The sequence below is a fragment of the Astatotilapia calliptera genome, chromosome 23 (assembly GCF_900246225.1).
Source record: "Astatotilapia calliptera chromosome 23, fAstCal1.2, whole genome shotgun sequence".
In the NCBI taxonomy this organism is placed as follows: Eukaryota; Metazoa; Chordata; class Actinopteri; order Cichliformes; family Cichlidae; genus Astatotilapia; species Astatotilapia calliptera.
This window is the reverse complement of record NC_039323.1, coordinates 27,696,569-27,984,926: the sequence shown is the minus strand read 5'-3', so window position 1 is coordinate 27,984,926 and position 288,358 is coordinate 27,696,569. Positions and strand designations below refer to the sequence as shown.

Below are 288,358 nucleotides of genomic sequence, written 5' to 3'. Positions count from 1 at the left end.
CTCTTGTGTTCTGGGGGCCTCTGGATGTCTGGAGTTTTGATCTCCTCCATACCTGCTTCACACCCTGGAGGACGGGGCTGTGGCCCCCCCACACTCCCTAGCAGATCGTTACATGGAGAAACCTTTGGAATACAAGCGCGCTGATCCACACAGGTATGCACACGGGTGTTCACTGCTCGTAGACCCAAATTACACCTTTCTTGGCTGCTACTTCGAAGCACATCTGTCCTGCGTGCTGCACAACAACATTGAATATTTAGTATTTACTGCTGTTTACACTTAGCTAGATTAACGCGATGGTGTTGTGTTTAGTATGTTGCTTTGTTTTGTTTTTTTTTGTCTTTTTTGCTTGTTTTCTATTCTTCTCTCAACAGGTGATCCAGGAGATCTTTATTTTTTTTCTCCCCCCCCTTTCTCACTGTCCCTCTCCCCTTCTGTTTTTCCTTTCCTTCCTCTTTCTTTCTCCCTTTCCTATCCCTCACTCATGTCTGTCCCGTCTGTAACATCTGAAAATAAAATATAATAAATAATAAAAACAAAGATCGACCAAATGGACCAATACAGCAATGCCACGATGATCCATTTGGCAAAGTAAATCCATTGGGTATCCTTGTTGGTCTTCAGACAACAATTCTGATGGCTAAAGAACCAAATGGGACAGGCAAAAAAAAAAAAAAAAAGAAAATCCTGTGTCAGTGTTGGCTGTCCATTCTGCCCATGCGCCCGGCTGGTGTTGTGGCTATCCCTCTATAAGAACTGAGGGTGGTTTTTTTTTTATTACTCATCCATCTGGAGTTAGGGGAGTGGTGACGTTGACTGAAAAGTCCTTTAATTAGTGCCATCAGGTCTCATCCTCTACTTGAGGTTATCAAACTTCAGTGCATGTGCATTTTTTCATGGATTATCTGACTAATATGCTGGCTTGCTGTGTGCTTACATACCATCCCAGAAGTCTGCCCTTCAGTTTGGGTGAGCAAAATTCTAGTAGTTTACTGATCTTTAAGTTTCTCTGTACTGCATTCTTACATTTTATGAAAGGAGCTTGCTAACCAGGCTTGCTAACACTGGGTGATATCTTAGCACCAAACTAAAACTAATCAGATAAAAGCAAAACCATTCTGGAAACTCAGTGAAACTAAAGTGAAGACAAAAATTCAAAATTAATTAGAATAAAAAGCACTTATAAATTACAAAACACTAACAACTGTAATAGAGACATACCAGCTGATCACACCTGATCAGACACACTTGATCCTCAGCTATTTCTGAATTTTCTGCTTTGATTTAAAAAACAAACAAACAGATGCATTCTGCATTTCTACACGGCTTATACTTTGCCTCTTGCCAGTATACCCAGCCACAAACATTTTCTTTTTTTTTTTTTTTTCACAAACATTTTCACTGGGAGTGACAAGGATGGACAAGAGTTGAAATGAGTACATCAGAGGGACAGCTCAGGTTGAACAGCTTGAAGACAAAGTAAGAGTGGTAAGTGCAGACGAGGGCTGGTGGAGAAGATATAGTGGATATGTTGGACAAAGGAAGTTGGAGCTGCCAGGCATTAGGACAAGAGGAAGACCTCAGGGGAAGTTCATGGATTAAAACGAAGGAGGAAATGCAGAAGGTTGGTGTAACAGAAGAGGATGCTAGAGATATGCTGAGATGGGTCCACTTTAGTGACCTTCAAAGGGATCAACTGAATGAAGAAGATAAAGAAAGTTGTATTGTACAAGACTGTAATACTCAACATACTGTTGAGTTGCCCTGACTCCCCAGTTGTGGAAGCGCAAGAGTTGACAATACTATCCAGCCTCCACATAAGGAAGTCACGACTTGTCCTGTTTGCCACTCTTCAAAAGCAAAAATTATTCCTAACATTCACTTTTTGTTTGCTCTGTGTTTGCCAAAATGTCAAAGGCAGAAAAAAGGTCCTGTGAGGCAGTCTCGGTTATATCTGAGAAACTCAAAAGAAGAAATATCTAGGTAGACGTATATACTGTACCACTAGCTCTGAGTATATAGCGGGTCAGCTTTCTGTACTTGTAGACTGCACTTTTAAGATTGGGGCTGATGAAAGATTTTAGTTATATGATGTCATTACATGAAACAATGCAATCTAAGTGCCAGTTACAGCTGTGGGATAAGTAGGATAAAGGTACTAACGTGATGGAGTGGAACTGTGTATACGTTCCCAGTGACAACATACATATGGTGTACATAGTATAGGTTATAGATCAGTCAACGCTGCCTGAAGTACTTCCTCACAGTGAAACAAGCAAACCCACTGATTCCTGTTGGAACCAGTTTCTTAATGTGGTGACGAGCTATTTGCTCTCTCATGACCACCTCTGAATTTTTCTGTCTGGCTGTTGATCCCGTCGTCTCAGAGCCTGCTTTGAGTTGGGCCTGCAACTCGAATGTTTTTCTCCATCTTTGGAGGACAGTTTGAGAGTTTGGCAATGAGGCTATGAGCAGAGCAAGGAAAGGAATCTACAAAAGCCTGGAGAAGACATTCTTGACTTTATCCCTTCATTAAAACTAAGAGATGGTGTGAAAGGCAGAAGATCTGGTACAGATTTGTCAAGAAATCATTTAAATTTCCCACTTTGAGGAGTGTGTTTGTAGTTGAATTTAATAGCAAATACGTAAGTTGTTCAATTAACTGTCAAAGTAAAACTTAGTCATTAGACTTGACCTTCTCAGAACAATGCAAGAAAAAAATAATTTTTCAGTTGAAAACTGAATTTGAAGTAAAGTTGTTTTTCTGAAGTAAAACAGTAAGAAAAAGGAGCCCTCACAAATACCAGAACTACGTTTTCAAAATAATGTAAATGGCTAAAGAAGTAAAGTATTGTAATTAGCACTGTATGCCGCTCAAATCATTTACTGTAGCATGCCATGTGGCACGGCCTGTGAAAAAAACAATAAAAAATACTGGTTGAGCCACTTTTTGGGTTGGAGAAGCATTCGAATACAGTTAATTCATTTTGTCACAGCATGTTTTCTTTTAGTGAAGTCAGACCAATTACCCAGCAACCCAAAGCATGCCAGTTCCACGTGATAGCACAGGAAAAAGATCGTTAGCTGCTAACCGCCTTTACCAACATTTGCTGTGGTCATTAAGTCTGTATGGCGAGGAAAGAAACAAGAGGGATTTGTATGGGGAGGATAAAAAAGCCTCCAGTTAGTGCTTTAAGCACCCTTTCTTGCGTTGTCTGTTAGTGTAGTGTTAATACATCAGCATGTTGAATGTGAATGGACAACAGTGGGACCTGAAGCTAGGTTCTCAGACCTATTCATTATTTTTTTTTTACCAGACTTTAGTTCAGGACACATTTATGTACTGGTGTGCTGTTAGACACTGATTGAGATGTAAAATGATTCCAGATGTGTTGTTATTATGCACTGGTGCACTCATTCTCCCGAGACCTACATAGGTGCTGATTTCCTAGATATGCTTGAATGACAGTCGCACAAAGAATTGTTTTGCTTTCAATCAAGCCAGTATAAAACCATGAATAATTAGCCAGCTCTGTGGTGGTGACCTTAATACAACATGCTCTTCTGGCTGCATTCAGCCTTGTCCTTAAATGACCCAGTAAGCTCAGCCTCCTAATTATCGTTATTGCGAGTGAAGAAACCCACCATGTTGGTAAACTGGTTAGCCTCAGACTAGTGGTTTCCTGCTTTGGTGTATTGGTGTTGGTTAAAAGGACGATCAACTCATCACCAAGCAGACAATAAAACAGCTGGGAGGAATTACTTTAGTGGGGCATGCGGACAATCTGATAATCTAGCTCATCTAATCTATCGCCTAACTACTGCAGTTTAACATTCCTCAATAGAGTGAACTTTTTCCCAGCCTTTTGCTTTCTCTGTAGAGACCTAAACAACAAGGTGGAATGCAGTGCATTTATTAATACCAAAAGTATATTAGTATATAAAAATAGCCACCTATTTCAGGATCAGATGCTAAGGCTGGATGCTGCCATACCTTTGTAGTGCTTCTAACACATGAAGTAATAAATAATAATAATGATCTTTTGCCCTATAGTAATTCTAAATCGTATGGAAGGCGCTGTTGCAAAGACACAAGTGTTGTACCATAAAAAACAAACATTGCGATGCAGTGCTTGTGATATATGAATGGCACGATTTTGCTAAGTGGCAAAACAAATCCTATTTTTCCATGCTTTTCCAGTTTTAATACTGGACCCTCCTGCTCAGTAAAAATTTTCAGCTAAAAATGTTAAGCTGAGATAACCCAGATGACATCATCATAGTTAATTTCTCAGACATGGAAAAAAACTCCTCCAGAGCCACACAAGACATTAAATGACTGTTTTCACAAGCTGAAAAAAAATCTATCAATAGAGCTACTGTGAACAGCTTTTCTGCTCAGGAGTATAATGTTACCTTTAACAGTATTGGAGTAATTACATTTATGAAAAATGGTGACTATAATCTATAACTGTTTACTTTTTCTGAATTTCTGCAGTCTGTTAGTCAACTCCTACATGAGGCCTGGCTGAGGTCTGAGGTCTGTATTGCACTTACAAACACCTGAAGATAACTGTGATTGGACTACATTTAAAATATCAGAAAACATGTCAGTATTAGCTTTGTGCATCCTTACGGCGCTCTAAAATAATTTCATCCATGTGTGCTAGTGTGTTTACTGCACATGATGATATTACAACAATGATGACTTAAATAGTCTATATATGTAATGGGTATATCTAATGTAATGAGTGCTTACAGTTAGGTTCATAGAAGTATTCAAACAACTGTTCACACTATCACTTTAAAATAAAAAAAGTCAAGAGTGGACTGAAGTGCAGAGTTTCAGTTTTAATTCAAGGAGTTTAACTAAAGTATTAAGAATTACAGTAATTTTCATACATAGTCTCAGAGCCTCAAAAGTTATTGGACAGTTGTCTGAAAAGCCGTTATGCAAAAACTGTAGGTGTGTTGATTGCACTGGATAGCCCACCATCACCAAAAGGCCTGAAACATGGAAGAAGATAATAAAAACGCACGATGACAGAATTATTTCCATTTTTAAGAAAAACAATGCCACAACATCTTAACCTAGTCAAGAACACTCCCAAGGTGGTGGGTATATCACTGTCATGCAATCATGACAGATGCAAGTATGCAATCATGAGATGTCTTCATGAACGTAAACAGAGTTTACAACAAGGTAAAAAGCACTGATTTATATTCAAAAACAAGAAGGAGAGATTCAAGTTTTCCTGAAAACATCTAAAACAGCCGGCATGGTTCTGGAAAAAAAATCTTTGGACTTATGAAACCAGAATGATGGGGAAAATATGGAGAAGAAAAGAAACAGACCAGGATCCAAAGGATACCACATGATCTGTCAAACATGCTGGAGACAGTGTTATGCATGGTCATGTATAGCTGCCAGGGGAACTGAGCCACTCGTGTTTATTGATGATGTGACCACTGTTAGAAGTAGCAGGTTCACCCAGATGATGACAAACTAATCAGACGTTGCTTCATGGCGCAAATGAATGATGACACAAAGGATACTGGAAAAGAGCTTCTCAAAGCAAATAACAGAGGTTATTCTTCAGTGGCCACCCAATAGAACAGGTTCTCCATTACTAAATGCCAAACAATAGTTACATTTAACAGTGTTACGTCCCTCTGAATCAGAATCAGAATCAGAATACTTTATTGATCCCTGGGGGAAAGAGAACCCCTGAAGCCCCTAATCATCTCAATGTTTTCAGCTGGTGCTAATTGGCCATACCTAGTCAGGTGTGGATAAAAGTATACCTGAGGCAAGCTTCCCAGGAGCTCACTTGTCTTTACCTTGGTGGCATCAGCCATTTCACCCAGCCTGCTATGCCATTTTAAGATAAAACCTCGTCTGACTAACACTCTGGTATCCGTCTCCTTTTTTTTAATGTTGCGGCTTTTGAGCCGGGTTGTAACAAACAGTAACTAGTTTGTCCAGTTATTAGTATCTGAAAATGTGTGCAACAATTCAGAAATATAAAAGAATCTTGAACAGATGATATGAACACTTTTGCCAAACTCTTTGAATTAAAGTTGAAAGTCTGCACTTCAGTTACATGTTGACAGTTTGATTTAAAGTCTGCTGTGGTGCTGTAAAAAGGCTGAATTACAAGAACTGTATCAATATCCAAATATGGACCTAGCTGTGTGTTTAACTCTGTTTTTTATATTTGGAAATAAATGAGGCACTATATTAAATATGTACTCTGATATTAAACTGCTAGAGTTTCCATGGCTTATAGACCCACATACAGTGTTCTCCACTTTTATCCACTTTATCATCTCGCTCACTTTATCAACTTTCAATATAATTGCTGCATATCAAGATTACTACACATGTATGAAAAAAAAAAAACAGGACTTTAGGAGAGGCTTCCTATCAAATGTTTTATTTATTTGCCATAAGCTTTGGTTTTCACTTCATTCCTCTGTTGGCCTTGGAACAAGGGCCAAGAAGACTGGAAACCCCTGGAGTTTAATGGTGGGAAGTACATTAAAGAGTTTTAGGTGATCCAGAAGAAAAAGAAAAAAAATGGATCTTTTTGCTTTCTTGCTGCTGAGTCATTGTCTGTTAATCTAACTTTGTGTCTGGTCAAAGGCAGATCCCATTCTTTTTGTGCCAAACTTTTGAGTTTGCCCTTTAAGCTCAAAGTGTCACAGAACTGTTGAACTGCCATAAATATTAGGGCTGTGGCATGGTTATTGGTGCCAGACATGCTGGTCTGATTATTTCAGAAACTGCTGATATACTGGGATTTTACCCCACAATCATCTCTTGGGTTTACAGAGAATGGTCCAAAAAACGAGAAAATATCCTGTGAATTGCAGTTCTCTGTGATGTTGATGCCAAAGGTCAGAGGACAAAGACCAGACTGCTTTGAGCTGATCTGAAGGCAACCATAATTCAAATAATCATTTGTTACAACCAATATATCCAGAATAGCATCACTGATAAGGTCATAATTTGGTGTCAAAAACATGAAAGCATGGATCCATACTGTCTTATTTCACCAGTTCAGACTAGCGTTGTGATAGTGTGGGGATAGTTTATTGGCCTATAGTCCCCTTAATACCAGCTGAGCACCATTTAAACACCACAGCCTACTTGAGTATTGTTTCTGACCATGTCCATCCCTTTATCATGATAGTGTACCATCATCTGATGGATTGTTCCAGCTGGATAACACACCATGTCACAAAGCTCAGATTATCTCTGGTTTCTTGAACATGACAATGAGTTCTCTGTAGAAACTCAGTTCACTGTAACAAAATACAGTAAGTTCCAACACAAAGATGTTACTCTTTCATTTGTGAACCTGTAGTTCTTCTGCAGTCGAGCTATAAATTGATCCAGGCTATGAAAAAGAACACAAATGAGTGATAAAATTAAGCAAACAGCAGTTCATTTGGTAGGAGTAGTATTGCAGCATGGATTCAGGAATCTGGTTGTAACAAGAGGGGACCAAATAAATATTGGCTTTGAACACTGTACAAGTGTTAAATCTCTGTATTCACACATTCAAATGACATTAATATAGCTAAAAATAATATTAACAGCATGCACATTTAAGTATATTTGTACTTCTATAGCACATGTAGTATATTCTGGACAAGGGTATATTTCCAAAATTAAGCAGAACAACTTTAGTCACTGTAGTCATATTCTGAAAAAAGAGAGCTGAAATGCACTCCTTTGTGCACCCCCTGGTCTTTCTCTTTTTTAAATATTTTGCTTTGTTATGTTAGATCCAGTGGATAAGTGTCTTAAATCTGAATTCTATCTTAAGGCCACCAGGTGGCGATAGCTGTGGTTCCATGAAGATTTTCCGTTCTCTAGAAGTCTATGGGAAGATGGCTTCAAGGAGGCAATGTCCATTTTTTTATACCGTCCATGATGTGTGTGTATAGTTGGTCAGTTACCTTAGTATCTGCAAAATTATTTAACCACCTAGCATGATACTCTCGACATAAAATGGCATTTAAGCCAAGAAAAAATGATCTATTCTGTGTGCAAATTGTATTAAAAATGCAGCTTTTTTTTTTTTTACAGTGTGTCTGATGTCTCATAGATATTGTTATCACAAACTAATAATAATGTAAACACAAAACCATTTTTCTTCCCTTAAAATTTCAAATGATCACATCAGTGGTTAGTGCTAATTAGCTAACGGTAGCTAACTATTATCATGGTGTGCCACTTGTTAATTTTAGGGTTTAAATGTTATACAACTTTAGTCAAACCAAAAATTGTTTCCAATATCAGAATAACAGACCAACCACTGAGCTGTGTAAACCAGGGGTAGGCAATTGATTTGCCCAAGGGTCACAGTTAGTGCCTAATTGTAACACTGACTCTTCCCAGTTAAAGTTTATTAAGAGATAAAATCAGCATTAAGGACTAGCTAAATCTGGTACAAAGCCTCTTTCCATTCTTTATGTGTATAATCTATTTTGCGCACAGTCCCTGAAATTCACAAAATTGAAAAATGAGTAGAATTGAGTTCAGGTTATTGATGCGGCCCTCCATTTTGTTACTGTTAGAACAGGAACAAATCTAGAAGTTTCCGTCTGAATTTGTAGATAGCTACAGATTTACAGTTTATATAGTTAATTGATATATTCTCAGAAATAGATTGCATGTCATTGCCAGCTTGACCCCATTCAGTCACAAACCTATAGCACACTGATTGCCATTTTATTGTTGTCTTGGTGCACCAAAGTCACTTTGAAGCAACTGACCGTGATTAGTTATGGAACTGGTGGATTTCAAAGGCAACAGGATGGCATGTTCATCCTACACAGTTATAATAATTTTGGTCATACTGTGGTCTCCAATCACTTTTTTCCGTAGCGTGACTGTAATATTAGTATCTCTGTTTTGAATTTAGGCTAAACCTTATAAAAATAACTGACAGGCAGAGGAAGAGGAGGCCAAATTTACTCTCCAGGTGGATGTTCCAAAGTAGAAATGTGACTTCATTTATAAACTATGAATAAATAATCCAAATGCCAATTCTTGATATCACAAGCAAGGCTGTGCACAACCAACACGAGCCACTGCAGATATTTTCTTTACATTTTAGGGGTAAAACAAGCATTCATTGTTGTATCCTGCAGTATTTCTAACGCTGAGAAAATGTGGACGTGCACTCATTTTCTAATGTGAATAAGTTCATGTTATTCCAAAGTCAGGAATGGAAGCTGTCTGACATTCATTTGACTGGAAATTGAGCTATTGCCTAAAAAACTAGACAGTGAGTCAAAATCGTGTCTCAGTTCCGTGAAACAAGGCCGTCAAAGCCGTCCAGAGGAATTAAAGGATGAATTTTTATATGACTGTAACTGACAGATTCCTTTTCTTGCACCTATTCATGCAGGTCAGGTAGCAGTAGGTCAGTGAGAATTTACAGCCACCCCCCTCCCTGGGTAATTTGCAGCTTAAATTACACACTTTGAACTATGAAAAGTGCCAAACCACAGGTATTTCAGCCCCATGTTGTGAAATGGTCAAAGGACTCGGTCTTGTAATGTGTTTTCAGGAATGTTTGTCAAACGAGGGAGTGTGATGTTGAACAGAAAAACCATGTGACCACTGCAAAAAGTTGAATTCCTTCCTGCTTGTGCGTTCGATGAAGCCACAAAGCCCTGTTTTATTTCTGTGCTTGGCTTAATATTTGGATTAATATCTTTAAAACAGGCTTGCTTCGACACTTCGCCAACCAGACCAGGATGCTGCATTTGCCAACATCAGAAACTGAATATTGATCCCAGATTCTGTCTATTACTGGTTTAAAAGCACACTCTCAGACACGATACAGGAACAAACACACACCAGCTTTACTCCTATCCAGTGTTTCTCAGAAACTATTAACACAAACAGGCTCCAGCCATAACACCAAAACCCACTGTACTCTTTACAAGGTACAACATAAAACACTGATGCGCACATTTCTTGACAGGCAAGAAAAATGATTTTATGGATGTGTGTTTGTGTGCACATCCAAAAACAGCAAATCTGAGCCAGCCAGAAGTAAAGGCTGTATAAAAGGCCAGCAGCTGAAGCAGACAGTGCAAACAATTCCCAGAATTCCTCTGAGGAGCAGAATAAACTGACCCTGGCCTTCTTCTGCCACACAGGCTGAGACACTGACGCCTCGGCGTTGTTGGGTCTAGCCTGTTATTACCGAGCATGGAGATGTGCCTGAATTTACTCACAGTCTTGCATTAACTTGTCAGTCTTTCACTTTTAGGTGGTGCAGACAGAGCATGTGCAGGGTTTTTTTTCTCCTCTACATGCTGTGAGTTTCTACTCCTTATAGTAGAGTCAATTCACAGATACTTCACCCTGAGACATAATTAAAGGCTGAAGTAAATCTGCACAGCTGGCGGTACATGCACACTGTTAACCCCGGAGCATCAATTTTTGCTGTTTTACTCACAAGGTGCTTTTTGGTTTTTGTGCCACGACACACCAGCTTAAAGTGAAAAGGATTCGACATTCCTACCTCAACAAATAGGGTACTGTTGTGAAAGAGTGTGCTTTAAGTAGTCATTTGTAACCAGAACTAGTACATACAATTTCTCTCAATACTAAAATTTCAAAACTAGGGGCACCGGTGTAGTTCCCTGGATTTAATAGGCCATTGACTTTTGAATCTGCCCCAGGCCATTCACTACACCTCTACCCCCTCCTCTCTCATGCTAAAATGGTTTATTTTATTATCTTTACCCATACAGTTGGAACAGAATTGGCTGAACTGAATGAAATCATTGAAAACAATGAAAGCCAAGGTCAAATGGTTAGCCAGCCTAAGTACTCGTGTGTCCCCCAAGGCATAGTATATTGTTGTCAAGTTTGAAGACAATCCTGCCCTGGTTCTCGGCTTATAGGCTCCAGTCCCTCTGAGACCCTAATAAGGACAAGCAGAAGAGCATGAAAGCTGCACTACTGTACTGGGTATTGAGAAGTGTTTGAGCAAGTTGTTACTCATAGGGTTGCTCTGATTGTTGGGGTTCACTATATTATTGTAGGGTATTTACTTTACAATAATACAGAGAAAGGTACCTTAAATCACCTTGAGGTGAACTGAACTTGTATTGCTATTGGTAGCAACTACATCTGGAATTGTGATAGCCTAGTTTTAGTGCAACCTATGAACTTTTCCTAAACTAACTTAAACTCTTTCAGTGCCCAAACCTAAAAAAAGAACAAAACAAAAACAATCCAAACTAAAATGGTAAATGGCCTGTATTTATATAGCGCTTTACTAGTCCCTAAGGACCCCAAAGCACTTTACATATCCAGTCATTCACACACTGGTGATGGCAAGCTACATTGTAGCCACAGCTGCCCTGGGGCGCACTGACAGAGGTGAGGCTGCCGGACACTGGCGCCACCGGGACCTCTGACCACCACCAGTAGGCAACGGGTGAAGTGTCTTGCCCAAGGACACAACGACCGAGACTGTCCAAGCCGGGGCTCGAACCGGCAACCTTCCGATTACAAGGCGAACGCCCAACTCTTGAGCCACAATCACCCTAGAAACTAGAACTGAGACATACCATAACTCCTCTGTGTTGCGTGCAGTGATTATGTTTTCTTTTAGGCCCACCTGGAACTGACAGACACAGACAATAGGCTCTGTGGTGAATAAAATATGATGATCTGCTCATCAAGAAAATATCATCCTCAAGTGATGTGACTTAAATGATCTTCAAAGTGTTACCACCATTGAAATCCTGTCACTGTGATGTTGGATGCTTGCAACAATGTCTGTGGTCTCATTTAGCTTCTGCCTACTGAAAAAAACCTTCCCTGTGGAAGATGTAATTGCTTCAGAATTCACAATTAGGGTATTTAATCGCGTATTTCATCTTTTTAATGGAATGTGTAAATGCATATAATTCAATTAGTTTCTATTTTTTAAAGTTACAAGGCTTATGGTCAAATTTCAGCCAATAAATCATTGAGTTAGCCATGAAGACCTTGGTGCATGGAAGCCTAATTTTAATGACTTGCAAACATGACCCGAGTCTACGTTTAATCAGAATCTATTCAAAACCTTTCAAGCAATAATGTTAACAGATAAATGACACGCACGAAAGCAAACGTTCTATATTAACTGTTGCTTGCCTATTGTGCAAGCAGTTGGAACAAGATTTTGCTACTAACCCTAAAGCAACTATGACTAAACACTATTATTTGTGTTGTAACTGATTTTCCAGTTTTTACATTTTGTCACTAACAGGGTGCTATATTTCAACAAGACGTCACTAGTTGAGGGGCTGTGTTCATCTGCTGTGTAGTACTGATGCTGTCATTTAACTATCACAATGGACAACTAATGTCCTTTACATACATAAAGACATGTATCAACAAAGGATACGGTGACATTCAAGTTCCACTTATCCAGTGAAATGACTTCCAGACAAAGCTTCAGCTGACGTCGACCATCACTTGAACACTTTATTAACTTCACTAGGGCCCACACCTCAGCACATCAGTGTTTTAATAATAATTTCGACTGACCTTAGAGATGCGACTGGAGAAAGTGTGAGAGAGTTTAAACAGAGACAGAATAATAATAAGAACATGGCCAGGCCAGAAAAGGAAAATGAATGGCAAAGAAGGCTACTGTTGGTGCTAGCAGAGGGTCTGTGCCTTCTCAGCAGCTCGGCTCTGTCTGGACCCTGTTTGTCCAGCTTTGGCAGACTCTCTTTTCATGTGCCAGGAGAACAAGTTTTTATTGGCTCACGTGCAGAGAGCATGCACACACAAAGTACTGACTGAGAAGTTATTGAAGCCATGATAGAGGCTCGCTGAAGTCTACAGATATTTAATCCAAAGAGCAGCAAGTTCGTCTACCTGCCTTAGCACCTTGAGCCACTGCTTCCTTAGTATATACGCACACATATATATTATCTCAAGATAAAGCACAACTTGTTAGTCGGAACATGGAAAGCTATCCAACACTTATTTTGGGACCCCTTCCTGACCCCCACTGTAGGAACCACAGTTATAAACACAAAAGGGTATTGCACAACATATACTTGCTGAAATGTTCAAAAACCTGTATCTGCATATCAGGTTAAAATGGATTCTAAAGCTGCTCCATGCATGGTGAGCTGATTAAAGTTCAGCAAAATTCAGCAGGCAGAGAGACTAACTGGGTGCAGGTGTGTGTGTGGAAGCAGTCTGGCTACTGGCATTTATAGCATTTCTGACATGAACTTTTCAAAAAGAGCTTGCTGGCCAACTGTGGACATGTTAATATCGCTCATGAGACGACCAAAAAGTTATGTTTACAGATATGCTTTAGCTGATGTGTCATTTGCCAGATATGTTCAGTTAGTGAGAAACTGCTGAATGTAGCATCACAACCAGCAGGGATTAGATCAGATTCCAGGAGCACAAATACTGGTTGCCATCATAAATCTTATTTAGATAGCTCCCTAGTCTATACATTGCATAGTATCTACAAACACTGCACCATTACATCTGCATGATTCTGCATTTTGCTCTACATTCTCAAGGGTTTGCACTATGTTATAAAGAACCTTTGACGGAGCTGTGATATTGCCTTACCTTAAAATGTATTTAAGAGTAAGAAGACAAGTTCTGTTTCAAAGTTGTCATTCTTAGCATTTAACACCATACTTGTCTTTATACGTTTTTTAAGGGTCAAATGAATAAGGACACAGTTATATTTAGGGATGGGTATCGTTTAGGTTTTATCCGATACCGGTGCCAAATCGGTACTTTTGAAACGGTGCCGGTGCTCAAACGGTGCTCGAACCGGTGCTCGAACCGGTGCTTAAAGAATGGAGAACACAAAATTGGTCCAAAAACCTCTCATGTTCAGCTGTTTTTTGTAAAAATATAACAATGTTAGCCTTTTCTGCAGCTATGGGGCATATATGGTATCACTCTTGGCTGGAAGCAGTGCTTAAACAATGGAAAAAACACAAACTTTGTCCTAAACCTCTCATGTTTAAGTGTTTTCCACTTTTTCTTTGGTCTTTTTAGCCTTTTTGGCCAGGGTGAAGGGAGTATCTGCCATCAAACAAGAAGACAGCTGCATGTAGCTATGATGATGTTTGCTAGTTCACTTTACATGCATTAATGTAATAATGTGGTTAGCCTACTCAACGTAAATTACACACAAACAACATTAAGCTACTCACGCAGAGAAGAACGGCTGCTGCTGCATCATCATCCGTCATCATTTCTGCTACACTGGCACGGCTAGGGGCCAGGACTCTCCTCTTCGTGTTTTTGGGGGATGTTGCATAACAGGCAACCCACCCGCAGTAGATGCGCTCGGTGTGAGGTCTCACAGCAAGCTATCAAATACGGCGCATTTCTCAGCTTTTAAAAAAAACGCTATGCGTCGCCAGGTGTTTCATCGGATTTGAGGAGTTACCTCCTTTGACAGTATCACAGTATCAGCTTAAAGCACTTGTTGCAGGCTGCTGAGTTTGCATATTTTGCTGTGAAGTACAGCCAGACTTTTGACCGCTTCGCCTTGGACATTTTTAATCTGTAGCTCTGCTCTAAAAGAACGTACGTATCTGGCCCGCCTACTATCCTCAGAAACGTAAAATGATTGGCTAGAAGTGTATCACAGCTCAGGAAAAAAAAGCACCGAAATAAAGCACCGAAATGTGCGCTGCTTTTCGGTCTGGTTACTACCGTGTCAGAACCGGTGCCATCATGGCACCGGACACCGGTACCCATCCCTAGTTATATTAGAGACCTAGAGATCAGTCCAAAACTACAATGCCAATTCATAACAACAGTTGCCTCAAGGCACTTTGGTAAAGACCCTAAACTAATACAGAGAAAAACCAACAGTCAAATGATTCCCTATGAGCAAGCACTTGACAACTGTGGGAAAGAAGGCAAACGAACTCAACAACTTCTTCAACAGGTTTGACCAGCCCACAACCCCCCCACCCTCACCCTCACCTTTACTACAGAGTCCTCTCCCCACTCTTCTACCTCCCTCGCTTCCCCCCCTTCCTGACACTATGACACCCCCCTCCTCCAATCCCTCTCTCAGCAGCAAGACATCTCCCCCCCCCCTCCCCCCCTTCCCAAACATCTCCCAGTGTCACAGTGGATCAGGTCAGGAGACAACTGAGGAAGCTTCGCCCCAGAAAGGCAGCAGGCCCAGACAAGGTGTGTCCTAGGGTGCTAAAGGCATGTGCTGCTGAACTTGGGGAGCCGCTACAACGAGTCTTCAATCTCAGTCTGCGACTGGGGAGAGTGCCCGCCCTATGGAAGACATCCTGCATCGTCCCGGTCCCCAAAAGGAACCGGCCCAATGAGCTGAATGACTTCCGACACTGACGTCACATCTTATGAAGACTCTAGAGTGGCTCTTCCTCAACCTCCTCCGACCACATTATGACGACATTATGAACAATGCTGGGCATCCTCTGCACACGGCCATTAACAACCAGAAGAGTCTGTTCAGTGACAGGTTGCTTCTCCCCAAGACAAGAACTAACAGACTTAAAAACTCCTTTGTCCCACACGCCATCAAACTATTTAACTCCTCTCTGGAGGGGAGAGGGAGGGGAAACAGGTGGACAAAGGAGGGGGGAACAACTAAGCTGTAGTGCCTCTTCACCTCACTGTGCAATACCTTTGTGCAATACTTTTGTTAATAGTCAACGGTGCAATAGACTCCATACTTGAAATGTGCAATTCACTTGTATTTTTATTTTTATTCCTATTTATTCTATTTATCCCCTTCGTATATTTTATTTATATATGTCTCTGTATTTATATATGTGTGTGTGTGTGTGTGTGTGTGTGTGTGTGTGTGTGTGTGTATATATATATATAATATTCTGTAACTGTAACTTCTGTCCGTGCTGTGCTTTTGGAAACCGAATTTCTCAGAGGAACCCACCCGAGGGATTAATAAAGTTTTATCTTATCTTATCTTATCTTATCTTAAGAAAAGCTCCCTTTGTACAGGAAGAAATCTCTGGCAGAAACAGGCTCAGAGTGGAGCAGCCATCTGCTGCAACTGGTTCCATGACTGCAAACACCTTTTACTTTAAAAACATCACACTTTTGAAGTGTTTCTACCAGTGGGCTAGCAGTTAGTAATGTAGTGTAGTTTGCACGGAAGACGATGACTTATCTTCAAACATTAACTACTTGCTTGAGTGGTAGGAATACTTGAGAAAGTGATAGGTAAACCAGGAATGCAGGTTGATTGAAAGTCAAAGTTGGGCCTCAGCACTACAGCTAACAGATTTAAAAAGGAGCAACTTTTATTTTGAAGGTGAATGGTCTCCTTTTCCGCTTTGGACTTGTTACGACTGTTGTCGTAATTTTGTGTAATATGTCAATCTGAGTGTGCAGGTGCCTCTCCGTGATTGTTCAATCCAGGGGACGGATCATAAGGATTGGCTAATGGCCAGGAGACACATAAGTATCTGGTGCTGCATGGTGTGACTTCCAGTTGTTTCGGACTCTTTAGTTTTCTCTTATATATTATGAAAACTAATATCCTACTTCTGTTAAAAATACTTCCTTTAATGCCATGTGACAAACTAATACAGTTCTTGTCTTCTCAGCCTCGTTCTGGAGATCAGTACAGTGTTCCTGCTGCGGGTGGAGATATGTTATGGGTAGATGATTGATGGACAAAAGTATTTAGGGCCTTTAGCACTAGGAAGGCCCAGAGCCCAGCCATTTGGCTTTTCTACCTTTAAAACCCGGAGAGCAGCCAAATGGCTGGTAGGCTTTTAGCTAAGCTTTAGCTTCAGGCAAGTGGAAGCTAAATTGGCTAGTCATTCATATGTAAATTGGGTTGTTACCTGGGAATTCTGGAGGGAGGGGAGTGGGGGTGTGTGGATGAGGGGGTGGGGGAGCTGCTAAAAGCGGTGAGCTTCCTTTTGTTTCATCTTGATGCATTCTCAATCATCCAGGGAAACAAATCTCCAAAAGTCACCAACTTGGAGTGTTTCAGTTTGCCATCTTAGGGAGAAATCAACACACATGGGTGTATGTCCTTTGTTGCTGAGATTTATTGATAAAAACAGTACAAAAAATCAACCATTTGTACACATTTTTACAAATAATTATAAAAAGTGAGTGAGTACATTTCAACATTTTCAGCAATCACTCACAATCCTGGCACTGCCATGGTATCTGTAGTCTGCATTTACCACATGTGTATCTGTTGCAGTGAACACATCGCACAGTGGCATGATTGTTCTTGCAATTGTGTTTGACCTGACACATGGCTCTTTTTCCAGGGCTCGGTGTGGAGGGTTGTGTCAAAGGCAACTGTTCTTTTCTTGCCTTCTTCGCAGCTACATGAGAGTGAGCTAACTCCCTTGCAAGCTCCACCAGGAAGTCCACCCGTCTTTCCTTCGTCCCGGAGCATGCTTGATACAGCACATGTGCATTCAGTGCTGCCATGTCAATCATGTTATAAAACACGGCAACTGGCCAGCGCCGTGTTCCTCTGCGGACAGTGTACTCCCGAACCATCTGGTCCATCACATCCACGCCACACTTTGTTTTGTTGTAAAGGGTGACAGTGTTTGGCTTCCTTTTGGTAGTGTTATCAGTCTGAACCACGCCGTGCATGCTGCTAAGAATATAGACTGTCTTCTTCCGTTTGGCCGCATACGCCGTCAGCGTGGCAGCAGAGGTTGAAGGAATGGAGAGTTTAAATGTTAGTTGTAAACAGCTATATCATATAATAACTGCAGCTGTAGCTGTGATCAGACATCCCCCTGCAGGCCCTGAAGCTGAGCTCTGAGGTCCTCACAAACCTGCTGGAGCCAGCTTCCATCCTGGGGAGCACGTTTTTGTGTTTCAGCGCGGGGCGAGGCACAAAACCCAGATGGTCCAGATGGACCAGATGGTTCGGGAGTACACTGTCCGCAGAGGAACACGGCGCTGGCCAGTTGCCGTGTTTTATAACATGATTGACATGGCAGCACTGAATGCACATGTGCTGTATCAAGCATGCTCCGGGACGAAGGAAAGACGGGTGGACTTCCTGGTGGAGCTTGCAAGGGAGTTAGCTCACTCTCATGTAGCTGCGAAGAAGGCAAGAAAAGAACAGTTGCCTTTGACACAACCCTCCACACCGAGCCCTGGAAAAAGAGCCATGTGTCAGGTCAAACACAATTGCAAGAACAATCATGCCACTGTGCGATGTGTTCACTGCAACAGATACACATGTGGTAAATGCAGACTACAGATACCATGGCAGTGCCAGGATTGTGAGTGATTGCTGAAAATGTTGAAATGTACTCACTCACTTTTTATAATTATTTGTAAAAATGTGTACAAATGGTTGATTTTTTGTACTGTTTTTATCAATAAATCTCAGCAACAAAGGACATACACCCATGTGTGTTGATTTCTCCCTAAGATGGCAAACTGAAACACTCCAAGTTGGTGACTTTTGGAGATTTGTTTCCCTGGATGATTAAGAATGCATCAAGATGAAACAAAAGGAAGCTCACCGCTTTTAGCAGCTCCCCCCCCCCCTCATCCACACACCCCCACTCCCCTCCCTCCAGAATTCCCAGGTAACAACCCAATTTACATATGAATGACTAGCCAATTTAGCTTCCACTTGCCTGAAGCTAAAGCTTAGCTAAAAGCCTACCAGCCATTTGGCTGGTGGCGGGTTTTAAAGGTAGAAAGGTAGAAGCCTGGGACTGCCAGTGTTAAAAAGTTCTCCTCAGTGTCCACAGAGCTGCCTGTGCATTTGCAAGCATTGTCCAAATATTTAGTCTAATGAATTGTTATTTTTCATTTTGGATTCTGAACACCTACAAGGCGACACCCTTCCTTCCTGTCTTTTCCTTTCCACGCAACGAGCAAAATAACTTCAGCTCTTCTGCATATCAGCTCCCACAGATTGCTCAGATTTACATGTAGTTATAGGTTTCTACTTTTACCAAAGTTCTTTTATACACAAAGATGACGTGGTTGAGATTCTTTGCACTAATGATTAAACGAAAGCTTTGTGGTAATCTTAGACATTTCCAAACCCACGTTAAATGGGCACATCCTCTTGTGAAGTGCTCTCTCTCACAGTTTGGGATTTCAGTGCAACTGGCGCAAGACTGAAGCCGCAGGATTCACACTTTGCTTCCCCAGAGATTTGGATACAAATATGTCTTCCTGCCTTGCCAGACTTGGCAAGACCACTCGTACATGTGTCACAGGCCTCACCTCCTCTGGTCTCAGGCATCGTTCTCACCAATATATTTTTACAGTGGTTTTTTTTTTTTTTTGGCAGGGGAGAGGGGTCCATCCTGCCTTGGTGTCCAAACTAAACAGAGAAGCATTCGGGATTGCAAAGAGGAATCTAAATAATTTTGTCACACCAAAGATAGTCTAGACACTCGACACTAGTTAGCTCTCTATTGCCTTGATCACACATCATCCAGTTTTGACAGCATCTTCTAATAAAGGATCATTACCCTCATCTATACATGTGCGTAAACTCAGAAACAGTAATGGCAAAAAAGGGCCAGTATGTGGCGAAAGCAAATAACATGTAGATAGTGTCATGCTTTTAAAAATATACCCAGGATTAGTATTCACTTCTGAGTTCTTACTCACTGTAAACAACAAACATTAATTGGACTCCATTTAGCTTTTAGCTAGTCCTGGTAAAAAAAAATGTACAACTTCTTTCAAAAGTAATGTTTTACATATTAGGATATAATAAAAAATATCTAATCCTTATCAGATCTTAAAATTATCGGTTGAAAAACAACACGTGGCATAATACAGTATATAATACATAATGCAGTATTAGTATTTATTCTGTAGAAATTGCAAAGCAGGGTGTGAAAAACTAAGTACATGACCTTATAAAATCACCTCGATCATCAGTAACTTGAAGCAGTTAATATCTGTATGACTTAATCATTCTCTCACATTATTGTGTAGGAATGCTGAGGTCTGGACTTGGACTGGACCAATACAACACCTTGATTGTTTTCTTTTTTGCTATTTTGTAGATTTGCTGCTGTGCTTGTGATCATAGTGGCGACCGTGGTTCAGGGGATTGGGAAGCTCATCTTGTAACCGGAAGGTTGAGGTTATATTCATCTTTTAAACTGTCCTGATAGGTGTATCTGATATCACTGTGTTGTTGTTGTTCCTGCATCATAAAAACATTGGTCTAGGATTAATATTGCAATTGACCAATCACATTCTGGTGATGCCATAGCTTTGAAATGTGGTAGAAAAAAAAATTGCCTTTGTTTATATAAAACTCACTTGTAACTTCCATATCAAATGTTTTCTTCTTCTTCTTTTTTTTTTAAAATTTACACAGTATAACAGATATATTATCAAGTTAGGTTAGCTGTTATCCAGATTTAGGTCACTCATGTTGGTTGCTTTGGCTAATGCTAACTAAATACACAGATAACATGACTGGCTGATGTTGATCCTGGACTAAAATCGTTATGATGATGTAGGAATATCCCCAACACTGGGATATCAGTTTATCAGATCCTGACATGTAAAACCTCAGAATTTAAAGACAGTGTCCTTTCTTTTTACTATGTCTGTAATGTTGCTACCCGAAATAAAAGCTAGACGGCTAAACCTAGTTTTCAAAAGTTGTCATTGTGGTATCTAATTGTGTTTTGACACAGGTTTTTGGTTTTGTTGTCCTTATGGGAAGTTTGTATTGGAGTGTTAAGGAGGTGGTTTGCTGTAATAATTGACCAGTGGCCTTAAATCGTGAGCTACTGTTAACCAGTGTTGCTCACTGTTGATGATGGAAGCCAACCCAGTATCACAGCAAAGCACGTAATAGACCTGCTGGCTTATTATGTGGATGAGCCACGCTTTACCTCTCCTTAGGAGTGAAATGGACACACCTGGTTAAGTTGCATTACTTTGCTGTAATATCGGGTTGTAGAAGTAGAAGAGAGTCACTGATATTTGTGCTGAGAGAGTCAGGAAGGGTCTTCTTTATTAATTACAGTACATTCACACATTTGCAAAATTCACCCAACACACATTTAAATAAAAGTCTATCTTAAGAATTTTAAACAAAGTACTTCTTACCAATGCTTTCTTTGCCCATCTAATAGTCCCAAAACATAATTATTAAAAAACAAGGAGAAATTTAACATAGATATTTACAGAAGTGCAGGTATGAGAGTCAAAAAAATAAGAGACTTCTATTCCTGCAAGGCACTGGCTTGTAGATAGCACTGCCCTCTACTGGAAGCTAATAGCAAATTCATCCATTTAAAACTATTATTGACAGTCTGCTCCTAATGCAAAAAGATGACTGAAATAAATGGAAAATAATTGTGCTAGTTTTGTAACACCTTTTGGTCATTATGATGCACTTCAAAGCATTAAACTGAAAAACAAAAAAACAAAAACCATACTGTGAGGTTGTAGCACCAGTGCTGCATATTTTGTAAATAGAGGTCATTTCATAAGTGCCTAAATACAGAGGGAAGTTTATCCAGCCGCAAGGCAAAACACATGAGCAATTTGTATGCAATGCATGACCCACAGCGCCCGAGGCCAGGATCCTGACTGTCTGCTTGGTCTCCGTCCGTAAACAAGATCTGATTTCTAAAATTGACGTATTTGAGGTAACATTCCCATGCCTTAATTCTTAAAAGCAGTTCAGGGTTCCAGGTTTGGCAAACACATGCAAGCAACACAGAGGAACATGAGCAGGAACGTTTAAAAAAAAAAAAAAAAAAGTTAAAATGTCCACAGTAAAAACTAAACCCATTTTAGAGAAAACTCTTGCTCACAACATACTGGAGGAGGATGAATTTATTGATATTAGAGTATTAAATTTAATAGCAGGATATGGAGCCTTTCTTCCCACCCTATACTTGTATTACTTTGGTCTTGGCTGGGTCGCTGCTATTGACCTCTGGATGAAAATTTCACCAGTTGTGCTTGTGTAAGTTTGAGTGTGTATGGATAGCCGTTAGAACGAAAAGAAAAAGAAAAAAAAAAAAGGGGGGGGGGGAAATCCCTCATCACGTTCTGAGGATTACAGTCAGACTGAAAGCAAGCCTCCCAGACAGCTGGGAAAGACAAGGATCAAGACCCAAGGTGGAAAAATAACAAGTCTAGTTGGTCAGATAGATGTTACTTCGGCTGTTAAGACCGCAGCAGTTCATGAAGCGGATCGTGGCAAAGGAGTGAAAGCCAACTGTCAGATCAAACTTTATTTGTAACTCAAGAAGGTGCCATGAAACATTCCTACTGTCAGCACATTTTCCCATGTTAGCGCAGGGTGTTTTTCTTCCATCCTAATGCAAGATTAACGATGGCAGCCTGCATCCAAATTGAAGTTTAGCCTCCTAAGAGTTATTAGAGAGGAAATTACAGTGAATCCCCAGTGCTTGTGACCAATTTCCAACTGTGACAGTGGAAGAGAGATGAGGTGTGATAAAACATCAGCCCACACCTACAAAAAGGGCTACAGAAACCTCTCATTCAAAATATTTGCTACATTAACATGTGCCGATCAGTCCATCTAGGTTTACAGCTCAGTTCTCCCTTCGAGGTTAAACGGTCCGTAAAAATTGCACGGGCATATTCAATTCAGTTATTAAAACAACAAATTAAACATCACTTATAATTTGGTTTGTCATGAGGGTTCGGGCTTCAGGCCCCAGTGCTGGCAAGCATTCACTCTCCTAAAGGTGTTTGAGGGAACATGGAAACCACAAGTCAGCTTTAATGCTCCTGCTCTGCAGCCGACCAGCCTTTAACCTCCCTGAGACTGTTACATTTGACAAATCTCTCAACATTAACTCTCAGGCCAGCGGTTTTCTCGTAAGAACAATTCATTTCATGTTTTTCCTTTTTTTGTAATTTTACATACACATTTAGGGGGAAACAACTTCATTTCACCCTGCACTGATTAACACTCAGAAATAGTCCAGCTTGTAATCCAGCCATGGGGCATCCACAGTTCAATTAAATTCAATGTAGTTTTATTTATATAGCACCAAATCAACAACAACAACTGTCTCAAGGCACTTCTTATGGTAAAAACACTACAATTTAAAAAAAACAAAACAAAAAACCCAACAGTGATATGAACCCCTATAAGCAACTTCTTTGGTGACCGTGGGAAGGGAAAAACTCCCTTTTAACAGGAAGAAGCCTCTAGCAGAACCAGGGTTTAGGGAGGGGCCGTCTGCTGCGACGGGAGGAAGGAAGACAGGACAAAGACATGCTCTGGAAGAGATCCGGAGTTTAATAATAACTAAATGCAGAGACACACACACACACACGAGCAAATGTAGCCCTTAATGCTAGTCCCAAACCTGGATAATGGATGGCGTGGGTTTCATTGCGAAGGTCCATATGGGTTGGTCAGCAGCTTAGTTAACAACAACTGCTTCCAGTGCTGAAGCCTGTACTATTAAGCGAGAGAGGCCGCTGAATTATTAGAGGAAAAACACAAGTCTACCTTTGAGAAAGTTCCACTTTATTTTTTATAGGAAAAAAGCAAATTTATGATTAAAATGACAAACTGATAAAACAATACATTTTTGAACTTTGAAATAAAAGTGTTTGTAATTAGGTTATAATGATAATTTGATAAGGCTAAAAATGTGCACCTCCTCACTTCTTGCTGGCGATCCTCTTGGATCGTCTCAGACCTTCGTTTTGTGCCTCCTCTCCAGCATTATCTGCAGTGGTGGCAGCAGCTCTCCTGCCACGAGAGGGCACCTCAGGTTCTCCAGTTTTCACTTTACTTTGACTTTTCTGTTGGGAAACTGTGGTCTGAGCAGTTCCAGCAGGCTTTCTTCGTCCTCTCACAGGTTGTACTGACTCTCGGGAATTTAAGTCCTGCCCTTCAGCTTCCTCATTTTCCCCTCTGCTTGCTTTAACCTTCTTTTTCTGTTGCTCTCCTGGAGCTCCAGACCGGGTTGGCTCTTCGGCTGAGGTTTTCAGAGTGTCCCTGTTTCTACTCCTTGTTGATTTACTTGTGTTTTTTGCGTCTTGCAACATTTCAGTAGATTTAACAGCTTTCTTTTGTCTCTTTCTTGGCAGCTTCATTTGGCTTTTAATGGCATCTAAATCTTCTTTGATTTCTGGTGCTTCCGTGATGTTCACCTGCATTTCCAGAGACGTGCAGGCCTCCTTTGAAACCACATAAATGGAAAAATAGTAAGCCTTTTGTTAATGTGTGGATACAGGCACCAAACCTCAAGTTTAAAAAGATAAATGAAGTGGTGTAAGATGAGACTAAATCGGGTCCTCACCTCTCGCTGTGCAAGTTCAGCTTTCAAATCAGACAACTGCCTCATCAAACCTTGTATCCTCAGCTGAAACGGATACAAATAGTCAATAAATGTAGACTTTCAGGCTGGAGCCTCTCTTTTATGGCAGTCAAAAAACGGCCAAATTAACCCCCAACAGCTCAGTTCTATTTCTGTTTTTCTGACAGACTGCCATCTTCTTTACTGCTCTTGAATTTAACTACCACCAAGAAGTTGACTTCATGAAGGACTGAGTGACAGCCCCCTGCTGACTAGTCAAAAATTGGAGGGGAGCAAACCAAAACAAAAAACCAGTCAATAGAAAACACTATTTTCCATTACAAGTTATACATATATTGATGGCTTCCTATACGCACTGACCACTTTAATAGGGATACATTTTTCAAACACTTAAAAATACAAAATCTCTAATCAGTCAGTCACATGGAAACAACTCAGTGGATTTAGGCATGCAGACACGGTCAAGACCACCTGTTGAAGTTCAGCCTGAGAATCAGAATAAAGGGAATTTAAGTGACTTTGATTGTGGTATGGTTGTTACAGAAACCACTGATCTACTGGGATTTTTCCCAACAAAAATCATCTTTAGTATTTACAAAAAAAATGGTCTGAAAAAGAGAATATCTAGTGAGCAACAGTTCTGGGTGGAAATACCTTGCTGAGGTCAAAGATGAATGGCCAGACTACTTCAAGCTGATAGTAGGGTAACACTAACTCAAATATCTGCTTGTTACAGAAACAACCACGGTATACGGAAAAGCATGTGTGAACACACAAGATGTTGAACCTTGAAGCAGATGAGCTACAGCAGCAGAAGAGCACACTCCTGTCAGCAAAGAACAGGAAAGTGAAGCTACAATTCGCAACAGCTTACCCATATTTGACAACACTGGGTGCCACTTCCTAACAGCTAAGAAGAGGAAACTACAATTAATATTAACATCTCAAACTGGTTTCTTGAACATGGCAATGAATTCTCTGTACTCAAATGGCCTCCAAAGTCACAAGATCTCTGTTAAATGGCGCTTGTTTTTCATGTGTTCATGAGGAGATTCACATCACAGTCATGCAGCCAACAAATCTACAGGAACTGTGTGACACCATCATGTCAATATGGATCAAAATCTTGAAGGAATGTTTCCAGCACCTTCATGAATCTGCACCATAAAGAATTCAGTCTGTTCTGAAGCTGAAAGAGGTCCAACCCAGTACCAGCAAGGTGCACTTAATGATGCAGCCAGTGAGTGCATATTTTTGCAGTTTTCGGCCTCCATATTCTCTTACCTGTTTATTGGCAATTTGCCTTTCCATCTGTCCTCTCTCTTCAGCCTCCTCCTTCCTCCTGTGATGTCAAACATATGAACAGTAATGGGATTTTTTTCCCTCCCTTTCTTTCAGAAGCCAAGATGCTGACAGCATTCATCAGCGACGCAAACCATTACTGCAAAACATGAATAGACAGAGCCATAACCCTGGCCCTACATTACTGTATCCAAGGAAGACATTACTTGTTTGCCACCATCTTCTCTATTTGATACAACTCGACCCTCTTCTTATCCATGGCGTCCTGGATGTCTCTCATTTTCATCATGGATAGGAGAGATTTGGCATCCGCGTCAGTCAAGTCAGCCTGTGGGCATGCCATTCTGAGGACCACCTTTGCCCACTCAGTGACCTCTATACAAGATGGAAACTGACAAACAGAGGAGATTTATCATCAGAATACATTTAAAAAAAAAAAAAACAAAACAAAAAAAAAAAAAAAACCCACATTTCCAGTGAAACTTCAACTGCAAACAATCTGTACATGTCTCTATTGCAAGGTTTAGTGTTTGTTTTGGTAAAGCAAAAAAACCCCCGAAAGTCTGCAGGTTCAGTAGGTTAGCGTTTGATGTTGTGGATTAAATATGCCTCTTAACCTTTGTTAAGAGCTTCCATGATTTTGAGGAATTTCCAGTGAATGTTATCTAACAGGCTGTAAATGCCAGAAGGAATCATTCAAAGGATCCATCTTTTTAAACTTCAAGTCCATACCATCGCTGCCCTTCAAGTAAAGACTTTTTTTGGTGGTGGTGGGGGATAATGCTATTTTAGGGGGGAATATAAGAAGCCGGTGAAGATGCCTGTAACACACCGAAGCTTGAACATACACAGAGTTATTACGACAATAAAAAGAGACAGATGCGCCCCAGAAGCAACTGTAGAAGTAAAGAAACATCAAAGAGTTGCTTTTAAAGGATACATTTGGAGGCTCACAGCATAGGAGGTCATGTTGCATGTGTGAAAGTCACCACGTCTATTGCATTTCAGAATAACTCACCCTCTTGAGCTCAGCCTCTGCTTTCATCTTGGAAGCACATGCCAACTCTAAGGCCACCATTTCCGTTTTTAACAGCTTCTGCACTTCTTCTAGTTTAACCTGAGGACCGCCAGAACATCCAACTGTATCAGTGCACTATAGCCGTTCATGGTGAAATGCCCATATATGAGGCCTACCTGCATTTTTTTGACAAGCTGCTCTTCTTTCATCTTTTTTAAAAATTCCAAGTCAGCAGCAGTGAGCTGGTAACCCTTCATCCCTTTCAGCATGGAGTGAGGGTCATGAGATTCTGGAAGTTCTTCTGAGCAAATAGTAATTAAGACAAAACTTTGTGACAAAAACCCAAGTGTGAAACTTTCTTTACAAAAACTAAAATCTAGATGATTTCAGTTTCTGTTCAATAAATTAGACACCTGTTAAAATCCAAATGGGAACGTTTAATATTTGTATCATTTTCAAAGGCTCTAAAACAAAACTGTTGCTCACCTGTATCTGTCTGACCTTTTTGGTTACCTTCGTCTTTATCTCTGACACCATCCTATTTATGAAAGCACAAACGTTGATGGGTCAAGTCAATGAAGTAGTCAGATTTAAAAAAACAAAAAACAACCCAAAACGTTTATGTACCTCCATGTTCTGCTCTGGTTCCTCAAGGTTGGTGAAATCCAGTTGTCTTGTTACGTTTGTTAAGGGCGGCGTCCTGGGAAGCTGCCGACCTGACGGGATGTAGTTCCCTGAACTGCAGCTCCGTCGCAGAATTTCAAAATACGTGTCAGACATGTCTGAGGATTCCCTTCAACATAACCACAAAAAGCACTGAATGTCTTGAATGATAGCAGCAAGGGCTCAGCTGACAGCTGCGACCAATTGGTGCTGCCGACACATGCTCCCTTCCTCTCTTCCGGCCTTTAGGGCAGGTAGCTCCACCCACGTGTGGCCTTTATCAGTTAGGAGCTAAACACTCTCAATCAAAACATTTAACGAGATTAAACATGCAGACATTTCTAACAACATGACAGTATTTAATTATTAACCAAATGTGTTTGTGAAATTGTTCTGAGTATTTCTAGAAACCTTTTGGCCAAGCGACCATCTGTCTGGGCCTCCTTTACTGTGGCGCTAGTTGGAATCTCCCACTTTGTTTTGACTGTTTAGACCAGGTGTGTCCAACTCACAGCCTCAAGGGCTGGTGTCCTGCAGGTTTTAGATGTCTCCTTGATCCAACACAGCTGATTTAAATGGCTAAATTGCCTCTTAAACATGTCTTAAAGTTCTCCAGAGGCCTGATGATGAACAAATCATTTAATTCAGTTGTGCTGGCCCAGGGTGATATCTAAAACCTGCAGGACACCCTTGAGGGCTGGAGTTGGACACACCTGGTTTAGACCCATAATCAGTGCTTTAAACATAGTAAATTAAAATCAAGTGTGTACAATAATCTCTCAGGTTTTGAATAAATGTGTCTGACTAGCTAGTTAGGTATAGCTATGATACTGGCTTAAATAACTGCCACATATAAAAACATACGACTACGACCCAACTCTATATGCCGGCCTCAATGGTGCTGCTTTGTAGAAGTGTGAACACCTGTGAAGGTGTTTTGTCTTTTTCTTTATCTGACAGGCCGTCTCCAGACCACTGATTTCATCCACTCCAAAAGTCTACTGATAAAAGTGACGATGGAAACGTTGCGCTGTGACAGGTCCGGCTCTGCAGAGTGGTTCTGTTCTTCTACCCTGCTGTGCTTCACTCATCCCTGCATCGTTTTCAGCTGTGGTTCAGAGATGGCTGATTTCTCCTTGTTCACCAGTGGGTGGTGACAGATTCCTTCAGATTTGAAGTGTGGGGAAGGAACGCTTTGATTTCATGTCTGCCCAGAAAAGCCATTAACATAACAGTTCTTACACTTCATTTTATTATTTCTTTTACATTGTTTATACACATGAAGAACTGAAGAAAGGCACCATTTGATTAGACAATCTTTAAAAAAGGTTTTAAAATACACATAGACAGCAGTGAACACTACATAGGTATATTCACAAAAAAGCTAATTTTATAGTCCTGGTCCTTAATAATGCTTGAATTTTCTCATTTGTGTTACTTTATATTTAAATTTTAGAATTTTTTTTTATGCTAAAAATAAAAACAGATGAAAGATGAAAATATTAAGATTTTCACTGAGACTGAGCCGGACTGACAAGATTTTTGGTTTTGGCTTTAAAATGTAAGAATAATTCTCATCTTTCAGGAAGCATTGGGATTTTTTTCTCCAGCCCAAAATCACTGGGGAGTAACAGTAATGTGATTTTCCTTTGTGCTACTATTATACACTGAATTTCCCATAACGGCTATCTTTTTGCCTCTAGCTCTCACTTAAAGTGCACTGGTAAATGGGCCTACTGCCAGGTCCACGTTCAATAAAGAGGTAAAAGGGAATTACTCCTCTCCACTATCACATACATGCTTATCAACTTTCTATTTACAATATTTTAGGTTCTTTACTTTTTCATTGCAAAGTGGCTTGAGATGACTTCTGTAAACTGCATCTCTTCTGAGTTGATTATCCAAGGCACAATGAATCAAGGAGACTGCCCAGACACTTTTGTGAATATAAAAAAAGCTTCAGTTTTCTTTCTTAAGCTGACCTTACTTACGTTGCATAACTAGGAAATGTTCAGCCCTGCTTTAACAGACAGACAGGCAGGTGTACAGACAGACAGATGGGCCGTGACACAAAATAGGCACAACCAAAACCCAGTCTATCTTTAAACTGAGCTGCCAGACCCACATGTCGAGAGGAGCTCCAAGAACTCAAAAGGAGAGGGCTGAGTCGTAAATACCTCTGTTTTTAAATGGCCCGCTCCCATAATGCCGAGCGAGAGAGGAAGGAGGATGGGGGTCAGAGAGTGTGTGTGTGTGTGTGTGTGTAGCTGTATGTGATAAACTAACTTGGCATAACCAAGTGGAAAACATTTGCTTGGTTTTACATGGCAGCTAACAAATCATGCCTCAATAAAAATCAAATTAAAAACTACTTTCCTCGTTTTCCTCATAGCGATAATTCCTCTCCGGTGTAAGTAACTGTGTCTGCTGTGTATCTGTTCTTCATCTGGCAGGAGGTGTTAAGCAGGGGGTTCAGTGCAGCTTTGCTGGTGTTAAATTGTTTTAACTGCAGTTTTTTTTATGATGAATGTAAGAATCCTGCTTGTTTATTTCTGTCTGAAACAAGGACCCACTGCTTTACAAATGTCCCCCTGGCAGACCTGTGACATGTAGCCCACCTTTAACCCTTTGACAGTCTCCAGCTTCACAGCAACCCTGAATTGGATAAGTGGAAGAAATTGGATAGATAGTTTCCAGAAATTAGTAACCAAAAACAAAGATGAGGCACACTGACATACAAATGCATGTTGTATGTAAGAATGAGCCAGTTCTTCACATTTTTCAGCACAAGCAGATTAGTTATATACAAAGTCCCCGAGATGACATTCAGACCCCCCTCTTTCTAAAAGTATACACAGCACACATTTGTAAAGTAGCTCTTTTGTTGTGTAAAAGCTCTTTAGTGCAATAGCAAATGCCCCAAAAAGGCCATTAACAGCTGCTTTGACATGTACTGTATTGAACTGCTGAGCAGACAGCTCGTAAAGGCAGTGATAAAACAGCACCCATGGTGGCCATGGATGTGGATTGGATAGAGGCAGGTGCTCCAACTTACCAAGAGACTGATGGAAAATGGGTTAGAGTCATCACTGTGAGAAAGATGGGACAATGGAGAGTTAGTCTTACCCAGGAGATGGTTAGTTTGTACTGTTGCATGATACAAGCTGATTTAATGACAAGCAAAGTGGAAAAAAAAAACACACACACACACACTTGGAAAGTTGGAGAAATTCCTGCTGTATATCTTACAAAGTTATTTACCTCAGAGCCCAAACATGGCAGACGGAGGCAAACGTCTGGTTGATGGTAAGAATATTTTGTGATGATTCATTGTTTCTGTCATTCGTTCGAAATGGGGATCAGATTGATTAGTTGCTGCACACTTAGTTTAGTCAGAAATGTTATTTAGTAAAAGGTCAGGAAAGGAAATAATAGACAAGAATTGATTATCGAGATGTTATTTAAATATTTCCTTGCATCTTTTTTTGTAAACATTACACATTCTGGCTTAACAGCATGTGAATACAACAAAGTTATATTCACATGCTGATAAACACACACATGCACAATTAGATTATTTTGTAACTTGGTGTCTTGAGAAAAAAAGGAAAATAGTATTCAAGAAAGAATTAGAGTGAATCAGCAGACGCACGGTCAGTTTCTGTTTGGAAACAGATTTGATTTCTTTTTTTAACAAAATGAGCAGCAGTTTTCTGGGAAAAATACCTTGTTGATGCCAGAGCTCGGAGGAGAATGGCCAGAGTGCTTAAAGCTAGTAGGAAGGTAAAAGTAACTCAAATAACAACACGATACAACTGACGTATACTGAACTTCTGAATGCACAACACATCAAGTCTTCAAACAAAAAGATGACAGCAGCAGAAGATCACTCACTCCCTACAGCTTTGAACAGGAAAGTACAATTAACACAGTTTCACCAAAACTGAACAATAGAAAATTGGGAAAACATTCAGATGGCAGGATCAGAATTTAGTGTCAATAACATGAAAGCATGGATCCATCCTGCTTTGTCCCAACAATGTGGGTTGCCAGCACCTTGTTGAATCTACACCATGCAGAATTAAGATGGCTCTGACGGTAAACCCAGTACAAGCATTGTGCAACTAACGAAGTGGATAATGAGTGTATATTCATGTTAGCAAGTTTATGACTTGTGTGGTGGTTGGGCTGATTAAAGTATATTATTCTTTAGACAAAACAATCTTCATCATCAGATGAAAACAACCTGTGTTACATAATCAAAAGCTGAGCATTGTGGTGCTTTCGGTTTGTTGCCATTTCCAAGGCAAAGAACTGAAATTCAGTTTATACTAAACAAAAATACCCCCCCCCCCCCCCCCCACCCCCGTGTCTTCCCTGTAACTTATCATGCTTATCTTGTCTAATCAACATAAACAAACTTGATGACTGAATATGGTAGTGAATGAGAGTAAAGCAACATGACACCTCTGAGCATGTGCACATCCAGATCAGAAACACACATAGACACACAACCATTTGCGAGTGATGAGAGATGGCTAGTTGGAAACTTCGAGGCCTGCACTTTCTGTCGTGCCACCTTCAGAGCTGTCAGTGAGGTTAATTCTGTGATATTTGTGATTAGTGACCGGTGTAAGGTTACAGCTTCCCAAGACCAGTCCAGGACTTACGCTGCAAACGTCTGGACTTGACAAAAGTTTTGAAACGTATGACATTTCATCACATATGTGTAGTGTTTCATTACATAGTTCACATAGTTTTCAAAGGCTTGATAGAGCAGCCACACAAAATTTAATAGTGTTAATGTTTAGCATTGATGAGTGGATTCTCTTGTGCTAAATCACAGACTGTGTAGAAATAGATGGACTTTTTTTTTTTTAAACTGTTCCCCACTGGCAAAGCATGGATGAGATTGAGAAACTGAGTGCACTGCACACTCGTACATTAGAGACTTGTTATTCACTTGATAATCATTTGTTGTCATCTATTTTACTCTAAATTGGTTGCAAATGTGCAAATGAATGCCATGTTCTACTAAATAACACTTGAAATTAATAATCAAGACGATGAAGCTGAGATTGATGATTATAAACAGTGTTGGGCAAGTTACTTCGAAAAAGTAATTAATTATAGTTACTAGTTACTTTTTCAAAAAAGTAACTGAGTTAGCAACTGAGTTACAAGATTCTAAAAGTAATTAATTACTTGAAAAGTAACTATTGAGTTACTTAAAAAAAAGTTTGGGGTCCAGGGTATAATTGGCCATTTTTAACTACTTTTGATTTCCCCTCCACATTTTACCTTTAAAAACTATTTACTTTGTTTTGTTTGGTATCATCCTTTTCAGCACAGCCTCACATGTCTGAATTTACAGTTATGTTTTCTTTTTTATTTACTAAATCTAAAATCAGAAAAAACAAAATAACATCCGAGTAGTAAAAGTGATATTTTTTACTGTAACAACCACAAAAATGTTTAATGAATCATATTTCATAACTTTAAATGCAAATATAAATTGTCAATTTTAAAATCATATGTTGCAAGTTATTTGCAGCCATTTACCTTTTATTACCCTTTTTTTAAAATAACCATTTCAAACTATTTACATAACAATCAGCTGTTCTCCATTCAATAAGATGACACACAAATTATTTGTACCACTCCAAATATTTCTGTCCACTATAAAGGAGAACATCACAGCCTGATACCTGCAGGTCTGACAGCAGCAGGAGTATCACTCCTGTTTTCTACCTGGAGACAGCAGTCGCCTCATTGTTCTGACACACAACACAAAACTATCCATAACATTACACACTAACTACACAAGACAACACATGAACTACACACTCCAAACACGCTAAACGTCTCTCACATCTCAAAACTCGCTCTCTCTCTTTTTCTGCTGTCTTTCTCTCTCTCTCTCTCTCTCTTGCCATCACTCCTAAAACTTCCCCCTCTTCCTAAACAACCAAATGTCATATTGCCATATCATTTTTTGATTGGTCGACATGGTGCATTTTCCAACCAACACGAAAGGATTGTTTTTTTTTTTGGTTTTTTTTGCTCATAAACAGAGAGTACTTGCTAGCGCTGTCCTTAGACAGTAAACGTGACGAAACTATTGAGGAAAAAAAACGCTGCGTATATATTGTTAATCATGAGTCTGGTTTTACGGCCTATCAACACAATTTAAAAACTGGTATATATCACCTTGTTGCTTTGTCATCTTGAAGTGGTCATGTGATTGGCTTACCACGACTACTTTATTCTTCCTCAGTCAAACAGCAGCACTCATGCAATTGTTTTGCCCCCTTAGCTCCAGGTGTTGTGCAAAAAAGTGATTGTCTGCCAGAAAGTGATTGCGGTCCGTGGGAGTGCGTGCAGCTGCTTAAAGCTGTAGCGCCCAGATTACTTACAGCTACTTCCGTGCAACTGATATAAGATGCGGTAAGCTGAACACAGCTTCAACCGTCTGTACTCAATACTGAAAAAAGTAGCGCCGGTAGTAATGCCGTTACTTGCAACGCTGTTATTCCCATCACTGATTATAAATGATTATAAATGAGATTATAAATTATAGACTTCTGTCCAATCAGTGTTCTTTTTGCGACCTCCTGCTGGCTGTAGGTGCAGAAATGTATTGAAACTCCTGCAAACATACATGGAAAGTATATAAGGCAAAAACAGAGGCCATGACTGACAGTGCTCCACTGTATGCTTTTCTACAGGGGCGATTCTAGAATCAGAGCTTTAGGGGTGCTGAGCACCCAGAGAGCTGCCCAGCCAGGCAAGATAAACCTGTCTCTGTCAGTCCCTGCATCCTTAAATGTTGTCCCGAGTTCTCTCTGACTGTCACTTTGGTGCATTTAAACCCCTGTTCCACCCTGTCCTCATTGTCTGTTGTTTTCATCTCTGTTATCAGTCATCATAATTTTACCATCTCTGTGCAAGTCTGCAGATTTCTTTATTAAATCATAAGATTCTTAAATTCATCAAGTCTCTCTGTGCCTGGGTCCTTGTCACAAAACATGACATCACTGTTTTGTACATTTTAACACAATTTAATTCCCACATTTGTGAAAGAAAAACAAAACACTTTTTTGAAAAGTCTGTAACAAAATCATCAAATCTGATAAAGGTTATTTAAATGCTGCAAAAGAAGAATGGATTGGAAAAAAAATATTTCCTGACCTTAATTACTGGGGGAGAATAATGAATGATGCTCATAGTGAGTAAAAAGTAAACTGAGTGTATTTTTTCGACAGAGATTCACTTTTAATGTATATGTATAATATAATACAGATAAATAAAAAACACTCCCAAAACAGAATAAATTATTACAAATAAATTATTACAAAATATTAATAAAAAACTATAGAAATGGAGGCAACTTTGCCTGTGGTAGAATGTATACAATGTATGAAAAAATCTTTACTGCAGATACTAATTTTACTAATTTAATAATACTAATTTTGTGTTGTAAGATTTATGAGTTTCATGCTTTCATAGTGGTACTTAGGAGAGCTTGACATTTGTGGTATACACTATAAAAAGTTTGAGAAACACTGATAAGTGTATGTGTGCTTTTGGAAAACATTTAAAGCTGCTGTACAGAATCTTTGAAACAAGCTTAAAACATTTTTAGAATATAAACAGAGCATCTGCTTCTCTTTACAGCTCCTCACTCCACCAGGGCTGATTGGCACTTTCTGATAGTGCGCAAATGTGATGTATGTAATGCAGCAGACATACAGACAACTGGACGGTCCAAATGTTGGCCTACCTATCACTGGCTAAGGTTTTAGTAGAGTTGTGGCTGAACCACATAAAAATATATCATTAATTTTAATCTCCTCAATCAATGATAATGTTATGTTGGAATGTTGTTAAAGAGGGTCAAAAATGTTTCAACCCAGTTTGTTTTGCAGATTCTGTATAGCAGCTTTAATATAGGGAGGACACAACTTCCAGATTGTGTGAGTAAAATCAGTTTTTTTCTCTTTTTCAGTTTAACAGTTTCTGTTTTGCCTGTCACTGTTCCCTGTCTGTTTTCTTACCTGGTTCTTCCTGACCTTGCCCTTTCTCCTCACGTTCCCTCTTTCCTCTCTCCCTCTTTGGACTGACAATCATACACAAATAGATTGTATTCAATTAGATGAAAAATTAAATTAATTTAAAAAAATACTATTAAGATCACTAACAAAAAGTCCTCTCTCAGTGTACTTTCAACCAAAAGGCAAATAACCAAACCACATGAACATCTAATAAAAGATATAAACATTGAAACACTGATCCAACATTATTCTTGATTGACGGATCATTTGATTTTACACTTTTACCTGAATGTGTTTACCTGAATACCCCTCCTTGAATCGCTACCTTATCGTGGTGGAGGGGTTTGTGTGTCCCAGGGATCCCAGGGGCTATGTTGTCTGGGGGCTTTTGCCCCCTGGTAGGGTCTCCCATGGCAAACTGGCCCTGGGTGAGGGACCAGACAAAGAGCGATTCATAAGACCCTTATGAAAAGGACACCGAGGGAACAGTTTACCCTGCCCGGGATAGGGTTACCAGGGCCCCGCCCTGGAGCCAGGCCCGGGGAGGGTGCCCGAGTGCGAGCGTCTGGTGGCCGGGCCTTAGTCCATGGGGCCCGGCCGGGCACAGCCCGAAGAGGAGACATGGGCCCATCCTCCCGCAGGCCCACTACCCGCAGGAGGTGCCATAGGGGTCGGGAGCACTGTGTGCCGGGTGGCGGCCAGGAGCGGAGGCCCTGGCGGACTGACCCCCGGCTGCCAAGACATGGAATGTCACCTCTCTGGTGGGGAAGGAGCCTGAGTTAGTGCGTGAGGTTGAGAGGTACCGGCTAGATATAGTCGGGCTCACCTCTACGCATGGCTTGGGCTCTGGAACCAGTCTCCTGGAGAGGGGCTGGACTCTGTCTCAGTCTGGAGTTGCCCCTGGTGAGAGGCGGCGGGCTGGGGTGGGTATTCTAATATCCCCTCGGCTTGCTGCCGGTACGTTGGGGTTTTTCCCGGTGGACGAGAGGGTTTGTTCCCTGCGCCTTAGGGTCGGGGAACGGGTCCTGACTGTCATCTGCGCTTATGCGCCGAGTGGCAGTTCAGAGTACCCAGCCTTCTTAGAGTCCCTGGGGGGGGGGGGGGGGGGGGAGAGGGGGTGTGTGCTGGAGGGTGCTCCACCTGGAGACTCTGTTGTCCTGCTGGGAGACTTCAATGCTCACGTGGGTAACGACAGCGAGACCTGGAGGGGCGTGATTGGGAGGAACGGCCTCCCTGATCTGAACCCGAGCGGTGCTTTGCTATTGGACTTCTGTGCTAATCACAGTTTGGCCATAACGAACACCCTGTTCGAACATAAGAGTGTCCATAAGTGCACGTGGCACCAGGGCGCTCTAGGCCGTAGGTCGATGATCGATTTTGTAATCGTATCAGCAGACCTGCGACCATATGTTCTGGACACTCGGGTAAAGAGAGGGGCTGAGCTGTCAACTGATCACCACCTGGTGGTGAGTTGGATCAGGTGGCGGGGGAGGACGCTGGACAGACCTGGTGCACCTAAACGCGTAGTGAGGGTGTGCTGGGAACGTCTAGCAGAGGCCCCAGTCCGCGAGATCTTCAACGCACACCTCCAGCAGAGCTTCAACAGCATTCCGAGGGAGACTGGGGACATTGAGTCTGAATGGACCATGTTCAGCGTCTCCATTGCCGAAGCTGCTGCATTGAGCTGCAGCCGCAAGGTGGTTGGTGCCTGCCGTGGTGGTAATCCCCGAACCAAATGGTGGATACCAGAGGTGAAGGGAGCCACCAGGCTGAAGAAGGAGTCCTATCGGGCTTGGTTAGCCTGTGGGACTCCGGAGGCAGCCGACAGGTATCGACAGGCCAAGCGGAATGCGGCTCGGGCAGTGGCTGAAGCAAAAACTCGGGTGTGGGAGGAGTTCGGAGAGGCCATGGAAAAAGACTTTCGGACTGCCTCGAAGAGATTCTGGCAAACCATCAGACGTCTCAGGAGGGGAAAGCGGTGCTCTACCTGCACTGTGTATAGTGCTGGCGGAGCGCTGCTGACGTCGACTGGGAAAATTGTCAGGCGGTGGAAGGAATACTTCGAGGACCTCCTTAATCCCACTGACACGTCTTCCGAGGAGGAAGCAGAGTCTGGGGATGAGGGGAATGACCCGCCAATTTCCGGGGGCGAGGTCACTGAGGCAGTTAAACAACTCCTTGGTGGCAGAGCCCCTGGTGTTGATGAGGTCCGCCCCGAGTTCCTGAAGGCTCTGGACGTTGTAGGGCTGTCCTGGTTGACACGCCTCTGCAATGTTGCGTGGAGATCAGGGGCAGTACCTGTGGACTGGCAGACCGGGGTGGTGGTCCCCATCTTTAAGAAGGGGGACCGGAGGGTGTGTTCCAACTACAGGGGGATCACACTCCTCAGCCTCCCTGGGAAAGTCTATGCCAGGGTGCTGGAAAGGAGAGTTCGTCCGTTAGTCGAACCTCGGATACAGGAGGAACAATGCGGTTTTCGTCCTGGTCACGGAACACTGGACCAGCTCTTTATCCTCTCCAGGATACTTGAGGGTGCATGGGAGTTTGCCCAACCAGTCTACATGTGTTTTGTGGACTTGGAGAAGGCATTCAACCGTGTCCCTCGGGGTGTCCTGTGGGAGGTGTTGCGGGAATATGGGGTGTCTGGCCCATTGCTACGGGCCATTCGATCCCTATACAACCGTCGCAAGAGCTTGGTTCGCATTGCCGGCAATAAGTCGGACTCGTTCCCGGTGGGTGATGGGCTCCGCCAGGGCTGCCCTTTGTCTCCGGTTCTGTTCATAATTTTTATGGACAGAATTTCTAGGCACAGCCAAGTGGCGGAGGGCTTTCGCTTTGGTGGCCTCAAAATCTCATCTCTGATTTTTGCAGATGATGTGGTTCTGTTGGCTTCATCGGGTGAGGGCCTCCAGCTTGCACTGGAACGGTTCGCAGCCGAGTGTGAAGCAGCGGGAATGAGGATCAGCACCTTCAAATCTGAGGCCATGGTTCTCAGGTGGAAAAGGGTGGAGTGCCCACTCCGGGTCGGGGATGAGTTCCTGCCCCAAGTGGAGGAGTTCAAGTATCTCGGGGTCTTGTTCGCGAGTGATGGGAGAAGGGAGCCGGAGATCGACAGACGGATTGGGGCTGCAGCTGCAGTAATGAGGACGCTGCACCGGTCCGTCGTGGTGAAGAGGGAGCTGAGTGTAAAAGCGAAGCTCTCAATTTACCGGTCGATCTACGTCCCTACCCTCACCTATGGCCACGAGCTGTGGGTAGTGACCGAAAGAACGAGATCGCGGATACAAGCGGCAGAAATGAGCTTCCTCCGAAGGGTGGCTGGCCTCTCCCTTAGAGATAGGGTGAGAAGTTCGGCCATCCGGGAGGGGCTCAGAGTAGAGCAGCTGCTGCTCCACATCGAAAGGAGCCAGCTGAGGTGGTTCGGGCATCTGACAAGGATGCCCCCTGGGCGCCTCCTGGGTGAGGTGTTCCAGGCATGTCCCACCGGGAGGAGGCCCCGGGGCAGACCCAGGACACGCTGGAGAGATTATATCTCTCGGCTGGCCTGGGAACGCCTTGGTATTCCCCCGGATAAGCTGGAGGAGGTGGCTGGGGAGAGAGAGGTCTGGGCCTCTTTGCTTAGGCTGCTGCCCCCGCGACCCGGCCTCGGATAAAGCGGATGAAGATGGATGGATGGATGGATGGATACCTGAATGTGGCTCCTTTTTCTGAAAACACTTCCTCATATCCATTATGAACCTGGCTGTCTTTCTGTACACACACACACACACACACACACACACACACACACACACACACACACACACACACACACACACACACACACACACACACACACACACACACACCAGGAGTTATAAGGTTAATGGGCATTCAGTCAGTTAGCTAGTTAGTTAGCTAGTATCCATTTCAAACAGGACAGTGGTAACAACAGCAGGCTACGGAGAATTTAAAGTTTTAGTTTTTAAATAGTCTGCATACATTTAAATGGGAGCAACAGGACGGTGAAATGTCGCTGAATTTACTACAGAGCAGGACGGATTGTAGGGTAGCAAACATCGTTGGAAAACACGTTTTCAACACTGCAGGTTACCTGGGGCCCGTTCTTCGTACGTCGCTTACTACATCCAAGATCAAATGACACATCCAAGATCAAATCATCGCGCTAACCGTGAGCTCGCTAATCCGGTTCCCCGAACACACCTGCTGTTGACGATTACTACAGCTGGACGCAGGAATGTGACATCACTGGGTGTCGTAAAAGGGGCTACGCATCGATAGTAGAAACATTGATCGGCAACCCGCTGATTGGTCGGCGAAAATGTCGAAGGGGCGTGCTCGGTATTTTCCGGCAGCAGAGCAAGAACTCTTGAGTGAGGGATTTCAGGAGTTTCAGAGTTTAATTAAAACGCAAGAGAACACTGCAAAGGCTGCAAAAGCAAGGAGAGAGGGCTGGCAGAAAGTTGCTGACAAATTAAACTCGTAGGTAATTTAATAATAATAATAATAATGGATTGGATTTATATAGCGCTTTTCAAGGCACCCAAAGCGCTTTACGATACCACTATTCATTCACTCCCACATTCACACACTGGTGGAGGCAGCTACGGTTGTAGCCAGGCTGCCATATCGCGCCATCGGCCCCTCTGGCCAACACCAGTAGGCGGTAGGGTAGATCTATCATATGACACTATATTGTCCAATATCATATGGCATTATATTATATTATATTATAATATGTTATATTATATCCCCTTTCACATTAGAGCCACAACAGGACCCACAAGAACATGGGAACAAGTAAAAGTGGAATACAGGAGTATTCTACAGAATGGTAATATTTATCTCTTAGATTGCTTTGCGTCTCTTGGCAAGGTAATACTGGCCTGTAATACTCTGTTAGTTTGTTCATAACAGCAACCAAGAAAAGGGCAGAGGAAAAAAAGACAGGTGGTGGTCCTGCACCCCCTCGTCAACAAGTTGGTTAATAAGTAAATAATACCCTCACGGGAATATCGATATCTCTCTATGAGCACACTGTCGCGCTGAGCTAAAGGATCCTGTCTGTCCCGCAATATACGCTGAATTCTGAGGACTCTCCTTATCAATCTTGCACCTTCCGCAATGGGTTGGTCGCGTATACGGACAGGACATGGCTGCGACAGGCTTCCCAAATCCACCTTCACTTTTATAGCCGTGGTCTCTCATCTTGATTACACGAAGTAATTTACAATTACTACTCTGAAATATGAATTACATCTGTAATAATCACATACATGTAATAGAATGTTAATAGTACATTTCCCTTTTTTAGGAAATGACCTGTATGTATCTGTGTGAAATCAATAAAAGGATCAAGTGCTGCATTATCTTTAGTTACATTGATAATATTTATTTATGGTGAAACAGTGGAAAAATATCGCTGTTGCTTTCGTATAAATGAAGCGGACATACCTGCGTGGCCGCGATCTAATCCTGTTTACATAAAGTAAACCTGCTCCCGAGCAGGTTTACGCTTACGGCTCTGTTGCTATGACAGCAAGTCCCGGATGAGCTTCGGGGAACCGAACGATCCAGGATCACGCGAAATCGTCAACAATCTAATCCGGCTAACCTACTTAGCGAGGTACGAAGAACGGGCCCCTGGTGTAATGTTTTTCAGCTAAAAAGAAACCTGGTCTGACTCCTACCAACTATATAAAGAGTAACTGAAGGTTAAATGCAGCTAATATGTCCTGTTTTAAGCCAGGCACTTCCACCTCAGCTCCGCTGCATCTTAGCCACCATCGCTAGAACCAGAGCAGGGGAGAGTTGGAACAAACCATTTTGGGAGGGGGGGTTATCTATACTTTTGTTGTTAAAATGTTACGTTTCAAACAAGTACAGTACTGTATGCTTTTTATATTTTTAGTAGTGTGTCACACAAACAGCAAATATTGCCAAAAAAGTAAGAAATCTGCTGAAGCACCCCCTAAAATCGCCCCTGCTTTTCTATCCAGATTGGCAGTGTCTTTGGGATCATTGTCACAATGAAAAATAAAGTTGTGCCAATCAGTTGCTTTCCAGATGGTATTGCATGATGGATCAATATCTGGTGGTACTTTGCTGTGTTCATAATTCCATCAATTTTGACAAAATCTCCAAAACCACTGGCTGAGCCTGAAGCATGGCAGAGCTTTCACTGTGTTTTACAGATGGCTGTAGACCACAGGTGTCGAACTCACGGCCTCGAGGGCCGGTAAACATGTCTTGCAGTTCTCCAGAGGCCTGGTAATGAACTAATCATTTGATTCAGGTGTATTGACCCAGGGTGATATCTAAAACCTGCAGGACACCAGCCCTCGAGGCCTGGAGTTCGACACCCCTGCTGTAGACACTCAGTGTTGTACTTCTCTCCTGACCTGCTCTGTACATACCTAAATTCATTTCAATTCTTAATTAAATTGTATTTGTATAGCACCAAATCACAAGAACGAGGTTTTAGGGACGGGCAGCCATCTGCTGCAACCGATTAGGGATGGGGGGGGGGGGGGGGGGTGAAGACAGGACAATGACATGCTGTGGATGATGATTTCAAGCAATGGTCAGATCCATCACTCAAGACTTGCCACATTTCTGATTTTCATACTTCAGCCTTTTCTCCCTGTTTCCCTTCCTTAAAAATGGCTTCTTGACAGCCACCCCTCTACTGAGACCCTTTATGATGAGGCTTCAGTTAACAGTAGATGAATCAGCTAAAGGTCCAGATGCATCCTGTGTCAGGTCTTTCCTTGATATGTTCCTTTGTCCTAAGGTCATGACTTTCAGATACTCTTCATCTGCTGTAGTTTTTAGGCTTACTATTTCTTCTTTTGTGTTTTTTTTAGCTCTGTCAAATTACAGATCTTTTTTTAACAACAGGCAGTATGGTTGCACTGTTGCCTCATACGAAGAAGGTCCTGAGCAGTGTTGGTCAAGTTACTTGAAAAAAGTAATCAGTAACTAATTACTGATTACTTCCCCAAAAAAGTAATCCCATTACTTTACTGATTACTTATTTTCAAAAGTAATTAATTACTTAGTTACTTAGTTACTTTTTAAAAACACGATTTAAAAACCTGAATAGGTGATAAATCGATAGATCTTTCAGCCCAATTCTACTTTTTCTGCATAATCAGAGCGTTCTCACTCCCGAAGCGTAACATGTCGACGTTTTGTCACGTCCCGCGGCTTTCCCGAGGAACGCGAAAGGAGACCTTCGGCGTTCTTATGGTACGCGGCGGGTTATGGCTGGAATCCAGTGCAATGACGCTCCCGCGGTAACAGACGTTCCAGCCCTGTATTCCAGCCCTAAACCTAACCTTATCCCTAGCCCTGACCAGAACCTTATTCCTGACCTTATCCAGGACTTTAATGATGTTAAATAGCGTGTTTCTAAGTGATTTGAAGAAAAAGAGCGAACATGTGTAGATTCAGTCCAGACGGTTCTCATATTCCTCTTTTTTCCGAGGTCGTCATTTAGGAACGTGGTGGGTAGCCGAAAACGTAATATGGTGACGATTTGTCACCTAGCGTAAAATGTTACGCTTTGGGAGTGAGAACGGTTGGCATAATCCATCATACAAAATGTAATCAAATGGAAAAGTCTCTTTTTTTTAAACTTGTTTTATTAGTTTTAATCTTTTAACTTCAGGCATCAAGCAAACATTTAATTATATACAACATTCACTGACTGGAAGAAATTTGTTTAATATTTAAACCTATTTTCTGCACATTCCAGCACATAAAATATATATTTTTTGTGTTTACACTCACTCTTTCAAATAGATTCAAGTAAAACACAGCAAAAAATAAATAAAATCAAAGACTAGCGGTCCTGTTGCTCTATTTTCACCTGTAAAGCAGGAGTAGGGTAGGCGGAGATTTACCCTGGTGCAGGTGTGCTGCAGCGGTCAGTGGAAGAATCCGCGAGTTTCTCTGTGAATTTCCCATTACGTCATAGCGCACTCGGTGCTTGTTTAGAGGGTTTTTTCGCTGTAAAAAGAAGTTTTGTTCCCACGCACAACAGACACTAATGTTTTTGTCACTTTTTATGGAATCAAACTCAAAATAAGGTCAGTACTTCCACGCTTTAAATGCTGCATGCTCATACTCTCTCCCACACTCGATATATTATCCATTGTTGATCTGCACACAGCTGTTGTCACTAACAGCGCACTCGCTTACGTCACTGTCATGAGACATTCTCGCAAAAAAAAATCACGGTTTTAGTAACGCAGTAACGCAGCGTTCCTACGGGAAAGTAACGGTAATCTAATTACCGTTTTTGCAATAGTAATCCCTTACTTTACTCGTCACTTGAAAAAAGTAATCGGATTACAGTAACGCATTACAAGTAACGCGTTACTGCCCATCTCTGGTCCTGAGTTTAATTCCTGTGGAGTTTTCTAAATTGCCCATAAGTGTGAAATGTTGTCTGTGTGTTAGCCCCATGGCAGGCTGGCGACCTGTCCAGGGTCATCAACGTGTCAGAGTATAATCATTCCAGCACGTGCTGTTTTTATCATATCCTGTTAGTGTTTAGATTTCAGACACACAGTTTGCAGTAAAAACATGTTGTAGCTTTGTGATGCTTTATACGATTTGAAACTGTTTTTAAAGTGTGGATTAAAACGAGTGGAGTCAGCCAACATTTGAGCTTACCACATCGTATCTTACATGTTTTTTTTAAACATCAAGGCAAAATGTTTGTGTAGGTGTGTGCCCCATTTTTTAAAGCTCCAGTCAGAACAGCTGAGTCACTGACCATATCCCACTGCAGGCTTAAAAGAAGGTGGCTTTTAAGAGGACACCCACATTATTTTTCTTCTTTCTGAATCAGACTGATAAACAAGTAATCAAAGAACTGAACAAAAAATTCTCATACAGACAGCCATGGACACACACACACCTCTGGGTAAATAAAGGTGAAAGAAAAGAGAGTTGGCTGTAGATTTATGGCAGAGTGTCAAGGAGAGGAGCCACTGACAGCTGGAGGACTCCCAGTCCTGATGCAATTCAGGTCACGCAGGCACACATTAAAGAAAGACACATCCACAGGTCAGTCCTTGGTCTGCTTTTTTTCTCCTTCAGTGAAAGGCAGACTTTGAATAGAAAACTAATTCATTTCGAAGCAGTTTATTTTAGCCCTGCATGCCATTTGAAGCTGAACAATGCCCATAATTCTATTACTGCTGTGACGTCCGCTGAGGGGAAAGAAGCTGCCTGTGACTCAACCGTCTGCAACCCTCCTGCCTCAGACTGCATCAGAAAGTAACCCTTATTTTTTAAAGCACTCAAAGCACCAGGTATCTATTTTTGGTGCATCCTTACCAAGGGTTGCCAACTTTTTAACTATCAAAGAAGGGATACTCTTGTGCTAGAAGCACAGTGCACAGCCAGCTGGGCATAGTGTAAATATGCACTGCATGTTCATATTCTTATAATAAAAACGCAGTAAAATGTTGGTATTCAGTTTAATCATTACCTCATCTAAAACAATAAAGAAAAATACAGTACATAATAATTTGGGCATTTCCTTTCAAAAATAAGCAAATAATAATAATGATGATAATAATAATAATAATGTAAAAACTAGCCAAGCCCCTATCGACTAGCATACTAATAGAAGCTAGCCAGTGTTAGCTCCTCACCTGCAGACTGTCTCAAGCAGGTGAGGAGGAAGCTTATGTTTTCTTTTATTTTCTACAACAGCATGCCGTTATCATTAAAAAAACAAACTGGCATGTACTGTAAATGTGCAGTTAGACTTCTTAACCAGGGGTATTAAACATAAGGCCCAGGAGCCAGAATTGGCCTAGCAATGTCACCAATCTGGTCCACTGGGCGGCTTTGGAAAATGTGAAAGATGGTATAAATTCTCAACTTTTAACTTTATTTTCGTACAGTTTTCCCACTGATAAAGACCTCCTGGATAGTCATCCATACTACATTTAGGTAGCAGATAAACAAGTAAATGATGACATCTACTAGGGAAATGTCTTTATAAGTCCACAGAAAAAAGGACATTTTGTATGAATTAACAAAAGCTTTGTGTTTTATAATTACGGGACAGTCTGGGCAATGAGCCACTGCACTTTTTTCTGTACTTTTACACATTTATTTCTTACAATTTAAGCCCAAAAAGTTGTGCAGTAATTTTTCATTGCTTTTCACTTATTTCAGTATAAAATCTAATTTGCACTGTAAATGTTAAACTTCATGCATATGGCCCACAGTATAAAAAAGTTATGACATCCCTCTTCTTTACACTGACAGGATAGATTCACTGACTGGTGGATTTGACATTGCTGACTTTGAAAGTCATTTTGTTCACATCTTCAAGCAGTTTTGGGGCAATGTTTAGTTTATTTGAGCCACTAACACCTTAAAAAAACACCTACATTTCCTTTCACCCCTCACACCCCCGCTCACTATTTCTCTTCTGATAGTCATAGACTCCCAAAGGCTCGTGAGCCATATGGCACCATCAGGGATCCGTGTGCACTTGCGTCCCAGTGTGTTAGTGTGCTGGAGAGGGAGAGCAGCCGTGGCTCAAGGTGTCAGCAGGCAGGGTGGTTTAAATTTAACAGCAACAGGGCTGATCTCTGCATGGCAGGTCCTGTCTCTCCCCTTCTGCTCTCTCTCCTCACACACAGACACACACAGTCTGTCTTCATAGTCACCAGCCACAGACATCATCACACACAGCAGCAGCAGCAGCTCCCTGTCAGGAGACGCACCTCTTCGTCCTCTTTGTCCTCTTCCTCTCTCTCACTCATCAGACCACCTGGATTGTACTAGAGGCCAGCTGAGGACGCGGCAGCAGCAGTGACGGCAGTGGAGGAGAGAGAAGGGACGCTCAGCGTTGCAAAGGGAAGGAGAGCGGAGCAAACATTCACACTGAGGATAACACTTCATCCGAGCTGGCAGGCTGAAGGCACAGCCAGTGGCACTGCAGAGGCACATCAGCACCGTGGGCTAAAGATTTGCTGCGAGAGGTAAGGCTGGAGCTTGGCTATGAGACAGTGTGTGTGTTTGTGTCATAAGATGTGTGTATATCATCTGTTTCCTTTGGAGGCAAATACACAAATGCAAAACGTTGTGAGCCTGTGTGATTGTGCATGGATGTCATGGAAAATTATCACTGAGTCATGTTTGTAATAAATTACAAGTATTTCATTTTCAGCCTAGTCAGCCTGGCATTTTCAAAATTGTATTTTATTTATTAAAAAAAATCTTGATTTAAAAAAAAAAAATCCTGAATTTATTATTGAAGTATAGTCTGTATTTCTGCAAAGCCTTTTGCGCAGATGCGCTGAACTTCAGTGGATTTTCAGAACAACCACTGAGCAGAACATAATCTGCATTATGGCAGCTTTTCTGCAAGGTTGCTGCTAATTGAATAGATACAAAGATTAGAGGCCAGAGGAGACCCGAGGCTCTGAGGAGGGGAGGGCACAGTGAACTCCTGCTGATCTTAATTCAATCTAATCAGGTTGAATTTGCTCTAATTAGGTTTATTTCTTTGGCTGGGACAGACAAGGCTCTCACACATTTGGGTTTCTTTTTGCGGTTGGCTCTGCGTGACACTTTTGTTTTGCTTTCTTGGAGGGAATCACCATTACAGCTGAATCTGCTGATGAGGGCAGAACATGATATGGCCCCGGCAGTGGCAGCATGCCTCGTGATCAATTTGCCCACCACATCAAAGCTGGCGGTGATAATTCATCCACTCCTGTGCGGTGACACTAGCTCGAGCGGACGCTGGTGTTACACGGCGGGGTTGTATTAGTTGCAGCCGGGGAATTTCCAAAGGGCAGCGTGTCCATGAGAACCCACAGCAGTGTCATACAGTATCTGAGACCAACCAGAAGGGGTGGGTGACGGGAAGAAGGGAGGGAGGGAGGGAGTCAAGTTACCAATCTTGGACTCAAGTCTCAGATTGAAAGACGTGGGCGAGACTGGTAGCAATGAAGCATTTCCACTGGTTTAATTATGAAACTCTCACTTTATTATTTTCTCCTTTGGCTTATAACATGCCAAATCTTTCACCATATTATGGGATTGGGGAGGTGCTGTGCTGGCATCCATAGTTTGATGACGTGCTGGTATGTGGTGGTCAGCACAGTGAGAGCGAGAGATGTTACTAATAAAAGGATTAGCATAGCCTTTAAAGATCATCACATAACATTTTGGTTTGTGGTTACTCACAGGATGTGAACGATGATGGCTTGAGGCTGGTATTTATAGGTGGAATTTGGGGCTCTTTTTTGGGCTCCTGGAACAGTTGGCCATTTCCACCTCTTTTCTTTTTTTCTGATGTTTAAAGGTCTGCAATAAAAGCATCGACAGGTGTTCGAAGCACTCCTTCCCGAATGGAAGAAACCTTCTTCCTGTGAGTAAATATTTGGGCAGAAGGATGCCTTGCCGTTCAGGTTTAAACGGCTTGCAGTTTAGCTTGTGACCGGAAGTGACCGGTTAATCGGGTTAACCATGTATGATAGCGGGGCCGAGAGCCACGGCCTTCTGGTGCTTGTAATCTGCTTTAAGACAACAAAAGGGGGCTGGCCAGCAGGATGATCAGCAGGTTTAGTGTGAATGGTGTTTATAGTATGTGTGTGAATGATTTATAGACAGTTCACCATAGGCCCTGATGGGAGTGTCGAAGCAATGACAGGCCCCTCACATGTCAGATTTTAGATTGACAGAAACTTTTCAAACTCCAATTTTTTTTTATACCTGTTTTGTATAAACTCCTTCAAATGACTTTAAAAATGACATCCTGCCCTGCTAGAAAGTGCTTTGCTTTCAGTCTGATTGACAGTTTGAGGGTAGTGGGGCAGAGATCGCTAAGCAAGACACGCATTAAGGCAAACCTCCTGGCACCCTGAGCTTCACCAGCTGTAGACTGGATTAGAAGGTCTAGCTCAAAAGGTCTTATTGAAGGTGTTTGATTCATCAGCAGGAAGCGACTGGTGGTTAAATTCAGGGTTTAAAAACATGGATCAAAGATGCTTGAAGTTTACTCCTTTTTCATCCCCTTGGAAACTGCAACGGTTAGGCGAGTACAAACTTATAACCTACTCCAACCTAATAACCCCTCCAACCTCCAAATGTGGGCTTTTATACTTTCTAAATAGAGAAACTTTATCTGTCAGTGTCTAACAATGCTCAGGCAAGTCTGTGACCTAAAACAGTATTTGATTTCCCTGGATGAGAAAACCAAAATAAGGCTCCTAACTGACTAGCCGCTTGCATTGTGTCAGTTATCTGAACCTAACTTTAACCATGACAGGAGTCTGTAATCGTTACACATAGTCTACCTGAACACTACAATCCTTATTTCTTGCTTTTTCAAGGCAGTTTAAATTAGTCTACTAAAAACGTGGCAGTAATCGTCAAACGGCCATTTGTGAAGGAAAATTAGGTGATTGCCGTTTAATTTGGAGCAGGGGCGGATCTACAAGGGTGGCATGGGGTGGCAAGTGTCACCCTAAAATTATCCCTTGCCACCCCAAGTGCCACCCCAGGTTTTCCATATGACAGTGTTGTTTATTAAAATAAGATAGCATTAACAGTTTGAGCATAGTTACAGTCAACGGTGAATATAAATGCTAAAACTGATTGCATAGTGTTTCCCCCCACCACCATTAACAAATGGTTCAGCCCATAGCAGGACTGGATTTTTTTCTTGTTTTCAGTAGCAAGCGATGTTTATGATTGTGCCAGAGCACATTTTGAACAACATCATGGGAATTTCACTTTTTACACAGATGTTACACTCTGGAAATGGAAGGAAGGTGAATGTTATTAACCCTCTGTGGTCCACGGACACGCTGCACCTCCAAATCACATGACTGATGTAAGCTGACATAGCAACAAGCTGCAGCCACGCAGCGAGACAGAGCGAGTGAGAGAGAGCGAGAGAGTTTTTAGATGTGGGAGATTTGTGACGTTTAGTGTGGAGTGTATACTTAGTGTGTTGTGTTGTCTTGTGTAGTTGTTCTGTTGTGTAGTCGTTTTGTTTTGTGTGTCAGTGAGGACACTAATGAATGTCACAGAGGCACATTTGCAACGTAAACACTGTCAACCAGCGGAGTGATACACCTCCTGTTGTCAGGCCTGCAGGTTTATCCCTGTGCTGTTCTGTCTTTTGGTGGACAAACTTCTTTTTTACTGGCACACATCATTTGTGGGGCATCTTATTGCAACACCTGATTGTTCTCTCATATTAGTTTTAGTAATATTTTTAAATGGTTGTAGAAAATGAAAAAAACAAAAAACGGCAGGTGTATTGGCTGCATTTTTAGATAAATAGTTGTATATGTTTACAAAACGTACAATTTCTATTTGCATTTCAAGTTATAAAAATTTACTCAACATGTCTGTGGTTTTTTTTACAGTAAAAAAAAATACTACTCGTATTTTTAAGTTCTTTGTGTGATTTCAGATCAGTAATACTAATGCAGTATGTCAGTGAAAAAAACAACTAAATTCAGTTGAGCTGAAAAGAATGATACCAAACAAGGCAAGGGGAAAAAACCAAAATGAAACAATTTGAGGGTGAAATACAAGCGTAAACTCAAAAGGAATCAAAAATGGGCAGTTGTATTTCAGACCTCAGTGGGTTAATCCAACAAATTAGGTTTAAATTTTGGTTCATGACAGTGCAGATTTCTGACATTTTGTGTAATTTAAGCATATAACAATGTGATTGTTTTCTAACAAAAAACAGTCTGAAGCTTAATTAGACTTGTGTTTGTAAATGAACCGCCTCATTTTGTGTAGTTTTCTGGATTTTATAGTTATTGGGCTACATATTTATTTATTATAAAGGCTATACAGTACATAAGATCAAAACTCACATGTTTTATGTAACTAAAGTGTGTCATTATGTGGGCTACAGACAATAATTAAGTTATAGACTATATTTATATGAAAAACGTGTATACTTACTGCATTTGAATTATTTTAACCATATGTAACCACCTGCATATGTGTTTTAAAAAAAGGCTTTGATTTTGCCACCCCATTTGATTTCTTTGCCACCGTCATGCCACCCTAAGAAAATTTCTCTAGATCCGCCCCTGATTTGGAGGACTTGTTGAATGAATGTATCAGTACTGAGCGATTAGCGGGGGATTCGGCTTCTCAGTTTGATGGTTGAAAGTGGCTCCTTAAAAAGCTTCAGGGCTGATACGCAAAAACTGCGGGTGTTGCAGATTGTTTAATTGAGCTGGGCGTAGTGGGGTCGACAAGTACAAGAAGTGCATGGGTAGTGGGCCACATGGTGCTTGGCTGCAGGAACAGTGACTCGTTTCATTGGTGGGGATCCTGTTTCTCTCACAGAATACCAACAGCTCACAGCTCTGGGAAAAGAGCACTATATATACGCGACACTGGGAGAAACCCCAGTGTTGTCCAACATTAGTCTCTCTCTCTCCATTTCTCACAGCTTGCCTTCTGCTGTCAAGCAAAGTCAAAATAAGCCAGCCGAGATCCATTTTTCAGGCAGGGGTGGGTGTGGGGGGGCACTGAAAGATCAGCTGGAGTGTGCTTTCGCAGAAGACATTCCCATGAGAGCAAGGCAAGACAAACAAACAGAGTGTCGTGGACAAGTGGCTATAAAAAAAGTGAGAAAGGTGCACTGGTGACCGTAGATGGTGTGTTTAGTGCAAAACACATGAAACACACTCGGGATGGGAGCTAAATTATCTTTACGCTGCTTCAGCAAAGCTTTTCTTCCTGCAGGTGCTTCACTACAGGAACAGCTCAACTCCAAGCGCATAAATAATTCACCAGGGTATCTCCAAGCCTGTTCTGCTCTGAGCGGTTACAGCATGATTTGCTGCGGCAGACACGGTCGTCGTGGTCGTCGCTCATCTCCGTGCAAGAGTAAAGCAAGTAACACTCGAGGTGCATTAGTACACCGTGGAGCATTAGTGACGGATGACTGCCTGTGCTGCATTAAAAACTATCAGCAGGAGGTGGGGGGGGGGGGGGGGGGGTTGGCTGGAGGCTTCAATTATATGTGTGAAAAAGGCAACATGGTGAAATCCCAGACCCAAAAAACTCTTTGAACTCACTTTGAAGTTCTGCATAATCTGCAAAGTTCAATAACTTGCCAGACAGCTCAGATCACTTTCTTTTTGTCAGCTATGAGTCATATGTATATACTTGTAACCATTCATTCTCATTTGAATCTTGTATTGTGTCTGCATATGTTGCAACAAATGAAGAACGCTTGAAAAGGAACATCAGAAGCAGAATAAACAAAAAAAAGATTTGCGTTGGCTCTCGAGAGACGTCCTAAACTACAACGGAGTCGCTACTTTGAATCGAACTGGTGCTCTGAACAAAACACACGTCGGAAGCTGAAGCTGTAATAACAGACAAATATGATCTTGCTCAGCCTGTGAAGATTAGCTATGTTAGAGGAACATAGCTTAATATTGTTAAGTAATATAAATAGACAACTAAAATCTATAAAACTCTCAAACAAGGGACAAACTCTACTAATGTGTAAATTATCAAAGAAAGCACAATATTTATTTGTCTACAGGTCGTAACCCATTAAATATGTAACAGGAAGACTTTTATCACTTTTACCTTGGTCATATTATTAACTGCTACTTCATACAGCACCTAATGAACTATAGGACTCTGATACACATGAAAACTCGACTATGTGTGCTTATTACAAAGAAACCAGAAAACATTTGTCACCTTTATCGGATTTGTAACCCTGGCTGTCTTTTCATTTCCTCGTGCTGTGAATGTTCGTCATTCGCATTGTTGGGATTTGTCGGCGCGTCATCACCTTTACTTTGTTTAGTCCCTCTACTCTAAGTTAAATATACAATAAGGGGCCACTGCAGAGCTGTTTCCATGATGCAGCAGAATGTGTCAGGATGCTAGCTGAGGCTGTGGAGTCTGAGATGTAGGTTTTGGCATCTTTCAGTTTTTCAGACGATTGCTTTATCTGACTTTGGGGTGAATTTGCTGGGACGTCCACTTCTGGGAAGGCTGACATGTGTCTTAAATGTTCTCCACTTCTAAATAAGCTTTCTCACTGTAGAATGATGGACTGCATACTGTTTGGAAATGACCTTATAACCCTTCCCATGTTGAAGCAACAATTGCTGTTCATTGCTCTTGTCTTTCTTGGCATTGTGCATTCAGCACACACCTGAATTCTGACAGCAATAGTTTTTCTTACTGGAAGAAAAAGTAAACACAATGATTGTCACACTATGGGATAAATCTATGGTTGACTAAAACATAGCGTGTCCATGGGTGTAGCTTAGCCTGCTTTGTGGAGAAACATTATATAAATGTAATCTCTATAGAGCTCTTTACAATCCAACCTCAGCATGAACCAGCTCACATCTTGCTGCTATATCTGCATTGTGTTCCCCTAGGGGCCTTGGCTTTGCTTGTGAAATTCTTGGCATATGCAACACGATGGGATAAAGTGACAGAGGTGGCAGCCTGATGCTAAAAATTCTCTGCGGGGGAAAAAAATAAAACACCCAAAGGGGTCCGTGAGTGTGTCTGTGCTCCTCTTTGGGCCTAAGCCTCCATTGTTGCTCCTGTCTGTGTTTGGTGTTGCCATAGAAATGGTCCTAGTTGAGATGCGGGCTTAGCATGGATCTGTAACTGTGAGTGGCTTTTGCATTCGTTAAATGACGGGGTCAGTTAACAGACTATTTTCTGATGATCCCCCCTCCCTAACATTTTCCCTGCTACCTCTTATTTAAGAGAAGTGAGGCATGTGGAGAGCAAACAGGGGCAGAAGTGGAAAGGACACAAGTGTCACAGTGAGAAATGTCACTGTTGCACCCTGGGACATATTTGCTTACTTTCGCCTGGATGAAGTGGGAAGTTGTCCTAACTGGGGGTCTTTTGCTCACAGAGAGACTGTATTTGGCACGAGTGCTGCAGTGTCCGTCTGGGACGAGGCCAAAGGCTGGACAGCAGACAGTGTTGGTGCGGATGAAGCGGAGAACGCTACACCCCTCTGCCAAGATGACTCATAAGCAGAGCGGGCGGGGGGGTGGGGTGGGTGGGCAAAGCCACAATAGTGCTTCAGAGTTTGGTGTCCAAGTTGGACAGGATGAACTGCGGTTTTCCACAGCTCATCATGAAAGCGTTGCGGTTTTATTATAACCTCTCGTCCTCTCTAGCGCTGCGATCCCTGTGCCTGAATCAGGGATGTGTTTTTTGCACGACATGTTACGTTGTTTTTGTCAACTGCTGTGCAAAAAAGTACATGAATGCAGAGGCAGCTAACTTGAAGGATTTATAATTTTCCTCAGCTGATAAACCGCACTGATGACTCAAAGAATAATAAACAAAAAACAAAAGAGATCTGCAGCTCTGTTCTTTACAAATGAAATGCTCAGATCTTGTTCAAAAGAAGCCATGAGTCAGCTCCTGGAGAAATATTGCTTTGCTGCTTGGATGCAGCATAGCCACTAAATATTGAGTTGATACAACCTCGGGACAAACCTCATCTTGTTATGTATGATGATATATTTTTACCTATGATGATTAACCTATACGTACTTGTCAGTCACCTCTAATAGATTAAAATGAATGACCAGCACAGGTGAAACTGAACTCACCCCACTTTCACTTTAGGAAACAAAACCAAAAATCCTGATCACACATAATGAAATTCCAATGAGACGTTTCAGACAATCACATCTATAATACCTGTTTGTCGATCAGACACATCCACCCGGTTTATTACAGTTTTCAGTGGCATGTTGTGCTGTAATTACAGCTTAGACATTTGACTTGTAAATTGCCCTTGTTGTGATTCACTGGACAGCTTACTGAGGATGTTGCTGGGCAACTGGGTTAAGTTAAAAACTGAATAAAGATGCTTAGGGAACCATAACTATCTCCCTTCCCTACATAGTGGGTAATTATTTTTCTCAAAATTAGCTTTTGTAATAATTTTATACAATTTTTTACAATTTTCAACTGCATTTCTGTCTTAAAATGATCAAAATGTATTTTTAATATAGAATTATCATTTTAATTGTTATCGTCAATCCATTCCTGCTCTAGTGAGCAAATAATTATGTGTGACGAGGTCATCTTTTCATCTAGAGGTTAATCAATACCAGGATCACAGCAGAAATGTCAGCTTACCAGATAACCAAGGTGTTAAAGCAGCCTAGCCAAAGATAAAGCTATTTAACAAGAAAATAAATAAGTAGGATCACGAGATTTGAAAGTAATAAGGGGACTAATACAAAGGTAAATAAATAAAAATGATAATTAATTCATGCATTTGTAAAACTATTTGACGTGTAGATCTGGTGTCAGTATTTTATGGGATTTTGATTTATTTTTATGTAGTCACTTATTAATTTTATTTATTATTATTATTTGACAGCTTCAGTCCTCTATAGAGTGCAGTACATAGCAGCAGCTCAGAGATTTCTCCAGTTTTTTTTAATGTTTTGCTGCTATTATTCACTAAAGATGATGAATTTTACTTTGAGGAATATCCATAATTTGTAGATGCAGTTTTTTTGCAGATTGATGACCCTCTGCCTTTCTACAGTGCTACAGCAACATTCACTAATTAGCTGCAAAATGTTCCTCCAGCTGTTTCTCTGTAGTACCACTTACTTTTACTTTTTTGAGATGTGTTGCTGGCATTAAATTCAAAATGAGTTGATATTTTTCAGGAAATAGTGAAATGTCTGTGTCAACGTTCAATATGTTTTCTTTATTCTGTTGTGAACATAATACAGGTGAGTGAAATTTGCTAATCACTGCATTCTGTTCCTTTTCCCATTTGTACCAATTCATGTACTCTTATGTATGGCACACAGTACACGTGTGCACACCTGGATACATGTTACTTGTATTGCTGCAGCCAGTACTTTGGCTCTCAATATGCTGTAGCAGGTTCACTGCGTGTGCTTTTAGACTTTAAATGAAGCTAACAGACTGCTAACCTTTCTGTAATCATCGACTGACAATCTCACATCAATTAAAAAACACCCAAATGTGAACTAATTTAAAATGCACAAAGGAGCAGCGTTGTGCACCTTTAAAGCTTTCAGTCCTCACACATTTTTAGAAATCATACAAAACTTTCCACTTCTTCAAACCCAGCCTGGTTAGTGACTCAGGTTTTCTTTGTGTTCACTGTGCTGTTACAGTAGCAGCTTCAAATGTCCCATTTAAGTTTATTCAAACAGCTTATTTTGGAATATAGGACAAATCTGCAGCAACCACAGGTCTAGTGATTTAGGCCAATCAGAGAAAAGCACCTTCAAAGCTTTCTAAATGAAACCCTGGCTGGAGCTGACTAGAGTAGAGTTCTTATCTGACTTCTTGCCTTCTCCTCACCTCTACCGTGCAGGGGATTGGGTGACCTACTAATTTTAGCTCAGGCTGATTTGTTGGCTGCTGGACAGTTTGGATTACAGGCAAAAAGGAGCTGACACATCAGTCATAATTCAGAGGATAAAGAGGAATATCACCACATATGTGCTTCATTTATTATTTACTACTACTATAATTTTCCAATTTAAAAAATCTCACTTATTTAGACAAAACGACTCCCACAAGAGTAAATCATCACAATGACTTGAAGCAGAATAAAACGTGTCCAATAATAGTTTTACCTTCTATTTCATCTGTAATGTATGACCTCACAGCTACGCTAGCATTACTCAGAGGACTTATAAAGCACAGCAATGCTCCTCTCACACTGACAATGCTAATATGCTGCTGTTTACAATGTTCGCTGTCTTAATTTTAACTTTAACATTCCCTGACGAGCACCACACACTTGGAACAGCTGAGGCTGGTGGGAATGTCAACAATTCTGCTGGTGTTTTTACTCAGTTCTGCATTAGGACTAACATCATGGCTAATGAACATGAATACAATTGATTTAATGCCATTTGATGATCTATGTGTTGTCACGCCCACCTTCCGTTACTGTTGTAACATGTATTCAGAATTCTGTGTCTTAATACCAAAGCTCACATTCAGATTTTGGACTTTTCAGTTGATGTTGACTGAAGACTTTGAGCCAATCTGTGAGTCATTAATGAGTGACAGGGAAAAGCCCCCTGCTTTAACAGAGGTAATCTGTTAATCAGTGGCATTAGGTGTGAGGGCAAAGTGACACCATGTGGGCCAGCTGATCGATGCTGCGAACCTGTAATCCTCTACTTTCAATCTGCTGTCACTGCACAGACGGATGGACTGACTGGGATCACATGCATGAATGAACACTTGCATGCTGATGCCTTGTGAGGTTTGTTATGTAGCGAACGCTAAAACGTCCAAGAAAGACACACCCTCAGATGTAATTATTTATGTCATGAGTGATGCGGCAGATTTCCATGACGAGACAAATTAACAGCCTGCTTACCAGCTAATCTGCCCTCAGACCACAGTCTGGGATAGACTGTGAACTCACAATACATTAAAATGTTGGGGTAAACCCACAGACACTAAGACAATCCTTTAACAGCCCAACTTGTTCATTGATTGGTTAATCTGTGAGAGGGTCAGCTTGCTTAGTGCCAGGTCCATGAAGGGATCTGACAATGAAAGCTGCCACCAATGCAATGATCCTTTTACAACAGAGTAAATTAGACAGCAGCAGTGGTAAACAGGAAGAGCAAAACACATTCATGCTACATAAAAACAGACACTGAATGCTAAAATGAATAAGAAAATATTGCTAAACTCCCTAACACTCCCTAACAACTATGTACAGTGAAGCCAGTGGTAGTCTATGTAGCCAAATGAATATCTGATAATGTCCAGAAGTTCCACAAGGCCACTCCCCAAAACACAAAAAAGTGCTGCCCTCTGCTGGCTGTTTGAAGCAGAGGTTCCTATGAAAACTACTTTAAAACAAGACTCCACTTTAACCTCAAATTAAGAAAGACTCCAGCTGTTAAAACAATTTAGAAACATTTATAATGCTATAAAACTGCTGTTAAAAAGAGTGAAACACCAAAACAAGAAAAACATTTTGTATCTTTTAAATGTTTAGCAGTGCAGCTCTGTAGCTCATTGCCTTTGAGTAAATAAAAAAAATGTAAATCATATAACACCTTCATAATACTTGTGGCAAACACCAGACCAAATTGGCACCTACATGATGATATGAAATTAAAAATTAGGGAAACTTTTGAAGTCACACAGAAGTAAGTGAAGTATGTAAATAAATAAGTATTCAAATAAGTAAGTAACATTTATTTATTAAGCACATTTCTCAGACAAGTGGTCACAAAGCACTGTACACAAAATAAAATCCATCCATCCATCCATCCATCCATCTTCCTCCGCTTTATCCGGGACCGGGTCGCGGGGGCAGCAGCCTAAGCAAAGAGGCCCAGACCTCCCTCTCCCCAGCCACCTCCTCCAGCTTATCCGGGGGAACACCAAGGCGTTCCCAGGCCAGCCGAGAGATATAATTTCTCCAGCGTGTCCTGGGTCTGCCCCGGGGCCTCCTCCCGGTGGGACATGCCTGGAACACCTCACCCAGGAAATCAATAAGAAAATTAAATGCCACAGAAACAATACAAAAACAATAAATGAAATCAATGAAAGTATCAACAGAAATCCTGGGAAAATGAAAAGGTTTGTAACAGAATCATTTAGTTAACACACACTTTCTGATGTGAACAAAAACACAGTAAGCCCATCTCAAATCTCAAACCTAGCCTAAACCCTACCTACACCGATCTGCTGACTATCTTGTAGAAAAGCATGTCCATGTCTTAAAGTGCCTGACATGGGAAGCTTAAGAAAACGCATAAACAGCTGCAATATTTTTTGGTTGTATCTTTCTGTATCAGTCGATTTAAAGAAACTTTATTTGATAATTTGTTGGAAAAGATTGCTGCCCTTCACACTGGATTCATGTACAATTGTTGACTTTTGCAGGTGTTTATATGTGTTTATCTTTGGGATTAAACAGAGGAGGAATGAGGTGTTGGGATGTGGGAGTTTGTGGGTGATCCATCATCTTCCACGGTGGCCCTCGTGGTGACAGGCTGTTTCAGCTATTCACACCTCCTTACCACCATATCTGTCTGGAGCTGCTCCATCATGCTGGGCACACATGAGGGAGAGCAGGAACAGAGGATCAAGTTTAAACAGAACTGGATGTTTTTTCTTTTTTTTAAATTCTGCCTAATGTTGGGAAATTTGTGAAGATGTGCCTTGTTTTGAGTGCTATAGGTGAAACTGGTATAAATATAAGTGAAAAGAGAGCGCACAACCAGGCTCCAGTTGAATCTTTGAAGTCACTTATAAAACATTCTTTTGAAGACAATGTTTTCAATCCACAGGATCTTCCCCAGGCATGTTTCAAAGTGTGAAAAACAGGCTCTTCTTTTACAGGCAATAATCAGTTCAGATTACTGTCCCTAGCAGGTGACAGTGGATCAAAACATCGCTTTCAAAAGCAGGTTTCTAAAGAGAATTTAATTATTAAATTGTAGCCTAACAGTGTGCAGTCTGTTTCCCTTTTGTGGCAAAATATAAATGAAACTCCAAGTGAATACCAAATGAGGGGTGTGCAATAGAAATTCTATATCACTATGAACTAAATTAGCAGCTCTGTCAGCTTTAGTGCAACGAGGATGTGAACAGGATACAAATTTGTTTGGATACTGCAGAGCATCTTCTAAGCACTTTTTGAGGTCTAGTCTAGGTCTTTCCTATCACAGGTTTCGTTAAAACTATTGTACTTACAATAACACATACGACTTAGGAAGGCTCTTTTCATTTAGCACTATGACTTCCACAGGAACTACCTCATGCTGCACCTGGCTGCACCCCATTGAGTAAAACCAGCAGCTACTCGAACCCCCTCCCTGGCCTTGTTTCAGGGTCAGGCCCAGGAAAAGCTGTCCCTGAGTTGGGCAGCTTGCCTTGGGAGATCCTACTAGGAGCATATGTCCCTGACAACAAAGGTCCTGGGATCACAAAGGCACACAAACCCCACAATGATTCACAGAGGCTAGTCTGCATTGAAAGGAGGCAGTCGAGGTTGTTTGTGAGGTGTCCTAGTACTGTCCTACCATTAAGAGACCCCAGGACAGACCCAGGACATGCTGGACATATATATTTATTATTTATATATATCTTGGCTGGCTTGGGGATGACCCAGTGTGACCACCCAGGTGAGCTGAAGGAGGTGGCCAGTGAAAGGGGGATGTGCTTTTCTTTCCTTACAATCCTACCAATGCCCATAGCTTTTAGCGGTCAAAGTGGGCGTCCATTTAGTTGGACAAAAATACCTTCAGTGCTGGAAATGTGCCAAACCTTTCCTTCTGAAATACAAAAGAGGTGCTAAAGCTTCAGTACTAGCCATCAAAATGCAGCCAACATTGACTTACTTGACATCAAACCTGCACAAACATTTACTCTTTGAGTTAATTTTCCAGTTTAAAATAACTTTTAGCATAGCAAGTAAAATGCTATTAAATGTAGATGTTGCATAAATTTGATTAGAAATCAAGGTTACCAAAAGTAGCCTTCCCAACATTGAATATTGATTAGTGCAGCTGTACAGCCAAGCAACAATCAACACTGACGAAGTCATGCAAACGTCTGAAACACGCCGGTGAGCCTTCCACTGAACCGGACGACCCCTCACATTTGGTTTGTTCATTGTGCCATCCAGTGGAGTGACACCCCCGGCAGCTCCTGGACAACTCAAGCTCCATCACTCCTCTTTCTCATAATCACCTACTCCAGAAGCGACAAGGTTACAGTCTGATGACACTGAGCAAGACTCATCTGCCAAAAAAATGAAAGCTGATACAGGATATTAAATATATCGGGCATGTTTAGACCTCGTATTGAGGCTGCCATGGGAGCCAGCTTGGCTAAACATAGAGCCTGTTTGAGTGGGTTTAAAGAGCAACAGTCACAGCGTGAGGCTCACTTGGTGTGCGTCATCTTCTGTTGCGCTCATGTTTGAATCAAAACAGTGTGACCGGCGCCATTAAAAAGTCATTTTAGTCTTAGTTCTGGTTAAGAGGTCGAAGAAGTTCTGCTCCGCTGTCTGGCTTTGTTTTCATGAGCTTGACCTTGTTAAATGCGTAGACCTCAACATGAGGAAGAACAAGAGCAAATCTCTGACATACAGTGAAGACCTAGACAATTAATGATATTACTCACGCCTTCATGCAGACAAACACACACACACTGTAAAACGCAACATTTGAAGCCAGCCGTGAGGTCATGAGAAAGATATCCTTTTGGCACCACAGTTGCTCAAATACAGACTAATACCAGGCAGAATACAGTATGTGTGTGTCTGTGTGTGTGCATTTACACATTTAGAGCAGCAACTGAGACAAACTGCATGTATGCTCGACCGCATTTCATGTTTCCAACTCGGGCCTTCTCCCCTATTCCTTTTAATGTAAACTAATGCTCTTCGTCTGTTTTCCCAGAGGATTCATCTCCTTCCCTGTCTTGTTTTTTTTTATACGTGTTACCTGAATGAGCTCATCATTTGGAGAACAGTGTTTTGGCCATAGACTGCTTATATGGGTGTGAATAGTGAAGCCAGTGGAGAAGCACTGAACCTGCTTTATTACTATTGACCAGCAGAGGGTGACTCCTTTGGATGCAAAAAAAGTCAGATTGCATGGAATATTTTGAGGACAGAAGCCTAATTCTCACTTCGTTTATTACCAAAGTTGACACAAGTGGCTTGCAGATAATGAGTGCAAAGGAGGTCAGGCTGTTTCAAAGTGAAACAGCAGTAACTGAAATAACCACAGTAACCAAGGACTGCAGAGTAGCATTTCTGAATGCACAACATGTCAAACCTTGAAGTAGATGGGCTCCAGCAGCAGAAGACCACATTGGGTCCACGTCAGTCAGTAAGAACAGGAAATGTTCAGAATTTGCATAAACACATAAAAGCATGGATCCACACTGCCTTGTATTAGCAGTTCAGGCTGGTGGTGTAATGGTCTAGGGGATATTTCCTTGGCGCACTTTGGGCCCGTCAGTGCGCCAAAGTGCGCCACTCAGGTAGGCAGCAACACAGCCTACCTGAGTGTTGTTGCTGACCATGTCCATCCCTTTATGACCACAGTGCACCCATTTTGATGGCTGCTTGCAGCAGGATAACACATCATGTCACAAAGTTCAGATAATCTCAAACTGGTTTCTTGAACATGACAAAGAGTTGTACTGTACTCAAGTGGCCTCCACAGCCACCAGGTTTCAATCCAATAGAGCACCTTTGGGATGTGGTGGAACGGGAGATTCACATCATGAATGTGCAGCAAACAAATCTGAAGCAGCTCTGTGATGCTTTCATGTGAACATGGATCAAAATGTTCCTGGCACTTTCTTGAGTCATCCATGTGTGTGAGTACCTTATTTCGTCAACACCAAATGTCTGTAAAACACTAAAATCTCTCCATCAACAATATTCTTCATCGTACAGATCCCTGAAAAAAAAAGAAAGAAACACTGATCCTGCAGATTTAAATGTTTTCTTTTGTGTGCCCCCTTTTTTACATTTACAATCAGAAAACCCAGGTTTGATTTTGAATATGCTGAATCACATTTGGAATATTCACCTGAATGTACCCAGAATGGCAGCATGGCGCCCCCTGTTGATGAACAGATACGTCCCTGCTGCCCACTGTGCAGCAGTGTGGCTGCACATTTTTACTAATCCAACAAGAACTGATGCCCAAAAAACAAAAACAAATAAGAGATATTCCCCATGACTGTGCATGCAGAGCTATTTTTCTCCAGTCGATACCAGTAAAAAGCATCATCAGTGCTCCACTTCTGAAATGCTAGATGATTACTGAATCTGATGCCTGCCTCTGCGGCATAATCCATGTATTGGAAACATGCTAAGATGACACTGTTACAGTTTCGGGCCAGTCCAAACATTTCATTGGATTGCATCATCCCGCTGAGAGGAGGCCTAGATATAAGACAAAAATGTGCAACGGTGCTCTTTTTCATTAGACGCACATTTCAGCAGCCATAAGGCCTGCAGCAGAAAGTCGCCATCATCCACCCTGCTGATTTACAAAAACCAGCATGCCTACATCTGAGCTGAAACATCTCTATTCGTCTCCAAGCGTAACTCCTCCGTCGCTCTGGAGGAGTTACAGCGTGTGCCTGAAGCTGTGGACGACTTCAGTGCAGAGGAATTCCCAAAACTGCTTCTCCTGCTGCTTTACACTAATACTCGCAGGAAACATCTTCAACGGTTTTACGGCACCTCTTCCAGCCTCGAGGCCCGAATCCTGGTCGCTACCTGTTGCTGCGGCAACCGCACTGTTTGTAAACATTTCACTGTTTCTCTTGGACCAACGAAGGAAACCCCTCCAGCTGAGCGTGTTACTCTCTGACAGCCTTTCTCTGGGTGCTGACCTATTTAGCAGTGTTTAATAACACTTTAAGTGAAGCAGTATGAGTAGAAACACTAGACATATATTTTTATTTTATAATGGAAACACTTTTCTTGAGAAGACCCACACCTTTTTTTCCACAGTTTAAAAGTGTCCCTGTCCTCTCTAGTGTGCATATTTGCCCCTTAATGGGTATTACTGTGGCCATTAACGCACAGTATGTGTGCCTGTATATGAGTAAAACACCTAGATGCTGTTTTGGTGTAAACTCGCTGACTTTTGTTACATTATTGGCCTCTAAACTCTTACACTCTTAAAAAGTTAAATACAAAACAGCAGACCTCTGCTAACAGCTGTGAAGCTCACTGTCTTGAGATCACAGGCAAGCTTGCATATTTCCTAAGAGGTGCTTTTTATTTATTTCATTGAGTCTTTCTGTATTTTTTGTCAAGTATTTTTTTTTATCTTTGATTTAAAAATGCTATAAGTAGTTTCTGTGGTGGCCCTGAGAGGTCACTCAAAGAAAGAGCAGCAAATAGGAAAACGTTGTACAACAAAACACAACTCAAGTTAAATAAAACAATGAAAATAGACATAAAAACAACAAACCCCCACAACAACACACTTTTATGGCATTTTCCCCCTATTTGCTGGTGTTTTCTTAAGTTGCAGTCTGTTTGACCTTTCAGGGCCATTGTAGCTTTTTCTCCTTTCTTGCCAAAAAGTGACTTCCAGTATTTAAAATGTTGTAAATGGCTTGATTGTGTATAATATATCTCTCATTATGAGCCAGAAAGGACATCCCTGTCACTAGGGAGAAGCTGAAATCAACTTGATGTAAAGTTTATATATCTGGGTAAAAAGTGTCACTGACATTAAAATGTCTTTTTCAAGAGAGATCTGACTGAGAGAGCAGCAGAAATGGCAACAAATGAAACATCACAGTTCTATCAAGATATTGTAGGGGACAATAACACAAGGTCAAGAAGATCATTTCAAAGCAGGTTATTTCTTTATGCACTGTGCAATCCATTGTAAATCCTGTTTACAGCAGTCTATTTACCAATATAAGCAAGTATATTGGGCATAAAATAAACACATATAAACATCAAAATCCCTTTTTTGGTGCAACTAAGTTTGAGCTTAAAGGAAAAGCGCTGTTTTGGGATCTCACGACATTGTGACCTTCTTTGGCTCCAAATGCCTTTGCAGTTTAATCATCGCTGACCCTCAAATTATATGTGTTCCTTTTTGCTATTAGAGCACATGGCCTTGCATACACAAAAACGCATAATTATGATTGTGAATAATGATGCACATGATCGAAAACGAAGATGCCGTGACATCATTCAGCAGAAATGCATGCAGAGTAAAAGATGAATAAATCAGTTTATAATAACTAATGCAATAAACAAGAAAGAACAGCATAGCTGGGACCAAACACTAAAACTGGACTTTGATTACACCAAACTTTGGTGGTGTTAAAAATAAGTGACATGTTACAGTTATGTGTGATAATGTACAGCGTTAAGTAAATTCTTCAATTATTTCATTATGAATTTGCCCTCCATGAAGAACAACTTTCTATTTCACACCATCACTTTTAATGGTTCAAAGAGTAAATTTTTTCCATCTTCTGGGAGTAGAATGAATAGAATTTCCTGTATACAGTAAACTGCTGGAACTGCTGTAAAATTGCAGGAACATTTGTACAATGTCCTGGTCTTTGTAAATACAATTTAATGTGGTAAATGTTAATGCTGTTGAGTGAAAAGACAGCAGCTGCAAAATTTTATTTTCAGTTAAGGAAAAAACTTAAACTTGAGCTCATCTAAGCAAAACAATGATATATCAAGTCCCAACACTGCCTGTGTTGGTTACTGCACTGGGTGTAATAATGTTGCCAAAAACATTCCAACGCTAGCGAAGTTTGAGGGGCTTATATTTTAAAATGAAATTCTCAGTTTCCTCTTCTTAGCTGATAGGATGGTGTGGTCTTTTGCTAATGTACCCCATCTGTTTCAGAGATTCTCTTCTGCATGCCTTGGTAGTAATGGGTTGATTTTTTGAGGTTTTTTTTCCCCCCTTTCCTATTATTTGAAACAGCCCAGTCATTCTCCTCTAACCTCTGGCATCAGCAAGGCATTTTCTCCCAGAGAACTGCTGCTCACTGAATGGTTTCTCTTTCTCTATAAACCCTAGAGATGGTTGTGTGGGAAAATCCCAGTAGTTCAACAGTTTCTGAAATAGTCCAACAACCATGCCAAAATCCACGGTTGTTGGAGTCCACTGTAAAATAGCAGCCTCGTGCTGGGAACGACTGTTTTTGTACAGCTTATAGTTATAGAAACCTCACATTTAACATCTGTTGTTTCTTTTTAATAAAAGCTTTTGAGGTAAGCTAACCTGTTGCTGCCTCAAAGCTGAAATGATTTTTCCCAGTGCTGGTTTAGAGGTGTATACTTTAGTCTCTAAGCTGGCTAACACAGACAATTCTGTTTGCGCTGAATGAAAAACATCTGTGTCAAAACTTTTTAGGAACCAAGATAAGCAAAAAAGCTGTTTTTGTTTTTTTTTAATAACACTGGGTATGTTCCATCCAAATCCAGTGCGATTTATTAAAGGTTACCTCTTAAAGTGATTCTAAGTGGTGATTTAGTCCACACTCTGTTCAGTAAGCAGCATGCTACCAGAAGATCTGCCCCTCCGTCTTTCCCACCCCTCTCTTCCCTTTCTCTGCTCTCTTTTGATCTGCATTTCTCTTCCCCTCAATCATCCCGACAGCAGCGTGATGTCAGGCTGCAGGAATTTTCTCTGTAATTTCTCGGTGTATGTGTCTTTGCAGTGGTGGGTGTGTGCACGCATGCATATGTTCTGTGCGTGTCTGCGAGATTTCTGCTCGCATGCCACCAGCTTGCTGTTTGCATTTCAATGTATGTGTGTGTGTTTGGCTGAAAAAGAGTGAGGTACCTTCTCTTTGTAGCACACCTGTTTGCTCACCTTTCACCCCAGCGACTTTAATGGCCCTTTTCCTCTGCTTCACATCCAACACATATAAAAAGTGAAGTCATCACTACAGTAAAAAAAAAAAAAGTCCTCTTTTATCTTTCAGGGATACCAAATGCTTATAGGAGAGAGTCCTGATGCCCTGATGAGTTGTTTTCTTAAAAGATTAAAAAACATCTGGGGAAAGGCTTTGTCTTCTCGTGCCTTAATGTGCCACAGAACGGGCCTGGTCGAAGATTGTGAGTCCCAGCAGTCCTAGAAAAGACCCAATATCATAAAGCTCCATAATAATAAGCCTAATCGCTTTGTGAGGAACTCACATGTGTGATAAAATAACTTAATGGCCATTATAACTGGCCTTATAAGGCTTTATGAGTTAGTGACTGCCTGGCTGGCTGGCTTGGTGAGTTCATTGCGTAAAAACTCTTTGAATGAATGAGCCTTTTGACCTGGTAGGAAGTCAAAGAAACCTTGGTGGTCTCTGCTAGACAAGACTAAACTGCCAACTGTTTCCAGTAACAGCTCTGCTTTTGGCTTCGGCCATCGTCCTCTTTGCCTAATGAGAGCACAAGGTAATGGAAGGGCCTCGGGAAAGGCAGGGGAGGGAACTCATGACTAAATAATTTAGCTCTTTTCATTAATAGCGCCACACCAGAATGGATGCCAGTGTTCGTCTGTCAGTTTGTAAGTACATCATTGGCTCCAGACAGATCAGCCCCAACATTAAAACCACTGACAGGTGAAGTAAACCTGGAGTCTTACTTTGAAACACACCACATGTCCAAACAAGCTCATAGATAGATAGATAGATTGACACTTCATTAATCCCCTCAGGGAAATTCAGGCATCCTGTAGACATAAAGTAAGCACAGGCAAAGCACAAAATGTCCACAATACATAAAAGCAGTAAAAGAAACAAATAAAAGGTGCATATCATCCCCATAAAACTAATGATCAGTGTTATAAAATATAATAGCAGCGGGGGTAAAGGGGTTCAATATAAGGAGATATCAACTCCATGCCTCATGGCAATGCAACTCCACAGTGGCAGCAGGCAAATACCAAATGCAGTCCCCTCACATCTCCATCAGATCAATCATTCATGCGATGGGTGAGAGTGAACCCAATCCACGCAGCCCTGAGGACCCGATGGATCCACTGCCAACGACTTGGTGGTAATATTAGACCATTAATTTTAATGTCGTGGCATTTTTCAACAGCTGTTGGATGGCTTACGATAAACTCTCTCTGTGTTTATACACCACTCTGTATTTAATCATTAGTTATTATTAATCTCTGGATCGCTTCCACAGTCTGTCTTTTTTCCTGTCTCTACTTTACCCGGCCTCCCCTCTCTGAGTCTGGTTCTGCTGGAGGGTTTTTCCTGTTAAAAGGGAGTTTTTCCTTTCCACTGTCGCCATGTGTTTTGTCACAGTGGGGCATTTGATTTTTGGGGTTTTCTTTCTAATACTGTGGAGTCTTTACCTTGCAAAAACTTGTTGAAGTGACTGTTGTTACAATTTGTTGCCATATAAATAAAACAGAACTGAATTGAATTAGACTGAAAACAGACTCTTGGGGTGCCCAGATGATGACTACCCAACAAAACTGCTTGTTGTTGTCTACAAAAACTGAAACAATGTCAACATTGTTTCCAAATAGAGTAGATTACAAATTGAGAGCAGATTACTGCAAAAGAGAAATCAAATGCATTTGTTTTTGATTGTGAACAGACATCTCACACAATGTTTTCACCACTTAAACTAACAGTGTTGGGAAGGTTACTTTTAAAATGTATTCCATTACAGAATACAGAATACATGCCCTAAAATGTATTCTGTAACGTATTCCATTACGTTACTCAATGACAGTAACGTATTCTGAATACTTTGGATTACTTAACATATTATCATGCATTTTACAACTACGTGAATGTACTATTGCTGTGTGATTTATTACTATTACTGAAGGTCCGCTGTAAACTGTCAGGGTTCCTGGGTCAGTGACCCAGTGTTTTCAGTTACGTTGTCGTTCCCACCTGTGTTCAGTTCAGCCAGCCATTCAGTCTTTCAGTCAGTCCTTTCATTCCTGCTCTGTTCATGACCCGTGGTAGGTACCTATTTAAGATAGGACAGAGCCGTAGGCACACAGTCAGTTAAAATCGGTTTAATTTGAATACAAAATAAAAGTAAACGTGTAACAGCGGCACCTAAAAACAATTGAAAGCTTTACTTTATTAAGTACGGTAAAAACGATAAAATTGTATGATTGCCTGGGAGACAGGATAAGCGCTGCGGGGATCCTGTTAAAAACAAATCAACATATCACACACGTTAAAAGGGACGGCAACTCACACTGAACCCCACTGGGCAAAACACTATAAAAAAAGGCAAATCTTCAGTGCCGTCTTCACTCAGGCCCACCGCGGTGCATGCAAAAAGCGGCATGACAAAAAAGGATTTGTCTTCCACACAGTGTCTTTACTGTCTACAACAATATATATATATATATATATATATATATAAACAACACCCAGCACGCCCCTGCGGGCGGTTTATCCTTCAAGCTCGGGTCCTCTACCAGAGGCCTGGGAGCTTGAGGGTCCTGCGCAGTATCTTAGCTGTTCCCAGGACTGCGCTCTTCTGGACAGAGATCTCCGATGTTATTCCCGGGATCTGCTGGAGCCACTCGCCTAGCTTGGGAGTCACCGCACCTAGTGCTCCGATTACCACGGGGACCACCGTTACCTTCACCCTCCACATCCTCTCGAGCTCTTCTCTGAGCCCTTGGTATTTCTCCAGCTTCTCGTGTTCCTTCTTCCTGATATTGCTGTCATTCGGAACCGCTACATCGATCACTACGGCCGTCTTCTATATCTATCTATCTATCTATCTATCTATCTATCTATCTATCTATCTATCTATCTATCTATCTATCTATCTATATATATATACACACACACACACACACACACACACACACACACACACACATATATATATATATATATATATATATACATACATACATACATACAGGGGTCGGCAACCCTATAGCTGGCACGCAAAGAGTTAACTGATGGCACGACCATAGCTGGACTGGCCATCGGGCATACCGGGCATTTGCTCGGTGGGCCGATGATTTTTTATTTATTTTTTTTGTAACGGTATAAACAATCAAAGGTGGTGGATTGGCCAGTTGTTTGGTGGTGGCTATCGCGGAGCTTCCACAGATTCAGTAACATTAGCAAGTGGTGGAGGCCAGCGGGTGGATGAGAGAAAGGGGAGGCAAGAGGAGAGACTCGAGGCAGCCGCCGGTCCGAGTGTCAGGTGAACTGAACTTCAGGTAAGAAGTTGTGACCTGCAGTCTATCTGGGTCAGATATAAACCAAGTTTACAGTCAGTTACAATAACTTGTACTGCGTACTAGCTAGCATGAACTTTATTTTATTCATAAGTTAGTAGAGTTGCCAACCGTCCCATAAAAAGACGGAATCGTCCCACATTCAGAGAAAATATTATGCGTTTCGTATTGAGCTGAAAAGGAACACAGTTTGCCCCGTACTTGAGCTAGAATGGAAAAAGACACAAAGCTGGAGTTATTCTGTCGTTACGCTGTCAGCTGCATCTTCTCCTCTCATTCTCTCCCCCTCCCTCTCCTGTTGCTACTTCAATCATGAAACTGATCAATGATCAGCTGATCGGCTTTTCTCTCTTGTTTGTTTATCATCCACTTTGCGCCAGAAAGAGGAAACCGCCGGATGTCGCGCTAAACAACAGCTTTAGCTTGATCAGCTGTTGTTAGAATTTATTTAATATTAATTTCTAGTATCAGCCGATGTTTGCTGGAGCCACAGCTGTAAAGCTGCTGGTCATGATGTCGGTTTGGATATCTGGTGAGAGGGAAACATGAAGATGAAACCAGGAGATGTCTTTACTTAATCATCAGAGCTGAACAGGTGATGGAGAAACAGGTTTACCTTTTAGGTGAGTTGAAGGGAAGTTATGAACTGTTTCTGAGATACAAATAACACCAGGATTCTTTTCTAAGTGGCTGACAGCTGGTAACTGTGCAGGGGCGACTGTAGCAAAGTTTTGCCAGGGGTCAGGTAGGGCATTAACAGTGAAAGGGGGACACAAAGAAATACTTTCTTATTCTGTAAATGGTCTGTATTTGTATAGCGCTTTACTTGGTCCTAAGGACCCCAAAGCGCTTTACACTATACACAATCATCCACACATTCACACACACATTCACACACTGGTGATGGCAAGCTATAGTGTAGCCACAGCTGCCCTGGGGCGCACTGACAGAGGCGAGGCTGCCGGACACTGGCGCCACCGGGCCCTCTGACCACCACCAGTATTCTCATTTAAAATGTCTGGCTGTTATTAAATAATTATCTGAATCTTACAACCAAAGTTTTTATCTGAAGTAAAATGTATAGAAATCATACATATACCAAGAAGACTGTACATCACTGTCACAACAGTGTTTGTTTTCATTCAAAGGCTTTATGGCTTTAATACCTGGTGGGCCGGTCTTTAGTAAAAATGCCCGGGCTGATTTTTTTGTCCCAGTCCAGCCCTGAGTACGACACGCAGTGAATTAATCTGAGAAGGTGCGTTAAAAAAAATAAATGGCCGCACCAGCGGTGCACATCGCAAATTAGCTGGCATAGACACATTAGTTGTGCTGCTTCTTAATAACGGTATCTTAGCTAACAACCCCAACTACCAGATTTAACTTGTAATTGGCTAAAAACAACTTCACCTACTGGTGAGGGGGACGTTGTTAGCTTTCCACATTCCGACACTTCAAAAGCTTCAGGAGCTTTCCGCTCAGCACAGCATGAGCACCATGGAAATATACGGATACATCCGTAGACTCGAGACAGAATTCACAATGCGTTTTTGGGACTTTCAGGTGTATGGACCAATGTTTTTTTTTCTGATCAAATCAGAAAGCTTTAATGAGCAGCTAGATTTGTTTTGCATTAACTGGCTGAGTTAATGCCAGTTAATGCAACATCGAAGCAGCTGGAATCCTGTGCATGTTCATGGAGCTTGCATTTTCACCTGTTGGACATCACTACCTGACAAGTTTAACTGTCTTCAGAGCATTGCAGAGGCCTTATTGACAGTATTTGGCTCTACATGTCTGTGTGAGCAAATTTTCTCTCACATGAAGAGTGTCCTCAGGTAGCCGTCTGAATGCTGGACACTCGGAGACCTGTGTCTCTGAGTGGGAGACCAGAGATCACTTTAACATGTGTATCCCTGTATTAACAAACATGCCATATTGGCCCAGTTTATTTTTCTTATCATTGTTGTGAGGAGACCATAAATAGCATATGTATTTTCCGTTGTACACTTCATTTGCTGTTATGGAGTTCTTTTTATGGATAAAAAGTGTCTTTTTTTGTCTCAAAATAGCTGATAGCTATTCGCTGATAGCTGCCAACATCTGCGAACAAATATAATTCTATAAAGTTCTTCTATATAGTGTGTAACTGTTAATATAGAGCGTTATTAAATTTATTCCTAATGCAATCATATGGCACAATGACTTCTGAGGAAATTTTAGATGGCACTCGTCATCAGAAAGGTTGCCTACCCCTGTATATAAAGGGTAAAACACTAAACCAGGAGCGGTTCCCAGACTCAGGTCTCACCTGTCACAAAAACATCATCACCCTGCACCGTGAGTCCTGCGTTTGGGTCATCTCTTCCTCGCCTCCACACACAACCACTGACATAAACAGGCACTCTGGCCTAATTCCACAGTCCAAAAACATACATGGAGTTAGGCTAATTGGTATTAATGGTTATAGGCCTAAATGTAAATTTGTCCACTAATTATTTATTTAATTGATGCCCAGATACCCACAAAATTAATAAAATTTCCATCAGCTATGCTCTTGTGTAAATAAATGCTAATATGAGAAGTGACATGAATGCAGAAGTATTTTAAAATGTCATTCTGTCAGATAGTTAGCAGGGGGAAATGACTCTGGCTGCTTAAAGGTTGATGAGAAAGTGACCCCCACTGCTCACTGGACTAATGACTAGGGATGGGTATAGTTTAGGTTTTATCCAATACTGGTACCAAACCGGTACTTTTGAAACGGTGCCGGTGCTTAAACGGTGCTCGAACCGGTGCTCGAACCGGTGCTTAAAGAATGGAGAACACACACTTTGTCCAAAAACCTCTTATGTTTTTATTTTTAGCGATCTCTTTTTTTCTGCTAACCAAGTTAGCCTTTTCTGTTGATACAACATACCTCCTTTGGTTGGAACCGGTGCTTAAACAATGGAAAACACAAACTTTGAAGACAAGAAGACAGCCGCATGTAACAACAATGGTGTTTGCTAGTTCACCTTACATGCATTAATTTAATAACATGGTTAGCCTACTCACACACGAACAACATTAAGCTACTTACCCAGAGAAGAACGGTGTTCCAGATCTACTGGCGTTTAGATCAACTGGCGTTGGTCGAACAGATGTGTGGCAGACTTGCGTTTCAGGAGCTGCTACCGACAAACCAGCAAAAAAACGCCAAATGTGTCACCTGTGACACTTGTGAGGTTGTCTCAAACACACTCCATCAGTCTTGATGCTGTTGAACAACAAAATGTTTAAACATGTGGCGAGTTTACCTGGTGATATCCTCATGCGCGACGCGATCGCGAAAACAGCAAACAAGTAATACCACGCCGTTGTTGTTCACAGGACAGCAAGAGTAAACGATCGGGAGACTCTTGTCGTCGTCATCGTTCCCCTCGCACGGTTTATTTCTCAGAATTCAGCGTTTTTGCTTCACAACTAAAGCGAGCAGTTTGCTTTGTGCACTAACATGGAGTCGAGTCAACCAGCGCCACCTCTGGCCAAGTGCCACAGCCTACAGCCAGATCAACTGGTGACACACATCTGCAGCACGTTTGAATTCGTGTCATGCACATTTGTACCTTTCAATTGTGTCTGTTTGTGCATCATGCAAATAAACCTTTGGAAAGAATGAAAAGATATCATATATTCCTTATTGGCCTACATTTGTACAAAATTCCAAATTATATACACAAAGTCATAGAAATCACCACTCCAATTGGTCATCATGATTTTAATATTCTCTTTTCCCATAACAATGAAATACACCTTGGACAAATATGACACATCAATATTTCATTAGTGTTGTCACATCACATCCTGTAAGCATCGTCTGTCTGTGTCTTTTCCCTGAAAATGAATATTTCCAGCCAATATTGGCAATCCATCAACATGGCTGGAGAGTTGGTAGTTGGTATATACAGTCTGTATAAGTGTGGTTAATCTAATGAAGATTTGTAAGGAGACGGCAGTTACTGTGAATTCACAGCAGTTACACAGTGATTAGTAATAAACCGTCAGTGAGTGTGAGTGGATATGACTGTTCCCACCACTAACACATGACCCTACGCTGTGTTCACTGCATCATTCCATGTTTGGCACTGATCACCACCTGCACTCATGTATATATCATGTATATATCTATCTATCTACTTAGCACTTTTAATTCTTATTCTCATTTTTATTTTCATGTCTATTTAAGATTAATTTATAACAGTATTTATAACAGTATGTTTGCACTGAAGCACCGCAGCAATTTCCTAATGTTGTAAACCCGCTCAACATTTGGCAATAAAACCCATTCTGATTCTGATTCTGATTCTGATATAAGAAAGTCAGTGACTCAGGTGTGTCGCTTGGTTTGTCATCTGTTTGTGAGACTGTAGGAGACGTAGAAATCTTTTGTTCTAAATCTTAGTTAGGAAGGTTCCTGTTTGAAAACAAGCACTTTTTGTGAGAAATGCAAGAAGTACATCTGCAGAAAGCACACAGTTACATTCTGTCCATCATGTGGACAAAATCGAAAATGTTGAGCATTGAAAAACTGAGAACGTTGGGCAAGTTCAAAATACGTGTTTGTAAGAACGAAAAACCAAATTGTTCCTAAAATAGTTATGGAAAGTCTAACTGTTGTATGTCTGTGTTCTACATGTTTATCTGATGGGAAATAAAGTTGCTATTGTTTTATTGCAGTTTTTGGATAATTCTGAGTGGATTTACACAGTACGGATCTAAATGACTCGCAACAAAATCAATGTCAATTGTTTGTTCTTCAACTTAATACAAGGGTTATTTTCCAAAACTTGCTTATGATCTTCAATTTGTAGCAGATCCACTATCACACAGCAGCTGGAGCCGTTTCAAATGGAGCTCAGTCCACTACTACCATAGCCAGTGTTGGGAAGGTTACTTTTAAAATGTATTCCATTACAGAATACAGAATACATGCCCCAAAATGTATTCTGTAACGTATTCCGTTACGTTACTCAATGACAGTAACGTATTCTGAATACTTTGGATTACTTAATATATTATCATGCTTTTTACAACAACGTGAATGTACTATTGCTGTGTGATTTATTACTATTACTGAAGGTTCGCGACTCCGAACTGTAGTAAAGGGACCTCTGACTAATACGGCGGGGTCCCTGTCGGCTCGTAGCCGAAAAATAGCTTTACTTTGTTGTAGGGATGGGTATTGATAAGATTTTAACGATTCCGATTCCATTTTCGATTCTGTTTAACGATTCGATTCCTTATCGATTCTTTTTTTTTTTAAAAAGGAGAACACTAAAGTCGATTAGCTTAGAACTGTGTTTTATATCTTCTCTTTGAACAAGATAGAAATTTAGGAGTAACATGGCCTTACAAACCCAACAGTGAGATCTTAAGAGATTCACAGCCTACGGCTCTTCAATGGGGTGTCACAGGGTCCCCAGGAAAAAAAATGTATATGTAAAATAATAAAATAAATATTCTCCTGTAGCAATAACAAAGTTTAACATAAATTATTCTGTAGCAATTACACAAGAATATCCAGTAATGTCCCTGCCTACAATTAAACACATTCACTTACCAAAGTGAAATCGGGGGCATCTGCTGTGGCAAATGGGTGCAAGCCTTTGACCACAAACTTAGACACTGCTCGGTGACATTCGTCTATCCTGGCCTGAAAGGAGACGCTACCGGTAGACTGCAGTGAGAACTGCCAGCATCTGAGCCAGCCAGACTCTGTCTCTCTCATCATGGTTATCTAAATGCAACGCACAGTAATAGCAGGTTTTGTAATAAGGTAAATCGCGCTAACATAATATGCAATGCTAATTGATTAGTTACCTGCAGTATTAACGGGAGAGGACGTGGAAACGCTACCGCTGCTGCTGGGTTGAGCTTCGCTAGTCCGGAGCGGATCAGAAACACGACATTCGTTGAACGCAATCGCGTGTTTTTTGAGCAAATGCTTTTGCATGTTCGTAGTGTTTCCTCCCTTTGATGAAATCTCTACTTTGCAAGTATTGCACGTTGCCCTGTTGTCATCCTTTCTCATAAAGTGTAACCAAACTTTTGAGCGTTTGTGCCGCTCAGGCGCCGTGTTTCCTACTGGGTAAAAGACGCTACTCAACGTGATGACGTCATTCGGGGCGACTGGAATCGATAAGGGAATCGTTTATAAAAGTGGCAAACGATTCCAAGGAATTGAAACAGTGGGAACCGGTTCTCAACAAGAACCGGTTTTCGATAGCCATCCCTACTTTGTTGTGTGGGTCAACTTTTCTTGCGAGAGACAGAGAGAGGCGTTGAAAGGCTGCTCCAATGGAACTTATTGTTTCGGAGGAAAACACCAACACAGCGTACAGTCGAGTCTTAATAGCTTACGTACAACTGGGCTCGTCAGGCACTCTTCTTGGCTGCAGTGGTTATTATTATATTTACATGCTTCCAGCTCCCGTTTTTCCTCGATGACAACTCGTACCTTTCCACTCTCCTTCTTCTCCCTCCTCGCGCTCACAGACCCATAACATGTATGGCAGTCCATTCTCCCTGCAGCACGGACTACACTGCCCATGATGCTACATTCTTTAGGGCTATGCTTGTAGCATTCTGCCTGTTAGCTTAGCACAACAACAACAACGAAAAGGCGCTCTCTCACCCAGGAAACACACAGTCGCAGAAAGAGAGAGCGTCGCCCTGTAACCATGGCAACCATAACGCTGCCGCCTGGAACAACAGAACGTAGCTGTCAAACAAAACCCAAACCGTCCTGACCCGCGACAAAATGAAACAGGAAAGTACCGCAGTGTAATCCATTTATTTCAACAAAGTAACTGTATTCTGAATACCACCTTTTTAAACGGTAACTGTAACGGAATACAGTTACTCATATTTTGTATTTTGAATACATAACGGCGGTACATGTATTCCGTTACTCCCCAACACTGACCATAGCCTACTACTAGATTAACTTGTGACACATCTGCACCTGCTGCTATGATCACATTGAGTAGAGGCTGAGTGGCTGCACTAACCAGGGCTGGACTGGGACAAAAAATCGGCCCGGGCATTTTGACTAGAGACCGGCCCACCAAAAATGTGACGTCATTCAGGGGTAAAACCGCAAAGGATTCTGGGAACTTGTGGCAAGAGGTACTAGCGCATGCAGGCTTTCAATTGAACTCAGTTACACAGCGATAAAAAGAAACACAAAAAATGGCAAGAAGCTGTTGTATTATTAACTGCAATAGCCGGTGTTGTGCCAAAAAGTGATTGTCTGCCAAAAACTGATTTCCGGTATTTGCCAAAAATTGATTGCTCGTATTTCAAGTTCAAGTTCAAGGTTCTTTATTTGTCACATGCATAGTTATACAAGTATAACACGCAGTGAAATGTAGCCTGACACGCTCCTTGACATGTGAAAAAATGGGGGGGTAGAGGAAGAACATATATATATATATATATATATATATATATATATACATTGGGTGAATGTGCAGTAGTAGCAGCAAGCAGGTGAATTCTGTACATTAATATGAATAGACATCTGACTATTTTACAGGATAGACAATGTAAACTTATTCAAAATTAAAGGAATTTGGAATGCCCATTGTGCCTTGGTTTAGAGTGTCTGGAAGAGAGTCCTGTCTCAGTCAATTATAGATGATGTGAGAGGGCGGGTGTGTGTGTTTAGGGTCCGGATGGCTTGGGGATAGAAGCTCCTCTTGAGTCTCTCTGTCCTTGCCCGGATGATGCAGAACCTTCTACCAGATTGCAGAAGTTGGAACAGTTTGTTGCCAGGATGGGACGGGTCCTTCAGTATCTGAGCTAATCCGGCATCTCCTGGTGTAGGTGTCCTGAAGCGGGGGGAGAGCAATCCTGCAGCAGCGTTCTGCTGTACGGATCACTCTCTGGAGAGCTTTTTGGTCCTTCACACAGCTGTTCCCAAACCACGATGTCATGTTCTGTGTGAGGATGCTCTCCACAGCGCCTGTATAGAAAATCCTGAGGATCTTTGGAGAGACCCTGAACTTCCTCAGTTGTCGTAGGTGATACAGGCGCTGCCTAGCCTTTTTGGTCTGGACCTGAATGTGGGCAGCCCATGTCAGGTCTGAGGAGATGTGGACACCAAGATACTTGAAGGACTGCACCCTCTCCACTGGAGCTCCATTGATGATAATGGGCTTGTAGTCTCTGTGCTGACCCCTTCCGAAATCCACCACCAGCTCCTTGGTCTTGCCGACGTTCAGCTGGAGGTGATTGTCCTGGCACCATGATGCCAGATTCTTCACTTCATCCATGTAGGCCGCCTCATCGTTGTTGGAGATGGCACCCAACACCACTGTGTCGTCAGCAAACTTCACAATGGTGTTGGAGCCATGGGTGGCCACACAGTCTGAAGTGTAGAGGGAGTAGAGCAGTGGTGCTCCTGTGTTGATGGTGATGCTGTTAGAGACGCATCTACCCACCCTCACCACCCTCACCACCTGAGTTCTGCCAGTGAGGAAGTCCAACACCCATGCACACAGACGGCTGTTAAGTCCCAGATCCCTGAGCTTTGTGAACAGTCTGCAGGGCACTATTGTGTTAAACGCTGAACTGTAATCAACAAACAGCATTCGCACATAGTTACCCTGTTTCTTGTCCACGTGGCTGAGAGTGGTGTGTAGGACGTGGGCGATGGCATCCTCTGTGGATCTGTCGGATCTGTAGGCGAACTGCAGCAGATCTGTAGTGTCTGGGATGGAGGAGGAGATGATGTTCTTCAGCAGCCTCTCAAACACCTTCATTACTACCGAGGTCAGTGCAACTGGCCGGTAATCGTTCAGGGATGAGGGTTTGCTGTTCTTGGGCACAGGGATGATGGTGGATCTTTTGAAGCATGTGGGGACCACAGACTTCGCCAGGGACTCGTTGAAGATGTAAGTGAACACACCTGCTAGCTGGTCAGCACAGCAGCGCAGCAGACGGCCAGTGATGCCGTCTGGCCCCGCCACTTTCCTTGTGTTCACTCTCCTCAATGCCGCTTGGACATCATGCTCCGCGATGTTGGTCACCGGTCTCTCGCTGATGACGTCACTGTCCTCGGTAGTCAGGCGGTAGATAGCATTAGCTGCCTGGCTAACCTCGAAACGGGTGTAGAACTGATTCAGCTCGTTGGTGAATGCAGAGTCGGCGTTGATCGGCGCAGTGTCCCTGGCTTTGTAGTCCGTAAAGGTGCATAGTCCGTGCCAAATACTCCGTGTGTTGCCCTGGTGGAAGCGGGACTCCACACGTTCCCGGTACTGGCGTTTGGCATCTCTCACCGCGCGCCGCACGCCGTATGAGGCCGCTTTGTAGGCGCTCATATCGCCAGTGGCGAGACCCGCGTTGTAGGAGGCGGTCCTGGCATTTACTGCAGTGCAGATTGTTCTGTCCATCCACAGTTTCTGGTTTGGGAATGTGGTGACTCTCGCAGTGGGGATAATCTCCTCCGCTAGCATATTGACGAAGCATACTGCTACTTCCGTAAACTCGTTGATGTCGACTGCGCATGCTCTGAACATGTCCCAGTCGACGTTGTTGAGTGCGTCCTGTAGCGTAGCTTCTGATTGGGCAGTCCACCGTTTTACCTCCCTCGTGGTCACGTCTTCCCTCCGTATGTTTTGTTTATACTGGGGAATGAGAAAGATGGCGTTGTGGTCAGACTTCCCAAAAAATTTAAATTGCTATAAGTAACTTGTTGGGCTATAATATGTGAAATATATGTCAAATGCATCCCTCATGGATGACATAAAGCCATCTCTCCATCTCCATCTCTCTCTCCTGCTCTTTTATTTCTCTCTCTTGCTCCATCTCTCTCTGCTGCTCTTCTGTCTCCTCTGTCACAGACTTCTCCACTTTAGATGATAAATCAGCCTGGTGCAACATGTAAGGATTGGCACAATTTGTTAAGATTTTGAGGAGTTTGAGAAACTAACCTTAAGCATAAAATAAAATTTACTATCAGTAACTTCATAGCACCCGCCCAGCAGTATATAAACTCCGTCATGCTAGCTAGTACGCAGTACCAGTTATTCTAAGCGACTGTAAAAAGTCAGCACAACTTAAACAAACTACAACTAAACTTGGTTTATATCTGACACAGATAGACAGCAGGTCATAACTTCTTACCTGAAGTTCAGTTCCTCTGCCACTATGACCGGCGGCCGCCTCGGGTCTCTCCTCCTCTTGCCTCCCCTTTCCCTTATCCACCTGCTGGCCTCCACCACTTGCTGATGTTGCTAAATCTGTGGAAGCTATGCCATAGCTACCGCCAAACAATTCAGTTATTTTTACACATTTGGCAGCGTCTGCCTGAAGGGCTTGTTTCTTTTTGGCCCTAATTTTTTCTGCACCTCCTTTCCTTTTTTTGTTCTCCATTTTCTTTAGTTCGCCTATAAGATTGCTAAACAAGGGGGAGGGTGCATCCGACCTCCTCGGTTGTAATTGGTCCAGCCCAGAGTCGATCATGACCAATTGGCCAATCCAACACCTTTCATTATTTATACCCTTCCAAAAAAAAAAAAAAATTGATCGGCCCATAAAAACAAAAAATCGCCAGCGGCCCACCGGGCAAATGCCCGGTATGCCCGATGGCCAGTCCAGCTATGGCACTAACCCCTGGTACATCCAAATCTACCCACAAACATGTTGAAAGATGCAATGCCAGCAATGTGGATTGTCAACACTGAAAACAATCAGTAAGCAAAGACAACAGGGATCAATTTTTTCTGTTTATTTAGCACCCACAACATTTGTAGTCGCCTTCTGCACAGGGGAAGTCCACACACACCGTGTGGTACCACTTTCCACAGAAGGTGCATTCAGTCTGCAAGATTGAATGAGATTGTCAGGGTCATTGTCTGACTGTTTATTACTAATCACCTGCTGTACATTCACAATAACTGCCATCTCCTTACAAATGTTTATTAGATTGACCACACTTATGCAGACTGTATATCACAACCAACTCTAACATGTTTGTTTGCAGAGGGAAGACACAGGCAGACTATGCTAACGACATGTGATGTTACAACACTGGTGAAATATTAGTGTGTCATATATTTGTTCACGACATTTTTCTTATGGGCAAAAGTATTGATATCAGGATGGTGATTTCTTATGACTATGTGTATGTCATTTGGCATTTTGTACAAATGTAGGCTGATAATAAATACATGATATCATTTCATTCATTTCAATGGTTTATTTGGTCGCGCATGAGGATATCACCAGGTAAACTCGCCACATTTTTAAACATTTTGTTGTTCAACAGCATCAAGACTGACGGAGTGTGTTTGAGACAACCTCACAAGTGTCACAGGTGACACATTTGGCGTTTTTTTGCTGGTTTGTCGGTAGGAGCTACTGAAACGCAAGACTGCCACACATCTGTTCGACCAACGCCAGTTGATCTAAACGCCAGTAGATCTGGAACACTGCCATCATCATCATTTCTGCTACACTAGCAGGGCTAGGGGCCAGGACTTTCCTCTTTGGGTTCTTGGGGGATGTTGCTAACTCCGGGTCCGATAACAGGCACCACACCCGCAGTAGATATGCTCGGTGTGAGGTCTCGCAGCAAGCTATCAAATACGGTGCATTTCTTGGCTTTTAAAAAAACGCTATGGGTTGCCAGGTATTTCCTCAGATTCGAGGTGTTACCTCCTTTGCACAGTATCACCTTAAAGCACTTGTTGCAGGCTGCTGAGTTTGCATCTTTTGCTGTGAAATACAGCCAGACTTTTGACCACTTCGCCTTGGGCATTTTTAATCTGTAGCTCTGCTCTAAAAGAACGTACGTACCTGAGCCCGCATACTATCCTTGGAAAGGTAAAATGATTGGCTAGAATCCAAAGTGTGTGACATCCCAGGAAAAAAAAAAGCTCCAAAATAAAGCACCGAAATGTGCGCTGCCTTTTGGTCTGGTTACTACCATTTATGTCAGAACGACATCGGTACCCATCCCTACTAATGACCTCAGTAAAGACTTCCTTAGTGGTATATAGTTGGATGCACCCACTTCACCTCTACATTAACTCTGTGCCATGTTCATTTAGTGAAGTCTGCTCCCAAAGATGACAAAGCAGCTCGTGATTTAGGGCGGGGCTGTGTGGTGATTGAGCCTGCAGCTCCCCTGAGCTTCACGGTTAGTCGTCGATCGTCACATTTAACTTCAAAATACCAAGACGGCACCTTCACCAACCAACAGGTGGTGTCATAAACCCTGCCTCCTCCATGTTAGCGGATGGGACTGGGGTCTGACTAAAATAAATTAATTCTCCTTAGATAATTTTTTTCCAAAGATTCTTTCTTTTGTTTTCAATAGTTCTCATCACGCTGATTGATGTTCAAGGGGTCTCCTTTCCCATAAGTTTGATTCCAATTCCTACCGCGGTGATGTTAAATTGGGGTGAAACGTCATCATAACAGCTTTGACTGACAGCTGCAGTCACGGAGAAACTTGCGTATCTCTGTTCGGGAACAGCAGATAGAGCGTAGGCTCTGAGAGGACGCCCAGCGTTTACGCTATGGAAACTCGACCGAGTGTTTTAACCTGACAGCCTGAGGTGTTCTTCAGTAAACTGGACTACCCGACAGAAGGACCCGAGGCCCCGCTGCACTTTTTCGGTAAGTTAAACGTGTTTGTAAGCTAATCCGTAACTACCGTCCTTAGCTAGCTCCTGAGACCTAGCTAGCTAAAATGAGCACTCGGCTGTCAGGGTTCGTTTAGCTGTGCAGGGGAATGAATTTACTAAAGAAATCAAGAGAAACGCTCCGGGCTGCTCAGTCACTAATTACTGTTACTGTACTTTTATTACAAGTATTATACTGTAAAAGCAACAGGCTGCACCCTGCTTCAGCTCCTGTGCAGAGCTGATTATTAAATATGTGCAAACAACAGCATGTTTTCAGTCTCTTGCCACATCTGTAAAGGCAGTAACAATTTTTTTGAAAGCTTGTACTTCAGTAACTCCTCATTAATCAGGAACTATGGATTAAAGTACTGTAGTGTACTGTAATACTGAAAAAAATGTAAGAGAAGAACTTCAGATCCTGAGTGTGTGAGGACAGAAGAATCAGCTTTATTTCAATATTGAGGGATAAAATGTATATCTGAGTTTGATGGTTCTGTTGTCTTTGTGATTACAGGAGCTGCCCTCAGATTCAGACCTCAGCTCCATTGAGTGACAGCAGACAGATCATCCAACATGTTCACATGTTAACTGTAAAATGAACTGATGAAAACAGTACAAAGGTTAAAGTACCACACGTGCTGTAGTGAAAGCTGCAGCTGTTTTATTGATAAAGTTAAAGACAAAAAAACAAAAGGATTAATCACTCATGTAACTGTGTCACTATATATCAGCATTAACAGGACCTCAGTTTGTATCTCAGACCTGCACAGCTTCTGTTTTAAACACTTGATGTACTCAGCTGCATGAAGAGCATATGAGACTTTCTCTAACACAATTAAATAAAACCTGATGAGGGTCAAAGGTCGTCACTTGTATGGTGAACTACAAACTTGTTATCTGGAATTTTTTCACAGTTTTTTTACACATAACGTGTTATTTACCATAAAGTGATGCAGAGTTATTCATACCAGAGTAACCAGAGAGGATCACATATTTTTAAATATATAACTTTCTACAGGACTGAATATAATATCTTTATGTAAAAGTCCGGAGCCTCTGGGGAGTATCCAAGTATTTATAACATTACACAAACCAAAGGTCTCATCACAGTGTTCATGAAATGCTGGGTTTATCCATCTCCTGGGGCGGGCCTACAGAGGAGCTCTGAACATTTCCCTGTGAGGGAGCTGCTGGTGAAGATCATGAGTCCTGCTTGATCAATGTCATGAGCTTCAGTCTTCCTGGTGTTTGCCTCTTACAGCGGCTCAACAGAACTTATGGCACAGGACAGCTGTGATGAAAGAAAGGGAAGAAGTTTCTCCAAACCTCTGGACCCAGGAAACCCAGCTTGGTCCTGATGGTCTCCCTCACTAGTTTCTCTCCAGGGTAAATGTATCTGTTGATATAATATGGACTCTATTATTAAATGAAAAGAACAAATTAGACTACACTACTGAAACGTTCTGCTGATGTTTTTAAAGTCTCCATGTTACCAGGGGCTCTGAAGATTTAAACAGGTTTCGATCCATTACACTCAGTCTTATGTTAAAATCTCAAAGGACAGCATTATATTTTTGATATTAACAGTAACTCTGGGCCTCTGTAGAGTGTGCAGCTGATCTCATCGCTGTCTAAAAATGGATAAAAAAAACACAAGTGTTGAAGACTATTAAGAGTAACAGGTGTGTGGCATCGCTAACTAGCTAGCAACAAGCCTCCAACACAGTGCGTATGCTAGCGGCTAATCTAACTAACGAATTAACAACAGAGTGATTTTAGAACTATAAGATGATAAACTGTGTGTCTTTTTTATAACAGTGACATGGTTGTATTTACCTTAATTAAACGAGTCGTCAGTCGCGGTAAACCGGCAAAAAAACTCGAGCAGCCGGGCTACGTAAAAAGTGTAGGGGGGCGTGTTTGCGGTCACGTCCAGCGGGTGTGTGGGCGGGAGCGTTACACAGTCGCTCCACCTCAAGTCACTACTGCGCAGACTTTGGCTCCAAATTTGCAAGATGGCAGCCTCCACAAGCGGGGTATTTTGGCTTCATTTTTGCACAATGGTAGGAGGCGGTGTCGCGTCGTCCATATTTTCTACAGTCAATGGTTCACACCCATCTTTTATATAGAGTCTATGTCTACAAGCTGGAAAACTAAGATTGTTGTTGTTTTAGCTTACTCACTGTTTAGCTCAAAACACCACTTAGCCGAATTATATCAGGAAGCTGTGCCAGCATGGGCTCTGTGTGTGGGTACACACCCACATGTAAGTGTATACACACCTAAAAATGAGAAGCTGTTGAGATGTTTAAACCAAACACACACAAACACACACACACACCTATTAATTTTCCCTCTGTGTCCAATTGTGTTTGTGCTTGAGTGATTCTCTTTTAGTGTGTTTGCCAAAAAGCATGCTGAGCGGCCAACTCTGTTGCATAAGATCTGAGCACCTGTTAATCATAACATCAACTCCTGGCACTGATCTTTGCTTGCAAAATGAAAAATGAGCAGAGTTTATTCAAAGCGCGCTGACAAGCACGCCTTACTCTGGTTGGATGGGATTAGTGAGAGGACAAAGCGCGGTTAAGTCATCCCTGGGCAGTTTCACACATGTCGCACGCCCATTCATTCATGCTGCTTGTGTCAATAAGCACTTCGGCAGATGGAAATGGTGATCTGTTGTGATTATATGAGAATCACAGGTAGAAACACGATAGCTTCAGCAGGTTGACAGTTGGATAATACGATGACTTCATCTGAAATATTGACAGGTCTGAACTGGTTTTCTGCTTCGAACACAGTCAACGTTTTCCCCAGTTAGACTTTGGCCATACACAGAGGATAACAGAAACTCCCATCCATCCATTCATCCTCTTCCACTTATCCAATCAAGGGTCACAGGGGTGCTGGAGATTATCCCAGCTACCATAGGGTAAGAAGCAGGGAACACCCTGGACGGGTCACCAGTCCATCACAGGGGTAACAAAGGCAGACTCCACAGAGAATGGGTGGATTCAAACCCAGGTTAACCCTCCTACGCCTCCCATATAGAAACTCAATCACTAAAATGGTCCTGACAGTGTTATCCGAGGTTTCTGTCCACACATGGTGGCCAGTTACCGGAACTTGGTCTTCACACCTTCTCTGCTGACAACAACAGTGTCATGGAGAAAATATGGCCTCACACCAGCTTTTAAGAGCTATTGTTTTTCCGACTCCTCGGGTGATGGAAGGCCTGAAAGAAATTTCCAAACAGCATCTTTTTTTTTGTTGTTAGTTTTATCTTGCTTTGTTTGTAAGCTTTGCTTTCTCTTGGCACTGCTGCCTTCCAATGTCTATTTACATCCTGTGTTTATTTAGATTTGGATGGTGCTGCTGATGCTGCAGAGCAGATGATGGGATTTTAACAGTTAACGGCGATTAACTCCAGTGTTATCGCATCGATCAGCCGAAGTCTGCTCCATCAAATCGTTTTGTTTGTTTTTTTTACCCCCTTACATTTAGAAAGAAAAAAGAAAGGTGTTTTGTGCTTTGTAACTACAGTCAAACAAATTAGTTTCCCATCTGTTTAAAAATACATCAGCACAGCTGGCCGGCTTGCTTTCGCACACCCATTTGAATGTTTCCAAAGATTTCTTTGCTTTCATCTTGGCTTCCTGTAACCAATAATACAGATCAGAAAAATCAGGGACATCACTCACCCGAGATACAATGCTGATCTCAAAACTAATTTATTTGACTCCCACCAGGACTGCAGGGGACTGATTTGGAGAAACATCAGATCCGATCTGATCCTGTGCTATTTTCCTGTTCCCTCAGTGAACATTTTCATTTTTTTTATGAACTATGTGATGTATTTCTGATCCATCTTGGAAATTTTGCAGATACGTGATACTTGCACATGTAAGAATCCCAGCAGGGCTTTACATGTCTGTGACCCTTGGATTTGTTGCGCAATCCCCGATCAAATCTGCGCTCTCCAGCCCCAAATATGTATCTTGCATTTGTGAACTTGAACAGGCTGCAGTTGTGCTGTAGTGACTAATAGCTGTGTTTCATTAGGACACTTACTGTTCTGATGACACAGACTGAACCGCATGTTTGCTTTACATATTGCAAGCACATTACTTAATTCTTCACAGACACACTTGCTCACACATTTCGAAGAGCTCTGTCTATCGCCTGTAGCCCAGATCTCTGAGTAAGCCGATGTGGAGTCTGTCTTAGACTGCAGGGAATTACCTCAGCTCTGAATCATGTGGCGCCTTGCCTAGAGTGTGCACAATGCAATCAGCCAGCCATCTTTCTTACTCATAAACTGTCAGAGGGCCTCACACAGAGGCTGGACACGAACTGCAGGAGTCGAGTCAAACACACTGTTTCTTTCCTTGTTCCAATTGGGCTGTATTAGGATTAAAAATATGACTTGAACTTTGTGTTAAATAGTAAGCAGATACAGTTCAAACAGAGTGCACATGGGGACAGATCACAAGCCTAGGTGTAGCTGGGGTATCACCAAATATGCTGTGCAGGTGTAGCTGAGCCACACTCAAACATATGGCTGTTGGGCCAGACATCCTGTTGTGATGATGGAGGAGTACAACGCTGGAATGACATAGGCTAAAATAATAACTTTTGTAACTTTCATGGTATGTGTTGTTGTTGTTGTTGTTTTTTTAAAAGCTAATGTGATCTGTAATTTTTAATACGAATGCACAGCCCTAAAGTTGGTCTTCTGTTTTCTGAGTAGATGTTCACTGTATGTAAAATGCTTCCAGTAGAATTGTATTTAACACAAATGGAAGAGGAAACTGGAGTTTTATTATAGGTGAAGTGAATGAAGTGGCTTTCCTGGTCAGGCAACTTGAGATAAAATTTAACGTAAATGATTGACTGTTGTACTGTAATTAAAAGTTCTGATCCACCCCTCATTTCTTCATACTTTGCTTCTGAGCTGTCAGACTTTCTTGTAACTTCTAAAGTGGTCTTGAGCAACAGTTCTCCAGGCTACTCATTTTTAGTCCAGTCCTTGTACCTGACTGTATTAAAAGGCTTTTTTATCTTTATTTTGAAGCCACTTAAAAATGTGGGAATCCTCTTAAAAACCCTATTTTCTTAAGCCTGCAGTGGGATATGGTCAGTGACTCAGCTGTTCTGACTGGAGCTTTAAAAAATGGGGCACACACCTACACAAACATTTTGCCTTGATGTTTAAAAAAAACATTTAAGATACGATTGTGGTAAACTCAGATGTTGGCTGACTCCACTCATTTTAATCTGCAGTTTAAAGACAGTTTTAAATCGTATAAAGAAGCAAAAACCTACAACATGTTTTTACTGCAAACTGTGTGTCTGAAATCTAAACACTAAGAGGATATGATAGAACAGCGGGCGCTGGAATGATTTACTACACCTTGACTTTTGGCATTCAGTGGTGGCCATGACAGTCTCCTTCAGATATGTTGTCATTCTTTACTCGTGCCTTAAGTACAGCACAATGTAGATGAAACATGGACTTTTAGTATTTCATTACATATAGTACTGTACAAAAGGTTTGACCTAACCTTCATTGCTTCCAATTTTAACATTTTTCTTTGGACATTGGCTGCTTTTTCACTCATTTTCAGTCCAGTCTTTGTACCTGACCATTTTCAGATAATCTTTTTGTGTGTTAAGCCATGCAAATCTGACCTACGAATCAGTCAAACATAAAAAGAATCATGTATGTTTGCACATACATGAGACATATATATACATATATATACACATATATATATATGTATATATATAGAATAGAATAGAATTCAACTTTATTGTCATTGCACATGCACAGGTACAGGGCAACGAAATGCAGTTTGCATCCATCCAGAAGTGCTTTAGTGATATAGATATATTACAATATATATTAGCAATAATATAGATGTGTGAGTATATTACAGAAATGGGTCTATTATGGTATGTTATAATGTACACGGTATGAAGTATGTTGTGAATATTCTATAACTATAAGTATGTACAGGCTGTAGTGAGTACAAGCTATGTACAGGATATGAACAGGATATAAATATGAAAAACTATACAGAATATGAAATGAAATAAATAACTTTACAGAATCTGGGATATACAGCTATACAGAAATGGGAACTATGCAAGTTGTAAACAGTTGTAGGATTAAAGATTATCGAACGTACAGAATGATTATTTACACAGAGCTATACAGTAGTGCAGTTAAGATAAGTGAGGGTGTAGATAGTTTCTACAGAGGCTATATAAAGTGCTAGTGGTTGTGAGTGGTGGTTCAGTCCATGTTATTATTGTGTTTGAGGGTACAGTTGTCCATTGTGGGTGTGTGTATGTTCAGTCCATGAGTCTAACGTGGGTCAGATGTCAGGAGGCCGAGTTCAGGAGTCTGACAGCTGTGGGGAAGAAGCTGTTCCGGTACCTGGTGGTCTTAGTCCGGAGGCTCCTGTGGCGCCTCCCAGAGGGCAGGAGGGTGAAGAGTCCATGTGATGGGTATATATATATATATATAAAAACAAAACACCCAGCACGCCCCTGCGGGCGGTTTATCCTTCAAGCTCGGGTTCTCTACCAGAGGCCTGGGAGCTTGAGGGTCCTGCGCAGTATCTTAGCTGTTCCCAGGACTGCGCTCTTCTGGACAGAGATCTCCGATGTTGTTCCCGGAATCTGCTGGAGCCACTCGCCTAGCTTGGGAGTCACCGCACCTAGTGCTCCGATTACCACGGGGACCACCGTTACCTTCACCCTCCACATCCTCTCGAGCTCTTCTCTGAGCCCTTGGTATTTCTCCAGCTTCTCGTGTTCCTTCTTCCTGATATTGCTGTCATTCGGAACCGCTACATCGATCACTACGGCCATCTTCTTCTGTTTGTCTACCACCACTATGTCCGGTTGGTTAGCCACCACCATTTTGTCCGTCTGTATCTGGAAGTCCCACAGGATCTTAGCTCGGTCATTCTCCACCACCCTTGGGGGCATCTCCCATTTTGACCTCGGGACTTCCAGGTTATACTCGGCACAGATGTTCCTGTACACTATGCCGGCCACTTGGTTATGGCGTTCCATGTATGCCTTGCCTGCTAGCATCTTGCACCCTGCTGTTATGTGCTGGATTGTCTCTGGGGCATCTTTACACAGCCTGCACCTGGGGTCTTGCCTGGTGTGATAGACCCCAGCCTCTATGGATCTTGTGCTCAGAGCTTGTTCTTGTGCTGCCATGATTAGTGCCTCTGTGCTGTCTTTCAGTCCAGCTTTGTCCAGCCACTGGTAGGATTTCTGGATATCAGCCACATCCTCTATCTGCCGGTGGTACATACCGTGCAGGGGCCTGTCCTTCCATGATGGTTCCTCGTCTCCCTCCTCTTTCTTGGGTTTCTGCTGCCTGAGGTATTCACTGAGCACTCGGTCAGTTGGGGCCATCTTCCTAATGTATTCTTGGATGTTCGTTGTCTCATCCTGGACTGTGGTGCTGACACTCACCAGTCCCCGGCCCCCTTCCTTCCGCTTAGCGTACAGCCTCAGGGTGCTGGATTTGGGGTGAAACCCTCCATGCATGGTAAGGAGCTTTCTTGTCTTTATGTCAGTGGTTTCTATCTCCTCCTTTGGCCAGCCTATTACCCCAGCAGGGTACCTGATCACGGGCAGGGCGTACGTGTTGATGGCCCGGATCTTGTTCTTACCATTCAGCTGACTCCTCAGGACTTGCCTGACCCTCTGCAGGTACTTGGTGGTTGCAGCTTTTCTAGCGGCCTCTTCATGGATCCCATTCGCCTGTGGGATCCCCAAGTACTTGTAACTGTCCTCTATGTCTGCAATGTTGCCTTCTGGTAGTTCAATCCCCTCAGTTCTGACTACCTTCCCTCTCTTTGTTACCATCCGACTACACTTCTCCAGTCCGAACGACATTCCAATGTCATTGCTGTATAGCCTGGTAGTGTGGATCAGTGAATCGATGTCTCGTTCACTCTTGGCATACAGCTTGATGTCATCCATGTACAGGAGGTGGCTGACAACTGCTCCGTTCCGTAGTCGGTATCCGTAGCCAGTCTTGTTAATGATCTCACTGAGGGGGTTCAGGCCTATGCAGAACAGCAGTGGGGACAGAGCATCTCCTTGGTAGATCCCGCACTTGATGGTGACTTGTGCTATGGGCTTGGAGTTGGCCTCTAGTGTTGTACGCCACATCCCCATTGAGTTCCTGATGAAGGCTCTTAGGGTCCCATTGATCTTGTACAATTCTAGGCATTCCAGTATCCAGCTGTGGGGCATTGAGTCATAGGCCTTCTTGTAATCAATCCAGGCAGTGCACAGGTTGGTCAGTCTGGTCTTGCAGTCTCGGCTGATTGTTCTGTCTACCAGTAGCTGGTGTTTTGCGCCTCTGGTATTCTTGCCAATTCCTTTCTGTGTCCCGCTCATGTATTGACCCATGTGCCTGTTCATCTTAGCCGATATGATGCCTGACAGGAGCTTCCATGTAGTACTGAGGCAGGTTATTGGTCGGTAGTTGGAGGGGACCGGTCCCTTCTTGGGGTCCTTGGGGATCAGGACCGTCCGGCCTTCAGTTAGCCATTCCGGGTGTCTCTCGTTAACTAGCAGCTGGTTCATTTGTGCTGCCAGACGCTCGTGGAGTGCAGTCAGCTTCTTCAGCCAGTAGGCGTGAACCATGTCGGGCCCTGGTGCTGTCCAACTCTTCATACTGGAGACCCTTTCTTGGATATCTGCCACTGTGATGGTTACTGGACCCTGTTCAGGGAGGTCGCTGTGGTCAGCCCTCAGATCCTCTAGCCACTGAGCATTGCCGTTATGGGTTGCATCCTTCTCCCATATGCTCTTCCAGTATTGCTCCGTCTCCAGCCTTGGTGGTGCTGTTCTCTTATTGTTCCCTTGCCACTGAGAGTACACCTTTGCTGGTTCTGTGGAGAACAGCTGGTTTATTCTCCTGCCTTCTATCTCTCTGGTGTACCTCCTCAAGCGGCTGGCCAAGGCTGTGAGTCTTTGCTTGGCAGTTTCCAAGGCCTCAGGTATGGACAGCTTGCTGTATTTCTTAGGCACCTTATTTGTCGCACCTTTCTGCAACTCCGTTAGTTGGCTAACCTCCCTCCGTGCTACTTTGATCTTGCCCTCTAGCCTCCTTCTCCATGGAGGGTACTGCCCCTTGTCACTGTTCAACTTGTAGCCAAGCATCTCACTGATCACTGTTGCCGTATTGTAGATCAGCTTGTTAGTGTCGGTAATCGTGGTTGTAGGTATTGCCCGTAGTGCTGCATTAACATCATCTAGCAGACCTTCTGAGGGAACTTCACGTAATCTTGGTAACCGGCTACGCGGGATCCAGGTTTCAAGCTTGGCCATGATCCTATTTTTCAGGTCAGTTCCTCTCGCACTCAACGATCCTTCTCCTATCGCACTTGGGGCTATGTACCCAATCTCGGGTGGGGGTGATGATATCTCCCCCCTGACCTGGCGTCCTGACTCCTCCTTGCCGTAGCATTTGTGTTGTACCTCGTCAATCTCTAGCTGTGAGAGCAGTCCCTTCTTTCGAATGTTGGAACACTGAGCTACTAGTTGTTTCGCCGTCATTGTGGATGTTGGGTATCGAAGAATCCATAGGTCCCTCATCCTATTCATGTAGCCCCTTCCGCCAGGGTTACTTGCATAGTAGCATTCCAACAACGCCCTGTTTTCGTCTCTTGCCCACCGATGCCTTCTTGTTCCAGTAGCCCACTTTTCGTCAGGGTGCCCTATATATATATATATATATATATATATATATATATATATATATATATATATATATATATATATATATATATATATGTATTTGTATATGTATAACTTGTTCTATATATATATGACTTGTTCTGTTATTAACTGTTTATTAGTAGCATCTTACCTCCCTTTTCCTTGTCCTTGCTGTCATTTCGAGCTGCTTTAGTTGGTTCCCTTTCAAAGAAAATCAACATACTCTAATCCCAGTATTTCTGTCACTGTCCCTTTCATATCTATTTACCAGGAGTACAGTATTGCATTATGTTATGTTGCTCAGTTACAAATGACAAAATAAATGTAACCAAGTATACTGTTGTGAAATATGTCTGTTAGCCAGAACTGCCACTTTGAGCTCAGTTAGTTGGACTCATTTTGATGTGAGTGGAGCCAGATGAATTATGATCTAATGCCTTTGGGCAGCTTATTCTCTCTGACATCAAACACAAATGAGTCTCAGCATGTTTCAGTTCTGGTTTGTCTTTTGAATATATTTACTTTAGCCGAGCATAATGCTGAAAAAGTAATAAATTACTTTGCAAAAGAGCTTTCAAAGGGGTTTCTTTGCCCACAAGCTTGTAGCTTGCATTCATCTATTTATCATACTGTAGTTTGATTTGTCAACTAGTCAATGAGCCCCTGAATAGCCCATTCCTAAACCAGATGCCACAAAGGCACACTGTATATGCCAAACAGACCTTGGTAGGTAGCCACGATGCTTTTTATTCATAGCACACAACATCATCTACCCTAATGTTAACCCTTTTTCTAACCACACTCTGGGCCCACCTATCATCATATATAAAACTAACAGAGTAGGTACACATTAAAACTACAGAACTCAGGGGTCTGACTGATTTTGGCTGCTTTTTCTATGTTAAAAATAAATAAATAAAGCCCTTTCTGGGAAAATTCACCGGCTGCTAATGACTGTCAGCAGTTCTGGGTAATTCGCTGCGACAGGACTAAAGGTCCAGAGTCCAAAAACGGTTCTGGTGCTGTCAGAAAATTGGTGGACTAATCGGGCTTTGTGGTCGGTGGTACGACGTGGTGATGATGAATCAATTCCGCTGAGTGACTAGTAATAACACAGCAGGGAATGACGACATGCCGCCGCGCTGTACGCATTGCAAATATGGAACTGGATGCAGGTCTAGTTTATGACCTACTTCTGGACGATGACAGGTTACATCTGCTGTTTTTGATGGTGTGTGATGAGATCCCCATGTGGAGTCCAGCATGTTGATAAAAACATGCTTCAGGATAAAGACAAGACACTGATGAGAAAGGTCCCCTCTTAAATACTTTTCCTGTCATTGAAAGAGTATATCTGGTGGACTATTTTCATTGTTCCTCAGCCCTCTTTAAATATGCTTGCAGAACCAGTCCTGCAAGTGCACCTGTCAAGCATTTGAAGAGGGCTCTTAAATGGCACCTTTACCCACTAAGGCCTAAATCAGAGATGTTAAACTCACTGTACAGCCCACTTTGATCTTAAGTGGGCCGGACCAGTGAGACTCCCCTTTCTATTCGTATAAAGAAGTTTAACTACACCCTTAATCCCTGAGATGTGTTTGTATTAGAGAAAGAAGTGCAAGTCCTAATGTACATCTCAGATTTCCTGCAACAAAGCTACTGTAGTAAATGAAAGAAAGCTGTCGCCATGACACGCAAAAAATTATACGTAATAAATGTGTAAAATTACAGAAGAAGTTCTGGTAGCTTGTTGCCATGACATGCCATTAAACTTTTTGTGGTAATTCACAGAAGATGTTGTAGTGTTCTGTTGCAGAGTGTAGCAACTCTGATTAAACACCTAGCTAACCTTTGTCAATGAATACAGTCCGAGTAGTGTTGACCTTTTACTCTCAGAATCTTCATTTGACAAGCGGTGAAAACTGTAGTTGAAAAGAGATACAGAATAGTGTAAATGCCTTTGAGGTCTTTGAGGCATCACAGATGTTCTCTTTTAAAATAATAATAATAATAATAATAATAATAATAATAATAATAATAATAATAATAATAATAATAATAATAATAATGATGATGTGGATTGTTGTAGTAAAAAAAACAGAAAGGTTTTTGTTGTTTAATTGCTTATCTATTACTGTCTGTTGTAATATGAATGAATGGCCATGGGGGAAAAGCTGTAAAACTAATGAAAATACAGTTAAAGGTCAAAACTATGTAATTCTTCACTTGTTTCAAAACTGCCCATCTGAGTTTTTTGGAGTTGGAGTCTTTGCCGATTTTGTCCCCTGAGCCTTATGTTTGACACTCTTGGCCTAAAATATTTGCCCATAAAATCAATGTAAATGATGACATTGTGACATTGTCCTTTAATTGAAGGTTATGAATGAAATCAGTTTTCAGACACTTTATATGTTCAGTTTCTTTTCCGTTCCTCTTGACTTTATGCAAAAACGAATGACAGAAAAGACAAATATATAAATGTACATTTATTTGCATACAGACAGTAACAAGCGTGTTCCTCACTGAACAGGTAGACGAACATGCGCTCCCGCAGCAACAGTCTGGAGGACGTAACCAAGGCCAAGCTGACGCAGCAGGCAGACACTCGCAAGAGATCTACAGAGCGAGATGAGCCCTCTGGAAGGGCAGAGCGTCGCGGTCGACACCGCGAGCCACCAGACGACACCGGCACCATTCAGAGGAACAACAAGACTCCCAAGAAGAGCACTAGCGCAGGAGGAAGTGGGTGCAGCAGCAGTGCCAGCGGCGCTGCCAAGGGTGGTCGAAGGGAGAAGGGCAGGGACCTTTCCCGTGATGACCTTGTCTTTCTTCTGAGTTTGCTTGAAGGAGAGCTACAGGTAACCCAAACAGTAGAGATGACTAGGGGAATGTGGATTTAGCCCAGACAACATATAACCATTAAAGCAGCAGGTAGGCCTGCAGACATAGCACCAGCCCCTGGCTTAGTGCGCTCTCAAGTTGGTCTGTGTTAACAGACAGCTGACAGCTGAGGCTACTTCCTGTTTCCTACACTAGAGCCGAGAATCGCCTGGCAGTAGGAATGGAAACTGATAAGAATTTCTATTGATTCCATTATCACTATCAGTTATTCATTTCATTCCTTATCGATTCCCTTATCGATTCTCATTGGCTCCATTTTGAGAGTCACCACCATTGCTAAGCAACAATAAAGAAATGACACTCATGACAGTGAATTGCATGCTGTGGGTCAAATGTTTTCCAGTCTGTTGAGGTATTTCTCCTCTTTGTTGTGATCAGTGTTGGAGTCATTACTCAAAAAAGTATTTTTTACAAATATAACACTGAACACTTTTCTTGAAAGTAATACAGTACCTAACTTAATTACTCCTGGTAAAAAGTAATAAATCTGAGGCTACAACCCCACACACCAACACAAATCCCTAATGCAGACACACACGCGTCTCTAAGATCTTTCTCTTAGTAGAATACAAAGCTGGCTGCACAAAGCAAAGATGAAAACCAGCACAAAAAAGCAATCTCCACAGTGATTCGGCTTTAGAAATGTGAACAAGTAGAAAGGGCAGCTGCAGCCTGACTGCTCACCTGCTTGTTACCTGTTGAAGTTAAGAGTCTGGCTGTTTGGGCTCGACAGTCACTCAGCTTTCACTCTGGGTCCCTCACTGGCCTTCTATAGCTTGCATAGCTTCTGAAACTTACTCAGTGTTTTTCACCGCAGAGAAAAACCTTTTGTGGGTTTCTGGCATGTGAATCTATACAGGAAACAGTAATCCTGTAAATGGTGGTGTTTAGCCTTGGTCCGTTTCATTTCTTGTTAGATTTAATCAGTTTGGCTCATGTTAATGAGTGAAAAATGCTCAATATTTCTGTGATTTATCTGCCAATTTAGAGGAGGTGGGCAGGGATAGGGAGGTCTGGGCTTTTCTCTTTAGACTACTGTCCCTGTGATGTAGACACAAATAAATGACAGAAGGTGGATCTATGCACAAAAATAAAAAAATCCTAATATATTTGTCAATTTACTTCAACAGTGCTCCACAATGTTTCCATACAATCCATGGTAACTGCAGAACGTAGACTCTTGCTATCTTGCTGCTGCACATTAGCAGGAAAACAGTTCATTCCACTGCATATTAATCCTGCAATACAAAGTTCAAACCAGCCACATTCCTTTTCTTCCCTCACTGCAGGCCAGAGATGAGGTGATCACAGTGCTGAAGGCAGAGAAGATTGACTTGGCCCTGCTGGAGGCCAAATATGGTTTTGTCACACCACAGAAGGTCCTGCAAGCTCTGCAGAGAGACGCCATCCAGGGCAAGTGTGACATCTTCCAGGAAGACATCTATGAAAAACCCATGGCAGAGGTAACAAACAGTCACTCAAAATCTCTAATCTACTAATCCACTGTCCAAGCAATGCAGTACAGTCCAGACATGACAGATGTTTTTTATTTGCTCCCATCACAGCTGGATAAGCTAGTGGAGAAGCAGAGGGAGACGCACCGGCGGATGCTAGAGCAGCTGCTGATGGTGGAACAATCACACAAGCAGACCTTGTACAAGCTGGAAGATGAGAAGAGGAACCACGGGGAGTTCATAAAGAAGAGTGACGAGTTCACCAACCTGCTGGAGCAGGAGCGAGAGAGGTCAGTGCACGAACTACCAGGAGAAGTTGGGCAGTCAGTCAGAAAACTGGCAGTCCCACCAAAAATGGCAATCACAATTTGCTTCAGTATGCAAGTGTCTGACTGTGTTTATGCTGGTTTCCTTGGAGAAATCTGGTGACCTATAATCTGATAGCGAATACAGGAAATCTCACTCTGGGTTAAGGGAAAGGGCGTCACTGTCACTCTATAATTTATAATGTCTGATTTAAAAGATTCTGGATGCCCTTCAACTGCATTACAGCAGATTTTTATTGCGCTATTCTCTTGTTGTGTTTAAAATGGAGTCCATGAGGAAACTTAAAGTCTTCAGCACAACTGATCTCATCTCAAGTGGCATCACTTTAGAACGCTTATCAGATTTTAGAAACCCAGAAGGCTTCCTGGAGCTTCATTTACATGGACAAAAGTAGTCAAGCTCTGGAGTTCTTCTTGAAGTAGATGTTTATATGTGAAGTGATGTAAATCAAACTGTTGCAGGACAGCCATTCTAACCTGCACTTCATGTTTCATTGACCTCCAACAGGCAGCGACTCCAAACATGTGCATTGTATCAAGCTGAAGCTAGAATTACAGCTGATGCTGATTTCTTTCTTAAACAATAGCTGCCATCTCCAATTGCTTCACTGTCGCGATGATATGAGTGTCTTTCTGAGTCAGTGTTGACTTTGGAGTGAGAGGTCCTCTTAACCTCCTAGGACCTGTACTCCACATATGTGGACATCATATTTTGGGTTGTCTAGACCAAAATACAAAATTCTTCTCTACAGGGGCCTGATATCCACTTACGAGGACATTATACTGCCACTATTGAAATTTAAAACAAACGTCCTCATATGTGGATCTCATTTTTCTCAGAAACAAAAATCAGGTAAAAGAAAAAAAAAAAAATCAGGTAATTCTTTGTTTTTACATTCGTCAGGTTCCAATCAGCCCAAATAGCAAAGAGAAATTAAAAATGAATGCCATGAAAGAGTTCGGGTCTTAGGAGGTTAAACCATTTTAGCCAGCAGAGGGCAAGTACACGAGGAGTGATCAAATGGTAAATGGCCTGCATTTGTATAGCGCTTTTCTAGTCCATAGGACCCCAAAGCGCTTTACACTACATTCAGTCATTCACACATTCACACACACGCGACAGCAAGCTACATTGTAGCCACAGCTGCCCTGGGGCGCACTGACAGAGGCGAGGCTGCCGGGCACAGGCGCTCTGACCACCACCAGTAGGCAAACATGGGGTTAGTATCTTGCCCAAGGATATTTAGCATGCAGCCAGGAGGCAGCCTGGGATCGAACCACCGACCTTCTGATTAGTGGCTGATTAGTGACCTGCTCTGCCACCTGAGCTACAGCCACCTGAGCTACAGCCACACCTTGAATCTTTTCCCTTGAACTGATAATATGAGATATCGACGGACAGCCAGCCTCCTTCCAACTCAAGCCACTCAGTGTCACCAAATAAATGTAATAATAATAATTAATGTATTCATTAATAGTGTTAGCAATAAATCAGTGTTCTTTAGGAACAGGAGGAAGATCCCCTATAAAAAACAAAACATCCAATACTTTTGTTCCCATGACCTAGCCCAGGTCTTTTACTTTTACTATCACTTTTTATTGAACAACTTTGCAAAAACCTGGAACAAACCAAGAGTTGTTTCTGGAGTTAATCCAGTGACCAGGAATGGAAGGCAGGACAGATAATTTACATGTGTGCTTAAAAAGACAAATAAGCTTTACATTTACAGTTCTGCTTTATGGTAGCACTGTGGATATTTATGAAATGGGGGGGAAACCACATCCCTGGAAAACTGTCATAAGGGCTAAGTCTGCATTTCGTTGCCAGTGAAGCTTTGAGGCAGCAGCTCAGCACGAGGGACACTGACTGTTGGTGCTGCCATTTCATGATGTGCTATGATGTAATTCTTTAAACTCTCCAAGATCAGCAGCAGTATATTACAACTGCTCAAATCTGAAGGTTTATACACACCTTTCTTAATACAGTGTCCTGTGCACTACAGCTTAGCACAAACCACAATCAGTTTTCCTCAGTGCATTGTTGATGCATCAGTCCACCAATTTAATTTGCTTTCAGAGTAACATATTCTAACATTACCTAGTTGGACCCAGTGTAGTGCAGGGATTTATAAAATCTAACAATGAATGCTATAACCACCACAAAGTTTACATTTTTGGTGTAGCTCTTCTAATGGCTTCAATAAAGCTGAAAAATCCCTATGCTGTAGATCATATCGCCACAATGCCAAGCTCAAGGCCTAAAAGGTGTAGCCTGTGTAGCCTAAGGTTACTTTGAGTGCAAAAATAATTCCTGACCGAGGTTGAGTGCGAATATGGGAAATTTTATTACACTAAAAGACTGCAGTAAGATGCTGGAAGCTTGTCATCTCGGACTGAGAGAAGCTGCTCGGCCACTGAAATTCATGCCACAAAACACCTGGTGCACATTTTTGATGCTTATGTTAATACCAGAGGAGGTTTAAAGTGCTGCAGCTGTTGAGTCAGCAGAGCATTGCTGTGGTTCCTTAAAACTTCTACTTTGCAATAATACCACTTGCAACTGATTGTAAAATATCTAGGAAGGAATAATGTTTAGAAATAAACTCAGAAATAAACTGTGGCATCCTATTACCAAACTCTGGAAGCTCTTTACAACCATGCATTCTTTCATTAATGTTTGTAAAGGCAGACTGCATGGCTAAGTGCGGATTTTATAACCCAGTGGCAATGGACTTGAAAACATCTGAATTTAAAATTAAAATGTGTGGCCCAATACTTTTGTCCATATGGTATTTGGTACTTTAAGCTAATTGTTATTTGTTATTGTATCTTTATTTCAGACATATACAGGAAAAAAACAATATATACACAAGTACACATACTTGCATTTACAAATACGAATATATATGTAAATACACACACGTATGTGCTCAGACAAAACAAAAATAAAATAAAATAAATGAAATAAAACAGAGTCTAAATGACATGAAATGACAATTATTAAGTCTGAAATGGTAATTGCTATCATCATCATGCTGTCTTGGTCATGACAATGTTAGCATTTAGCCCAACATCCCTGAATGTATATTTTTGAATATTGCAGAAGTCCTAACACTTCCAGTGGAGAAAAATATTGTAATATGAGATGAAGCTACGATGAATTATTTAGCAGTCATGTTCAGCACTGCAAGCCAAGACAGAGGCAGCTGGAGGTCTGAGGTGGAAACATGTCTGATTTCTTCTGTAAATGTCACATAGAGAGCAGTTACTGGGCCGCACTCTTTTTACTGCTTCCTCAGCAATATCACATATCATACACAAGCACAGTGTGTGCACTAACCTGGAAACTCACCTGCAACACACACACACAGGCAAAAAACACACACACACACTATCTCGGCAATTAATCTCACAAGGGAAACACAGCTGGACAGCGGCCCGTGACCTATTTGGGACAATCACATCATTGCACTTCAGCCATAGCAGAATGTTTGAGCTGGATCGAGAGGGCAGTGTGACGATGGTCTGGGCTTTGTCAAAGAGCATGTCAGGAAGGACAGGCTGCCATGAAAAACAGACCCCTGTCCAGGGTCGAGCTAATTACCTTGTGAGAAAAGGCAAAAGATTTATATGACTGAGAGAACAAAAAAAAAAGAAAAGAAAAGAAGAAAACTTACCCAAAAGCTCTGAAAAGTATCAGTCATAGTGCATGTTCAACAACATGCCAGAATACCATGGAAATAGTGGACAAGGGTCTATTTTTTTGATAATGAGCTTGCCAGTAGACTTTAGCATGAGCTCAAGTCTGTGTGTAAAGGCATTGAACATTTGCCACTGTCTTCTGGCCTCTGGATTGTGTATTAGCTGAGTATGTGTGTATCCAACATTATTAGGCAAACGTGTGTGTTCAGAGGTGTCCTCTTACCTCCCCTCCCCTCCCTGTTTGTCCAGACAATCCTCACATGAGACATTATAGTTCTCAGTGTCGCCACTTGGATAATTATAAGTTATACTATATGGTAATGATGTAAGTGTGCTCTCTTGAGTGACTGTGGGTAGCTTTTCTGGTTCATAAATAAAAGGGCATATAGTTATCACAGCCAGCAGGAAAACCCAGTTGTACACTATGCTATGTATTTATTAACAGCTTCATTTGTACTTATTGAGTCTTGGCCAGCATTTCTATTGGTTATGATGATGCACTTGTCTCAAACAAACAAGACCTGCTGAGCTGCTAACATCCCTGTTTGAAAGGGAAGATAAAGGTTTCAGATGGGATTATGAGTGGCAAATAATGGAAAATGACTATGAAGATTCTGTATGGAAAGGGGTCATATTTCTTACCTTCTGGTTTTCATTTGGGTTAGTCCAAGTTCTACTGAACATGTCACATTTGAGCAGGTTTAGCAGCTAGACAGAGTGAACAATGGCACATGGAACAAGAAGTCTGGAATGTCACTTTCTTTATCTGCTATCTAATATCCCGACTACACCAGAAGCCCCGTAAAACTGGCTCTCATTCACAGAGGCCAAGTAAGCAGACTAGCTGGTGGGTTTTCAGAGTTAGTGCACAACGAATTCCTGGAATTCACTCTGCTAGTGTTGATCACTTTCCAACTATTAGATTTTTGGTTAAATGCTACAAAATCAGATTTAAAATAGTCAGCATTTTTGTACAATTTGATGTGATGAATCAATTTGTGAGCTCAGGCTTATGTGCTACACATCTAACATGGAGTTAACCAACGATCAAAGAATACAGCCAAAGTTGTCATTTGTGGAAGCTGTTACCTGCTGAGGGTTCAGTTACATGACCCCAAATCATATGTCAGTAACTTCTCCACCTTTTCGTATGTGTGCCTCTGTAAAGTCAAATGTCATTGCCTCAGTCAAACAAGCCTAGATAATGGTCTACAACCATATGGCAACCAGCAGTTGCAAGTGAAAAATTAGTATTCCTCTACCAGTTGGCAAACTGTCACTATCACTATCAAATTGATTGCTAAAGGCCCAGTCATGCAGGCCTTAAGACCAGTCAGTGACCCCTTGGCAACCACTGGTTTCTAGAATGTTCATTCCAATAGCAATCATGCAAACTGTGGGCAATCAACAGAATCTGCAATAGACCAAATCAGATTTCCCCAATTGCCCACAGTTTGAATGAACCATACGACTTGTCTGCAAACACTCGTTAATTACTCTCTGAGTGGTAGTGAAAAGGTGGAAAAGAGTGCAATGAGGACCTGAAGCAACATTGCAGCGTTAACCTTCAAAGTAAAATTTGTGCCTTTTAAAACATGTTACTTGTAGCACTGAGGCACAACTTTTACTTTGAAAGCAACCGTTTACCGTTTTCGGTTTGCATCCTGCCTTTTCAAGTTTGAGTTTGCAGAGAAGTCTGTCTTCTATGCAATGTGAGAGCATACATACAAATTTTCCCTCGTGACCAGTGGTTGTATCACAAAGAATATAGTTGACAACGTATGAGTACGGCACACGAGTAAACCTCTACTGGCTGTGTAAAGAAGCAACAACAACAACAAAAAAGCTATGAGGAAAAGTGAAAGTAAGAAGGAAATCAAAGTGAAACTTAAGAAGGTTGTGAAATATCTCCTGATTTATATTTTTTCCCTATTTTTACCCTATGTCAATCTTAGCACAGACTTTCACAATCGTATGCGTCATATCTGCTATGCTTGCATGGATCATATCATTCATTAGGAACCAATGGTGACGTAATCATTGTTGAAGGACTCGATCGGTTTCTGGCAGCAGCTTCATAATAAATCTTTCATGTAAGTCTAGTGAATAAGGATCTCAGTGCTGATCACAAGGCAGACTTAACGAGATCTAGTGAGCATATTTTTCTGTTATATAACCATTCAGTCACCCTTTAAAGAGGCAGACATGTCATCACAACTGCCTCATGCAAGAAGAAAGGGAGAATCCCCCACGGAGCTTAAGCAAACACCATTTTAGTCCTTCTCCCATGCAAAACACAAAGTTTGCTCAGTGGTTTCTGCTAAACTCTGCGCTCCTTCCAAAATATTATTATAGAGGGCTTGAAATAATAAAAGAAACCCCAAAACTTTGACTTCTGAAAGGAAAAAGCCACTTATCGCTTGTTTAAGGAGAGCTGAAACAGCCGTCTATGTTTTAAGAGCGCCTGCTATGGCTTCAGCATGTACAGTATGAAAGACACCACATCACACCGGGCTTTAATTCCACTCTCGTTAATCCACTGTTATATGATGCATTTTAGCTGCATGTAATCATTTCCTTTAACTGGGTCCTGGAAAACTGCAAGTTGTGATTGCATCCTGGGGTAATGTGGAGCAGCGTTTGAAAGTGGACAAACCTTATTCCCCCCCATCTTTCACTAAATTCACTCAAAGTTCAGCCTGTATGTTTAGAAACTCCTCATCGCCCACGGCCATTTTTTAATTCTTTCACTCTTCATAGCAGGAGGCCTGCGATTGACCTCCTCCCTGCAACCTCTAAAGAGGATGTAAATCCGGGCAGGGGGTCGGGATGAACCCGGTTCCCCACCGATTAATTGTCAATTGAGCAGCCATACATGAATGATGACCTCATCGCGCGCTGAGCACTGCAGGAGCAGCAGGGGTGTGAGAGCAAGAGCGGCATCTTAACCTTTAACAGATGTTACTTTAAACATGACTTCAGCTCGCTGATACACACAAACACACACACACATCTATGCCTCAACAGGCCATTTGCTCACCTTTGTTCTTTTGCAGAAAACTACAGAGCAGGGAGGGAATTTTATTACCACGAGTATCTTCTAACTGATGTTAGTGTGACAGGTTCCAGCTTATGCTGTCATGCAAGAGTCAAACATCCAAATCAACCTGCTGTCTCTATCATTTAAAGTTTGCACAACTGTCGGTGACAGCAAATAAAGCAATGAGACGAACTCAGAGAAACTCTGTGACGTAATGTCAGTGAAACACATAACAAGTATGGTTGTTTGAGATTATTTTATAGTCAAAAAAAGAATTAAAATAGCTTTTAGGTAGCAACTGTATAGTTTGTATTTTGTCTCGTTTTTTTGGATCATGTGAGTTTAATTGAAGAGGAAATAAAAGAAGCCAGAGAATCACAGATGACACAGTGAAAAAACAAAAATTAATAATGGATTGGATTTATATAGCGCTTTTCAAGGCACCCAAAGCACTTTACAATGCCACTATTCATTCACTCTCACATTCACACACTGGTGGAGGCAAGCTACAGTTGTAGCCACAGCTGCCCTGGGGCAGACTGACAGAATCATATCAGGCCATCGGCCCCTCTGGCCAACACCAGTAGGTGGTAGGGTAAAGTGTCTTGCCCAAGGACACAACGACCAGGACAGAGAGCCCGGGGATCGACAGATGTGCTTCCTAACCCCCTGAGCCACGGTCACCCCATTAAGAAACACAATAAAGTATATCTCTGACTAAAAACTCACAAAAGCAGACATTGTGACAAATTCTAGATACTTTTACTAGTTTATGCATTGAATTACACAGACTAGGATCACAGTCTATTACAGCAAGTAATTTTCCCAAAGAGCCTCATGAGAAACTAGGGCTGTTGTGGAGGGCTCAACCAAAAAGTTGAACTCAAACTGCTCAATGTGAATTTTATCTCTTCACTGGCTCCCTATTAAATCCAGAATTTAATTTAAAATCCTTCTCTTCACATACAAGGTCTTGAATAATCAGTCCCCATTTATTTTAAACACCTCATACTACTGCATCATCTAGAGCACTTCGCTCTCAGACTCCGGGCTTACATGTGGTTCCTGGGATATTTAAAAGTAGAATGGGAGGCAGAGCCCTCAGCTTTCTGGCCCCTCTTCTCCCAGTTTGGATTCGGGAGACAGACACTATCTCTACTTTTAAGGTTAGGCTTTGATAAAGCTTGTAGTTAGTACTGGATCAAGTGATCACGTTGCTGGGGGGTTTCCCATGATGCACTGAGCATTTCTTTAATCACTGTGTTTATACACCACTCTGCCTTTAATTATTAGTTATTATTCATCTCTGGCTGTCTTCCACAGTGTCTTTTGTCCTGTCTTCCTCCTCTCATTCCCAACCAGTGGCAGCCTTCCTGAGCCTGGTTCTGCTGGAGATCTTCCTGTTAAAAGGGAGTTTTTCTTCCCACTGTCGCCAAGTGCTTGATCACTGGGGGTCGTTTGGTTTCTTGCTATTACTGTAGGGTCTTTATAAAACTGAATTGAAGTTACAATTGGGTCCTACCTGTGGCCCTTTAGAAAAATTAATTGCCCACCCCTGTCATATCAGAAAGGCTCACTTTAAGGGGCATTTTCAGAGGATTAATGATATCTTACATCAAATAGAAAGCATTGTTTTAAAATTCATTTTTTGCTTTTATTCTTGTTCTTTCTTAATACCTTTATAATTTTATGCCTTTAAATCTTTTAAGAAAAGCAAACTTTTTGGTCAAACTTAAAATCGCCTCTTCGAGGCCATTTCAAGTGGCCATAAATACAGCTCATGTTGGCTGAAAGTAGAGCACACAAATGCCAAATATTTATTTGTGGTATTTTAGAGACAGAAATCGTGCTAACTGAATAGATGTTTGCAGCTGCTGTCATTCTATTACAGCACAAGTTGATGATTAACACTAATAAAACGGGTGCACTTTCCAATAAAAGTCCTTCAGTTGTAACTGCATTTTACAAGTTCTCGAAAAATGCCTCAAGACCTTTATAGGAACGAACAAGGTGGTGTGACAGGAAATAGCCTGCAGATAATTTGAAACAACACCTTGTTGATGTCATTCACTGGCACAGTGGGTTATTATCAGCGTTATAGTATATATATAAAGTACAGTAGCTCCAAACATAACACCACATAACCTTCATCCACCTCTTAACAGTTTGCAGGGCTTACGATACATGTTCATGCCATTTGGTTGACTTAACAGTAGCGGTGGTGACATCACTCCCGTGGATCAAATTGAGAACATTCTTCAGCGATTTCTTCATCATTGCTGAGATGTTATTATCCAGTCCTGCCCTGTTTTTTGAAACCGAACAGACGAGTTTTGGATTTTTTACGATCTGGGATCTTTGGTTATTAATGATGGTCCTGCCTCTGCAAGTTCACCTTAGAGGCAGGCTGTGAACTCTGCAGTTTTATGCAAATAAAAGAGCGTTTTTGCACGAATGACGGGGTGTTTTAGGAAGTTGTCGAGCAGCTGCCGCGCCGTATGAACGCATATTCCCGTGGGTGCGAAGGATCCGTCTTCACCTATGCATCGTTAAGATATTATCAGTGCTCCTGAAACTGTTGGCCTCATTCATCAACTGTACCTGACACGTGATGCCTAAACTTTTTGCAAAGGCTGTTATTTCTGTTATTTCCTCCCAAAAATGCTTCAGCCTTGCGCATTTCATACATTCCTGTACCAAGCAAAGTTCAAGCTTTTGGTATGAAGGTTGAGAAATTGAGAAATGTGATCTGAAAGGTTTAGAAACTGTCTGGTTAGTTCTAAACTGTGCAATATTTAACTTTAATCAAATGTTAGCTTGGGAAAATACACATCTCAGTAATGAACAGCTGAAGCCAAACAGTTCCCTCTATGAGAAGGAAAGCTCTTCTTCATGCTGACTAGTGCATGTACAACACATTCAGTGCCACCTTCTACATGAAGCCGGTTATATTACAGATTTTTGTAAAACACTTGCTTGATTTGCACATTCAGCATCACAAAGACTTTATGAAATTTGTTTTGGTTTAGTTAGACATCAGGAATTAAATCCAGACAGAGGAGAAGACAGACAAGCCAACAATGTGATAGCAGTTCATATCTTTGTGGCTCAGTCACTAAAATGTACGGTGATGTCGTCTTTTCTCAAAAACTTGTAGTCTGTTCAGTTTAAAAGCCATTAAAAGATGTTTTCAGCGGCAGACAGTAAAAGACAAGTAGGCTTATACATTTTCTTAAGTAATGTATTTAAATGTATATTCAGAGATGTTACATGTGTTAGCTCTGCTTCATGGATGGAAGTTTGTTTATGGATAAAAAAAACATTATCGTAGAGACCGAAAGGTTGCTGCCTGTTGCCAGGTAAAATTGGTGGGTACTACCCCAAAACCTCCTTGTGATTGCAATAGTTGCTAGAAGATTGCCACAGGCATAATGTGCCTTCCAACATGTGTGAAACACTGCACCTTTTACTTATGTAGCCAAAGGCACAGTTTTACTACCATTTGGCAAGCAGTTGGCAAGTGCTTGCAGACAAGTCGGCATCTTCCTGGAAAGTGCTGCAACTGCAGCACTCTGCAGCTGACCACAGCAATTGCAAGCAGGTTTTCTGTGCAGAACCTCTTACTTCTGTGTGAACGATTTCACACAGCAACTGCCAGCAGCCACCTAACAACACCTATTTTTTGCCCAGGGGGGCCACCAACTGGTCTCTAGGCCCGTGTGACCGAGGTCTTAGGCCTGTTTGATACACTTCGCAATCTAACACACAAGTCATAAAAAATCACGAACACACTCAAGGACATACTGTTGAAGACAGTCAGCACAGTAGGAAAATAAAACATTCGATTAGACACGATGGATGATTGAGAAATAGAAATATGATGAGATTAGATGAGTCCCTTCTGCGTTTGCAGTCTTGCTCTTTGTTTGTGTGTCTTTATGCTCGTCACTGTATTGTTCCCACATTGTAGGAAAAACTGAGTGGCTACTGACCTAATTCGTGCTGGTCAGCCAACACTCCCTTCCCTGCTTTAGCCAGATAACAACCAAATGGCTTCACAGTCTTCTTGACCTCAGCCTCATTTATCTGAATGTACTGTAACAAGGTTGATGGGATTAAGACAAGCCCATTCATTCATTAACCTTTAAAGCTTTTGGATTTCATCAACTTTATCTATCAAAGGCTGTCAGAAGTATCAGAAGTACTTTCTAAGGAGTGTTTCCTTATGGATAATTATGTTTTGTTTTAAAGGAGTGATGACTTAATCTAATTAAGTCCAGTGACTGACCCGGCATTTCACTAACGGATTTGTGTTTGTTTTTTCTAATTTATTTTCTGTGAAAAAATGTGAATATATGAAATCTGCATGATTAGATTTCTGGTTTTTGAGAAAAAATATTTAAAACTCATGTTCAGAAATGAGAATTAATACATTATAGGTCATGAGTATATCACAACTGGAAGGTGTGCCTTGGAGCATAATACTTTCTTGTGTCACAGCTCCATGAGCAAATTTTGAGCAACAAATCACCCTTTGTTTTTGTTTTATTAGGGAGTCATCAAAGACAAAAATATGGAGGTAATCTTTAAAAAAAAACAGAGACAAGACACTAACAGATGCATGGTTTAATCCACATGCTTGCCATCTCTGTACTGCAGATGTGCAGGTACGAGTGCTTCACAAGGTGCTGGGAGACAGAAGCCAAAGACACAGCTCACATGAAGCGTACTTTCATGTGCCATGAAATGCGTGTGTCAAAATATTGCTCCGTTACATCTGTGCGCTGGGTAGTAATTAGGGCCAAGTGATTCGTCACTGCATGGCGTAATGTGATTACATCTCTCTGACAGAATGTAGCTATTAGACCTCACCAACCACAAGGACTCGGGGCCTTGCAGCTTGTACTTTTCCAGCCTTTTTTAGACTTGTTATAAAAGAGGAATCCAGCTTAAAATAGCGCTTACGCGTTGTGTTCTATTTCTGTAGCAGTGCAGGTAATGGATTTGAGTGTTTCAATGTGGCAATTCTCCTAAAACATTACATTTCTGCTATAAAAACTCAGCGCTAATGTTTTGCAGTAAAAGAGACACATTTTCTTAATTTGTCTTTTTAATTCTGTAGCAGATGTGGGATGTTTTTAGCGCGGCAAAAGGTATTGTCCCCATATTATTCCACACTAACAATGAGGAGAAAAGTGCCTTTGTAACCAGTGTTTATACGAGATTGTGTAATTTTAGGGTTCATTTTCCTTTAAACCTAACAGTGAACACCTCAGGGCTTTTGCATGAGCCTTGACTACATTAACAGACTCAACTGGATTGCAATCAAAGAGTGCAATTAAAAACAAAGCCGTGCATGATATAGCTCTTTGCGATGATTGGTGAGCTTGACTAACTATAATAAAGAGTTTTCCAGTAAAATGAACAGAGCCAAAATGTTATTTGAGCATTTCAACGGCATATTTGTAACTTAGAACATCTGTCAGGGTTATAAAAGAGCAGGAACAACTCAATGGTGAACTGAATAGAGCTTGACAAATGATTACGCTGACTGGGAATCCGCAGGAGTGATGTATGAGCTAATCTTCTGTTTGTGAAAGGAAATAGCACCGAGGGTGGAGAGAAGGAGGTCAAGGAGGAAAAAAAAATGCGGCTAATGTAGACTTAGCATGACATTTCTACGCTTGCTGTGAACCGTGCGTGGCCCCTGCCAGCACTGGAGACAGCGAGTGATGGCCAGACTGAAAATGCAGCAGGCAACAGAGAAAATCCGACATGCAGGCTAAACACTGTGGAGGACACTTTTACCCGCCAGCGAGGGCTAATCTCTCTGATTTACTTTGTTTCTCACATTTGTTACAGCAGACACTGTGTTGAGTTATGGCTTGGCAAAACACCGCAAAGGGAAGCCATTTTTCCCCTCCTGTCCTGTCAGGCTGGAAGGAAGTGACAGCGAGAAAGTTGCGCTTTTTACGTCCTTGTTGCTGGCAGCTGCTGTGTCTGAACAATGAGTGAACGCCTGTGCTCCCAGTCGAGTCAGTGTTGAGATAGTGAGTGAAATATGGAGGGAGGAAAGAGCCTGCCTGTATCTGCCAACTCCAATGTCTCACAGTGGTGAATGGGCTATCTGGACAGGGCCACAATGAACTGAGCAAACAGGCAGAGAGTGGTGACATTTTCTTTTTAACAAAGAAAGAGTCACTCCTGTGCTGTTGTTATTAAGCAGATGGGATATTTCTTACTCTATCTAAATAGTAACTGTTTATATGCTAAAACATTTTAAAAACAACCTTTGTCTTTTTAAGCTTCCAATCACATCATAGCTACACGAAAACACATAAAAATGACCTTTTCTCTGTGTACAAGCACATGATACTGTGTTAAAAATATTTATTACTCAATGTTAGAGTGGAACTTTTAAGCTGGCATGTGAAGTTGAATAATTCACTGAACTCTATGCAATCTTGTTTAAAGTAGGTACCCCCATGCTGGTGGCACAGGAATTATCAGCCATGAGCTCCTAATCAACTCCACTTTGTTCAGTGTGATCAACTGCATAAAAACTGGAGCAGGTGTGTTTAAAGACAGCACCATAACCTTCCCAGGTGTGTGTTACCCAAAAAAACTAAGAGAAAATGCAAAAAATCCAAGCGCTACTTCTCAGACTTTACAGGCCTCGGCTAGCATGTAAAATGTTAAATTTCACGACAGAACAAATAGTAAAAGATGAGATGAGACCAAAGTGGAGCCATTTCCCCATGATGCACTGCAGCATGTTTGTCAGCATGGTGGTGGAGGGGTGAGGATTTGTGCTTGTTTTGCAGACACAGGTCCTTAGCACCCTGCTGTCATTGAGTCTGCCATGAAGTCTTCTGTATACCAAAGTATTCTAGAGTCAAACATGAGACAGTCTGTCTGACAGCTTGGTTAAAACTGGATCAATGGGACAATGATCCCAAACACAGAAGCAGATCTACAACAGCCTGAAAAAGAAAAGAGTCAAAGTGTTGCAATCATTCAGTCAAAGTGCAGACCTTACTGACTGCAATGCTGGGGTGGAACATTAAGAGAGCTGTGAGTAAATGAATACAAACCTCAATTTCCTCCACAGTGATGTGAGACTGATAAAATCATACAGACAACGATGACTTGTTGCTAAAGATGCATCTACAAGCTACTGAATCATGGGGTGGACTTAGTTTTTCATGACTGCATTTACACTTAAAATATCCTGTTATTATCAAACCTCATGCTTCAGAATGTTCCCCCCTCCTCATGACTCTGTATTATGTCATATTGTTATCTTTAATAAGGCTCTCAGGCCTTCTAGTTGTACAGCCAATCAAAAAAAAAAAAAACTAGCTTAAGTAAAGGTTGCCCTTAATGGAAGAGGAGCTAAATAGCTTGAGTTTACTATAAGAACACCAAAGATGGTGATGTAGTTGGAAGTGTGAACTGTAGAATGACTGTAAAATAATGTACATAAAAAACTAAACACGTTGATAAATTTGATTTAGACAGAGCACATGTTCAAATAGATTTCTATACTGACAAGTCTATGATGGAAATACATGTCAGCACGTTTCACATCCTGTTTCAGGCTGAGGGACAAAGTTTCAGTTAAGCCAGGCCCTACAGGAAGCAGAAATCCACCAGAGGGACCATATTTGACACAAATACAGTTTGCTTTGGTAAAAGGTTTTTTTCTTTTTTCCCCTTCATTACAGTATGGAAACTTTTGCCACATCTCACCACATGCGCCTCGTCTTGATGAAAGACACTTTTCCATGTAAACAACGCAGTGAGTCGAAGCACCCTGCGTGTCAGTGACTTCCACCAATAATGTTGCTCTTAACATCATCCCAAATGCAGCTAATCACACTCCAGTCTAGAAAACACTGCCACGAAAAAGAAAGACATAAAACACCAAAAACGAATTCCTTTTTAATTGTGAATAATTATATTTTTAATTCATGTAAAAATCCTTCTACTTTCTCTTTTCTCTCACCCATTAAACTAATGCCGGTGCTTGAAACAATGTGTGCTGTTTGGATTTGTGTAAAATTTGAAACACTTACAGGGTGCTAGGAGGTGTTTGATTCGGAGGCAGTAATAGTGCTAATTAGGGATGTTTACACCGACTGAGGTTCAATTTACTTTTCCCTGACGAGGTTTGTCTCCTTATTTTGTGGCTCAGGGAGATGGATTTGCACAATATTTACCATTTGTCATCTTAAAGGAATTTAAAGATGTCAGGTACCCGACACCATAAATCCCCCGTGCAGCCTGAAGAAAGAAAGCCAGAAGTTGGCTCGTGGTTGTGTGAAGGTAAGAAAAATCTCAAAGACCTGCCTTGAGAGGGAGTGAGGTAGTCGGGGAGTCAAAGCTGTGATACTGAAACCAAAATTTAACGCTTAGGGGACTGACTCTTTGGAGAGGGAACAATAGAGAGCTGTCAGAGGGACCACCCTATCCCAGTTCATCCCAGCTTTTGACAAGAAAACCCAGAAAGCAGGAAATAAGAGCTACGCTTTAGGGTTTTAAATTCCCTCCACCCAGATCTGCTGCAAGGTGCTGGGGATGATTGATGAGAACGTTTTCCTGTAAGGTTATGAGGCTGGAGAATAGCTGGCACCGCTGTTCTTGGGGTTTGAGATACAAGGGTAAACACTGTCTTTTCAGACCCACATTTCCCCGCTTGATAATTCACACATATCTCAGGGGAAATTAGTAAAAACTTCATAAACATCTGCTAGAATAAAAGAATGTGGAAGAAACGTTCATCGGTTTAATCTTTTACAAGCTCGACAAGACTCTGCAGAAACAGTGCAGACGTGTAATTTAACTTTCAATAAGATGCATGACTACACAAAAAAACAGATTGCTTCTTTTTTTTCATTTTTTTTAATGGCAGGAGGTGAGATCATCGCCAAGCTAATTAACCAGCACAAACAGCGGTACAACAAGGACAATGGCATTGTCATAACAGCAAAACAAACACAATCCACCTTCCTCTGCCCAAAAAACTCTGAACCGCACTCTTCCTCGAAGTCCTTTCCAGAGCGGCCCTTTCTGATGCAAACCTCAAACCTCAATTACACTGTATTTTTCCAAGATGCAATTATGCAGCCCATTTAGTTTTACTCAAAAATCTCCCATCCCGATGTCGTGTTGACCTGGGGAGGAACTGCAGCCTGAGCGAACTATAAATGGCTGGCATTTATAGCGTGTAACAGTGATGGATGGAGATGTCCGGTGGATGATGTTTTGAATGGGTAGCAGCGGGATTTAAGACGGCTTGTGCACTTTGCCATAAAAGATTAGAGTGATGAAACTAGACTGTTGTCAGAGTCCACAGGCTGATATCTCAGGACAAATGTTTTTTGGGCCTGAAACTGAGATAATCCCCCTGGCAGTGGCAGAGGTGCGGGAGAGTAGGCGGGTTTGGAGTATGACTAAAAGGGTGGAAAAATGGTTTAAAGGGTCTATCCAGTTTCAGAAGCCTCTTATGGCTTAGCGAAGGGGAATAAAGAGGAAGTATCCATATCAGCAAGGAGACAAGTAGGGTTGGACAGCAGTCCTGCAAAGAGGTGCGAGAAAATGTATTTTTTTGCTTTATCCACTTCAATAAATCCCCAATTCCTTATCTCACTCCCCTCTGAAAGACACTCATATTTAGTTTTATCAGTCTGCGTGTATTACAATGTCTCAGTGCCAAAGTAAAGAACGTCAGTGAGCCTTCTTCCCTCGTATCACCTATAATCTGGTTAAATGGATCTAACAATTTAAGAAGGCTTGTTGAGCATGGCGAGGAGGAGGTACGCGATCTGCGGTTTGGACACAGAGCAAACACAAGACAGAATAAATGCTATGCCTGGATCTCTCTAATTTAATGTAAGTATAGCGTGAGCTCATTCCTCAGGCGCACTCTTTTGCTTTTTTTTTTTTTTCAAACAAAGAAAATTATGAGCTCGCATTTCGAGCAGCCGTATATTACAGCCAGTATTGTGCTCAACCCGATATAACATAAAAATCGGATCGAGCAGCTATTCTTTTTCTTTGATCCGTTAGCCCCTTGGCTTAGATTCAGAGGGACAGTGCTGCATCCAAACTTTAATATTACATTTCAGATGGAGGCCTTTCTGTTCTAGCTTGAAGGGATAAAATTAAATTGATTTTAGTATCAAATTAAAACCTCATTTAGTCTGTTTGTTTTTGAGGCCAGACACAAATATATACTCAAATACAGATGTTAGTCCTCTTTTTTTTGTTGTTAAATTATGGTTCCCCAGCTTGAGCGCTTGGGGAGACCGAAGTGTGATGGAAGGGTCCAAAAAATGCTTCCTTGGGTTCTCTAGGGAACTTCTGGAGCGGCTGCTGGGTGGTTGTAGAGAATAGTAAAAGACTGGTGTTGCATAAAGAATTCCCAAAGTGTGCGTGTACATATAGAGTGTGTATAATTCTGCAAAGTAGAGCGTTCAAGTACATGATTTGCTATTCAAGAGCATGACAACAGGAAGACCTTGACCACTATGGCATGTAAAGTTTTTAACTACATCCTCGCAAAACTGTAAAATAATTGAACTAGCATTTAGCCGTGGTGCGGTCGGAAACCAGTGACTCCAGTGGCTCGAGGTGCACAAAAATGATTTTTATGTTTGTACAGCACACAGCTTAGCACGAGCCAAGTGTGACTGATCCATGCTGTGATAATGCCGCAAGGCCAGTACAAATGAGACATCCACTCTGCAGCTGGCATGTGTGGCAAAATGAAGGAAAAGTTAAGACAGCATGTCTGAATTCCCTGACTTTGTATCCCTGATACAAAGTATCGAGACACTGGGAAGAAAAGCCTTCCTTGGAACCAACAAGGCCTGAACAAACTTTTTTGTGATTTCTTTAAGTCATCTTCAAGTATAGTTCTTCAGGCTTATTGAAGGACATTCAAAGCTCTTCTTTGGATGTTTCTGCCTTTTGTTCTGTTCTCTGTCAACATGATCCCACACTGCTTCAATAATGTTGAGGTCTGGGCTCTGGGGAGGCCAATCCATGACTGATAGTGTTCCACTGTGTGTTTTTCTATACAGGTATGATTTTACTGGACTGGCAGTGTGTTTGGGTTCAATGATATGCTGAAAAATAAAGCTGCTGTCAATCAGATGCTTTCCAAATGGTATTGCATGGTGGATTAAAGTCTTATGGTACTTTCGGTGTTCATAATTGAAATATCTCAATTTTTCAGCTAATAGCTCTTTGGGAATCACCTCGTTATATATATCTATCTATCTATCTATCTATCTATCTATCTATCTATCTATCTATCTATCTATCTATCTATCTATCTATCTATCTATCTATCTATCTATCTATCTATCTATCTATCTATCTATCTATCTATCTATCTATCTATCTATCTATCTATCTATCTATCTATCTATCTAGCTATATATATATATATATATATAATTTTTTTTTTTTTTTTTTCCTTCTTTTTTTTATTTTTGGACAGGCTGCTAATAACAAAGTGCCAAAAGATTTAAAATCGTCTTTTTCCTAAGTTGCAATGAATGATGTTGGTTTTGAGTTGAGTCCTCTTAGTCCTTTTTCAACTGCTTGAATGATCCATAAGTCAGTGTTAAGTGGCTCACATTACTCTGACAATGGTCAGGTACAAGGACTAGATTGGATGGTTTTTCACTATTTTTTTTATTATTAGAATTATTTATTTTGCTGCCTTATCTACTGCTCCTTCAAACAGAACAATGATTCCTGTGAGCGCAGCAAACGCTTTGTCCTGTCAAAAGTGCCTTTAGTGTATTTTAATGTTTTATATAAGCATGTAGGAGTATGTAGAAAGATAGCTCTATACCTCTACAAATTATGCAGTAAAAAAAGTTTTCTTAATGTTGTAAATGAGAAAAAAAAACCAGAAGCATGTGTAAAGATCCATGCAACATTGTTAGACGATGTTTTTTCTTTTTTTTTTTTTACATTTTTTAAATATCTTGTAAAACCTCTCAAGACTCGGCACCCTGCCAGAGCTAATTGCACCAAAAGAAAAGAAAATCACCATCAATCTTCATCATCACTGGATGTTAGTGGACAAAGCTAAACCTCACAGTCCTCAGTGCTAAAATGCTTCTCTGGAATCCCTCCAGATGTGAGCCATCTGTTGTGTTCAGTCACTGAGGTGAGACTGGTCGTGTCTATCCAGACGGTGACATCACCCCGAATAGAGACAGCTAAAATCCAGCACTGTTCATTAATAACACCGCTGATCCAAGCCTTTCAGGCAAGCTCTCAGCATGAATTGAGGTGTCCCACTGGTGCACTTCATCAACAGTATAAGTGCTTTCTGCCACAGGGAGCCTAATGTGGCCAGGAGACCTGAACACCAAGGCCACGCTGTACAACAGTTCCATAACACGTCGCTCTGAAGGTTTTGAATTTTATGGAGTGACATAAAGTCATGGTTAAAAGTACTTAAAAAACTGGACCCGTTTTAAAACAGGTTGCAGGATAAAAGGTGACACAAGGAACATTAAGAAAAGATATCAGTTAACTGGCTTCAATGCACACACAGTCAGAGAGGTTTTTTTCTGCACCCGCCATGCAGTACCAACTTGCTGATTTCTAACTGCAGATTTTTTGCGATATTTTGAAATAAGACTAAAAAAAAGGGAAATATTAAAGAATGATAAAAACAACATCTCACCCAATATAAAGGCTTTTGATCAGGATCCACCTTCACATTTTTATTACACTGGGTATACTTTAGTGTCCTTTTTCAGTAAGTATTTCAACCCAAACTGTGATCATTTCCTTAAAAACTGTTGTTCTTAAGACTAACCAAGCATCAAATAAAAATTGAGCAATAGACAAAAGACGAAAGAACCATGAGAAGGTCCTTCTTGGACTCCATTACTGCTAGGACCAGGGACAGTATAAAACATGGAAATATCTTCTGGGCCGAAAAATGAAGCCAAGGTGGAAGTGCCTTAAACCTCCAGTCTATTTGAAGGCCACCAGATGGTGATAGCTATGGTGACTCTCGGACTTATAGACCTGCCCTGATCTTTGAAAACACTTTCCTGTTGGGTTTATGGTCTTTTTTCAAAAAATCTTGTATGTATAATGTTTCAAAAAGGATTATTTGTGCTGTGAAACCACCATGGGGTTAGCTAGTGAGCCCCTCCTAGTTACATCCTTTTTTCTTCCACTGAAGATGACGACAGTGGAAGCTTCAAAATGGGAATTCAGAAACCAGTGGGTGACATCATGGTAGCTACGGCCACCTTTTATACCGCCAATGGATCAACGCCAAAGGACGTCAGCTCTGCTAGTTGCTATGACAAAAGAGTACTATGTGATGCCCTGAGAATGAGACTATGATGATTTTTTTCCCCACATTTCTATTCATTAGAGCATAAAACAGTTTTTTTGTTGTTTTTTTAGATCCACTGGTCATAACAATGTAAACAACGCAGTGCAAGTGTCTGACTCAGACAGACTTCATCAAACGTGTACAATGGAAAGCTTTGACGACAAAAAAATGTGTGTCATTATAAAAAAAGAAGGCATCACACACTGGTTTGTAGAGCCCCCATTTTAGAGTATTACAGTTCACCATTTTGCCCCCTCAATAGCTGATCCTTCAGAGGGTGAAGCCACCCTGCATGAATCATTTAACAGCTAAATGAAAAAAAAATCCCTTGTGATATAACTTTTTTTGCTCTCAAATAACACCGTGCCAACAGAAACAGATGTGGGGATGACATACGGCAATCTGTGAGAACGTCGAGCGATGACGTGGCACCCTCGGTCTGCTTGTCTTCACATTAATTCAGAGTCCGAGACATTTTGAGGCGGGCTGCCAAGCAATTGGGATAATGAAAGCCGAACAGGAAGTGAGCAGACAATAGACAGAACTCATGTCCAGGATCCCAAAAAACGCCGCCCATCCAGGCTGTCATAGCCCTCTGATCGCTCTGGGAGGGGAGTGATGTCACCTTAGCATAGATGATAACACAGACACACACTCACAGCCCATCTAAGCAGCGTCTCGCTAAAGTAAATTCCAGCGTCACACCCCACATCCCAAATGACTATCATTTACATTCCTCCCAAAAACAAAGAGGTGAGCAGCGAGTGGGAGGATCCGGGCTAAGCGAGCTATTTGGCTGGCCGGGATGGAAACGCTGAGAGGACAGAGCAGAAGGGTGAGAACAAGAGAAGAAAAGGAGAGCGAGGGCAGGAGGAGAAAGGGGAGAACGGGAGGAACAATGCTGACAATAAATCATGTAAAGGAAGTTGTCATAATAGGTGGTGGTTGCTCAAGTGTCAAAATTCAGGAAGGGACACATTTACAATCAGTAGCACTTGTGCAGCTAATGCTGAGCTCACTATTAGCGAACTCTTACTCAGCACACGGCGGTTTAAAGGAACAAAATAGAAGTTTTTGACAGGCCTGCATGTGACTTGGTTCTCTCAGTATTTACTTAACTTGAGCTTGTTTTATTTCTGACTAAGCAGGCAGACCATTCTCTTTCTCTTGACACTTTCTTTAAAGATGTAACACTTTTTGTGGTCAACTTCATGAAAAGGCTGATGTGAAATGAAAAAGTGAGGTCTGAGGTCAGTGATATTTGGTTGGAAACTATAATGTTATATTTGGAATATCCATGTATCAGTATCTCATTTCCTAAATGCTGCTAATATAATACAAAGGCAACAGTATTTTTAACACAGTTTATGAAGGTTTGATCTTATTTGACCTTGATGAAGAGGTCAAGGTTCAAACTAATGTGATATATAGAATCCCCATATATCATTTCCTATATGCCTATATGTTGCCAGTACTAACAATTGCAGTAATAGGCAGCCCTATGTAGCATTATTATCGCGTTGACCATCGGTCTATTGACCTTAAAAGAGAGGTCAGAGGTCAACTGTGACATGATACTTAAACCTTTATATCAGTACGTTCACACTTAGATTCTAGGTTTTAACGCTTTTTTGTCAGTTTTAGACGGATAAATAATTAGGTTGACCTTGAAGATCTCGGTGGATGTAAGCCAAATTTTAATGGATTAAGCTGAGTTTTATCAGAATTAATTCAAAACTTTTTGAGCTATTGTGTTTGCAGGTATGTGACTTAATCACAATTTGGACCTATTAGAAATACAACAGGAATTTATTTGAAGTAAGGTACTTCATAGGCTAAGTTTCATGAAGACTGAACTAGGAGGAGTTCAGGATCAGACATACAGACAAATGCTACAATCCAATGTTTTGGTTTGTTATAATTCTACAGACTCATTGATGTATTAGTAATGCTACACGTAGTCATCCATATTTTACTGTCTGACTCATAAACTGTATATAAAAGATGAGCATAGCCAGCATGATGTTACCCACTCGTGTGTGGGCATTTTGGCTAACTCCATGTTACTTTCTCAAGTCTCACATGACCAGTGAAGGATGGATCTGTCTGGGATATTGAAGACGTTGTCCCAGTGATAGCATAACCCACTTTATAATTTATTTGACTCTAAATAGGGCGACATTTTTAAAATTAACATTGTCCTGTGTTAAATAAGGCTTAATATTGGCCAGTCATCCATCCATTCGCTTATCAGGGTCACGGGTGGGGGGGGGGGGTGCTGGAGACTATCCCAGCTGTCATAGGGTGAGAGGCGGGGTACACCCTTAACTTAAATATATCTACAATCTTATGGTGAACAGGGAGAGATACCAGCCAGAAACAGTAGGGCAGGAATAATGTGTATCAGGCTTTGGCTACAGGGACAATACTTGTGAGTCAAGTTGGTTTTGGGCTTCTCGCAGGATTTGGAACATCACCAGACTTATTATTTAATCACAGGGCTTGTGAATAAGTCATGAGTGGTTTTGGAAGACACTGACTAAAACCTTTTGTGCTGGACATTTCGTTCTGCCAAATCAGCAACAGCATTTTTTTTCTACTCCTCATTTTGGTTTGACAAGTTGAATCTTCTTCCTACGTAGAATGTGAACCAATGAAACTATGCCTTTATTTGTTGTAATCTGATAACATTTCTCCCCCTTGGGCCCAACAGATGATCCGTCATTTATTTCTAATCACACTAATCCCCTCACATGTGAGCCATTATTTCTGAAAAATGAAGTGTGTCATCTGAGGTCTTGCTCCTGCTTGGGAAGTGAACAGAGCCAAGGCCTTATGAGAGGGTTCAGATAAATGACAAATGAGGACATCTGGAGAATTTTGTCAGGGGTGTGTCATTGACAAAGATACTGTAGAGACACAGAAAGAGAGGAGGACGGATGGGCCGACCGAGATGGCCAAAGGATGATAGAGGTATCAGATGGAGGTAAGAATAGGAAATATGACAAAGAGATCTAAGAAAAAAGAGATCTAATATGAGACTCATCTACAAAACAGCATATGAGAACATACTTGACTGATATAACATTATCAATAACTTAGATCTGAGCAGGCTGTTGGTCCACATAAATCTAATGTAGCTTAACTGTAGCTAGGATTACACTGTAAATGTTATAAGTTATAATCAGCAGGGTAAAGATATAAATGCAGCTACACACTAGATTCCTTTCTGATTATACTACCAAGTGCTTAAATACAGTGCTGGATAACATGAGGAACTGCCATTGGCATGACTTCTTAGATAAACTTGTAAATGTTAGGGTTTTGATGTAATCTAACCAAACGCTTGTATATCCAAGGTGGAAGTTTTCCAGAGGCATTAGGGTTTTTTTTTTTTAATGAGGTAACAAACCATTTTTCTCTGAACTGGGCATGGAAAGTAGGCGGCGATCTGTGCAGCTGGAAAATTTCGCCAACTTAGGAGGTGCAAAAAAACTACATTTCCTATAATGGCCACATGAGGCAGGCCAGCTTCAAACACCCTGTGTTAAAATTCCCAACTCAGGAGAAGAGAAAAAATGTTTACCTCCTGACAGAAAACCACAAAATCTCCCCATTTTTTGCCTTTTCCGTTGGTGAAATGCCCTTTTTTAATTGTATTTTGCAATTTAAACCTACCACTTTATTTATGAGTATGGCTGCCTTTAATGGCAAGAGGGAGGTGTCGCCGCTTTGATTGACGGGTGTCTCAAATGGAGCTGTAGATGCCAGACCTGAGGGGTTTTCTATGAAGGAAGTTCAGTATAGTCAGGCTTTCTTTGTGTTAGCTGGCTTGATGAAACTCCAAAACTTGGACATAATGGCTATCACGTCGTTGCTTATCAGCTTTTTCTGCTATCTATAAAGAATATGCAAAATATAATGGCTCCAGATTAGAGCTTGAAACTTGAAAGTGAATACATTTAAAGATTAAAGGTTCCTGAGGCATAAAGAAGACATGGAAATCGGTTTAGTTTGGCACCAGATCAAAGTGAAATTAAATTTACTGATCAACTCTGTATCAATGGTCTGATCAATTTTCTGATGTGTGTTCTGTTACCTGTAGTTCCAGCAGTGTAAAAGAGACTTCCTGACAGATTAGAATAAAGTAGAAAAACATTTATACAATTTCTGGTTTTGAATTTATGCAGACACTAGTGACAGTGTGATGCATAGTGTACACTGTTGTAACTACAGCAGCCCTTCATTTGTGACTGTGGCAGCAGAGAATCTACATTAACATTAAAACAGGATGCAAATGAAAGAATCAGTGAAAATGTGGGACTTCCAGTGGATTTTAAAATTAAACGTCAAACATAAACTGTTCTCAAACACATGCGACCCACTTACACCCCTCAGATCTCTTAACTTTGTGGTGAATAACCAGAGGTGTGGACTCGAGTCACATGACTTGGACTCGAGTCAGACTCGAGTCATTAATTTTATGACTTTAGACTTGACTTGAAAAAATGTTCTAAGACTTGTGACTTGACTTGGACTTTTACACCAATGACTTGGGACTTGAATTGGACTTGAACCGGTTTACTTGAAAAGACTTGATATTTTACCCCAAATATAAAATTTAACATGCATATTATATAGAGATTGAAAATGTGACGTCATTCACGGGTAGAACCGCAAAGGATTCTGGGAACTCGTGGCAAGCGGTACTAGCGCACGCAGGCTTTCAATTAAAATCAGTCACACAGCGATAAAAAGAAACACAAAAATGTCAAGAAGCTGTTGTATTATTAACTGCAATAGCCGGTCGCATGACAGCCACGGGAAGCCGACGCGTAAAGAGATCGGTTGTTATCGGATTACGTCGTTGAAGAGAAATTGTTCGAGCCATGTTTCCGAAGTAACAAAGACGCGACGGATGGCCTGGATTGCAGCCATTCAAAGATCAAATATAACGTCCCAGAACCCTCCAGCTCACAGGTTAGTCTGCTCCAAGCATTTACACAAAGGTCAGTGTTTTTTAGTAGTTAATACATCATTTTTCTTAACATAATTGGTGATATAGGTTACAAGCAAGTCTGGCGCTGAACAGAAATTGTCGCGCTATGCTCCTTTATTTATTGTGCATAAATAGTGAATTGTCCTGACACAATATTGCGTTTCGCTTCTGTTATTATGGTACATTGACAAAAACATATACTTTTATTCACAGGATAAAACAGGTTTTTTGTATCACTAATTGCCCAGTACGATTACAGCATACAGTATTATTGTCACTGCTACATTTCTGTGATGCTACCAGAAATTATTTCCACTACTAATTAATTACCGTTGAGCTCAAAGGTCCTATTAATAAACGGTTAACGAATGTGTATTTATGACGACGATTTGTGAGACTGGTAAACTTATGATACGTACGATGGTCTTTCGTTCTACACGGTGCATTTCAAGGTCCTGTACCCATCCGTCGGTAAACTGTACCTGGGCTTGTTGCAGTGACCTGAAGTTACTAAACTTCATGAGTGTATGCACTCACTCCAAGAACCGTATGGTTATAAATATGCATATAAATATGCTAGGATGAGATAGCTGACTTCATCTAACTAGCAAATGTTGTCCAGGCTATGTTGGTGATACAGTTTTTTTTAATGTGTATGATATTTTTGTCATGCGATTTTAAAGCTGGTCCTACAACCGCATCCAAGAATAACATGCAGCTTATCTCAGAACTGTCGGTGAAAATTATTCTTGGAGCTAGGTTTAATTGAGCTGCATTTTAAAGAGGTGCAATTTCACAATTTGTGTATATTTTCTAAGTTCACTATTTTGTCATGTGTTGAGAAAAACACAGATTTTAAAATTACATGGTCTAATATTTACATTTAGCATAACTGCAACATTATTTTTTCGTTTGTTTTTTTTTAAAGACTCGAAAGGACTTGAAATTCAAAGTTTCAGACTTGTGACTTGACTCGGACTTTTACACCAGTGACTTGAGACTCGACTCTGACTTGCCTGACATTACTTGAGACTTGACTTGAGACTTGAGGATAAAGACTTCAGACTTACTTGAGACTTGCAAAACAATGACTTGGTCCCACCTCTGTGAATAACTGTAGCTACAGCTTGTCTGTACTGTGCTTTACTTTTTCCTCAGTGAATTAGATCATATTATTTGAATGTCACCTAGGCTTAATTATCAAAAGCATGCGTCCAAGCAAAGCACCAACCCTGCTTTGCTAACCAAGCCTGCTAGCCTTAACTGCAAACCTAGAACTCCATATTCTTGTCCAAATATATGAACTTCTAGCTCTAAAAACAACAAGAACAATAAATATTCTCTTTAAAGCCAGCAGATGACATCTTATCACGTCATTTAATGCTATAAACGGCGCTCTCTTCAGTATGATTGATTGGATAAAGTTGAAGGTCCAATGCTAGAAAAACATGTATCGTTTAAAACAAATTCAAAAGGAAAAGACAAAAAAAGTCACACAAAACCACATAAATCCACTGCTGTTGAAAACAACAACTTTATATTATAAAGGGCACTTTATATAGCCTCTCTAGAAATTTTCCACATATCTCACTTATCTTAACTGCACTACTGTATAATTCTGTGTAAATAATCATTCTGTACAATACGATAATTTTTAAATCTACAACTGTTTATAACCTGCATAGTTCACATTTCTGCATATCTGTATATCTCATATTCTGTATAGTTTTTCATATTTATATCCTGTTCATAGCCTGTACATAGCTTGTACTCACTACAGCCTGTACATACTTATAGTTATAGCATATTCATAACATACTTCATACTGTGTACATTATAACACACCATAATAGACCCATTTCTGTAATATACTATCTATATTATTGCTAATATATATTGTAATATATCTATATCATGGCTAAAGCACTTCTGTATGGATGCAAACTGCATTTCGTTGCCTTGTACCTGTGCATGTGCAATGACAATAAAGTTGAATTCTATTCTATTCTATTCTAACAAGTAAAAGGACTCAGTGCTGTGGCCACAGAAACAACTCCGCTAGGCCAGCTTGACATCGCACAAAGAAGGGACACATCGATTCAGCCACGATGAGGCCTACTTCCCAAATGGCAAATGTGTGTTCTCATTAATGTTACGTAAAACAGTTGTTTTTTTTTGGTCAACTTTGCTGTTCATCTCATCTCTGACAGCCTTTGGATGCGTCACTTTATTTAGGCCAGTGTTGAAATAACAATGTGATGACACCCGTTATCATGGGACCATATTTCGCAGTGGACTGGGCTTGTTTTCCATTAATGCAGTTGTGAAAGGGTGACCAGATTAGGAAACCCATTTCCTGTGTTTAAAAATCCTGGACAGTGCACGTCAGAGAAAGAGTGAATGAGTATCTGAGTAGGAGTTTGGCCACACCGCACTAATGGCAGATTTGAGAATTTCCTCTGCTGTAGGTCCCCTATTCAGCAGAAGTCTATTTTCCCTGAACTGTTATGAAAAGAGTAGGTGGTTAAAATGAAAATTATGCTTGTATTAACTCAGAGAAATGAGCTAGCGTTTACTCCAAGCACCTTGAATTCAGCTGGAATGACCTCCAAGTAAACTGCTGCTTTCATTTCTTTTAAACTGGTCCCCTGGATGGTGGTCACACTGTAATTTTTCCTCAGGTTAAACCAGCATTTAGATGCAGCATATATGCTCCCTCTTAAACACAACCTCCGCACTGAAGGCTCAAGTGCGGCTATCTTTAACTGCGTAAACACAACCTTTGTTTTGGTGAAGGCTCGGGGGCTGCTTATCACAGAGGTAAGGCTGGGGATGTTAATGCTGCCCCTGGGAAGGCAAACATTAAGAGATTACCCAGGTAGTGGTTTCACTGTTAGTCAAATGGCAGCTTCCTTCTGCTTATTAATTATCTTGAATAAACAGTCTCCCAACAAGTTCGAAAATTTATGAGACAGGCCTGCAAACACACCTTTTATAGCTCAAAAGAATAAGATTACCTGGTAGGTCTATGGGTGGGAAAAAGACAGGCTTTAGTGCCAGAGACCAGAAAGCAGCTCTTGTATGCTTCCACGGACTGTTTGATATGAATGCTAATCCACCAGGAAACCATCAAAGAGCGTCTGGAGGCACCCCACTCACCTGACAGCTGGGCAGATTGTGCATATGTGTGCCACTTCCTTTCTTCCTGTGAACTGGCCACCACCTTACGAAATCTGTGGTCAGTTGTTTCTCTAATGTATTTCTAGAGTTGTCAGTGAATCTGAATGGACTCATCATCATAAATGTGTGTAAGTTTAATAACAGGAACCTCACTCAGAGGCTCAAATGTCTGTTAATAGTGATTCCTCAACCAAGAATATATATAACACCCCCCCCCCCCCCCCCACCTCAACCAAAGGGGACCTCTTTGCTAACCTGCAAAGAAATGAACAGTCTGTGATTTTTATTGTAGTTTAATTTTAATGGACAGAGACAAAATATCAAGCAAGTAGAAGTACACAGTACATAAAAGTTATAAATTTGAGCCAAATGTCATTGAGTGAAGTATGTTTTTGATCCTTTTACAACCTAGTCACAATTCTGGCTGCCACGGATTGGATGTGTGCACACAGATTACAATCAATCAAAGATCAAAGAGCTGCCAAAGGATGTCAGGGACAAAACTTTAGACCTGCACAAAACTGGAGTGGGCTACAAACTTTTGTGACAACTTTTGGTGTGATTCTTTGGAAATGGAAGAAATATAAAATCACAATGAGTCTAGAGATCCATGCATGGGGTGAGGTTGATTATGAAAAAGGTGGTGGATCAGCCCAAAACTACATGGGAGGAGCTTGTAAATCATCTGAAGGCAGCTGGGACAAAGTCTTAGAGTCTTGGAGCACTTGCAAAGTCCTGCTGCTCAAGAAGGCCCGTTTTAAGTTTGCCATTGATATCTAAATGATTTCGAGAAAGCTTGGGAGAAAGTGCTGCACTCAGATGAAACCAAAACTTTTTGAAGGAAGAGAAATATTGAGTATAACCCAAACGGCATCCCCACATTCAAGCATAGAGATGGAAAGATTATGCTTTGTGGCTGCTTTGAAAAAAATGGCGCCGGTGAGGTCGGCTGCCGTGCTGGATGCTCTGCCCTAACTTCTCCACTAACTTCTTTTTGCAGTTTTTCGTCACTTTTTGCTATATCTGCGATAATCTTGCATGGGCATCATGCAAAACACACAAATCCGCTACAGTAGAGACACTTTGGTTTCTATTGGTCTGCAATACACGAACATTTCACCATGTTTAACTCCGGACCCAACCTGGCCAAAGGAGATCCTGAGAGAGAACAAAGGACGCGACCCTAAGCGACGGCCTCGAGGTAAAAGAGCCGGCATCAGGAACAGGCTACGGGCTCGCGCACACCACGCACCCATGCCCAGTATCCTGCTAGCCAATGTTCAATCCATCGAGAACAAGCTTGATGACCTCAGAGCCAGAATCAAGTTCCAGAGAGACATTCGGGACTGCAACCTCCTCTGCTTCACCGAGACTTGGCTGAACCCAGCGATACCAGACCATGCCGTGCAGCCGACGGGGTTCTTTTCGGTTTACCACATGGACAGAACAATGGAGTCGGGGAAGAAAAGAGGTGGTGGAGTGTGTTTGATGGTGAACAACAGATGGTGCGACAGCACAAACATCTCCCCACTCACACGCTCTTGCTCGCCCAATCTGGAGCTTTTGATCGTTAAGTGTCACCCTTTCTACCTCCCTCGGGAATTCACTGCGGTCATTGCCTGCACTGTTTACATTCCGCCTCACGCGGACTCGGACACTGCCTTATGTGAGCTACATGAGGCTCTCACACATCAACAAACATTTCACCAAGATGCCGCACTCATTGTTATGGGAGATTTTAACAGAGTGAATCTCAAACGGACATTTCACAACCTTCACCAGCACATCAACTGCCCCACCCGGGGCACGAGGACATTAGACCACTGCTACACCCCGTTCAAGAACTGTTACAAGGCTCAGCCCCTGCCGGCATTTGGAAAATCGGACCATTCCGCCATCTTCCTCATGCCTGCTTACAAACAAAGGCTAAAGCAGCAACCACCAATCAGGAGGGAGGTCGCTCGCTGGACGGACCAATCGGTGGCCGCGCTGCAGGACGCACTGGATGACGCAGACTGGGACATGTTTCGGTGCAGCTCTGATGACATCAACATGTTTACGGAAGCGGTTGTGGGATTTATCGGGAAACTAGCGGACAACACAGCAGAAAGAACTATCATCCGAACGTTTCCCAACCAGAAGCCGTGGGTGGATAAAAACATCCGCGACGCTCTGAGATCACGCACCGCTGCCTACAATGAAGGGCTTGTCTCCGGTAATATGGACCTATACAAGGCTGCGTCCTACAACGTGCGCAGCGTGGTTCGAAAGGCAAAGCGGAGCTACGGGGAAAAACTAGAGTCACAGCTACGACAGTGCGACTCTAGGAGCCTGTGGAAAGGACTGCGGACTATAACGGACTATAAACGACCAGCTTCTTCAATGATGAATGCAGATGCTTCACTGGCTGATGAGCTGAACACGTTTTATGCTCGCTTTGACGCCGCAGCAATTAAAACAACAAACGGCTGCGCGCGCTCGGAGTGCACCAGTGAAGAAAATGCATTCGTCATCACAGAGCATGCCGTGAGGAACACCTTCAGGAGGGTGAACACCAGGAAGGCAGCAGGACCAGATGCAATCCCTGGCCGGGTCCTTAGAGCCTGCGCTGATCAACTAGCACCGGTGTTCACGGAGATCTTCAACCTCTCCCTGGCCCAAGCTGTGGTTCCCACGTGCTTCAAACAGTCCATTATTGTCCCTGTTCCAAAGAAACAACAGCCCGCTTGCCACAATGACTACCGTCCAGTAGCACTGACTTCAATTGTGATGAAGTGTTTTGAAAGACTGATGAGAGATCACATCACTTCTTCACTTCCTGCCACCATCGACTCACTTCAGTTTGCTTACCGGACTAATCGTTCCACAGACGATGCCATATCTCACCTGCTCCACACATCCCTGAGTCACCTGAACACTGGCAGAGGGAATTATGTTAGGATGCTGTTCGTGGACTACAGTTCAGCATTCAGCACAATAATTCACTCTAAGCTTTTCACCAAGTTGACGGATCTAGGACTCAGCTCATCACTGTGTCAGTGGATCCTCAACTTCCTCACAGACAGACCCCAATCAGTGAGGGTGGGAAAACAAGTCTCCCCCTCCATCTCACTCAGCACTGGAGTGCCTCAGGGCTGTGTTTTAAGCCCCCTGCTGTACTCACTGTACACTTATGACTGTGTAGCCACATCCGACACCACCTCCATTGTCAAGTTTGCTGACGACACTGTTGTTGTGGGCCTGATCTCCGACAACATCGAGACGGCCTACCTGGAGGAGATTAGGAACCTGGAGACCTGGTGCCAGGAGAATAACCTCCTCCTAAACATCAGCAAGACTAAGGAGCTGATCGTGGACTTCACTACAAAGCAGGCGAGGAATTACAAACCCCTCATCATCAGTGGCACGCCAGTGGAGAGAGTGGACAGTTTCCGATGCCTGGGTGTCCACATCACTCAGGACCTGTCATGGTCCTGTCACATCAACACCCTGGTTAAGAAAGCCCGTCAGCGTCTCTTCTTCCTCAGAAGACTTAGAGACTTCCATCTGCCACTGAAGGTGCTCAAGAACTTCTACTCCTGCACCATCGAGAGCGTCCTGACGGCAAACATCTGCACCTGGTTTGGGAACAGCACCAAGCAGGACAGACGAGATCTGCAAAGGGTGGTGCGCTCGGCAGAACGCATCATTCAGTCAGAGCTCCCTGACCTGCTGTCCATCTACACCAAGCGGTGCAAGTCCAAAGCTAGGAAGATTATGATGGACCTCTCCCATCCCAACAATGGACTCTTCTCACTGTTGAGGTCTGGGAAGCGCTTCCGCTCCCTTAAGGCAGAAACAGAGAGAATGAGGAGGAGCTTCTTCCCCCAGGCTATTCGGGGCCTGAACCAGGTGTAGGACTGGACTCTCCCAAACACATCACTATAAGACTGGACTCTCACACACGTCACCACACATTTCCTATAATCCTATAATTCCTATAATTTATAATCCTTATCTTTATAATCTCTTCTGCTATTTGCACATTCTTTACTGTAAATTCCTAAGTTAATTTGTAAATTTTTGTAGTAAATTGTAAATATTGTAAAACTTTTCTTCTGTCATTTAATGGTCGGGCATTGTACAGCTACAAGCATTTCACCCCCATGTCATACTGTGTATGGTTGTGTGTGTGTGACAAATAAAATTTGAATTTGAATTTGAATTTGCTTTTCTGAAAAGGGAACAGGATGACTGCATTCAGGGCCCAATAGACGGGACTATGTACTGTAAAATCTCGAACCAAGAACCTTCTTCTCTCACCCAGAACATTGAAAGTGGTAGTGAATGGGTCTTCCAGTTTGGCAATAATCCAAAAACTATTGAGGCAACAAAGAGTTGCTTAAGAAGAAGCACATTATGGTCATGGCGTGACCTTGCCGGTCTCCAGACCTCAATCTTGTGGAGAGATGAAGCTTGATTGGCCAAGCAATGGCCAAGAAACTTAAAGGTAATGTTTTGTTTGGAGATTAAACATGTATTTGAGTCACTGACATGCTAATCAGTTTTTAACTTTTATGTAATATGTTTTTTCTGGATTTTTGGTTGATATTATGTCTGTCTCCATTTAAATGAAACTAACATTAAAATTACAGAGCTTTCATTTCTTTTTTTCTTTTTTTCCAAATTCACCCAGGGATCAAATAATTATTTCCCCCACTGTATTATCAGTAAGCTGTAATCTTCCACCTTACACTGGCACACCTAACATCAATCTGAGTAACAGCCCCTGTGTTCACAGGCTGCGCTCCTTTATGTAAAACCAGCTGGTATCGAGTTCTTGCCATTCTGTACATGTAATGGCTGGTAGTAAATGTGTGACCCCGGGGCTTTGAAATCCACCACATCTGAGCAAACAGATCGCCAACATCCCCCTTAAATGTTTGCGATTTAACCCATAGTCCAATGATTTTGAGGGGTAATGATTATCAGCTGTACCAATTGAGGGTATCAGACACACGCCTTCCCTGCTGACTGAGATCACACATACACACACAAACACTTGTACACATCTCGTTTGATTTCTCACTACAAGTGTAATCCTTTTTTAGGCAATAGCTGTTGTTAGCTTGTAAATTACAGCCTCTCTGTCTGGCAGAGCTTCACTCTGAAGCAGCCATGATTGATTCCTACCCATAATCTTATATCCCTCCATCGTGGGATGACGTGTGTTACCTGCTATGCACTGGCAATTAAATTGTTTCGTAACTAAAGGACAGTGCACAAAAACCACAAAGCCTTTTTTTGGGTCGTAAAAATGCCTTAGGTGCTACAAAATCTCCCCAAGGGAAAGAAGAGGTAAAATGTCAAGGTTATCGCCAACCATCAGTTTCCAGTCAACAAGCTGATGGATTAGACATAAACTGAGGACCAAATAGTCTTCACTGTATGGCAGCAGCATGCACAGTAATTAAAAAGCATACTAAAGGCAAAAAAAAAAAAAGAAAAAATGCAGGCTATAGAGGGGGAACCCAACCACAGGAGGATCAGGCTCACTTTTAACATGCAGTTACAGATATCTGGATTCTACAGTATGTCATCACAACAATAAGTGAAAGGCCTTCAGCCAGAGGAACAGCCATAAAACCCAAGTTTGACCATAAAAGGCCAGCAAACATCCACATGGGATTTTTTAGGCTGGCAATCCAAATCATGTTCCATTTTAACAGAGCTCATGCTGAGGCCTGCGCTAAGATTAGAAACAAGAGACAGATGGAGGAGGTGGGCAAAAATAGGGAAAAACTGGTGAAGCAGAGGAGGAAAAAGAGGAGAGTGACAAATACGACGAAGGTTAAGGAGCCACGGGTTAGATGCAAAAATGAGACAACCCTGTGCAAGATAGACCTTAAAAGGAGGAGGTGGAAGAGGAGGGAAGCTGACATATGGATTTGATTACAAGGCGATGATGTCATGTATGTATGTCAGGTAATCAGCCCCTGGGCTGTGTGTATTGTACACGCACGTGTGTGTCAGACAGCCCTCAAGTGTGCTGGGCAAGACCGGGCCTTGTCCGTGATGGCAGCAGAAACCACACTCAGTGGAGAGAGTGACTGTGTGTCTTTGTCTGACTTTGTCTGCTTCTGCTTCATGCAGCCAGTGGATCAGATCCTTAAACATATTGCTAGGGGGCAAAAAATGTGCACATGTGTTATTTGAAAAAAACACACACTCTGCTTTATCTCTGGTTTCCATCTGGTTTGGACATTAATGGTTTTATCAGATTCATACCTTGTATATATATATATATATGCACAAATATGCACTCAGAAGCACTTCCCTGCTCCCCTGTTATCTGTGCAACGATTTACCAGCACTGGGAAACCTTACATTTAAAAGTAAATTGTCACAATATACCTACAGAGCAATTACCGCAAGCCTGTTAATTTCCCTTGTAGTGACAGCTTTAGATGAACTAAAAGTTAGCAGCTGCTGTTCAGGACGGGCCTCGACAGTCCAAGTTCGCCCAATAAAGTCACTGGATCCCCTCAACTGAATTCTGCTTACATACTTAAACTATAAGTTACACTTATTCATGCAATTTGGAAAAACCTAAACACCCACACCACCAATATCACCTATATTGGCCCTGTATTTAATTGTTATTGGATCAATACCAAAATTTGCAGTATTGTGCACGGTATAGTGCAGTACAGCACTACTCTTTGAATCTAAAAAGAGGTCTGTGCAGTTGATTTTAAGCATGATACTGTGCACACAGTGAGCTGTACGAGTGCGTGGTGAGTTCATGGATCCACTTCTGCACCTAGAGAAAACGCTTCCCCTGTGTGTCTCCAGCTTTCAATGTAATTCAGTTAAATTTGATCTATATAGGGCCAAATCAGCCTCAAGGTGCATCATGTTGTAAGCTATTATGTGTATTATTATGTTTTAATGTGAGTGTCAATGGTTTTATCTTGTGTTTTCCCCTTTTGTTTCTGTACAGCACTTTGGGCAAACCTTCTGTTTTTAAATGTGCTGTATAAATAAATTGGATTTGGATTTAAATACAGTAATACAGAGAAAAGCTTTGCATTTGAAATCTAAGACAGATATTTTTGCATTTTTTTAGAACTGTGGCTACATTTCTCTGACTGTACCATCTTATATATGGTTGTAATTATGCACAGAGGGTGTGTGAGTGCAGGTGCATGGGTTTTTTTTTTTAATGGAATAGCAAAATGACTTGAGTCGATTCCCTCCCTGTCAAAGTTGCCCATCCAGTTCATGTGGTCTGCTGCTGACCGTGGTTCAGGAGCTCTGTCACTTGCACAATTCTGTAGAGCTGTTCTTAGTCTTCAAATGCTTTGTGTAAATGTCATGTGTCTGACACACACTTATTATCACCCTGACATGATTTGTACTTCACTGTGATGTTATTCTCATTCTTTTCCCCCACAAATTTGAAGTAATTTTGCAGCATGTGCTTCGGAGTTGATAAAAGACTGATTTTGGTTATGCAGATCCATGTCCAAAGATAAACCACAATTCAGGAAGTCTACTAAGTTTCACCGTAAAATCATTTCAAGCTGCACCTAAATTTACAGAAGAAAAGAAAATGATCTTATGAAACAGGAACAAAAAAGGAACACACAATATCGTTAAATACTCTTTAAATAAAACATTGTTTTGCATAAATATATTTTTAAAAATCATCTGGTCCTTAGCAACATCTAAAATGATTTAAATCTAACCTGAAGTGTGAAACAGCATGTGGTAGATTTCACCATTTCATTGTATATTTAAACAAAATGAAGCTGAAATACAGAAGCAGTGTGAAAAGGTAAATACATCCCATCCTTCAGTAGCTTGTAGAGCCTACAAGCTCTTTGTCACTTTATCAGTCTGTTACATCATTGTAGGGGAATTTAGGCCCTCTCTTCTTTATAACATCACTTCATTTTCCACCACAGCATTTCAGTTAGGTTGAGTTCTGAACTTTGACTGGTCAGCTATTCGGTTGTAGATCCAGGACAGATGTCCTAGAATACTAGTCTAGAATACTTTGACATGCAGAAGAGTTCATGGTTGACTCAATGACTGCAAGGTGTCCAGGTCCCGTGGCTGCAAAACAAGCCCAAATCACCACACCTCCACTACCGTGCTTCAGACTATATAACACACTATATGAGACGCAGCTCTTGGGGTTTTTTGCAGTTACTCTGAGCATTGCACAGTCTGACTTTGGAGTGAATTTGCTGAGACATCCACTCCTGGAAAGGCTGACAGTTATCTTAAATGTTTTCTGCTACTTAATAATCTTTCTCATTATAGGATGATTTCAAATCGTTTGGAAATGGCCTCATAACCCTGCCCACATTTATGGGCAGCAATAACTGCTTTTCTAAGCTCACTGCTGATGTCTGTCCTTGGCATTGTGTTAACACACGCCTGAATGCTCCAGAGCAGCAAACTGCCCAAACTTGTTTTGTAGTTTATCTGAGGTCATATTAACTCATTTCAAGACCTGGTGATTAATGTTAGAACTCAAACTCGGTGTGCTTCCCTTTAACCACGTAAATAACAGAATCAGCCGATTTCATGTGACTTATGTGTCATGCATCTTTCCATCATTCCTTAACCAATACTTTTACACCTCAGCCAACTTCAAACTCTGAAAATAAGGCTTTACTTTTCCTCCACAGTACAATTCAACTGTTCTTGTTGTGATGACAAAGATGTATAATCCCCAGTCAGAATCACACCGGAAACCATGATAGTGTCAGTCTGAACAAAGCACTAGAAAGCAGGCCATCAGTCTTTCAGACCCACTAATGCTTCATGTACGAGATAAGCACATCATGTCTCATTCGTACACATCTGGAATTCTCACTAATACCAGGTCCAAAAGAACATGTTGAAATGGCGGAAGACCGTGCCTTGAGACTGGATGAGTTCAAAAAGCACACGTTGCTCATCCAAACCAAATCCCAAACCTTCATTCTTCTGTGTATAGTCAGCGCCATAGTCATTCCACTGAGGTTGCATAACACCTCTTCATCCCCACACTATTTGTCATTTGGCAGAGGCTTGTCACAGCAAACATGTTTGTGTGGCCCGCTCTTGTGTTTGATCCTTGACATCTGTTTCAAGTGTACAGTACTCAGGGCTCTGAATATGTCCTGATTTAGAAACAGGGTCTTATTTTGGATGACCGAATTGTTTGTTCCAAGAACAAACACTTTATTGCAGGGAAATGGGGAAAAACACATCGCTATAACAGATCGTGCTGATGGTAATCCGTCACACTAAGTATTGCACTGTGCAGATTTTCAAAAGGTTGAAAAAAACAGCTCGTCTATGAAATGAGTGAAGACTTCAGTCTCAGAAAAGTAGGCAACGATGTCTTTCTGCTTGTGCTTTAGCTTCCCATCTCTTTGGTCTTTAGCTGTTGAGTAACATGTGACAATTCCCATACAGAAAGCTCTACCCAGTCCCTCTCTTTTTAGTTGGTGATATATAACCTGTTCAAGACACCAAACAAAATCACATTTTGTGTGTTTGCACAGGAACTTCCTGACCTGAAAGACATGCTATCTTTGGCTTCTACCAACACTCTTTGCACAGACTTGCTTTTCACACAGCCTCATTCATTGTCCTCCAACAACAGTCTCCTCCAATTGGTTAAAAAACACTGTGATTAATTGGATTTTTTTTTTTAAACATAACTTGTTGGGCCACATGTTTTGAGTTTACTTCCTTTTAGGAATTCGTGAGTCGTGTCTGGCACCCGCTGCGACTCACGAACGTTGCTCCGTGCACTATTAATGAACAGACATAGACTTAGATTGTGTATGCTGGCATCCGCTGTATCGGCTAAATTGAATTTTGCTTGGAATACGCCACTGGACAAAGTTTGGGTTTTACATTTCCGGCCTTAAAGTTGTCCAGACTCTGATGAAAACGCTTCCTAGATGCTTGTGGCCTTGAACGCTAACTCAATTTCAATGTAAAAGCATCATTTCCAGTATTATTGTATGGTCAATGCACAATTACATCTTGTGATGCCAGAAATAAATGATAATACCGACTTTTCCTCATACTGCATAGCGTTCAGCTGACAGGAAGGGTCATAAAGTCAGATGGGCATGTAGATTGAACACTTGCGAGCCTTTAATCTGTATCCTGGTCATCAAGTAAGTTTAACATGGTCATATCTTTAACATATTAATCCTGCCCTACTGTCGCTTTAAATTTACCTAGAAAATCCAGTTCCTTCAGCTCAGTTGGCAGAGCTCGTAACATTTAGCAACAGTGACCTCAGCCATTGTGAAGCCATGACATATTGTATTTAGTGGGCAGGAGACAGGAAGACTCTTGCCCTCGTTATTCCCTTACACTGCTGGAATCACTTATAACTGCGACTGCCTGAAGCACGTACTCGTAGAACATGCTTTGTGTTTTTACAAACTGTTATGTAACTCATTTGCTGTCTGCCATGCATTGTCACCTTACACCGAGCATGAAACCTTGCCGTTCTCGCACCATGTTTGTCAGGAGCTAGTTATGTCACTCGCTGAAATGCTCCTGAAGTGTCACCACTCCTATTGTCTGGAATATACTGGGCACATTTATTCCCACGAAAAACTGGGAAACCTCACTTAAAGATTAAATTTGCGCCCCTCATGTGACAATAGGTGACACACTGTGGCTTCTGTCTTCAGTTAAAGGCTGAGAATTTTCAGAGTAAGGTGAGAACACCCCCGATGAAGAAAAAAATTAAGACTTTGGCGTTTTGAGCCAAACAATGCGCCACAGATAAAGACTGATGTGCGCTGACTTAAGCTGTGATTACATCACAGTGTGGAAAGCCATTGTTTTGTTTGTGGAGCCATTAGCTTAAAGCCACTTTTCACCACACAGGTAAGATGTTTAACCACCCAACCGTTGCTTCAGACTTTCTCATAACCTGGCTCAGTCCAAAGGCAGAGCTCCAATGTGTAATCTTTATACTTTGGATTTTGAAAAGATAAATAAGCAAATAAGTTGTGAAAAATATGCTGGGAAGCAGATGTTGTTTGCTCCTGGGCCATGATGGCTGCTTTAGATTCTATGTTTCAGCCTCCAGATTCATATTTAATAAAAACACATGACCATAGTCACACAAGTTTATTTTACCAGAGAAAGTTGTTCTGATGTGTATGAGAGACATTTCTCCCCATACTCAGATCACTTGAAATACACCAGCCCACTAAGTGGGGGAAATTGTAATACTAACCCCCCCCCCCCCCCCCTCTCCCCCATCATCAAAAGCAGGCCTAAAAACAGACAGATATCTAATTACATATCTAATCATCTTACATAAGCCTTCTTTCTATTTCTGCAGGAGACTAAACAGCAAATGATTGGATTATTAATTATTAATTGGCTATGACTCAAGTATATCTGCATCTCAATCTCAATATACTCTTGGTGCACAGAACAAAACTTCTACTAGCTCGCTCTAAATTTGTAAAATGTAAGCTTCTTACTTGTAAAGTAATCATTCTTATTTTGTTGTGCCATCAAACCACTATATCCACTGCAGACAAACCTACAGTGAGGGAAACTTTGTTTTTTAACCATTAAATAGTCCCACTTTTTGTCTGTATTTAATACAGTTTGCACACACAACACACACTGTTTTTATTAATGAGCTGCTTTTTTATTTTTACATATAAACTGAGCGAAATATGTTAATTTTAGAAAAGAAAAGTACATCAATACACTACTAACTTACTTATACTAGGCTATATGCAGTCATGATAAAATCTTGTATGCTAGCTAGCAGCAACCGTATTAGCATAGCTATTTTAGATGAATAACCTGAAGATTCAAATGAAACTAGGAATGTGGCCAGAACAAATGTTCATGATACCCTACACTATGTTGGCTACCCTACCCTAGGTAACATAGGCAGCATATAAATCGAGCGCTCTAGTCTATCCTTATGCGCTGAAGGAGGAGGGTGCCAACAAGCACAGGACAACTATATGTGGAAGATGGTGACCAGTGCAGCTGCTGCAATTGAGGTTTTGCAGACATGTGACCACAAACCACACGATGTTAGCTTGTGTACCATTTTTGAAGTGTGAGAATCATGGTGACAATATAGGATCGAGTGAATAAGACCCCAGTCATGCAGGCCTACAGACCAGTCAGTGACCGCCTGGCACGTGTATTCCCCAACCAGTTGGTAAAAATCCTCCCAGTGATTGTTTTGGGTGCTGGGATATTGCTGCGGTTGTAGTTTGAGTGGAACTGACTGACTTCCCCAGCCACTCTCCAAGCTGTAGTGAAACTGTCCTAAGTCGGATGCAAGGCGAATCCAGTTTGTGTCACACTTTTTCAAGTTTATTACCGCTGAGCTTATAGTTATTATTCATAGAGAAATAACTACAGGAAATCTTAGCAATCCTCTAACAACAAAACCAATTACAGGAGGTTTTTGGTACTGCTTCTTTACCCAATGACAGCCAGCAATGCCCCAGAACTTCTGTAATCAGTTGGTGAATACACATTTTCCCCTAGCAACCGGTGATTGTATCATGTCCAACTATGCATCAGTTGCCCACATGATGTCACATGAGATACTTCAATAGCTCCACCCTTACTCATTGATAAGAAAAGCAGTAAGAGTTGGGTATGGAAGTACTTTGTGTTGTGGGTGGATGAATAAGGGGTGATAATTGATTTACAAAAAAGGCAATATGCAAATGATTCTTTTGTGGTTTTCAGACAAAGGAAAGAGATATTTCCAGCTTAGCGAAGCACCTAAAAAATGGCATCCAGATGTGTTCAATTCAGCATACAACAATATCCAAAATATTATCATTCTTATGCTGAAATACACAGGTTTATTTAAGATAGCTGGAACTGCTGTTGCGAAATCAACTTTGTTCCGTCAGCTCAGATGTTTGCAATGAATAACATTATATAAATGCTTATACTGACACAATGTACCAAACAAAAAACAAGACTTGTTTTGGCATCGTATTAGGTAAATCAAGCAAATCTACTCATATTGGTACAAAAAAAAAAAAATCTGGTTTCATAACATCCATAATTAATTAGTTTTAAACCTGCAGTCACCCCCCCCCCCCCCCCCCCTTCAAAATTAGGTTCAAACGATCCTTTTCCTTTTCAACAGAATTCACAGAATCAGACTGAGCATGTGCGGAGAAATCATCGTTACTCCAGCCATTTCCTAACTGTACTAAATGAGGTAGTAAAAATTAGCTCTCTACTACTTTTACATCTGACATTTATGGAAAAAAGTAAATAGTGCTTAAAAGTTTAAAAAAAAGAGGACCTGGCTGACATAATGGGCCATGTTTGGTGAAAGAACAGGTCAGTACTTGGTAACTAAATCTGCCATTATGTGGACAAAAACACTGCCTAGGGAGAAGAAACTACATTTTATGTTTTTTCATCACTCTAATATGCTTGAAACTAAATAGGTTTTAACTCGAATTTCCATAATACAGCATACTAACTGTGCTCACCGCTCCATGACACTAAACAGGTTCTGCTACTAGGTGGCTATAAGGGAAACACTCCCTGAGCTTAATCAGCATCACTAACAAACCTTTTGAGAGACTAAATGCCAGGGGATCTCTTAGGAGTGGGCTGTGTATACATTTCACAAAGATACAGTATGCGTTACAAGTCTTGTCATGTTCTCCAGCACTGGTCTCAGTTACAAATCCGCATCCAAGAATCTCTTATTAACTTTGCAAGCTGATAATTTTTTCCCCTCTTCTCCCTTGGCTGAAAAAATTAGTTAAGCTGACAAGGCCCATAAGGACATACTGTAACTCGAACTCTTCATCTGTCCTCGCTTACTGTTCGGCCTCTAGAGCACTGACAGACCGTGCAGATATTTCACACATTACATACGACAAGGCATACCTTTTCCCTTCTTATTTTTTTTGTGCCACAACCTTTAGTTAAACAGTTACTCCAGCAGGCTTGCTCAAGTGCAGTTACACATGCGAGCAAGCACACCCCCTTCTTGTGAGCCTCTGCAATGCAAAGCTCCATATAAGGACATGTTGATGATGTAATGGTCCATAGGCAGGGAGCACATCCCTTATTGTTTGGTCTGACTGCAGGAATGCCCACATTACTGCTACTAAGAGTCTGAGAATCAGAGAGAGAGCGGGAGAGCCGAGAGCCCGGGTGTTGTACGGCAAGTTGATCATGAGCTTGTGGCAGTAAAGCTGGGAGAGAGAGCCGCTGGCACAGGTAGGCACACAAAACATTGCCTTTGAGGAGAAGAACTTTCAAAACTTTAAAAGAGCTGCTCCCTTGATGAGCCTGAACGCACACAGATTTTCAGACTTGCATCTTGTCATTCTGGTTGTTCTTTAAATTATATTTTGTATAGTTACTGTAAGTTACATCTGAAATGTGTCTTCTTTAAAACAGCTGCATAGGAAAATTAAGACATTAGATTCTACTTAATTAGACACCATTGTGGGGGTTTTAATTCCCAAGTATCTTTTTGCATATTTGCTGAGAAATTCTTATAAAAGTTGAATGAATTTAATAGAAATGATCGGAAAGGAGCACTTAATATGACAACTAAAATATGTAGACTGTAAAATTAGGGAAATCTAAGGTAAGGTCCTAAATGTTCCTCGTTGCGTGCTATGTAAGTCAAATAATAAGCAGAAATTAGTACACAATGTACGCCTAATTGAATTACACACAAATATTTGGGTCCCATGTGTAACGACAAGAAAAATGACTGTGTGCGACTGAGTGCGTGTGCAATAGCAGATGGCATAGTTCTGTGATGATAGTAATAAGTATATTATATTAATTCAAGTCACACCAATTAAGAGTAATGCCATTAACTGCATTGTATAAAACAGCAGCTGTGTTTAAAGTAAGTAAAACAGTTTTGGTGCTTAAGACCCGAATGTTTCAGGAGAGTCACATCCAGGTCTCTGTTTGGTTCACAGCATGTTATTAATCATAATACCACTAGCAGGAAGTTAATAAATACCCGAACAACATATATCACGCGTTTTGATTGCACTCTGGGGGCATATCACTTGGCCTGTGCGGATTTTAAATACAGTCCGTGGACCTCATCAATCAGTGTCCTCCCTTTGAACTGTTGTCACACCAGCATCTGTTAAAGAAGGAGGAGATGTTCATGTATGTGCACAGGATATATTAGTCTATACATACATGACCTAATCGCTTGCGGTGAGGAAATGGCACAGCAACCCGCAGAGGAGGCGCAGCGGCACTTTACACACAGCGGGTGAGCCACAGTTTCCAGCATAAAAACAGAGGGAAGCCCTCGGCAAAGCTGTAATGTGTGCTAGTGTGTCTCCCATATCGACTTGGCTGAGAGTTCCCGACTGGATGTTTCCTTTTCTTTGAGTGCATTCATGTTATCGTACATTTGAGAGAAAAGGAAAATATAATATAACATTAAGATATCCACTCAAGGACCCTAACACACTAAATCACTCAGCACGACTTGTTTTTCCATGACATTTAACGACTGACAGTGGTGACTATGCATCTGTCTTCCTGGGGAAACCGCTCTGAATGAGATTAGTACCTGATGCAAAGTTTGCACATGCTGCTCCATGAGTGGTAATAATGATAGCTGTTAAACTGTTCTTTTTTCAAGAATCATAGATCTCTGCGTAAAGGAGCTACACTCTTGCAATGCTGAAAATGTAACGTGATGGGGTTCAAAATGTGGCCCTGAAAATGCAACACACATAGTAAATTAGATGGTGACAGCAGGTAGGTTGAGCTACTAACCATCATTTAAAAGTTTGATTGTACTTCCTTTAGGTGCCACCTGAGGTTGGCTCCAGAAAGGAGTCAATCGTGGAAGGCTCCCATTTTAAAATGGAAGACCAAAGCATTGAAAACATGTTTTCAACATTGACCAAAAAAAGAGGAAAAAGAAAAAAGGTTTTGGCCTCTATGGATAGTTTCCCCCTCTCATAACAACTCTAAGTGGGATAATTTTTTTAATAACTTATCCAGCTGGACAATTGAGCTTCCCTGACACAGGTAGTTGAAGCTGATCGGAGTCTGCTAAGCCTCATCCACTACTTTGAGTCATTAAACTGGACCCCTTCACTGTATGTATGTTGCATTTTAATAAATTATCTGACTAATATTAGATTATTATGGTATAGGCCATCCAAAAAGTTTGTCCTTCAGATGTGCTGAGGGAAATTCTACTACTCTATTATTTCTAACTACACTAATTACACTAATTAGCTGATATGGGTCTGTTGTGTTGCACTTTGTGAATGCAGCTTGCTAACCAAGCTAGCTAGTATTAGCTGCTAACTTAGCCATCCACCCTTTTATCAATAAAAGCTAACGTCTGGCTTGAAAAACAGCTTTGGCTAATATGGTAACGTTGACAGCTCAAGGTGTGGAACAATGGGTGACATCACGATAGATAAGTCCATCGTATTTTTTTTCACCAAGTGTCACTATGTCTGTTTTTGCCGCATCCATGCAACATGCAGTGTGCTCTAAATTATATCTAACAACCCAAAATGGTCTCAGATGTTGCTCTGTTGGCCAATTACATTCATCTCTCTGTGTGTCCCTGATGAGAAGAAGTCCGGGAACAAATTATCTGATTTAAAGATTTTTTTCTGTACCACAGAGTACATCAGGCACAGAGTAATATAGTCCTACAAAGGAGGTAGAATTTGTCTTTAGTGATGCAAAGTTCTCTTGCATGCAGTAATTTGGATTAATATCCATTTCAGGACTTTTTTTTAACATGTTTTTTTTTTTTTTAAGCCAGAGTGACAGAGTTTCCAGTAATACTAGGGAACAAAGTATGTTGATCTTTCTATTTTCGCCGATGACATCACTAGGAAAACAGTGGGGACAGAGATAAGAGATTAAATAAATAGTGATTACAAACTGGTTTGAAAAGGACATGTCTGCCTGCTGTAGAGGAGTTTTGCTTTGCAGCTTTTCACACGCATAATCTAATCAAAGAAAAAGCAACCTTTCAGCACATGCATGGCTCCTGATGAGGCGATAAGTATTTTGATGACACCACTGGCAAGCACTTTGTAGTCCTGGGCATGATTTGCAATCAACATGTGTAGGAGACAGGATTAAAAACAAGAGCAAGCTATGTTGATAAAACCCAGACAGAAAAGTGCAAGTCCTTGGGGCTATCAGATTCCTTGAAATGAAAAAGCATGATTGGAGATTTGTTTAATACACTGTTGAACACCATGTCACCTAATAACCCCAGCATAGCAGCCATATCAATCCTCTATATGCAAAAATCAAAGTAGTTTATTCAAGACATAAATCATTTTTTTAAAACTGACATACGTGTAAGTGTGTATTAATATATACCTCTATATAACTTCAACTTTTTCATGTAATTTCACCAGAATAGATCAAAATGTGTAGATTGTCTCTGTTTTAAGTTAAACTGGAATATAAGTAGTAAAAGTGAATAGAGCTTTTGTAGTTGTTTAAATGTAATTGACTGAAGTTTAAAGTAATATACCGGGGAACCTTTCCAAAAAAATGGTACTAAAGTATAATAGCTGAGTAAATATACTTTGAGTTTACCATGAAAAGCTAAACTATAAAGGATGATGCAATCTTGTGTTGTGTGATACTATAAATTTTGGTATCGCTCGGATACCAAATACAGGGTGAGTATCGCTGATACCAATACCGATACCGATAGAGCAGGGTGTCATGATTTATGAGATGAATCGTCATCAGTTTCCAAATGATTAACATATGTTAATGATCAATAAATCACTGTGACTTTTACTTTCTACAATAATTAGTTTGCACAAGAAAACACACTTTTAAGCTTTTCATGCATTTGAAACTGGGTGTTTTTGGCACCTTGAAATGTAAATGTGCCTGTCTCTGAAGCGCTTTGGGTCACCTTCTGTTGTTTAAATGTGCTATAAGCAAATAAAACATGAGAAACAGAAAGGTTCAGACAATTTTCACAGTGCATGTTAGAGTTATATTTATATAAAGTATCAACCCTGGCGCTTCAGTATCGATACGATACCGATACCAGCGTTGCTATCTATATTTGGATTGATCTAACCACCTCTAGTTCAATGCTCTACTCTGACTATACCCAATATTAGAATGGTACATCTTTATTAGAAAATTTCAACATAATTTACTATAAATAAGTTTATTTTTACTTGTCCATAAAAAGATTTCCTCCCATAATGCATTACAACCATACTAATAATTAGGTCTTATTCTTAATCATGCAAATTTATATGTACTTTATTGGGTGTTTTTCTGTGTAATAGCAGCACATGGATCTAGTTACATGTGTCCCCCTAAATCCAACTGCCCTTTAGCAGCTACTGAAGAAAGAAATGACATACTGCTGTAGAAGTGACCCACCCTACTGTACCACACTTACATCATGGCCCACAACCCAAGTGTACATGTGGAATTTGTGTGTGTGTGTGTATGTGTGTGTGTGTGTGTGGGGGGGGGGGGGGGGGGTCTTCTGAATAAACTCTGCGGAGCTGTAATTGCTTTTGGAAGCAGGGGGAATTCCTTTAAAAGTATAAGAAAAAAAAAAGCAGGGTGGGTAGGTGGTGGTGGGTTTAGTGAGGGGGAGGAGGGTTGGTAGTAGAGGAACCCCTTAATTAAAGGATTGTTCCATGCCAGTGGGCCATCTGTGTGGAAACGCCTGGCAGACGCACACACAGCAGTCATAACATATTTTCTCCAGGGGCTGTAGGCACTTTGGTGATGCATGCATGTGCCAGACGCCTTGACCCGGGCTGCACACTGTACTTAAGGGACTACAGCTGCATCACATGGCAAACATATTCTATAGTATAAAAATATGGGATTTCATTAGTTGTGGAAATATAAATATTACATATGCTACCCTGTCGGGTCTTGTTATTTTTCTTAAACAGACTGCTTCTGATTTTATTTTATTTTTGTCAGTTTGTCAGCTGTGACAGACATTAAAAAAGTTTACATTCTAAAGTGTTTCTCATTTTTGCTTGAATCCTGATTTCCTGATTTGCTCTTGTGCAATGATGCAGTTATTTCCTTCTATGAGCTAACAATCAGGCCTCAGATTTAGATTTTAAGTGGGTCACAGACATATTTTATTGTGCTTGCAATATGTCATGTTGTCCAGTCAGATGATCACTTTCAGAGGTCAGCATTTGGCTGTGTGTCTCTTTTCTGACAGGGGACGTAGGTCTTATGCTACCACCTCACCCACTGTGGAAACCTTCGGAAATTCACTGATTGTTAAACTTAAGACCCACTATTTAGAGCAGGAACTCAGGTTTCCAAAGCATATGAGAATTAGCTGGCACTGAGGGAACAAAAATGAACCAAAGGTATTTCAGAACATAAAGTGATGCTTTTTTTATTATGTGTTAAACTTTCCATGACATAAGAACTTTATTCCTCCTTTGAAATGCTGGGAAAATAACAGTGTTTATGATGTGTCAGAGCTTGGAGAGCTGGACTGTATGGATAACAACAGTGAGGGTGTAGAGTTCCTTTAGGGGTTTTCTTATATAATATTAGTGGATAAACAGGATTAGCATTTTAGATATTTAGGTTTAGGATGCTCTATTTTTACCCTCTATGGAAGACTTAAGCTGCCAAAAAATAAATAAATAATAATTGAGAAATTATCAAAAGATAACAAAATACAAAGGTAAATATTAAAAGGAAATATCAACCTATATACGGTTTGAAAAATTAATTAACGCCTATTTTTACATTTTCTATATTTTGTGCTTTTTAATTAAATAACGTACTTTTGTCAGGAAAAAAGCTAACTAATCAAATTCCTAAAAATCATGTTCCTTTTTTTCTTTCCTTTTATTACAGGTTAAAGCTGTTAATTGATCAGGAAAAGGCCTACCAAGAACGCAAAGACGAAGAAAACAACAAAAAGGTGGCAAGCCTCAAGGAGGAGCTGACAAAACTCAAATCGTTTGCATTGATGGTTGTGGATGAACAGCAGCGTCTTACCGAGCAGCTGAATCAACAGACAGCTAAAGTTCAAGAACTGAGTGCCAGTTCTTCACAAGCCCAGGAAGAGCTGAGCTCAGCTAATGCTCGTCTGCAGGAAGAGGAGCAAAAGGTCTGTCGCTTGGAGGCTGAGCTGCGTGACCAAGCCAGTCGATACCATCAGGAACAGGAAGCCATGACTGCCAAATTAACCAGCGAGGATGCCCAAAACAGGCAGCTGCGTCAGAAGCTTTCAGCTCTGAGCAGGCAGCTTGATGAGCTGGAGGAGACCAATAAAACCCTGCGCAGGGCTGAAGAGGAACTGCAAGAGCTGAGAGACAAAATTAGCCGCGGTGAGTGTGGAAACTCTGGCCTCATGTCAGAGCTTGAAGAGTTACGAAAACGGGTACTTGAAATGGAGGGAAAGGATGAAGAGCTGATCAGAATGGAGGACCAATGCAGGGACCTCAACAAAAAACTGGAGAAAGAGGCCAGCCAAAACCGGTGCCTGAAAGCTGAAGTGGACAAACTGAATCAGAGAATCATGGACTTGGAGAAACTAGAGGATGCATTCAGTAAGAGCAAACAAGAATGCAGCTCACTGAAAAGCAACTTGGAGAAAGAGAGGTCGGTGTCAAAGGTTCTGACCAGTGAGTTGGAAGTCCTCAAAGTCAGAGTCAAAGAACTGGAGGCTGCTGAAAGCCAGCTGGGAAAGACAGAGCTGACTCTGAAGGAAGATCTCACCAAGCTAAAGACTCTCACAGTGATGCTGGTGGATGAGAGAAAGGCAATGGCAGAGAAGCTGAAGCAAATGGAGAACAAAGTCCAGAACAGCACAGGCAAACTGCAGGCTGAACAGGACAGAGTTACATCAGTTACAGAGAAGCTTATTGACGAAAGCAAGAAAGCACTGAGATCAAAGGCTGAGCTTGAGGAGAAAATCTGCAGTGTTACAAAGGAAAAGGATGACTTGAAGGCCAGGTTAAGAGCTGAGGAGGAGAAGAGTAACGATTTGGAGTCTAAAATAAGCTTGATGAAGAAAAGATTGCAATCACTTGAGACAATAGAGAGAGAATACCTGAGAAACAAGGCTAAAGAGGAGAATATCAAAACGCCAATTGCTAACCGCTTCCAGCAAGAAGACAACAAAGTAAAAGATTTGACCCAGGAAGTCGAACGCCTCCGACGCAAGTTAAAAGACATGAAAGTGGTGGAAGGCGAATCATTAAAAACAGAGGCGTTTGAATCGCTGGAGAAAAGATTTAACAACGAGCAAGAAAAAGCTAAAGCCTTGATGGAAGAGCTGGAAGTATCTAGAAAAGAGCTTTCAAAGTACCAGCTGGTTGAAAAGAAAGAGTGCAACCAAGAGCACGTCCTTTACAAACGCCTTAAGGAAGAGGAGGCCAAGTCCAGCCATTTGACCAGAGAGGTGGCAGCTCTGAAAGAGAAGATTCATGAATACATGGGAACAGAAGAGTCCATTTGCCGCATGAAAACTGACCACTCGACACTGCAGAGAAAACTGACCCAGCAGGAAGTCAGAAACAAAGAACTGGCCAGAGAAATGGAGACGCTCACTCGAGAGCTGGAAAGATACCGACGGTTCAGCAAAAGCCTTCGCCCAGGAATGAACGGCAGGCGCTTTTCAGACCTGCATGTTTCCACTAAGGAGGTTCAGACAGACCCACTTGATTTCATGTCTCCCAACTGCAAGGGTATGCCACCGCTGGAACGTGCAGTGGTGAACGGCAAGCTGTACGACGAGAACGAACCAGAAGAAAATGCTAATTACAGCAATGAGCTGCAGCTCACCAAATGTAGCCCCTCGATTATCAATAATGTAAATAATCTTAACAACAACCTGAAAAGAGCACGAGGCCCACTCCTTAAGAACAAAGACGCTCCTCATCAGGTCAATGGAAAAATGCACCCGCGGCAGAATGGCAGCCATGTTCAGCCTGGAGACGTCGTGCTGACCCACAGTCCTGGGCAACCTCTGCATATTAAAGTGACACCTGACCACGGACACAACACTGCAACGCTAGAGATCACCAGTCCAACCACAGAAAACACCCAGTCATTCACCAGCACTGCTGTCATACCCACAAGCGGGGGTCCACCCAAACAAAGAATTACCATCATCCAGAATGCATCTATATCCCCTAATGCAAAATCCATTTCCCCAACAGCAAAATCTAAGAGCTCCTCTGTGTCTGATGAGCCATGTTCACCAGATAGGGCCCTGTCACCTTTTACTATGGCTACATACTCCAGAGCGATGACCCCAGACTCCTGTGGCTCTGTAACCCCAGACAGAGCCATGTCACCAATACAAATAGTATCAGTGATGACAGGCACCCCCGACCGCTCCTTATCCACGGAGCCAGTCGAGGTTGTTGGAGGACACGCCGTCTTCCGCGTGACCCCCGAAAGGCAGAACAGCTGGCAGGTCCAGAGGTCCCCCAGCTTGGGGCCCAACGTCATCACCACAGAGGACAACAAAATCCACATTCACTTAGGGAGCCCATTCATTCAGGGCATCAGCACTTCGTCCCAAACGCAGAGTCCATGCCACACGCCTGGACTTCCGGAACAAAGGACTCAGGTGCTTGCAAACTGCAGTTCTCCTACTGTCAAAGCCAACAGCAAAATCACAAGTAGCATCATGATTAAGCCCACCTCCACCCCAATCCAAAGGCCATCACAAATTACAGTAAGTAATGCCTACGACTGACCTGATAACCCCCAAAACCTTCCATCCCATCCTGCCCATAAGATACCTCTTATACCCCAACTCTATACCGTAAAAAACGTCTGATTTGCTTCATTTTTGAGCTTAAACAGTTGAATGTTTTACTTTTCATTTTTGTTGGTTTGCTTGGTTCTGTGTGATAAAGTTCAAACAACTGTGTGCCTGCATGAAAAAAATAAAGCACTAGAACTTGAATTAATCTGACATAACACAAGGTTTTAACTTAAGTGCACTTACTGTATTGTACTCAGTGGCACATTTGCCATGTAGTCAGACTATTCACACTGATGTATCATACCAATTTTTATACTTCATACTCCACATACTGCATTATTATTAAGTTGTTTGCTTTCCTGAGAATTAAAGTGTGCAAAAAGAAGTATGTTTTAGTTTGTCATCCATGCTTGCCGATTTCATTTATTCACTAAATCCAGCATGTTTTGAATTTTTTCTTTTTAAAAATACATATAATGTGGGAATATGCCAATAGGTTAAAATCAGCTCTTTGATTTGATTTGTGCTGCATGCACTGTAACGTTTTAACACTTAAAGACTTGAATCCAGTGAGTCAAAGTCAAAATGTCTGCAGATCACTTTCCGTTAGACTCAAGTGGAAGATTTTTCAGAATAAAAAACACAGTGCTTATGTTTGACCAGATGACACAAACGCAAAGTCAAAAACCCCTCAGGGATTCTCACATGGTTGAGTTAAAATCATAAGCTGATGTCATAGTTTCTTCTTCGGGACACAGAAACCCAGTAACTGAGAAAGAAAACCACAGTTGTGTGAACTTGGGAATTCTCTTAAATGACATAATGGAAACTCTGCTTAAAACCTTTAAACCTTAGTGCAGCACACCGTAAAGCTGCTGTGGAAGGTGAGTCTTGTACTTTTAAAAATGCAACAGCCGCAGTTGTTCTTCAGCAGTGGTTTTTCAAACATAACTGAAACAATCTTACATATTCACTGGACCATGAAAACTTTTAGCATCAATCGTGTATGCAGCACTGCAAAGGGTACCTGCTGGATTACATCAGTGATTTCAAACCAGGGTCAACAGCACAAGAAAGCCTGCAGGTGTATGTGCAGAGACAATGGATTACGTGGGAAGACTGAATGCACCTGAATAGGTATGAATAGAAGCATTAAAACTCATATGACCGTAAAGGATAAACAGTACAAACAGAAACCCAAAAGCAATAAATACATCATATACAGATGAGGATTAGGTCCACTGAGAAAAAAATGTAGGGAGTCATGACTTTTCTTTTTCTCTGAAAAAACACAACACAAAACTTTATATATAGTTTTAATTATAGATGAATATAAAAGGGACATAAATGTGAACAAATACTTCACATATAAAGATCAATACTCTGCATCTAATTGGAGCTGTAGCCTAAAGTAATGGCTTATTGTTACTAATAAGCTAACTATAACTCCTAAATGGTCAGATGAAAGCAGTGGCTAACGGTAAACATAGCTGACACTCAGATGAAACTGGCCTAAACAATGATAGTTCAACTGGCTGAAAACTTATTTTAACAACATACATTTTTATATAATTAAATGTGAAAACAAGATACGTTTAAACTCGATTTAAATGAATAGATCTCAATAGATGATGATGTGATGCTGGCTTGAAAAAGGTTGGGAACATTTCAATCTCACATGAGGGTCAGAGTAAAGAGAAGATGATGGAAAAGGGCAGAATGAGAAGGAGACGGAAGACCCTTGTGGCAGTCCTTACAGGGAGCAGTTGAAAGAAGATGTAAAGTACAATTCTGAAAAAAATCTAAAAAAAGAAATCTGGAAAATTATCTACTGCAAATTTAGGGTAAACTATGACGAGCAATGTTTTTTTTTTTTTTAAAGATTACAACAATACAAAAACTTTACATAATAACAGTCTAAGTTGTCCGACATAGTGCAAAAGATATAGTAATATAATCATAACTTATACATATTAAAACTATTTTAATATTCTCTTAAGTAGTAAAGAAAAACAAACAAAAAAATAAATAAAAAAAAAGACCACAGTATGTCTAGGTTATCTGAGGTAGTCCTGTGCTTAGAAGTTGGTATGGCTGCCCATACCAGGAGGTAAACTTTTCTCAGACTTAATCTGGGACTGTAAGAGAAACAACAGTTTTTAGACACAAACAATAGCATTATCTTACTAAGTTAACATCTGCCTATATATGTTACAAATGGGCAGGACTGAAAATATAGCTCTAACTGCTAGCCGCTACTCTCTGATCCTCACAGCTAATGTGGCTATTAGGCAACTGCTAATAGTTAAACAGGTAATGCTAACATGCCATTGACCAGGTTAACGTTTAGGATAATTGTTAAATACTTCAACATCGTTGAACAAAATTACTTATAAAGAGCCAGATTAACTAAACGGGGTAACTAGATTGTTAGTGCAAAGTGTCTTTAGTTTTAGTTTTATAAAAGTTGTGCTGTGTTCAAAATACAGGCGCAAGTATTTAATTTCAATATGAAGCACAAAAAAATTGAATAAAAAATAAAAGACATCCTTTTTGTTAGTATTCAATATCGGCACAATTAGCGGTAAATTACGGATCACAGTCCAATTTAAATATTCTCCTCCTTATACTTTGTCTGTCACAAAAATCTGTGAGTTTACACCTCATACCTTCTCATGGTGCTCTTGTTGGAAATACCAACACATCACTTGTTTTGTTTTTTTTTACCTAAAACCCAGTTTGCACTGGTTCAGTGTTTTCATGAATCTGGCCCAAAAATGTTCAGTGAACAAAAACTACTGTAGCTGCTCCTGAGTGGAGGCCCTTTGTTGTGCCTACCTGTATGCAGCGGTGTTGTATGAAGTTGGGTGTGAACTGTAGGAGGTGAAGACAGCACTGCTGCTCACTACTTTGAGAGGAAGACGCACCCACCTCTAAGCACTGGGACCAGAGGGCACTGCACTAAAAGTGGACTATGTTCATCCAAACATGCGGCGTGACAAAGAAAATCCTAAAACTTTTAAAGTGGTGGAAATAGAGGGAAAAAAAATGCCTTTATTTCCCAATGTTATGAGCATAGCAACTGAATAATGCACTCCAGGAAACATACTGTAAACATCACAAAACCCCTTCAGAAAACCTGATACTGTGTTTGGGTCACAGGAACACAAACGTATTCGTTGAAAGTTCTTTTTACCGAGCGTGCCTTTGACTGGGTAGAAAACCAAAACGTTTATTTTCTTTTCTCCCATGAATCACGTCCTTTGAGATGAGTCATCTGTATAGCCTGCAAATGTTTTCTATGTATATGCATTCTTCCACATGGACTGAAAATGTTACCTCGTACGTGCGTTTCACTTCACGTTAAATCTGTACCAAAGGTCAGAACTGGATGGTCGGGGAGGGGAGGTTGATTGAAAGGCAAGAATGAAAGGATGCAAGAGGAAAAGGTAATTCATTTCATGTCTTAAGGAAAAGATAATGAACGCCTCAGATGGGCTTTCCTCATCGCAGTGGCATTTTATGTACGCATGAACCTAAAACTAGAATTACATCATACGATTGGCTTGTTTAAAATCAAACACACACAAAGAATCGTAATTATTTTACTCTGTATTTCCAGCTGGATCAAAGCCACCAGATCCATACTTTAATTGTTAGGTGATTCACACCTTTGTTAACAAGTAGGGCAACAAATTAAGTGTTGTAAGAGGTAGAAAGACAAATTTGAGAAAGTTCATTGCTCTTCTTTCCATCCCTGAGCCTTCCTCTTTACCCAAAGTCTTACATTTTACCAATAACCATTAAAAACTAATACACTTTAATGAATTACAAACTCATACTTTGATTTTTCATGGAGCGAGGCAAGTGCTGCAGGAAAACTGTTGAACCTGACCCAAAGGCAGACGAGCTGGTGTGGCAACGAGGCGATGATTAAATCAAGCATTAAATCCAATGAGTGAGAAGGAGCGCAGCTGTGGAAACCAGATCCAAAGCTCGCCTGGGTGTGATGAAACGATGCAGGGGCTAAACAAGATGCTATTCATTAGACCTCTCCTTGAGAAAAGCATCCAGCAGCTGGGATTACTGTCTGCGACCTTAATTACCCCCTGACTCACTTTAAACTTATTCGATTCATAAAACTCATCTGGTTCAGCCAAGGAAGACAGATCTGTGCACGGTATCCCAGCCAGACTGGGAGAATGAGTATCATGTGACACACTGGAAGGCTATTTCATTTAAAAGCCTGCAGCAATGCTCCCTTCTGCTGGGCGAGAGCGAAGCTGTAATCACACTAAGCTCACAATGATACTGCTGATTAAGAGCAGAGTTGTTCAGGGGTGAAAGAAAACATCAAAAATGCCAGACATCCTGATGTGACTTTTGAACAATCAGCTACTGATATCAATCAGCCAGGGACAGGAAAATTGAACGATTACCACGGTGCGAACAAAGAGAGCAGATCTCCGTGCTTTAGCCCACCTTGACCCTTAATAAACAGCAGTACTGGGGTTTTGTCTAAACAAAAGGCTTCGTGAGTGTGAGAGTGCAGACATTGTGAAAGCAAGCCTCTCTCCCACCGCAACGCAAGCACCAAAACAAACCTCGTGTTTGGTTGCCACAGAAACAGCTGTGCCGGTGCAGAGTGTGGGGCAGAGGAGGAAGTACTCAGCTGAACTCCTGCTGTACCGCTGATATATGAGAGGACAAAGCCGCACATTAAGGTCTCTCTCCATGTAAAATCAACAGCACTCCCATGACGTGGGTCAGATTTTCTGGACCATTAGCTCCGCCGAAGCATGAGGCCCTACTTATTCTGAAATTTATACCCCCGTATGAATATTTAAGGCTGTAGTTCACTGAATATTTCTTAATTCTCTAAACCTCACGAGCGCTTCTCCTAACAGCAAGAGGTTTGGAGCTCGGCAGGGAATAATATCAGTGAAGTGATGAAACTCGTGGAAATACTGAAAACTTTCACTGGGCTGGAGAAAAGGATACCAGATCGATGACACTTTCATACAAAGAGATGGTTTCGGTTTTTATTTCTGACTCCAGTGAACTCCAGATAAAAAAAGTTAAGAGGCCTGGACTGAAAAGGGCTTTTGAAACTTTTTTTTTGCTAGAGATATCTTAAAATGCTTTCCTAATATCAATTCTGTTTTAGGGATGTTTGATGTAAAGTACAAAGACATTTTTTTGCAGTACCAATCAGCTTTTGAAAAATGAGGAAAATGAAGAATAAAGCTGTGAAAAGATTAAACTCAGCCGTGTGTAAAAGTCCTGAAGCATCTCTCATTTCTTTATATTTTACTAAGAAAATGGGAAATACGTGCAGTGGTTTATTTAAATGAGCCAGTACACATGGAAATACAGTATATGAGGCAAAAATTAGCTTTTTACAATTCTAACAAGCCTGAAAGTCAATATTTGTCGTTATTTAACCCCCTTTATTCTTCAGCCCAGTCTGAACTCTCTTAGGCAGCTTTCTTGTCATTTGTTTAAGTAGTCTTCAGGAATAGTTCTCCAGGCTTCTTGAAGGACATCCAAACCTCTTTATTGGATGTTTGTTCTGTTCTCTGTCAACACGATGCCACACTGCTTCGATAATGTTGATGTCCGGGCCCTGGGGAGGCTAATACACCAGCTTTTTTGCCGTGTTTCCCTTCCTTAAGAATGGCGTCTTAATAGACACTTTCACTGATACTATTTCCTGGCTAATAGCTCTTTGGGAATCCACTCGTTGGTGCGAAGATAGTATTTTATGTCTGTCAAACATGATCATAGATCAACATTTAAGTGGCTTAACAAAAAAAAAAAAAAAAGCATTTGTCTGAAAATGGGTGCAAGAACTGTATGGCGTTATTTTTGTGCCACTATTCTGAGCGCACGTAAAAAAAAGTTTGCAGGTGCAAGTGTTGTATTTTGAGGAGAAATTTATTTTTGAGCAAAGAAAAGCTGAATTTGAGTGAACAAAACATTGCTGCGTGGAAAAAATGTATTTCCGCGTTTGCTATTATCCACCCACACATACAATAGCAGCCCCTCTCGCTCAGTTTTCGCATTTGCGCTCACTCACAATGTGTTGCTCGCGCTTTCAACATTTCTGCCCGTGCGTGCTCAACTCGTTCTGTACACCGTTATATTTGTGCCACAAAACCAGCCAATCACAGACTTGGATGCAAAAAATCTGATTGGCTGTTCTGGTCTCCAATCAGCTCGAAATGACGAAATGCAATATCCCAGAATCCATTTCATCCAAAACTCAAACGAGGCAGTGGCAGAGGAACGCAGAGTGGCAAGGTTTGAAATATTACTCTTTCTGGGTCACAAAATAAACTTTTAAGATATTTTCATGCGAGAATGTTGCTGTGTAAACTTCTAATACCTGCTCGATTCATCAAGACATCACATATTTGCATAAGTGCTCTGACGTTTTTGGAGATGCCTTGTTACCCACCAGCTGACCGCTTGGGAACTCGGGTTAAACATAATATATAAAGCTGGACTGACAAAAAAATCACAGACTACACCACCAGGTATTATAGGAAAAACCATAAAGCTGTTGTCACAGTGATGTACACTGTCTTGTTGGTACAGTATATATGTATGATTTGTATCACCTTCATGTTTCCAAACCGATATCATGACCAGCAGCTTTTACAGCTGTGGCTCCAGCAAACATCAGCTGATACTAGAAATTAATATTAAATAAATTCTAACAACAGCTGATCCAGCTTAAACATGCTGCTGTTGTTTAGCGCGACATCCGCTGGTTTCCTGTTTCTGGCACAAAGGAGGAGATAAACAAACAAGAGAGACGATCAGCTGATCATTGATCAGTTTCATGACTGAAGTAGCAACAGGAGAGGGAGGGAGAGAGAATGAGGGGAGAAGAGGCAGCTGTGCAACGTAAAGACAGAATAACTCCAGCTTTGTGTCTTTTTTTCATTCTAGCTGAAGTCCGGGACTAATCACGTTCCTTTTACCCTCAATACGGATGTATTGTAATTGGTCCAGCCCAGAGTTGATCATGACCAATTGGCTAATCCACCACCTTTCATTGTTTAAATCGTTACAAAAACAAATAAACATAAAAATGAAAAATCACCATCAGCCCCCCTGGCAAATGTCCCGTATGCCCAATGGCCAGTCCAGCTATGCGGTCAGCTGGTGGGTAACAGGCATCTCCAAAAACGTCAGAGCACTTATGCAAATATGTGATGTCTTGATGAATCGAGCAGGTATTAGAAGTTTACACAGCAACATTCTCGCATGAAAATATCTTAAAAGTTTATTTTGTGACCCAGAAAGAGTAATATTTCAAACCTTGCCACTCTGTGTTCCTCTGCCACTGCCTCGTTTGAGTTTTGGATGAAATGGATTCTGGGATATTGCATTTCATCATTTTGAGCTGATTGGAGACCAGAACAGCCAATCAGATTTTTTTGCATCCAAGTCTGTGATTGGCTGGTTTTGTGGCACAAATATAACGGTGTACAGAAAGAGTTGAGCACGCACGGGCAGAAATGTTGAAAGCGCAAGCAACACATTGCGAACGAGCGCAAATGCGAAAACTGAGCGAGAGGGGCTGCTATTGTGTGTGTGTGGATAATAGCAAACACTGAAATACATTTTTTGCACGCAGGAATGAATTTTGTTCACTCAAATTCAGCTCAAAATAAATTTCTCCTCAAAATACAACACTTGCACCTGCAAACTTTTTTTTTACTTGCGCTCAAATTTTTTTTACGTGCGCTCAGAATAGTGGCACAAAAATAACGCCATAGAACTGGACTTAAAATGAATACAAACAAAGCAGAAAGAAAAACTTTGAAAGACTTTGAAACCCATTCAGAAAGCCTGGAGAGCCATACAACCAAGTCTGGCTTCTTGGAGGCAAAATACAAAGAAATGAGGGCTGGCTCGAGACTTGCACAGCACTGTGTGTGCCATTTTTGTTTGTTGATTACTCTAAAGAAGATAACCACTTGCTGACTATCACCACATAGGGATTCAGTCACTGTTTAATGGATAAGAGGATCGCACCATGATTGGTGAGATCTTCTTATGTTGTCCTGAGCTGAGTGTTTACAAAAAGAACATCATGCAGCATCAAATAAGACTTGAAACTAGCAATTCAGGTGGAAAATGCATACTAAAGTGACCCAAGTGAGGCGTTGGGTCTCCTTGTCTCTACAGTCAGACCTTCTGCCACCAGAGGACTCTGCCCCTGCTGGACATTAGAAGCAATGCAGATTTAAAGCACTGGCTTAATCCATCTTTCTTATCCAGTCTACTGAGCATAAAAACTACACATTTAAACAAGTGCATTAGATGACAGCAGTGTTTATCTAAATCAGTGTATCCGTTTCTTGAAATGCCAAATGCTAAATAAACATGCTACAAATACATTTACAGAGTATGCCATCTGTGGCTGAGGTTCCTCATAACTGTGGAAACACCTTATCACTGTACTGTAAACAGGACATAGTTTCTACTGTGCAAGGACCGATCCAAAAGTGATGCACCCCAGTGTGCTGCCCTGCTGCTCTGCATGTAAACATGCTCATTAAAAGTGATTGCACAGTAAGTGGAGCAGTAAGTTGTTTAAGAAAACGCGAAATGCGATGTGTCTCATGAGATGCCCTCGTATGAGGACTGTGATATAAAAGCACTGGTTTCTAAGCACAAGTTACACTGTTGGTATCATTACCAGGATGAAGTGGAACTATATCGGGGCCATTAGCAGTTTGCAGCAAAGTTTTTTTTTTCATTTAATCATCAAATCATTCTCAAAATACAGTGGGGCAAAAAAGTATTTAGTCAGCCACCGATTGTGCAAGTTCCCCCACTTAAAATGATGACAGAGGTCAGTAATTTGCACCAGAGGTACACTTCAACTGTGAGAGACAGAATGTGAAAAAAAAATCCATGAATTCACATGGTAGGATTTGTAAAGAATTTATTTGTAAATTAGGGTGGAAAATAAGTATTTGGTCACCTCAAACAAGGAAAATCTCTGGCTCTCACAGACCTGTAACGTCTTCTGTAAGAAGCTTTTCTGTCCCCCACTCGTTACCTGTATGAATGGCACCTGTTTGAACTCATCATCTGTATAAAAGACACCTGTCCACAGCCTCAAACAGTCAGACTCCAAACGCCGCCATGGCCAAGACCAAAGAGCTTTTGAAGGACACCAGGAAAAGTATTGTAGACCTGCACCAGACTGGGAAGAGTGAATCTACAATAGGCAAGCAGCTTGGTGTGAAAAAATCAACTGTGGGAGCAATCATCAGAAAATGGAAGACATACAAGACCACTGATAATCTCCCTCGATCTGGGGCTCCACGCAAGATCTCATCCCGTGGGGTCAAAATGATCATGAGAACGGTGAGCAAAGATCCCAGAACCACACGGGGGGACCTGGTGAATAACCTGCAGAGAGCTGGGACCAAAGTAACAAAGGTCACCATCAGTAACACACTACAACGGCAGGGAATCAAATCCCGCAGTGCCAGACGTGTTCCGCTGCTGAAGCCAGTGCATGTCCAGGCCCGTCTGAAGTTTGCCAGAGAGCACATGGATGATACAGCAGAGGATTGGGAGAATGTCATGTGGTCAGATGAAACCAAAGTAGGACTTTTTGGTAAAAACTCAACTCGTCGTGTTTGGGGGAAGAAGAATACTGAGTTGCATCCCAAGAACACCATACCTACTGTGAAGCATGGGGGTGGAAACATCATGCTATGGGGCTGTTTTTGTGCCAAGGGGACAGGACGACTGATCCGTGTTAAGGACAGAATGAATGGGGCCATGTATCGTGAGATTTTGAGCCAAAACCTCCTTCCATCAGTGAGAACTTTGAAGATGAAACGAGGCTGGGTCTTCCAACATGACAATGATCCAAAACACACCGCCCGGGCAACAAAGGAGTGGCTCCGTAAGAAGCATTTGAAAGTCCTGGAGTGGCCTAGCCAGTCTCCAGACCTCAACCCCATAGAAAATCTGTGGCGGGAGTTGAAAGTCCGTGTTGCTCGGCGACAGCCCCAAAACATCACTGCTCTCGAGAAGATCTGCATGGAGGAATGGGCCAAAATACCAGCTACTGTGTGTGCAAACCTGGTAAAGACCTATAGTAAACGTTTGACCTCTGTTATTGCCAACAAAGGTTATGTTACAAAGTATTGAGTTGTATTTTTGTTATTGACCAAATACTTATTTTCCACCCTGATTTACGAATAAATTCTTTACAAATCCTACCATGTGGATTCATGGATTTTTTTTTTTTTCACATTCTGTCTCTCACAGTTGAAGTGTACCTCTGGTGCAAATTACTGACCTCTGTCATCATTTTAGGTGGGGGAACTTGCACAATCGGTGGCTGACTAAATACTTTTTTGCCCCACTGTACCTGTTACCATTTATTTGATTAACTGCTGGACTTAACAGCTTTCACCATACTTGTAGTTTTCTTCAGAAGAAGCACTGATGTGTATTAAAGTTTGCACAAAACTGTCTAAATGTATCATTAAACATATTGTGATATTGCTGAAAGGATGTTTAATGCATTTTAAAAATAGTAGAAACCTTTTCCTTTACTGAAAATTGCTCTATTTCATGGCAAGTTACTATATTTTTAAGCTACAAGCACAAAATACTGCAGTCATGCAGCAAAAGTTTGGCAGTGTGTCCATAAAATGTGATGTGATATCCTCTAGTGGTCATTATGAGTATTACAGTCAGTGTTTGCTGAGCTCATGGGCACAGTTCAGCCAGAAAAGAAGTAAAGCCTTCAAACACACCTCTTTTTCATGCAGTCATCTACTGTATTCACTTCTTTCCTCATTGTCGTTGCTATAAGTCATAATGGAGAAATCTGTCATTGTTCCCTCAGCAGATACCTCTAGAAGCATTCCGACGTCCAGGACCGACAAGAATCCCCAAACCGAAGGGCTTCTGCTCCCAGAAAGGGACAAACAGCACAGCAGGAAACCTGGGACTGCAGTGCAAGAGTCAGCCGCCACAGACTCACGTACCTGGTGGGAAAGAGCAGGCCTCACACACAGCTGCATCGCACAACAACAACCCAAATCTAGCAAACCGGAGACTGTGAAATCAATCATTTCTCTTCAGGAGGAAAGCTTTCAGTATGTCGACGCCAAAAACATACCCGTAGTTAGCTGATATATTAAACAGGATAACAATCATTTTAAACTGATGAAGACTTTAAGAGAAGATCCATCATGACCCATGATTCATCTGTGGTGCTTTCAAGACTGCAAAACTGCAACTGTTCAGCGTGTGCACTGCAAAAACTAACAAGTCACAGGAAGTACATTAAATGTGGATTCATTTAATTATTCACTGATTACAAACCAGTAAATAACTTTTTCTGTCAGATTTATGTGGGGAAGCCACTGTGAGAATTAAAAAAAAAAAAAAAAAAAAAAAGCGTAACATTAGATCAGCAAGCGTGTTATATGTTGTTTAATGAAATATTTATTTTTATTGTGACTATTTTGGTTCCTCTTTGCTTACTTTTTATCTGTTGTCGGATACAGATGATGAAACAGCCTTTTATTCATTTCGCAGGATAGAACATGTTTGTATTTTTTAAGTGACAATAATGTACATACTGTAGGTATATAACTGTTGTAATGCAGCTCATTCATAGTGATTATGTGTAAATTGTGACATTTGTGGGGGTTTTTTGGTTATCAATAAAAATCTTTTTATACCTTGAACTCGAGAAATGTTTCCTATGTGACTAAAAAGAAAATCTTATCGACTGAGAGCATAAAGGAGAAACTGACAAAGCCAGTAAACATTATAGTGCGATAAGCCCAGATCATATGGATACTTAATAAAAGCTAGCGTTTGTGACCCGTGGTAGGTACCTATTTAAAATAGGACAGAGCCGTAGGCGCACAGTCAGTTTAAAAGAGTTTAATTTTTAATACAAAATAAAAGAAACAGTGTAACAGCAGCACCTAAAAACAATTAAAACGTTACCTTATTAAAAACGATAAAACTGTACGATTGCCCGTGAGACAGGACAAGCGCTGCGGGGAACAGTTTAAAAACAAATCGACATAGCACACAGGTTAAAAATGGACGGCAACTCACACATGACCCCAAATGGGTAAAACACTATAGAAAAAAAGGCAAATCTTCAGCGCCGTCTTCACTCGGGCCCCCCGCTGTGCATGCAAAAGCGGGGAGGCAAAAAAAGGATTTGTTTTCCCTGCAGCGCCTTCACCGCCTGCGAATCAATATCTGTGGTGCCTACTGATACAGAAAAAAGTAAAACAAAAAAACAAAACCATCGACAGCCGCAGCAGTCAGTCCGTCGACTTACACCAGTTTAAAACAAATTAAAACACACTGATGTGTCGGGTCCTTTGCCCGCAGCCAGAAATCCACCTGGCAAAGCAGCAGCTCGGTACTCTGTGAATAAAAGGCAGGAGATCACTAGCTGGACAATAAAACACAGGAATATTCCTCCACTGAATTGGTTTTGTTACCTGTCCACAAGTTCGTGTCACACCCTAATAAATGTGGGTCAGTGGCGATGAAGTCCACTATACCGTTCTCACGGGAGCAATGTTTCCCACCTACAAGGGTGCAAATAACTGTAAACCTCTGCCAACAGCCAGAGCTCAAGTGGTACATTTTTGTGTAACCTACCGTTCTAAAAGAACTTTAGGGGAGGACGCGTATCAGACTTTCATAGTTAAGAAACACCAACTTGCCCAACTCGGACCAAGCACTCGCAGCTTCAGGTTTGCAAAGGAATACCCAATTGCCCACACCTGCGCTTATGAAAGGAGCGAAGACCAGCTCCGCCCACCAGGGGCGGTCCCAAATCTCCAGGTCTCACCTGTCACACTTAGAAAAAGAAATTGAATGTTGCCTTACTGTGGTCATTTTAACTCACGCAAAACTGCAAAAGCAGCTTTGCGTGATACCTTCAGTATATCCATTGTGCAGCAGGAGCAACAGTTTTTCCATGCATACACCATATAGATATTTCACTACAAGACAAGAGTGGATCAGAGAAGATTGTAACACACATACATACGTCAAAATTTTAAAATCTAGAGAAATGATGTGGAAGATTTTCGGGAAATAGCAATTTTGTATTATTAATTGGTCGACGTTCAGCAGCTCGCACAATTTGGGGCTTACGTTTAATTAATTGTGACGCAGTACAGAAAAGTTGGCAAAAGATGCAGACTGTGAACACTGGCTGCATACAAAAACAGCCAAGCAAGGACACAAGAAAGAACAGCCAGACTTTGCAGTATTGTCAATGAGAGCACGACTGATATAGAATTTTTACGACCGATACTGGTACCGATATTAGGTGATATTACAAATCTGATACATTGATCGACATTTTTTTTCCATTCAAACACACAAATCATAAACAGATTTGTCTAACATTTCCTATGAGTAATTATTTGAGTAGTTACTAAGATAATATAATAACACTGCTTAAATATCGACTCCCTTACTGTCTGCTCGGATTGGCTGGTTGTTGTTTGAAGCATTTAAAACACGTGTTGCAAACAGGAAAGTTGCAGAATGCTCTATGAACATGTGTTTGAATAAGTAAATAAGTGCTCAAACAGAGTAGAAAAGCGCTCCACAAGTAGTGGTCCATTTTCCATAAATGAAGACAATATAATGGCAGGTCGCTAATATCGGCCTCTGTTTCTGTTGTTTGTTATCTTACCTGTTGTCTTCTACAAACAATGTCCAGAAAAGCTTATTCAAGAGTTTCTGAAACAAAAATTGCAAATAAACCTTTATGTCTTTAGCCTATTGCGTTAAGGCTGTTTGGATGATTTCTTATAGTTTTTATTGGAAGTTTAATCATTTACAAATGTGCTAGAAAGGACTGTTTATCAGTTTCCCCCATTAATAAAAGTATCTTTGATACAGAATTTAATACAAAATAAAGAAATACTGATTAACAAAATCAGTTTTTTGCATGTTACTCTGCATGTTTTGAAATTTTAGGAACATAAGAAAGGGGAAAAAAATGAAACTTTTGGACTGTGGTTTTTTTCATGCTGTATTACATTTATTACACCAAAAAACAAGACTTAGAGCACCACAGTTCTTTATCAGACCTTTCTCATATCACAAAAAACTACCAGAAATACATCAGTTGAGGCAACAGCCTACTTTACATTTTCCAGACAGTTACCTGTGTTTTTCTCACACCAGTCAGAGATTACACAGACTTTGAACCTGGGAGCTGGCAGGATGAAGTCTGCTTAACATCTGATCTGACTCAACATACAGCTCTGCTTGGTATTGCTAAGAAAAGGTCAAGACAGCATGTGAAACTGTGTGAAAATGTCTAATGTCTAATGAATAACTGTATCGCTAAATGGAGTATAAGGATGTTGTAAACTCAATTCAATTTTATTTATATAGCGCCAAATCACAACAAATGTCGCCTCAACAACCCAACAATCATATGACCCCTACATATTCACACTTAACTACGACATTAAAATAGAATTTCCTTCATAAATTTTAGTTTCCAAAAACCTTTTGACATAAAAACAGTCAAACAGTCTTTTTCCAAACCTCGCTGTCACTGATGTCCTGCCAAAGCACACTCTATAGCTGAACGCAGCACAGATAGGAAGTGCCGTCTCTCTTCTCCTCTCTGTGTGGCACAGACCCAGGAGTGGCAGGGACCCTCAAGGACAAAGGCATGGCTCACATCTACAGAGAAATACATGAATAAAGTTGTAAGCTTTAGAATTAAAGGTGCTTATTTTACCCACTAGAGGTCAGCAAACACTGAAAAACTCACAGCGTGTGTGCCTGATCTCTCTCACAGACAGGCTGGTGAGAGCCACAGAGGCCAGAAATGTGTGCGTGCTCTGGTGAGCCAGCATGAAAGGTGTGTGCCGCACATTTTGCCGAGTCAACACCAAAGCATTGTTGAGCAGGAAGAGGCCCACATCACAGACGTGCTCATAGGTCCTACGGCAAAGGATTAGTTCAAAAACATTTGGTAGCACTTTATAATACGGCCTGCGACTAAGGGTGTAATTCCCCTGTAATAAAATGGAATTTCAAAGTATTTTATCTCAAATTAAAATGTAATTATACTGTGTACTGTAAGTAAATGTAAGTACTGTGCAAGTAATTTCAGGTAGTGTGCAATGTCATGGCAATTTTGCAAAAAAACAAACACTATTTCCCAACTTGCAACTTTCAGTTCAGTGGACGTACTATGGAGTGTATTAAACCTGTCTTTTGTTTTTACATCTTTATTTTTTTCTTTATTTAATAGCAAAGGATTAATAGCAAAGTTATTCTGTTCCCATTCAAACCGTGCAATATAACCCAACAGTATTTCATCGAATGTTTGTTTCATCTCCCCATAATATCCTGCTACTCTCTTTTCAATTGCACAATACTATGTCACTTTTAGAATCACCTGCACTGATAGCTAAGATATTTATTTTTCAGGATATAGTTATATTGTTACTTCGTTAGAGTTAATTGATATTATATTTTGCACTATCCTACTGTATACTACTATTCTTATTGTATATGTTATTCCTCTGTTCTCTGTCTCTCTTGCTGCATTGAGCATGTGTATGACAAAAGAATTTCCCTCAGGTTAAATAAAGTTCTTCTTATCTTATCTTATCTTATCTTATCTTATAATGGAGCCAAGTATAACCTTTTTTTTCTCTTTCACAATCACTGTTCAAACACAACTTTTAAAGGAAGTGTCTTGTTTCATGTAAAATACCAGGAAGTTAGGCAAGATTAAGCTACCACATAATATAGTCCGCACCCAGAAAAGTGCAGCGTAGTTAGCTTGAAAGACAGGGAGATGTTGGGTTTTTTCACAAAATTAACAAAACATTAAACAGTACTTAAAATTACTTACAATGCAATTCTTCTTTCTTTCCCGTAAATACATGAAGTTATGTAATATTTAAAATACTTAATTAAAATTACTTACAGTCTGCTTAAATTTGAAATTCCATTTAATTACAAAAGAATTACACCCTCAGTTGTGGGCCGTATTAAAAAGTGTTACTAAGCATTTGAATGAAACAGACAAAGTACATACGCATGCAAAGTTACATAAAGAAGAACATTATTATACTGCAAATATACACATGGTTACAAAATAGTCTGAATCTGAGCACGTAGCATCGTGAACATTGAAGAATGTAAAAATAAAAGAAAATTGGTGTTTTTACTTGAGAGAATCTGGTATCTGCTCATCAGGGCTCCTGTGCAGAGCAGCATCCTGAGTCATTATTAGTTGCCTGTTTTCTTCACTGAGGTTCTACACGCACACACACACACACACAAATATATGGTTTTGAGCATATATGATAAATTATTAAAGAGTTAGAGGCATGAAGAGAGAGGAAGAGCTATATGTGTTTTTTGTATTTTTTACCGGACAGCCTTGAATCTGTCGCTGCGTTTCCTCTATCAGTCTGTCTGCCTCTGAGGTGCGCTTTAACTGAACACAACAAAGTACATATGCATAAGAGGAGAGCCAGCACAGCCACAACAGAGGCATTTACATGGCTTATAGCTCTCAGTTCATGCGTCACCTTGTGTATGAACTCTCTGAACTGGAGCAGCGTGTTGAGGGCAGAGCGGAGATGTGCGTGGTCAGGATGACCGGGGTGTGTGTGCAAGGACAGAGCTTGAAGCAGAGTCACATACTCCTGCATCCTCCACACTGGGCACAGCAGCAGCTCTTGTAGGCTTCATAAACACAAACGTACTTTGAAACACTGTGGTTTGATACATGCAGGCAGGTATGCATAATAGCAAATAAAAGCGTTGTGTCTGCTCTTACCTCAGCATGTGAGTTGCAAGTGTTCTGTCTGATCTCTTCAAGAAAGCTCGAAATGATGGTTTGCTCTCCCTGCACTGACGCAAATACATGTACAGATACACCACAATTAAATTCAGATATATTTTTGTGTTTAACTATTAGAGTCGAACAATAGTGTGTACTGCATCTTCTGTAAACCAGAACAAACTCGTTTTAATCGTATACTTTATTCGTACCTGCATGAGCCACTTTGCATGGCTTTCGTAAAGGGAAGATTACTCAATAAAAAAAAATTCAACCTCAATCAAAATAAATAGAGAAAATCAATTTTCTTTTAGAGTAAAAACTACAATGTCACACACTCTCAACGCTCAGCTAGCCAAATCTGAAACCCAAAGAACACATTATGTACCATTAAAATTATTATAAACTGCAGTAATGTTTGACCTGTTTGTGCTGCTGGCCATGAAATGAAAACGCTTATATAATGCTTTTATAAGAGGTTAAAGGTGCTAGAAATACTAGAAATTGGTTATTTTAGCCCTTTGGTAGGTGGTTGCTATGCAACATGATGATGGCATTGATTGTTAATTGTCAATTGTTATGTAAACCATTTCTGCTAAATTTCAAGTTATGTACGATTAAACAAATGTTCTTTGTTTAAAAAGACACTGGCTTTACCTTATCAATGGTGTGGATGGCAGTGGTGTAGTTGTTGAGGTAGTTTGTGTAGACTTTAAGTTTTGAGCAGAACTTCACGAAAACATCTCCAATACACTTCTCTGCACCCCACTGCTGTAGCCGCACCTGTAAATCAGCCTGAAACACCCTGTGAAGTACACACAAACATGTCTCCCGTGTCATATCCACACAGACAGACAACTTAAAGGGTGGTTTAGTTGACTGTGTTACGCCTGTGTGGCCTGAGAAGGTCATCATTTCCCTCGCTCCCTTCGAGGAATAACACATCCAGGTTGTGTTTTTTTCACACTAGTGCCAATACCAGCACACATACATTTCACTGATTTGAGCATTCATTATCCTAACATCTCCTCATATCACATGTTTATTTATTTATTTGATTTAGTGAATAAAATAATGATTGGCAACACACCCTGCTTGGTCTCACATCCTTGTCATTGGCCGGCAATTAGGGGCTCATCCAGGATCTAACTGATGTTTGGAGACAGTTTGCTTTGTCCTTTGACTCTTGCTCCGGGTCAGGTGGATACCGTTTCCACCTCTGACCTGGAGCAAGTGTTTTGTGGAGATTTGGCTTGTTTTGAAGTCACCTTACATATTCAATTAAATTCTATTTTATTTATATGGCACCAAATCACAACAACAGTCACCTCAAGGCACAATTACATGACCCCCTATGAGCAAGCACTTAGGCAACAGGGGAGTCACCGCACCTAATGCTCCGTTTACCACTGGGACCACTGTTACCTTCACCCTCCACATCTTCTCGAGCTCTTCTCTGAGCCCTTGGTATTTCTCGAGCTTCTCGTGTTCCTTCTTCCTGATGTTCCTCTCATTCGGAACAGCTACATGTATATATATATAAATATATACGTGTGTGTGTGTGTGTGTGTGTGTGTGTGTGTGTGTGTGTGTGTGTGTGTGTGTGTATTTGTTTGTACCTGTTGAGCTCCAGTATTTGTGCAACAGGACTGAGGACAACATGGATGTCAGCATAGCTCAGAATGGCTCTGTTGGAGTTCAGAGCTGCTGTGAGAGGCTCCTTGTACACCTTCAGCGCAGACGACACATATCAAATGAATATTTCTAAATACTGAAAGCTTTCTTCTCTCTGATGTCAACATAAACACTGTGAGTGTCAAAAATGGACAAAAATGGACTTGCAGGGTTGTGGTTGCCCTTAAAATTCAACTTGTGTGGTTTGCATATATTAAATAATCGATACCTGTATTCTGGACTTGCTTAGACAGATGTATATATATGTTTTAGTTCTGAAGGAATATTGTTTTACCACTGATTGTTAAGTTCTGGCACTTGCAGATAAAAAACAAACAAAACTAAAGTATACCTTCAGCACAGCGCTCAGCTTTCCCAGATAAAGACACTCGCTGTGGTGCAGCTCTCTCGCAGCTGCACCTCTCCAATCCAGAACCATCTAAAACCAAAAGAAAGAAAAGATGAATTAATTGTTCTCCTTGAGTTTCCACTACAAGGGGCAGTTTAAAGCAGACACACCTGTGGTAGATCAGGTATCACGTTGAAGCATGTCTGTGAACCACCATCAGCTCCACTGCTGTCCTGTCCATTACCCTCTTGTCCCTTCTTCTCTTCATTCCAGTTTTTCAGAAAGATGGAAAGAAACTCCACAGGTCGGGTCTGAAGGTGTAAGAGAAGGTTAAAAAACACACACAAACACTCTTATGTGAGTTATGTCCAATTACTTTTTTCTTTTTCTGTTGAACTGGTGCATTACACAAACTGCTCTACAGTAATTCCCACCTCCTCCTCTCTGGTCAGAGCAGTGAGTCCTTCGATCAGAGCCTCGCTGAGATCTCTGGACACACAAATCTCATCAAGGCGGATTCTCTCCCACAGAAAATAGCCTAGAAAAATAGAATTTAACCAGACTGCTACTTATATAGTACTTTTCTATTTATATTTAGCACTCAAAGACGTTTCTTATTCATACAACACCTTATTCATAAAAATGCTTTTCTCTACAGTTAAATCCTTTTAACCAGGGGTTCAGCATCTTGGCCAAAGATCCACTGCACTTCTAATTAGTAGACGATCTGCTCTACCTCTACACCACGACACAAACCAACACGTACATGAAACTCACCCAGAGCTCGGCCCCTGGCCTGGAGGCTGGTCCACTGTAGCTGTAGCCCTAAGGTGCTCCTCAGCTCTACCAGAGCCTCCTCCATCCAATGAGCCTGTGCACACCAGCCCTGCAGTACAGCCTCACACACATACTGCAGGGCCGGGAGTGCTGGCTGGTTCTCTGAGAGGCCAGTAGGCACATTGCCGTCAGACCACTCGCTGAGGACTGGGAGAAGATGAAGTATGTTTAAAGAAACACACACTGTGAGGGATACTGTAGTCTACGAAACAATGACAGGGGAGGGGAATATTCCTATGCTTAGGGTCAAAGTTTAAGGGGTTACGCACTGTTCTGGAAATTCCCGGTGGCCACACCCACCGGTGCCCGAACCTCCAGACCAGTCAAAGTGGAGAGATTCTGGAGGAGAGTCACTCCTGATGCTGCAGAAGAGAAAACAGGAGGCGAAGCAGGAGGGAGCTGAAGTTAATGAGAAAATGCTGATTAGAGAGAAGAGTATGTGTGTTGTAACATCTGCTACCAGATGCAGCCAGTGGGCAGAATATGTCAATCCCTCCTCCTTCCTCAGTTGGAGCCACCATGCCACACAGTTTTTCCCAGAATTCCCTATGATCAGGAGTCAGTAGAGTCTTCTCTGATAGGCTAGAGTCTGAAAAGTCAGGGCAGAATTACATAGTAGGTCAGCAAAATAGTGTAATAGAGAAGTAATATCTCTTGGGCTAAGTTTTGGTCAATGGATTAAAATGGCAGGTACCACTTTGTTAAAATGTTTTCAAAATGTCAGCACAGGACTTTAGTCCAGTTAGTCCAGAACAAACTCCTGCAGTGTGTGCACATGAATTTACTCATTGTGATTGAGTCTCACTGTGAAGCAGGTGAATGTCCTGTGTTCCTCCGCAAGCTAGCAGGCCAATCCTCTGAGCTGGTTTCCCAGAAATAGCCCTCTCCACCTGGGTTAGCAGAGATGAGAGAGTCCCTCTATGGTCATAGAGAACCGCAGTCACACTGGGCTTCACTCCGCTCAACACCAGCTAGATTAAAAAGAGCGGACGGGGAGGAATGTTATTTATTCATCTTCCCAGTATGCATTTTATTTCTGTACTCGCGGGAGTGTTTTATGTGTGCTGTTTCAGGAAAATAAATAAATAAATAGATGATGATGTGGATTCACCTCATATGCAGGAATTCTGTTGGAGATGAGCAATAGCAGGGCAGGAGCGGATAGGTGAAGGGGAGAGACTGTGTGAGGCTGTGCAGGTCTGTAGATAAAAGACGACAGCGCTCCTCGGATCTTTCGTGTTTCGCTGAAAGATGAAAATGCATGTTGCTTTCAGCATACTGTGACATTATATTATACAGATGTCTTCACATGTGCTCACAGATAAGTTATTCAGTGTATATAAAGTATTTTGTACACTTCAATCGATTCAAAATAGACTTTGAAACCTCCAGAGCCGAAACAAAGCGGGCTACAAAAATGAGTCACTCCCAGTAGACGCCATTGTAAAATGTCACACTAAACAACAGAAATAAACATGTATACAGGATGCTACAAATATTGGTCTCCAGGGATAAATTTCCCCTTGATAACAATGGTACAGTTGTTGAAGATTCAAAATGCAGAGTCCACTGACTGTGGTTGAAGCTAAGTGAGGTTCATCTAATATGTGGTTAGACAATCACCTGCTAATGCTGCAAGCCTGGACTCTCTCCCAGGTCTGAGGTGCAGTTGTGGGCTGTCCTCTTTCCAGGCTGAGAGAGTGGCTGGAAGAGCCAACGCTCCTCAGAGGCCAGGAGAGGGAGGGCTGAGAGACGAATGTTAGGCCAGACTTGGGTCTCCCTTTCTGGGTACCTCCACCGCTGGCTATTTCTGGCTTTGTGTAGCTGCCCCAGGGTTTCCTGGCACTCACAGATAGTCCTACAGATATCACAGATACAGTACATGCATCTGCCAGTAAGGGCGAGTTTTTACTAATCAGGAGCGTTTTGTGCTTAGCAATGAGTTGGAAAGGCAAAGATTAACTGTTTGAGAATCAATAAAATATATTAATCACATTCATTAAACACATTCAATAACATTCCTTCAGTTCAGGTTTCTGTATTTAACACTAAATCATAAGATAAGTCGCTTTAACGTACAGTAAAACCAAAATGACCCCCTTTTAGATGGTGGGAATGAAGAACTCCCTCCTTCCAACAGACCCAGGGAGGGGCAGTCATCTACCATTACGCATTAGAGGTTGAAGGGGAAAGAGAAACGTAACAGAGATCATAGACAGGACAAAACACAGAATAAAAGATTGAGTAAACACTACGATTCGCTTACTAGTAACAAACCAACTGTATTCGAATTAACCAAAAAAACTATTAACTCATTCACTGCCAGCCATTGGCAGTGAATGAGTTAAACCCATTGACTCATTCACTGCAATTGACGGCTATAGACGTCAATGGCAGTGAATGAGTTAATGGATGATAACCATTCAGGCACATCTCACTGAATTATGAGACGCATGAAGGGAGTTAGAAATAGTCCAGTCTTAGTTCAGAACATCCACAATTCTGATTTGAACTTTGAACTGATATAAAAAATACAACACGTTTGACACAGGAAACCTTTGGATTTGTCTCTATATTTGTTTTCAGTCCCACAAAGCTTGTAATGACATTTATAAAAAGTTATAAAGGAAATGTCCCAGGAGCTGTTTTCACTAGTCAGGAATCAGACCATCAGGATCTCTGCCCACAACTGCTGCCCAACTCACATCTCACCAGAACCCTACAGTGCCTAGCGCAGGTGGTGGGCCCACAGAAGGCCAGGCCCCATGGGCTAACGCCCAACCACCACCAAAGTTGGTAGGCAGGTGCGTCGTGATACAATGATCACCCGCCAGGTAAGCGGACACACTGAAGAGAATATATCAGCTGACTTGCCTTGGTATCCTCCATGAACAACTTGAGGAGGTAGCCGGGGAGAGGGAGGTCTGGCTTTTTCTACTTAGAATACTGCCCCCACGACACAGACCCAGATTTTACCACCTCAAAAATGTGTTGCTATAGTTTCTACACCCTGTCATTTTTCTGTTTTTTCTTTTCCACTCACTCTTCTCCTCTCGAAGCTTTTCTCTGATTTGCTGCCTGATCCTCTTCTCCCTCCTCCTCTCTTCCTCCTCCTCTGTCATTCCTGTGCTTTGCTGGTTGAGGGTCCCATACATCTCTGCTGCCTCCCGTGGAGTGAGCCAGTCAAGTGTGGAGAGGCAAGAGACATAGTGACTTTTCCATGCACCAAACTCTTTTTCTCCAGGAGTGTAAGGAAGGAACCAGCCTCGTCTGATGCACCGGCCAGCCCACAGACAGTCCTAGAAAGAAGAAGAGGATTTAACTTGTTTCATAAAACCCCAATTAAGATGTATGAATACATTTCAGATCTCTTCAGGGCTTCTCACCTGCTCAGCTAGAACCCTCCAGTGCCAGCTGACTTGGGCAGCTTTGCAAAGGTCACGTGGGGACAGAAATGACATCACATACAGGGAGAGAAACCGAGGCAGCACCGACGTAAGGTCCACTTTAGTGACCGGAACCGTCTCAATCAGCAAATCCCGGCAGTACCTGTTCAGGTTACAGAGGTTACCAGTTTGAACTGTGCACCTGTGTACACTTTACTATTACAGTTTCAGGCTGAGATTAATGGTTAGGACACAAACGTGTACAATCCACTTTACCTGAGCTGTGACTTGGTGCAACGAGTGAGCAGAGAGTGCAGCAGGTGTTTCCTCTGTCTGTCCGTCCACAGATCAAACCAGTGCAGCACAAGATTCACTCTCTCCTCAAATAACTGGTATGGAAAATGGAAAAAGGATACCAACATAGACACATTCAGCGCGTGCAAAAGTCTCAAGCTACCTCTCATTTCTTAATATTTTGCTTCCAATTAGCCAGAATTTCTTGTAACTTTTTAAAGTGCTCTTGAGCAATAGTTCTCCAGGCTTTCTGCATGTCTTTCAAAGTTTTATTGGACATTGGCTACTTTTTCACTCATTTTCAGTCCAGTCCTTGTACCTGACCATTTTCAGAGGAATGCTTTTTGCTTGTTAAACCACTTAATACTGACCTAAATTCAAGTGTATAAAAGGCACCTAACTTAAGGGAAGAACAACTGTTGTGTCTACACAGAACCAACTTAGCAAAAAACACTTTTAAATTGTATCTTTATGCACTTTGATACTTTGTTCTCATAACTTTAATTAAATCTACAAAATATTCCAGAACAAAACAGAACAAAAGGCAGAAGAAGAGAGAAGAAGAGCTTTGAATGTCCTTCAAGAAGCCTGAAGAACTATTCCTGAAGACTACTTAAAGACATGACAAGAAAGCTGCCTAAGAGAGTTCAGACAGTGCTGAAAAATAAATACTGTCACACCAAATATCAAAGTTGTTAGAATTGTAAAAACTTTTTTTGTGTTATATACTGTATTTCCATGTAAGTTTGCACGTTTCAGTAAATCGCTTAAGGAACTGACCTCCCAGCCCATTGTTCCTTCAGTGGGCTGGTTTCAGTCATTATGCAAATGTACTGTTTATAAGATTTGGGGAAACCTGCAGTCAGCTGAGACTGAAGAAGTCACTTGGATGAGTGACGAAACGTTTCTCCCACAAAACGCTACGTCCAGATGAAGACCAATAAAGAGTCTCTTGCTGGACATTGACTTTAGGTATGCTCAGTTCTACATTCTACATGTAGAAAATGAAATGATTGTGACAAAATACACAAGTATTTCAAATAAACTAAACTAAATATTAGGTGCTACTTTTCATTACATTTCTTGCAAACAAACGTAATGAAAGTAGAATTCTCCTGATGGTTTTATATAAGAGGTGTGGGCAGTAAATACAAGGTATGGCCTCGAATTGCATTAGTTTCCTCTGATGGTCAAATACTCAAGCTACCAATGTGCACAGAAATGCTGGCTCCATTGGAAAAACAATCAGTTTACCTTATTTAATAAACATATCTCTAAGAATAAACTTATTTTGCTGTGTTAAAAGAAGTGATTTAACTTCACCCTGTTTTTTTTATGTTTCATGCTTATTTTTTTAAACCTTCAGTTATGTTTGTTTCTCAGATACAGTAATGATGTTCCTGGGCCAATTTGACCTCGTACAGGTTTAGTTATCCAGGGCAATCCAATCCAATCAAGCAATGAATTCCAATAAACATTGTTTATATCTCATTATTAACTCCATTTCAATCAATATTTGGTCCACCTGTGTTCTTTACCCCTCACAGATCATGGTTCAATAAGGACATATTCGCTCGTTTTTCACAAAAAAAATGTACATTAAAACATTTTATTGTACATTGGAAATACCTACACGTAAAATTCACTTTTCATGACTGCTTCTTTTTTTTTTTGTATTACAAACATATATATTGATTGCAACTTATTAAGTCAAGCAGAAGAAGCTTCATATTTAAGAAAAATACTTTTAATTATTTATTTATTTTTGTAGATCATTTTACTTTGAAATGTGTCAATTTGATCCGCAACATAACCGGTTGGAGTGGAGTTTCAAAATTAGGAATTCAGTAGCCTTCATAAAGCCCTGCACTGTCCTGAAATGCATTAACTCTGATTTCAGTGACATGTTGTTGCTAATAGAATATCACAAAGTTTATCTGCAGGGGGTTTACCAAGGCCCACGTAGCATTTCTGACCTGCAGGTTGATCCGCTTGTTGTTCAGGGGAGTCCAGCTGCTGAAGCGGGTGTCGGACAGCAGGGCGCCGGCCTGCTGCGGCTCATAGTCCGTCCCGCTTAGCTGCCACCGCTTCACCGAGTGAGGGGCTGATGTCAGGCTCGCCTCCATGTGCACAGGCGGTTTAAACACCTTTGAGGAAGCACCTTGAGTTCCGCTTCACTTAAAGTCCGATCAATTTATTTCCAGATTGATGTCTTTAAGCCAAGTGTCCACTTGCCAGGCTGCCCCTTGTGCTTTTCTGTGCAGTCAGTCACCTTAGAGACGCATCAACAAAAGGATTCCTGCATTCCTGCACGCAGCACGTTCCCCTGCCTCCTGCACATTAATAATTCAACACGCAGGGTTCACATATAAGCAATCACAAATGAAAGCATCAAATGCTACACAAACTTTATACTTAACCACTAAAGGCTTAGTGTGCCATATTTGATACATGTTTTTTAAGAGCTGTACATCATAAATGTGACCCCCTAAATCCCCCTGAAAAACCTATTGCACAATACATTTTTAAGGAACAAAAAAATGTCTGGAAAAAATATTATACAAATTTTACATATACGGAAATGTAATTATCATTATTTCGTGATTTTTTTTAATTGTCAGATGCTTCAATAAACACTCCATTTTCTGGCAATTAATTCATGGTTCAGACTTTAATGCTTGGAGGATCAAAGAGTATTCCCTTAGAAACCTGTACAAGTGGCACATCACCTAACAATGATGATCCCAATGATCCCAAACATACTTCCAATACAGTAAAAGTAGACCCGGATAGAAAAAGAACGCAATGGAAAACTATCAATTCCGCCTCCCCCAATCCAGGTACTGTTATGACCCTATTTACTCACTTCTCTATTATCTTAGTTTACAGCTGCAACCAAGAAATTCAGACAGAGAACTTTATTGAGAAAAAAAACAAACAGGTTAAACACCCCAAAAACATGGGTTAAAATACAGTGTCCAAGAAAAAAGAAAAAGAATTTACAATCAAAGCAGCATCAAATTATCTTATCAAAACTCTGAATCCAAACCTAAACTCACCTAAAATCACTTAAAGTTTAGAACCAATAAGGCAAAAAATGATTAAATTAAGGCTTGTTTGTGATGACAACATTTGGACTGTTTAGTCTTCTCCAGCGTCAAAACAACACACCAGTGATAACGTGTGCAGTGCATGCTGTGTGTCGCATGGGTATGTGCAAATATACTGAAATGGACCAAGTCCACTCTGCAAAAATCATATGCAAAAATCGCAAACTGGAATTAACTACTCTCAGTACTCACCGGGTCCTTGTGTTATTTTTGGCTGGTTTAAGAATTTTTAAATCTATGCTGCTGTTTAAAGCTCTAATACTGAGAAACAATTAGAAACTAATGCCTAGACTTTGAAAAGTCCAGCTCTGTTTCTTACTGTGAGGAGATCAGTGCAACACAAGTGATCTACATACGTCTGATTAATGTCAAAGGAGCACGTTTACAATCACTTTCAGGTGAATGGCATCACTTTGGTTAGCAATGTATTGCAAATCTAAACTGCTTGGAAATGAGTGAACGCACTACGGCTTGGCTTTAAACAATACAGGGATCCACCAAAGCCAATATAGAAAATACAGAATACAGCACATTAGCTAAAGATCTCAGAGAACACAAACCTCCCTTGGATGCAGCCACGGCTCAGGTAAGTTAACATCCTGCTGTCTTAGTAAGATCAGACCAGAGAGATTTCCATTCAATATTAGCTATTGTTTAAAAAAAAAAAAGAAGGGGAGGAGGAGGGGGGGGGGGGGTGTAATGTGGTGCATCCCTATTAGATTACTTTACAATACATCCCTCCCCTTGTACAAACAGGGAACGCTTTGTTGCCATTTCCATTGCAATACATACAATCAACACTGCTGACACCTTATATATGAAGGATAGAAACTACCTAAATCAAAAATAAATTAATGATTTGTTTAAAAAAGAATTATATGCCATTAAATGTACAAAAAAGATTGAAAAAATATAGAAACTACTTTCATTGCTGAAATTTTATTTATTTATTAAATGTTAAATTAGATATTTGTTTTAAATTGCTTCTGCATTTACTTAGTAAAGAAGTCTGGATGCTTAATAATTTATGTGTATATATATGCATATTCAATTTTTTTAGCCCCAGACTTACTTTTTTTTGTTTTTTCCCCATTTGTTTATGCATTTCTGCTTAATTGTGCAGACTTTTAGCTAAAGGCAGCCACAATATGTGACAGAAAAATGCATAAAGAAATGTTTGAGGAAATGAGTAAGTAAAAACTTTCAAATGTGTAAGTCAGCAAGTTAAAATTAATATAAAGGTAAATAAGTACAAAAGCAACTTAAAGCAAATGTGCCATATATGGTCAATTTATTATTATTGTCATTTTTTTTTTTACTATATTTTGGTTCATTTAATTGCATACATATATATATATACACATATATATATACATACACATATATATATACACATATATATATATATATACACATATATATATATACACATATATATATATACACATATATACACACATATATATATATATATATATATATAGAGAGAGAGAGAGAGAGAGATAGATAGATAGATAGATAGATAGATAGATAGATAGATAGATAGATATTTTGCATTTATTTATTATGGCAGTTTCAACCCCCCATACTTATAGACCCCCATAGGTACTATAAATGAAATAGTCGGCTCAAATTTGATTGAGAAATGTTGGGACGACGGAAGTCACACGCTCGCAGTCCTCGGGATCTCTTGTGTGTCGGCTAGATTCAGTTTCTGACTGGAGAAACGATGTCAAGAAATACAAAAGTTACAGGAGCTGTTAAACGTGAGCTTATTTCAAACGTATTAAGGGCAAAGACAAAAGGATACATGGAAGAACTCAGCTCCTCCAGCTGTGGAAAAAAAAATAACATGTTTTACTTCACTACAAATGCAAAAAAAATGATTGCAGAATGACATTCCAGACTTTATCCTGTTCAGCATGAAGCCAGCTGACTAAACTCTTTAAGAGTTTAACACTTGCCGGAGGATAAGCAGCTAAATCCTCACAGGGGTACTGAGTAGTTACATGACATCAGTGAACGGATTATTTGGCAACACTGTTAAACTGTCAGGCAGCATGCCACGGGCTATGAAAATAATATTTTATGAGTTATGCCACAGTGGCCTTACATTAAGGAGCAACTTGTCCATGTTGGTGTCGCAGGCTGTTTTCCTCTGATCCTCGGGCATTTCATCCACCTCACCGTAGAGGTCAAAGTGCAAGCGTGCCAGCTTCTCCTGCATCTCTCTCACATGTTCCATTTGGTCAATAGAGCACTCATTGCCTAAGACAAAAACAGTCCTCAGTTATCCGTATCTATCATATCTCTCTCTAAGTGTATAGGATAATTTCTATTACTGGATATATGAAAGTCAGTGTGTGCTCTGGTAAAACGTTCCTGTTTTTAGTGAGAATTACCAAATGCCTGTAGTTTCCCTGAGTGGAAGTCGTTGAGGAGACTGAGCAGGCCATTCTCCATCTCCTGTACATCTGAAACATCTGTGAGAAAAGAGTGCTGGACGATCGGTGTTGCCTGGCCCTGGTTCTGACTAGCTTTACCACCCAAACCCTGCTGATACCTGGGTTTATCCTTCACTCCCCTAAAACAGGCGGAAGCAAATACAGGCAGAGTGAGTACAAGTCAACAACCCCAGTTCGGTTAAGGCTGGGTAAAACTGAAAAATATTGAGAGGTTAAATCATTGTAACTACACTGTTACTACCTCCTGCTCTTGTTCTTTTGGCTGGAGTGAGTCCCCGTGTAGCCAAGGTGCCGTCCTCCAGTGGAAGCGCTATTCTTCCGGCCAGAGCCACCGGACGGAGGCGCCGCGCTGGTGGAAGTCCTGGGACTCTTTCTTTTTAGCTTCCGCTCCTCCATAACTTCATGTTACGGTGCCACTTGGTGAGCTGACCGGACTGGATAGGTAAAAGACGAAAAGCTGACAGGTTGGACTGTAAATCAAAGCCCAGCTCTGTGGCTAACCGTACAGAATCAGCCTGGCAGGGCAGGCAGGCTCCGTACAAACCGATGGCTTTCGTGACTAAGCTAACGCTAGCTCAGGAGCTAGCTACTCGGCTAACCTTCAAACTTCTGACACGGCGTTTAAGCCACACAGCACAAACATAAGCCGATAGATATATTTACTCCCAGTAGCAGCTGAGAAGGGTATACGTTACTTCTGTTCGTGACAGGTTGTCCACTAGATTAAAACATTTGAAAATTCATAGTAATTTCCGAATGTACCCCGCAGGTTAGGTGGCTAGCTTGCAGGTCCAAACTCTTGAAAACTTCCTGTTTTGGTAGGACGCAACGGAGCAGATTGGGGCCGAATTCCAAACCATAACGCTTCACGGCCACTATCCATAGTCAAATTACTAAGTAAAACATGCTTAATCGTGTTACACAACAACGTGGTGCCAATCAAATACAAGCAAAGCTTTATAAAAGCACAAATATACTTACTTTTGAATAAAATAATTTTTTTGACCTTCTCTGTAGAGTCCTCCTGAGGCCACCAGGGCTGCATTCCATTATAGTTTGATATGCTCTCACCGATTTTAGTACTATTTGTTCCTTGAATATTTACAAGACATTTAATATCATTCTTAAAATTAATTTCATTTTAAATGTACTTTATTAATTTCGAACATTTATTTTAGTTGTTATTTGTGAAGTTTTATATGTGAATGCTTGTTTTTATGCATTCAGAAAGAGGAATTTCTTCTTTCTTTCATGTTATTTTTTATATTAAGCACATTTTATGTAATTATTTTAAGTATAACTCTGCAGACTCGGTTATTAATTTCGTTTGAGTGAGCTAACTATGGGTATTATAGGTAGCTTAAAACTAAACTAGACTACAAAAAAGGAAAAAATAATTGAACTGATGTGGAGAGGTTGGAAAGCTAACTAAAACAAAGTAAAAAATATAGAGGAAATATAGTTCATTTTAGTATCTGTTAGTTTGGTAAAAAAAAAATTATTACAGCTTCCTTGATGAGGCATTAATGGACATGATTATCGAGAAGACAAGATGTCTACAAGACTGCGAGTCAACTGCTTTTAAAAAGTTGTCTGTTATTATAGTAACTCTGGAGCTAACAGAGGAACATCACCAAGCAACATCTCCTCTACTTTGACTTCAGTGTAGTTGCGTAAAGCAACCACAAGAGAGCGATAGGTGAACACCTAATAATGATGCCCTGCCTTTCCCCTTTTCTTAATTAGGAATTCTTTGCTGATAAACATAATGAAAAGAGGCTCTTTGTACACTTTAGTTGTGCATATTTTCACAAATATAAACGAAATTAAAAAACCCCGCTTAACTGAATTCCAGACAGACTATTCAACTTTTTATTGGCAACGCCAAATATTTTGCACTCAGTGAGCATCCGAGTGTGTGTGTGTTTAGAGGTGTGTATGCAATGCTATTCCAGTCCTAGTCTTGAATAGCTTCATTAATAGCTGATTTTATTCACTTTTACTGGAACATAATGAAGAAAAAAACCCAACAAATTCTTCTGATTTTCGGCATTTGCGATTGCATTGCTGTCCCTCACTTGTATTGATAAGCTGGCCTTTGTGTTACTCAGTAGAGAGAGAGAGAGGGAGGAAAAAAAGGTAATTCAGGAAGAGGGAAAAAACAACAACAGATAAATGCTTAATGTGAATTACAAAATGAATTTCAGTTTGCATCTAAAAACCCTAACTTCCTGCCAAAGGGGTCAAGTTAAAAGTATGACCCAATGAGGATATTTGAAATATCAGACTGTTATATGCTCTTAAAAGATGTGTTTTTCACCCCCACCCCCTGTTAAATGGCTGGGGCTGAATTCTGTGTGACACATCAGGCAACCCGCAGATGTTTTTCTGATCTTGAGCCTCTTGATTTAAAGCTCAGGAAATGACGCACCGTAGATGCGTTGATGCAAACACAGGCTGTAGATCAACCTCGCTGACGCTAATATTCCATTCACGCACATTAACTAGATTTATTATATTTAAAACTGTAGCTCAATTGCACCATGGAAAGGCCCAGTGCGCTGTTTTAAGTCTGCTCAATCCTTCCAGCTCCTCTCCATTAGTTCCAGTTCCAACATCAGCTTTCCTCATAACTGTTTTTTCACAGCGATCGATAATCAAAAAAAGTGAAACAAAATTCTCAGAATTCTGGAAAACTACCTGGCGTGGAAAATGAACTTGAGCTGGTGGGTAATTTTCTCTCTCTCCCTCTTCCCATTCCCTCCATCCTCGCTGCTCGAGTGTGTGTTTACTGCGTGACAGTGGCAGAGTGAGTTGAACCAGGATAAAACGTTACAGATGAAAACATTTAGACTGTCGCGTCCACGCAGCCATTAAGTTAGCAGATCCACACACACACACATATATGCACACACGCATGCACCTATCTCTCATCAGTAATTGCAGTGTAGGTGCTGTTTGGAGAGCTAGCTACTAGTTACAGCCAGTTCATTCTTTTCTCGTGTGCACGCCTGCTTGAATATGCATTGGATTGTAAATGAATGACAACTCGTTTAATTACACGCTCGCTCTTATTCCTAATTCTAAGTTAGCAGGTCTTTTTTCCCCGATGTGGCGTTATTCGGGAATTCTGTCAGACAGACTGTCCCTATTAAAGGCTACAGTCTGGGATTGCAACAGATTTCAGTTAAGCTGATATGTGACTGCGTTTAATAAGAAGAGCTACACAACCTCATTTCAGTTATCCGTGTTTTATGAAGTTATTACTTCACTAAAATAAAAAGTCTCTCTCTTTTTTTCCTCCGAGGACCTGACCCATAATCAATGCAGAATATACACTGATGTTATATCAATCAGGAATAAAAGCATGAAGGACGTTCTGTTGTTTGTATTCATGCTCCGCGCACATCCGTGTTCGATACTGCATGTCCCCCAATGTGACAGGACACACATGAGACTTGTAGGCAAGACACTTTGTGTGTGTGTTTTCATTCCTGCAGCTGTAACCCAAAATAAGGCGTTTAAAAACAAACAAATGTCTTCATTAATACAGACACACTTGACCCAAGTGTTTTCTATTAAAAAAAGATGAAATTTATATCGTTCTTGGTCTAGTGTATGAATAAATGTTCTGTGTGTGAGGGAGCTGGACATCTCGTCCTTGTCTTCTATTTGTCTTCCATACAAGGACAGGGATCAACGTGCACACAGTCACATAAACAACACGTGCAGTCTGGGATTGGCTGAGAGGAACGAGGAAGAGATAAGAAATGAGAATTTCTTAAAAAGTAATTTTTTTTCAGTTTTCTTCAGTAGAAATATTAAAGCACTGTGGATGTGATGCTGAGTATCCGATCACTTGGAATCACTTACACACTAAAAAGGATCAAAACAGGGACTAATCGGGCAAAAAAAATGGCTTTAAACTGTTCTCAACATGTCTGCGATGTATGTATGGAAGACGATTAGAGCCGCTGAAAATAATATGGCTCATGATTCTGGCTTTTCTTTCTTTTTCTTTTTTTTTTTTACATAGTTCTGATTTTTTTAAAAGTCAGAATTCTGACTTCAGTCTCTGGATTCTGAATTTCTTTAATAGTTCTGAGAAAAAACAATTGTAATTAAAGATTAAAGAAACATTTCAGGGAAGAAATGACTAATCTCAGAATTTAGCCTTTTTTTCTAGTTTGGAGAAAATATATTATTAGAGTGGAATCTGGGGGGGGGGGGGGGGTTCAGAATTAATTTTTCCACTCAGAATTCTCAATCAAGGGATGACCTAAATATTATATATGTATTTTTTGTTTGTATTTCAGTGGCTGTAATCCTCTTCTGTACGTATGAGGTCAGGCATTAATGCTGGTAGTAACCTCATGCCCTATTTTTTTATTGTACTCTCCTGCTACATCGAATAATACAAATAATAATAGTAATAATGATAAATAAATTTTTTACTGAGTAAGCGATAATTTCAGAAACATGTTGATTAATCTTGGTCAGTAAGGATGTAAAAGCAAGCTCAAACACCTGACACATGAGTGTTAACTACCAAAATATGAGCTTTAAGAAAAGATTTTGAAACCAAATGTGTTAAAGTTGAGACAGAATCTATTTTATCTGTCGATTTTTCACAAAGATGCACAGGCAGTTTAAACAGTATGTTCGAGTTTGAGAAAATTGTTAATTTTGAGTGATTGTTTATGTGTATTATATTTGTGCATATTGGACAACATACATGGATACGGATGTATGTGTGATAGCAACAGGCCCTTCAGCTGCATTAGCGTGTAACAATTAAAAAACAATCATTGGAAAAAGCTCTAGGTGAGAAATCAGTTCAAGGACTTATTAAAACCGATCAGATAAAAGATAATTGATTTTATTAAGAACTTAACAAAATAAACTCTGAACATCTAAATGGTCTAAAACCAGCTTTGTGATGTATATTAGTAATAAAGAGGTGTTCATTTTTGTTCACATAACTAGAATCCTCATATACTGGACTAAAGATGTAAGAGGAAGGTCCTGGAAAGAGAATTTTGGATCTAAAAGACTGCAGTTAAATGCCTTATGTAGGAGGTGCTGACTGTAAAATGTTGCTCCAAGAGTCTCTAATATTTAATATTTCATTTATTTATTATATAAGTCAATCAGGATCTCACTAATTCCACCCAATTTTCATCTGAGACACTTTGGTCATGCCGCATATCCTGGTATCTCCTCCTAAACTTCCGTCTCCCCCTGATTGAGTTCTTCCCCCTCTCCTCCTTCCTCTTCTTCCCTCCCTCCCCCCTCTACCCACTGGCCTCTTCCTGTCCTCCTCTCACCACTCTGTAGAGGGTCCAAGTGACATTTGGCTGTCCCCTGCCTCGAGGGGGTCCAGGAGATGCAGACGTTTTTGGCAGGCAGGCACAGGGAAGCCTAGGGGTCCTGACGGGGACTCCTGGACTAAGAAGAGAAAAAAAGTACACATCATAAAATGCACCCACAGTCAGGAACACACATACGCACTTGGGGTGCACATGCAAAAGCTAGCTAATGCGCAAACAGGGGAGAGCTGACACGTGTTAATGTGTATGCACACTCGTGCACCCACCCATCAAAAACATGTAATGAAGGCACAGTGGATGGTAAATGTGAGAAGGCGAGGGAAGCTGCCCCCTGGGATTTGAACTGTTAAACTACTGAGTTTTCCCAACTGCTTCCATTCCCTGTCTTAGTTAGGATTAGATCCTTATTTAACAAGGCCTGTATGCTGGTAGTTATATGGGATATGTGATAAAACAAGGACATTTCTGCCTAACTATGTTTTTATCCAAGTGCCAAACATACTTTGATATGAAGATACATTTATTTACGATTTAAAAATGCTTAAAAAGAAGTCTAAAGTTCTGTAACATTGGCTGAGCGAACATTCCGGTTAAGATCGAATCGGTCAGACTGTCCTTGTTTCCAGGTTGTCAAACACGGACAATGACCAGAGATGGGCAGTAACACGCTACTTGTAACGCGTTACTGTAATCTGATTACTTTTTTCGAGTAACGAGTAAAGTAAGGGATTACTATTGCAAAAACGGTAATTAGATTACCGTTACTTTCTCGTAGGAACGCTGCGTTACTGCGTTACTAAAACCGTGATTTTTTGCGAGAATGTCTCATGACAGTGACGTAAGTGAGTGCGACGGCTGTGGTAGCTCGTGTGTCAATAATAGAAAACATGGAGCGAGGGATAGAATACGATCGTGCAGCATTTAATACTTGGAAATACCGACATTACTTTGAATTTGACTCTTTAAAAAGCGACAAAAACATAAGCGTACGTTGTACACTCTGCATCGGAAGAAAACTTTTTTCTACGTCGAAAAATTCCACTTCCAACCTGAGCAAGCACCTAGCACGCTGCCACAAGAATGTTAAATTGACAGAAAACCCCCAGGATCCCCTCACTGATGTGACCGCTGTGGCTACCACATCTACTTCCACCGGGCAAACCTCAGATGGACCCACTCCTGCTAAACAGGTTAAACTAGACGTAAGAGCGACAGGACTTAGTGCCGCTGAACTGAAGAAGCTCGTCGCTGCCTATATCGTCGAGGACATGTTGCCGATTTCCACTGTTGACTCTGAATCATTCCGACGCATCGTAGAAAAAATACCAACTAAAAGTGGTGTCAAGCTGCCCCAGAGAAAGTCATTTGTAGGATACCTTGAGAGAGAATATGACAAAATGAACTCTAACTTGAAGGCTACACTCGAAGAGGCAGAGTTTGTTTCCACCACTGCTGACATCTGGACGGTAAATAATAAAAGTTTTATGGGTGTAACAGTTCACTGGATTAATTCCACATTACAACGCAACAAGGCCACTCTAGCATGCAAGAGAATTAGAGGCAGCCATACCTATGATGTAATTGGAGCAGAGATTGAAGAAATCCATTCATCATATGGACTACAAGGCAAAGTTATTGCCACTGTAACGGATAATGCATCCAATTTTGCCAAAGCATTCAGAGTATGTCAGCCCTGTCATTTGGAGTCTGAATCTGAAAATGAAGAAGGTGATGACGAGGAACCGACCTTTACTGATGTCATAGAAGCTCTTTCAGCTGCTTCTGGTGATGCACAGTTTAGCCTCCCTCCACACTACAGATGTGCATCGCACACAATTAACTTGATTTCAACAAGCAATGTTGACAAACATCTAAATTCCTGTGCAGACACCAAGGCTGTATATAGGAGTAGCATTGCAAAATGTTCTGCTCTTTGGACTAAAGCAAGTCGATCAACATTAGCCTCTGAACAGGTGGAGGAAGTCAGTCGGAGGAAACTAATGGTACCGACATCCACAAGGTGGAATTCCCTGTATGAGGCCATTTCTAGAATCATCACAATTCCCTTGAATGAACTTAATCCCCTGTGTGTAAAACTGGGAATCAAGTGCCTTAATGAAAGGGAGTACCAGTTCTTGAAAGAGTACTGTACTGTGATGAAGCCCCTGACAGTGGCTCTGGACATCTTACAAGGGGATGAGTGCACCTACAGGGCTTTACTGCCAACACTCACAAGCCCGATGTCAAAGACGCTTGCCCTGAAAGATGACCTCTCTAGAATGACAGCCAGCCTTCCAGATGTCATTGTAAAGGTAAGATTATTATTAATTGCTTTGGTTGGATTTGTTAAATTTATTATACCATTCACAGTGGGTGGATGTTATACTTTGTTTTAAGCAGCGGGTACAATTATTAAAATGATAGAATAAAAGACCAAGTATTCACCCCTTGTTAAATATCAGGGACATTGATCATCATTAATCATGAATATTAATCATAATATCAACAAAAGCCTCAGCCAAAATTAAATCTCATACAGTATTGATAATATAAAATATAGATGGTTTAGAGCTGTAAAGCCCACAAAATAATGACAATAGGTAATTATATAGTAAAATAATTTTATTCTTAGATGCATCATATTGTATGTTACAGGCCATCAAGACTCGTTTTGATGCTGTTCTGGACAGCCAAGAAGGACTTCTCGCAGTGGCCACTTGTCCCAAGTTTAAACTTCGTTGGCTGAGAGATGAGCGTAGGAGAGAGTATGTGAAGGAGCTCCTGATAACAGAGTGTCGTAAAGCTGCTCCTGCAACTGAGAACACTAATGTGTCCCAAATGCCAGCCAGCCCAGCCGAAATGGACTTTTTTGAATTTCAGAATCAGCCCACAGAAAGCTTCTCAGCAGAAAAAGAAGTAACTGACTTTTTAAGGTCAGGCTATGAGATTGAGATTCTGAATCAGTTCCCAAATCTCAAAAAGATGTACATGAAATACAACAGTCCAACTCCATCCAGTGCACCAGTGGAACGGCTGTTCAGTTTAGGTGGATTGGTGCTTTCCCCAAAAAGGAACAGAATGTCTGATAGAAGGTTTGAGAAGCTTCTGCTGATGCGATATAACCACTGTTTCAGTCCAAAAGAAAACAATAAAACATAGGTCTTTTTCAGGGTTGCCACAAACTGAGACTGGATTAACAGCCTAAATGTAGCATGCAATAGCATTTTCTGTTTTTGTAATCTCAATGTTATGCCTCTCTGCACTTTACTAACTGTTAAAAGATGTTATTGTTAATTTTATTTATTTTATTTACTTATTTTTTGCTGTATTTATATGAAAGGATGTGTGTGTGTATACACAAAAATAATTTATGTTATATGCTGGAGTATGCAGAAATATAGTTTAAGCCTTTATTTTCTTAAAATATGGTGTAATGTGCAGAAATATGTTCAAATGTTAAACAAATTTATTAAAGTCAAAGACTGTTGAATTTAATTTAATTTTTGTTTGATGCACTGTTTATAAAGTTAAGATTAAAAGTAAACAATTTTTTAAAAAGACACTTTTCCATTTGATTCACTTTTATATGATGGATTATGCAGAAAAAATAGAATTGGCCCAAAAGGTCTATTGCTTTATCAAGCATTCAGGTAGTGTATCATGTTTTTTAAAAGTAACTAAGTTACTAAGTAATTAATTACTTTTGAAAATAAGTAATAAGTAAAGTAACGGGATTACTTTTTTTGAGAAGTAATCAGTAACTAATTACTTTTTTCAAGTAACTTGACCAACACTGACAATGACTTCTCAGAGACATGAGCAAGGTCACTCACCACACTGTGGCACCGGTTCTGGATCCAAATCACATTTTTCTAAATCTAAAAATAGTGTTTTTTTGATCTCTAAGCCAGAAAACCAAAGCAGAATAAAGTGTCCAAATGGGACATGAAGCACAGTCTCCTGGTTAAAACACTTGTGATAGATTCAGACTTAAAGGATCATTTTTAGTCTTTTCCAAAGTTTTCAGGCAGACTTGGTTATATTACAGAAAAAAGGCCATTTGTTCATTTACACTTACTAAAAATGAAAACGTTTTCCACTCCAAAACAAGTGTGGTGCATTGCAACTTACAATGCACCAGATTTTAGTTTGAGCTTTTAAAGATTCAAAGTTTCTACTGCGCTGTACTTCCTGTAAGCTAAGAATCTGACTGGGAGGCAGAGCAGATGAATACTTTAACAGAATTCAAAGTAAGACTCAACAATGGGCAAAACCCCTGTATGACTTTAAAACACAGAACTGATGGGGAAACAGCAACAGGTGTGCAGGTGAACTGCGCAGCTGGGTGGGTGTAACAGGAGCTGAAATGACATGCAAGGGATATTTTGGATTGTGAACACACAAAGGTATAATGAAACATTGTAGCACATATGTGAAGTACCTGTGAACCCTTATTTATCTTTTACTAAGTCTGGGAGAAGCCCTTTAGTTGGTCTACTGTCTGAAACAAGCTATTTTATCTTGTCTGCCTTTAAGGCCACCCTCCCTTTAAGGGTGTTTTCACATCTGCGCTGTTTAGTCTGTTTAAATCATTCTCTGGCTTAGTGTTGCTCATTTGTGCAGATGTGAACACTGTAATTGTAGTTGGGTGTCGAACAAAACAACCACGCCTAGATGGTCTCTGTCTGGTTCTAAATGATGATCTGACATCGATCCGAGCCAGCTACCAGGTGTACGCTGCAAGTCTGAACTAAACTAAAAATACCCTAAGACTACCTGTCACTTCCAAACAACTGGTGTTGAACAGTAGGTGGGACAGGCTTTTGTCCTCTCAGCCAAAGCTCTGTGCTCGAAATGACCCACAGAATCACATAATCAAGAGTGAAAAAAACTCTAAACTTATTGTTCAGAGGAATCTGAAGCCTGACCCGAAGCCTTTTGAGCTTCTATATACACTGACCACACTATTTGAGGTCAGTGAGGATCCAGCCCTGTAGCAGTATACAGTATGACAGAAAGAATAGAAGTAGCCACTAATACTTTACAGTATTAGTGGCTACTGTAATACTTTACAGTAGCCACTACAGTATTAGTGGCTACTATAGAATCAAGCTTCTGCTGCTGGTTTATGGTTTTGGGGCTCTGGTATTCTTACTTCTTCCAAACCACAGCCCCATTTTTCCCCTCATTAAAACTTGTAATTGTCAGAAGTGATGCTGACTCGACTGACATCAGTTGAGGCAATTTTATCAGATTTCTTTGAGCTCCCTCTGGAGCTCTAAACAAAGTATCCAAAGGAGGCCAAAGAAAGAGAAAACATGAGTTGCTGGGATGGACAGTTCTGGTGGTGTGGCTGTCCTCTCCCATCACTCGTGTACCTCTGAGACCACTCATCTGTCTATTTTCCCTCTCCACTCTCCTCTGTCTCCCGGGTCTCTTCAGAGAGATAATACGCTGGTCATCAGGGGAGCAACAGAGCGAGGGGAGATGGAGATGCAGGACTAATTGCGGGGTGTCGTAGCTCAGCGGCGCGGCACTGCCCACTGTTTTGGCTCAGCCGTAATTACCTGGTAGTCACAGATGTTTCGTGCCATTGTTGAATGCCCAGACAGAGAGGAAGGGATAGATAGATGGACGGAGAGGTGGGGGAAACAGAAAGAGGGAGTGTGGTTTCGCCAGCCAGCTGCAAACTTCTGCACACGAGCAAAGAAACAGCTACCAGACACTTTCTCTCTCTCTCTCTCTGCATTTATTCATCCATCTTTTTTCTTTTTTACCCATTCTTTTATTCATCTCTTTCAATCCATTATCAAAGCAACCCTTTTATATTTGCACCTTGAGTGTTGATGGGTGATAATAATTCTTTTTGTGCATGTGTGTGTGCGGGGTGCAGCCTTCCCACTGAGGCAGAACAAAGTAGCGTAATAACTCAGACACTGAGCTGACCCTCTCTGCCGCTCTCAAGTACACTTAATGGAGGTGTGTGTGTGTGTGTGTGTGTGTGTGTGTGTGTGTGTGTGTGTGTGTGTGTGTGTGTGTGTGTGTGTGTGTGTGTGTGTCTGAGCATGCATGTGCATCGTGAGTGTGTCTGTCCGTCTGCTGGATTTGAATATGACTGCACTTGCATGTGCATACTTGACAGTGTGTGTGTGTGTATGTGTGTGTGTGTGTGTGTGGATCCCTGTGTGTGAATGTATCCTGTTCTCCAGTGTGTGTGTTCAAATTGCTGATCCCCTCCAGGGGTGAATTGTTATGGCTGCTGTTCTGTTGAAATTACTGTTATTTGTTTCCTTTAAAACAAGCTAATTGCAGCATAGCCGATTGCCGCGCGCATGTGTGTGTGTGTGCTTATTCGTGTGTGCGTCAATTTGTTTGCTTCCTTGTTTATTGTTTGTTTGTGTTGCATTGCAGACCCCTCCAATTTCTTTAGCATGGACACATTTTCACTCCGGCGTCAAAACTCATTCTGCTGCAGCTGTTGGGTGGCAATTTGACTTTTTAGCCAATTCTCCCGCCCCATGTTTTTTTTAAAAAAAAAAAACTCTTCTGCTTAACAAAAAGGAAAGGAAATTATGTGCACATAAATTGTATTACAAAAATAAATCTCTCCCTGTGAGAATGAATCAATCACATTTAACTCAGTTCCTTTTTATTAAGTGCTGCAATCATTTACTAAATGGCCTTGTTTGTGCCTTCTGAAGTATTTTTCTTCCCAGTGATAAAACTCTTGTTAAAATACTACTAAAAAGCACTCAACACCTTTTTTTTTTTTTCTTCTTACGCTTATCCGATTCAGGGTCGCAGGGGTCTGAAGCCTATCCCAGCTGCCAAAGGGTGAAAGGCAGGGTACTCCTTAGACAGGCTTCCACTCTGTCACAGGGCTAACACAGACAGACAGACACCATTCAGACTCATATTCACAGCTCACCCATAGATGTCTTTGGACTGTGGGAGGAAGCTGAAAACACGCAGACTCAACACAGAAAGACCCAAGACGAGACTCAAACTATGGACCTTTTCTGTGCTCCCGCTTCCACAGACCCAGACTTTCTTGTCCTTAAAAAACTGAGGAAGATGGATTGGAGAAAGATTTTGTGGAAGACACTTCTGACTTGGGTGGAGTGCAGGGCTGGGGTCCTCCATCAATCTGCCAGGTGCTGATTCTGGCCCACAGTTCTAAGGAGGGTAGCTTTGCACAGTTTCCAGACTCGACGGCAGCGTTACAGATCATGCTGGATGGAGGATCCCACTGCTTCTCCCTCCTGGACTAGAAATAGAGAAGGTTGACAAAGCCTGGCTGCAGAAGACATCCATCAAGGCTCCGAGCTCCAGGAAGCAGAGTTGGGGGAAACTACATGTCTTAAAGCAACTTCAAGCTCTTGATTTGCTCTTGCTGGTGGTTGAGAGCTGTTCTTATTTCTAGTTGCAGCTGCATATTCTGCCAAATTCTTATTTAGGAATAGCCACAAAAAAGTGTTGAGGGTGATGGTGTGACTTATCCTGTGATACCAGGCAAATTTTGTGGTGTGGGCCCAATGGATAACTCACGAGTGGACTGAAGAGGAGATGATCCAACAGAGTCACGGTCCAGTTTAACTTAGAAGTCATCTTCGGAGGAAAACTGACAGTAAAGAGCATCAGGTTTCATCAGGGAACCGGGACAGTGAGATCTGAATCTGAATCTCCCGAAGAAAGATTTAGAAGTTGAGGTGAATGTGGTGAGCAGTGTAGCTGCCTGGCTTTAATTCCACATGAATCTCCTGTAGAAGTTGAAGAATCCAAGAAATTATTTTAGTTCTTTGCCTCTCTGCCACTGACACCTCAGGGTCCCGCTTGTTCGCTCTTGAAAATGTATCCAAGGATATATCTAAATTGACACTTCCCATCTTTGACAAGTCAGAGACAGATCAGCACTGACAGAATAGGTACTCATGGTCTGTTTTATGGAGAACATGAAATGCTGAGACCAGAAAGGGAAGGCAAAAAGGAGCAGGAGGCAGAGACCGAGAGGCTACTCACCTGAGCATGTTAGCATAAATAGTCAATAATCACAGCTCATGTCCAAATTGAGACCCGGTAAAAGTTTGACTTGTTAGCAATTATAATTACTATACTTTAATATTTACTAATTAGAAATTAATACAATGCAAAAATGAAGTATTGAATTAGCTAAACTGAAATCTTAACCTGACGATTGTGGTATTTGAAAAGTCACCAGATCCTGAGGCAGGAACTCTATATTTTAAATTGATTTCAAATGTATATCAAAACATTGATAACTACAATATTTGCACTCAGACAGTAATGTCAAGCAGATGCAGTGTGCATTTAAATATGTGATATAATGAAAGAGACTGGGGAGGAGAGAGCAGCAACAATGAAAAAAAGAAAGTGTTGAGTGGGTTAAGCATGTGTGTGCATGTGTGTGTCAGTGTTAAGTGGGACATCTCAGACAGACAGGCCATCCTCTAACAGGCACCCTTCTCTGCCAGGCAGGTGAGCCAGTGTCTCTTTATCTGTCTCTTTCTCACATACACGCGCCTCTGCCAGCTCCTTCACGTCCCCCTGTGCCAGGTATGTCTACGTGCCGTCTTTGTGTGCGAATGAAAGCGTGGCAGATCTGACGAGGAAGAAAACACACACACGCACACACATTCTCACGGGGGGGAAGAGAAGGGACGAGAAGAGGAGAGGGAGAAGAAGAGGTGGCTTCGCCTTCCCTCTCATCCCTCAGTCCAACACTTCTCCTCCTTTCGTTTGGTTCCATTCGATCGTCAGTTCTTTCCGTTTTGTGCCGTTCCATGTGCTGCTGCTCTGTCTCTGCCTCCACTCTTCTCCTGTCCTCTCTTTCTTTGCGCTCCATCCTTTTTCTCCCCCATCGCATCGCTCTCTTTCTTTCCCATCCATCCCCTCTTTCTCCTCGCCTCGTTCCAGTTTCCAAGTGCTTGGACCGGGGGCTTAGTGCTCCGGTCACTGCTCAGGGAGTACGGTGAGCTAAAGTAGGCTCAGAGTAGAAGAACATCACACACGCAAGCGCACACTTGAACAAACAAACACAAACTGGCCCTTTCTCTTGCTCCAATTTCAATTGTGTCTTGTGTGCTACCTACGTATGTCTCTACCTTCTCCAGATCCCAAAGCTTATCAGTACACGCAGCCTAGAAAGCATTATGAGAACTGGTCTGACATCATACGTATCCAAACACCAAGCATTCAGAGATAAGCCTCCCTGTTCCTATCTCAATCAGTTACTCGCCACTCCAGGCCAAACAAAGTTCAGCACAACAGAAAGGCTCTAAAGTTCAAACCAGCAGAAGAGAAATGCAGCTATTATTGATGCACCTGCAATTAAAAGTTATGACAAAGTAAGTGGAAAAAGTGGCAATGAGTTTGATCTGTTATGTATAGTTGCGCAAATATCTTAAGTTAGAGCATGTGTGGTAGCTCTGCATCAGTCTAGACCTGCAAATCTATCTCATGAGCCGGTATTGAATAAATTTCACTCAAAACTGACTGACAGTTTTTTTTTCTTCTTTGGCCACCAAAAGCATAGAAAAGCTCCCTGAAAGCCACCATTAAGGTGAGTCAAGCAAGTTATCTGCAAGTTTGAAAAAGGATGACTAAAGATTTTCTCCTTCTGCTTGTATTTACTATTTCTGCCTCTTTGTTTTCATCATTTTTACCAACCTCTTCCCTCATCCTCGCCTTCATCATTGCATATTGATTTCATCTAACTCTCCAGGTGTGTGCTGACCTTTCATATGAGGTGCTCGTTCTTCAAGACTTCAAGAGGTGAGAATGATTGATGTCTAATCTTTGATATCCTATGAAGATGTGTGAGCATGTGTGCACAGTGTGCATTTCTATGTGGGTGTGTGGGTGGGTTGCTTAGGACCTCCTACAGTTAAGGAACCAAAGGTCCTCAGGGTATTAGAGCAGGAGATCAGGGAGTCAGCACACACACACATACACAAACACACTTAACTTGTATGAACACATTCATGCACATTGTGGTGTCTCAGCGACCTCTTGGTGAGTTCAGTGGCAAGGCGTGGTGAGAATAGCCGTTTGAACCTCCAGATCTTAAAGATCATAAAAACACACAGACAACCACACACAGATTAATGCTAAAAGAAAGGAACCACTTTGCTTGTGGGGGTTCAGAGGTCTGCCTAACCACAGTTAAGACATTATCTTGTTAAACGTTGGTTGTTACGCTGTCACTGTGATGCAAACACGATACCTTGTTATTACAATGTAAAAATGATCCAACATCATTTTATTATTCCCATAGGAAGAATGCTGTCTCCACACTCAGGTGGTTAAAAAGGATAAAGCTTAAAGAGATAGTCAGTATTAAAAGTACAATTAAAATAACAAAGTAACAAAAAACAAAGTAAGTAACATAGATTGAGTAAAAAAGTAACAAAAGGAAAAAAATAAAAACAACACAAAGTGTTGTAAATAATATTAATTTCAATTCAACTGAATTTTATTTTATTTATATAGCGCCAAACAGGGTTTTAATAGTTTTGCAATTTTCATTAGTTTTTATTTTTATTTAGTTTTGACTTCAGATTTTCAATTTTATATCAGTTTTAATTAGTTTTTACCAATTGTTTGCTAGTTTTGTTTTGTTTTTATTTTTTTGAAAATCCTTAGTTTCAGTTTAGTTTTGATTAGTTTCAGTTATAGTTTTAGTTGTGTTTGCAATAATTAAGTGTAACAAAATCCCAGTTTCATCATATCAGTCATGCTCTTCTGCTTATCCTTGCGTATGTTGCTATTCCAGCTACCATACCCTGCACCCTGGACAGGTCGCCTGTCTGTCACAAGGCTAACACGCAGAGACAGACAACTCACATTCCCACCTATGGGTTCTTTAAATAAATAAATAAATAAATAAAGGCAGATGAACAACCATTGATACCAGGAAACTATAAAATGTATATCTTGGCCCCAATGAGACTATTAACTCTTGCAGCACCGGGTGTTCGTAATTTTGGTCCAAGTGAATTGATAAACTTTTTGAAGGCAATTGACTCACACAGTTATGTAGATGTCCCAGTCCTGTTGTCTCGGGATGCATCACGCTGCCTTGCCTGGGGTTAGCTTCTGTTTTCTGGGGATGAGGGTTGAGTGTGCTCCCTTCTCAAGGTAAGCTAGGTTAGCCTTCTTGTGTGAGCTTTTCAAGTGCACTTTAAGGTTTGTGGGATTTTTTTTCCCTTTAGAAATGTCCCTCATAATTTGTCTCTTTCCACTACAAGACACTTGCTTTATCCAAAACACAGTCATATTCAAAGTAATCCCAAATTGGACTCTGGCGCTTTCTCCCGACTGTTCCTGACATGATTCTGCGCGTGGACAGAGCAGCAATACAGACGACTCGACTAACGTACTGCCACCTGCTGGCATAATGAGACAGCAAGAAAAAATCTGTAAACTAAACTTCATTTTCACCCTTGACTATTGTATGACACGCACACATCAATGAAAGCTAAACACATTTTTGCTATAAATTCAGTTAATTTTAGTTAGTTTTGTGAAAACTCATTACAGTTTTAGTTAGTTTTCCTTTTTTTGTCTTTATTTTTATTTCCTTTAACGAAAATGTTTTTTCACTTCTAGTTTTCGTTATTTCGTTAGTTTTCGTTAACGATAATAACCTTGGCGCCAAATCACAACAACAGTCGCCTCAAGGCGCTTTATATTGTAAGGTAGACCAATAATACATACAGAGAAAACCCAACAATCATATGACCCCCTATGAGCAAGCACCTTGGCAACAGTGGGAAGGAAAAACTCCCTTTTAACAGGAAGAAACCTCCAGCAGAACCAGGCTCAGGGAGGGGCGGGGCGGGGCCATCTGCTGCGACAGGTTGGGGTGAGAGAAGGAAGACAGGATAAAAGATATGCTGTGGAAGAGAGACAGAGGTTAATAACAGATATGATTCACGCAGAGAAGTCTATTAACACATAGTGAGTGAAAAAGGTGACTGAAAAGGAAAAACTAAATGCATCATGGGAATCCCTGGCAGCCTACGTCTAACTAAGGGAGATTCAGGGTCACCTGGTCCAGCCCTAACTATATGGTTTAGCAAAAAGGAAATTTTAAGCCTAATCTTAAAAGTAGAGATAGTGTCTGTCTCCCAAATCCAAACTGGAAGCTGGTTCCACAGAAGAGGGGCCTGAAAACTGAAGGCTCTCCCTCCCATTCTACTTTTAAATACTTTAGGAACAACAAGTAGGCCTGCAGTGTGAGAGCGAAGTGCTCTAATGGGGTGATATGGTACTACAAGGTCATTAAGATAAGACGGGGTCTGATTATTTAAGTAACATAAAGTAACAAAAGTAAATAATATAAAGCAATAAAATAAATAAAGTAGTAAAAGTAAGTTATATATTTTTTAATGTATTTGTGCGTGCTCAATCATCCAGGTAAGGAAATCCAAAAAAGTTGATTCTGTTCATCTGGATGTAACGTTTTCAGTGAGATAAATGTTTCGTCACTCATCCAAGGGACTTAAGATGAAATGTTTCAGTTTTTGTGTTATGCCTTTAATATTTACTATAAAAGGTTAAAGAGCAATTTGTGTAATACTAATGTGACATTATTTAACTACGCAAAGTAAAAAGGAAGCGAGACAGAGAGTTATGTAAAAAAAGATGAAGAATAAGGAGGGGTCGACTTACAGTAGGAAGAGGGAGAGATGAAGGAGAAGAGAAGAGTCTTTAATGTGTGTGGGTCTTGTAAGGTCATACAGGGGCTGGGGAGGGAGGGGGAAAGGTTACAGGAAAGGTTACTATGATTTATTTAATCACTGATCCATCAGAAGCAGCCGCACACACACACATACACACACACGCATGTGCACAAACACCACACCGCAACTGTCACATACACACAATTATTTCCAGCTTGCCTTTTTTTCCTCCACATCTATGTACCACCTTAATGTTTTTCACATAAAAAAAGAAGATGGAGAGAGAAGGGTGATTTTCTCTTTTACCACCTTGTCAGAGAGAAAAAGAGGAACTAAATTTCATCTAACGGTGCAATAATGGAAAAGTATTAACCTTACAGTGGAACTTTGAAACAACTTATATGATATCTACAAAGGATCTGGGCGATCTACACATTACACTTAAAGAAGCTGCTTGGCAATGGAACCCATGCCATGAAGCTCCTGGTGCCCAGCTATCGTGCTGATGTTAATGACAGAGGCTGAGGTGCTGTTCCTAGACACATATCCTTAGGCTCCCTTACAGTTGATTGTTGAATATCTGGAAGATAGGCTCACAGTGTTGCATGAATTGCCAAAAAACCTTCATACATGGACATTCATAGCAGCTCATGACCCTCTCCTAGAGTCTGGAGTTGCTTAGAGGTTTTATACAGAATAAAATTTACTTTCATGGTACTTACAGCAGCTTACACTGCTAATCACTGTTAATTTCTTCCCCAGCAAACTGACAAATTACATTCTCTTCAGTATTAATTGTGAGGTTTTCAACATACTATATGGACCTAAGCAGATGTTCATAACTGTAGTAACTACAGAGCGATAGAGCTGATGAGCCACACTATGAGGCTATGGGAAAGAGTTGGTGAAGCTAGATTTAAAAGGAGTGATGGTGAGTGAGCAGCAGTACAGCGCTACAGATGTGATGTTTACTTTGAGAGTGTTGATGGAGAAGTTTAGCGAATGGCAGAAGGATTTACACTCTGTGTGTGGATCTCGAGCAGTTGATAGGATACCAAGAGAGGAACAATGGTGATGCATGAGGAAGTCAGGAGTGACAGAGAACTGGTGCAGGACATGTTTGAGGACAGTGAGACAGAGGTGAGATAGGTACAGTACGGTAGGAATGACAGATGGCTTCCATGTGGGGGTGGAATTAATCAGGGATTGGCCCTGAGAAACTTTCTTTGCATTGTCCATGGACAGGCTAACAGATGAGGTCACGCTGGAGTTTTCATGACTGTGATGTTTGGATCACAGTAAAAGTAGGGAACAAGCGGAAGAGAGCCTGGAAAGGTGGAGGCATGCTCTGAAGAGAAGAGGAATGAAAATCAGTAGAAGTAAGACAAAACATGTGACTGAATGAGAGACAGGTGGAAAGGTGAAGCTGCGAGGAGCAACCAGGTCAATCATCCAAAGCAATGGACTGTGCACAAGACAGGTGAAGGAGACAGCATGGTCTGAGTGTGTGGAGATGACTTAGAAAGACGAAGTAACAGACTTGCTTTGGACATGTATAGAGGAGGGATGGTCGATATTTTGGATAAAGGATGTTGAAGATGGAGCTGCCATGCAGGAGGAAAAGAGGAAGACTACAGAGAAGATTCATGAATGTAGAAAAAGACATGTGACAGCGAGGAATACAAGTGATAGGATGAGATGGAGGAAGATGATGTGACGACCTTAAAGGAAGCAGCCGAAAGACGAAGATGAGAAAATATGTATCTGGGCCCTATAATGTTAAAGTTGTCTCTCTAGTTTCAGTGTTTTTGTTACTATGTTTTTGCACCATTAAGTTGTAGGCTAATAAATACTTAAAATAGTAGCTTTACTAAACGTGAAGATTTTAAACAATGGTCCCAAAACCCTTTTTGTTGGTTATTATTTGCTGTGGAGATTAACTTATATTTTTTTCCTGCCAACACATAATAAGGGATTTGTTACTGTTTCCTTTGCAGCCAACAGAGTGCGTCTGCTGCTATTGTTAGCCACAAACTGACATACTAACAATACACGATTACATTTATCAAAAACATTTTTTTTCCATTAACATTAATAAAAATGTTGCATTTTAACTGCAGTTACAATGTTGCATTATTCCCACATAAAGTTGAACTTTAAAATAGTTGGACCACTACAGTTACCGCAACAGCATTTTGTCAGCTTTCCAAAGTATTTTTGGCCCAATTCCCTGTTGGATTTCTAACCTAAGCCGATACTGACAGCAGCACTGGGTTTCCTGGAACGTGTAAAGAGGCACCGGAAGACTAAAGAGAATAGGTGAGTGGTGCATTGCCCCGGCATGCAAAAGAACGCTCATGAAATATGGACGACTTTGGAATAGTCAATGTAATTAATGTTAGCGTTGAAACAAAATGCCCACCATTGCTGTCACATCACTTGTTTTGCACACTCACACACGCACAAACACACACATACACACATCTTATCCGTAAAGACACAAGGTCGGGTAGATGGATGGAAGGGATGATGGGAGGATGAAAGTGCCACACTCGTTTTTTTCCCCCTGCCTTTTGTGGTGGAGAATGCCCCGAGGCAAGATTTAACAGAGGGAAGAGACAGACAGAGGAAATGAAGGATAGGAAAAAAGGGGGTGTGAAAAAAAAGGAGGTGTCTCAGCGACAATGCCAACCCCCACCATCGCTCCTGCCCCCCTCATTCTCGCCATGTCTACCTCTCCCTGCTTCATTCTCAGCTGCCTCGCTTGAGGCCTCACTAGCCCTTTGTAGGGTGCGACCTTGGTGGTCACTGAGCTGGTGTGAACATGCAAGAAACAAGCCATATGGGTGAGACAGAGCGAGAAATAGATGTAGAGATTCAAGGAGAGAGCCATCTAATCCTTGATTTGTCTCTGTGTCTTTTCTCCCCTCCCTCCTCCCCTCGCGCTCACACACACACCGTCTGGGCTACATATGTGCTCCTTCACCCCTTTCTCTTGGCCAGGGCTAGGGCCAGTGCCCCTGCCACCTTACCCAGGGCAAGGGCTGCATATGTTGGGAAGGTGGGTACTACAGAGGGGGGGAGATGGGCTGGGTGGGCAGCAGATGGCTGAGCCCTAAGGCCTCCACTGGTGTGGCCGGTGGCGAGTGTGTACGCATGTAGAGTGTGTGTGTGGGGTGGGTGGGAGGTAGGTGAATGTGCGTATGTGCTTTGGAGGTGTGTGTAAGTAGGTGGGGGATTGTTGGTCTGCATGTGTGTATATGTGCGTGCACATGAGAGTTTTCTGCTTGGAAGGATGAGTGGACGGGCACCAGTGCAGAAGAACTTCTTCTGGTCACGGTGAGCGAAGAGAAGGAAGAAAGAGAGATAGAAAGGAGGTATGGCAAAGAACAAGAACGCATAAATGAGAAGCATCAAGCGCTACCTGGTTACCTTGGTGTTTTTTTCCAAATTATCATCACCCTGATTTTTATTCACAGGTAGTTTTTGTGCCTGTAGCAGCAGATCTAACCCATTTGATGGTGTATACTTTGATTCTTTGCATCAGTGTGTTTGGTTCAAGCACTTAAAAATTTTTACTGCAAGTGATTCACTAGTTATTTTACCCTTCTTATCTCATTTCTTTACTCTGAGAGGTTCTTTAAAACCACATTTGAGATGTCAGTAGTCTGCAGCGCACAAATGTTCTACCTGCAACACGGGGGGTATCTAAATCTAAATAAATAAATGATTTGGCTGTCTCGGTTAATGACATGCATACTTTTGATATGCAAAACTACAACAAAGTCTATTCAAGAGCAAAACATCAGGATTGTAATATTAATACACATCCCAGAGGTGTGTTGACCAATAGAAGAAGCAGTGTCAAAAATGTAAGCTGAGAGGATTCACTGGTATTAAACACATCTCAGTTTAGGAAGTAAAGGATATAGATTTTCAATTTGGTCTTTAGACCAGAAGAAAACTTTTTTACTCAGTGCTTGAATCAAGAATATATGTACGCATGTTCCGTATTTCGATATAAATGTTGTATACACTTAAAAAGAATTATGAGCTAATATGAAAATATACATAAACAAATAACTTAAATTTTACAGTGTTTGTTTATTTCAAATTATTTATTTAAAGTAAGTTAAATGTCACCATTATTACTGTCCCCCAGTTGGGGCTGTCCAAATTCAGAGGCTGCATCTACCTGAGGACCCGGCCTTCATTGTCAAAGTGGGCCAGGTACTCCGAAAGCCCGGTAGGCCGGAAGTGAGTGATTGTGACGGCCTCCAGAATTACGTCACAAGCTCTCTCTGTGGAGTGAAACTTCTGCTAAAAGTTTATTTTGCGACCCAGAAAGAGTAATAAGGGTAATATAAAAACTAAGTAGCTGCCGCCATTGTTGGAAACTGGAATTGGCTGGGCCGCGCTATAAATTCTGGGATATGGTTTTGCATTTTTGTTGTGGAAAGTCAGGAGAAATTCAGGAGAATGGTGGCTCCGGGAGATTTTTGGGAGGGGCACTGAAATTCGGGATTCTCTCAGAAAAATCGGGAGGGTTAGCATGTATGAGCAACGTACAGAGACATCCTTGATGATAGCCTGCTCGGACTGGGGCAAAGGTTCATCTTCCAACAGGGCAATGACCCTCAGCCAAGTTACCAAAGGAGTAGCTTGTGGACGACTCTTTGATGTCCTTGAATGACCCAGCCAGGACACAGACTTGAACCTAATTGAACATCTTGGAAGAGATGTGTGCACCGACACTGAGCATCCAACCTGATGGAGCTTGAGAGGTTCTGCAAAGAAGAATGGGTGAAACAGCCCAAAAATAGGAATGCCAAACTTTTAGCATCATACTTGAGGTTTCAACAAGTTATTGGGCAAAGATTAAATACTTACGAACATGTTAGATTTTAGTTTTTTAAATGTTAATAAATTTGCAAGAACTTACAGCAAACTTGTAAAATAGCAAAATATATACATCAGACTATATATGTATGCGGCTTTGTGTGTACATGCAATAAAAGCAATGCTCCGTAATTGTGTGTGCATGTACGTATAGAAAATGCTAACCTTAGTGAAATTTTTAGGGATATCGCACATAAAATGTGTTTGGACATTAAAAAGAATTACGGCATTTACAAATGAGCCACTGCCTACATTTTTGCAGATCATCAATATTTGATGGTTGCTTTTGTCGTCTTTTAATCAAGCGTCGTGCAGGATAAGTAAGAAATGTCCTTGACATTCCTAACGTGTGTCTTCTGAACGCATTCATTCATGCAAGCAGCTGTTCATGTGTGCGCGTGGCCTCTGGCACCGTATCTCCTCTGTGCCCTCTAAGGAGGCAAGAAGAAACATCCACACCACCATTCCCTCTCACATGGGAGGGGAAAAGACAAGAGGGAGGAAGAAGATATCAGTTTCGTCCTTCACCTCTCCCACAATCCCCCTCTTCTGCACCATTAGACAAGAGGAAAGTGTCCCGAAGACGCTTGCAGGTATGACACAGCTGCAACGCTCTGAATCTCTCTCTCTCTCTCACACACACACACACACACACACACACACACACACACCTTGCAGGTATGGGCCAGTTGCCATGCTCTAGATAATAGGCTGTTGAGGATAAAGCTTGTTAGGCAGCCACAGCTGACACGACAGACACCGACACACTAGTTGGAAAAGCCGGTGAACGGAGGGCAACCAAGGATGCAGTGACGACTCAGTAATCTTTCCTCTGGCTCTTTCTAAACTTCTTTCTTCCCACTTTTCTAATATTTGATTCTTCTTTCATGCTTCGTTCACATTTTCATGCTTCTATTAAGCAAACATTAAAAACTTCCAGCCCATTTATAATCATTTAGCTTGCATCTTTTTGGCAGATAGTTATGTGCATACTGTTTGTGGCCGGTTCAGCTCTAAATTTCTTCATCAGCCTCTCACACTCACAGACACACACATGAACACACCCCACAGACTCCCAGAAGGTCATCCCCTCTGAGAATGTCTGTTTGAAGTGAGGACCTCTGTGGCAAGCTGCTGGACGCCTGCTTCACTGTCAGGTGTGTTTTCCCGTGTGTGGATTTCTTGGCGCTTTCATGCTCATTCATATCTGAGTGCCTAATTGTATACTTGTGCGAATGCATGAGTTTCATGCTTTTATTGTGTAATTATGCTTGTTTATATGCTGCATGCTAGCTGACAGTATGCGTGTGCGAGTATGTGTGTGCGCTGGAGAACAAGCACCACAGGCTGTGGCGTGTCCGTGCCTCCTGGTAATGGATACTAATGGCCCTGGGCAGGCCTCCATGGAGCAGGAGGGATAGATTTGTCTGTTTGACCCCATCCTGCTGCCCTCGCCCTGGGAGGGGGAGGGTCTGAAGGGTGGGAGGCTCTGTGGGGGTCTGGGTCACCATCAGCATGCATAACCCTCAACATAAACACACACTGTTAGCTGTGTAAGTGACAGCAAAGACACGCATGCTGGCGTCGCATGTTCTGGAAGGTTACTGACGCTGTGGAGATGATTAGAGAGGAACAGTAGCACGAGTGATTGCAGTTATCTGAAAATATCCAGGTTACATACTTCATAGACAAGTATTCTTATACTCTCTGTGCATTAATGCATAAAGAAAGGTTATGAAGTTATTTACATTTCCAAATCATACATTTTTAAAAGCACTTCTTAACCCTTTAAAGCCAATCGGAGCAGGGACGCTCTGTTTTGCCTAACTATTTTTAAATCCCGGTAGCACTGCAACCACGTAAGCTAGCGCAATAATTTTTTTTGCATATAAAACCGGAGGAGTTGTACTTACATCTTATGCCATCAGCTTGTCCTCGGTCACGGTTTCCTTCCACATATATCTTTGCAAAAACTGCATAAAAAGCACTTGCAGCAACAAAAACATAATTTTCCAGAAACACGCTTTGCCGATCCGATCAGCTGTTTGTAACACTTCCTACGACCATCAGCGTGAACTATCGCGTGTCCTCCATGTCCTGCCCGAAACCGGAAGTGACATCATTTTGCGGAAATGTAGTTTTTTACCATCAGGGCCTTATGAGCCTTATGGTGTTTTTTAAAGTTATTTTTGACTTTATGACTTTCAGTGTCGTTTCTGGGATGCTTAGGACTCATATTGCACTGCTGGAAACTGTTTATTTTGATGCATGTGCTGTTTTTTTTGCAAATTTGCATTATAATATTTATTTTCGTTTTTCCTGCAGTATATAAAAATTGGTGTATTTCAAAAATGAAACTATGAAGACACTCAAAATAAATTTCCTGTGGCGGGAAACTATTTTGTGAAAATTTTTTGTATTTACAGTTTTGAGGGATAAGCCTCTTAAATTTCTCTAACTAGAAATATATGTTAAAAAAACCAAAAATGATTTTACATTTTTTTGTAGTTTATTGCACTTTTTTGCAATGTATGTAATTACTATGCACATATTATTAAAATTTGGGCTATAATGGTTAATGGTTGTATTGATTTATAGCAACTTGAAATGCTCCCAAAAACTACAGCACTACAGCATGTAAAAACATAGTATAAGCTCTGGCGGACTTGGTTCTATGGTAGGTCTTAAAGGGTTAAACAAAGCAGGACGACTTGTCGGGCCTGAGCGATGGACAAAGCTACTCGTGCATAATGCGCACATACATGTCATCCCAGGAGGTATTGCTGTATGTTTTTATCCAAGGTTGATTTATTTTTCAAGTAGCCACTCCAGCTTTTCTCTTTTTTTCATAACACACCCTTAAAATTTAGAAACTCTTCAAAAGTGAAAAGTGTCTCCTAATTGCTTATAGGCGGACGGAGCTTCACTTAGCTTCATGTAAATGTTTTCCTTGAAAACATCCCTGAGGCATTACAGTATGACCTTTTGTTAGATTTCCAGCTAATATCACTTTTGAATCAACATTTCTACTGCCTGAAAGGAAAAATGTTAAATTCATCATTTCTTACGTGAGCTCGGGACTTTTTTTTGACCAGAGAATTACCTTTTCTTGCTTCTGTCTAATGTTAAAGATGATGGATTTCCATTGTATGAATGTTGAACATTGGGGCAAAATGCCTGGAAAAGGAAGATGTGGCCATGCTGAGCCATTATTTTAGATTTTTTATTTTTTATTTTTTGGTGATTAAAGCTTTTGGCAGAAAACTGACATTTTATTTCAATACCTGTTAAGGTTTTGGAGAGCGACCGACCTCTGAGCAATGAATTGCTAAATTTGTTCTTCCCTTTTCTCCTTCTGTCTCTAAGTAGTTGAATGTCAAAAAGAGGGAAGTGGCTCAGGTAAACAGGGCCTCAGGGGAGAGGTGACCTTTGGGTTCACAGTCAGGGGGACACAAAAGGGAAGGGAGAGGGAAGGAGGGAATGGTGAAAACAAGGCTGAGTGCAGAGAGCAGATAATGGAAAAAGCATGAAACCAGAGAAAGACAACAGAAGAAGAATGGGAAGCGACAGAGAAGAGGGAAAGATGGGAAAATGATCTGACTAATTAACTAGAAAGTTAATATTAAAAAGTATCTGTGGAAGAGCTTTTAAAATCAAAGAATCCAATTGCCTGGAAATGTGAACACTAAATGACAAGGTTTCTTTTTTCATGGTATTTTGAAATGTCCGAAGTTAAACATACTGAACAGCATCTTATTCCTAGAATTGGTTTAGTTAAACCCCTACATATAATTAAGTACAAATTATCTCACCCACTACAAATGCAACACAACCTCAATCCTTGGCTCATATGGACGTTGGTCACAACCCATACACGTTACATTTTAAAGACTAGTATGATGTGCAGTGTTGTTTGCTGTGAAAATTAAATGATACAAGGCTTTTTTTGGGTGTTCAAGGTTCATAAATGCTAATAATCATTTTTAGTCTGTTGCTACGTGGTTGCTGGTAACAGAATACAGACTGTATCAGAAAGAATCAATGGATTTCTAAAAGTTATACTTTTTGTGGTGACAGGCGTAGAAACCTGTGGTAAATTTTAACATGCATGACTGAATACAAAGTTTTACACACGAAACTTAGAATATCACCTCTGGATGCACGGCATTTCTCTATACAATCTACATACAAACTTTTGTGAGCATATATCTGTAGTCAATGCTTTAGCCCATTGGTAGGTACTTGCTAAGCAATATAATATCAGATATGGATAAGAGCCTTCAGGGGCTTAAGATATAACTGTGTGACAACTTTGACTGCTCACCTCCTGATCATGTAGTTGGAGTTTGCAGGCAAACACACAAAAAGACTGGTACAAGCTTCTCCGCCCTTTCAAAGAGTGCTACAGCCCACTTAAAAAACAAAAAATTCAATGGGGCCCATCCAGTCTTAAATCTTCATTCTAATCAAAATAAAAGAGAAATAGAAAGTGATATATTTCATTAAAAATTCTGTTCAAAAAACATAAATAACACAGGTTGTTCGCTACAAATTATTAATGTCAGCGAGTCATACACACAGCGTTAAAGGCACGTGTGTAAGATCAAGCACCTAGCCATGCAATCTGTCTTTAAAAACATTTGTGAATTTCACTGTGGATGCCACTGTGGCAACAAGTCAGTTTAGCAGTAATGTGTAGGTGGCCAAGCACTTATCGTGTTCTAAGCTTGAAACACTTTAAAGCTAAGGAGCTTTAAAACGTGACGCCATCATGTCCTGATGAAATGTCAGAATGCTGTGAGTGACAATAACGATAATCGTGACAATAGGTCCTTAAATAATTTGCTATATATATTGATAACCAGTGTTGGTCAAGTTACTTGAAAAAAAGTAAAAGTAACTAATTACTGATTACTTAGAGAGTATGAGTAATCAGTAACTAATTACTGATTACTTCCCAAAAAAAGTAATCCCGTTACTTGACTGATTACTTATTTGCTTGGAAGTTTAGGGTTGTTTTTTTTCGCTGTAACAAGAGGTTTTCTTCCCACGCACAACGGACGGTAATTTTTTTGTCACTTTTTATGGAATCAAACTTAAAGTAAGGTCAGTACTTCCACGCTTTAAACACTGCACGCTCATACTGTCTCCTGCACTCAATATATGATCCATTGTTGATCTGCACACAGCTGTGTCACTAACGTCGCACTTGCCTACGTCACTGTCATGAGACATTCTTGCAAAAAAAATCACGGTTTTAGTAACGCAGTAACGCAGCGTTCCTACGGAAAGTAACGGTAATCTAATTACCGTTTTTGCAATAGTAATCCCTTACTTTACTCGTTACTTGAAAAAAGTAATCGGATTACTGCCCATCTCTGTTGATAACCCTTAAAATGGGAACCCTTAGTAGAATAAAATGTTTCACTTAACGTTAGATGAGGACAATGGACCCTTTGATTATTTCCAAAAATCCTTAAAATTCAGACTTTTACACCAACACATATTAAAGTGGACATGAAACACTACATGGATAAAGGCTATTTTAGGGAATGGAGCCCTGCTCTCAAAAACAGACAGAGATTTAACAGCTGTCTGTGAAGTTGGATTTAAGAAATATGTGGTTATGTTTTTGGAACATGTTTAGCATCATCTCATACCAGTTCAAAAGGTTATGTCACTGGATTGGTTGCTCGGTTGGTTGATTGGTTGCGGCTAGAGAGTTACTTTAGTTATTTATTTATGTTAGCAAACTAGTGACAGAGCTGATAACAGAAAACAAGGGAACTAAGAATAACTCACGTTGTCCACTGAGCTATTGGTTTTGTCACTGGTTAGCTAACATAAACTAATGTAAGTTTATTAACTGTGCCCAGCCAACCAACTCGGTGACATCACACTTTTATGCTCTATACTGGCACAAGATAGCGCTAAACATATTCTAAAAACTTTAGCTTTAAGCACTTATTTCATAAATCCAGCTTCACAGACTGTTTTAGAGCAGTGCGCCATGGTGTAAATTAACCTTCATACATGCAGTGTTTCATGTCCACTTTAATGTTTTTAAAATAGGTGATGGTAAAATAGTTGGATTTAGCACCTTTATGCCAGCTATAAGCAATAAGGCACGGCAGAACTGTAAAGCCAGTCAACAAAAAGAAAAGCATGTTAACTTGTCGTCGCTAAATAAATATTAACCAGTACCATTTTTCTATGCTGATAAAAAATGTAAACTTTATAATCAAATTTTGGAGAAAAAAAAAGTACTTCAACGCTTAAAAACTTCAACCCATTACATGGGATTTGAAAAGAATGACATTCTTAGCTGAAGAAAAAAATTGAAGGATTTATGTGGTAATTAAAAAAATAAATCTAGTCCTTCACAGTGAGTGTAAAGCAGAAAGTTTGTGCCCACTACCCACAGCGGGGAGAGATGTGTGTCTTAGCTCATCAGCGAGGCTCTGTTCAGATCAGTGTCTCCTCTCCACAGGTTACTGCCACTACTCATGAGGGCGACTCGCCTTGCCTTATGGGAGGCTCAGTGTGCTTCAGAGGAGAACAAAAGTGAGAGATTCTCTCTTTAAGTCCTATCCTTCCTGCTCTCTTTCTTCCCATCTTCTTCTCTCCTCTCCATTTGAAGCTTTTCTTCTTAACCTTTCTCTGTGTTCCTCTCTGATTCCGCTTCCCTCTCAGACTCTCTTTCTCTCTCTGTCTCTTTATCCGGATGTCTCCCACCGTGGCAGGCAGACATCAGTAGCCCTAGGGAAGTGCTTCGCTGTGGGAAGGAGCCTTGGCTTTAACTGGCTCTAAGTGGCTCTTGCTGTTTGTCTCTTTAGTTGTTTATTTTCTCCTTTGCTCACCCCGGGCAGGGAGGAGAGAGGGACACTTAGCGTCGGGGAAACCACAGCGTGGCCAGGCAGGGAGGTTTAATACCGCTTAGTAGCCTGCAGAGTTTACATGTTAGGGAGGCACAGAGAGACAAAGTGCAGGTGTGTGTAAGTTTATTATTGCAGTTTGTGTGTCATTTTATCATTAGAAATGTTATACAGATGTCAGATGGCTTGTGTGCGTTTTACTATGTTACTGTAATTACGGTGTGTGTTCACAAGTGTGTGTTTGTATCGACAAAGTCAAAAGGTCCAGGTATGACCTTCTAAGATGACATTATTTGCCATTGATTTGCCTCTGTTTCATATTTTGTCTCACTGGGACTACTGTACCAACAATTGGCCTCTATTGTTCTGTTTTTAAAGACAAACAGCTACGCTGCATTCCCTCATGAAAAAGGTAAAACAATTGTGTTTCTGGTCACTGCCTCAAATTTCAAACCTGACCTGTAACATGGGAAACGTGTTTTAGTTTGAGATTGAATCAAAAATAATTGGTTCTTAAAGGTTTTTTGTTTTTTTTTTGTTTTTTTAAAAGGGTGCTTTGGAAAAACAATTCCTTAATCTCATGTTTATGTGATGTAGGGGAGCCTGGACCTCAACATTATCCATCTTCTCTTGACAGATAACAGAACAACAGGTAGCCAAGATCCACAGAAGACTTTGCACAGTGCTATATTTAACTAAACAACAAGTGATGGAAACCTGAATACAACACCTTGTGTATTAACAGTATTTCTACCTGAGTTCAAGTCTCATCTGCAAAGGAAAATATCATCTTCTGTTAGTGTTTAGACTGAGTGGCAGTATTTAAATACTGTGAGTTTAATCATGTTTTTTCAATTAAAAAGTCACCAGTCTATTGAATGATCTGTACCAGAATATGGAGAATATGTTGTGTTGCCAGGGAATGTCAAATTTCCATTAGCACAGCTCAAAAATGTCAGCTTTCTTAAATCAAATCAATCAAATCACTTTTATTGTCACATCACATGTGCAGGTACACTGGTACAGTACATGCGAGTGAAATTCTTGTGTGCGAGCTTCACAAGCAACAGAGGTGTGCAAAAATACAATAACATATTGTATTTTTGGTGCTGTGACACCACGAGTGCAGAGGGTGTCTGGATTTATACCAAACTTCTGGGCTTTGCCAGCCATTCCCAAACTTAAATACAACAGCAGTAAATATAGGTCAGAGTAATGTTTAATATCCACCTTATATTACCATGTGTAATTCACTAACATATAAAAATCTATAACTGTAATTTCAAACTGAATTTGTGTTTTTTACTGTGACCCATGTGCAGTACCTTCATTGGTACTAGCTGGCAAAAACACATGCTAACTTTTTCTTTTTAAAATGTTTTATTTAACCAAGATGTGAACTTTTGAGATCAAGAATATCTTTATCAGAGTGTTGCGAGTGCAGATAGGACACAAGAACGTGTCGACAATCACCACATTGTTAAAAGCACAATGCACGAAGTTTACTAGTGCCAGCAGGATCTACCATAAATTGCTTCTAATGCTAGCCTACTTCAAATAAAAGCCCATTGCTTTTAATGGTTTATGGTAACAGGAGAAAATGAAGGCCCAGGTCTATCTTTGAAGAAATGCAGTAGCTTTCCAATATGAAACCACCTGGATCTGTCCATGGTGCTGATTTTTCCTCTCGCTTTCTCTCTCTGTCTCACACACACACACACACACACACACACACACACACACACACACACACACACACACACACACACACACACACACACACTGCCTATGTCATTGTGATATATACTCTGAGTCACACTAATGGCCCATTCATAACACCTTTTTCTATGGCACTGTAACCAGCATCAATAGAAGAATAATTTAATAGTTTTTTTTTTTCTTAAGCTAAATGTTCAGGGAATCCAAGGATATTTGATAAAATGCTCACAAACATGAAGAGAGCAGGTGTTGCTTGGATTGCATGCCTATTCTCACCAAGGCACAATACACGGGAATGAAATGGAAGGCAAGGAAAGGCACTTTGCCATCGTCAAATCAAGCTTTCCATCAAGCACGTCCACGTAGATACATAAAGAATCAATATTTTTATGACTGGCCTCACAGACAGAGGGCCTCTCAGTGAGCTTCAGCAGCAGAAAGTAACTTTTCTGTTTGCTGGCACGGTTGTGCGTTGCTCAAAGATTAAGGCAAATAGGGGTTTAATTCCTCTAAGTGGTGTGCAAGCATGAGCTGTGAAGTCATGCAAAATGCCGGATAGCATGTGTTTATAAATGTGTGCGTTCCTAAGGACCTAAGCGAGTGCATCTTAGTGTGTAATGTGCGCAAGGCCAGGCAGATGTATGAAGGGAAAAGAGCGCACTCTTAAATACTCAGCTCACCTCACACGTATCGTCACACACTCGCCTCACAAATGAACACCTCCGCATCATAATGAGAATTACCTGCATGGCCTCACATTGCACTTCTCATCCCCTTGCAAACAAACACACACACACACTTGCACATTTGCTCATCTGTCCTGGCTCCCCCTGTCACTCTTTCTTGTTCCTATTCTTGTTTTTTTCTGTCTCTGTTTTCACACATGTAAACACACACACACACACACACACACACACACACACACACACACACACACACACACACACACACCCCTCCAGTGTCCTCGTCGTCTCAACTTGAGCAGCAAATGAACACAATTAGCCACGGCTCCACAAACACACACTGGGGTATTGTTCTGCTCACACTCACTCAGTCCTTAATCTGCTGCTCCGGAGGGACCTCGGGTGTGTGTGTGAATGTGTATGCATGTGTGTGTGAGTGTGTGTGTGTGTGAAGGCAGTCGAGGGGAAGCATCGCAGAGCCCAGCTGACAGAAGGGGCTTCCAGGCCTTTTTCCCTCAGAGGTTTCCACGATGATGATCAACTCCTCGCGCCTTAGTCCTTGCTGTGCTCGCCTCAGTACCCCCGCAAACACACACACACACACACACACACACACACACACACACACACACACACACACACACACACACACACACACACTCTTTGAGCAATGGACCATTCGGCTTGAATGCATTTCAAACACGAGCACACACACAGCCACAGCCTTCGGTCAGAGCCAGATGTTACGGGGTGAACAAAGGCATTGAGTCACAAGTTACTGTTCTCAACAGCAGGTTGAGCCTCAGGTCATTATTAGCACACATACACACACACACACACACACAACCACACACACACACACACACACACTGAGCAGCGGACCCACTCACTACATTGCACAGCCACTGACTGAGCTTGCCGTTTCTTCCCCTTGAGCAAGTGTGTGCTGTCTTGCTAATTAGACAGCAGGTATCTGCCTGACAATATTTCTTGCAAGAACACCTACACAAGTGGCTGCTTAATGACTGCACTTTAAGATGCCTCGCAGGCCTTTACAGAGGAGACGGGGGCCTTCGCAGCCATGCAGCGCTCTACTTACTGGCTTAAGGCCAGTTGCCACAGTCACATCAGCAGCGTGTAGCATTTAGCATCCGTGCTAAACAACCAATATCCTTATTTACATGCATAATAGCTTATAGTAAATCTAAAAAATGCCTGTTTAATAAGTGTTTTCAAATAAACTTGTGAGATTACAAATACGTATATAGTCTGGTCACTATCTTGATTATGATTTATTAAAATTATCCTTTGACCTTGACACTGAAATGAAATAACATTGAACTTGATCGTTCATTGCTGGCATTTCAGTCATCAAACATGACATACAGTACTGCAGAACATCTCGAGTCACCAATCATTTTGCTTCCAAGCAGCCAGACATTTAATAAAGTAGTCTTAAGCAACAATTCTCAAGGCTTTCTGAAGGTTTATCAAGGTTTTTCTCTGGGCATTGGCTGCTCTTGCCTGAGTGTTTCTTTTTATTGATTCATTTTTTAAACATCACAGAAACACTTTGTAAACCCTCCACCCTCCTTCACTTGTTCTAGCCTCCTCCTCAGATGTCAAACAGTGTTATTTAAGTTTCTCCAGTCAGACTTTCTCCTTGTTTTTGTGTTAGAGGTCTTTTACATCATCATATAATTCACCTCCATGTAAACGTGTTTCCTCATATAGAGAAATGGGGCGTGGCTATATACAGATAATATGCAGATTGCAGGAAGTAAACACAAGCCTGTTGATTTAGAATAAATCGAATATACTAACAATAATTCCAAACCAACTGTCACTTGCAGTAAAATCATACCTGGATAGAAAACCACACAGTGGAGCACTATCAGTCATGTATTGGCCTCCCCAGAGCCCGGACCTAAACATTATTGAAGCAGTGTGGGATCATGTTAACAGAGAACAGAACAAAAGGTGGAAACATCCAAAGAAGAGCTTTGAATGTCCGTCAAGAAACCTGGAGAAAGACTAAAGAAATGACAAGAAAGCTGCCTAAGAGTTTCGTCTTATTTTTTTTTAGTCCTTTATTTATCCAGGTAAAAAATCTCATTGAGATTAAAAATCTCATTTCCAAGAGAGACCTGGCATGTACTATTATGTACTATTTGTCCTCATTTTATGCTCAGGGAAAGAACATTCCCATGCACATATATCATCAAGCTGATATAATCTGGTTTATAACATTATTGCCTTAGTTACCTTACAGGTGTTGACCCTTGCGATTAAACACCGTTCTCACTGAAGGACTTAGAGCTATTTTGTTAATTCACACAAAAGACAAAACAGAGATCTAAAAAATTGTTTTTGCTTTCCACGTATTAATTAAAAAAAAATTACAGAACCACATTCATCAGAACAGTCTGGGTCAGAACTGGAGGCCAACTTTAAACCCTTGAGAGCTGCATGTCATGTTCATCATCTCGCCGCTATGATCGCATATTTGGGCTTCGTTTTTCTATTCAACCATTCTCTCCTAACTTTCTGACTAGCAGAGACCTCTTTTGTCTCACAGCCACGAGGGATAGTGACAGAGAGAGAGTTGTGACATGTCTGCCAATTTGACTCTACTGTGTTTACAATGACCTTCCCTTCGGTGTGAGGTGCGTTTGAGTGCCTCTGTCACCATGACAACTGGACATATTTTAGTGGCCACTCCAGCTTCTTTCTGCATATCATTACTGTTTTCAGATGTTAAGGTCACTGCACAGAGACAACACTTTAGAGCAAAGTGATGATTTTGACAGTGTTTTATGACTTTTTTAAATGAGTTCTTCTCTAATGTGTTACCTATTGTTACACATCGTCAAACAGCTGCATGTAAAGTACACTTGCTTGGACTGCTTTACTTAGTACATGTTCAGGAACTGTCATCTATGTTCTTTTTATCAGGCTCTACAGCCAAAGTTGTGCAAATTTTAACAGAAAACAAGATTTTTAAAATGTCTTTCAATGTCTTATTTTCTTATAAACTAGAGTGCAATGTAATTGTAAATATCAGGTGGAGCTTAAAAACAAATTATGACTGAGCAAACCTTAAATTATGGCACACATTTTGGAGTTTATTGCCCTTAATTCATGGTAAGTGAATAATCACGCAAAGAAAAGAGCTTGTACTGAGCTGCAAGATCTAAAGGAAGATAGGAAAACCTCATGTATGGACACACACAGCATTGCTTTGCTTTTGCATGCATCAGTTATAAACAGTAAAATTATGTTGCAAATGCGACTGTTTCAATTCAGATGAAAAGCTTTTTTTCATGAGGTCATTTTTCATTCTCCTGTGAGCCACAATGAGAGGAGCTAAACCCTGTGAAGCACCGCGGTGGCATTTGGAGTGGACACATGAACCCCTTTACACAAACACACACTGTCATTACCATCGCTACGTCGAGCCAGAACTCGATCTCAAAGTGCACCAGATGTGTTCGCTTGTGCAATTATTCCAGCAAAGACATTGGCTCAGATGTATTTATTTTGTGTGTGTGCATGTGTGTGCATACGGTCTTGTTGGAGCTGTAAATGTCTTCCATTTGAGCTTCTGGCTGACCTTCTAGCTCCCAGTTTTTCATGTTTAGCCTTTCCCAGTGTTCTCACCTTCCTTGCCAAGTCAGCTATAGTTTCTCCATGTGTCTTTCAGTTGATTGTTTCAGTTTTTCTGCAGCTTTCTTTCCCTCTCATCTCAATAATCTTTTCACGGTCACTGTATATTTTAAAATGATTACATCTAATGTTTTTTTATTCATCTTTTCTTTTTGGCTGAGTCGCTCACTAAAGGACACATAAACAAAACAAAAATAAATTTAAAAGGATAACACGTAAAGTTATTTATTACTAAACTGAAAAATTCAGTAATAAGTAATGCTAATTGAGAGCCAAAAAGAGAATAAGGGGCCGTAATAGCTAGCTTAAAATATAGCTAACAATTCAGATTGTTATCCAGTTTTGTGGATAAACTGTGTGCTAAATTTGTGTCTAAACAGTCAGAATTATTAGCTAAATATAATGGGTGAAAAATCGAAAATATATATTTTTAATAATAAGTAAATAAAAAATTTGAAATTTCCATCTAAAAGCATGGCTTGTTATTCTATACCATTAGCTAGCACTAGTTAGCAGCTAAAAGAGTATAGGCTAAATATAAAATACAAACAACTGAAATTTTGTGAACAGCTAGTAAACTGTATTGGCTAAAAGGAGAATTTTTTAAATAGAGAAATTTTGGAGGCAAAAATAACATTCATATTTTGCATAGGGATTTTATTTAAACAAAAATGCATTTTATTTGAAATGTCATAAAGAACAACTACCCTACCCACAATCCTATCTGTTACAATGGAAAATATTAACTTAACTTTTAACCATATCAATACTATGAACTAATGAAATATATTGAATTTGAGAACTTTGGAAGTCATTCATTGTGGATTATAAAATTTGCAACGAGCAGTTTCTTTACTGTCAAAAGTAATTAAGTAGACAGTCTTGTAACTTAGCCTTTTTGTTCATGTTCCTTTACATATATATTTTTTTATTTTTAAGTCCAAATGGTCATAATACACCTTGTAGCTGATTGGTTTGGAAGTTTTATAACATTCAATCTTCTAAAAAGTCAGTAGATGAACATAAAACTGAAATAGTCCAGATCCAGTTTAAAGGCATTTTAAATAAAGATAAAGAAGTGTGCTGGCTTCTGAGTTGAGTGATCTTTTTCATCTGATCTGCCAGATGAAAAAGGTGGGGAACCTGACATACAACTAAAACATATAAATACATATTTATTGTATGACTGAGTTTGTTGTGTAGTCACCTTAGCCTCAATTTCAGTCCATACCCAGTGAGTTCACGCACAGGTGCACACACACACACTCGTACAGAACCTTTGGTTAACGTGTCCGTTAGCCATGTCACCTCCCCGTTCCCTTTGCTTCACGTGACATTAGTGCCAGCTTTGTTTTGGTAAATTGCTGCAGTCATTTGCATATGTCTGTTCTGTGCTTAGAAGTTCACATTGTTTTTAATCTGAAAAATATGCTAATGCTTTTGTGTTAGCGGAACGCGTGTGATTGTGCCTTTCTGCGCTGTGTGTCTGTCATGTGGCAGGCCTCGTTATAATAGCACAAGGTGAGGGTGACGGAGGTCAGAGCATGTGCCGAATTAATACTCACTGCAACTATTAAGTCCATTTGCATCTGTCCGTATGCCGCTGCAAGCTGAAGTGGCGCCCTGAGAACAGATTCTCTCTTAACCGCAGCGGTGTTCATTTGGACTGGTTGTTTCAGTGGCCACAGAGCAGCAAGGACTGTGAAACATAAAATTTTTACCCGGCGATGTGATAAACTAGGAGACTTTCACAGAATGCCCCTGGGCGTCAGCGTAGGGAGGGAGTTGACCCTGCATCAGCACCAATGTGACCTATGTGTTAACTGGAGATTACAGTGTATTAGCCAGGGAAAACAACTATTTTCCTGCTGGGCCATCACCACCGCTGATTTAAAAAAAAAAAGGAATGCATTTTTTGGGGGGAGAAAAACTGCAAAGATGAAGAAAGGAAGATGATTGTGTGATGAAAAACCCTGTCACTGATAATTTACTGCATGGCACCTATTTACTCAGGAGACCTCAATAATTAACTCACTGTTATAACTGTGGTAAGGGTGGGCGGATAAATCCAAATATCAACAGTATTGATGCCAACGCTGGTATTAGTACTGGATCGATACTCGTGCAATAGAATCTGTTTCTATTCTCTAAGTTCACTATTTTTTAGCCTATAGCGCAGAAGTTGAGCCAGAGTGCTTTAGAGACATGCACATTTAAAAATACATTAAAAGCTGAAAGGTGTGTTTTCTTAAGTGTTTAGTATTATTAATATCACACTGATTTAGTGGTCATTAAAATGTATTGGTATTATCATGGGCAATACAAGCCCTGTATTTATGTGGCACTGGATTGATACCTGAATTAGCAGGTACTAGCACTACTGATGAGTTTGCTTATGTAGCTTCTCTTATTTCATTGCTTAAATCTACGAGCTGAGAGTATTTATGAGTGTATTTATTACCTCCACCTTCTTCCATTTTTCTTTTCTTTGTTATTAAAACTATTTTATTATTTATCCTCACTTTCATTTTTACTTACTCTAATTTTAAACACTGTAAGCTGGTGAGAACACACATTAGCAGGATTCTTATCACATTTTTAAAGCAATAATTAGTACTTTCACTGGAAATGAAAGTAATAAATTCACTAAAATTGGAGGCGTAAAAAAGATGATGTGATCAAAGTTTAGGGATAGCTAACAATCTCCCATCTTTTATTCTCCTCCCTTTCACTCTCTCCTCCACTCAGTCGGTTTTTTTAAACACTTAATATCCTCCTGCCTATTTCTCTCTATAAAGTGTCTCCTTTCTCTTCTTCTGTGCTCTTGCCTCCAATTAAATGCGTAGGCGTTTTATCCTATGATTAGTATCTTGGTTGTTCAGTGGGCAGGCTCATTATCTATGCGCCCTGTTAGTAAAAGCCTTAACGATGCCTAACGAGATGTCTAATCAGGCTGGTTTTAGCCACAAAGGGCTAATTGCAGCTGTTGCTTCTGTCCTCCGTTGAGGCTGAAAGAGGCAACGGGAAAACCTGTTTGGATTGTTGGGTAATTTTTAACACACAAATACAAATCCACACAGCATTATCGGCTGTTTCACAGTGATGCGTGTGTGTGTGTGTGTGTGTTTCACAGGGGGGGGCCTCTCTGTGGCTCCTTGTCATCACAGAGCTGCAGGTTTGATATGGCAGGATTGCAAAAAGGCCTGAGACGCACACACACACACACACACACACACACACACACACACACACACACACACACACACACACACACACACACACACACACACACACTGAAGCTCTGCTACAGTTCACAATATGAGCGCCTAACTGGGCAGTAGTACAAGTAAGCACAATGGAGTGTAGCGCGTGTTTGTGTGCATTTGCGCATGTGTGTGTTCAGAGCTCTTTGTTGATGTTCTCTCTGATTCTGTGCCAGCATCACATCCATCTGTCTCCATAACACAAAACACACACACACACACACACACACACACACACACACACACACAGGAATTAGTTTTCTGTAAATTTAAAACCAGATCAGGAGTGACCATATTTTATTTTCACTGCCACAACATTTCAGAGAAATCATTTGAAACCACGTGCAAACTTGCAAGACACGGCAAAGTGTTACACTTAGAGAAAACATAGGAATGTCACACACACACACGGCTGCAGAATCAATGAAACTGTACTACACGAAGGACCCTCATTTATGCAGATGTAAAAATGTGGAGAAGCTTAATAAGAAGTGAACTTACATGAGAAACAATGCAAGCCTGAATAAAATTGTAAAAAAGTAAATATTACCATAAATCAATTTGATGAAATTTCAAATGTTATCAAATGTAAAAATTTCTGCAAAAAAGAATGTTTTTTATTAATGTTTTTTTAAGAGGCATAGATGTTGAAATCAGTCAGAAAGCCTGTCATAATCTTGCTGTATTATCACATGTACCCATTTTTACATTTTTTTTATTATTTGCTTATTTTGCCATAGAAAATCATCAGCGCCTCTATAACAGGAGCAGCATTTTTGCAGTGTTAGGTCACCAACACTTGAATTGATCAAAGAGTTCCTGGTAATATTACAAATTTAGAAAACATTAAAAGCCTGAACGAGTGCAGGAATCTGTCACAGAATGACACTTCATTATTTCTCATTTGTAATGTGTGAATGCGCCGTTTTTTAAATTTGTAGATTTCAGACCAAGCTCATATTAAATTGACTCAGATTCGCTTGTTTTCATAACAAGCAAAATTAAAGCGACAAGGGCCTTTTGTTGATATGAAGCCTTGTTGTTTTGACTACTCTTACGCATGAACTACTTATTTACAGACACACTGCATTTTACACCACAAATGAACCATTATCTTAATCACCTGTGTCCCCTGATGCTATTTCCCCCCTCTTTTGGTTCATATCAGTGCCTGTTGAATTGGTTTGAGCGTGTTGCAGTTGCCACATTTGGCCAGTAGGTGGGGACATGTTTAGCTCTCTGCCGGTGTGCTGCACCTGGCATTGGTCTCCTTTGTAGGGTACAGTTTTAGGGTTCTTTAAAACGGCTTTGAAAAACGGCTTGTTTTTAAGAAAAAGGGTAACAGACATATATGTTTTTTTTAAATTAATATTTTTTTTTTTTTTTCTGTTTGTCGGTGCAACCCTTCAAGAGACAATCCAGAGGGCATATAGGCTGCTGTTCATTATTTCTCTTGGTGAAAATGATCAACGAAAGCTACTCCTTGCTGTTGTTTTTAGCCAATTTTTCTTGAGTGACTAAAAATATAGTTATTTATCACTTCTCTTCTCTTTCAGCCCAGTTCTCCTGAGGCTCTCCTGGAGTGTATTTTATTTGTCCTGCCTGAGAGCGCTTATCCGATGGCATCTCTTTCGGTGTGTGTGTTTGCATGTGTGTGTGTGTGTGAGAGAGAGTTCAGTGGGTCCTCTTTTGTTCAGTTCAGTAAGTATGTCTCTGTGTGTGTTGACCTGATAATCTGTGTGCTTTATAGAGTGCTGTTCACACATCGGTCTCCACTCTGATCCCAAACCCAAACACAGTCCTCCCCACCCTCACCCACCCCTCCTTTATCAACCCACAGACACACTCTGACAAAATATCCCTCCATCCTGTGATTAATCACTCTTTTCTCCTACATCCCACTTCTTCTGGTGCGGTAAACAAATGGGAGAAAACGCAAACCCTGATTTGATTTTTTTTTTTAAGCAAGCTCAGTCTTTCTATTTTCCGAGAACTGAGTCATGATGACTTTTCTTATTTGTAAATCGGTGTTTTCTGAATTAATCTATGTAGTCTCAGATGTCTGTCTCCCTCTCTTTCTGTCGCTCTTTCCCCAAGGCCAGTCATGCCGATCACACATTAAATCCTGCACCAATCCTAAAATCAAACACAGATTCTTTATCGGAGAACACACTCCCTCATAATCCCAGGATAACTACACCTGTGAGTGCTTCTGTGATTTTGTGTGTGCATTTGTCCTGTGCTAATTGTCTGAGTGGGCTCCTGTTCATGGGGAACAGTAATAATGTAAAGAAAACAGCACAAAGTAGTTAGCTGGTATGTTTTCCTATAGAGAACAAGTATTTTCATTCAGGCAAGATCTCGAATGTAAATCAGAACTTCATTGTCGTCCTGATGATAATTGCATTGGAGAAAAGAGTTAGTTTAACTACAAGGTTATACACATTACAAAGATGAGTTCAGATGAATTAACATGTCATATATGTAATAATGTGGTGCGTAGCAGTGTGTAATTGTGCATGTGCAGCTCACATACTCTGTTTAAAAGATGAAAGTTGCCACTGTCTTCAACGCCCCCTTTTGAAGCCTTGAGTTTTTTCTAAGTAAAAGCTATAACCTCTTAGTGAACGCTAGCATTTTTTAGTAAGAGGCATACACAGATACCTGCTACAAGTTCACATTTATTGGATAATCTCATACTGTAATTAATCACACAGCAGATAATATTATTTGGATGTTTCTTTATACCAAGCCAAATAAATAAATAAATATTTTACAATTCATAACTTGAAATTTCAAGTTAATAAGGTTAAATTTTGAGTTATTGTCTCAAAATTTCAAGTTAACACTGCCAATCACAAAGCACCTCGAATGAGTTCATTTCTATGTTGCCTGAAAATAGATGGCGCAGAGAAAGGTGCTCTTAATATCCACTAGGGGTAGCATCAGTGAGCTACCAGTGTATAGTAAACATTAAAAAAAAAACTGCTCTTGTGCTGATAATAACACCATGCAGTTCAGCTAGTAACACAAGGATTTCATCATTTGTAAAATCACACTGGAAGTACTCCGCAGTTTGCTTATTCATGACCGGCAGCTGTAACATTGTTAGCTTAGCTGTAGCTTTGGTAGCTTAGCTGTAGCACTGGTAGCTAATGCCTTCCCAGACCCAGAATACCAAGAAAATTACCTTCACAGAGATTCCTGACAGGCAGAGTTGTCTCAAAATTTTTCTTATTACCTCTAAATTTTGCAAAAACAAATAAATAGCAACACATCAGTAGTGAAAACAAGCTTTAATCAGGCATTAGCATTAAAAATAGGTTCTAAAAGGCACCAACACTACAAGCAAGCTCAAAATAAACAAGGTGAAGCCTAGAAGTGGGTACATTGGCTTGTGTTTGTACTCATGTGTCAGTCAGCCATGACGCCTTAAAATTGAAATGACTAATCAACACATCCTCCGGTAGGTTGTGATATAGTCATGATCTGCTGATTTGAGTTGCTTAACATTAATTTTTAATCATTTATCATGTGCCTGTGACCCAACAGAGAATCCCCAATATTATCTCATGTTCCAAAACATGGATTTTCATCAGTTCACTGATGCATTTGAAGGTTGTAGGGTTGGTGGAGGAATAAGTGGTGCTCAATTGCACATCATTTGTAAGATATGTTATTAGAAAGCTTTTCACTTCATTAGGTTTAAGGATTACTACTTGTTACTTGGCTGCTATGTCTTTTAAAGTTTTAAAGCTGGTTGTCAAAATGACACCTCCCATATGTTTTTAACCTAAAATAAATGTGTATATCCGACATGAACTGTGTTTCCTCTTGAGATGCATTATTTAAACATTGACCCAAAAACAAACACAGTCATTTCAGTTCATGAACACAAAAAATCAGTTCATTTTCAAAAACATCTGTGAGACCAGGTGAACATAAACCAAACGTGTTGGCTGTACCAGGCTGTAAACTTGTATATTTTGGCTATTTAGTTGAGCATCTTGACCTTGAAGTCTATGGGGATCCATTCTCTCTGATACTGCAAAGACAGGACGGGTATTGCCGATACCGATAGCAGTGTGTCGTGATTTATGAGATGAACCATCATCAATTTACAAATTCTGAGCACATATTAATGAAAACTAAGTAATTTTATACAGTATAATACAATTCAGTGGGCTACATGGTGAACTTAGAGGATAGAAACAAAGTACTGATCCTATCACACTAGTATTGATCTGACACTGATACCAGCGCTGGTATCGACACTATTGATATTTGGATCGATCCGTACACCTTGAATGGGGATTGACTCAATTTTTGGAGCCAGCCTCAAGTGGCCCCTAGAAGAACTGCTGCTTTTTAGTACTTTAGCCCAACTGATGACGACTGACTTTCTTTAATGTTTGCTACAGTGTAACCTTTCTATAACTTCTGCTTCACGCTCATCTTTTTTTTTTGCTGCCTTCAGTTCAACAGTTAAAGGAGTGCTGGAGAAAATACTGTTTGGGGATATTACAGGGCTGGAACACAAGGCTAAGACGATTATTTTAGGAGGGATACACTTCATTTTGTACTTTTTTCAGTGTACAGGCAGCAAGGTGAAGTCCTAACTAAAAGAAATAACAGCCGTGGTGCAACGCGACATGCACGGATTGATTCAAAAGTGCATTTCCCCGGGCCAACCTGGGGATTGTTAATTCATGCCGATGAGCCAGAGCAGAAATAAATGTCTAATGATTAAATGGGTTGCGCTGAGGTTTCCTTGTTGATGTCAATTACATCTTTAATTAGTGCATGTGTAATGTAAATACAGTCTGTTTTGATTGCTCCTGCGCCTCCTGTCCCACAGTAAAACAGATTTTCTCCCTCATTAGGCAGTCACTCCTTCAAGTGCCTCGGTCCCCCAGGACCTGCCCCCGGACGAGGCTGTGTGTGCGCTTCTGAGTATGAATCTGTGATGGCAAAAAAATAGAAGAAGAAGAAGAAAAAGAAAGACAGAACATATGGATCCAAGGTAATGTTAAGACATTTAGAAAACTAAAGGAAATTACATGGTTGTAAAAAGTCCCAATTGTTTTTTTCTATTGACACATTTTTCATCTGCCTCAGAATACACCAAAAAGCCTGTAACCGCCAGCCTCCTTTTATGCGTCGCAGTCTACTGACCTATTCTCTTCAGTCAAACTCTGATTGCTCCTTTAGTCGCTTCCATTGTTGAGGATGCCATTATTTATGTCTCGTCATTATTCCCGGGGTCTTGTGTGAATGCCGAGGCACAAAAAAAGAAACAGGACTATTTGAATAAGCAAGGTTAAAATGTCCCTCAAACACCATGAAAAGATTTCTTTTCTAAGAACTTGCAGCATTTATGTGAACACGAGCGGACAGAGTGGTCGACCACGCCGTTTTCACAGGATCCAGACGTGCAGGTGTTTGAGTCTAAGTCTGCCTCGATGCATGACGGGCACAGTGTGGACTGTTAACAGCCTTTCAAAGCCTCCGCAAGTGGAAAGTTTGGGGGTTTTGGAGGGGTTTTTTTTTTGCGTAAGTACAGCAAAGTGCAGATGCAGAAGACAGGAGAAAGAAGGACAGTGAGACAGAGCGTGAGAAGTCACATAAAAAGAGCTCTGAGAGTTCAAAGAGGGACAGAACTGCTGAGGAGAGGGAAACAGAAGGGGTAATAACAGCAAGTTCGCGAGAAAACAAGGGAGAAAAAGTGGGAGAGGTGCCATGTGTTGCACACCTGAGCCCTGAGAAAAGGAGGGAGAGATGGGGCTGGAGGGGTGGCAGAAGGATGTGGACGAGATGGAGGAGGAGGAGGAAAGCGTGTGTGTGTGGAGGGGATGATGGGAGAGAATCAGTTCCACTACACGCTCATTACCACCTATTCATCTGGAAGACATCTTTGGACAGATCCACTGCTGGCTCACTCGGCCACGCTGGCTCTCGTGTCCCTGTGTGTGTGTGTGCGTATGTGTGCGTATATGCCTATGTGTGGGTGTCTTAATGTGTGTGAACACTGTACGTATGTCTGCCTTTGTGTTTTCCCCCTAATTCTAATAAGATAAATGGCTCTATAATCACCCATATTTACATTCAACCTCTGCTCTTTGCAAGTTTCACGCACGCCGCATGACTTCCTTTCTGCTGCCCCGCTCTTACTTTGAAGGCAGTGAGCGCAATTAGTCCTCTTAAACATGAAAAACACACGAGTGCTAATGTCCTCTCAGGATAATGGAAGCTGATGTTTGACATTGTAGCACAAGGTCTCTCATCAGGCCAGTTTAGGCCTTTAAATATCACATGCAGCACTGAGTTTGCTGCTTAAGAACCACAGAAAGCCACTCATGGGTACAAATGATCAAAGACATCCTTACCGGGTTGAATGCCATAATGTGCATATGGTCATGTATGTGTAATGCATGTAGAAGTAGAAAAACACACTGAGGAACGCTATCAGTCGTGGACTGGCCTCCCCAGAGCCCAGACCTCAACACTGTTGAAGCAGTGTGGGATCATGTTGACAGAGAACAGAACAAAAAGTGTTTTTGTCTTATATACCTTATTTCCACGTATGTTTGCACGTGTTTTGATAAATCTCTGCTACCTGTTTCCCGTTTTCAAAATGAGGGATGAATCCAGAGTTTTGCACAGCGCTGTAGCTGGAACTGAAAGCTCACTGAAGTGGAGTCTAAACAAGAACCAGAGGAAAAAAGTTAAAACATTTCATTTGAATCATTTTTGACTACTGGTGAACCAAATTCCTCCACTCCAAGGCCAGACCACCACGCTTGTATCTTTTTAGCGTCTCACTAACTTGTTCTGTGTGTTTTTATGGACCGCCTTCAGAAGCATAAAAAGCCCTTTGTGCTCCAGATCCCTCTCCCTCAAAACTCTGAATAGACGGTTAACCAAAGACAAACTCAAAACCACAGACCTTATGACCAAAGTCAAACTCAATCCACTTCCCACCATCACAATTAAAGCAGGCTGTATCCAATAACCTGTTCCAGTGCATTACAAAGCATATAAAGTTTCAGAATATGATCAATCAAGCCTTTGTTACACTTGCTAAAACTGTCTTCATGCACTCTTCCTTGCCTATTAAAACTTTTTTTTTCGTGTGTGCATCACCAACCATATGCATGTGCGCATTTGTGTGTGTGCGTGTGGTGCAGCTGGCAGCCTTGCAGACAGGTGGGCAGGCAGCACTTCCCTTCCAAAGAGTCGTAGCCTCACAAATGTTCCCTCCTACCCTGTCCTTCCCTCTCGCTCCTCCTCCCCCACATCGCCTTCCTCCTCGTCTCGTTAGCTGCTGTTTTTTTAATGCGCTGTCCCAATCTGGAGGGACATATGTAGTCGCACATTTTCCCCCCTTTGCTCAGGCTCCTAAGAAATTCTCCCACATAAATACTGCAAATTAGCGAGACCAAATGGGCTTTTATGATTTCTTCTGTCACCAAAACAATTTGAAATAGCGGCTTTTATTTGCTCTCTGATGTACATCTGTTAACGGGAATAAACAAGAAAACAACAACAGATTTTTGCATGCGAGCGCATGTTAGTGTTCAAAAGAAACAAGATAAACCGAAGATAAACAGTGCGTGTGTGTGTGTGTGTGTGTGTGTGTGTGTGTGTGTGTGTGTGTGTGTGTGTGTGTGTGTGTGTGTGTGTGTGTGTTGTTATCAAAACTTTTACACTTCCATACAGTGTTGAAATTGTGGTATTTCTTTCTTTTTTTTTACAGTTATACAGTTATTCTTATTTTAATGGTTTTTTTTTTTTAAGGAAATCAAGGCAAAGGTAAATAACATCATTGATATCCATGTCAATGCACAGTGACATTCCCAAACTGGGATGTTCCTGAATGGATTTCCTTCCTTAATAGAGCTATTGTGCTGGAACCAAAGGCTGGCCCTGCCGAGACACACACAAAGTCACCCCGCCAGCTTGAGCATTTGTCCATATGTGTGTGTGTGTGTGTGTGTGTGTGTGTGTGTGTGTGTGTGTGTGAGGTCCAGACTAATGTGCCAGAGCCCTCTGCCCCTCTCTCCATCTGCTGAAGCCCCCCAGGCTGGACCAAGGTCACTCCTCTTCTCTCCTTTTACTGTGGATATGTGCATGTATTGGTGCACATGTGTTTTAGCGTGTGTGTGTGTGTGTGTGTGTGTGTGTGTGTGTGTGTGTGTGTGTGTGTGTGTGTGTGTGTGTAGGGGCAGTGAGAGGTATGGTGGAGCTAAAGTGCATATACCATAGGAAAAAGGAAGAGGGGAGTAATAATTATATACAGTCATGGTTAAAACAAAGTACACCTGCTTTCAGTCATCAGGTTTTATATAACAGGACATAATATGAGGTAAATACAACTGCAAATGAACAACAACACATTAAATATTACTAGAGATGGCACAATACCACTTTTTTATGTGGTACCGATACCGATATCATAACTTTGGATATCTGCCGATAACGATATGAATCCGATATAGTGTGTTTTTTAATCAATAAAACTGTTTTTTTTAATATCTTTCTGCATTTTGTATAAGTTCATACTCAAGTTTAAATAAACAACAACACTAAAGCTATTCTGTTATACCTGTATGTAAAAAATACACTGCACCCAAAATATTTCATAGTTCAGCAATACTGATCAATCTAATAAACTTAAACCTGCACCATCCTCCCTACTCTGGTATTTTAAAGAGTACTTAGCAGAAATATTAAGCAACCTAACTAATAGGGTTGGAAACTCCCAGCAAAAAAAAAAAATAGGGAACCACCCTCCACCTCATGATGCTTAATCGACATAATCAAAGGAGCTTGCAAAGAAAAGCGTCTGGACTTCTTTAAGTTGCTTGAAGACGTTTCACCTCTCATCCGAGAAGCTTCTTCAGTTCTAAGGTCAAATGGTGGAGAGTCCCAGATATAAACCTAGTGGGAGTGACCCCCCCACAGAGGGACAAAAGGACCCCCTGATGATCCTCTAATCGCGTGAGCCAAGATGTGAAACTGGGTGTGGGTCCCAATCAGCCAGAGTTTCGGGTGTGTTCATTGTGAAACCTGGCCCCACCTTATCATGCGAATTCCTGAGGTCAGATGGCCCAGGATGTGAGTGGGCGTTAAGACGTCTGGGAAGGGAACTCAAAACTGGATTATAGATGGCAGAGAGTTGGTGTCATAAACCCCCGCCTCTGTTCAAAGATGGTCGCTCACAGTGGACATAGATGGCTTCTTTCACTCCTCTTTCAAACCATCTGTCCTCTCTGTCCAAAATGTGAACATTGGCATCCTCGAAAGAGTGTCCTTTATCCTTAAGATGCAGATGGACTGCTGAGTCTTGTCCTGTGGAGGTGGCTCTTCTGTGTTGTGCCATGTGCTTGTGAAGTGGCTGTTTGGTCTCTCCAATGTAGAGGTCTGGGCATTCCTCGCTGCACTGTACAGCATACACCACATTGTTAAGTTTGTGTTTTGGCGTTTTGTCTTTCGGGTGAACCAGTTTTTGTCTGAGCGTGTTGCTGGGTCTGAAATGCCATATGGGATGTCGTGCTTGGAGAAAACTCTCCTGAGTTTCTCTGATACACCGGCTACATAGGGGATGACAATGTTGTTGCGTCTGTCCTTCTTATCCTCCCTCGCTGGTGTCTGGTCTTCTTTTCTGTGCCTCTTTGCTGACTTTAAGAACGCCCATTTAAGATAGCCGCACGTTTTGAGTGCTTCCTTTACATGTGTGTGTTCCTTCTTTTTTCCTTCAGGCTTAGAGGGAACATGTTCTGCCCGGTGGTGTAGGGTCCTAATTACTCCAAGTTTGTGTTCCAAAGGGTGATGGGAGTCAAAGAGGAGGTACTGGTCCGTGTGTGTGGGCTTCCGGTAAACTTCGATGTTGAGTTTGCCGTTCTCTTCAATGTGCACAGCGCAGTCCAGGAAAGGCAAACAGTTGTCCTTTGTGTCTTCCCTGGTGAACCTGATGGCACAGCCATGTTTTTGTCTGTAAAAGCCTTCGTTGTACTTGAAATATGTAGTGGTGAGGCAGAGGTCTAACAGTGTGCAAATCTGATCGGGTGTGAAGTTGGTCCTGTCCTCCAAGGAGCTGTCTTCTTGTAGTCGTTTCTGACAGTCTCCACGGCCTCCGTGGTGGGTATGCAAGTGAAGAGAGAGACTACATCAAAGGACACCATGGTTTCATCTGGATCCAGGGTAAGTTTCTGGACCTTGTCGGTGAAGTCGGTGGAGTTCTTGATGTGGTGTGGGGTGTTCCCCACGAGAGGAGCAAGGATGGTAGCAAGGTGTTTAGCAATGTTATAAGTGGCTGAGTTTATGCTACTGACTATGGGTCTGAGTGGGACAGCTTCCTTGTGGATTTTAGGAAGTCCATAGATGCAGGGTATGGCATCCCCTGGGTAAAGACGGTGATATGTAAGGCGGTCAATAATTTTGTCCTTTTGACAACTGTTTGCCTTTCCTGGACTGCGCTGTGCACATTGAAGAGAACGGCAAACTCAACATCGAAGTTTACCGGAAGCCCACACACACGGACCAGTACCTCCTCTTTGACTCCCATCACCCTTTGGAACACAAACTTGGAGTAATTAGGACCCTACACCACCGGGCAGAACATGTTCCCTCTAAGCCTGAAGGAAAAAAGAAGGAACACACACATGTAAAGGAAGCACTCAAAACGTGCGGCTATCTTAAATGGGCGTTCTTAAAGTCAGCAAAGAGGCACAGAAAAGAAGACCAGACACCAGCGAGGGAGGATAAGAAGGACAGACGCAACAACATTGTCATCCCCTGTGTAGCCGGTGTATCAGAGAAACTCAGGAGAGTTTTCTCCAAGCACGACATCCCATATGGCATTTCAGACCCAGCAACACGCTCAGACAAAAACTGGTTCACCCGAAAGACAAAACGCCAAAACACAAACTTAACAATGTGGTGTATGCTGTACAGTGCAGCGAGGAATGCTCAGACCTCTACATTGGAGAGACCAAACAGCCACTTCACAAGCGCATGGCACAACACAGAAGAGCCACCTCCACAGGACAAGACTCAGCTGTCCATCTGCATCTTAAGGATAAAGGACACTCTTTCGAGGATGCCAATGTTCACATTTTGGACAGAGAGGACAGATGGTTTGAAAGAGGAGTGAAAGAAGCCATCTATGTCCACTGTGAGCGACCATCTTTGAACAGAGGCGGGGGTTTACGACACCAACTCTCTGCCATCTATAATCCAGTTTTGAGTTCCCTTCCCAGACGCCTTAACGCCCACTCACATCCTGGGCCATCTGACCTCAGGAATTCGCATGATAAGGTGGGGCCAGGTTTCACAATGAACACACCCGAAACTCTGGCTGATTGGGACCCACGCCCAGTTTCCCATCTTGGCTCACGCGATTAGAGGATCATCAGGGGGTCCTTTTGTCCCTCTGTGGGGGGTTACTCCCACTAGGTTTATATCTGGGACTCTCCACCATTTGACCTTAGAACTGAAGAAGCTTCTCGGATGAGAGGTGAAACGTCTTCAAGCAAGTTAAAGAAGTCCAGACGCTTTTCTTTGCAAGCTCCTTTGACTACGATGACCTGGATGACTGAGAACCTTCACAGACTTAATCGACATAATCAACTTTAATGTGATGCAGGTTGGAAAAAAATTGCACAGAATTAAATTATTTTTCAAGAATAATTAAATAGATTCAACATCGTTCTTCAACAGAACTGCAGACTGCACAGATGGTACCTTCCCAATGGAAAAAGTACTATAGCTTACTAGGGTATATTAGACTTAATAGTTACTATATACAGTAATGGACTTCTATACATTTTACATCAGATTAAAACTTTGGATGTAAGATTCAGATAATTATTTATTAAAAGCTAGACATTTTAAATGAGAATAAGAAAGAAAAGTATGTCTTTGTGCCCCCTTTTCCCTGTTCATGCCCTATCGGCCCCCCTGGCTAAACTTTGCTAGATCCGCCCCTGCACAGTTACCAGCCGTCAGCTAAGTAGAAAAAGATCCTGGTGTAGAAAGTAATATTAAATAAATTCTAACAACAGCTTATCAAGCTTAAATGTGCTGCTGTTGTTCAGCCGCTGGTTTCCTCTTTCTGGTGCAAAGTGGGCCAAAAACAAACAAGAGAGACGGACTTGTGACAGAAAAGCTGATCAGCTGATCATTGATCAGTTTCATGATTGTAGTAGCAGCAGGAGAGAGAGAGAGGCAGTCGCTCCATATATCCGTTGTTAAACTTAACGCGGGAATGCTTTACAAACATTCAGAGATGAACTTACACACTTGCTTTACTTCTCTCTGGGATAACTTCCTCGGAGATGAAATGCTGGTTTGGTAGCGAGGCTACAAATACACACAGCCGCTCTATCAGGTGACCACACTGCTGCAACGTGCTACGGTTATGAGCCAAGTTACGCCGTGTCGCAAGTTTTGTGAGGTGCTTTTTTGATATTTAATGGATCGGATTACATTTTTTATTTCTCTCCGATATCCGATCCAGTAATTTACGTCAGTATTGGACCGATACCGATATGTAATATCGGATCGGTCCATCTCTAAATATTACGTTGCATATTTTTTGTTTAATACAGGTGAAGCCACAATACAGTGGCTGGAAAATGTAACTTTGCCTTCACTCTGTGATTTAATAGCTTGTAGGCCCAGCTTTAGCTACAGTAACTTGAACTAATGGTTTTCTGTCTGACTTTATCAGTCTCTTGCATTGTTGTGGAGGTATTTTGGCCCGCTCTTCCTGATAGTGTTGCTTCAGTTCATTGAGGCTTGCAGGCATTCGTTTACGTAAAATTCTGTAGGTCTCACCAGGTCAAGGTCTGCACTCAGAGTGGGTCATTGCAACACTTTGATTCTTTTCTGTTGTTGATTTTCTGATGTGATCGGGATCATTTTTCTTTTGTATGACCCAGTTTGGTCAAAGCTTTAGCTTTCAGACAAACGGCATCACATCTGACTCTAGAATACTTTGGTAAACAGAGGAGTCGACTCAATGACTGCGAGGTGCTCAGGTCCTGTGGCTACAAAGCAAGCACAATCATCACACCTCCATCACCGTGCTTCACAGTTGGTATGAGGTGTTTGTGCTGATATGGTGTGTTTGGTTTACATGGTGCTGGCTTCTATCCAAAGGACATTTTTCTAGAAGTCTTCTTGTTTAATCTGATGAGACTTTGCAAACATATGTGTTCTTTATAGAGTCAAGAAAAAAAAATATTTTCCAAGATGGCGCCACAGTAGGCAGACTGTTTCCTCAGCTCCCAGCTTTTTCCTTTCCTTTCTGTTTTTTCTTGTACTTTAAGCATTTTTTACCCGACACTCTTAGTCGTGTTTTATTTGTTGTGCAAAGGGACATGGACCCACAAATTTTCGTGAGAGTAGTAGTATGTCTTCTACTATTTTTGGGACTTTTTACCACCACTTCTGGAGAATCTGTACGCCAAGCCATTGTTTACAGTAGGGAGCAGCTGCTAGAACTGGGCAACAGGAAAGTACTCCCGGAGGAGCGACCCAAGATTCCGAAGGAATTACGATGTTGGAGGAGGGGATGCAGGGCTGGAGTGAAGTACCAGGAAAGAAGGAGACGGTACAAACCAAGCATTCCATCCATTCTCATGGGTAATGTGTAAGATCTTTACCCAACAAGATGGAAGAGCTAATTGCGCTAACCAGACTGCAGTGGGAGTACAAGCAGAGCAGCCTCCTCCTGTTTCACTGAGACATGGCTCATGGACCACACACCGGACTCTGTCATAACTCTGGATGGCTTTCAACTGGTTAGAGTGGTAAGAGGAGTGGTGGGGGACTAGCAATGTATGTCAATGAGAGATGGTGTAACCCGGGGCACATTACTGCGAAGGAACAGAGCTGTACCAAAGACATTGAACTGTTGGCAGTTAGCGTCCGGCCATAACACCTGGCCAGGGAATTTTCACACGTTATTGTGCTGACTGTTTACATCCCACCCTCGGCCGACGCTACAGCAGCCTGTGAGTACATTCACTCCACTGTCTCTCAGCTACAGATGGCACATCTGTGCCTCATTATTATCTCTGGGGACTTCAATCATGCCTCACTATCTGTCACTCTCCCTAACTTCTCCCAGTACGTTGACTGCCATACAAGGGACAGCAAAACCCTGGATCTATTGTTTGCCAACACAAAGCAGGCTTACAGTGCATCACCCCTCCCCCCGCTTGGCCACTCAGACCGCAACCTGGTCCTTCTCCCCCCCACCTACAGGAACCCCCCCCCCCCCCCCCGAAGAAGGTGATAAGGGTGTGGTCTGATGAATGCACTGAGGCCCTAAGAGACTGTTTTGAATGCACAGACTGGCAGGAACTCTGCAAGCCTCACGGTGAGGACATCGACACCCTCACCCACTGCATCACGGACTACATTAATTTCTGTGTTGAGAACACTGTACCTACCAAGAAGATACAGTGTTTCTCAAACAATAAACCGTGGGTCACCCCAGAACTGAAGGCCCTGCTGAACAAGAAGAAGAGCGCTTTCTGGTCAGGAGACAAGAAGGAACTTAAGGAAGTCCAAAAGGATCTTAAATACAAGATCCGAGAAGGCAAGGAGTGCTTCAGGAGGAAGATGGAAAACCAACTCCAACAGAAAAACGTCAGAGAAGTCTGGAGGAACATGAAAAAAATCTCTGGACACTTCCAGGACAATGGAGGAGCCACAGTGTCTGCTGGGTCAACGACTTGAATCCGTTTTTTAACAGATTTGACAATAGCCCACTTATCACCTCTCCCACCCCCCAGGTTCCATTAACCCCCCTCCGGGTGCAATGTGTCACCTGAGCTCTCCTCTCACCACAACCCTGCTTCACCCCTATCCACACATCTACCCACAACAAAGCCAGCCCCACCCCCCACTCCAGCCCAGCCTCACATCTACTTCACAGCTGATCAGGTGAGAAATCAGCTCAAGAAGACAAAGGCAAGGAAGGCAGCAGGTCCGGATGGAATCTGCTCCAGACTGCTCAGGGACTGTGGAGACCAGCTCTGTCAGGTGGCCCTGTGCATCTTCAACCTGAGCCTGAACTGTGGAAGACTTTCTGTGTGGTTCCGGTGCCAAAAATCGCACACCCCAGGAAGCCCAACCACTTCAGGCCTGTTGCCTTGACTTCTTGTCTGATGAAGACCATGGAAAGGCTCATCCTGCACCACCTTCGGCCACTGGTGGGCTCAGTGATGGACCCCCTGCAGTTCGCCTACCATTCTGGAATTGGGGTGGATGACGCTGTCATCTACCTGTTACACCGATCCTCTCTCACCTACAGCAGGTGGGGAGCACTGTGAGGATCATGTTTTTTGACTTCTTCAGTGCTTTCAACACCATCCAACCTGCACTACTGAGAGGGAAGCTGGAGGGAGCCGGAGTAGGCAAACAGCTGACTGCATGGACCATCGACTACCTTACCAACAGACCACAGTATGTGAGGCTCCATGACCGTGTGTCCGAGGTGGTAATCTGCAGCACGGGGGTACCACAGGGCATGGTTCTCTCACCTTTCCTGTTCAGCCTTTACACTTCAGACTTCTGTTATAATTCGGACGATTGCCATCTACAGAAGTTCTCAGATGATACAGCCACTATTGGATGTGTATCAGACGGGAATGATCAGGAATACAGGGGGGTCATCAGTGACTTTTTTGGCTGGTGTGAGACCAATGTACTCCAAATCAACACCGGCAAGACAAAGGAGATGATCATAGACTTCAGGAGGAAGTCAACCCCTATCACACCGGTGAACATCCAAGGGAAAGACATTGAGATAGTGGACTCTTATAAGTACCTGGGTGTTCACCTCAACAATAAACTGGCCCTTCTTATACAGGATGCCTGTATTTGTAGTCCAGTCCAGAGTCGACTCCACCTGCTGAGGTAACTGAGGTCCTTCGCAGTCTGCAGGACTCTGTTAAGGACATTCTATGACACTGTGGTAGCATTTGCCCTTTTCTATGCAGTGGCCTGCTGGGGGAGTGGATGCACGGACAAGGACAGGAGCAGGATTGACAAACTGGTGCAGAGGTCTAGCTCCATGCTGGGATGTCCCCTGGAGTCTGTGGAGGTGGTTGGCGAGAGGAGGATGTTAGTAAAGCTGACATCCATCATGAACAACCCACATCACCCACTGCATGAGTATGTGAGTGGGCTGAGCAGCTCCTTTAGTCAGAGACTGAAACACCCTTGCTGCAGGAAGGAGCGCTTTCGCAGATCATTCATCCCAACAGCAGTTAGACTCTATCCGGTTGTTCAGTGATGACGCGACGAATCTTACTTCCGGGCCTAAAGTAGTCTGCGTTTAATATGGCTTTTGTGTTGTTAACTTGTTTAATGTTATGTATTTTCTTCTATTTGATCTCAAAAAGCTCCTAAAACAGTCAGTGATCACTGTTGACCTCCCTCGGCTTTTATTACCGCTAATCATTTATTTAAGCTCAGTTTTTAAAACCTTAGGATGTAACTACAGCCCAGCCCATGCAGCAGTATATGAATGACTAAGCTCGTATTGTGGATGGATTATCTCAGTTGTTCTCCTGGCTGAAGTTTGGTCCTTTTACAGCATCCTGCCATGCGATTACATTTGTTCCTGACCACCGAGAACACTTACGTTAACTTTTATTGAGTGGAAAAAAGTTAGCTTGTTTATATTATGCTAACATAGCTGTGTCGCTAGCGGTCACGTAGCACATCATTATATACCAGCTAGCCAAACTTCAGTAACCCTACAAACGTCACTGCTGTTTAGTTTTCTGTCTTCATTTATGTTGGAAGTGATAACAGAGCTGTACGTTTTAATTTGTTTCCAAAACCCCGCAGTCAGGACATGCTATATTGTATTTAGATAGAAGCTAGCAAGCTAACTCCCTGCTAACTTCTAACTCCGTTAAATGTCATAAATTCCGTTTTCATGGATGCCTGGATGTTAAACTCAATTGTTACACCTGGTAGAGCAGAACGCTGATTATTTTATTAAAGATGAAAGACTTTAGACAGTTTTTCAACTCTCAGTAATGCCATAGTGATCGTTTGATATATGGACCTGCAGCGGAGTTTAGGTCCAGACACGGCTAGTGACGTCAGACTGAACAACCGGATAACTCCTCAATCACGATGTCATAAGTCACTGGACACTGTGAACATCTGTCTCTCTTCCACAGCATGTCTTTTATCCTGTCTTCCTTCTCTCACCCCAACCGGTCGCAGCAGATGGCCGCCCCTCCCTGAGCCTGGTTCTGCCGGAGGTTTCTTCCTGTTAAAAGGGAGTTTTTCCTTCCCACTGTCGCCAAAGTGCTTGCTCATAGGGGGTCATATGATTGTTGGGTTTTTCTCTGTATCTATGAAGCGCCTTGAGGCGACTTTTGTTGTGATTTGGCGCTATATAAATAAAATTGAATTGAATTGAATTGAATCCACGGTCACCACTTCATGGATAATGGACCTTCCATGTGTATGGACATGTGCAGGTATATATATGTATGTATATGTATACATATGTATATTTAGTGTGTACATGTGTGTGTGTACATGTCTATAAATAGGAATAGTAGTGGTACAATAGTTATGTCAAGCTATATAGTTTATGTCTTCCATATTTCCAGCCATATCCATAATCACATACTGTGTATGCTACCACTGTATATAGTGTATTATCTTACTTTTTTCACTGATTGTACTTATTTGTATTTTTGTATTTCCTTCTGATATCTGTACCTGAGCTGAGGTGACGCAAAAATTTCCCCATTGTGGGATCAATAAAGTCCTATCTTATCTTATCTTATCTTATCTTATCTTATCTTATCTTATCTTATCTTAAGACACCTTTCTCCTGGCAGTCCTTCCAAACAAGTCATACCTGTTCAGTCTTTTTCTAATTGCATTCTCTTGAACAGTTTAACATGCTGATTAGACCTGTAGAGTCTGAACTCTTGGATATTTTTGCAGTTTGTCTTAGCATTGCACGGTCTGAACTTCCGGTTTATTTGCTGGGACGTCTACTCCTGGGAAGATTGATAGCTGTTGTGAATGTTTTTCACTCGTAAATAATCTTTCTCACTATGGAATGATGGACTTCAAACTGTTTGGAAATAACGTCATTCTTCCTGGCATTGTGTCAGCGCACACTTGAATGCTCCAGTCCAGCAAAACTTCTACTCTCATAGAGGCGCTCACACTTACTGATGATCACTTAATTAAGTGCATTTGATTAGCAGGACCTGGCTGCTACTTACCCTCTTAATTCCTGTGGAAGCAGTAAGGCTGTTTTTATTTTTTTACACACTACTTCAACTTTTTGGCTTCATTCTTGTTAAACAAACAATAACATAACCATACTTTTGGAAGTATACAATCTCATTTCTTGAGAGGGCTCATCGGCCAAGATTAGATTTAATGTTGAAAGGATTACTTGCATTAATCTGTTTTTGATCACACCCAGCCTAAATACACTGCTGAAAGCATTTGCTATGGTCGCCATGAGATGCTGGTTGAGTTACCATCTACACCCATTTAGTCGTTTAAAGGAAACAAATGCACCAGTACTGCAGCAAATGGAACAGTAAAATAGTGGCATTTTTTTTTTTCTTTTAATTCATCCCACATATGGTAAACATAATATTGCAGTGCAGTTTCAATGACACTCACCGTTCTTTTGCTTATTCCCAGTTTAATGGTGTTTACTCACTGAGAGTATTAATGCATGTACATACAGGCAACAATTAGACCAATCTGTGGAGAGTCAGCGAGTAAAGCATAAAAACACACTGTCAATTCATGTCCTTGAAAAATGACACTGATAAACATTTTTAATCGCAATAAAATCTAGGCTTCTGTTCACAGAAAAAAAAAAAAAACCTCTCTGATGAACACACACAGACACACACACACAGCAGAAACCAAACATTGATTTAGCGCTGCTCCTTCTCCCTGTCTTAAGACGTGCTTGTTCCCTCCCGAGGGAACAGGCTGGGCATGCTGCCAGACACTAGTCCACTTAGCGGCTAATAGCTCACATAATCACTGCACATGCACGCACATACATACACACATGCACGAAGTCACACAGACTATTGCAGTACAGATACAGACATGGCAATTATTATATCAAATAAAAAGAAATAACCAAGTAAATGCAGGCTAAACGAGTTGCATTTTAGCAGCATTAGAAAGAATTCTCTTTTAGGCCTGAGAGAGTAGTTTACGGCTTAGGTAGAGCATGGTATCCCACAAGGTTAAACAGGTAGCAGTGAAAATCTTTAATACAGCTTTTTCAAACGTCCTAGTTTTATTTTGGATGCTTATTAATTTTTACTTGTCACAGAGAAACTACCAGAGTCAGAATTATTAGCCCCAGAGATGCAAATGGTGATCTTTTTTGGTGAGTAACAGTCTGCAGTCAACAATCTCACACACATCTTCTAAACAATACCAACCCATTCTTCTTTGGTAAATCCCCCAAGCTCCTCCAGATTTGATGGTCTTCTGGCCAGTAGTTGTGTTTTTCTTTTCATCTCCACATATCCTTCTTTCTTCATTATTCTTTCTAGATTCCCAGTTCCAGACACACTGAAGCATCCCCACAGCATAATACTCCCACCACCGTGTTTTACTGTGTAAATGGTGTTCTTTGGGTTTTAAGCATCTCCCACTTTTCTCCAAACATAAGCAGTGTCTCTGTGGCCAAAGAGCTCGAGTTGTGTTTCATCTGATCAAAGGAGGGGCTTCCTGTAATCCTTTGTTCACTTCAGTCTGGCTTGAAGCCATCTCTTCCGCAGAAGTGGAGTTTTTCTTGTCTGCAACCTTGCAGGGTTCTAGCAATTGTCCTTTTTTAAGACTACATTTGGAACTTGGCGAAGTCATTCACTAGTGTCTTGGCAGTTATTCTGGGGTCTTTAAACACATCTCTGATAAGTCTTTGGCTTCCCACGTCTGCCAGGCTTGTTCTGTACTGTGTAACTGTCTTTAAAGTTCTTGATGATGTCACACAAGTCTAAACTGATTTCTTTTGATTTTGGCACGATGCTTTCTCAAGTTACACCTCGAACCCTCACTGAAGTTTTTATACTTTTGGAAGATAACCCTTAGTTTTAATTTCATTTTACAACCTTCAAGAATTAGGAAGTTAGTGAACATCATTGCACAGTAGTGGTTTGTACTTTGGCTCAATAAACATGTTGGTGCTCAGGCAACTAAGAAAACTACACAGCAAATTCAAAAGTGTTAGTTTTGGTGTTAGTAGTCTTCTTGCAAACGTAGAGTTAATTTTACTCTAAGTAGAGTCACATTCTTTTAATGTAACTCTGAGGTGTAAAATGATAGTAGTTAAAATCGAGTGTTAAAAATGAGTGTTTCTCTGTCAAATCTGGAGGTGTTACAATGGAAACATTAACTCTTGACCTCTTAACTCTGAACTCCTAGAGGGGCTATGACACCAATAGAGTAAATTCACAGACTCCGCCCCCAGCACCATAGGCTCCAATCGAAGCTGAAGTGAAGCCGTTTCAGAACATTTTGCTCTACATATTTGAGTTGTTTGCCATGCTTGGTAAGTCATTTTTTCAAAGATTGTTTCAATTATTATTATTAGCTTTTACTTCTGTGGCTCTTTGGAGTTGAGACAAAGCTGTGTGAAAGGCATTAGCCATGTTGCTCGCTGATAGCATAATATTCTGTTTTAGCTAGCTGAAAGGTATTGTTTGCGGGCAAATAACACAGCCTTGAAAAAAAGCTTGCATGTGAATTTTCAGTCAAACCTTTGGTCAAATACACCTAAAACAATGTCTAGAATGTGAAATGTTGGTATAATGGTGCTACTTGAAGCCTGAAAATGATCTCGCATAAAAAAAAAAAAAAAAACAAGCAAACAGCAGTAGCAGACGTCCTGACTGGGTTCTATGTTAGCATTTAGATCCCTCCAGAGTTTTGTGCACACGGTTTAGGTAAAAATAAAAAAGGTTGAGGTTTTACATTTAGTTCAGTATTACCTGTTGCCGGTGTCCTTGTCTTTTGGGAAAATACTTTACACAAGTAATGGCTCAGAAAGGATTCCTTTTTTTTTTTTACTGTGCTGCAATTGTTTGCTGGATTATTTGTGCCATTAATTAGTGTCAACTAATTTTTATTCAATCTCCGCACAGGATATGCTTTTGAAGATAGAATATGGGGGAGAGCAGAAGTGCGTTGAAGCTCCACAAAGTGATGAATGAAGGACATGCATATTGTATTGAAGAAATAAGTGATGAGAATGCTGTTATTTGCATTTACCAGCTCACCTATGTCAGACCTTTTGATAAACAAAATTCTAATGAAAGTGAGAACATGTATACTGTTACATCTTTCAGAAAATGTTTTGAAATTGTGGTGCACAGTTCAGAATAAATGTTTTTCAAAAACCATTACGTCTTTTTAGTAAATGTTTATTTCCAAAAGAAATTTCTAGAAGTTCAGAACAGTAAAATTCCCGCTTTTTAGAATTAATTAGAAGATAACTCTTAGGTAGTTAAACTAAAATACTCTTTGAGAGTTAATATATAAACTCTTAACACCAAGTGTTAAATTATCAACTCCAGACAGATTTGGTGTTTAACACTAAATCAGAGTTAACGTACCAACTCTCCAAAAAGAGTTAAATTAACACTCTCTGGTGTGGACCCATATAGACACTTTAATAGTGTTGAAATCAAATCCAACAGTGTTAATTTGGACATGCTGGATTTGCTGTGTAGCATGTAAATGCTGTATTTTAAAATTGGGGAAAATTTGGAAATAATCTTCAAAGAGGAGCTAATGATTTTGATCTCACAAATGGCAGAGACATATTGTGTCTCGTATTTTCCTCAGTGCTTTAAACCTGCAGGTTTTTAATGCAAATAAAAGGAATTCAAGAGCTCCTCACTCTAAGTGCAGATTGGCTTGTTGACAGACTCTTATACCCTTTATATCTGCATAAATAAATAAAAATATATTGTTCACTCTCATGTTTCTACATGTGTTTAAGTCCTGCAGTCAAACACATTACCCTGTTGGCTTGGTTAGTATTACCGCCTGATTATTTTATTTGCTTTGTCAACACCAGTTTTATTTTGTCATGCGGTAAGTGTGAAGTGTTTCTCGTTTCCTCTGGTTTCCACTGCCAGCAAACCACGACTTTTTCTCTTTCAATGATAAGAAATTGGTGAGGCGGCAGGGCTGAACTTTTTTTGTGTTCTCTAATTAATCTATTCACAGCACCAGCCACTAAGTTACAGCCATTTTGTCACACTGAAGTTATCAGGAAAAAAGAGAAAAGCTTCTAAAAGTCTCAGGTCAAATAGGAATCTACTGTGTGTGTGTGTGTGTGTGTGTGTGTGTGTGTGTGTGTGTGTGTGTGTGTGTGTGTGTGTGTGTGTGTGTGTGTGTGTGTGTGAGCGCAGCATTATGTATATATACGGTGTGCGTCTCAAGGTGAGCCTATCTCCTCCCTTATCTGCTGTGTCTTCAAGGTGTATTGTTGATTAGTCGATAGGGACACAAAGACACACACACACACTTTCACTTTTTATTCATAAGGTTGAATTTTGCTCCGCTGGGCAATAACCACACTCCTCTCTCCTCTCCTTAACATTTAAACTTCATTGTGAGAATAATCTCATTTTACAGGCAAAAAATAATGAGGTAACTCAGTAATCTTAGATTTATTTGCTCACCAAAACAACTTTAGTGGTCCCACAAATGTAATGCTTACAGTGATACTTTTCTCTCCTATCTGGCTGCGTGAAATGAAACACAAACTGAGAAACTGATTTTCATGCCAGCAAAATTGCAGATTACACAGAAAATTAGTGTATTTACACACACTTGAAGTCCTAGAGCTAGGGGTTAAGTGCCACCATTTTTTTCTCAAAGTGAAGATATACACTCATCAGCCATTTGCTAGGACCAGGTTGAATCCCTTTTACCTTCAGAACTGCTTTAATTCTTCAGGGCACCGATTCAACAAGGCACTGGGAACATTCCTCAGAGATTTTGGTCCATCTTGACATGACAGCATCAAACAGTTGCTACAGATTCCCGTTCCACCACATCCCAAAGCTGCTGTACTGGACTGAGATGTGGTGACTGTGGAGGCCGTTTGAGTGCAGTAAACTCACTGTCATGTTCATGTCAGTTTGAGATGATCTGAGATTTGTGACATGATGTGTTATCCTGCTGGGAGTAGCCATCAGAAGATGGTGCACTGTGGTCATAAAGGGATGGGCATGGTCAGCAACAATACAAAGATAGGTTGTGGAGTTTAAATGATAGCATTAGGGGTATTAAGTGTCCAAAAGTGTGCCAAGAAAAGATCTCCCACACCATTACACCAGCAGCCTCAACTGCTGATAAAAGGCAGGCTGGGTCCTGATTTCATGTCGCCTATGCCGAATTCTGACTTTACCATCTGTATATTGTAGCAGAAATCAAGACTTGAGCAGGTTGTCTTGACCATGTCTACATGCCTATGTACTGAGCTGCTGTCTGTGATTGGCTAATTAGATTAGATAAATGGTGAACTTAATGAAGTGTAATACTTTATACTGTATTATTGTAAAGTACAGTGTAATACTTGTGCACTGAAAGGTGAGCAGGAGTTTGTGCTCCATGCAGTTCAGTCATATAACAGCAAAATAAAATATTGAAAGAATCAAAATTCATGTGGCTCATCACAGAGTGTGCTCTCTGTTTACACACACACACACACACACACACACACACACACACACACACACACACACACACACACACACACACACACACACACAATATGAGGTACACTGTGCAAATTGTATAGCTAAATGAACACTGAACTTCCAGTTCAGACAGTCAAACACAAATCTCAAAACCCACATGTTAAAATGCTCACACAAGCTCAAGTATGAAAAAACTTCCAGAGCTGCACCTGCTAGTTTACCACACACACACACACACGCGCGCGCGCACGCACGCACGCACGCACACACGCACGCACACACACACACACACACACTGCTGTGCATACAGAGAAATGTCACCTTACTCTTGCAAGCTGTTAGCCAAGCACATCCATGCCAAACCACTCTGCCCCACTGGAACATGGAGTGAGGAAGAGTATGTGTGTGTGTGCGTGCACACTTGTAGGTGTGTGTGTATCCTTTGGACAGCTCTTTAAAGTAGAGAGTTGCCCGAGGCAGAGTAGGTTGAGCGGACGAAGACAGGCAGATAATGGAGGGGCATCTGTGTGCCAAGGACTGCACCTCAAAGTCACTCACACATACACACACACACGCACATGCGCACATACACATGTGCACACACGGGCTCATGTGTATAGAAACAAGCACAGTACATAAGCACCTGAAACGCACACATCACTGCCCACACCACATACTTTTTCTGTCCTTGTGTGGTTTCTATTTATCATTTCTGCATTTATCTGAAAGCTTTTCCAAGAAGTCTCTCTATTTTTTCATCTCCATCTCTGCCGCTTTTTCTATTTTCTACTGTTTTTCCCATTGCTCTCTACTTCTCTTGTTCTCTTCCTCCGCTCCCTCTCTTCGCTCATGTCATATCTCCCTTCAATTTCACATATCTTGAATTAGCTGCAGATAGCCTTAAGTACCCTGCAGTCCACCTCAGATAGGCCGTCACTTTACCGATGGACAGATATACAGTGTATTTGTGTGTGTGGGGGTGAAGAGGGCAGTGTTTTGGAGGGCACGCACATGAAAGGACTCAGCGTGGAGTTTCTGTATGTAAGCCTTTTATATTTATAAATAAAAGGGTGCGACTGGTGGTCAGAACAGTTTATCAGAATATCTGTTTTACAGCCTATAATGACAATTTCAGATCCCACATCAAGCATTCAAGCCGTACTGTGTACTCCACACATTTTATCTCAGTTTAGGTACCTAAATATAGAAGTGGTGTTTTTTTTCAGTTGCATGGATAATATTTCTGATCCATCAGTGGATCAGATGGCTACAGTTTTGAGACAGTAATTATAAAGTGACCAGAAACATAATTGCAGTTAAATGGCAACTATGCAACTACAGCTGTGGTCAGAAGTTTACGTGCACTCATTATAAACATGAATGTCAGGGTAATCTTTGGACTTTTAATGATTTCTTTGAATTGTTCTTTTTCCAGGGTGGAATGATTGTACAGCATCCATCTTTAATGACTTTAAATACGAACCTCTTGTACAATTCTGGATGGATATTTGACCACTCTTCATTTGGAGGAATTTGTAGAGTTCATTTGAATTAGTTGGTTTCCTTGCACAGACCCAGCATTTAAGTATAGTCCCCAAATTTGGATAAAACTAGCCTGCTTTATCCACTCCAAAACCAGTTTTGATGTGTTTGAGATCATTGTCCTGTTGGAACACTTGTATCCAGGTTTCAGCAGTATAGCTGCTAATTTGAGGTGAAGTTTGACATGTTTGACAGTCAGTACCGTGTTCTTAGGTTTGAAAGCCTTAAACATGCATCTTGTCATTGTGGCCAAATAGCTCAACCCTTGATCCTTCAATTTCCTCTGAGGGTGACAGTGGGTCTTCTTCCAGATCTCTGCATAGTGGTGACACAGCCAAATGACTTGTACTTACACACAGTACAGTTCTCCTTGTTATATCTTCACTGAGTTCCTTGGAATTTCCCATTGTTCTGAGTATTGGTCAGTCCAATGAGTGCTGTCAAACAAGTCCTTATTATGTTGCAAAGAGAAACCACCACTAGTTGTCAATTATTATTGCTAATGAGAAGTTAAAAAATATTGTAGAACCTTCAGCAGCACTTTAAAGATTTGACTAAGTGTACATATTTGAGACTCTATGTATACTTTTCACATTGTGTGGATTAGAAAATTTCCAAAGTAAATTAAAAACCAGTTCTTGTCGTTCTAAAATAATTAACGATGTATGCTGTACCATAATTCTACACTGGGAAAAAGAAATCACAGTTCACAGAAATCCTTAGAAGAAAAAAATGACCATAAAATTCATGCCCGTTGTGTATATGTGTGTAAACTGATGGAAAGTGAGTTTAAGACTGATTATAAAAACCAAACTTGTAAGTAAATTTGAGAAAGGAACAGGAAAACATGAGAAGCAAGGTTGCAAAACACAACTCACAGAAAGCACTTTAAATAATGTGAAATGGCTCCAACTGCAGTTGTTTTCGTGACTGTCTTGGCCCATGCAGATTCTTAAAAAAATTAGAACTAAGGATAAATCGTTTGAGTTTTGTATTGTTGATTTTTCCAGAGATGGGTATGGCATGCAAGCTAAAAATAAATATGTAAATCTCCATTGTCTTCCTGCTAATTTATTAATAGGCCTCCTTTGTAATGAAAGATTGCATATGTGCACTGATATCAATACTGGACAAGACAACAGATGAATAAAAATGTGTCCTCACTGTCACTTTAGACAGTCAGGTGGAAACATGCATCTGTAAGTGGACTGACTCCCATAGGGTCTACATTAATACCAACAACAAATGTGTAGTTTCAGTTCTGATGTGTAGATGAAACAAAAGGCTCCATGCCACATTTCCCCGTCTGTTAAACAGCCTACTGTTTTGTTTCAGGGAAATGCATTTTACAGTGTGTCTCTCAGTTGGATGATGTGCTGTATGTTTATAATAATAATAATAATAATAATAATAAATTTTATTTATGAGCGCCTTTCAAGTCACCCAAGGACACTTTACAATAGAATAAAACACTTAGTAAAACAATGGCAGAATAAGAACAATAAAATAAAGCACAAGATAAAATGAACAAATGTTTATGTGTTGCCAAACTATTTCCAAGCACCTGCAAGGTGCGGCAGTAGACTCACTGCAGGACAGATTTACCGGCCAAGAAACAGGTTTGATTTGCACAAGTTAACCACTGGTGGCCACAATAGTCAGTTTAATGATTCTAATTTTCAAGAACACACGTTTTGATAATGTTGTTTATTATTGGCAACTAAAAAACTTTGTGATTTGAAAGAATATTTCAAGAAATTACAGCACTGTGCAAAACTCTCAAGCCACCTCTCATTTCTTTATATTTTGTGAGGAAAATAGGAGAAAATAGGAGAAAGGGTTAGGGAAGACATGGAAAAGACATGGAAAGACATTATATGCAGCAAAAACAGAGTTTGTACAATTACTGTACTGAACCTTTATTCTTCAGCACAGTCTGAACTCTCTTAGGCAGCTTTCTTGTCATTTCTTTAAGTAGTCTTCGGGAATAGTTCTCCAGACTTCTCCAAGGACATTCAAAGCTCTTCTTTGGATGTTTCTGCCTTTTGTTCTGTTCTCTGTCGACATGATCCCACATTGCCTGAGTAATGTTGAGGTCCAGGCTCTGGGGAGGCCGATCCATGACTGGCAGTGTGTTTGGGATCACTGTCATGCTGAAAAATGAAGCCTTTGCTTTAGCCTGGAGAAATAGTTTGCTGCTTTATAAGAAAGCCCTCCGCAAAGCCAGAACATCTTACTATTCATCACTGATTGAAGAAAATAAGAACAACCCCAGGTTTCTCTTCAGCACTGTAGCCAGGCTGACAAAAAGTCAGAGCTCTTTTGAGCCAACAATCCCTTTAACGTTAACTAGTAATGACTTCATGAACTTCTTCACAAATAAAATTTTTATCATTAGAGAAAAAATTACCAGTAATCATCCCACAGATGTAATATTATCTACAGCTACTCTTAGTACCATTGATGTTAAGTTAGACTCTTTTTCTCTAATTGATCTTTCTGAGTTAACTTCAATAATTACTTCCTCCAAACCATCAACGTGTCTTTTAGACCCCATTCCTACAAAACTGCTCAAAGAAGTCCTGCCATTAATTAATTCTTCGATCTTAAATATGATCAACCTATCTCTAATGATCGGCTATGTACCACAGGCCTTCAAGCTAGCTGTAGTTAAACCTTTACTCAAAAAGCCATCTCTAGACCCAGCAGTCTTAGCTAATTATAGGCCAATCTCCAACCTTCCTTTCATATCAAAAATCCTTGAAAGAGTAGTTGTCAAACAGCTAACAGATCATCTGCAGAGGAATGGTTTATTTGAAGAGTTTCAGTCAGGTTTCAAAGCTCATCACAGCACAGAAACAGCTTTAGTGAAGGTTACAAATGATCTTCTTATGGCCTCTGACAGTGGACTCATCTCTGTGCTTGTCCTGCTAGACCTTAGTCCAGCGTTCGATACTGTAGACCATAATATCCTATTAGAGCGATTAGAACATGCTGTAGGTATTACAGGTACTGCACTGCAGTGGTTTGTATCATATCTATCTAATAGACTCCAATTTGTTCATGTAAATGGAGAGTCCTCTTCACACACTGAGGTTAATTATGGAGTTCCACAGGGTTCAGTGCTAGGACCAATTCTGTTTACATTATACATGCTTCCCTTAGGCAGCATCATTAGAAGACATAACATACATTTTCACTGCTATGCAGATGACACCCAGCTCTATCTGTCCATGAAGCCAGATAACACACACCAATTAGTTAAACTGCAGGAATGTCTTAAAGACATAAAGACCTGGATGGCCGCTAACTTTCTGCTTCTTAATTCAGATAAAACTGAGGTTATTGTACTCGGCCCTGAAAAGCCTAGAAATATGATATCTAACCAGATTCTTACTCTGGATGGCATTACCTTGGCCTCCAGTAATGCTGTGAGGAACCTTGGAGTCATTTTTGACCAGGACATGTCCTTCAATGCACATATTAAACAAATATGTAAGACTGCGTTCTTCCATTTGCGCAACATCTCTAAAATTAGAAATATCCTGTCTCAGAGTGACGCTGAAAAACTAGTTCATGCATTTATTACTTCCAGGCTGGACTACTGTAATTCATTATTATCAGGATGTCCAAAAAACTCACTGAAAAGCCTTCAGCTAATCCAAAATGCGGCAGCAAGAGTACTGACAGGGACTAGAAAGAGAGAGCATATTTCTCCTGTTTTGGCTTCCCTTCATTGGCTTCCTGTTAAATCCAGAATTGAATTTAAAATCCTGCTCCTCACATACAAGGTCTTAAATAATCAGGCCCCATCTTATCTTAATGACCTTGTAGTACCATATCACCCTATTAGAGCACTTCGCTCTCGCTCTGCAGGCCTACTTGTTGTTCCTAGAGTATTTAAAAGTAGAATGGGAGGCAGAGCCTTCAGTTTTCAGGCCCCTCTTCTGTGGAACCAGCTTCCAGTTTGGATTCAGAAGACAGACACTATCTCTACTTTCAAGATTAGGCTTAAAACTTTCCTTTTTGCTAAAGCATATAGTTAGGGCTGGACCAGGTGACCCTGAATCCTCCCTTAGTTATGTTGCAATAGACATAGGCTGCCGGGGGATTCCCATGATGCATTGAGTTTTTCCTTTCCAGTCACCTTTCTCACTCACTATGTATTAACAGACCTCTCTGCATTGAATCATATCTGTTATTAACCTCTGTCTCTCTTCCACAGCATGTCTTTTATCCTGTCTTCCTTCTCTCACCCCAACCGGTCGCAGCAGATGGCCCCGCCCCTCCCTGAACCTGGTTCTGCCGGAGGTTTCTTCCTGTTAAAAGGGAGTTTTTCCTTCCCACTGTTGCCAAAGTGCCTGCTCATAGAGGGTCATATGATTGTTGGGTTTTTCTCTGTATCTATGAAGCGCCTTGAGGCGACTTATGTTGTGATTTGGCGCTATATAAATAAAATTGAATTGAATTGAATTTGCAGGTCAAATGGGTCCAGTTCTTGTGTAATTTGGCATACCCGTTTCCCTTCCATTACTCAGGTCCTCTGTCAAGTCTTTGATGGACTTTTTATCTACTGATAAGACTTTCAGATCATGTTCATCTGCTGTAGATAGTTTTTTAAAACATTCCCCTTTGTCTTTTGTTCTCCACTTCTCCAGCTGCTTTAAATCTTCTAAGAACACACTGCACACCATGCTGAGATATGAAAAGTTTTGGCCTAATAGCACTTTGATAATCACCGTGTTGCTGAAACATATCACAGTCTGTCGAACTGTGATATGTTTGTTTTTTGTTTTTTGTAACTGCAACTAAAGATATGTGAACAAAATATGTGTTTTTGTGACAGGCTGCTAATAACAAAATGCCCACAGGTACAATTTAAAATGGGTTCTTTTCTAAGCTGTCTGTCGAGAAAAGAGTTAGGTGCATTTTTTCTTGCTTAAATGAGTCAAAGGTCAGTGTTAAGTCACATATGAAACAAAAAGAAAAATGGTCAGGTTCAAGGACTGGACTGGAAATGTGTGAAAAAGCAGCCAAAGAAACCTTAAAAATAAACTTCAGAAGGCCCGGAGACATAATGCTCACAATAACACTTTATTTTGTCATTACCTTACCTGAATATGTTTGTTAAGGAAACATTTATTTTGTGAAACTGGAAGAAGGTGATTTTGATGTTGGCAGCATCTTTACAGCTACATGGATACTGAATTAGCAGTACCACTAAAGAATGTCTGAGAATAAGTTTTTGCTGGTACAGAAGCTGATGACATGGGTAACATTTTTATGACTTTTTTCTAGCAGACTAAACCCCCTTTTTAAACATAACATTTCAAGAGTAATTTGAAAAATCATTTGTAGAAATCCGGTGCAGAAGTTATGCAAAAAAAAACCCGTTTTCACTTGGAAGTTGCATCAACAAAACAAATTTAAAGCAGTTAATAAGCAGACTTAGATGAGTTGTTAGTAAAGGCAGAATCAGGTGCTTGTAATTCTCTTTAGTGTTTTAAATACTGAATGCATACTTTCCTTAAAAGCACTTCAATCAATCAATCAATCAATCAATCAAGGCTTTATTCGCCACGTGCAGGTTGCCCTGCAGTGAAATAGGACCCCCCCCCCCCCCCCCCCCGACCTTACACACACAACACAGACATCACATGGGGATACAGGTCGGAGATCGGTAGCGTTACAGAAAAAATACACACTACAAGAGGTTCTTATAAGAAATATACACTACAATGGGAAAGTACAAGAGGAAAAAAAGAGACCTGTACTCATGCTGGGCTCCTGGGAGGACAGCATGAGAACAGGAAAAGAAAAAAACTCCTCTGCACAAAAAAGCACATAAATGTCCACAGCACAACATTATGGAACACGTGACAAGCCACAGGGTCAGGTGGAGGGTGAGGAGTAAACCGAAGCAAACACAGCAGCCATCCTGCCCAGCGCTACCATTCCAGCGCGGGCTCAGACCCGCCATGTTCCCAGGAGGGAACAAGCATCGAAGGCGTTTGGAAAGGGAGGGGGGATGAGTGTGTGCATATCAGTGTATATGTATGTGTGTGCGTTCAGCTGAGACAGTGTCCTTCGCCCTGCTAGGCTAAGTTAACAGTCTTCCAGCCAACCCAGGTGGCCTTGAATGGGAAGGAACAGACTAAACACAGTCGTTATCAGGGTGTTTTTGTTCGGCTCCAGCCTTGCGACCGCAGCTGGCGCCGAGAGGGTATCCGCATGAAGTGATGGTGCTTTTTACTTTAGTGCGAACAGCTCATATTAATTTCAAAGCAGTTCTAACAGTCCAACACTGGTCTCTCAATCTCCCGTTGGAGAGCCGCGAGCTTCTCCATGATGTTATCAAACTTGCGCTCTGTGATGTTGTCATTCTTGTGCTCAAAGAGCCGATTCTGAGAACTCACGACCACAGTGAGCCTCCCCAAGATGTAATCCAATTTGCTCTCAGAGATGTTATTCTGAGCTAGTCCTTCCAAGATGTAATCCAGTCTGCACTCAGAGATCTTATTCTGAGTATTCACAGCAGCCGTAGCCTCTCCAAGGTCTTATCCGTGCTGCACTCAATGAGCCCATTTTGAGAAACTCACGCCTCTTCCCATCGTTTCAATCCCAGCGGGCAGCCTTGTGGGGGTTTGAACAGCTGGTTCCGCTTTCTTAATTCTTCGATAAGTCAGGGCCAAGCCAGCTCCGATCAGCCAGGACCCTGTTACCATGGTTCCGAATAGGTACAGTAGATATCTTCAGCACTCAGGCTCACCCGAGCCCAAACTTCTCATTGAGAAAGGGGTGTCAATTGTATTTAGGGACCAGTTGATCCAATCCATAATTCCTCTTTTAGGTTTTAGAGAACAGACTGTGAGAGAGTGTTCCAGGGAAAAGTAATACAAAAAACACGAGACTAGACAAGGACATAAGAGGCTAAGCAGGGAAGCTAAGGGAGAGGAGGAGGAGGAGAAAAGTGCGACCGCCTTCGTCAAGAGCAAGAGCAAGAGACTTGAAATGCCTCGAGCGCAGTTACAGCACTTCACTACATGTCAATATCTTCTGTTTTATAAAATCAGTCCCGGGAACGTTAAGCGAGTGTACATACACACGGACACACAGTGCTTCTATTGTGTTAAAGTTTACCTTGAGTGAGCGATTAATGTCTTATTGACCCATTATATTTATCTCTCTGTCTTTACAGTGTGATGAAAGTCTCTTTTTATTTTACGTAACAAACAAACATACAGTTTGAGGTCTTTTTGGGGCACGTCTTTGCTCCTCTTCACACTTCAACTCATGTTTCATTCAGTCGTATAATCACACCTGCTTTAGCTACATCGTCCTTTTGTCTTCATCTGCTTTATTAATGTCCTCCACTGCTGATATTCACACATGCATATTACAGATGTGCGAGTATCAAGAGGTCAGCGCAACACATATTTAGTCTTTACATGAAGAATTGTCTGTGTTTTATTCAACATCTCTCCTAACCTTGAATCCCATGGAGGAGCTGAAACAAAACTGTTGCCCTCGTGCACGTCACTGTTCACTGCTTCCCGCATGTTTCATTTAGCAGACTGCAGCCATCAGTGTTCAGTGACAGGTGAGCGCCTGAAGTCACATTAAAGAGTAACAATAACGACAGCACACTCGACACCTTCCAGGAGAGTATTTTACAAAGAGCTGAACGTAATTATTCCTGTATTGAAGGAAAAAGAAAAGCCCGCAGTTCTTTTTTTAAACTGAATGCTATTATCTGTGCTTTCATAACAACACTGGCTAAAATGACTACATATGAAAGAGGTCACGCTTAATAGCAATGTCACAGTAAATGACCAAAAACTCACAATTTCACATTTGAATTCTGGGCGTTTTCACACCTGTGCTGTTCAGTCGGTTTAAATCCAGCTCTGGTTTGTTTCCTTCCTTTATGAAGATGTGAACACGGTAATCACACTCGGGTGGAGACCGAAACAGCTACACCAAGAACAAACTCAAGAGCACATGATCTAACCTTGGGCTGACTGAACTATTAGTTGTATGCTGTGCATCCTGAGAAGTAGCACAGACCACAGACATGCAGAGTACAGCTTTGTCTGAAATTTGCACATATAAATATAAATGTTAGGAGTAAAAATCTCTGTGTTGTCCAACAGCTTTTAACCTAAAAGTTTTTAGGTTTGTAGTGACATATTTTTTGTTGAACTGGTGTACTGGTGGTATGAAAAGGTTAAAAGGTAAAATAAAATCATAAACCGATCATGACCAGAGTGAACAAACTATAGGTGTTAAACTGCCCTCAGTGTCATTATGCAAAAAACATCAATAAATAAAAATGAGCATTTATTACTCTAAACCAGAAACAGCTGAAACAGAATGTGTAGTGGACAGCAGTGGGATGGCAATGGCTCTCATTCACAAATCATATCTGTGCATAAACCCTGCCTACAAACATTTCATGTACTAATCTGGGACTCATCAATGTTTTCTTACTTGAATTTATTTGTAATGTGTGGATGAATAATAACAATATAAAAGAAACATAATAACTAATTTCATTTTTGTCATTATTTACAGTTTTCTTTGTGATTTATCTAGAAATGTGCTATATAAATACAATTTTACTTACTTACTTTTCTAAAACAATATTAAAAAAATAATCCTCACAGAATTTTGCTTTGCACATTAAAACCACATGTTGTGAATCTCGCTGCTTCTGGGGGATAAATACCTTCTATCTTACATAACCATTCATCTAAAGTGACCATCCTTGCTGGACCCTCCTTGTCCACCACCTGTTTCCTTCTTTTTTTTATGCTCACACTTCAGCTAAATTTTCATTTTCCCAAAGCATTTCATTTTTCCTTGAGCCACAGTGAGCATCTCAGGAAAACTGATACTCAGCAATACTTTTCAATGTTTTTCAGTCCTGAGGAAACACTTTGAAAAGCTGGCCCCTTTGTGAAATCTTCCTCAGAAAATTTTCTTTCAGTTGGAAATTCCCCTGCTTTCTTGGTTTATCAGTGCAGCTTCTCTTAGAGCAACATTAGCCCTACCTTTCTATTACTCATTTAGGTACATTTCTCTGTTTTGAGAAAGGTATGCAGGTATGCGGACTACACATAGTACAAACCTGTTGGTTTTAAATAATTCTGAATGAGCCATTTAATAAATTCATGAAATAATTCATGATTCGTTTCATAAATCTGACAGTAATTTTACATGTGCACATATTTTAAATGTAGGATGGGCACATTTCTAAACAGATATGATTGAATGAATCCCAGCGTTTCTCTGTGTCTGCTGGATGCATAAAAAGTGAAACTATTTGCCGAAGCACGTCCCATATCGACTTTATAATTAATGCTAATATGTCTGAAATATCCTTTTTTTAGAGCCATGATTTGATACATCTACTCTGTCCCTACATGTTCAGAGCTGCTCTGGTGAACCACAAGTTGGAAGTTAAAGTCCTGTATCTGCATCCCTGACAAAAACACGTCCTTTCAATGTAAATTTTACAAAGTTTGTAAGCAACATTTCCTAGAACAAGGTCAAGGCCAAAGTTTTCTTTTTTTTTCCAAAAATGTCTAAACTTCTACATTAACATGCAAAATAGATTTAATTTATCTTTTTTTTTGATTGGAAAACGTAAAAATGTGTTTGATTTTTGAATTGTTGTGGTCTGGAACTTTACTAGGTTTACAAGATACCGTCAATCGATCATGGTCGTGAGTTTTTATGTTGGCTTGCTAATGTTAAAGTGCCTACACATTTCAAATAACGAGCCACATTTTAGATGATCAAATATCTGCCTTCAGAATTTGCATGCCATCTTTTTATTATTATCTTTTAACCTCTGGTACTGATCCCATACTTCCGATTTCCTCTCTGAGATGTGTAAACGCAATAGAATAACTTATGTTCATGACTGACTGAGTCAGTGTGTGTCATAAATTAGATTCTTATAAAACTCATCAATTCCTTTATCAACCTACGTTACTGCAGAGATGTAAGTCAAAATATATAGCTTCTGTTGACTCTTTAAAACTTTGGAAAAAACCTCAGTTAATGCTTTCATACACATGATCATGCACCTGGCATTAACACCAACTACCCAAATACAGTTACATGTCTGAAAAAGCTTCTCGACTTTAAGAGACATAAAGAAGTCCAGACGCTTTTCTTTCCAAGCTCCTTAGACTATGATAACCTGGACTACTGAGAACCTTCATAGACTTACATGTCTTTGTTAATGTGTCTGATCTTCTATACCAGACCTTCCCAAAGTGTGGGGCCCGCCCCCTAGGGGGGGTGCAGAGCCATGGCAGGGGGGACGCGGTATGAAAAGGAAAAAAACAAAATGCTTGGACACTGCTATCATGGGGCAGCCACAGAAACGCAAAGCAGGAGATGAAGCATCGCTGAATATGTTTCCAAACCAACTTCATTCTAAGCCAAAGACTAGAAAATATAGTTAAGCATATCTTCCCTTTGGTTTCACCTGCACAAGTGCCAAGGTAGGTCTCCCCTGCAGAATTGGTTTTCCCGTGCTGGGCTCTTCATATCACGGACAAACAATATCCCACATTCTTGATTTTTAGTTCACAAACACTTGTAATGACTAACAACTAAAGTTACAGTGGGATAAAAATAATATCAGGCTGATCCTGCCACGATTTGTTCCCCCCTTCAAATCACGGACAAACAGTGTCCTACAGCTGTTTATGTTTTTAAATCCATTTTGCACAGAGGCATTTTTTGAAAAATTTATTGATAGCAATGTCAAATTTTATTACACAGAAAAAAAACATCAACTACACATAAAATAATCACACCGTGACGCCTCTGCCTTTGTAAATGGAGGGACAGTAACCTGAAGATAGTCAGATTAACAGTATTTTGTATCTATCTGCCATTCTGCAATTCATCTCATGTAAACAATAACGTGGCTCACAGTGTGACGTGAAAAAAGGCAAATACCCTTTGACGTTGCATGACGAACTCTGTATTCCCGCATGTACGTGCGGGGGGTGGGGGGCGCGAACATTTTTCTTGTAAAACAAAGGGGGGCCCAGCAAAACCTCTGTTCTATACAATTCCCTTCATGGTCATTTGGCTCTATCAGTCCTTTTCCTTCACGTTGAACATGAAAATAAGACATATCTCAAGGCCTAAATTTGAGTCGATTGCGTGTGTATGTCTTATATATTAATTTCAGTCTTCGGTCCTGTAATTTACTTTATCTTTTCAATCCTTGCCATTATCCTTTCGCAATTGGAAAGGATGCTCTGGTCACCCTTGCCCTTAGTGTGTGTCTGCTTGTGCTTTTGGTTGTAAGCGTACCTCCATGAACACGTGTGTGTCTTTGTCTCCTCCAGGGAAGAGCGGGGTACGTACATTAATGACTGTTTTATGTTTCTTGCTATCTGAGTCTCTTTTATTCACGTTGGCCATGATGGCCTAATATCTGCCTGTCAAACAACTTCTATTCACTCCTCTAACAGACTGGAGACTGATACTTAAGACACACAAAAAACACACACCTACGTATAGAGCGCTCATACCCTCCTCAGCAGATTAGTGGGTGGTGAAGGAGCCACACTGGGCATTATGTACTGTTCTTGCTCCAATCAATTACTATTCATTTATTCCAAAGGAGTGACCGTGCCTTGATCTGAAGAGGTATTATAACTGTGTGTGTGCCTTGCAGTTTATTCAAATCTTTTTTAACAAAACTTTGTCTCTGTTTTATTCTCCTCCCACCTCTGTCACCTTCTGTCTGTATGTTCACTTATTTTTCTTACATGTTCCAGTTTTTCATCCCCCTCCCATCCCTCTCTTTTGTTAGCATCTTTGAGTTTTTCTCTCGCACTTTGATTACTTCCCCTCCTAATTCTTACTGCTCATCATTTTGTCCTTCCTCCTTTGCTTTTCACATCTTTTCAATCAACCCTGTCTCATCAGTTGCTCTCTCCTTGTTTGTTTCCTTTACTGATAATTCATTTCCTTCTTTTCCATGTTTATTTTACAGTCACAAGCCATAGCTTTATTATCTTCGTCCAGCTCATTTCAAATTAACCAATTTCCTACTGGTAATCAGAAAAAAGTTGGGTTAAAGCAGTGGCTCCCAATCTTTTTTTGCTAGGCCCCCCTTTGTTTTACAAGAAAAATGTTCCTCCTCCCCCACCCCCACCCCTTCTCGCACGCACGCACGTACATGCACAAACACAAACGCATCCTCCAACCACATCATTGCTCCATTGCAGTTTCTTTCACACCTCAAACATTTAGTAAACAATTAAGCAAATGCAAGTAATCTGCAATAAATGACAGGTAGTAATAAAATAAACTACTAACTCTTTTAGGCTACGTCCACACCTACACGGGTATTTTTGAAAACGCACCTGTTTCCTACACACGTAAACGGCGTTTCAAATCACCAAAAACTGAGATTTTTTAAAATTCTTTTTTTTTCCGTTTACGTGTGGACGAGGAATACAGAGTTCGTCACGCAGTGTCAAAGGTATGTGCCTTTTTCCACATCACGCTGTGCGCCACGTTTACATGAGATAAATTGCAGAATTGGAGATAGAGACAAAATACTGTTAATCTTACTATCTTCAGGTTTTACATGCTTACATTAAGACGCAGTTACTCTCCCTCCATTTAGAAAGGCAGAGGTGTCACGGTGTGATTATTTTACTGTAGTTGTTTTTTTTCCTGTGTAATAATATTCAACTTCAACTTTATGGACTTCCTTAAATCCACAAGGAAGCTGTCCCACTCAGACCCATAGTCAGTAGCATAAACTCAGCCACTTATAACATTTCAAAACACCTTGCTACCATCCTTGCTCCTCTCGTGGGGAACACCCCACACCACATCAAGAACTCCACCGACTTCACCGACAAGGTCCAGAAACTTACCCTGGATCCAGATGAAACCATTGTGTCCTTTGATGCAGTCTCTCTCTTCACGGAGGCCGTGGAGACTGTCAGAAAACGATTACAAGAAGACAGCTCCTTGGAAGACAGGACCAACTTCACACCCGATCAGATTTGCACACTGTTAGAATCAGAATCAGAATCAGAATACTTTATTGATCCCTGGGGGAAATTATTTTTTGTTACAGTGCTCCATTTTAAACCAACATTAAGACAAGACAGACAATACACTAACTAAGAATAGTACAATATATACATATATATATACATACATACATACATAAGTCACTTATAAATAAATATTTGGAAAAGAAACATGTGTAGTTGTAGCAGGAAACAGTGTGTTAAGTGGATGCGTTGTACAGGGAGATGGCCACAGGCAGGAATGATTTCCTGTGTCGTTCAGTGGTGCTTTTCGGTAATCTCAGTCTCTCACTGAACGAGCTCCTGTGACTGACCAACATGTCATGGAGTGGGTGGGAGGTGTTATCCAACATTGTCTTTATCTTGGACAGCATCCGCCTCTCCGACACCACCTTGAGGGAGTCCAGCTCCATCCCCACAACATTGCTGGCCTTACGGATCAGTTTATTAAGTCTGTTGGCATCTGCGACCCTCAGCCTGCTCCCCCAGCATGCAACAGCATAGAGGATCGCACTGGCCACAACAGACTCATAGAAAATCCTCAGCATTTTCTGGCAGATGTTGAAGGACCTCAGTCGCCTCAAAAAATAGAGACGACTCTGGCCCTTCCTGTAAAGTGCTGTGGTGTTTTTAGCCCAGTCCAGTTTATTGTCAATGTGTACTCCAAGGTATTTATAGTCCTCCACAATGTCAACACTGACCCCCTGGATTGAAACAGGGGTCAAGTGTTTCCTGGTCTTCCTGAAGTCCACGATCAGTTCCTTGGTCTTTGCCACGTTGAGCTGCAGATGATTCTGCTCACACCACGTGACAAAGGAGTCGACCACAGCCCGGTACTCTGTCTCATCATCCCTGCTGATGCATCCAACCACCACAGAGTCATCAGAAAACTTCTGAAGATGGCAGGTCTCTGTGCAGTGGCTGAAGTCTGTGGTGTAGAGGGTGAAGAGGAAGGGGGAGAGGACAGTCCCCTGTGGTGCCCCTGTGTTGCTAATCACCTTGTCAGACACACACTGTGGGAGACGTACATATTGTGGTCTTCCTGTCAGGTAATCAACAATCCAGGACACCAGAGAAGCATCCACCTGCATCGCTGCTAACTTATCACCCAGGAGGGTCGGCCTGATGGTGTTGAAAGCAATGGTGTTAGACCTCTGCCTTACCACAACATACTTCAAATGCAACGAAGGCTTCTACAGACAACTGTAGCCAACTTCTGTAGCCAACCTTTACATGGAGGAAGTGGAAAGGAAGGCTCTTGGCTCTTTCAAAGGAAGAGTACCCAGCCACTGGTACAGATATGTAGACGACACCTGGGTCAAAATCAAGACATAAGAAGTGGAATCCTTCACTGCGCACGTTAACTCTGTGGATAAAAACATCAAGTTCACCAGGGAAGACACAAAGGACAACTGTTTGCCTTTCCTGGACTGCGCTGTGCACATTGAAGAGAATGGCAACCTCAACATCGAAGTTTACCGGAAGCCCACACACACAGACCAGTACCTCCTCTTTGACTCCCATCACCCTTTGGAACACAAACTTGGAGTGATTAGGACCCTACACCACCGGGCAGAACATGTTCCCTCTAAACCTGAAGGAAAAAAGAAGGAACACACGCATGTAAAGGAAGGACTCAAAACGTGTGGCTATCCTAAATGGGCGTTCTTAAAGTCAGCAAAAAGTCACAGAAAAGAAGATCAGACACCAGCGAGGGAGGATAAGAAGGACAGACGCAACAACATTGTCATCCCCTATGTAGCCGGTGTATCAGAAAAACTCAGGAGAGTTTTCTCCAAGCATGACACCCTGGTGCATTTCAGACCCAGCAACACGCTCAGACAAAAACTGGTTCACCCGAAAGACAAAACGCCAAAACACAGACTTAACAATGTGGTGTATGCTGTACAGTGCAGCGAGGAATGCCCAGACCTCTACATTGGAGAGACCAAACAGCCACTTCACAAGCGCATGGCACAACACAGAAGAGCCACCTCCACATGACAAGACTCAGCAGTCCATCTGCATCTTAAGGATAAAGGACACTCTTTCGAGGATGCCAATGTTCACATTTTGGACAGAGAGGACAGATGGTTTGAAAGAGGAGTGAAAGAAGCCATCTATGTCCACTGTGAGCGACCATCTTTGAACAGAGGCGGTGGTTTACGACACCAACTCTCTGCCATCTATAATCCAGTTTTGAGATCCCTCCCCAGACGCCTTAACGCCCACTCACATCCTGGGCCATCTGATCTCAGGAATTCGCATGATAAGGTGGGGCCAGGTTTCACAATGAACTCACCCGAAACCCTGGCTGATTGGGACCCACACCCAGTTTCACATCTTGGCTCAGGTGATTAGAGGATCATCAGGGGGTCCTTTTGTCCCTCTGTGGGGGGTTACTCCCACTAGGTTTATATCTGGGACTCTCCACCATTTGACCTTAGAACTGAAGAAGCTTCTCGGATGAGAGGTGAAACGTCTTCAAGCAAGTTAAAGAAGTCCAGACGCTTTTCTTTGCAAACTCCTTTGACTACGATGACCTGGATGACTGAGAACCTTCACAGACAATAATATGCAACATTGCTATCAATACATTTTTCAAAAAATGTCTCTCTGTGCAAAATGGGTTCAAAAACATAAACAACTGTGGGATACTGTTTGTCCGTGATTTGAAGAGCCCAGCGCTGCTCCCGACACAGGGAAAACCAATTCTGCAGGGGAGACCTACCTTGGCACTTGTGCAGGTGAAACCAAAGGGAGATATATGTGGGCGACCGTGGCTCAGGGGGTTGGGAATCGCATCTGTAACCGGAAGGTCGCCGGTTCGATAACTGGGCTCTCTGTCCTGGTCATTGTGTCCCTGGGCAAGACACTTTACCCTACTTGCCTACTGGTGTTGTCCAGAGGGGCCGATGGCACGATATGGCAGCCTCGCTTCTGTCAGTCTGCCCCAGGGCAGCTGTGGCTACAACTGTAGCTTGCCTCCACCAGTGTATGAATGTGAGAGTGAATGAATAGTGGTATTGTAAAGCGCTTTGGGTGCCTTGAAAAGCGCTATATAAATCCAATCCATTATTATTATATGCTTCACCATATTTTCTAGTCTTTGGCTTAGAATGAAGTTGGTTTGGAAACATATTCAGAGATGCTTCATCTCCTGCGTTACGTTTCCGTGCTAGCAGTGTCCAAGCGTTTTGTCCCCCCCCCCCCCCCCCCCCCCGTTTTCATACTGCGCCCCTCCCCCCTGCAATGGCTCTGCGCCCCCCCATTGCAGAAGCGCATCATTGATTCCCATTTCTTCAGTTGAATCTACGAAAGGTGCCAAAGACACAACAGTTTGACAAACTTAAAACAGTATTTTTGCACCAGTAAGGCAATTTGTAAAACTGCTATTAGCCAAAAACATTCTGTTTATCTCAGCAAGGTGTGCAGTGGGTATCATGAAAAAACTGAGGAAATTGGAGGAACCGGAAAAAATCCAGCAAATACCTGACATGGGACCTGAGAGATTTATACCAAATTACCTTGTCACAATTGATGGAATTATGGACACAAAAAGTACCAGCAGATTTTGATCCACCATGCAATACCATCTGAAAAACATCTGATTGGAACCAGCTTCATTTTTCAGAATGACAATAATCCCAAACACACTGCAAATGCAGTAAAATCATACCTGGATAGGTATGATTGTTAAAAAAAAACAAGAAACCTTGCCGAAACCTTACATGCAGATTCAATTGCATCAATGTACTAAAACAGTAAGTCTTCCTAAAGTGTACTGAAAGGGAACCAGAGGTGTTTTTAACTTATCTTAATGGCGCTTTTTAGCTAGAGACGCTATGGCAATAACCAAGGCAGTATTTTGTGACTGAAATGTTTTAATTTTTAATGCTGTTACAACGTTATTTGAAATGCTAATAGCCAGAGGATTCTTCGTGTGGCCCTCGAAAAAAAAAGTATGCCTTGATTTTAAAATCTAAGACTTCCAAACTCCCACTGCTGTGTCTTTCCACTCCATTGTGTTCATGTAAAGTGTGCAGTAAAGCCTTGTAGTCCTAATAACATCCAATTTGAAACCCTTCACATCCATTACCAACAATACTATTATCCCCCCTCCTCTCTCTCTCTCTCTCTCTCTCACACACACACACACACACACACAGACGCACACACTGCATTAGCCTTGGCGGAGAACAATGTGTAGTGGTGACACTGGTCTAAATGGAGTGCTTCATGGTGTGTCTTTGTCTTTGTATTGGGTGCCTGTGTGAGGGGGGCTTGCTCATTTGGCTCATTTTTGAAGAGATGAAAAAGTTCGGAATAAAAAACGAACACTACATTAAACCACTAAGTCTGCTCCTGCTGTTCAGTCAGGGAGTTACTATGCAAATAATGTTTTCTGCTTATTCACAGGATTTTTGCTACTCAGGATATTTGGCAAACATGTGCACACCACCTATTTCTACATGTGCCAAACCGCTGACTTTGGTAAACCAGCCTCCTCACATCTCTCTGAGCATTTTTTGTTCATCTAAGGCTCATCAATATTTTCCTCACTTGTTCTCAACTGTTTTTTTGTTTGTTTTCTACCAAGGTGGCTACAGCCAAAATCCTAGGTTGTAGCCACCTTGCTCTGTACTGCAGATCAACTTCAAAGCACCCAGGTTATCGTTTCCGTATCTGACTTCCTTCATCCTACCCTCTATAAGAAAACCTGTTTCTATATGTAACTGGAGAAGTAAATTAATAAAAGCTTTTTGGACAGTAAGGGTGTAAACAAATCAAACAAATTTTAATCCCTTATCTTGAGCATAACTTGCTCCAGTGCAGACTATGTGTGCAAGTTACCATGGTGATGCATCACGGTAAAAGTGAACCACTTGATGTCCTTACTGAATCATCAGAGCTGAACGGGTGATGGAGAAACAGGTTTACCTTTTAGGTGACATGAATGAGTTGAAGGGAAGTTATGAACTGTTTCTGAGAGACAAATAACACCAGGATCCTTTTTTACATAGCTGACGGCTGGTAACTGTGCAGGGGCGGATCTAGCAAAGTTTTGCCAGGTAGGGCCATTAATGGGGAAAGGGGGGCACAAAGAAATATTTTTCTTTATGTCATTTAATAACTTTGAATAAATAATTATCTGAATCTTACAACAAAAGTGGTAACCTGCTTAAATGTATAGAAATCCATTATTGTATGTAGTAATTAATAAGTCTAATATACACCCTTGTTAGCTATAGTACTTTTTCCTTTGGGAAGGTACCATCTGTGCAGTCTGCAATTCTGTTGAAGATGTTGAATCTATTTAATTAATGTAGAAAAATAATTGATTTCTGTACATTTGTTTTACACTTGCATTAAATTAAAGTTGATTACATCGATGATTACTTAACCCTATTAGTTAGGTAGGTAAGTACTCTTTAAAATACCAGAAACGGGAGGATGGTGGAGGTTGAAATTTATTACATTGATCAGTGTTGCTGAACTATAAAATGTTTTGGGTGGAGTGCATTTTTTGCATACAGGTATAACAGAATAGCTTCAGTCTCTTGTTTTTTAAGATTTGAGTAAACTTATACAAAATGCAGCAAGATTTAAAAAAAAACAGTTTTATTGATTACAAAATACGCTATATCAGATACATATTGGTATCGGCAGATATCCACATCCACAGATATCGGTATCGGACATTAAAAAGTGGTATCGTGCCATCTCTAGTAATGATGAGACTATTATATTTATGTCAATATTTTTATGTTTTTAAAGTCTTTTTCCTCATGTGAAGGAGTATTGCCTTAATTTTGTAATGTTTGCAAAATGACAATAAAGAAACTTAAATCTTGAATAATTGAATTTGATTGTTTCTAAATGGCAGAAAAGGCTTTTGACACAGTCGTGATAAAATCAGAAACATCTCTGAATACAATTTTTCGAAAAATAATGTTTCCTTTGTAAAGATATTTTTTTTTTGATACTGCAAATTTGTAACTTTTAGGTATGGTGTTATAACAATTAATTTTACACCTAAAGGTGAGACACTTTTTATTAAGAAAATTCCTAATTAAGAACAGTGACACCACCCCCTGCCATGCCCATTCCTGCCCTTTTAAAAATGCTTTTACATATTGCATGAGGGGGGCAAAACTGATACCTCAAATGGGTGCATTAGTGGGATAATCTAATTAATTGCATTAGGAAGCCATTCAGTTTTCAGGAGCAGATGCTTCTGAGTGGCGCTCTGATGAAGAAATATTTGTATGTGTGAAAGGGATCAGCAGCGCCATCATTGTTTGAATTACACTCCAGATTTTACCCTCATACATTCAGCTGCACAACTTAATCGATTCATTCATGCATTGCAAAGAATTTTGTGATACTGAATATATCTAATTGCATTCCTGAATGTGGCACATCAAGCAATTAAAGTGAGCTAAATGGACTGAAAATGCACATCAAATGACTTCCAACAAACACTTGAATACACCAACCAGGGGAGTATTTCTTTTTAAATCACTTGTATCTCAGCTGCCGTTATAGCATACTATTTCTTTGTGTAGTGGCACCATGGTCCAAACTGACCAAGCAGGTTAAATAGCTGCAGGGCAGGATGGCTGCTGTGTTTGCTTGGGATTACTCCTCACCCCCTACCCATCCCAGTTGCTTGTCACGTGCTCTATAATGTTGTGCTGTGGACATTTATGTGCTTTCTGTGCAGAGGAGTTTTTTTGTTTTCTGTTCTCATGCTGTCCTCCCACAGGAGCCCAGCATGAGTAGAGGTGTCTTTTTTCACTCTTGGTCTTTCCCATTGTAGTGTACATTTCAGTGTTTTTCTGTAATACTACCGATCCCCGACCTGTCTCCCCATGTGATGTCTGTGTTGTGTATGTAAGGCCGGGGGGGTTCCATTTCACTGCAGGGCAACTTGCATGTGACAAATAAAGTTCTGATTGAGGTTGCTGTTTTTGGTAATGACTAAAATATCTGAAGTGAAGAAGTTCTAGGAATCAGTTTTGATTCCCTGATGACAAATTCAGATGATTTTGGTGACTAGCGTACATGTCCCATTTGAACTTACTGTAATTTACAAGATAAAGTAATACCAATAAAATGAAATACTGCATATTTAAAGTGTAATGTACACTGTGGAGCCCTGCTCTCAAAAACTGAAATACATTTAACACTGTCTGTGAAGCTGGATTTAAGAAATAAGTCTTGAAAGGTAAAGTTTTCAGAGACTGTTACAGCAGTACAGAGCACGACGCCACTGGGTTGGTTGGTTGGTCGCAGATAATAGACTTACATTAAGTTTATGTTAGCTAACCAGTGTCAGAACTTGCTGGAAAATGCGAGCTACTTTTAGTTCAGAACTTAACATTACTGGGTTCATTGCCTTGTTAACTAACTTGTTAGCTAGCATACTTTATGTTAGCTAAGTAGTACAGTAACAAAACCAATTATTCAGTGGAAAATAAGGACACTAAAACTAAGAAGATCACTTTGGTACTGGTACTCGCAGCAATTCGTTTTATGTAAAAGAAAACCACTTCCTTTAGCAGAAAGTTGTTAGCTAGCTTCAATGAAACAGGAAAATACACTTGTTAGCTGCAATGTTATGGTTTGTAAAGTAGTGATGGGATTTCCGGCTCTTTTTATAGAACTGGCTCTTTCGGCTCAGCTCACTAAAAAGAGCCGGCTCTTTTGGCTCCGAACCGGCTCTTCAGGTTGTTTTGTTGCTTTAATTAACTTATTATTAACAATAATATAAAATTATGCACAAAAGGAATGACTAATGTAAAAAGAAGTGGTTTTATTTATATATGTTTATATATAAATATATGCGGTGGCCCCTAGAGACAAAGCACGTACAAACTCTAGACTCTATTTCTAGCTTTAATTGAACTTCCAAAACAGAGATACCTAGATCACTTAAATTACACAATTGAAATCATATGTGTATTGTTTGTGTATTTATACACAAGCACTCATATATATTCAAATAATAAAAAAAATGTTCATTTACCTGTTACTACCACACACCAAATCCGGTCGTTGGTACTTGCTGGTTTGTGTAGCCACTAGGTAACAAAAGCTCAACACAGTGCCTAGCATCCTGGAGCACTTCTGTTCTGTTTTGTACATGTTTTGAGTTTTTATGTGCTTCTGAGTTTTTACGTGTTTTTAAGTTTGTACGTGCTTTGGAGTTTGTATGTGCTTCAGAGTTCGGACGTGTTTTGAAGTTTGTATGTGCTTTGTCTGTAGGGGCCACCGTAAATATACTTTTATTTATTCATTCCACATAAAATGTAATAAATAAATCGTATAATACAAAAACCAACTATTCACATTTCAACTTTTAACTATTTAAATTTTCAGCTTTTTCCTTTTAAACAAATTTAAAGTGAAACAACACAAAACACTGCAAACCACAATTAAATATATATTAAAATATGAAAACTAAAAGAAGATGCTTATCAGGGCTTGCAAAATCGCTACCCCGACGTCCCGGGGCTAGCGATTTTTCCAGTCGGGCTACCAAAATCTAACTCAGCCCTGCCCGTTGGGCTGTCATAGGAAGGAAAAATACATGTCAATGCTTTTGCATTCTTTCGGAAATGTAGCTGGGTAATTATGTCATTGGCATCGGTGAGCCACTGTCAATATGTGACATATTGAAATTGCGTTTGAATTTGCGCTTGCTTTTTGCTTTCACTTTCATTTTGCAATCGCACGAAAGGTGTGTAGAGAGCAGCAGCACTGATTGGTGAGTGACGATTAATTGCGCACCAGTTCCTCTAACATCGTCTTATCACTCATTAGCTTACTATTCAAACGTGACAAGTGAAATCTCTGGCAGCAAGCTTAAACATGTGAGAGGTTGAGTGCACAAAAAAAGAATCGCTGACCGTTATGTAAGTACGTGTGTAAAAGCAGCAGGATTTACGCTGGTATTTTAGTTCTGCTCAGCCAAATAAGACAGGTCAGGGTGAAGAAGTGACAGCCAAAGAAAAGCTTACCACAAAATGGAAAAGTTATGGCAAATCAGACTATAAGGCAAAAAGAAAGCGCAGCTTTTTTGATTTCATGGACAAAAGAATTTCTGTGGCTGGAATATGACAAGCTAAATAACATGATGGGCTACTGTATGGCTCGAGGAAACTTGGGCTTCTAATCTCTTTAGCATTTAATAGAATCATGTTGTTGTTTGCTCTTAATTATAAGCCTTTAATTCATGTTAATTTGTTTACAGGCAGCTCATATTTTACAAAGATTGGCAAGAAAAGGTGTGTTGTGAGTTTCATTTGATTTCTGAGTTGACAAGCGCCTTTGTTACTGGGACCAGTAATTTTAAGAAAGACCCCATCAGAACCCATGAGAAATGCAAGAAATGCATTATTGCCCAGTCTGCAGTAAGAGCAATTGCAAAAAAAAAAACATACTAAAAATAAACCAAGCACAACAACAAGAACTCCTGAAAAAGCAGTTTAGAGCAGCGTGCTATATTGCAAAGAGTGAACTACCATTGGCAAAATTTAGCAGTCTTTGCAAACTTCAAAAAGCAAATGGCCTAGATCTTGGTTCCACTTACTTCATACCCGTGACTTCAGTGGACTTCAGGATCTGACACAGACTGATTCATGTTCTGCACCGTTCTTACAAGTTCATAGAAATTTCTGTTCAATTTGAACCAAGTATTTGAGTTGATGGTTGTAATTTTTATATAGTTGTTGTGATTTATCAAGCAATTTTTTTTTATTAATTTTTGTTTCCGTTACAATATTATACTTTAATGTATAATATTGTAAAGGAAACAAAACATAAAAAAATTGCTTTCTTTTTTATTTGGGCTACTTACATTTATTTTGGGCTACCAAAAAACTGAAGAATGCCTGCCCAAAGGGCTACCAGAGATTTTTTACGAGCCTTGCATATTCTCTGTCATATGGGCCTGCATGAATAAACTTTCTGAATCCTTTATCATCTGCAACCGGAAATAGTTGTGGATGATTACTATACCTTTCTCATGTGACGTTGTTGTCCCTGGCTCTCTTTCTCTCTCTCTCCCTCCTGCTCTGTTCCTGTGCTACTGCGAGCGTAACTACCGCTCCCCCCCCTCTTCCTAGCGCAAAACAACTCGCATGCGGAGTGAAACGGAAAAAAAAGTGCGAGAGAGAGGGTGAGAGAAAAAAAAAAAGGAGCCGGCTCGCGTCGTTCACGTCAAAGATCCGGCTCTAAGAGCCATTTCGTTCGTGACCGACACACCACTATTGTAAAGCACTTTAAGGATAAGGAGGAGGAGAGCCTGTTTGAGTCAGAATAACAAGCTGGAGTCAAAAATTGTTTTTTCTGTTAAAAACGGACTTTTTCTCATCGGGTCAGGTGGACAGAGTGGCGCAATCTGTGGACAGAGCAGATGTCTGCAAGGTGTGATCAGTGCTATTTTATGCAATAAAATAGTCCTTTGCCCCAAGTACATCCAAAGAGTTTACAACATAACAGGTTACTACATGTGCATCACACCACAAACAAATTCTTACCTCACATTATGTCACTGAGTGAATTACTTAATACTGGAAGTGAGGAAAAGCAAAGCTCAAATGTAAGTGAAGGAGAGCAAACGTGGAGATTTTTTTCACCTGTGGAGCTGATGGCTGATGAAGTCACAATAGAATAAAACTATGATAACAACCTCGATGCAGCTAGAGAAAATAGGTGGTTTCTCAGTGGTTGGATTTAAAAAAAATTTGTTGTTCGAGACCGATTGGAAGCAGTTGTGGTGACCAACTGGCCACCCAAATGTGGAGTGTACAGCACCCTAACACTCTGATGAAGGTGAGTTGCACAGGTCACCCGGTGGGAGGCAAACTGTCTCCAAACAATTGTGTTCCCATTCAGACTGACTGTGGTCAGATTAGTGAAGATCTACAAATAATTGCCATCTAATTCATAAATCCAACAGATTGCTAACACAGCAATCGATGTCAGTATTTCTTTTTTGTGTGTGTATTTAAGTAATTTCTGTGTATGCAGATGGCAAAACATTTCCAAAAGATGACACAAATTTGTGATTTTTAAGGATTAGCTACATTAACCACTATATAATCAGAAGTTGATTGGATGTAATTGTCCACTTGACGCCATTCCATCGTATTGCCTTGTTCAAAGTCACTTTGAAGAAAAACTTTGAAGCTGATTGTGAATAGTTGCAGAGTTAGTCCCTATCTTTGAAGCAACCATTTCAAAGGCAGGTGCAAGTTTGTTGCAGAGGGCCACGATCATCTTTCGTTGTGCTGTGGCCTTCAGCCCATGTTGTCCCAAATGTAAAGGTAGCATAATGTGGCTAACATATCCAACTGGCTAATAGTATTTCTTTTGTGCTATTAATAATTTTTTCTTCAAGGTTTCCATGTCTCTCATAGTTGTTTTTAATGAAAACTCAGTTTCACTAAACTATTCAACCTCTCTCCAACCTTCCCCCTTATGAGGCGACTTTCCTTCCTCCATTTCTTCGAAGCCACGTAGCCCCCTCTCCTCCCTCTTTCCATCCCTGCCCCCTCTTATTGTAAGAACCAGCAAGTCTGTCAGACAGAAAGAGGTCAGACTTCTTATCCGAGCTTCATAATGGTTTCTGAAAAGCAGAGCACCGTGCATTGCAATAATTAGCAAACCATCGGACAATAGATGCTGCATAATCAGTATGGAGATGTATGCTGTCTGCCTGTCTGTCTGTGGCTTTTCCAAACAAAACTAAACACTCACCGTATTCCTGCTTCCTTGGAGTATGTATTCATTTGTGGGGCTTTTCATTCTCTTTCTGTCTTGTGTTATACTGCAATTTTGTCACTCACTACTCAACCATGTTTCTCTTTTTCTCTCCTCTTTTGCCCCCTGCTTCTTTTGTTCCACTACTTTCCTTTTTTCAGTCACTACTAAAACCTTTTCTAATGTCTTCATACCCAAAACCCAATCTTCTTTTTTTCCCACTCTTCAAGTCGCTAAGGTGCTTTATCAAAACGGACAAAACGCAGACTTACTTTACTTCCCAGCACAGTGAGGAGGTTTTTCTATTACTGTGTAACTGTGGTGAAATATGTATATCTGTAAGATCAGGAGTGTGTGATTGTGTGAGTGATTTGTGACTCTCTGTGTGTGCGTGCATCTGATGTGGTGCAAGGTCGAGAGCGGTAAGTCACCACCTGTTGGCCCCGAGACAGCAGCACCTACACACTTAAACCACTTCAGCCTCAATAGTTGCCTTAGAATTCCCCTTCAAAGCTAGTTTTCATACATATTCTATATCTGCTTGGTCCAATACTGTGCTGCAAATATATATCAGACTTACATTTAATAAATTATTCAAAATCAAAGGTATGTGTCTCCTTCATATGCAATCAGTCTGCATAATGATTAATGTTCCCTAGCAGGGTCTGCAATGAAGTGGAAAGAAAACCATAGCTGGTAAGGATGGGGTACCTTCAACAATTATTTATACACTATTACTGAATAACTTTCAGTAATAACCCTTTCCTTGAACTTAGCCTTCAGTGGCATTAGTTGCCTAAGTTTCGCAATAATTACAGTTTAAGTTCTGTTTATACAGTGAATTTCTTCAACATATTCAAACCAGCAAAGAGAGGGAATTTTTCGATTTTTCTCATTTCTCATTTTCTCATTTCATTTACATTAGTAGTTGATCTTTAGTCCCCATTCTCTTGTTTTGGGCCCCAGGGACACAAGCAACCACCAGTCGCTAAGGAAAAACGAATGTTCACTGACTGATTGTGAGTGTTTTTGGAGGTTGCTGGCACTTACTGTAAAACTGATTGCTAAAAGCCTCAGTCATGCATTCATATGCCCAGTGATCTCAGGGGAACCATCCCCAACTGGTTGGGAAATGGTTGCTTGTTGTTGACAGGTGGTTGGAAACAGGTATACAGGTATTTATAATGCAACTGCTTTAGTTGCTAGCAGGATAACAAAGCCATTAATAGTTTTTGTAGACTTGTCTGCAAACAATCTCTAAATAACCAATAAGCAATAGTGAAATTAAAAAAAAAAAGTGCAACTCAAACCACAGGCACACCTTTGAAAATAAAAGTCGCTCCGTGTAAGATTCCTGCTACTTGTTGGTTACTTAGCAAGTGTTTGCAGACTAGTCTGCAAAAACTACTAATGACTTTGTAAACCTCTAGCAACCAAAGCAATTGCATTATAAATACCTAATTAGGGGAATGGACTTCTTTCATAGCAACTGGAGGCTTACGTGGGGTCACCGACTGGACTTTTTTATGTGGATCCTGCAGCTCAAAGGGTTGTATGAATGGATGAATGAGGCGTTATATAAGAACCAGTCCATTTACTGCACCTCTGTCACTCATTATGGTGATGGTATGATACAGTTGATGCTGATTTGTCTCATATTCGTTTTTTTTTTTTTGGGGGGGGGGGCATATACATTTGTATATTTTTATACAAATACAGGGATATTTTTCATAAAAGATGGATGGGGCTGATGGATGTACAAGCACCCAGTCTAAATTTCGAGTGTACAACTAATGAAACTGTCACGATCTAGTTATAGGGACTCAAACGCAGAGCGGTTAGATGTCTCCAAAATGCAGTTTATTTACAGTTCCAGTGCACAATATATATACGGTGAAGGGAATCCAAAACTCCAGGGAATCACAGGGTAACTCTCTCACACTCGCTTACGTCTTCTTGCCCACACTCACACACGTTCACACGGCAGGGAGGTCGCAGGTCCGGGGGGGAAGGTCTGAAGCAGAAGAGAAGGGAAGTCACAAACTAATCACAAATCACAAAGCACAAGTCCACAGGAGCTGTGAGAACACTAACGTCAGTAGTACAATCATCCAGCGACGAGAGGATCTGTGTTCCAGCCTCAAATAGTGCTCCCGGTGATGACAGGTGATTGTTGTCAGGTGTGTGGGCCAAGGGCGGGAGCCCACAGTGAGCTCCGCCCAGGCAGAGAGGGAGAGAACCGAAACAGCAAATGTAGCCTTGTGGGGCTGGCCGGGCAGGCACGGAGACCATGACAGAAACATTATCACGCTAAATGTTTTAAATACATTTTTTATTTTATTGAATTCAATTTAACAAACGTGGAACAGGACAGAGATTCAACATTTTTATGCAATAAATGAAACCCCTAACCTCTCTGAATGTATCTTTTGGTGAGCAGGTGCACCTAAATCAAATGCAGTCATTTCAGAAATGTCACCACTTAGTGTATCACACCTAAACTCAATCTTCACTTCCACTTCACTTTTGAGAGCTCTGATATTTTCTGCCACAATACAGAGACAAGTATCACGGTGCAATCGCTCCCTCTGTTGTGCTGTCACTACTTATGTCTGACTGACCTCGGGATTGACATAATGTCATGTTCTGCACACAAAATCAAGTATTTAGTTGACACTTTAAAAGCGACTTGTCCTGCATTCATAACATTCAAAACTATGAGCGTGAAAAGTATAAACACAATGAGCTTTTCTTTTTACCAGACATATTTTTTTAAACCAAAAATGAAATTCTATCATTCGGGTAACTACTTGAATGCTGAAAAGAAAGATGGCAGACAATCAAAACACGTGCTGCAAATAATCACAAAACTTACTGCAAAGAAGAAAAAAATACTCCTGTGCAGTCAGAGGAAAAGAAAACAGACCAGGTGAATCAAACAAGGACCGAGGACCAACACAGCATAATCTCTGAAAGGTATGAGTCAAACCATCAAATGAAATGTAGCGTGCTAATTTATTTTAGCATACGCATATGTTCTCATTACCAGTTCTTTGGGGGGGGGGAACAGAAGCAAATCCTCAATCGACTACGGTCAAAGGAGCACCTTTTTTTCAAAATCTATCTATGTTTTCTCATTTCTCATCCAGGAGACAACAGTTTGAGGACCATTTGGGAGATTGGTGCTTTGTGTGCCTTTCACTTGCTAAATAATTTCATTTTTATCCCTTTTTCTGCATTTGCTTTCATTCAGTGTCTGCTGAAGTAGTAAAACGACACATGTCACCATCGGCCATCCCAGCACCAAGTCGTGTGAGACTGGAGAGAGACTGTGCACTAACTGAATCAGCGGTGCAAGAGACATTACATTTAATAACTATGTGTTTTCCCTCTGTGACCTTTCCCATGTTTTACTTAAGCAATTTGAACTGAGGATACCTACCAGATTATTTAGATCATAAATGTGTTAACACCCCATTCACACAAGACATAGAAAATAGTCAGCGGTCCTACTGGAAATCTCTGGTTGCTAGGGAAAATGTGTATTGCCTTTCCTGGAGGTTCCTGGCAATCACAGGAAATCAGTCACAGTAACCTCATGTGGTTGCTTTGGGTGCTAGCAGATTGCCACAGTTGCAGGATAATTTGTAGGTGTATTTGTAGATACTGCTTGGTTAGGTATGAAAGACAAGAACATGTCTGATAACACAACTACTAACCAACTACTTAATGAACAATGGAGACTGCTCGCCTTCAAAGTAAAAGTTGTGGATTATCACAGAAACCAGCAATTATTTTGAAGGCAAACAGCATACTTTCAGGTTGAGTCACACTTTTTTAGGTTGAGTAGTGAGCAAGTGTTTGCAGACAAATCGGCATCTTCCATGCAAACTACAGGCACCTGTGGCAATCTGGTAGTGAGCAGAACAATCACAGTGATGTCTTTGGTACAGTACCTGCTTTCAAAACCATTTCACCAAAAACATGCAAGCGACTGGTTAGAAAATACATATTTTCCCTAGCAACCTGAGGTTGCTATAGCCTGTATGTGTGAGGCCTTTCATTTATCTGACTCTAACAGTGTGGGATCAGCTTTCTGTCAGCTGTCAATACACTTGTTTAACTGGATTTTTACATAAGCTGTGTATATTACACTGTTCATTTATTGAATTTTTGCCAGTTCGTCCACTGTGTACCACACCTCTCACCCTATGGTAGCTGGGATAAACTCCAGTCACCTATTAATTGGAGGGTTGGTGGTTCAAGCCCTGGCTGCTCCAGTCAACATGCCTAATTCAATTCAATTCAATTTTATTTATAGAGCGCCAAATCACAACATAAGTCGCCTCAAGTATCCTTAGGCAAGATACTGGGTTGTGTGAATGATAGAAAGCACTCCAGCATAGAAAAAAAGAGTTTTTGTGAATGAGTGATGTTGTGTAAAGTGCTTTGAGAGCTCAACAACTAAGAACCAGTGCATTTACAGTATGCTTCTTATTGTCCTTAACTTTGTGTTTTAAAAAATAAATACTATATTTGTTATCATTGCTACTACATATGTTAACACATCTATCAATTACTGTGAGTTTGGATAGAAGGTTTGCAACCTATGAAGGGGGGAGAAACAAACAAGCCTCATTTCAAATAATGCTGGAAGAGCACAAAAGTGAAGGTATGTAGCTGCTGAAATGCAGACAAATGAGTAAAAATGATGGAATTGTTACTATGCTTCCAGCAAAAGAAACTAAAGGAGTAAATAAGCATGCATATCTGAGGTGAAGCTCATCTTGGAAGCAAAAGATTTGGCGCTCCGAAGTTTGGCAATCGTCATTTTAAATGAGCTATTATCAGTATGTCATCTATGTCTATGTAAACCATGATTATAATGCAAATTAATTAACACAACAAGGTTACAATGCTCAGCTTAAAAGCAGGAACAAATGTGTGCAAATAAGAAAAAAAACATATAAACTTATGAAGTGCTGTCATTGTCTACCTCAGTCATTATGGCCGTCTGTTTTGTAGGAGATAAATCATTTTCTTATTTGTTGTTGAATCAGAGACGGGTTTAATAAAATATGACCTCCGTGATCGAAGAGCAATTACGGAATTTGTAAAGAAACGTAATCAAAAAAATCTGGAAAACCCTATTGAAAGTCGGACATCTTCTTTTAATTGGAACAGCAACGAGAATAAAAAAGAAAAAAAAAAGTTAATTAGTTTTTTTCTGCCATCAGTGACCCCTTACAAGACTGCAACAATTTTCATAAAAGGCACAGCTCTGTCTGTTTAGGACCAAACCAAGGTCAGCACCTTTCTATTTATCTATTACTGCAATTTTGAAGGGATATTCACTAGTTACTATTATGAGATGAAGTGAACTTGAAGTTTCCTTGAATATTGCCATTAGTAAAGGCAGAGAGCTTTGACAGTGCGTTTATGGGTGCTAGGGATGGAAAAAGAAGATGTTATCACACACTCTTGGAGACACACAGTTCTGATAATATGCAGCCGCACACTCTGAAATACTGCTTTAGTCGCAAGCTTATGTTTTTCTATTTCTTTTTCTCTTTTTTTCTTTCAATTTGCATATGGGGTCATTAATTTTCTCAAAGCTGTGGACTTAATGAGTGGATGGCTGAGAAGCTGAACGGGATGCAAATAATAACATTTGATAATGCAGAGTGACAAAAGAGGGGGAGAGGCTTCCCATTCACTGAGATGGGACTTGAGGTAAATATGCACAGTAATTATATATCAGTGCACTTTAATTACGAGGCAACACGGGGAGTGAGAAAGAGGGAAAGAAAGAAAGACAGAAGCGCGCTGAATTAGATGTAACAGCATATAAATCCAACATCTGAAATAAAGACACAATGAGGGAGAAGAAGACTAAGAGCGGGCTAAGTGAGGAATTAGTATAAAAAACAGTAAAAAAACAGAAAAATGGCAGTGATTAGATAGATGCGGATGTGTTATTTGCAAACACGCGGTTACTCGTATGTGCACAGCTTCCAAGTATGTGAGCTCTTTGCTTCAGTCATCGACTTGATAACAAAGTAATCCCTTTGGTAAATGCCACTTATTAGAGATGAGAATCTTGAGTAAAAGACAAATCAATAAACTCAAGGAAGGGCCTTTTATGTGTGTGTGTGTGCAAGAGAGAGAGTGTTAGGGAAGTCCCTGTGCCATTTTTACCTCAGCATATACTTGCTTTACACACTTGATGTTTTCAAAGATGCTAAAAATGATCCATTTACCTTTTCTGTGACACTAACCTGGATTGGATTTAGCTCGACAGCTGGCATCCAGTTTCTATCACATCCGACTCTTTGTTTGTGGATCTTTATACTGTACTGGCATTAAATTGAACCAGTAGCTTTAAATGGAAGAGGCGGGAAGTTCAGGGTTTCTGCCATCAGTCTTTTGTGTGCTCACCGCAGGCGGCTGACATTTCATTTCTTAGCAAGGCAGCTACATTTGACCTACAGTAAAAATGATTCTAGTGAGGTACATACAGCTTACTAAACCCATTTTATCTACATTCACTGGCCACTTTTTTAGGTATACCTTCTCCTTACTGTGTTGGATGTTCATGGCATAGATTCAACAAGGCAACGAAAACATTCCTCAGAGATTTTGATCTGTATTGACATGATAGCGTCACATAGATGCTGCATATCTGATGGGAATCCTCTGTTCAACCACATTCCAAAGCTGCTATATTGGACTGAGATGTGGTGATTGTGGAGGCCATCTGAATGCAGTAAACTCACTGTCATGTTCAAGAAACCGGTTTGAGACGATCTGAGCTTTGTGACATGCTGTGTTATCCTGCTGGAAGCAGCACTGTGGTCATAAAGGGATGGACATCCAGTTTTGATGGAGTCTGTATACCTTGGTTGTAAGGAGCGTCCAGCAGTTCAAAGCAGTCTGGCTATTCACCTCTGATATCAACAAGACATTTTCTGCCAAAGAACTCCCGCTCACTGGATATTTTCAAATTTTCAGACCATTCTCTGTAAACCTCAGAGATGGTTGTGTGGAACAATCCAAGTAGATCAGCAGTTTCTGAAATATTCAGATCAACAACCATGATACATTCTGTCAGGTGTGACAAAAGTGGGCCCAGGTGTTAGCTCACTCAAACACGACAGTAGTGAAACAGGTTTATTTACAGTGAAAGAACAAGTTATACAGAATGCAGCACAATGGCGGGGAACTCAAACTATCTGGAGGGGAAACAGAGGACAGAGTTAACACGGGGAGGGAAGAGGAGACGAAACTGCAATGTACACGAGGAGTAGCTGGAGAGCTAACTTCTCACATGTTTACTGGGGTCTTAGGCTAGGTATGTGAGGCAGGAGTCCTCGGCGGAGACAGGCAGGGTTCGATGATAGTGCTGGTGCTGGTAGTGCTGGTGCTGGTACCGCTCCGGCTTGTTGGTCGATACCAGTCCAGAATGGAGGCACCAGAGTGAGTCGAGCACCTTGATAAATGGAGTCAAAGACGGCAAACTCGTCACCACTGAGGCTGACACAATAATCCGACACCCGAATAATCCGACGCTCCTCAAATAGCTTGTGATGCTTCACAGGTGTGTCTGGGAAACCCTGAGGATGACAACCACGCCTGCCAGCTTCAAAAAAGGAAACAACAAAAAACACAAATGCACATGCTTTCCCAGCTCCTAACACATTTAATCTCTTTTCTTCCCCATTTTGATGCTCAGTTTGAACATCAGGGTTGTCTTGACCAAGTGTTAATGCAACCTAAGTCTAGGCTGAAAACCAGAGGTGATCGTGCCTTTGCTATTGCAGCTCCTAGACTGTGGAACAATCTCCCTATTGCCATTCGCTCTTCTGACTTAAGATAGTTTGACTATTATTTGGTTGGCTGGTAAGTTTGTCATGTCTTGTGTTGCTGTTTGGTAAATTTGTCTTATTTTATTTATTTCCTAAGCTGTGAAACACTTTGATCGAGACTGTTGTTTTTAAATGTGCTATTTAAAAAATTTTTGATTTGATTTGAAATGTACAATGTCAGTGCCTAAATTAATTGGGTTGCTTGTCTGTGATTGATTAGGTATTTGTGTTAACGAGCAATTAAGGTGCTTGAAAAAAAAAGACAGCCTTAATGGTGTTGTTTAATAAAGCCTCAAGCCTCTAAGCTCAACATTTTAGCTATCAACATTTTGTTTTTGCAGCGAAACAAAGTGCTTCTCCATTTTTGGACGCTAGCATGCTTGACTAACATGCAGCACCATGAACTGTGCGGTCACTTGCTAATTAGAGCTAAGCAACATTTAAAGAAAGTACCTGAATTTACCTGACCAAAGCTGGATGACAGTTAGGCTGTCAGTACAATAAACCACACAGCAAGTCATTATTTGTTAGATAATTTTATTAAAGAGGTTCTAAAAGGTACCATCACCACAAGCACATCAGAAAGGTTGAGGTGAAACACCTACTCAAACTGGCAGCACAGTTCAGAAGTGGTTAGCATCGTTGTGTCCCCTCTGTGTGGAATATGGATGCACTCCCCCTGCTTACATGGGTTTTTACCAGGAGCTCCAGCCTCTGTAACCATTATAAACTACAACAAAAGTAATTCATGCAGCACCTTTAAAACTTTAAAAAGTTCTTTGACAACACATTTGACTAATGCTGCTTGGCTTTCTTAATCTCAAGTTTCCTTGTAATTCGTTGTAAAATAAAGGTTAATTCACTAGCTGGGCCCACGTCTTCATTTTAGGTTTGGCAGCATTTAAGCAGGTAAAAGTGAATGCTTTTACATGAATTGAGCTGTGGTTTGCGGAAGGCCTCGAAAGGGACTGGCGATGGCTCCCAGGCCTGGCAGATCCCCATGCACTAAATAGAAATGAAGAAGTTAAAGAATTGAGAACAAGGTAGGAGGCAGGGAGGGTGGGGCACGTAAACAAGAATGAACAGCTTGCAAACCTGGAGGAAGCTATGTAGATGAAAACCGGAAGGAGCATGTTTGGAGGCGTGGTTCCGCTCCTGAAATTCCAATACATAATCTCCAAAACAAAAAGTAATTGAGGCAAAGCCACCTGGTTTCAAGTTTGGCATTTTACCATGGAAGGCTACGAGGATGAACTATGTTCCAGAGCCAGCCTCAAACGACCACTGGATATCCTGCACTAGTAGTTCAGTTTCTCAGCACTGGAAGATGCAGCTTGATTTTAATCCAAGCAAACAGAGAGAGCTGATACTAGATTATACTTTTATTTTTTATTTTTTTAAAAGAAAGAAATGAGAGAGACATTCACCAGTGCCAGGACATCTCATACAGAATAAAATATAGTGTATGCTGCATACCAACACAAAGTGGCATTAGCAAAATAATTCAACACAATATGCACCTAATTACAGGTAAAGGACAGACGCGTGATTTGCCAGCAGTGAGCTTGTCTCCCCTCACGTCTTGAGCAACCACCCCCTTATTTTCAGGGAAAGGGTGGAAAAGCAGAGGAGGAGAAAGAAACCATAGAAATCCAAAAATAACTTTGCTCGTCATGTGACCTACATCCTCTTTAAAATACAATGACACTTCACACGGATTTAATTCACTGAAGAAAATTTTGGGATGGACGGACAGACTGACAAAGAGTGAGAGAGCTCTTCAGAATGGGAATGAGGAGTATGAGGAGTGGGGGTGGAGTGGACAGATGTGCTCTAATGTGTTTTGGCCCGTTTTCTGCATGGACAAAAGCATAAGTACACACACTCTCTCACACACACATGCACACAGACACAAGTCAGTCAGCCAGTATATCTGTCTCTGTTTCTTTATGTGACACTGTGGTGTAGGACACTTTCTTTCTCTTTACTCTACAAAAGTGTATCTTTGCCATTCATTGCATGCAGTCATAGTCATGTAGATTCACTAGCATATGCATGCACACGCACACACACACACACACACACAATCCCTGTTTACATGGAAAGAAACCTAATGTGTCATCCAGCCACCTAGTGCATCCTTTGCTGCTGATTTTAGCCAATCACACAATTAGAGAGCTGATGACCCATCTGTCCACATGATTGGCTGATGGATGTGCCTGAGTGTGTGTGTGTGTGTGTGTGTGTGCGCATCTCAGTGTGAAAGGCTCTGACGAGCCCCCAAGCACATCTAGCCAGTGACAATTTTCTTTTGTTACCCTGCAACTACCAACATTTGCAGAGAGAGACACAGAGCTAATGCGAGCCCGTGAACAACTTAATAGCACTTGAACCAGTTTGCCAACTTGGAGAAATGATTTCATTCAATTAGATAATTCTCCCCCTCTTCCTCTCCCGCTCGTTCTCTTGTTCTCTGGAATGAGTCATTTGTGATATAATAGCCACATAATGGCTTAAAAGCAGGTTCGGCAGGAAAAAGACAGATGTAGGGTGAATAAAATGTGAAATGGTGAGGTAAAAGAGGCTCAGGAGTTGGCACAGACAAGCTGTATATACCGCCATCAAGAAAGGAATATATAGAAACTAGTGCTGTCAAAATTATCTCGTTAATTGTTAAGATCAACGCGAAATGTTTAATGCATTAAAAAATTTAACGCTGATTTTGTTTTTTTATTAATTTCCTGTAATCTAAGACCTTTAAATTCATGAGCACCTCTGGAGGAGGGGGCAACAGTGTGCTATGCTGGCGTTTGGCCTGACAGAAATGATTAGAAGAAGAAGTGACACCATGCTACTATCTAGCTAACACTAGCTAACACACGCAAGCATGGACGAGGGCGGACTTTTGGGTGGAAAGTTTCTCTTTAAGAAGTTGCCTGATGGCTTGTTGGACAAAACGAGAGTAAGATTCACAATTTGCAAAGCTGAATTCAAGTACCACAGAAGCAGTTCATCACTGGCGTATCACCTGAGAGCAAAACACCCAACTGAATCCACCTCTACGGGACCTCGCCAGTCTACGCTTCAGGAGTATGGTGCTTGTGGACGAATAACAAAAAATGTGAGAGAAAAGGTAACCAATTCCTTGGTTGTTTGGATAGCTAAAAACTGCCGACCAGTTAGCATAGTAGAAGATGATGGACTGAGAGAAGTCATTCGTGCTGCATCAGGAGATGAGTGTTACAATCTGCCCTCGAGAGGAACCATTGTGTCGAGACTGCACACTTTGTATGGGGACCAGAGGGCTCAGCAGTCCAGCAAGCTTGTGCAAGTAAGGAATGTCGCTCTCACCGGAGACCACTGGACTTCGGTGAACAACGATAATTACTTGGGGGTCATGGCGCATTTTATTGATAACGACTGGACTATGCAATCGTTTGCACTAACAGTGAGTAAAACTGAAGAGAGACACTATGCTGAGGCGTGTGCTGACCATTTTCTGAATGTTGCAAACGAATGGAAAATCAAGGACAAGGTAACCACGCTTGGCACCGACAGTGCTCGTAACATGGTTGCAGCCGCCAGACTACTTCCATTTGAACACATGCCCTGCATGGCCCACATTCTGCAAAGAACGGTCACAGTTTCTCTTAATGACAGCGCATTTGAAAGGACTCTGGCCAAATGTCGCAAGATTGTTGGACATTTTAAGCATAGTCCAGCAAACGCTCAGGAATTAAAGGCACAGCAAGCTGCACATGGACATCAAACAGAATCGCTTGTTCAGGACGTTCCAACAAGATGGAACTCCACCCTAGAGATGATCAAGCGGATCCAGAGAAACAAATTTGGGCTGACCACCATCCTGACTCAACAAAACAGCAAGGTGACTATGTTGACTGACCAGGAGCTTGACAGACTGCAAAAGCTGGAGGAACTACTGGAACCTTGCAGGTAAATACATTTTGTTTCTCATGATTGTGTGTCTATCTTTGCATTCTAGCTTTGTTTTCAAGTATGTTCTCCACCTCCACCTCTCTGTGTATTTTCATATGTAGTTTTTATGTTTGTCTCTGTGTGATTAATAGAAAAATACAGACTTGATCTTTCTATTGCAGATATGTTACCGAACTGCTGGGAGGAGAGCGGTATGTCTCTTGTTCCATGGTGTTGCCAGCCTTGTGTCATTTGTTCAGGATTATGGAGCCCTCAGATGATGACCCAGTCTACGTTTTGAGGTTTAAGAAGATTTTTACCACAGACCTAGCTCAGCGGAGGGACAGCAGCAATCTCACATGGCTGAAGATCGCTACTGCCCTTGATCCCAGGTTTAAAGATCTTAAATGCCTTTCCAAAGATGAAAGAAGAGAGGTGTGGGCATCAGTACATGACCTTCTGATGTCAGAGATGGATGCACACCAACCATCTGCTCAGACAACAGAGGAACCCTCACCAAAGAAGAGCAAGATGTCCATCTGCTTGCTGGGTTCTCCTGATTCAGATACAGAGGAAGAGGAAGATGCTATAGACTAGAGATGGACCGATCCGATATTACGTATCGGTATCGGTCCGATACTGACCTAAATTACTGGATCGGATATCGGAGAAAAATAAAAAATGTAATCCGATCCATTAAATATCACGAAAGCACCTCACAAAACTTGCAACACGCCGTAACTCACCTCAGAACGTTAGCACGTCAGAGCAGTATGCATCACGTGATAGAGCGGCTGTGGCATGCGGGACCTGTCGGTGGTCTGGATAGCATTTGGAGCTTCGCTAGCAACCCAGCATTTCATCTCCGACAAAGTTATCCCGAGAGAAGTAAAGCAAGTGTGTAAGTCCATCTCTGAATGTAAAGCATTCCTGCGTTAAGCTTAACAAGCGATATATGGAGCGACTGCCTCTCCTGCTGCTACTTCAATCATGAAACTGCTTAATGATCAGCTGATCGGCTTTTCTGTCGCGAGTCCGTCTCTCTAGTTTGTTTTTGGCCCACTTTGCACCAGAAAGAGGAAACCAGCGGCTGAACAACAGCAGCACGTTTAAGCTTGATCAGCTATTGTTAGAATGTATTTAATATTACTTTCTACTCCAGGATCTTTTTCTACGTAGCTGACGGCTGGTAACTGTGCAGGGGCGGATCTAGCAAAGTTTAGCCAGGGGGGCCGATAGGGCATTAACAGGGAAAAGGGGGCACAAAGACATACTTTTTTTTCTTATTCTCATTTAAAATGTCTAGCTTTTAATAAATAATTATCTGACACCCAAAGTTTTAATTTGATGTAAAATGAATAGAAGTCAATTACTGTATATAGTAACTATTAAGTCTAATATATATACCCTAGTAAGCTATAGTACTTTTTCCCTTTGGGAAGGTACCATCTGTGCAGTCTGCAATTTTGTTGAAGAAAGATGTTGAATCTATTTAATATTTCTTGAAAAATAATTGATTTCTGTGCATTTTTTTTCACACTGCATCAAATTAAGGTTGATTACGTCAATTAAGCATCATGAGGTGGAGCGTGAGGGGTGGTTCCCTATTTTTTATTTTTTTATTTTTGTTGTTGCTGGGAGTTGGAACCCTATTAGTTAGGTTGCTTAATATTTACGCTAAGTACTCTTTAAAATACCAGAATAGGGAGGATGGTGTAGGTTTAAGTTTATTAGATTGATCAGTATTGCTGAACTATGAAATATTTTTTTTTGCATACAGGTATAACAGAATAGCTTTAGTGTAGTTGTTGTTTTAAACTTGAGTATGAACTTATACAAAATGCAGCAAGATATTTAAAAAACAGTTTTGTTGATTAAAAAACACTATATCGGATTCATATCGGTATCGGCAGATATCCAAATTTATGATATCGGTATCGGTATCGGACATAAAAAAGTGGTATCGTGTCATCTCTACTATAGACTGCTGTCTGAATCTGTACAAAGCAGAGCCCAAAATTGACATAGGAGAGTGTCCACTACAGTGGTGGTTAAAGAGAGAAGGAGCACATGCCAGGCTGGCACCTATTGCACGCAAGTACCTGTCAACCCCTGCAACCACAGTGCCTTGTGAGAGATTATTCTCACTCTCAGGTCACATCATTCAAAAGAAGCGTGCTTCTTTGTCATCAGACAATGTAAACAGAATAGTCTGCCTCAGTAACTGGCTGAGTGCAAAGAAGGACTAATCCAGATTGCTCCTTTGAAGTGAAAAATGTTCAACATTCTGGGTTTTCAGCTGTGTCTTTTTGTGTTTTAAATACTGAGTTTTGTGCACCCTTTATTGTTATGATATTCACTTTAACCTGTAGGCCTGGGTTCAGTCACTGTTGATGGCCTTAAAGGTTTTTTGTAAGTTTTCACTGTGTTAAAGATTGATGAAAACTATTAAAATTCTCTTTGAATTTCAGCATACATTCTTTGTGTTTATTCTGCATTTACTTCATTGTGTTGCATAAATGTCTATTACAATCTTAAAATATAAAGAATAAAAAAAATGTAATTGGAGCCAGGCTATTAATAAAGTAATTGAGATTAATCGCAATTAATAACAGAAAATTGTGAGATTAGTTAGTTAATTTTTTTTAATCTATTGACAGCACTAATAGAAACATATAGAAACCACACACACGTATATAAATACTGTATACACACACCTTTGGCTCCATTTGCTGTCCATTAACAGTGTGTGGTGCCAAGCGATTGCATCTTCTCCGATGCTATCTGTTATCGAAGTACACGCGTCCTTCAGGCGTCCATCGTGCTATCGCTCCTCTCATCTCTCCTCTATCTATCTTGCCATCCCTCTCCCGTGCTTCCTCACCTTGCTTTCTGCTTGTCATCTATTTGTTTCTTCTTGCTCTGCTATAACTTATTTTCCACTTTTGATGGCCTTTTCTTTAGCGCTTCCCTTCTCCGTAACACTTTGCTTTTGATGTTCAGACCAACAGTCTGTGTTTATATTACACAGATGACTTTAGGTACACTATATAGACGGCACAGGTTTAAAGATATGTGTGATAGGAAAATACTGAGTTGTCACTGATGGTCCATTCAAGGACCACTATAGATGCCACAGAGCAAGGACACTCAAAATTCACAGAAACAGGAGTTTCGTGTCCTGAATGTGATCACATGGTTATGGTAAATGGACTGGTTCTTATATATAGCGCTTCTACTCTACCTGAATACTTTCATGAATACAACATGTTTCATTCACCCATTCACACAAGGACTTTTTTCTGTGCTTCCTCCAACTTGGGGTGGAAAGAAACCTAAGTCAGTTCTTCTAGAAGCAACTCTTGGCAAAAGGATATTCTGGGTTAACAAGACCAGATCCCAATCTAACTTAATAGGAAGAGAACAATAACTGAAAATATATAAATTATAAGAATGACCATCGGGTTCTTGGTCACCACACTGACTAAAGCCCAATCCATTTATGGATGATGGAGAATGCATCTCCATCTCAGTGCTAAATGCTACAGAAACATTTCTGTACCCAGCTCTGTGTCTTGATACAGTCTCTGTCTCTGAGGTCTACAGACAATTTCCTGGACTCCCTGCGTTGGTTTGTCCTCAACTATAAGACCGTATATAGACAGGTGCTTGTTTTTCCACAGGTGCCACAGGTGGATAAAGCTGTAGAAACAGATGAACAGACAGGTGATCAGTGGAAACAGGAAGCATCGGAGTTCAATTTTAAAGTGAAAAATAAAAAATTGAATCTTAGATGGAATAAAGCTGTAACATGACAAAATGTGGAACAAGTGAAGTGCTGTGAGTACTTCCTTTGTAAGGCTGTAATACCTGTTAACACTGAATGCAACACTGTTGTTAAAACCTGTACAGACTCAAAGTACAAAAGTTGTGTCGCTGTCCACAAATGTGTACATGTGTACAGTGGTGAAACATTGAAAATGTCAGCAGCAGATATGTGTGCATATTTAATCTATATTGTTTTTGACTGACTTGTTTTTTGTCACTTTCTTGCGTTTCTCCTTTTTCCCTCCATGTTTAATTTTTTTCAATGAGTGACTAGACGAAATACTACAGGTAGCTGTAACAAAACAGGGAGATACAGGCCGATATGTACTGTGTGCCTGGAGAGATGCTGCACGTCTATGCGATGCAGGGACAGTGAAGCAGTCGCATGTGCTGCATGTTCTCTGAGAGGTTCATGAATGCCATCCTGATGTAACCAAACCATTGCCTCGAAGGTCCCGGTGTTTTCTTATTCTCCTCATTTTTTTCTCATCATTTTGTATTTATAAAAGAACCTTGATCCACAGCTGAACTGGTTATTTTTCAGTTCTTAATTTTTCTTGTTATAGTGTTACCGATAAACCTCAGAGTGAAAGGAGAAATAGTGCTTTATTTAAATCCATACCGTCAAACAGAAACACTCATCCTTTGCATAAAGAGATCTTTTTTTCTACTTCTACAACTACATTATGGTGCTCGCTGGAACAACAGAATTGCATTTAATTGTTTCTGTTTGAACTTTGCTCCTCGGAGAATCGTAGATTTGTGAAACACGCAACCAAACTCGTGCACTGGCTTGTCCCTCGACTGACTTCAACCAGCGCTGATGCGTGACACACAAGCACGGCTGCACGTGCACACTGAATTCTATTTCTAATCAATTTCTGCATTGTTCTTCAAGTGGTCTCTTCAGGTAAAAGACTGAATTGGACAATCGCTTCCATCAAGGATTTCTGCCGAGTACTGTACTACGCAGAGAAAAGAGGGAAAGGGAGGAGGAGGAGGGGATGGTTATGGTGGAAGACAAATTCTTTCTCTGCCTCTTCTGCATCCCAGTTTGTCCTCACTGTCTTTCTCACCTTTGCTCTCACACACACGCACATACATAAATGCACACATATACCGCTCCTCCAGGAGGCAATCAAGCTCTTGTGAAGGGCTTTGAGTAGTTCATGCGAACGTCGCGCTCTGAGTGGTTACTTGAGTCATCAGGTCCGTCTTAGCTGCCACCCTCATCTTGCCCCCAATCATCCTCCATTACCTGATTATGCGTGTAGAGACTTGTGAGGGTGCTCCTTTGTACCACGCGTGTTTCTGTGTTTTCTTCCAAACAACAATCTTTACATCCGCTCTTCCTGCACTTCTTACTTGTGTCTGTGTTTGCGTGCTTGTCCACATGAATAATACATGTTTGCATGTGAATATCACAGACGCAAATGTGTGTGTGTGTGTGTGTGTGTATGTGTTTTTGTGTGTGTGTGTGTGTGTTATAAGAGCATCCTCAGAAAACAGGCAGGGGCCACGGGGTGACGGAGGAAATGAGGGGCAGAGAGAGAGAGGGGGAGAGATTAAGGAGGTGACGGGTGAGATGGTTGATGGGAGGGAAGGAGCGGGCTGAGGAGGGGAGGGAGAGCCAGGAGGAGACCAGGGGTGAAGAAGGGGCGTGAAAGGAGGGAGGGGGAGAGTGAGGAGGAGAGAGCTCTTGAGGGGAAGAGGGTGGTAATTACTTAGGCTCCTTCTCTGTCTGTCTCTTTGTAAGTTTTGTGAGTTCTGAGTCGAAATGTGGCACAATTCCCCGGTGAAGAAGAAAAACGATGGCTTTCTGGTGATTATTGCTTTAAGACAATTTCATGAATCCAAAAGATTTTTAGCAAATGAAGGCAAAATACATCGTCGAGTTCAACAAGAAGCCACAGTGTGCTTGGAGAATAGAAACGTTACACATCTTAGACAGATGCTGTCCAGTACCACTAATGTGTCCAAGGGGCAATGTCAAAGAATCAAGACAGATTCAGTAGAGGTTTGAAATACAGTCTTGCCACATTTGCATTCCCTGTGAAATGCATATGTGATATTACATCAACGGAGTCCGTGGAGCTCGCCTGCATAGGTTCTGACCTGTCTGATAATGGCTCTTAAAGTGGCACTGAAATTACACCAAAGTCATCCTCCGTTCTTCCCGCATCATTAAAGTGATGTCAGGAGAACGGTGGCACCTGCAATTTCAGGACACACAATCATCAAAATGTGCAATGAGCTGTTGCAGCATTTATCTGATCCCTGATCAGTTCGACCTCTGGATAATCGGTGTGGATCAAAGAGCATCGATCTGTATGGGTGATGGAGTGGTGTAAGTGTACCTGTGTTTGTGCTGGGTGAGCTCAACTTTTACTGCTGTAAGTGAGCCGCTGAAGTTATTTGTTAAAGAGCCTCGGTGAAAACGAATGATTGCATCTGGAGATTTCAAGTGTGTGAAGCTTTTGGTGTTTGGCTAACCTGGGAAAAGTTGGTGGTGCAGAGTTTTCATGAGCCAAGAAAACAGAAAATGCTTAACCTATTTAGGGACGGAACTTTGGCCTGTCCTAGTGCAGGGTACACTGTGGACAGGTGGCCAGTCTGTTGCAGGGCTAACACAGAGAGACAACCATTCACACTCACATTCACTCCTTTGGGTAATTTAGAATTACCAGTTAACCTAACCACACTAACTGCATGTCTTTGGACTGTGGGAGGAAGCTGGAGTACCTGAGAAAACCCATGCAAATACAAGGAGAACATTCAAAACAGAAACCATTCAGTTTTTTTTAACAATGGGTCCATATTGATTACAAATTTGGTTTTCTATGAATAAACAAAAAACTTTTTATTTTATAATGACAGGTCATCCTGGGACGGACGCTACCAGACCTCTTCTGTAAGTGTACACATTTATTTCATGGCGACAGATTTTTTTTCTTTTACTAGAGCAGGATTTCTCTGAGATATCCTGTTTACACTGCACTTCTTTTTCTAATACCGATATATCTCAAGTGTGTAGTTTAACTTCTGTACACTGACAGAAAGGCGAAGTTTCACAGTGCTAACAGTGCTAACCACCACACCACTATGCTACACCAAACAGAAACATTTGTCTTTAATTAAAGTTTAGCCTGGTTTATGTCAGCATTTATTCAGTTTTATAATATATTATAGATGTATCTAAAAACATTACAAAATGTAACCACTACCCCCAGCTCCCCTCTGCTCCTTTCAAGCAAATACCTGTACTTGTCGTATAGGTTGTGTTTTACAAACTTAGGTCCCAAAAAATCTGATTGCAGAGCCATTTCAAGCTGCAGCCAACAGTAATGATGTATTGGCTAACCTATGACCATGCCCTTGTCAAAACACTAGCACTGTACCAGCTGATGGATGGAGGGACAGATAGGTTGATGGAGACAAAAGAAAAGTGGATGGAGAAGAGAGGAAGGCATGATGGATGGAGGTGGTGTTGCAAGCATGAGATGAAGTGATTGATGGAAAGGGAGGGAGATCAGAAGGAAACAGCGGGTGATGGGGCAAAGACAATGCCGGGGGGGGTACTGTATGGCTTTTAAGATGTGTGTGACGTGAAAAAGGACTGTGTGTGTGTGTGTGTGTGTGTGTGTGTGTGTGTGTGTGTGTGTGTGTGTGTGTGTGTGTGTGTGTGAATGTTTAAGGGTGAAGAAGGTGCTGGACATGTCTTTTATTTGACGATAAATCACTCTCTGATCCACAGCAGGAGCAACAAAAACTCCTCTCATCTGTCTCTATCCCATCTTTCCTGCTCTGCTCCTCTTTCTCCTTTACTCGGCAGGATCCTGTACTTTGACAAAGGCCTAAAAAATGAAGTCAAGAGGTGGCACAGCCTCCGACTGAAGGAGCATCTTGCACAATGGCGGGGGAGGCCGGCTTGTTGGAGGATACCAGCTTTTTCTTTTCCATCTCATGCAGTTCTCTCTGTCATGCAGCCGGCACGTTAGACATGTATATAAATTAACTCTTAGAGCAAACATAACATGTCAAATATAAGCATATACAGTGTTTTTTCCATATATGAATCGGAAAATTCAGGCTTTAAACTTCCAAGATTTTCTTAATGCACTCTGCGTTTGATTCATTCACTTGTTTACACAAGTAAACAACAACGAAAAGCCATTTCTTTCTCGCCCACATGAATAAATAGAGGAACTTGTCTCAGCAGACGTGTGAGCTGTTTGGTGAACTTGAGGCAAGTGTACTTACCTCCCCTTCATTTCTTTTCCATTGGTCCTCTGTGTCACCTCCCAAGTGACCATCTCTAAACAATGATCCATCCTGAGCATCTCCAAGAAACACACTCCATCCTGAGAGCCCCCCTCGCTCTTCCTGTCTTTCTCCTTCACTCTCAAGCTTCCTGTTCTTTTCTCCCTGGTTCTTGTTCTCATCCATCTTCCCCCTCCTCTCCCCGGTTTATCCAAACCCTCTTCATAAACTCTCTTGTTTCTCAGTTTGACAGTCATTGTCGCATCCTCAGCGGTCTCCCAGGAGTATTCAATTTCAGCACATGTGCTTATGTTTGCTCTGCAGGGACATTCTTTGTAGCAAAAAGAGTGTCACCTTCTAAGAAGAACAGCAATCAAACAACGTTTCGCTCTTCTGCCACCCTCATCCCTCTCTTTTTTTGTTCTCCTGTTTCCAGAGGATTAACCCATTTATTTGTTCTTCTTGTCCTCAGGGACATTTACTTGTTCCCTCTTTTATCATCTCCTTCATGTCCTTCCTTTCTCCTGTCTTCGCAGCTGTTGTGTGATTGTTTTTTTCCAGATCAATGTTAGCATTACACATGTATCAGCTCTTTTACAGTGTTTACTGTTTGAAAAAACATTTTAGCAACATTGGAGCTCCGTGTGCAAAACAAGTTTTTACTTCCGATATATATTGGTGCTATTGTGTAGAATCTGAAATACCGTGCAATACCTACTGTGTAAATTATTATTTTTTAATTTGCCACAACACCAGGCTGATAAAATACATTTTAAGGTTATGTTTGCTATATATGGTATCTTTGCTATATTGTTTATTTTTGCATTTGTTCTATTTGAATATGAAAACAGATACAAAGACTCAGGTAACATTTTACAATAAGGGGCCAGAAGACTTGCTTAGGTACTAAGAAATGAGTGAGAAATCAACAATAACTTAACACTAGTTTCATTAGTAAATATTTTATATCTTCCGATTCAGGACTCTATAGAAGACAAAACTATCATTTGAAAATTTGAAAATCACTGGAATCATATCGGTAACTAAGTGGATAAAGATTCAATTTTCAATAAAGTTTTATTTATATAGCGGCAAATCACGCCAACAGTTGCCTCAAAATGCTTTATATTATAAGGCAGAGACTCTACAATAGTAGGGAGAAAACCCCAACAATCAAATGAACCCCTATGAGCAAGCACTTGGTGACAGTGGGAAGGAAAAACTCCATTTTAACAGGAAGAAACCTCCAGTGAAACCAGGCATGAGTTGATGATTAAAATAAACTTATAATGGTCCACTTTCGTCATGATAAACTCTTATCCAAAGTCTCCAAAACCCAGAGTAACGTTAAAGTGTATGCAGACCCCGGCCCAGCAGCCAGAGCCTGACATTCAACAAGGAACAAAGGCAGCGATGAGCAGTCAGGCTTGCAACATTGTAGCATTAGACTGTAAAATCACTGTGGTGATTCTGTTGAAGTCTGTGAAGCAGGTTTTACACTGTAAACTGGTTTTTGGTGTCAGGTTTCTGCTTGGGCGACCGTGGCTCAGGGGGTTGGGAAGCGTATCTGTAACCGGAAGGTCGCCGGTTCGATCCCCGAGCTCTCTGTCCTGGTCGTTGTGTCCTTGGGCAAGACACTTTACCCTACCGCCTACTGGTGTTGACCAGAGGGGCCGATGGCGCGATATGGCAGCCTCGCTTCTGTCAGTCTGCCCCAGGGCAGCTGTGGCTACAACCGTAGCTTGCCTCCACCAGTGTGTGAATGCGAGAGTGAATGAATAGTGGCATTGTAAAGCGCTTTGGGTGCCTTGAAAAGCCCTATATAAATCCAATCCATTATTACACTAAAGGATGATTTTCTTTACGTCGCCAATCAGACAGAGGTTTGTGTCAGTGTGTGGCACTGCAGCCTAAGTTACACAAGCAGTGCAACAAATTACATTCTCTGGGGAGTAATTACATACTGTGATGCAGTTTTTAAAAACATGTTTAATGTTACATTTCAAAAAAATAATAGCCTACGTCATTTTGGGGTTGGAGGGGACTGTATATAAAAGGAGAACAAGGCTATTTAGACCTAACCCAGTGGTTTTGGAAGCCTCAAGGTGAACATTTGGACATTTGGAGCTCTTGTGTTCATATGGCTGTGAGACCTAATAATAAAGGGTGACCACTCAGCTCAGAGGAAAGAAAATAGTTTATTGGGGTCAAAGGTGAAGTTAAAGACACATTTACATTAGCCCCTTTAAGTAAAGGGAAGCTCTTGCCGGTGGTGGTTGTGATACCTCTGGATCAATGATTCCAGCGTGTAATTATGTCAAGAAAAAAAAGAAAAATAAAGAAAGAATTTTTCAATTTCTGTGTCTTTGCAAAATTGCTTTATTAGGAAACATGCCCTGTTTTAGACTAGAATAGCAATGGAAAATATAGAGAAAGGTAATTTAAGTTACAGCACAAATGAACAGGATCTCTATTTCCCACTGGAACACTGCTAAGCAATTTTTAAACAATAACATTAACCGTATTTTCCATCCAATTCTGCAAAACACAATAAGAAAGGAAACTCTGCTTCTTTTCTATTTGACTTTCCAAGTCACTTGGAAGGCATTATTCCCCCGTTCTCAAATTCCCACCGAGAATCACATTGTTCCAGCGAGTATAAATAGCAATGAAGAAAAACTAAGTTGGAGACACAAACTTTTTCTTTTTCCTTTAAAGTGATTCCACTCTTTAAAAACCGTCTTCGTCCGTTGAGTCCAAAACCAGGAGCCGGGGAATAAACTTCCACTAATGCTTTTCCATTTTT

The 288,358-nt window shown here is 41.1% G+C and overlaps 4 protein-coding genes across 7 annotated transcripts; 1 reads left to right on the top strand and 3 right to left on the bottom strand.

Annotated features, from left to right (window-relative positions):
* Positions 1 to 23,607: 23,607 nt before the first annotated feature.
* Positions 23,608 to 27,813, bottom strand: LOC113016322 (nuclear mitotic apparatus protein 1-like). The gene is made up of 9 exons (XM_026159065.1): positions 27,740 to 27,813; positions 27,293 to 27,458; positions 27,152 to 27,203; positions 26,842 to 26,966; positions 26,666 to 26,764; positions 25,854 to 26,038; positions 25,630 to 25,687; positions 24,328 to 24,390; positions 23,608 to 24,205 (listed from the first exon to the last, which is right to left on the bottom strand). Exons 2-9 carry the CDS (start codon positions 27,443 to 27,445, stop codon positions 23,684 to 23,686), a joined length of 1,257 nt encoding a protein of 418 aa, XP_026014850.1. The 5' UTR covers positions 27,446 to 27,458; positions 27,740 to 27,813; the 3' UTR covers positions 23,608 to 23,683.
* An 18,100-nt stretch (positions 27,814 to 45,913) lies between these two features.
* Positions 45,914 to 158,791, top strand: filip1l (filamin A interacting protein 1-like). 2 transcript variants are annotated; one of them, XM_026157607.1, is made up of 6 exons: positions 45,914 to 46,400; positions 94,149 to 94,476; positions 95,809 to 95,982; positions 96,085 to 96,263; positions 144,507 to 147,342; positions 158,276 to 158,791. In XM_026157607.1, the coding sequence occupies exons 2-6, from the start codon at positions 94,159 to 94,161 to the stop codon at positions 158,489 to 158,491; spliced, it is 3,723 nt and encodes a 1,240-aa protein (XP_026013392.1). In that variant the 5' UTR covers positions 45,914 to 46,400; positions 94,149 to 94,158; the 3' UTR covers positions 158,492 to 158,791. The 2 variants fall into 2 exon arrangements, with proteins under 2 accessions (XP_026013392.1, XP_026013391.1); XM_026157606.1 differs by having other exon boundaries at positions 158,273 to 158,791.
* Positions 158,792 to 159,259: 468 nt separating this feature from the next.
* Positions 159,260 to 175,231, bottom strand: ect2l (epithelial cell transforming 2 like). 2 transcript variants are annotated; one of them, XM_026159568.1, is made up of 23 exons: positions 172,765 to 175,231; positions 170,771 to 170,883; positions 170,495 to 170,657; positions 170,152 to 170,407; positions 168,732 to 168,966; positions 168,220 to 168,352; positions 167,914 to 168,079; positions 167,569 to 167,697; positions 167,378 to 167,470; positions 167,049 to 167,255; positions 166,706 to 166,809; positions 166,442 to 166,582; positions 166,275 to 166,361; positions 165,868 to 165,977; positions 164,906 to 165,053; positions 164,246 to 164,319; positions 163,995 to 164,151; positions 163,835 to 163,900; positions 163,629 to 163,717; positions 162,215 to 162,387; positions 160,066 to 162,123; positions 159,903 to 159,992; positions 159,260 to 159,825 (listed from the first exon to the last, which is right to left on the bottom strand). In XM_026159568.1, exons 1-21 carry the CDS (start codon positions 172,912 to 172,914, stop codon positions 161,990 to 161,992), a joined length of 2,928 nt encoding a protein of 975 aa, XP_026015353.1. In that variant the 5' UTR covers positions 172,915 to 175,231; the 3' UTR covers positions 159,260 to 159,825; positions 159,903 to 159,992; positions 160,066 to 161,989. The 2 variants fall into 2 exon arrangements, with proteins under 2 accessions (XP_026015353.1, XP_026015355.1); XM_026159570.1 differs by lacking the exons at positions 159,260 to 159,825; positions 159,903 to 159,992; positions 160,066 to 162,123; ... (1 more) ...; positions 163,629 to 163,717; positions 163,835 to 163,900 and having other exon boundaries at positions 164,001 to 164,151; positions 164,246 to 164,314.
* A 186-nt stretch (positions 175,232 to 175,417) lies between these two features.
* Positions 175,418 to 177,399, bottom strand: ccdc28a (coiled-coil domain containing 28A). Of its 2 annotated transcripts, XM_026158919.1 has the most exons (6): positions 177,345 to 177,399; positions 176,605 to 176,797; positions 176,301 to 176,482; positions 176,012 to 176,166; positions 175,709 to 175,731; positions 175,418 to 175,616 (listed from the first exon to the last, which is right to left on the bottom strand). In XM_026158919.1, the coding sequence occupies exons 2-6, from the start codon at positions 176,757 to 176,759 to the stop codon at positions 175,562 to 175,564; spliced, it is 570 nt and encodes a 189-aa protein (XP_026014704.1). In that variant the 5' UTR covers positions 176,760 to 176,797; positions 177,345 to 177,399; the 3' UTR covers positions 175,418 to 175,561. The 2 variants fall into 2 exon arrangements, with proteins under 2 accessions (XP_026014704.1, XP_026014703.1); XM_026158918.1 differs by lacking the exon at positions 177,345 to 177,399 and having other exon boundaries at positions 176,605 to 177,194.
* Positions 177,400 to 288,358: the final 110,959 nt, after the last annotated feature.

Coding starts and splice junctions, on each gene's coding strand:
- LOC113016322 (XM_026159065.1), bottom strand. CDS start 27,445: ATGTCTGACACGTATTTTGAAATTCTGCGACGGAGCTGCAGTTCAGGG. Junction 27,204..27,292: donor AACCAGAGCAGAACATGGAG/GTACATAAACGT, acceptor TTTCATAAATAG/GATGGTGTCAGAGATAAAGA. Junction 26,967..27,151: donor AAAAGGTCAGACAGATACAG/GTGAGCAACAGT, acceptor CTATTTGCTCAG/AAGAACTTCCAGAATCTCAT.
- filip1l (XM_026157606.1), top strand. CDS start 94,159: ATGCGCTCCCGCAGCAACAGTCTGGAGGACGTAACCAAGGCCAAGCTG. Junction 95,983..96,084: donor ATGAAAAACCCATGGCAGAG/GTAACAAACAGT, acceptor CTCCCATCACAG/CTGGATAAGCTAGTGGAGAA. Junction 147,343..158,272: donor AAAGGCCATCACAAATTACA/GTAAGTAATGCC, acceptor TTGTTCCCTCAG/CAGATACCTCTAGAAGCATT.
- ect2l (XM_026159568.1), bottom strand. CDS start 172,914: ATGGAGGCGAGCCTGACATCAGCCCCTCACTCGGTGAAGCGGTGGCAG. Junction 163,901..163,994: donor TCAGAGAGTTCATACACAAG/GTGACGCATGAA, acceptor TGTTGTGTTCAG/TTAAAGCGCACCTCAGAGGC. Junction 162,124..162,214: donor AGAGATCAGGCACACACGCT/GTGAGTTTTTCA, acceptor ATTTCTCTGTAG/ATGTGAGCCATGCCTTTGTC.
- ccdc28a (XM_026158919.1), bottom strand. CDS start 176,759: ATGGAGGAGCGGAAGCTAAAAAGAAAGAGTCCCAGGACTTCCACCAGC. Junction 176,483..176,604: donor CAAAAGAACAAGAGCAGGAG/GTAGTAACAGTG, acceptor CGCCTGTTTTAG/GGGAGTGAAGGATAAACCCA. Junction 176,167..176,300: donor AGGGAAACTACAGGCATTTG/GTAATTCTCACT, acceptor TTTTTGTCTTAG/GCAATGAGTGCTCTATTGAC.